Source organism: Drosophila obscura, unplaced genomic scaffold (assembly GCF_018151105.1).
Source record: "Drosophila obscura isolate BZ-5 IFL unplaced genomic scaffold, ASM1815110v1 contig_1, whole genome shotgun sequence".
NCBI lineage: Eukaryota > Metazoa > Arthropoda > Insecta > Diptera > Drosophilidae > Drosophila > Drosophila obscura.
In genome coordinates, this window is record NW_024542679.1 from 4,469,409 (window position 1) to 4,739,338 (window position 269,930).

The 269,930-nt window shown below is 46.6% G+C and overlaps 38 protein-coding genes and 2 long non-coding RNA genes across 97 annotated transcripts; 20 read left to right on the forward strand and 20 right to left on the reverse strand.

Annotated features, from left to right (window-relative positions):
• The first annotated feature begins 282 nt into the window (after positions 1 to 282).
• On the forward strand, positions 283 to 18,570 carry LOC111071541. 2 transcript variants are annotated; one of them, XM_022362952.2, is made up of 3 exons: positions 283 to 335; positions 17,166 to 17,435; positions 17,511 to 18,570. In XM_022362952.2, the coding sequence occupies exons 1-3, from the start codon at positions 306 to 308 to the stop codon at positions 18,276 to 18,278; spliced, it is 1,068 nt and encodes a 355-aa protein (XP_022218644.1). In that variant the 5' UTR covers positions 283 to 305; the 3' UTR covers positions 18,279 to 18,570. The 2 variants fall into 2 exon arrangements, with proteins under 2 accessions (XP_022218644.1, XP_022218642.1); XM_022362950.2 differs by lacking the exon at positions 283 to 335 and adding an exon at positions 8,722 to 9,078.
• LOC111071553 lies at positions 15,807 to 16,589 on the reverse strand. Its single transcript, XM_022362965.2, has 2 exons — positions 16,465 to 16,589; positions 15,807 to 16,416 (listed from the first exon to the last, which is right to left on the reverse strand). Exons 1-2 carry the CDS (start codon positions 16,519 to 16,521, stop codon positions 16,171 to 16,173), a joined length of 303 nt encoding a protein of 100 aa, XP_022218657.1. The 5' UTR covers positions 16,522 to 16,589; the 3' UTR covers positions 15,807 to 16,170.
• A 7,193-nt stretch (positions 18,571 to 25,763) lies between the features above and the next one.
• Positions 25,764 to 26,570, forward strand: LOC111071532. 2 transcript variants are annotated; one of them, XR_002607494.2, is made up of 3 exons: positions 25,764 to 25,870; positions 25,918 to 26,130; positions 26,191 to 26,570. It is a non-coding gene; the product is annotated as an uncharacterized LOC111071532 (long non-coding RNA). The 2 variants fall into 2 exon arrangements; XR_002607493.2 differs by having other exon boundaries at positions 25,947 to 26,130.
• Positions 26,571 to 37,513: 10,943 nt separating this feature from the next.
• On the forward strand, positions 37,514 to 57,650 carry LOC111071590 (tensin-3). Of its 2 annotated transcripts, none has more exons than XM_022363013.2 (6): positions 37,514 to 37,736; positions 52,722 to 52,995; positions 53,072 to 53,384; positions 56,253 to 56,526; positions 56,598 to 56,878; positions 56,936 to 57,650. In XM_022363013.2, the coding sequence occupies exons 2-6, from the start codon at positions 52,820 to 52,822 to the stop codon at positions 57,170 to 57,172; spliced, it is 1,281 nt and encodes a 426-aa protein (XP_022218705.2). In that variant the 5' UTR covers positions 37,514 to 37,736; positions 52,722 to 52,819; the 3' UTR covers positions 57,173 to 57,650. The 2 variants fall into 2 exon arrangements, with proteins under 2 accessions (XP_022218705.2, XP_022218706.2); XM_022363014.2 differs by lacking the exon at positions 37,514 to 37,736 and adding an exon at positions 37,863 to 38,232.
• A 749-nt stretch (positions 57,651 to 58,399) lies between these two features.
• On the forward strand, positions 58,400 to 64,500 carry LOC111071604 (alpha-tocopherol transfer protein-like). 3 transcript variants are annotated; one of them, XM_022363034.2, is made up of 2 exons: positions 58,400 to 58,490; positions 63,170 to 64,500. In XM_022363034.2, the coding sequence occupies exon 2, from the start codon at positions 63,250 to 63,252 to the stop codon at positions 64,240 to 64,242; it is 993 nt and encodes a 330-aa protein (XP_022218726.1). In that variant the 5' UTR covers positions 58,400 to 58,490; positions 63,170 to 63,249; the 3' UTR covers positions 64,243 to 64,500. The 3 variants fall into 3 exon arrangements, with proteins under 3 accessions (XP_022218726.1, XP_022218728.1, XP_022218727.1); XM_022363036.2 differs by lacking the exon at positions 58,400 to 58,490 and adding an exon at positions 60,749 to 60,834; XM_022363035.2 differs by lacking the exon at positions 58,400 to 58,490 and adding an exon at positions 61,181 to 61,378.
• Positions 62,674 to 65,910, reverse strand: LOC111071606 (peptidoglycan-recognition protein LD). Its single transcript, XM_022363038.2, has 4 exons — positions 65,683 to 65,910; positions 65,231 to 65,485; positions 64,867 to 65,045; positions 62,674 to 64,806 (listed from the first exon to the last, which is right to left on the reverse strand). The coding sequence occupies exons 1-4, from the start codon at positions 65,711 to 65,713 to the stop codon at positions 64,477 to 64,479; spliced, it is 795 nt and encodes a 264-aa protein (XP_022218730.2). The 5' UTR covers positions 65,714 to 65,910; the 3' UTR covers positions 62,674 to 64,476.
• Positions 65,911 to 66,039: 129 nt separating this feature from the next.
• Positions 66,040 to 67,509, reverse strand: LOC111071607 (transmembrane protein 11 homolog, mitochondrial). Of its 2 annotated transcripts, XM_022363040.2 has the most exons (4): positions 67,400 to 67,507; positions 66,961 to 67,109; positions 66,718 to 66,902; positions 66,040 to 66,651 (listed from the first exon to the last, which is right to left on the reverse strand). In XM_022363040.2, the coding sequence occupies exons 1-4, from the start codon at positions 67,420 to 67,422 to the stop codon at positions 66,487 to 66,489; spliced, it is 522 nt and encodes a 173-aa protein (XP_022218732.2). In that variant the 5' UTR covers positions 67,423 to 67,507; the 3' UTR covers positions 66,040 to 66,486. The 2 variants fall into 2 exon arrangements, with proteins under 2 accessions (XP_022218732.2, XP_022218733.2); XM_022363041.2 differs by lacking the exon at positions 66,040 to 66,651 and having other exon boundaries at positions 66,810 to 66,902; positions 67,007 to 67,109; positions 67,400 to 67,509.
• A 36-nt stretch (positions 67,510 to 67,545) lies between these two features.
• On the forward strand, positions 67,546 to 69,699 carry LOC111071603 (membrane-associated tyrosine- and threonine-specific cdc2-inhibitory kinase). The gene is made up of 4 exons (XM_022363033.2): positions 67,546 to 68,606; positions 68,669 to 68,814; positions 68,881 to 69,224; positions 69,288 to 69,699. Exons 1-4 carry the CDS (start codon positions 67,622 to 67,624, stop codon positions 69,415 to 69,417), a joined length of 1,605 nt encoding a protein of 534 aa, XP_022218725.2. The 5' UTR covers positions 67,546 to 67,621; the 3' UTR covers positions 69,418 to 69,699.
• A 49-nt stretch (positions 69,700 to 69,748) lies between these two features.
• LOC111071605 (nucleolar protein 12) lies at positions 69,749 to 70,776 on the forward strand. The gene is made up of 2 exons (XM_022363037.2): positions 69,749 to 69,894; positions 69,947 to 70,776. The coding sequence occupies exons 1-2, from the start codon at positions 69,833 to 69,835 to the stop codon at positions 70,671 to 70,673; spliced, it is 789 nt and encodes a 262-aa protein (XP_022218729.2). The 5' UTR covers positions 69,749 to 69,832; the 3' UTR covers positions 70,674 to 70,776.
• A 229-nt stretch (positions 70,777 to 71,005) lies between these two features.
• On the reverse strand, positions 71,006 to 78,204 carry LOC111071602 (ubiquitin carboxyl-terminal hydrolase 36). Of its 4 annotated transcripts, XM_022363032.2 has the most exons (6): positions 77,225 to 78,204; positions 75,013 to 75,752; positions 73,112 to 74,944; positions 72,689 to 72,812; positions 72,635 to 72,657; positions 71,006 to 72,001 (listed from the first exon to the last, which is right to left on the reverse strand). In XM_022363032.2, exons 1-6 carry the CDS (start codon positions 77,583 to 77,585, stop codon positions 71,600 to 71,602), a joined length of 3,483 nt encoding a protein of 1,160 aa, XP_022218724.2. In that variant the 5' UTR covers positions 77,586 to 78,204; the 3' UTR covers positions 71,006 to 71,599. The 4 variants fall into 4 exon arrangements, 3 of the variants coding, with proteins under 3 accessions (XP_022218724.2, XP_022218721.2, XP_022218723.2); XR_002607498.2 differs by having other exon boundaries at positions 71,910 to 72,001; positions 72,393 to 72,812; XM_022363029.2 differs by lacking the exons at positions 72,635 to 72,657; positions 72,689 to 72,812 and having other exon boundaries at positions 77,225 to 78,201.
• Positions 78,205 to 78,929: 725 nt separating this feature from the next.
• LOC111071593 (bifunctional coenzyme A synthase) lies at positions 78,930 to 80,746 on the forward strand. Its single transcript, XM_022363021.2, has 2 exons — positions 78,930 to 79,534; positions 79,586 to 80,746. The coding sequence occupies exons 1-2, from the start codon at positions 78,985 to 78,987 to the stop codon at positions 80,590 to 80,592; spliced, it is 1,557 nt and encodes a 518-aa protein (XP_022218713.2). The 5' UTR covers positions 78,930 to 78,984; the 3' UTR covers positions 80,593 to 80,746.
• Positions 80,647 to 81,899, reverse strand: LOC111071595 (thioredoxin-like protein 1). The gene is made up of 3 exons (XM_022363023.2): positions 81,402 to 81,899; positions 81,053 to 81,336; positions 80,647 to 80,991 (listed from the first exon to the last, which is right to left on the reverse strand). Exons 1-3 carry the CDS (start codon positions 81,765 to 81,767, stop codon positions 80,778 to 80,780), a joined length of 864 nt encoding a protein of 287 aa, XP_022218715.1. The 5' UTR covers positions 81,768 to 81,899; the 3' UTR covers positions 80,647 to 80,777.
• A 302-nt stretch (positions 81,900 to 82,201) lies between these two features.
• On the forward strand, positions 82,202 to 85,306 carry LOC111071594 (proliferation-associated protein 2G4). Its single transcript, XM_022363022.2, has 8 exons — positions 82,202 to 82,379; positions 82,576 to 82,673; positions 82,953 to 83,089; positions 83,154 to 83,316; positions 83,563 to 83,784; positions 84,062 to 84,287; positions 84,533 to 84,660; positions 84,721 to 85,306. Exons 1-8 carry the CDS (start codon positions 82,289 to 82,291, stop codon positions 84,832 to 84,834), a joined length of 1,179 nt encoding a protein of 392 aa, XP_022218714.1. The 5' UTR covers positions 82,202 to 82,288; the 3' UTR covers positions 84,835 to 85,306.
• Positions 85,307 to 85,808: 502 nt separating this feature from the next.
• Positions 85,809 to 94,947, reverse strand: LOC111071592 (ubiquitin carboxyl-terminal hydrolase 47). Of its 6 annotated transcripts, none has more exons than XM_022363015.2 (10): positions 94,737 to 94,944; positions 91,229 to 91,461; positions 89,439 to 91,159; positions 88,973 to 89,360; positions 87,986 to 88,906; positions 86,951 to 87,922; positions 86,758 to 86,884; positions 86,623 to 86,693; positions 86,424 to 86,557; positions 85,809 to 86,363 (listed from the first exon to the last, which is right to left on the reverse strand). In XM_022363015.2, exons 2-10 carry the CDS (start codon positions 91,415 to 91,417, stop codon positions 86,153 to 86,155), a joined length of 4,734 nt encoding a protein of 1,577 aa, XP_022218707.2. In that variant the 5' UTR covers positions 91,418 to 91,461; positions 94,737 to 94,944; the 3' UTR covers positions 85,809 to 86,152. The 6 variants fall into 6 exon arrangements, with proteins under 6 accessions (XP_022218707.2, XP_022218709.2, XP_022218708.2 ...); XM_022363017.2 differs by lacking the exon at positions 94,737 to 94,944 and adding an exon at positions 93,903 to 94,005; XM_022363016.2 differs by lacking the exon at positions 94,737 to 94,944 and adding an exon at positions 93,635 to 93,732.
• A 926-nt stretch (positions 94,948 to 95,873) lies between these two features.
• LOC111071517 (R3H and coiled-coil domain-containing protein 1) lies at positions 95,874 to 100,236 on the forward strand. The gene is made up of 10 exons (XM_022362919.2): positions 95,874 to 96,008; positions 96,826 to 96,996; positions 97,063 to 97,232; positions 97,981 to 98,131; positions 98,307 to 98,721; positions 98,792 to 98,965; positions 99,027 to 99,308; positions 99,385 to 99,574; positions 99,647 to 99,886; positions 99,955 to 100,236. Exons 3-10 carry the CDS (start codon positions 97,199 to 97,201, stop codon positions 100,002 to 100,004), a joined length of 1,536 nt encoding a protein of 511 aa, XP_022218611.2. The 5' UTR covers positions 95,874 to 96,008; positions 96,826 to 96,996; positions 97,063 to 97,198; the 3' UTR covers positions 100,005 to 100,236.
• LOC121403895 lies at positions 97,598 to 98,686 on the reverse strand. Its single transcript, XR_005967538.1, has 3 exons — positions 98,265 to 98,686; positions 97,884 to 98,197; positions 97,598 to 97,797 (listed from the first exon to the last, which is right to left on the reverse strand). It is a non-coding gene; the product is annotated as an uncharacterized LOC121403895 (long non-coding RNA).
• Positions 100,237 to 100,884: 648 nt separating the features above from the next.
• Positions 100,885 to 102,578, forward strand: LOC111071515 (peroxiredoxin-2). Of its 5 annotated transcripts, none has more exons than XM_022362914.2 (5): positions 100,885 to 100,984; positions 101,378 to 101,553; positions 101,627 to 101,744; positions 101,814 to 102,219; positions 102,284 to 102,578. In XM_022362914.2, exons 2-5 carry the CDS (start codon positions 101,397 to 101,399, stop codon positions 102,332 to 102,334), a joined length of 732 nt encoding a protein of 243 aa, XP_022218606.2. In that variant the 5' UTR covers positions 100,885 to 100,984; positions 101,378 to 101,396; the 3' UTR covers positions 102,335 to 102,578. The 5 variants fall into 5 exon arrangements, with proteins under 5 accessions (XP_022218606.2, XP_022218607.2, XP_022218610.2 ...); XM_022362915.2 differs by having other exon boundaries at positions 100,889 to 100,984; positions 101,383 to 101,553; XM_022362918.2 differs by having other exon boundaries at positions 100,892 to 100,916.
• Positions 102,579 to 102,716: 138 nt separating this feature from the next.
• On the reverse strand, positions 102,717 to 104,737 carry LOC111071514 (phospholipid scramblase 1). The gene is made up of 4 exons (XM_022362913.2): positions 104,538 to 104,737; positions 103,869 to 104,362; positions 103,387 to 103,545; positions 102,717 to 103,320 (listed from the first exon to the last, which is right to left on the reverse strand). Exons 1-4 carry the CDS (start codon positions 104,644 to 104,646, stop codon positions 103,297 to 103,299), a joined length of 786 nt encoding a protein of 261 aa, XP_022218605.1. The 5' UTR covers positions 104,647 to 104,737; the 3' UTR covers positions 102,717 to 103,296.
• A 2,334-nt stretch (positions 104,738 to 107,071) lies between these two features.
• On the reverse strand, positions 107,072 to 108,612 carry LOC111071519 (ankyrin repeat domain-containing protein 54). Its single transcript, XM_022362924.2, has 2 exons — positions 107,423 to 108,612; positions 107,072 to 107,326 (listed from the first exon to the last, which is right to left on the reverse strand). Exon 1 carries the CDS (start codon positions 108,469 to 108,471, stop codon positions 107,494 to 107,496), a length of 978 nt encoding a protein of 325 aa, XP_022218616.1. The 5' UTR covers positions 108,472 to 108,612; the 3' UTR covers positions 107,072 to 107,326; positions 107,423 to 107,493.
• Positions 108,613 to 109,137: 525 nt separating this feature from the next.
• LOC111071555 (85/88 kDa calcium-independent phospholipase A2) lies at positions 109,138 to 113,206 on the reverse strand. 2 transcript variants are annotated; one of them, XM_022362968.2, is made up of 7 exons: positions 113,106 to 113,206; positions 111,976 to 112,268; positions 111,612 to 111,911; positions 110,733 to 111,550; positions 110,033 to 110,670; positions 109,633 to 109,968; positions 109,138 to 109,574 (listed from the first exon to the last, which is right to left on the reverse strand). In XM_022362968.2, the coding sequence occupies exons 1-7, from the start codon at positions 113,113 to 113,115 to the stop codon at positions 109,342 to 109,344; spliced, it is 2,628 nt and encodes an 875-aa protein (XP_022218660.2). In that variant the 5' UTR covers positions 113,116 to 113,206; the 3' UTR covers positions 109,138 to 109,341. The 2 variants fall into 2 exon arrangements, with proteins under 2 accessions (XP_022218660.2, XP_041449949.1); XM_041594015.1 differs by lacking the exon at positions 113,106 to 113,206 and adding an exon at positions 112,418 to 112,585.
• A 1,304-nt stretch (positions 113,207 to 114,510) lies between these two features.
• LOC111071518 (protein phosphatase inhibitor 2) lies at positions 114,511 to 116,550 on the forward strand. 3 transcript variants are annotated; one of them, XM_022362923.2, is made up of 5 exons: positions 114,511 to 114,751; positions 115,189 to 115,301; positions 115,393 to 115,545; positions 115,613 to 115,707; positions 115,771 to 116,550. In XM_022362923.2, the coding sequence occupies exons 2-5, from the start codon at positions 115,222 to 115,224 to the stop codon at positions 116,043 to 116,045; spliced, it is 603 nt and encodes a 200-aa protein (XP_022218615.1). In that variant the 5' UTR covers positions 114,511 to 114,751; positions 115,189 to 115,221; the 3' UTR covers positions 116,046 to 116,550. The 3 variants fall into 3 exon arrangements, with proteins under 3 accessions (XP_022218615.1, XP_022218613.1, XP_022218614.1); XM_022362921.2 differs by lacking the exon at positions 114,511 to 114,751 and adding an exon at positions 114,823 to 115,122; XM_022362922.2 differs by lacking the exon at positions 114,511 to 114,751 and adding an exon at positions 115,099 to 115,114.
• A 333-nt stretch (positions 116,551 to 116,883) lies between these two features.
• Positions 116,884 to 137,608, reverse strand: LOC111068527 (putative mediator of RNA polymerase II transcription subunit 26). 12 transcript variants are annotated; one of them, XM_041594903.1, is made up of 9 exons: positions 137,535 to 137,608; positions 131,099 to 131,348; positions 127,090 to 127,184; positions 123,814 to 126,867; positions 120,711 to 120,871; positions 120,075 to 120,497; positions 118,862 to 119,486; positions 118,668 to 118,795; positions 116,884 to 118,603 (listed from the first exon to the last, which is right to left on the reverse strand). In XM_041594903.1, the coding sequence occupies exons 2-9, from the start codon at positions 131,215 to 131,217 to the stop codon at positions 118,499 to 118,501; spliced, it is 4,710 nt and encodes a 1,569-aa protein (XP_041450837.1). In that variant the 5' UTR covers positions 131,218 to 131,348; positions 137,535 to 137,608; the 3' UTR covers positions 116,884 to 118,498. The 12 variants fall into 12 exon arrangements, with proteins under 12 accessions (XP_041450837.1, XP_041450842.1, XP_041450838.1 ...); XM_041594908.1 differs by lacking the exon at positions 137,535 to 137,608 and adding an exon at positions 135,358 to 135,655 and having other exon boundaries at positions 118,862 to 119,063; positions 131,099 to 131,618; XM_041594904.1 differs by lacking the exon at positions 137,535 to 137,608 and adding an exon at positions 135,358 to 135,652 and having other exon boundaries at positions 118,677 to 118,795; positions 131,099 to 131,618.
• Positions 128,282 to 129,019, forward strand: LOC111068528 (probable insulin-like peptide 5). Its single transcript, XM_022358045.2, has 2 exons — positions 128,282 to 128,545; positions 128,664 to 129,019. Exons 1-2 carry the CDS (start codon positions 128,356 to 128,358, stop codon positions 128,888 to 128,890), a joined length of 417 nt encoding a protein of 138 aa, XP_022213737.1. The 5' UTR covers positions 128,282 to 128,355; the 3' UTR covers positions 128,891 to 129,019.
• A 4,036-nt stretch (positions 137,609 to 141,644) lies between the features above and the next one.
• Positions 141,645 to 159,289, reverse strand: LOC111068551 (acid sphingomyelinase-like phosphodiesterase 3b). Of its 3 annotated transcripts, none has more exons than XM_022358085.2 (6): positions 159,183 to 159,289; positions 149,514 to 149,724; positions 143,773 to 144,482; positions 142,942 to 143,137; positions 142,553 to 142,844; positions 141,645 to 142,231 (listed from the first exon to the last, which is right to left on the reverse strand). In XM_022358085.2, the coding sequence occupies exons 2-6, from the start codon at positions 149,590 to 149,592 to the stop codon at positions 141,925 to 141,927; spliced, it is 1,584 nt and encodes a 527-aa protein (XP_022213777.2). In that variant the 5' UTR covers positions 149,593 to 149,724; positions 159,183 to 159,289; the 3' UTR covers positions 141,645 to 141,924. The 3 variants fall into 3 exon arrangements, with proteins under 3 accessions (XP_022213777.2, XP_022213774.2, XP_022213776.2); XM_022358082.2 differs by having other exon boundaries at positions 159,070 to 159,289; XM_022358084.2 differs by having other exon boundaries at positions 158,933 to 159,289.
• LOC111068554 (probable insulin-like peptide 4) lies at positions 143,966 to 145,552 on the forward strand. The gene is made up of 2 exons (XM_022358089.2): positions 143,966 to 145,201; positions 145,295 to 145,552. The coding sequence occupies exons 1-2, from the start codon at positions 145,021 to 145,023 to the stop codon at positions 145,513 to 145,515; spliced, it is 402 nt and encodes a 133-aa protein (XP_022213781.2). The 5' UTR covers positions 143,966 to 145,020; the 3' UTR covers positions 145,516 to 145,552.
• LOC111068555 (probable insulin-like peptide 3) lies at positions 146,838 to 147,680 on the forward strand. The gene is made up of 2 exons (XM_022358090.2): positions 146,838 to 147,157; positions 147,223 to 147,680. Exons 1-2 carry the CDS (start codon positions 146,989 to 146,991, stop codon positions 147,444 to 147,446), a joined length of 393 nt encoding a protein of 130 aa, XP_022213782.2. The 5' UTR covers positions 146,838 to 146,988; the 3' UTR covers positions 147,447 to 147,680.
• LOC111068552 (probable insulin-like peptide 2) lies at positions 148,282 to 149,099 on the reverse strand. Its single transcript, XM_022358086.2, has 2 exons — positions 148,788 to 149,099; positions 148,282 to 148,728 (listed from the first exon to the last, which is right to left on the reverse strand). Exons 1-2 carry the CDS (start codon positions 148,972 to 148,974, stop codon positions 148,487 to 148,489), a joined length of 429 nt encoding a protein of 142 aa, XP_022213778.2. The 5' UTR covers positions 148,975 to 149,099; the 3' UTR covers positions 148,282 to 148,486.
• LOC111068553 (probable insulin-like peptide 1) lies at positions 149,785 to 150,318 on the reverse strand. The gene has a single exon (XM_022358087.2). It carries the CDS (start codon positions 150,277 to 150,279, stop codon positions 149,857 to 149,859), a length of 423 nt encoding a protein of 140 aa, XP_022213779.2. The 5' UTR covers positions 150,280 to 150,318; the 3' UTR covers positions 149,785 to 149,856.
• Positions 150,654 to 158,347, forward strand: LOC111068550 (cell surface glycoprotein 1). Of its 4 annotated transcripts, none has more exons than XM_022358077.2 (8): positions 150,656 to 150,924; positions 153,094 to 153,245; positions 153,332 to 153,736; positions 153,848 to 154,097; positions 154,167 to 154,842; positions 154,984 to 155,222; positions 156,551 to 156,768; positions 158,050 to 158,347. In XM_022358077.2, the coding sequence occupies exons 1-8, from the start codon at positions 150,826 to 150,828 to the stop codon at positions 158,216 to 158,218; spliced, it is 2,208 nt and encodes a 735-aa protein (XP_022213769.2). In that variant the 5' UTR covers positions 150,656 to 150,825; the 3' UTR covers positions 158,219 to 158,347. The 4 variants fall into 4 exon arrangements, with proteins under 4 accessions (XP_022213772.2, XP_022213769.2, XP_022213773.2 ...); XM_022358078.2 differs by having other exon boundaries at positions 150,657 to 150,924; positions 153,863 to 154,097; XM_022358080.2 differs by lacking the exons at positions 156,551 to 156,768; positions 158,050 to 158,347 and adding an exon at positions 155,982 to 156,119 and having other exon boundaries at positions 150,654 to 150,924.
• Positions 159,290 to 160,905: 1,616 nt separating the features above from the next.
• On the reverse strand, positions 160,906 to 183,885 carry LOC111068525 (anion exchange protein 2). Of its 8 annotated transcripts, none has more exons than XM_022358030.2 (15): positions 183,289 to 183,885; positions 176,016 to 176,295; positions 167,110 to 167,260; positions 166,756 to 167,029; positions 166,552 to 166,681; positions 166,378 to 166,404; positions 166,109 to 166,270; positions 165,793 to 166,035; positions 165,587 to 165,727; positions 164,780 to 164,995; positions 163,993 to 164,190; positions 162,185 to 163,923; positions 161,914 to 162,108; positions 161,625 to 161,853; positions 160,906 to 161,557 (listed from the first exon to the last, which is right to left on the reverse strand). In XM_022358030.2, exons 2-15 carry the CDS (start codon positions 176,091 to 176,093, stop codon positions 161,486 to 161,488), a joined length of 3,855 nt encoding a protein of 1,284 aa, XP_022213722.2. In that variant the 5' UTR covers positions 176,094 to 176,295; positions 183,289 to 183,885; the 3' UTR covers positions 160,906 to 161,485. The 8 variants fall into 8 exon arrangements, with proteins under 8 accessions (XP_022213722.2, XP_022213724.2, XP_022213725.2 ...); XM_022358032.2 differs by lacking the exon at positions 183,289 to 183,885 and adding an exon at positions 183,026 to 183,121; XM_022358033.2 differs by lacking the exon at positions 183,289 to 183,885 and adding an exon at positions 177,092 to 177,345.
• Positions 183,886 to 193,860: 9,975 nt separating this feature from the next.
• LOC111068625 lies at positions 193,861 to 211,113 on the forward strand. Of its 12 annotated transcripts, XM_041595037.1 has the most exons (14): positions 193,861 to 194,595; positions 196,990 to 197,221; positions 197,293 to 197,556; positions 197,635 to 197,881; positions 197,949 to 198,970; positions 199,046 to 199,955; positions 207,116 to 207,503; positions 207,635 to 207,658; positions 207,758 to 207,925; positions 208,660 to 208,812; positions 208,944 to 208,981; positions 209,713 to 209,734; positions 210,065 to 210,073; positions 210,344 to 210,425. In XM_041595037.1, the coding sequence occupies exons 1-14, from the start codon at positions 193,972 to 193,974 to the stop codon at positions 210,347 to 210,349; spliced, it is 4,107 nt and encodes a 1,368-aa protein (XP_041450971.1). In that variant the 5' UTR covers positions 193,861 to 193,971; the 3' UTR covers positions 210,350 to 210,425. The 12 variants fall into 12 exon arrangements, with proteins under 12 accessions (XP_041450971.1, XP_041450973.1, XP_041450963.1 ...); XM_041595039.1 differs by lacking the exon at positions 210,065 to 210,073 and having other exon boundaries at positions 210,344 to 210,418; XM_022358252.2 differs by lacking the exons at positions 193,861 to 194,595; positions 207,635 to 207,658 and adding an exon at positions 195,815 to 196,639 and having other exon boundaries at positions 207,758 to 207,910; positions 210,344 to 210,418.
• An 804-nt stretch (positions 211,114 to 211,917) lies between these two features.
• LOC111068627 (insulin-like growth factor-binding protein complex acid labile subunit) lies at positions 211,918 to 214,006 on the forward strand. Its single transcript, XM_022358254.2, has 3 exons — positions 211,918 to 212,148; positions 212,218 to 212,624; positions 212,832 to 214,006. The coding sequence occupies exons 1-3, from the start codon at positions 211,932 to 211,934 to the stop codon at positions 213,873 to 213,875; spliced, it is 1,668 nt and encodes a 555-aa protein (XP_022213946.2). The 5' UTR covers positions 211,918 to 211,931; the 3' UTR covers positions 213,876 to 214,006.
• On the reverse strand, positions 213,944 to 215,279 carry LOC111068628 (ATP synthase subunit b, mitochondrial). Its single transcript, XM_022358255.2, has 3 exons — positions 215,168 to 215,279; positions 214,575 to 214,906; positions 213,944 to 214,509 (listed from the first exon to the last, which is right to left on the reverse strand). The coding sequence occupies exons 1-3, from the start codon at positions 215,193 to 215,195 to the stop codon at positions 214,135 to 214,137; spliced, it is 735 nt and encodes a 244-aa protein (XP_022213947.1). The 5' UTR covers positions 215,196 to 215,279; the 3' UTR covers positions 213,944 to 214,134.
• A 459-nt stretch (positions 215,280 to 215,738) lies between these two features.
• On the reverse strand, positions 215,739 to 218,528 carry LOC111068496 (N-alpha-acetyltransferase 60). 2 transcript variants are annotated; one of them, XM_022357987.2, is made up of 6 exons: positions 218,042 to 218,526; positions 217,606 to 217,726; positions 217,337 to 217,501; positions 217,053 to 217,273; positions 216,846 to 216,956; positions 215,739 to 216,748 (listed from the first exon to the last, which is right to left on the reverse strand). In XM_022357987.2, the coding sequence occupies exons 1-6, from the start codon at positions 218,056 to 218,058 to the stop codon at positions 216,616 to 216,618; spliced, it is 768 nt and encodes a 255-aa protein (XP_022213679.2). In that variant the 5' UTR covers positions 218,059 to 218,526; the 3' UTR covers positions 215,739 to 216,615. The 2 variants fall into 2 exon arrangements, with proteins under 2 accessions (XP_022213679.2, XP_022213678.2); XM_022357986.2 differs by having other exon boundaries at positions 217,053 to 217,501; positions 218,042 to 218,528.
• A 124-nt stretch (positions 218,529 to 218,652) lies between these two features.
• On the reverse strand, positions 218,653 to 221,858 carry LOC111068492 (integrator complex subunit 7). The gene is made up of 2 exons (XM_022357981.2): positions 220,348 to 221,858; positions 218,653 to 220,289 (listed from the first exon to the last, which is right to left on the reverse strand). The coding sequence occupies exons 1-2, from the start codon at positions 221,809 to 221,811 to the stop codon at positions 218,751 to 218,753; spliced, it is 3,003 nt and encodes a 1,000-aa protein (XP_022213673.2). The 5' UTR covers positions 221,812 to 221,858; the 3' UTR covers positions 218,653 to 218,750.
• Positions 221,859 to 222,167: 309 nt separating this feature from the next.
• On the forward strand, positions 222,168 to 224,819 carry LOC111068493 (nibrin). The gene is made up of 4 exons (XM_022357982.2): positions 222,168 to 222,267; positions 222,320 to 223,126; positions 223,189 to 224,603; positions 224,667 to 224,819. Exons 1-4 carry the CDS (start codon positions 222,249 to 222,251, stop codon positions 224,745 to 224,747), a joined length of 2,322 nt encoding a protein of 773 aa, XP_022213674.2. The 5' UTR covers positions 222,168 to 222,248; the 3' UTR covers positions 224,748 to 224,819.
• On the reverse strand, positions 224,681 to 225,914 carry LOC111068495. The gene is made up of 2 exons (XM_022357985.2): positions 225,797 to 225,914; positions 224,681 to 225,741 (listed from the first exon to the last, which is right to left on the reverse strand). The coding sequence occupies exons 1-2, from the start codon at positions 225,888 to 225,890 to the stop codon at positions 224,774 to 224,776; spliced, it is 1,062 nt and encodes a 353-aa protein (XP_022213677.2). The 5' UTR covers positions 225,891 to 225,914; the 3' UTR covers positions 224,681 to 224,773.
• Positions 225,915 to 225,963: 49 nt separating this feature from the next.
• Positions 225,964 to 226,907, forward strand: LOC111068497 (adrenodoxin-like protein 2, mitochondrial). The gene is made up of 2 exons (XM_022357988.2): positions 225,964 to 226,224; positions 226,301 to 226,907. Exons 1-2 carry the CDS (start codon positions 226,085 to 226,087, stop codon positions 226,638 to 226,640), a joined length of 480 nt encoding a protein of 159 aa, XP_022213680.2. The 5' UTR covers positions 225,964 to 226,084; the 3' UTR covers positions 226,641 to 226,907.
• Positions 226,908 to 227,202: 295 nt separating this feature from the next.
• On the reverse strand, positions 227,203 to 241,605 carry LOC111068494. Of its 2 annotated transcripts, none has more exons than XM_041592777.1 (3): positions 241,529 to 241,605; positions 232,022 to 232,288; positions 227,203 to 229,518 (listed from the first exon to the last, which is right to left on the reverse strand). In XM_041592777.1, the coding sequence occupies exons 2-3, from the start codon at positions 232,088 to 232,090 to the stop codon at positions 227,752 to 227,754; spliced, it is 1,836 nt and encodes a 611-aa protein (XP_041448711.1). In that variant the 5' UTR covers positions 232,091 to 232,288; positions 241,529 to 241,605; the 3' UTR covers positions 227,203 to 227,751. The 2 variants fall into 2 exon arrangements, with proteins under 2 accessions (XP_041448711.1, XP_022213676.1); XM_022357984.2 differs by lacking the exon at positions 241,529 to 241,605 and adding an exon at positions 232,949 to 233,050.
• A 14,147-nt stretch (positions 241,606 to 255,752) lies between these two features.
• On the forward strand, positions 255,753 to 258,310 carry LOC111068539 (fork head domain-containing protein crocodile). Its single transcript, XM_022358064.2, has one exon. The coding sequence runs from the start codon at positions 256,113 to 256,115 to the stop codon at positions 257,715 to 257,717; it is 1,605 nt and encodes a 534-aa protein (XP_022213756.2). The 5' UTR covers positions 255,753 to 256,112; the 3' UTR covers positions 257,718 to 258,310.
• The last annotated feature ends 11,620 nt before the right edge of the window (positions 258,311 to 269,930 follow it).

Consider the following 269,930-nt stretch of genomic DNA (forward strand, 5'->3'; position numbering starts at 1 on the left):
GTAACTTTTGTATCTTGATGCGCGGTTCCACTCTAGCACGAGCTAACACGCTCAAAAGTGGTGAGAGATGGGATTATGACAATGAAAAACATTTGGAAAGGGCTAACAAAAGAGATGGAGGAATACATTCAGTCTTTATTCAGAGTAAGATCTAAGAACTATAATATTATGCATCAAAATAGGGTGGGAAATAGGAGGGCAAATGCCTGATATTGTATACAAATAATACTGAACAGAATATTTTATTGCTTAACTTTTATTCTAGATACATTTCTCCACTCTTAAACGAACAATCAAAGGAGGCAATGCTACCCATTCGAATGAGCTATAAAGAGGTAAAGCTATCAACTAAAATATCTTTAATTTTCCCCAACTGACTCTAACCTCACGATTTGACCTAACTCTATAATAAGCCAACACGCGCTCATCTCTAGCTGCTGCTGTTGCTGGTTCTGGTGCTTCCAGTCATTGACTGACAGAGGAGTAAAGTAAGGAAAATATTTACACAGTCAGCTCGCATTTAAAAGACATCAACACGAAAAGGGTTAAAACGATGCATTTGAATTACCAAAATAAACACGAAATTCGAAAATACTTTTTAGTCGGTCGTGTGTGAGGGGTGAAGCGGAAGGGAAGGGAAGGCGGATGGGGGAAGGGAATGATATCGCAGGCGTTCGACTAAAGGGTTAATTGGACCGTTTTCTGTAGCGTGTATTTGAAAGATACTGACTGACAAGACTTCTCACCCCCCTACCCCTACCCCACCACCAAAGGGATCGCTCTGCTTATGACAGCTGTCCGACTGCTGTCTCAATGAGTGGCTAAAAGTTCGCTCTTTCTCTCAATCTTTCTCTCCCTTTCTCCCGTGTTCTCTTTGTGTGAGGTATCTCTGTCGAAGTTATGATTGGGGAGCGGTTCATTAAACAAGCGTTTTCGTATTTTCTTTTAATTTACTTGCCCCATTGTATTGGGCAAAGGATGTGCTCCGTGGACATGGACGAGGACGAGGACTGCCTGCTGACAGCACCATTTAAATTGGCTATTGTGCGAAAGGATGCGAGGATATGGGGTACAGGTACAGGTAGTCACAATTACAATTGAATTTTCCTGCAGCTGCCCCGAGCACTGAAATTGACTTTACTGACTCTGATTGTGTGTGTGTTGCATGTTGCGGTTGATAGATGGCGACGACTACGTCGACTACGGGACAAGGACACAAAAAAGGAAAACTCATTATTTCCCGCTTTGTTTTCCATTGCAACGTCATTAACTGATGTTCCTGCCGCTGCACTATAAATTCTCCTCGGGCTGTGCCAAAATTTAATTTACCCTTGAAGCGAAACGCCGACGTGTCTAGGTCTAGGCCTAGGCCTCTAGGTTGCCTCTACGATACTCGTACTTCAGCTCGACAATGGCCTCCTGCTCCGGTCTGGGTCTGCCTGTCGGCGGCGCTCTCAAGCTGTCCAGACAGTCAGGCACTTCTTTTTGTTCTACTAAAATTCTTTTTCCATTTTTTTGCAATGCTTTGTTCCAGTTTTTGGCATTGTTTACGATTTTATTCCCTTCGGTGTGCAGCCTTGAAAAATGTTGGCAAAAGGGAATCTAATGGATGAGGAGCCTGAGCCGGAGACTGAGCCAGAGCCAGAGCTAGAGCCGACAAGGACACTCGTATTGCTTTCCACTTGAAAATCGCATTAAGCGGATTTCGTTTCGCGCTGTTGTCTAGCCGCATCTTTCACTCATCAGATTTTCCTTTCGAGGGGGGGCGAAAAAGGAGGCAGTAGGAGCCGGGATTAGAGAGGATCTTTGTTGCCAACGAAGCGAAAATGGGCGTTGAAAGTGTGCACTGGTGACATTTTGCTGGGGATTAGGTCATAGGTGATGCTGCTGATGCGATAACAAGGGGCGTGGGTGGCGGCCTGCTACTGAAGTAAGAGTTACGAGTATCTCTCATCCCAAGCCAAAAGCAAAACAAGGCCAGAGCCAGAACCTTTAGAATTTTTTTCTTTTCAATTTTGGTTCTTTATGTAAAACTTTTCCCTGGCCGGGCAAACAAATCAAAATCGCTTTCGGACCAAAACTAAGTTTAAGTTCGTTTCAATAAAAGGACCCCACACACACACATACATAAACATTGGATACCATTCTCCTTCGCATCAGCATTTGGCATATGCTGTAATGTCCTTAAAGATAACTCAATTTACACTGATTACCCTCATGAGTCACATCAAACAGGAGGATAAGGACCACTCTCTCTCTCTGTCTCTGTCTCTCATCCCATTCCTTTTTTGTTTGTGTGTCCTTCCCGTTCGGAAATATATTTTTATGTCTAAATTTCATTAATTCCAAACAAATACGAGTACGTTGAGGAGGCGCCCATATCGAAAATTACAAGTCGCACTTCCTGCCGCAGCAAACGGGACTGGGACTGTCTGCCTGCCGCCTGCCTGGGAAAAATATCAAATTTCATCCAGCACCCAATATTCAAATGGATGGAGGAAAAGCAGCGTCTGCCGGCAGCTGCTAAGGTCCGCCATGGGCTGGGCCATTAATTCGGAGAGGAAAACCGACGGCTAAGTATAGGATAACAAGCCCAACGACTGCACATGTCTTCATCTTGATTATGGCACATCCTGGCGGCACCAAACACACACGTACCACGCCACAGAGTCCGTCCGTCCGTCCGTCCGTCCGTCCGTCCTTCCTCCTTTGCTGCACCTTTAAGGGTCGCGGCCCAAATGTCGCGACGGGAGGCAAAGATGTAAATGGAAGGAGTCTGAAGTCTGAAGGCTGGTGCTCGGGTTCAGGTTCAGGTTCGGACTCGGGCATATTTTTTATGTCTACTCGTAAGCTGCAAGTGTGACATTCTCACTTGGCCATGACACCTACTGTGCGTGTGTCTGTGGCAGGGTCTGGGCCTCTGCTGGTGGAGCATTTGTATCCTTTTCGCTTTGAGAAATTGTCACACATTTGTTCTTCTCGGGAAATATGTGTATGCCTGTCCCCCCCTCGCCTGTGCTACACTCTCCAATTTCATATGATTTGTGCTCCCATCTTTTGTAGTTCATTAATCTTGAGGGGTTCTTACCCACAAAATGAAATTTCTTACGCTGGTAGTACTCCATGTGGTGGAAAATTGGGTCACTAAGGCAGTCGTTAGATGGTAGTGGCAGTCATTAGTTTGGATGGAGTTTTACTAGACCCTGGAGGGATGGGATCAAAAAACTATCTGACAGTAACCCGCTGAACATTGACTCTCGAACCCGTAGCTGCTTTGACATTCAAATAATGAAGCATAACCTTTAAGCGTTATCATCCAATTTCAAATCTGTTCGCCTCGCTTATCGCTCCTAAATAATCGCCAAAAAAATTCAGCAAATTTCCGAGACGAAACGAAAACCTAAACAAACTTCTGTGCAGCTGTTCGCACTCTCAGTCTGTCGTATCTCTTGCCATATCTCTACACGCCGAGCAAACAAAGGAAAACGGCACCTTCAGCAGCACTACGCGGCATCTATCATTACTCTAGCATCGCTCTACAGATTTTTCAATGGCGATAACACTTCACTACTTCCGCCGCCACGTACAGAAAAAAAGGGCCCTAGAAAACAAAAGGCCGCAACCGCAAAACGCCACTTGGAAATTTTTCCTGGCCCGTTTCGGCAGTTTTTCACGCTACGCTACGAGTTTTCCATTTTATTCATTTTAATGAGCATGAAAAAAAACCCCGAACCACTCGATACGAGACGATCCTATCGTATAATAAAAAAAAACCCTCGTACGCCAATTACGATTTATTTGTCTGTTCTGAAGTAGGAACGTAAATAAAAATCTCCCCGCAACCCGGAACCCTGATCCAGGCCCTACCTCTACCTTTATCAAAATGTTCTGCATTAAATGCAGCGATCTGTGCTCTGCTGTTCTGTCGTGTTCCACCTTATCGACCCGAGCACTCTCTGCTCTTCTCTGCTCTGCTCTGTTCTGCTGTACTCTGCTCTTTTTGTGGTTGTTTCTGTGGTTCTGTGTCTGCATAAAAAACTACCATTCGTTCTGCCTCGGAAATAGGGTAACACTTTGCTATCACAAACTTGCATTTTGTCACGTTTTTTTATTGGTTCGAATTCCTCTTTGACTCGCGGGTCCATTGCGGGTACGTTTTGTGTGCATTTTTCCAGCGATTAAATGTATCATGCATCCAAATATGCTCATTAAACGCGCACTTGGACTTGGAATCGGAATAGGTCTTGGAATTGGAATCGTTCCCTCATGTATGTAGATTGTGCATGTGCCTGCTTCCCTCTCTCACTCTCTTTCTCGTTTTTTTAGTAATTGCCGTACAGGAAATTAGTTATTCAAGTTGGGTTGTGCCTAATTTATGCATCGCTATAATTGTTTGTGCTGCTGGAAAATCGTTTTCATTGTTCAACCGAAGCAAACGGAAAGTTCTCGTTAATGTGGGCGTTATCGGAATCATTACGGAGAATGCAAGGGAAAATAAACAAAACTTCGGGCAGGAGGGGAAACTACTCCTCCGACTACAACACACATAAATTTGATATATAACGAAACGAAACGTGTGAGAAATTCCAAAATGCAACGGGCGCTTTTTTTTATCAGAAGAAATATGGGAAAGGGCGTTGCGTTGCCTTGGGTGCTCGTTCGTTCGGCTGATGGGTTGATGGGAAAGAAAAGGTAAAGTGAAAGAAACTTTTGCTGACATTTGATAAATGACTGATCGATCGAGAAATGCTAACTATGGAAAGAAAGTCTTCTCTACTCCACACTCTAGTCTAGTGCTGGTGCTGCCTGGCCACTAAAGCCATGTCAAATAAAATTATCTTTTGGGACAAGTTAATGTCCTATAAAATATGAATAAGAAAAACTGTTGCCCGCTTCTTCAAAGCTAAATCAAAATTAAACAACAAAAATTATTCAAAAAGGCGATGTTTTCCCTCCCCCAAAAATGAAACCCCAAAATGATTTATGATTCTGAAGCTGGGCGGGGCGATGTTTGGGAGGGAAAACACACACAACATAACACAACACAAAACATATAAAATGAGAACATTGAAAAACGCAAAGCGCAGCAATTAAAATATCTGTAGAACTTGCCGGCGCGCAGTCGTAAACCAAAATTTAAAATCCAAATGGGTAAAATGGGGAAAATGAAAAATGAAAAACGAACCAGTGGCAGAGCGAGTGCCCCAAAGGCTTTGACAACAGTGCAACAAGCAGAAAACAATTAAAGTTAGATTTAATGGTTTTCACACATAATTTTTGGAATGGATAATACTTAAGTATGCGTATAAAATAAAGGATTACCCAGAGACCCGAAACACTTGAGAGAGAGAGAGAGGGAGAGTGCAGCAGACCACCCCTAACAAATCATTTATAAAGATACATAATTGCTAGAGACACTTGAGAATCGGGTTAAAGATGAAAGAAACAAAAAAAAAAAAAATGTGGAATTTAAAGAAAAGAACTCCAAGCCACACAAAGACACCGCAGGCCATATATTCCTCAATGGGAAAGCCCCCAAACCCCTAGACTCTGACTAAGACTCAGACCCCAGGCCACAGACACAATCTTGATGCCCTGGAGCTGTGGAACTGTGTCTGTGCGATGGTGCTGGTTGCATTCGTTTTCGTTTCTTTCGTTTCAAACAAATTGTTGTTAAAGCATATTTGTTAACTACATTTTTAACACTTGCTGTCGGCCTCCTGGTGGGTTGTGGATCGTGTGATGAGAAACCTCAATTGAAATTCGAAAGAGTAGAGTCTGAGTCTGATTTTGTTGCCATTGTTTTTGTCAATAAATTAACATTTATTTTCCTTACGCGATGCTGCGACTATACTCGTAAATTAAACGCCGAAAAGTAAAACCCAACGACCTGAACAACAATAACAAACAGAACTGAAATCCGAGAGTTCCTTGTAGGCCATTTATCGCTGTCGATGGAGAGGTTGATGAAGCCATTACAGCCTCCTCGCTTGTATGATGATGCGATGCGATGCGGTGCGGTGCGGGGGTGTGTAGCCTGCAGTCAATGGGTGCTCTGTAAGTGCAAATGGCCATTAAAAACAATTTAAGGGGAGGATCAGCATTGAGTGGCGAGGCATTTAGGAAAATATTGCAAATTACTGCAAATAATTGACGAACATTAAGTGCTGCTCTCTCGGGGGATGGGTGTGGGTGGGGTCCTGTCCTGGGAACAGCTGCCAAAATTTACACAACATTCAATTGAAAAAATCAAAATGAAAATCTCCAAGAAAATTAATGTTATTGTGATGACAAATCAACCTCAGAGTGGGAGTGGAAAAGCTTTCTATCTAATGAAACTGCAATTCACACAATCGAACGATGAGCAGCAGCTCTCTTCAGTTCGCCTCCCAAGGGGGTTGCACTTGATTTATGTACGAGAGTGTACACGTTGCTTTCGCTCCTTAAGTGTCCCGAAAGTGCTTTCTCATCGATGCGATGCGATACAATGGGAAATACTCGTATTTATTAAACGCTGCAACCGAAAATTCAATTTTCGCAACTGTTGCCAAAATATCAGCTAAGCCAAAGGAGGGTCATCGTCATGCCGCCACCCAAGGGTAAGAGGAGGGTGGCACAGTGCGTGATATATGCTGGCTACAAAGCGGAAAATTTGAACATTTGTTAAAGCGACTTATTAATGTTATAATCTAATTATAATCAGCAGTCCTTTGGCTCTGATTTCGTGCCATAAAAAAATTATTAGTTCCAGAGGGGTGCAAAATGTGGGTTATATTTTTGTCCAGATTCAATTCTTTATCGGGCAGGGCAGGGCTGACAGAGTAGCAAAAATATGGGATTACTATAAAGCAGAGGCAGAAAAGGGATTTTAGTATGATATATTAGGGGTTTGGATCAGGTATTAGCTGCAGCTGTTGTGAAACTAAAGTAAAAAGTAGCAATCCTCCCCGAAAACTGTTTCAATTAACCCGATCCTTTGTTGGTTCATGCCTTAAACAATCAACTGCACTGCTGCGCTCCTGATGGAACTTGCATCCTTCCGAGGCGTCGCACTAATTAAGTGGGGAACAAAGGGGGAGCGCCAGAGGCCAAAAGCGGAGCAGCTCAATTAATAATAAAATGGCGAAAATGGGGAAAATGGGAAATGAGAAAATGGAACGAGCCAAGCGCGCAGCCTCGTAAACAAGCCACAAAAAAGCTTGAACTCATAATTTCCGGAGGTGCTAATAAGTTGCAAAATTATTTTCAATGAAAATGGCTCCAGCAGGGAGCGGCCGCGGGAGGTGGTTGGGGGAAAGCAGCAGTAAAAGTTACCACAGAGTATAAAAAATTGACTTCAATTAAAGTGCCATAGTTGCCTGTATAAACAGCACGGGAAAAAGGGAAAATGAAAAGCGCAAAATGAGAGCGAAAGAGAGAGAGAGAGTGGGAGGGGGGGAATGCGAGGGGCAAAGGATAATGATAATTACGGCATGCTGTGGGTGGCGGCTCTTTGGATCCCACTGCTGAATGGAGACTGCAAAAGTTTTTTGTGTTTATTTTATGCTCGGCTCTGGCAAAAGGCAAACGAACAAGAAGAAGCTGAAAGTTTCAATGTAGGTGGTGACGGTTGGGGGGAAAAAGCACCCAGGAGGCAGTGCATCCGAGGGGGCGGCAATGGGTGGCACACACGATTACGAGTGGTACGTTAAACAAATAAGCAAAAGGCACCCAGAGGCAAATGAAGAAGCCGAATGTAGAGCGTGCATCAATGACACACTCACACACACTCGTACAGGGGGAAACACTCACGCACACTCGTACAGTGAAGCACTCACACTCGAAGAGCGGGACACCCACACAGCGCTAAAGAGCCTTCAATACTCGTACAGAAATGAAAAGTCAAAAACTTGCCTTGGACGCTTTTCCTTATGCTGTCCAAAATGAAATGACTCGCTCGCCAGCGGTCCAGGAGCCAGCCCCCCGTAACCTGCCCCTACCCCTTGCAACCACCCACTCTTGACTCAACTTGTTGAGGACACTCACCTACCCCTGGGTCAGCAGTCAGTCACTCGCCCATCCGACTCAACCTCTGTGCTGTGCTGTATTACAGCCCTCGCATTTCATTCACTCTTTTCCGCCGCCCCAGCGCCCCTTTCCCTTGCCCTTGCCACCGCCAGCCATCCTGCCTGTCATGCCCAAAACAGAAGTTCCTCTCATTTTGCACTTGTTTTATTTTTTTGTTTTGCCTCCATTTTTTTCTCTCAGTGTAGTTGTAGTAAATTTTTCTCATTTCGCTTTTTGTTGGAGTGGTTTTTTCTTCGTCTATTTTGCTTCTGCTGCCTGCCTGCTGTTTTGAGTGTTCGTTCCCTCTGTGTGACTGTGTGTTTGTTTGTATCTGTGTGTCGGTCTCTCTTTGTGTGTCTGTGTTGGTTTTTCTTCACACACACACACACACACACACACACACACACACACACACCACCACACAGAGGCATAGAACTAGCGGTAAATGCATGAACAACGCCGGTTGACGTCGACGCTGACGTCGTCTGAAATTTTGTATCTCTGCCGCTGCCCTCTCTCTCTCTCTCTTCACTCACTCACCCTCACCCTCACCCATGGGCGCTGCCTGCTGCCTGCTGGCTGCCATGCTTCTTCTTTGCTTTCGTCTCGTGCTCATTTTCCGTTGTACTTTTTCGAATGCATTCGGTGGCGTTTTCATTTCATTCCCTCTGCGCACTTCGAACTGATCGCTCGCATCGCTCCCCGGACTCCGGACTTCGTACTCGCTCGCCTCAATCCCTTCGGACTTTGACTTCGACTTTGATTCGATTACGCGCAAAATTTTTGAACACATTTCGAAAGAAAGAAAGAACCTCATAAGTTAAGCAAGATTACGACTTTTGCATACTTCTTGCGGCAGACCTCGGGCATTGGATTGGATTTGTTTGTGGAGTGAAGTGTAAACATACGAAAAACGAAACAAAACAAAAAAAACTGCTAAAAATGGGTCGTCTGTTCCAATACAATCGCTTTGGCGCCACGGATAATATCAACAAACGCAACAAAAAGGATACCCAGAATAAGAACAAGATGGTGAGTCTCGCAGAATATGCAAACGGTGGGGGGAATAGTTTAGGTCTGTCTGTGGAACAGCAGGGGTACAGGACAGTAACTAGAGTAAGATTTATGATATATTTCTTAGCGGAATATTAACTACTAAAGGGTATGAAGGGTTATACCAGCGGACAGTTACTTATGGCAGGAGGTTAACGATCGATCCTTCAGTAAATAACTTCCTAGGCATAAATCGTACTGGAAATGGTGCCTACTAGTTGCCTATCCAAGAGAGCTTTCAACTATAGTCCAAAGCAAATGCCAGAGTCTATAAAGTATCACACACAATAAACAGACTCCTCCCCCCTAAAACAATCTATACAAATTTCACACTCCCCCACACATTCACGATGGGAGACGCAATAGTATCTCCCATGGCAACCCACGCACTCATGGCACTATCTACAGTAAACTCCGCTCCATGTTGACCATCTGTGGAGCGGCGGAGAGCAGGGGGAGTTGGGTTCTGGGGGGGTGCATAACGAAATTCAAAACACGAAACGACAACAATTAAAATGATTTAGTGTCACAGATACGAGAGATCCGATCCCCACAACAACAGCATAAAGAGCGGACACTGAAGCATAATAAACTCGACTGTCGGCGTAAATCAGTGGAACACTAAATCACATAGAATCAAATAAATATGATTTGCATAAAAACCAAATCAAAGTATATAAAACAAACACAGTGACTGATGGCGGGGGGCAGTAGAGCAGACCTAAGCCGAGCGTTAAGCCAACAAACAAAAATCAGAAAAATAAATCAAATAAATCAAATTGTAAATGCAGCGATTTCTAGCGATAAGTAGAGCAAACAAACGGAAAACGCACTGAAACTGGCAACTGGTAACTGAAACTCAGACTGAAATGGAAATGGAAACATATGTTGCTCGCCCATAAAGATAATGATTGATTCGACTAAATGGATTTCTATTTGAGTATTTGTATTTGATTAGCGATAAGCGCTAACTAGGCTTTATCGTCGCCATATATAAGTCGACATGTGTGGAATGGCGACGTCTGGCTCTGGCTCTGTTGATGATTCCCAAAAGCAGATTAGTCAAATATCTTAATTAAGACAAACTACCTGAGAAGCTACCTGAATACAGAAAGTCAACTCTCTCTTTCTCTCGTGTCTCATTTTCCACAGATCTCTGGGTAAATCTTCTTAGGTAGCTACTTTGCTTTACTAATCTCCTATTTTGACTTCCCCGCGCTGCTGCAGATACTCGTGTAGAGTGACAATGCGCTCGGCAGCAGCAGCATCCCCAGCCATCATCCGGCTTACCATTTATCAAAATATTTATTTAAAAGAGCGACAAAATCTGTGGAAAAAAGTTTGTAATTTCAAACTGAATGACAGTTTGCGTTTGCGTTTTGCCTTCTGCCCGGCTACTCCTCCTCTTTTATCTTCTGTACTCTGTGCATTTTCCATCATTGTTCCTTCTGCGCCTGTCATTTTTCACGGGAATTGACACCCATCCCAGTGCCAGGGACAGAGCCATGGCCAAGGCCCAGTCCATGCCATCCCACACCGTTGCCATACCATTGAGCTATGGCTCTGCCACTTTATCTCGACTCGGATTCTTTCTTTTTGTTTTGATCTATGGAAATCTGTCTTGTTTTCCTTGCTTTTATTCAATTTTTTTTGTTGTGGGTGTAGCCGTGTTTGGGCTCCCTAAAGGATTGTCTTTTGAAATAGGAAGTTGTTCTCTCTCGACGTTTGACGTTTGTCGCTTGACGGGTGTGGCCGCAACGGGAGTTGATTTACCTAGAAGACTTGAACCGCACAAAAGAGTTCTTCAAACTCAAAAGTGCACGAATGCAGAGTCTGAAATTCCATTCGCAGATGCTTCCTTAGATCTCTGAGCATATCTCAGATACTTCTTTTCGGGCAGCGTAAATCGTTCGACACCTCCCCCTGAATCGAGAATCCGCATCCGTTATCAAAATCTATTGCCCCAGGGAATTGTCTGTTTACAGTCCGATTGGGGTTGGGGCGACTCTGTGCTGACAAACGATTTCAATTAGCCGACTCACGATACGAGATAAAAGGCATCGCATCGCATCGCGTCGACTGTCGCGGGTCACTCGTTCAAAATGGAATCGAGACAAGCTGCAAAAGACCAGAACTAATAAAATTGTCACACAACTGTTGGCTTGGGCTTGGGATGTCAGCTGGACGCGGTCTGTCGTTGCTGTGATGACCATATGTTCGTGCAGTTGGGGGAGGTTGGAAAAGGCAGGGAACTGCAACCATATTGCTAGATTAAAATCTAAAACAATTAAGAAAGCAAAAGATACACTGAGCTCTGTGGCGGCGAAAATAAAGAGGAATTGAGTTGATATGTTGGGGAGATCATAATTTGCAAAGGCGATGATCTCTCTCTCTATGACGATCAAAATTCCACCGAATTCTTATGCATACATTTGAGTTATAGTTCCATGAATGTTCTTCGCTTGAGCGTAGCAGCATCTTCTATAAGAAGAATCTAGTTATGATTTATAGTTTCACGATACTCGTACTTTCCCCTGCATAAACCTACTCCTAGACTCACAATGGAGCCACACACACACATACACATTTGCGTATCTGATGTTGGATAAATCTGTTTTTGAGGCATCTTCCTCTCTGGGTACTTTATGGTGCCATGCTCCGACGCCATCATCGCCCAGCCTAAGTGGCTTCTGGTCCGTTTCTGCTCTGCGCTCTGTCTATCGTGGTGCCCTTCCTGCCGCTCCGACTGGATTGCGGGGATCTTGGATGGGATGGACTGCTCTGGTCTGGCGCATGATGGGCCTCATAATTCTCGATGAGATGCAGCTAAAATTAAATCAACTTCTGGCGACGATTAGCAGCAATGAGCTGAGGCATTTAAATTCTAAGGCATTTTAATGCACTTTCCCCATAAGAACTCTCGCTCCGTCGCCCCCTTCAAGGCCAATGATTAATGTTTATATCCCATGGTCGTGTTCTACACATGTAAAATGTATTTTCGAGGGCATCTGGGGGGGGGGATAGGCAAGACGAGGCACACACTGAATCTTTGATTTTGGGGCTCAGCTCGGCTCGGCTCGGTAAGTGGAATTTCTAAGGATAGAAATTAATTGCGATGCTTTTAAGTGCATTTAATTTGAAGTTTCCAACCAGCAGACGACGCCGCTGCCTCGTTGACTAAACCAAAAGATTTATTAGTGGCATGGAGTAGCAGGGGGTGGGTACAATTGCAACTGCAACAGAAAGCTGCACAATTGATGAGCATAATTAAATAGCCGGCGACTGGCAAGACTCGGATTGCCCCTCTGCATTGCATTGCATGCATTGTTGTAATTTATGCTCCATATTTTGCCAAACTACTGCTCACTGGCTCCTCACGAATGTAGCTGTAGCTGTATGAGAGTATCTGCATCTGACGATCTGTATCTGTAGCTGAGTGTGACTCCGGACTAGCCCCGTCGTTTTGAGTAAACAACAATTTCACTTATTTTCATGCTGTCTGCCGTCTACCGTCCGTCGTTGTCTACTGTCTGTCTGCCTGCCGTCCGTCCGTCCGTCCGTCGACGACCATCATCTGTCTGCATTGTTATTTTTACGCTCGACTCAATATAAATTTTCGCAGTGTGCTCGTATGTCGCCCCGTATACCCCCCGCTGCACTGTCCTGTGCTGCCCCTCGTTTTGTTTGCCACATGCCACGCCATGAAAATGTAATGCAAATATGCAAAAAAGCTTTCAACAGTATATCCAACCCTTCTATGCCCCTCTGGATCTACGGGTATGTATGGATGTACGTGTGTAGGGCCTGGCTACAAATAGTTTTGGGTTTGGTTTAGCGTCTGGCCAACACTGACAACACTGCTGTCCGGACAGCAAACCAGGCGGCCAACATCATCGTTATCAGCAGCACGTTGTCCATTCCCGTAACAGTAACAGTAACCGTAACCGCTCCCGTGTCCGTGTCTCCGCAGTCCGAGTCCGCGTCGAGCTGTTTGAGTTTCATATGGCTTCCCACCAAGGATTTGTGTGTGCATTAGACGACGCAACGACTCTAGACTCAACCGACTCTCGGGCAAACTATTTGCATGCTAAAACTACTACGAGCTCGAGTACAGACAGCAGACAGCAAAAGTTGAGTGACTAGACCAAAGAGCACATAATACCCAGTACCCTGCCCTCGTAGTTTTTCCACAGTTGCAGCAAAAAAGTTGCCAGAGAGAGAGAGTCTCTCTAATTAAATTGTTCGGTAACCCTCAAAATGATAAATTTGAAAAGTTCATTGCCTTGACCACCACCATGCACCACTTGTACGATGGAGTGTATCCCTAGCCCGCGCCCCGCTGTTGTTCCACTTCATCTGCATAGCATAGCAGACCCTCCTCAAAAGACTCCCCATTCTCGTATCGTCTCTTGAGAATTCTCTACCCACACACACACATACCAAAAAAAATACAAAGAAAACGACCTGCGCCCCATAAAATACAATTAAAATTTCAACAATTTTTTAATTTGCATTTAATAAACTCATCAAAATGGTTTTTTAAACTCACATAAAAACACACGCACAAAATATGCATACATATACAGCCAGAGGAACAAAAAGAAACAACTCAATTCGTTTCACATTTCAATAATTTTTTATATGACCCAATTTTTTACACCTATAAAAATGCCACAGAAAAGCCTCAGCGGTGCAGCAACACGGAACGCCATAAAAAAAAGCCAATGCCACACGCCACATGTGTCTAAACAAAGGATTTTCCAGCAAAAGGCAAAGCTAATTGCTATAAAAAAAATATCAAACACAAGAAACAAAACCATAAACATTGTTCCTGCATATAAAACTAAATTAGTTGGAAAATCATTTGACGAGATCCCCCAAAAAAACGAACTCGTTTAACAAAAACTTTTTGGATATTTCACTGAAAAGTAGATGTGTTTTTTCTAGGAGGAGGAAGGGGGGCGAGTGATGTGTGTAGCAAGGGAAAGACATGCTTTAAAAAATGTCATAAACTACTCGCGAGTCCATGTATCTCTGACATTTTGAAAGCCCCCGAACAGACACGACACGTGTGTGTGTGCTGGGGCTGGGGATCACTTTGAACGCTACTCTGCTCAGCTCGTTCGTGTGGCATTAAACTGTCAAATTAGCTGGAACTAAAAGCGAAATGTCTACAAAATATTCAAAAATGTTTCCCTAATGCTTGCGACCATCTGAAATATTACTAATTCCCATTCGAAAATGTCTAAAGGAATCTTCAAAATTTCATTGATATTGCCATGAGTGGAACAGAGGGTGGAATGGTGGAGGAGGAGGCAGAGGGAGAATATTCTGTAAAACAGTAGAAGGAGGAGTTTTTGTTTTGGCAGCACAGCTGCTTTGGCAATTGCCCAATTTGTGAGGATAAGCGAGTGGTTAGCGTTATTGCGGTTGCAATTTAATAGCCACCAGGCAGAAACACTGAAAAGCTGCAGGTTGTGGTTGTGGGTTGGGTTTGGGCCGCCCAAGGAAGGGTGGGTCGGGTCCTTCGACAGCTGCTTGATTTTTCATGGCTGAAAATTCAGGCATATGTCCGTGAGTCCTCTGTGTGGGACCACAAGTGGCGCTGTTCGGAGTTCGGATGGAATAGGCAAGGAAAGGAAACATTTCAATAAATTCATCAACTCATCTCGCCCTGCCACTTCAACTAATTTTTCTTTACCCTCCCGATCCCCGATCCCCGCTCCCCGCTTCCACTCACTCTAAATGCACAATAAATGAAAATTTAACAACTGTTTTTATAAGACCAAAAATGGAATGGGGGGGGGATTGAGAAAAAGGGCAACCAAAAGACCGAAGGGTTTCCCCTCCATCTTCTTTTGTTGTTCGTCAGCTGTCGAAGGTGCTGCGATGCGTTGGCTGCCAGCAGAGCAGCAGCAGCAGCCGCTCTCTTACCTGAGTTTTCCTCAAGTTTTTATTGTAACACATTTTGATTACGAAAATATGCTAACACCTCGCAGGCCAAACAAAGAGATACGATAGATAGAAGCCCCGAACAGAGTGGAGTGCCAGTGGACTCTCGGGGCTATGCTTCATCATCAATTAGAGTTACCTTTCCGCAGGGCAGGATCAGGGACAGACAAACAGAGGGACAGACATTGATGCAGAGCAGAGACCTCTCAGACCCTATGATTATTGCATTAGCACGCACGCAGACAATCAAACGAGGGCAACGCCAACACCTTTTGGTCTTTTGGTCACTACTGTATGGAGAGGCTCAAGTTTTTCTTTTTCTGTTTTCTGTTTCATTCTTTTAATTTAATTTTGGAATCTTCTTTTGGGGTCTACTATTATCACTGAAATTACTGTTCCTTTTTTGGGGTTTAGTTCGGTTCGGTTCGGTTCGGTTGGGCCTTGCATAAATTAAAACTCATGTAGCTGGCAAGAATCGTAGCCATTAAACGCTTGTTGCCCCATTGTGTGTTTGATTTAAGCCGATAAAAGGTACACTTTGAGGCATTTCACGCCGCTTTTACCCCCCATCTTTGCTCTGTTCTGATGTTGGTCAATCCTACAGCAGATTTATGCGCTGCGTGGCCACATCAAAGAAACTCTTTTGGGCATGGCTCGTTGGCTCCGAATTAATGGGCGCTGGACAAGATGTAGAAACAATTTACGTCGCGTATGTCCGTTCACATACGAGTATAAACAAGGTTTTCATTTGGAAATGCAAATCAATTGTTGGTGCAACGGAAGTTCTGCGTCTGCACTTCCTTTGTTTTGGCTTTGCATTTGGAATTTATTGAATGTGTTGAATTATGAGAGAGAAGAGCCACTCCCCTTACTCTTTATCCATTGAATCCAATTTCATTATCCCACGTATAGAGAAGAGCTGCTACCTGGGAGCCATGCCATTGTCCCGGACTGCCATTCAATTGAATGCTCATTATTTTGCCATTTATTGGAGTGTTGCATGCGTGTGTTTGTGTGTGTGTGTGTGTGCGTGCGTGCTGAAGTGTCGCACACGCAATGGATTTAAGGATTTCGATTCGTGTCAAAAAGGGGTGTGCTAGCGGCGATCTCCCTCTCCCACTAGACTATAACAAAGGATGCAGCAGCAGTAGCAGCAGCCAGAGAGATGAGTTGATTCAAAGGACTTGAGCAAGAGGCAGCATCCAGATCCCTGCCTCTCAACATGGGATCCGTCCAGAGACCATTATAGACAACTTGTGTTACACGTCTCCGCAAGGTGTTGTTGTAGATGCCCCTGAACTCGAATTCCCATGGTTTACCCGACATATCCACATACATGTAAACTTCTCTGGACATCGCTAAGTTCTAGAAGCGGCAAAAGTTATTAAAGATCAGTGGAAGGAAAACCCTTACCAGAAGGAGCAGCAGCAGCAATGGAACTGCTACAATTTTAAAGTCAAAAGCGAGCATTATTCAAATATTTTCATGTGACAGTGAAGAAAAGCTAACTAGGATCCCTTCGAGCCCCTGGAACCCCTACTACTGTGGTACTCATGTGCCTGCCTGCCTGCCTGCCTGCCTGCCTTATGAATATTTTATGGGCGAAATGAAAAGCAAATACGAGAAGTGAAAACAACAGGCTGGCAAATTATACAACAATGAACAAGTAGAGCAAGCGCATTACAAGGATACGAGTGAGTATCACATCAGCAGGAGGCACTGACCCAAAAGCATTAGCAGGAGTCGGATGAGAGTCGAGTCGGGGCGATAGTCGAGAGGGATTTGAGAAAGGGAAAGGGCTCTGAGAATTGGAATGGGAATGGGAATGGGATTGGTACGAAGTATGACAATGGCAAGAGCACAACAAAGAGCACTCGGAGAGGAGAGGAGACTGGGGAGACTGTGAAACAAAAACAGGGATAATGGTGTGTTATCTGAATGGTTCTCCTCGTTGCATAAGAGCACTCTTCGACGGAAAAAAATGTGAGCATAGGGCTGGGGTTCGGTTCGGTTCGCTTCTATTCGGGGGTACAAGATTTATATGACATTTGTTACAAATTCTCTCGACAAGAAACTAACCAACAATTTCACCTTGTTTGTTCTCGTTCCGACAGCTACGCAATGCCATCAAGTGTCCGGCCTATTCGGACATCTACGGGCAGTACAATGACTCCTCCTTCGAGAAGTGCCAACAATGGAGCAACAAACTGCAGTTCCCAAGGTCAGCGGCAGAGGCAGTGGCAGCGGCAGCCGAGGAGCCCAGCCAGAGTCGCACCCACAAGGTCTACGACAGCATGAAGAACTTTCTGCACCGCAAACTGTTTGCCCAACCCTCGCACAAGGAGCGGGCGCTGAATGAGGAGCCAACCAGTGATTATGATGAGGTTAGTAGACCCCCGAAGAAAGTTTCATTTACAATGGAAGACTAACCAGATGGCTTCTTCATTTTCTCTCTGCAGCAGGACCTTCTCGACTCCTCGTACCAGGCCGACGTGGAGGAAGAGGATGAGGAAAGGGATGCCGATTGCAGCTGCAGCTCCAACTCCAACACCAGCTCCATTTCCAGCAGTAGCCATGCGGACACGCCCAAGCGCTCGCCCCAGAAGTCGCTGCTGTCGCTCAACTGCTGGCAGAGCAGTCAGCCAAGCGACTCCAACAAGGAAGAGGATGACTCCGATGCCGGAATCTCCGACTGCTGCCAGTTGCTGGCGGAGAACACATCGAGCAACAAACAGCGTCGCAGCTCGCCCAAGAAGCGGACATCCCTGCCCCGCTACAACAGCGCCAACAGCACCGAGGACGACGATGATGATGAGGAGCCGGAACTGTTGGCCTGCGCCTGGTACCAGCCCCGCATCAGTGCGAAGGCCGCCCACGAGCATCTGCAGCAGTCGACTCCGGGCAGCTTCCTGCTCCGCCGCAGCACGCCCCGCCACTTCGAGCTCTGTCTGCGCCTCGAACGGAAGGTAAAGACGTACCCGGTGCAGTCCACCCGTACCCAGATGTACCGCCTGAAGGGGGCCAAGAAACAGTTCAGCACTCTCAAGGCATTGATCACCCACCACTCGGTGATGGCCGAGCAGCTTCCCCTCACACTGGACATGCCAAGGGAGCGACATGTGGTCAAGTCGTCGGCGGTGCGCTATGCGGATGACTTCGAGCCCCTGGAGTCTCTCCAGCTCCTTGGAATACTCAAGAGTCTGCAGGCCAAGAGCATCGAAATATAGAATAAGAGGGTGAAAATTAGGTAATTTAAGGGGGGTTATTAATATCGAACTGCAAAGGGAACGATAGGTGAAAGAAATATTATGTAGGAATTGTTTTTTCTATGCGTATTAGTCCACTAAGAAGAGGCTTTGTGATATAGTTTATGGATCGGAATCTGAATCCCAGGTTTTAGTTGTACATTAAGGAAGGGTCCACCATTTACCAATTAACTGAAATATTTCTATTCGTATTGATAAGTTTTCTATTGTGAAAGTAAATTATACGTAAATAAAAATCGAACAATGCAATCCTGCAAATGCAACCCTCGAGAGATTTCAATGTGTGTCCACGCCCCAGCAATCCACACGATTTCCGGTTACCCCACCCTCCTACCACTCCCCCTCCCACCGCTTGAGTGAGATGAATCCTGGCGGAGGGTTGGCCAGGGAACACTTCACTTACATGTGATTAGCGATTCGAGTGGCTCTCATTATTTTTCAAGTGCGGCTCGTGGAGCTCTCGACGCAATGCGCTTGGCAACATGTTGCCGGCAACATTTCGGTGGCATAAATAATTAGCAGCAACGTCAAACGTTTTAGTGGTTACAAGGGGGGTTCAGGACGACACATCCTCAAAGACTTGTGAACGATTTGTGGAGGTTGTATGGCTTTGGTGTCTCCGCCAAACGAGCTCAGATTGGCAAAGGACCTACATTCCCAGGTTCGTGAGGATCCAGACTGTCGATCGGCATCAACAGTCAGCGGATACAATGCTCCAATGTTTCCCCTATTACAGAAAGGCATGGCTAGAGAGGGCGGAGTTATATCGATTACACAGGCAATAGTCCTTAGTATGCTTGGTGTAACAAGCACAAATTGGACGATAAATGACAGAATTATAGCGATTAAAGTATAAAATGATTACAAAAACCCGTTAAAAAGGCAATATCCTTGTTGTCCTTGATGTCAATCTGGGCGAAACAGTCGGGGATATCTTCCAATTACGAGAACACATATCACGTGTCGGATCGGATGAGAAATATCGGAGTTAAAGCGAGTTAATTAAAAATCGGTTTGAAAATAACATTCAGCAATGTGGCACCCCCAAATGGAGCGGTAAGATCTCGAACTACTCTAATTTAGTTTTATCAGTAGCCTGTGATCGCAGGGGCGCCACTGCGCAAAAAACACCTACAACTGTGACGCTCCACAATTGAGCGGTAAAGTCTCGAACTACGCTAATTTAGTTCCATTAGTGACCGGTGATCGCAAAGGCGCGACTGTGCAAAAAAAAACTACAATTGTGGCGCTTCCACATTGAGCGGTAAATTCTCGAACTACGCTACTTTAGTTCAAGAAATTGACGGTGATCAGTAGAGGCGCCACTGCTCAAAAAAAAAACAACAACTGTAGCGCCTCTTAAATAAGCGGTCATTTCTCGAACTAATGTGATTTAGTTCTAGTAATGGCCGGTGATCGCAGGGGCGCCACAGTGCAAAACAAAAACTACAACTGTGGCGCCTCTTCAATGAGCGGTCATTTCTCGAACTAATGTAATTTAGTTCCAGTAATGGCTGGTGATCGCAGCGGCGCCACAGTGCAAAACAAAAACTACAACTTTGGCGCCCCTACAATGAGCGGTCATTTCTCGAACTACGCTGTTTTAGTTCATGAAATCACCGGTGATCTGTATGGGGCGCCACTGTGCAACAATAAAAAGGGGACGTCAGTTTTGTTTGGTTGTTATACCCGTACTCAAAAATGAGTTAAGGGGTATATTAGATTTGTGGTAAAAGTGGATGTGTGTAACGCAGAGAAGGAAACGTTTCCGACCCCATAAAGTATATATATTCTTGATCAGCATCAATAGCCGAGTCGATAAAGCTATGTCTGTCTGTCTGTCTGTCTGTCTCGATGAGCGCTCAGATCTCAGAGACTATAAGAGCTAGGGCAACCAAATTTGGTTTCCAGACTCATGTGATATCACACTGCTACAAGTGTATTTCAAAATTTCGCCCCGCCCCCTTCCGCCCCAACAAAGGACGAACATCTGTGGCAGGCACATTTTTAAAGATACGATAAAACTAAAACTAACAGTATCGTAGAGAATGACCATATCTACCAGACTGCCGAATCTGAATCAGATCGGATCATAATTATAGCCAGAATGAAGAAATTAATTTTCAGTTGCTTCCCCTCCCCCTCCCGCCCACGACAACGCAACTCATTTTCCTTCTCGCTCGCACACTCTGCCGCGTTCAGTGCGCGAGCAAGCCCTAGCGGAGGAGATGTAGAATATGAATGGAACATGTACAATCTACATGTTAGATGTAGAATAGACATTTTATATGTAGATGTAGATAGCAGATGTAGCAAAAAAATTTAAAATGTAAAATTTTTTTTTTTTCTAAAATTCTAAAAAATCATAAGCTGTATATACTGACTGAGTACGGGTATAAGTAGAGTCGTGTCCCCAGAAACGACTCACACGTTCCTTCTCGTTTTATTTAATTATAAGCTAATTACAGTTTTCTCTTATTTTCTAAAATACATCAACTGGGGGACTGCGGGCGAGATCTTCATGCAGGCCGAAGTAATATTAATTATGAATTGCAAAGTGCGAAGAACCTTAAATGAGAAGAATAGAGATTAAAATTTAATACAAATCGCTAGAGAATTTTTGAATATTATCTATAGTCTGTTGATTGTTTCACGTTTCATAGCTTGGAAACAAAAATGTGTTATGGCCAATGATTGATATTTGGCATTATTTTCCCATACAAAGTAAGCGCAATAATTTACGCAGGCCAACAATTGGCAGCCAAGTGAATAAAAATATACAATAAATATATATGTATGTAGAAGATAAACTACAAATATTCGCCATGACAGGCGACGGACAGAGAGAGCGACACCAGAGGCGGTAAAACAAAAGGCCATTAACCATAACGAGGCTCGAAAAAACATTGGCAAACAAATTATAAATAAATGGAAACGCTGACAGCATTAATAAAGTTACATTACATCATTAATGAATACAATAATTGAGAATGGAATGGAAATGGAAATGGGAATGGCAATGGCAAATTCAATAATTATGACAATAAATAAAGTGCAAAATATATAAATCAGCATGAGGTTGCCCTTTAGTTTGCTTATTTATTCATTTATTTGGTTGCTGTCGATATTCGATTTTGGTTTCCATTTAAATCCGAATCACCCAATCCTTAATTGCCTGTCAATACAAGTAATTTTGACCGCAAAATGAAATGGGTTCAGTGTAAATATCCTACATTTATGGTACTCATCTCCTAACTATTTGTTTTGTGGGTAAATTATACAATCGGGGCAATCCCCTGTTCAATCATTGAAACTCTCTTTAGATTAGATCTCAGGAAGATTCAGGAGTATGGCTCATAGGTTTCGACGGGTACAAACATATCAATCACAAGTAGAATGTGTAGCACTGGATGCTGAAATCTTCATCCCAGACGCTGGACACCAGCCAAAAGTCCGACTGCCTCCTTTGGCTCTTCAGCGTTGGCCATAATGAAATTCAAAAGGGGAGTTGAGCCTCCGCATCCTCTCACTCTCTCTGTCTCTCTTCGTATGTTGGTCCATGCATATGTGAAAATAAACATTCAGGATTCTCGCTAATGAAGTGCTTTCATCTGCAATGTATGCTAAGTTTTTTCATATTCGCATTTCACTTTTGCCCCCAGGCCTTTCACTTGAACTGTTTGCACAATTTGTGCACCAGTTTGTTTAGCTTTTCAACGCTGACAGCCATCCCAGTGTCGTCCTGGAAATTTCATTTTCATTTGTCTATTCCTCACTAATTATTACGCAAATGTTGCCATAATTTGATACAGAAACTTCCCTCCCAATGCATTGGGGGTGAACGCAAACAAGGACTGAGATGCACATTAAATTAAATGGAAATCAAATTTAATGCAATTAGATGGTACTCGAAAAATATAGAAAAATCACATCCAAGTCGAAAAAGAAGGAGAATAAATGCTGATTTTTGGTACATCAAGGATTCGATTATGCATATCTTTCTCTTCATTTGCTGCACCTTTCCTCACTTAACCGGCTACCAATTCTGCTAATTACAAAAACAGTTATTTCTATTTCAAGCTCCACCCATCTCCATTCTCAATGTGCTGTGCCCTGCCCTGGGAAAATCAATAAATCCCGACGAGTGCATCCGTGAATGGGCAATCATTCAGCAGAGACCAGCACAGATTCAGGCATTCATTCACTTGTAGCTGCAGCGCATTGCCAAAGGAGCAGGAGATGGACCAGGAGCAGCAGCAGCAGGATATGTAACAGAATCTGGAGGGGTAGTGGTAGTGGGAGGAACAACAGGAACAGCAGGAACCCCAGCGATGAATGGCATTTGCAATGATGTTGGCTGGATTATCTCCTGTTTATATGGGATTTATTTGCCAGCAGTGGTGGAGTGCCGGAGTGGTAGCAGGAAAATCAGCAAAAGAGTAAAACTGGGAGGAGCTGCAGGGGTGAATGTGTTGCCATGGCGCCCGACGTGGCTTTTGTGTGCCTTGTCTGGCATTGCATAAATGTTTTGCCTTTTAATTAGCACGCATTTCACATTCGACATTCTCCGATGGCCTCTGATGCCGATGCCAGGATGCTGAACCCAGGATGCTCCTGCTGCTGCACTGGCTGGCCTTTTAATGCGCTTAAAGCTGATCCACAGCAAGCCCTGACTGAGGATGAGGATGCCGAAGGAGATGACGATGGCTGGCTACAAAATTCAATCAGCGACAGCTTCGAACTTCGAGCCGACTCCAGTAATGCAATCAGGACAAGGCGAAGGAAGACACAGACTGAGAAAAATCCAGCAATGCTTCGCCACAAGCTTGGGGCAGCGGCAGCCCAGCGGAAATGATGTGCCACTCGAGTGTCCAACGAGCCGTGACCCCAAGTATGATGTAAGACAGAGCGAAGGAGGCAAAATTGTGTCAGCAGTGGCACGCACCTCCCCTCCCCGATCAGTGCACCCCACCGACGACCAACTGACTGACTTATCCCTTTGGATAAGCTACGTGAGCCGTCGACAACAGCAGCGCCTGAAAGTATGCAACAAGCAGCGCAAAGTGCACTCGATTGTTTAGCCGCCTCTGGGTCCGGGCGGGGGGTTTGGTGCAGAAGGAGGGTCGGGTCTCCCTTGTGCCACACCCACAATTCTATATAAAAACAGAAAAACACTTGGCATTTGGCGAAGTGCATATTAAACGCAGTCAATGCACCCAGTGATGTGGGGCTAAAGAATGGCATTTAAAGTGCGGCTGGAAATCGGATTTAAAGTATCAGACACACTGAACGGAATTACTCATAAATCACTCATTAAAATTCCAAATATATTCCGAGTAATTATAATGATCAGATCCCTCTTATGGTTTGCATCCCCTATCGCTATAATCATCCGCTTTCTGTTTCATGCTGAAAGGCAAAATAAAATAAATCAAAAACTCCATCTGGTCGTTGCAGACACATCTGTACATGGTACATATGGATGATGTGTGTCTTTGTATCTCCTCCTTCTCTCTCTCTAAACTTTTATCTTTTAATTTTGTTAATTAATCGATATGTTCTCCTTCTCTCTCTCTTTCTACCTCTCTTGCTCTGTGTGTCCCCTGTGGCCAAGCAAACAATTAGAAGAAAAGGAAAAGCAACATCCAGCTGGCAAAGCGCAAAAGGCAACAGTGGCAAGCAACAGTCTATGGCCCCATCTCCTCTCATGCCCCATTTTGTGGCAACAATAACACATGGCATTGACTCTTAGTCCTCCCCCACAGCCACCACCGCCCCACAGGGCTGCTCACATGATTTACAGTCTCAAAAGCCGGCGGCAAAAGTTAAGAAATGAAATTTCAAGAAAATTGCACAAACAACAGGAAGCCGGCAGAAGGGCGGGAGGGGGAGCGGTGTGGTGTGAGGAGAAGCTTCGAGGGCATCGAGCCAAAAAGGAAATATTGTAAAACTCTGGCTATAAAGCAAATACACGATACATATCATCCATCGGGAGGGTATACGGGAGAGAGATAGAGATAGAGAGAGTGCGGGAGACCCCAAAAATGTGAACAGCACAAAAGTCGTTATCTTAATTACTTTTATAGCTTCGATTTGGGGCAAGTGGAGGAGGAGGAGCAGCAGCAGCAGCAGCAGAAGCAAGGAAAAACAGTAACAACAATAACGGAAACATGACAACTGAAAATAAGAAGTGCGGGGAAGATGAAACTCATCTGCAGGGATACCCTGGAACTGGTTCCGAAATGTTCCTTTATAATTTTAAGGAATATTGTAGATCCATGCCTAAATAAATACAAAGTGCATTAAAAGAGGATCCCTTCCCTGCCCCTACTGTGTATCATTTCCCAACTTAATCAAAATCCAACAGCAGCCACAACTTGTTACTTAAAGCCTTTAAAGAGCTTTAAAGCGGCCACAGAATATAAGACCCAGCGATATATGACATTAGGATATTATGTCAACACACAGACATGCAAACAGACCACACACAGACACACACACACCACACACAGAATCCAAGCAGCCATCAGATATGGTAGATGCTGCCTCATCACCCCATAGAAATCTTCTCATATTTCGCACTTCATTAAGTCACATTTTTCCAGCGTTATCATCAAGGCGGAAGCATGGGGATGGGGAGTGTGTGTGTGTTTGCCTAGTTAGCTCACCAGTTAATTAACTGCCTTCGCGCTCACATATGTCAGAGCAGCCTCTATTCAGGTTACTGGGCCTGGGCCTGGGCCTGAGCCTGAGCCTCAGCCCGGGCCTGTCCTTGAGCTAAGAAATTTTTGATGAGCCCCGGCCACAAGTCGGCACAGCAGCCGCTTAATATTTCATGGCTGACTTTGGCTTGGCTTTTAAACTAGACACTTAATTAACATTTCGAATGGAGTGCTCTCCATTCAGCCCTTACAACTTACACACGCCCAAACCGCCCACCCCTCCCACCAAAAGGCATGGCCAAAATCAATTTCCCTTTTGGGGCGCTGGCAAACAGCAGCGGAAGCTGTGGGAGGCCGGATATGAAAGACGAATGCCCGCGGGCGACAATCGCATGGGGGCGTCGCCAGATCCCAAAAAAAGGAGTGAGCGCCACGGGGGAGGCGATGGCAGCCACAAAAAGAACAAGCACCCAAGGAGGAACAACAACAAGTGGAAGAGGCTTTTAGTGTGGAAATTATTTTGCCATTTTCCATTTACCATTTGCCCGTAGTAAATGCGTTTTATTTCTGGCTTTTCTACTTTGATTATTCATGTCGCAGGCGGCAGGCGGCTAAAAAGCCAACATCAATAAACAGTTGACAACTTGGAAATAACAGCGAAAGAACTGTCTGAGAGGTAGGGAAGGGGTTGGCTAGAGGGGAGCCAAGCTCCAGCTCCTGCTTCTGCTTCTGGCACTTTGTTTATTGAAGTGCGCTAAACTTTTTAGTCGCCGTCGACATTTACGTCTCGACTTGTTAATATTGAGCAGCGCATTATTTATGGCAAACTTTCCACCAAAACACTTTCAATTGAGATGGCAGGGAAAGGGGCTAGAGAGACGGTGGTGGCAGGTGAGACAGAGGCGTTCTTGAGTGTAACTTTTAACGAGTTCTCTCAGTTCACTCGAGTTGTTATCCCATCCCTCAGCGGTTCCGCCACCACCTGCCATTTTCTCACTTGCATCGAATGCAGTGAAAAAGTTTTTCGCAGCATCTTCTCACAACCAATAACTTAAAGTCCTGGCAGGTAGCCCTAGAGAGTGAAGGGGAACCGTGGAGTGGAGTGGAGTCGAGTCGAGTCCCATGTCCGTGGCCACAGGAACCAACCATAAGTATTTCATTATTAGAACACAAAAATGTTTAAAATTTCATTAAATGGCTCTGTTGTCCAGCTGAAAAACAAACATGGTACCCAGCAGAGTCCCCCAAGGCCTGGCCAGGATAACAAGGAAAAAGCAGGGGCAGGTGTTTGCAAAGTAAGCAGATGTTTGGATACCCTTTGAAGGAAGCTTTAGAAACTTCCTTTGGAATGGGAAGACGCAGAAGAAGGCGCTTTGTTTTCGCTGATCTTTGAGTTGCTTAGCTGCTGTAACCGTCTTTCATCTCTCAGTGAAGCGAACCTCTGCAGATGTTAGTGTACATCCAACCAGCTACGCACTACAGCGCTTTCAGTCCCTCTTCTGGGGCTTCGCTTGCCCCACAGCTAGTTGCTGCCCCAAAACCGCATCATAACAATAGCAGCAGCAGGAGGAGCTGCAGCAGCAGCAGCAACAATAGTCAGAGGGCAGGAGCAGCAAACAATTCATAAAAACGTTTAACAAAACGCAAAAGTGAAATGCTTCGCTCCCCAACACGGACACGGAAACCTTAGTCGTACACTGACCAAGCCCTGAAATGAAATTCCCAGACAAGCAGCAGGATCCGGTTGGGGATAGAACCAGAGAACAGAACGGGCATGGGCCGGACGGACGGACAGCAGGGGATTGGTTGCCCTGGCAAACATTTTTCTGCGCTGCAATCATAATGAGCAGCCACCACCACCACCACCTCCAGCATCAGCAAAAGTGGTGGCCAAATTGGTCAGCAGCAAACATTGCAATTTCATTTAATAACAAAATATTTGGACAGCACAAATGTCTGTCTAAGAGGGTAGCACGCACAGTCAAAGGTCAAATCAGAGGAGGAGAGCGGAGGAGAGCGGATTGGCGTACAATGGGGGAGTTGGAAAAGAGTTGAGGCAAATTATGACGTCTTTATGCAGAAATTATTTATGATTGCTTTGTCTAGACGTGGCGGCGGCAGCGGCGACGACTACGATGAAGCCACACAATGCACCGGAATTCCGGCTCCAAGTCGGGAGTCCTTACAATGTTTATGCGGGTAATTTATGTGCCGATGGCTCATACGCCACGTGCAACCCAGCTAAAGGTGAGAGGCAGTAGCAGCAGCCACTGAAACTGACTTAAAGTCCAAACTTCGGGCACTTTAATGGCCCAGAAATTGCATTGCTTTTTGTTTATCCACTCCACAACTTTTGTCTTGCTCTGCTGCAACTTTAAGTAGGTCGTCATTTCCTGCCTGCTCCTGCTCCACTTGGAAGGAAAGTTTTGAGAGGATGTATGCCCAATAATATTGACAAGCAACCGGATGCGGAAGTAGAACACTTTACGGCTTTATGGCAGCGCAATCCTGCATAAGGGCTTTAAAAAGAGAAACCGCAAACCAAAGGGAGGGAGAGCATAAAAAGAACCGAATGTAAATTGCATTGGGTTGAATTTAATTAACGTCGCATTGAATTTTAATCAAGTTCATTCAACGGCAACGGCGACACAACGTGACACAACACGTGACATTATTTGCATGCGAAATTAACCCGTGACAGGCGATGGGCGGCAGTCGGTGGGCGGTAGGTAGGTGGCGGTAGGTAGGTGGCGGCACCTTTACAAACAACTTTTTCACACGTTATATTCACGATATTGGAGTTGGAATATCTGCGATATATATGGCAAGTGGTAGGAGTACACCACCATGGACTGCATTTTTTAATCAAGCTCAGACTCTCTCTCTGTGATGTTTTTTGCCCATGTCTGTTTGCCATTGACTGACAGTCGGTTCGTTCGTTAATAGATTGGAAATGTGATATTGATAGGTGGCAACAGCACAGATGAAGCACTCTCTCTCTCTCACTGATATGTGCAGCCAATCCATTTGGCATACGATTCAATTGCAAATTGTTTACTGCCGTTTGGCCTGCACAAATTTGTAGTTTTTACCCCAACAAATTTTCGGGTCAGAAACAGATATACAGAGGGTCTCAGTCGTCCCATTGCAATGTGTGGCCCCATAATCATTTCGTTTATTACGGGTGTACGGTTGCTGTTTTCCCAACAATAATTGAAATATGATTTTCTGATTTTCCAGCCAGACAAACAAGCAAAGCAGCCGTAGGAGCCAATGGATGCCACACTGCAAATTTGATCTCTGATTCAAAATGTATGCAAAATGAATTCATGACACGTCCAAGCCTCACACACACCCTCTACCACTCCCCATTTGACTTTATTCATATGCAGCACCATGCAAAACTGTCCAAAAAGTGTCACTTGTATGTCTCCTCCTCTAGCTCCATCTCCATCTCATTCTCTATCTCTGTGGCAGCAAAAAGTCACAAAGTTTTGTGGCCTTCGACCAATATGCAAAATATTGGACCTGCTTTTGGGTTATGCAAAATATTCAAGTCAGCCAATCGGTTAGCTCGGCTGAGTGTGCAGTGTGCAGTGTTCAGTGTCTGCTGTGTGTTTAGGGGAGACATTTTTCGAAAATCAACCCAACACTTGAAATAAATTCAAATTCAAATTTAAAATAAAGTGTACATGTAAATTGCATGTGTGTGTGTGGTGCGCAAAGTGCGGTTCCGAGAACCTGCTGCAGTAAAGTTTTAGCGTTTCGTTTCGGTTTCGGGGGTAAAATTCAATTAACTTGTCGGACGAGTTGATTGAAGTTTTTGGTTTAGATGTTGACAGATTGCAAAAGTTGCATGTGACGGCGGATGTCAGATGTCGCCAGCCCTTGGAAAGGTGGAATGAAATGTGGGATACAATTTGGATATATTCTGGCAAGATTCCCCTCTCAGGTCACCACAATTCCTTTCCCATTTCCACGCTCTACTGCATTCCTTTTCTTTATGAGTAGTTTCCTCTCTTTAGCGGGTCTCGCTTCTCTCTTCCTGCCTTAGTTATTCACTTTGCCATCCAGTTAACTGCTTGACATATGACCGTCATCATTTAGCACATATATCTCCCACTGGTGAAGCCATTTAAGAGCTGCTCTTAAAAACCATTTCAAATCACGCACAGTCCTCGACTCATTCCTCTTCGTCCTCGTTCGAAGAGAGAGAGGGAGAGACTCCGTTGGCAGCCCATTGAGTGGGCGTGTCAATAGCCCAATGCTGCATTTAAATTGTCCATTCCATTCCATTTGAACGTTTACGAGATGTGGACGATGTGCAGCAATGTCTGTGGTTTCCTTCTGGCTTCCCTTCCCCCTCCTCTCCTGCTCCATCCGCCACTTTTGGCCACAAGCAAATGCACTTTTCTGGCCACGACTAATTTTATGGGCCCCCCAGTCCTGTGCCCAGTCCTGTCCTCATATCCATCCCATCTCCATTTCCATCTACATCCCGAAGTGAAGCACAAACTTTGTGTGCGCGTCTCCACTTTTTTTTAATGGGCCTTGGTCTGGTCTGGTCTGGCAGAGTGATTCCTCTTAACTCATAATTGCCAGCATGGCCAGACCAGCGCCGTCTCGGCCATTATGACAATTGGCAATGCACCAAAAAAGAATTAAGCAAAGAGCGGGCCATGTTTTTGTCCCGCTGATGCGTGGCCATCGTGAAGCCATCGAGGAGAACAATTAAATGACAAGCGAATTTAATGAGCAGACCAGATCCCAGCCAAGATGCTGACTGGCTGGCTGGCTGAACTGGACTGGACTTCATGTCCATTGGCTTAATGGTCAAATTATTGTCACTTTGAAGTTGGCGCCATTTAAGATCAGGGCTCAAACCGCAATTTAACAGCCGAAATAACATTCAACGTTAATTTGCACCGAAAAATAAAAGTGATTTTGATATGAATGCAATTGCTGAACCGACGACGCGTCGCTAATTCCCCCAAACGATTTCCAAACAAAGGTCAGTCAGGCGTGATCTTTCAACCCAGAACTCAAACACAATCCATAAAATTCAAAATCCCAACCAAATGCAGTTTAAATTTCGGCTTTAATGTTGCCACAAATATGGTTAAATAACAGTGAGAGAGAGAGAGCGAGGTCAGGGGGTTCACATTGTACAGCGTAGAGAGAGAGTACTGTATCTATTTGGTCATTTTATTTACATAACACTTTGGCATTAATCGATTTATGGCGCCCCTTGGCGTTGACTTTTCGCATCCCACCACCAGAGCCGCAGCAGCAGCAGCAGCACAGCATATAACGGTTCATTGAGCCTTGTTCGAAATTGTGCAAATAATTTGCATTATTTTAGTAGTTGGTTAGATTTTGCGGGGCAGGCAGGGGCAGGGGGCAGGGCACAGCCAATCATTGCGAATTGTTAGCGATAGTTAATTGCATTTTATGCGCAAAAATTTCAATTAGTTATTTAATTAAGTTGCCGCCCAGAGCTTCGTTTCGTTTCGGTTAAATGGAGTACGATAAATGAGGGATAAATAAAACAACTAAGCGAGTGAATATCCTCCTGCGGGATGTGTGCAGAATCAAAGCAAATAAACAGCGGAAATCCAATTGGAAATGGAATATAAGCTTGAAATTGATTAATTCATTGGGTAATCGTATAAGCATTATCCCATCATATGCTTCATCTAGCGGCAATTTATTCCAATGATAAGCACCCTAGTCAGACGACCCGACCCATAAAAAAAAACTAACCCAAAACAAGATTTCCCCCCAAAAAAAAAAGAAAAGAGGAAAGGGGGGAACCAGGCAACAAAAAATCTCGACCTGAGCTCTGTAAATGTTGTTAACATGGTAACGGGAGAATGAACACACTCATAGATACAGAGCACACACATACACACAGGATACACGCACACACACACACCTAGATAGAGCACTCCACACACACACACAGGATAGAGGATTGAGAGGAACGTTGGAGCGTTTTTAATTTGCGTATTTTAGTCACGTTCAGGTAAATCTCAATTGAATCGAATGTGACACCGGATGTGAAAATTGTGCACATTTTCCAAGCATTTGCCACAGAGCAGAGGAAGCGAGATGGACAGAAAAAGAAAAAGAAGGAGAGCAAGAGAGGCGGAGTGAAATGGCCATGTTGCTGCTTTTATTGTTGCTGTTGCTGCTCCTGCTGTTTCTGTTGTCATCGACGCTTTGCTGTTTCTGCCGCCCCACCACCGCTGCACCCGCACCCCATTCCCACTCATTCAGTCGAATGGCTCCTCCTGATGGAGAGCAGAGCGCACGAGGCACAAACAAAGATCGCATCGGTAAGCATGCTGCACAAATGTTCCATGGAAAAACACGTCGTCAAATCTATCTTACAGATGCATGGCCCCAGCCATGGACAGCCGTAGATGAATGACGGGCATGACTCTGGGCCTCCATTTCCTGCTACACGCGGAGAAAATTACAAAAACTGTAAGGAGAATATATCGGAGCAGAAGAAAAAACGAATGAAAATTTCACTGAGCGAAAAGAGTGTTACCCCTCAGGTGACTAAGAAAAGACCACAAATTCTACACAAATAAAAACTGAGCTGCAATTCCTTTTTCCTTATTTTTCATGCCATAAGTTTCTCTCTCTGCAGAGAGAAATCATGGGTATCGTTGTAAACAAAGCATTTACAGGACAGTACGAGAACTGACAACATTTCCCTTTCTCCTCCGCCCTGTCGCTGCTCTGGATTTTACCATTTTCAAATTCCCATTGACGTGGGCCCCGGCTACTTTCCGTCCGTGCCCATGTCCATGTCCATGTCCATGCCCGCAGAGCTGTCTCTAATATGCCGCACCTGATTTTTATGACGTCGAAGAGTGTGAACGATGTCCGAGTGTGGGTGGTGCCGGAGGAAAAGGTGTAAAAGTGGGATATGTATGCTTGTAGGAGGATGCCTCGGATGCCACTTTGAGGCACGCACTTTGCGTGCCTGTTGTTGACCCAGGACAGGTGGCCAGATGCCAAATGGAAGGATATTCACGTTCACGTCCTGGCTAGAAGCTGTTTGTGGTGCCCCTTTCTGTTTCTGTTACTCGCATTGCTTTGATGTCGAAGCGTTGGGCAAATATTGACCCGGAACATTAACGCCAATTCAAATGGACCCTCAGGCAGGCAGCCAGGATGAGGATGAGGATGAGATATTTGTTCTTTGTTTTGTTCCATTCAGAATGGGAGTATGGGCATGGGCCTTTAAGTTGGATTTTCTGCAGCCCTCAAAATCAAGTTAGCCAATGGTCTGGCTCTCCACATAATTACATTGTTATGTATTGAATTTTCGACCAGAAAACTGCCCCGAAAACTGCTGCAATATACAGAACAGGAAGGGGCCCCATAAACAACGTCAACTTTTGCCAGGCCAAAAATTGTTTAGCGACAAATTGTCACAGGCGCTGACAAGAGAGCCCCGTGGACCCAGTTCGAAGCTCAGTTCTCTGACAGACTGACTGACGGACAGACATGATGCGTTGCTGTTGCTGCTGCTTCTGATGCTGATGTGGCTGCCACAAAATATTCCACAAAGTCAACAGCGGCAAACAGCGAAATGAGGTCAACCATGAAAATTGCACCAGCGGCAGCAATTTCTCATTTTGAGTTTAGCCGAAACCAAAAAAAAAAAGCACAAAAAAAATAAATAAAAGTACTCCACACAAAACGGGGAAGAAAGAAAGAGATTAAAGGATCGAAGATAAAGATACCCTTGCAGATTCAGCGATTTTAATGATGATCTATCTGATGTTGGCTTGATATTTTGACAAATCTTTGCTAAGATATAAAGATACAAGTGTGGAATCCTTTTCTTGCTTGGCAAACATCTCTTCAAATTCATAATATCCTCTGCAAGGGTACCACAAATAAAAGTAATCCACAAAAAAAGGAAAGAATTTCGCGATGCGGTCCACTGGCTGCCGCTGTCGCTGCCACTGTCGCCGCCGCTTGCTGTTGTTGCTGCTGTTGCATGTTGTTGGTGTAGCATTGTTGTTGCTGCTGCTGGTGCTCTTGGTGTCATGTCGTTCATCAGCGTAACAATTTTTATTGCTGTTCGGACCGCAACTTTGTTGTCGATAAAATTTTAATTCGCTTTGGCTTACATTTTTTACGGTTCCTTCGATTTCAATTTGCGGCACAACCAAACCAAAACCAAAAAAAACCAAAGAGGCAATGGAGCGGTGAAAGACTTAATGAATTGAAGTAGTTTTTCTGCGTGTGGCGATGGGCCATGGGGCATGGGGCATATGGGAATTCCCGGGTCTCCAGCAGGGCATTCCCCATTCGTTGCAGCTCAATCTGCGGGGCATTTTTGCATGCATCCTTCGGCGGGCCCTGCGCCAAATTGATTTATAGCGTTCAAACATGTTTCCCCCAAAAATAAAAAAGGAAAGAAACGGCGAAAAGGGGGAACGGGGGAGAGACCTGGGGCTGGAACGGCGATCACGTCCCGTCCCCAATTATAAACACAACTAATTGCCCCGCCAAATGTTGCATGAAAGCGTTGCAAATTTTTAATAACATGGCATACAAATTTTGTGCTAAATTGTCAACATTACCAGCAGAAGGAGAGGCAGGAAAGGAACCACAGCAACAGCGACATCAGCAGGAGCAACAACAACAACAACAGCTACACTTGCAACCAGAAACCACAACAGCAGAACTTGCAACAGCACCACTTGACACAGTAGCAGCAGCACAAAGTAAGCCACAAAAACAACTAGAGGAGGTGCTCCCAAAAGCAGTCACAGATTCTACTATGGGGCACATTTATCATGGCTACCGTTTTTTGTTGTTTGGCGCTGCACGCTTTTGACCTGCAACGCGCGTGCCACCAGCAGTGGCAACAATGGCAAGCCGAAACGTTAACCTTGCCTTCAAATGATCTTTGATCTTATCTTGGGGCAGCAGCAGCAACATCAGCAACAGCAGCCGCAGCAGGTAAAAGTGTTGTAAATCAGTTGCATCTCTTCGCCATCTCTTTCCATCTGTGTACAAGCCATCTCTTTCACTCGCTGCATGGCCATCTCTTTCAGCTGTCTCTTTGTTCGCGCTGCTTTTCACTTCTTTTAGCTGCTGATTAATTGAAATTTCACATTTTTCAAGCTCTTCACAGCTCTTCATTAATCGCCCTGCCTCTCTCAGCCTGCATCAGCATAATGTGGGGCACGCCCCAGACATGTTGCAAGTGCCACTTTTGGGTTGTTCTGCTGTGCTGCCTGCCCCTGCTGCTGCTTCCTGCTCTTGCCTGCATTCGTTGTCCGTGGTTTAATGCGTTTTTAAAGTGCACAAACCACGCCCACGGGGCGTATGAAACCTTTTGCAGTTTCCAGCAATTAGCTCGGCGAATGTCATAAATGAACCACCAGAGCACCACACCACTGCACCACTCTCAGTTGCTGTCAAAAACTGCTCCGAACTAATGACAGTGCGATTGGAGCAGAAACTGGAATTGGAATGGGATTGTGGGATACGAGCTGAAGCCGGAGCATGCAGCTCCAGATGGAGTGGAGTGCAGTGGAGGCGAGTCGAGTCGAGTGGAGGAAGTGTGGCAAAGGCAAAGCAATTACACATGCAAATGGCTTGCCACAAACCTCAAACTGGAGCCCAGAGAAGATCATAAATCAGTTGTCAGTGGCGGGTGCCCTGTTTGTCGAAGCAAACCTCAAACTGCAGTCGGATGGCACGAGGAGAGGAGACACAGGCATAGGTATAGAAATCAAAGATCATTAAGTTTTTTTAGGCAAAATATCAATTAGTTTAGACAGCACAAAATCCACAGGCAAATAAACAAAATGTTAGCCAGAGGGAAACTACTTAATTCGCCACAAGAAAAGTTCTTCCATTCTTAAGGGGAAGGCCATGAAGCATGAACTGGTTGGCTGGCTTCCTCAGCCCACATTCCCCTTGGCAACATGAACTCAAACGGCAGTTGCAGTTGCCACACTGCGAGATGTTGCTGCAGCAACAAAATGTCGCCCAGCAGCAGCAGCAATTGCTGCTGACGTCGACGCGGCGACAAAAAACACGCTGCCAAGTGATGCGGCGCCCAGCAGCAGGCTGCACGTGGATGTGGCATAGTGGCACAGCAGCAACAGCAGCAACAGTAGTAGTAGTAGAAGAAGTAGAACTAGTAGCAGCAGCAGCTACTGGCAGCTGGGAGCTGGCAACGTGTGGCAGGCTAAAACCGCGTGGCAGCAACAAGAACAGCTTTGGCTTCGTGTGCGAGAGAGGTTTCGGCTGCTGCTGCTACTGCTGCTGCTGTTCGTGGGATTTAAGTTGAAGATGTTGCCATTGCCGTTGGGGGCCCAGAGTGTTGCTGTGGCATGTGGCATAGGGGAAATGGTTGAGGCTTTCCACGATCCCTATCCCTCTGGCTGCCCTCGTTAAAGTGCCAACATGTCCAGTTGCTTATCAGTCAACTCAGTTTTTCCGCCGCTTGTCATAAATTATGGGAACTGTTGCAGTTTTATGACCGCCTTTTGTTTGAACAGCAGGAACCCCAGAGTGGCACCCCCACACCCACACCCACAGTCACAGCCACTCACACTTATTCATACTCTGCACTCACTCACACTCGGGAGGGAAGACTCACGCGTGGCCGACGCGATAACTCATCCAAGTCACGCCGTCTGCCGCTGCCGGTCTCCGACATGTTCCGCTAGCCTTCGGAGGGAGTTCATCTAACAGCGGGAAGAGATGGTCTAAAAACCGCCTAGCATTTCCTGCCAATCCCTGTGGCATGCCCCTCCCTACACCCACCACCCTCCACCCACCATCCATCGCATTGCAAATCAGTTTTGAAATGCAGCGACGCACGCAAGAAATGAGCTCTCGTTTGAAATTCAAAAATTTTAGCCGCCTCCTTGCCGCACTCTACTCTACACCCTTTCGGAGTCGCCTCCCCACCCCCACCGCCACCATCTCTTCTGTGTGGCACTCCTCACTTATTCATTGGTGCGTGTGTTGGCAAATGCCAAACATTTTTAGATGCGACTGCGAACTGAAGCTTGTAAATACTTTGGAGTTTCGCAAAAGTGGAAAAAGATTTGCTGCCGTCGCAGTTTGAGGCATTTACTGTATAGTTGTTGCTGCTGCCACAGCAGCGAATTTGCTGTACGCGTCTTTTCCGCGCTGCGATTGGCATTCCTCTAGCAGTGGATGAAAATGGTGGCAGAGGCGGAGGCACTGGCGGGCCCTGTAACCGAGTCGGAAATGAGTGAAGCAAACATTTTTAATGCATTTTTAATTAATTTTTTGCTGCCTGAATGGTTGGGTGCAGGAGCAGAAGCAGGGGCAGGTGGCAGTTGGCAACGGAAGAAGACAAAGTTGCCACGGATGTTAACTGTAAACTGTTCTTGTCGTGGAATTGGTAAAGCCGGAACTTTTCCGCAGAGTCTTTTGCTATTAAAAGGATTGCGAAGACATTAAATAAAACAAAAAGGAATTCGTTAAACAATGGCGAGAATGTAAGTCGTGTTCTGAGTGTGGAAAGTGTGTTTTAGAGAGAGAAATATCCTAAACAATTGTTAGGCAGATTTAAAAAAGGGTTCCCCTTTTAAATACATCATTCAACATTTCCAAAGAAGATCTAAGAGTAGCAGAAACAGGAGGACAGATTCAACAGTTGCTAACGTAATTTTCCCATGGGATACCAGTGATACCAGTGACCCACATCCACATAAAAAATCACAGGCTAACGACATTCCGCACATGTTTTACCATCAGTTATTGAGACCCCCACTCATTCGAGCTCCGATCCCAATTGTATTTTAACCTGAACCATAATTTCCTAAGCTCAATTAGGACCAAATATCCCGTACCCAACAATCGTAAAAATCAACCCACCAGCCGCCCCACATTTATGTTAACGGAGAGCTAAAGCTACGAGCTATCTGCCTGCAGTTGGGAGTTAAACACACCTCTTTACGAGTATGAATACTATCCTCTGGCTTGAGCACTAACCCTAATGGAGCCATCAATTAATTAAGCAAAACGAAGCACCCAAGAAATAGTAGAAATTATCAATTACATGCCCCAAGAAGTGGGCATTAAAAATTATGAAACTCTCTAGAACCGAAATCCAACTACAACTACGAGCCACGAACCACGACTCCTCTATACCATAAAAAGCGACTGTTATCATAAAAGATAAGAAAGCGAGGCAGGTCGTAAACGAGGCGTGTGGATGCTGGAATGCCGAGTGTGGAGTGTCGAGTGTGGAGCGTATGTACATAGTTCCGCCAACTTGAGTTCCACAAACAATGTCCGTGTGAATGGAAGGAAACTGGTTGTTGCTGCCGCCGCTACAGCTGCTCTGTGCCGCTGCCACACAGCCACATCTACTGCCTCTGCCTCTGCCTCTGCTTGTGTGTGCCCCCCGCCTCTCTGTGTTCTCTGGGCTCCGGCACGGTCTGGCCCGGCCTGGCCTATTGAATGTGCATCAAAATTTATGTGGCCTTTTTTAGTCGTTTGCGTTGAGCCAGCGGAAGCGAACGTCGTCGTCGGAGCAGCAGCCTCACATCGCGCGTCGTGTGTTGCCGTCGTGATTCGAGTGGATAGTGGAATATATTTTGTGTACGACAGTGTTCAATTGCACTACCAACTACCATACGGTTACGAATGCGAGTACGAGTCTGAGCGGAGCGTCAGATCATTACAGAGAGGAAGCAGCAAGCGACTATTTCGTAATAGTCTCAAAAAAGTGTGTGCGAAAAGAGTTTAAACCACAAATTAAAACATTTTTGTATTTGAATTCATCAAAAAACAAGAGATTAATATTTTAGTATAATTTTAGAATTTGTAGCCCAATTTGTTAGCAATTCAAAAAAAAATATGGTAATTAAAAAGTGAACAAAAAGTCTTTCAAAATATGCACAAAATTAATTTTTGAACAAAGACACCAAATAAAAATAGTTTTCGTTATTATTTTGTATGAAAATTGTGAAATGTGGCTTTAAGTGTTTCCCAATATTTTCAAAAATCAAACTTCGTGCAAAGATCATTGAACAAAGACTTATTTCATGCACATATTGGTTTTGGGCCTGGCCGAGTGACCTTTCCATTCGTTGCGTTGAACTGCAACCTGTTGCTGGCATTTGTGGACACTTTTCCAAGCGGATGGAAATCCCACACGAAGAGCAAAGAGCTGCTCTGTGCTGTGCTTTGTGTGTACACTCCCAGTCTCTCATTTAAATAAGGTACGAGAACGATTACGAGTACGAGTAGGAGCATGTTATGTGTGTATGTTTAAACATCATTAAATAATTATGAAATCAGTTTAAATCTAAGCGCCCAAGACAGTGGAAATTAATCAAGCCGTGGTGGTGGGTAGGCAGAAATATGCAAATTAAATTGAGGAAGTCGCCGATTGTTACACTTTGTTGGCCAGCAGCAAAAGGAGAACTTGTTCTCTCCCCCCTCCCTATCCGCGTTTGCGGTGTGGTGTGTCTGTCTCTTTCTTCTGTCGAGAAGCGTGAGAATATTCACTGGCCATTAATTAGCAAAAAGAAATCATTTAAAAGTCATCGACAAGAGTGCGGGTTCCGCTAGGAGTGGGGCCATATGTGATGGTGGGACTCGGACTACCCAACTAATTGCTGAAGATCTTATAAGAAACGAACACGCTAGTCCCGGTCCCCTGGCTGCCGGCTGGCTGTGGAGGAGTGCAAAACAATTGAAGGAATGGAATTACCAGAAATATGCTCAAATCTCTGGCCAGAGATAATCCCCCTCACCGAATGCCAGCCCCGATGTCTTAAAGTGCTCGTGAACAGCATAAATCACACCCCAGTCCGAGGTAACCATGTTGCACAGCATGGTACAGAGCCGCAGAGCCGTAGAGTCGAGAGCCCGAGCCAATACCCATACACAGACTCATTAAGGTTTTAATTTACAAGTTTAACTGGAGATTTAAACACTGAGATTTATATGCGTGCCGCGAGAGGCAATAATCAACGGCAACAACCCGCAATCACGTAGTGCTACAAAACCAGCAACAAATCCCAGGCAACACAACATGCGCCAATGTCCACCTACGCAGATTGGTTAAACAAACCCTCAATAAGAGGGGGAGGGGGGGTCCGCGAGGGTAGGCTCTGGCTCCGCCTGTTTCTGTGCCTGTGTCTGGGTGTAATCGAATATGCAACTCATGAGGGAAACTTTAAAACAAAACATGACAACTGCAACATCAGCCGCAGCCGCAGCCGCAGCCGCAGCCACAGCAACAGCAACAACAACAACAACAACGCAGACGATGAAGATTTGTGCAAACAGACAGACATTAAAATCATTTAGTTGGCAGAGAAGGAAGATGATGCTCACCCAAAGAAGAAATCCAGAAAGAAAGTGCACGAAGATCTATATACCCTTGAAGATCGGGCGCTCTTTTAGCTGGGAAATTGAATACAATTTTCAATGATAATTCCTATGATAAAAAGAATTATAAGGCACTAGTTTATATAGAACCAGTCCTCTGGCATGGCCAGGTCGATTCTATATAGTTTATACGATCGTAAAAGCTTCGTTCTGTGCCTAGCCAAACAACTAGCAAAAATCGGTACACCCTTCTGCATATAGGGTATAGAAAAAACCGAAATTACAGCGTTCATTAAGAAAGAAGAAGGAAGCAGGGGGAAGGGTAAGGGGTTTGTCGGAGGCCTGACCTTACACAACAGCAGCAGGAGCACTACTGGGGGCAGCATCGGTAGCAGCAGTAAGAGACACAGGCCCATCAGCAGCATCCGAAATAGCAGGAGTAGAAGAGGCAGTGGGGGCAGGGGTTCAGCTGCAGCCACGCACCTGCAACAGCCGCCAATCACTCGGCGACAGCAGCAGCAGCATCAGCAGCATCAGCAGCAGAAACAGAGACTTGAACGGGAAGTACAAGGAGAAGACTCTCTGGGAGCAACACGTGCATGTGATTTGAGAGACAAAAACCGTTCTAATTTCTCAACTGTCAGCTGAGAGATGCAACCTCCCCGCCCGGAGCATCGCCCCCTCTCCACACTCCTGACCCAACTCGTTAGCCGACTCTGTTGCCATAGCAATTATGTGTGTGGCAGCCACATAGCAGCACAAAAGAAGTTCGGCATTGGCTGCTGTTGCACTGGCACTGGTTTTGGCTCTTGGCTCTCGGCTTTTGCTCATGTCTTCATTTTGGACCTTTTTGCACGAGCAACAGCAGCAACAAAAGCTACACATGTTGCAAGAAGAAAAAGTAACAAACAAACAGGCAGCAGAAACGCTTTTGTTTGTTTGTTTGCATTTCTTTGGCAACACTTTTGGCCTTTGGCGCTGATGTTAACCCCACTGTGGCACACTGGCTCATCGCTGGCACCCGCCCTTGTTGGCTTTATTAGGCAACCGCAGCAAAGTCACTTGCTGCAACACCAAAAGCAAAATAAACAACACCAACAGCAACGTTACTAAAAGAAACCCCCCTTTAAAAGTAGCAACAACACAAATCTGGTGGCTTTTAATGCACTTTGAATGGGGTATTACGATCTTGCAGTTATGTTTGCAATGCGGAAAATAAAAAGGTTCAGACGCCATAGAATATAAGGATTACTAGTGGAACACATTTGAAACTTTATTGAATCCCAATGAAGAGGCAACCAAACCTTTCAAGTCATAAATATGCCCTCAAATGTAACCCAAGCAAAACCGCTCGAATGTAAATCCCCTTTCATCTTAGTCTTTCCAAATCAGATGACTATATTCTATACGAGAATCTGTCATAGCAGAATCCGCGCAAGAGTATCCAAAGTTTCGACCACCCCAAAAAGTCATTCTTCATTTCTTCCTTAATAGTTTTTTAGCTTGAAACAAGTTTTTTTAGCTGGAAACTTGGGTCGCGGGGACCCTCTGGTGTTGACGTACCCGCTGGTTGTCGATTTGGTTTTGCTGCTCATTCGCTGGCCACTATCCCCTACCCTGCTGTGCCCCTCCTCGCTGTCTCTAATTTGCACCGCTTTAATTTTTGCCTTTTTATTTGCAACACTTGTCGTTTAAATGCAGCAGCAGCAGCAACAGCCGGGCAAAGTGTGGCCAATAAATTAAAGCAAGCCAAAAAAAAAGGAAAACAACAAAAAAGAAACACTGACTCGGCCAGAAATATCATCAAAAGAGCAAGTGCCTGTTGGCTGGTCTGCCTGGTGTTTGCGATTCAGTGGTCCGCAGAAGGAAATTATCTATGTGTGGCGGCTGCCAGGTTCTCAGCTCAGCCTCGAAAGGAGTCTCGAAATCCCCCCACCCCCCACACTATCCAGTTGCCAGTTCCCAGCCCCCAGTTTTAGGTCTCCGACTGTTGGTTATTCCGTGGCATGGCACAATCGCAACAAATGGCATTTTTATTGATATTTCGCTCGGTTTGCCTGGCAGCCGCATGTTGAAATATGCGCGCCACCTGTTGATTTTGTTTGGCGATTGCCACAAGGCAATCTCAGCACTCAGGGGCCGCGCGAACTGCAGGAGGAGTACACTAGCACTCCATCGTAGGAGCTGAGCTGAGTTGCCTCTGGGCCTGGGGTCTGCTTGGGTCTGCTCGTGATTTGCAGTGCAAATTAAAAGCGAGGGCGCTGCATATAAATAGCAATTTGGACAGGGGAATTAAGGTAAACGACTGCGGCAACTACAAATCTCACAGCGAAGAACTAGAAAATACGGAGATCGTTCAGTTTGTCTGTCACATAATGGAGTGGCATTATATCAACGGCGTGACTTTAATTTCAAACAAATTAAACGGAGGAAGCGGAAAAGGAGGAGGTGCATAAAAATAGAATAGAATGGAAACCAAATGAAGTTGGAATTGGAATTACGTTAGATCAAATCCTTCAGGAATACCACAAAGAATATAATATATTACCCTGAAGAAATATCTCTAGAAATGGAGAATAGAATAGAATAAATATAGAAATAGAAAACGAAAACGAATATAGAAGGCTTCTCTTCTATTTAACTTTAATTAAGTAATTTATACCAACATTTCTTTGAAAAAGAATCAAGCCCACCAGTTGGCATATGTAAAACCACTTTCTAAGCCTAAATACTTCCCATTGGTTCCACTTCCACGAACCACAAAGCCTTTTAGTTTTCTGTGAAACACTAAAATCATCGACTGCATCTGCAACCTCCAAAAAAAACTAAATACCCAACGATTCGGGCAACTAAATTCCAATTTTATCACTTGCTTGCTTACCCACTCGAAAGTCTCAACTTTATCAGACGAATTGCATCCAATTAAAGGTTTTTTCCGAGTATTGTGTGGATTGCATTTTCGTTTGCTCTAATAAGATAAGCCTGACAAGGCAGTGGGACGGGGAAAAGGGGAAATGGAAATGCATTTGCAGCTAGAGCTGGAGCGAGCCCTAAGCCCCCTGCTATAAAGTCGTAGATGTTGACAGAGAGACGACAGCCGGAGATGTAGATAAAGCGCTGATAAGCAGCAAATTTGACAGCCATAAAGCAAACAACAAACTGACGGACAGGTAGAAGATATATGGGAGTGGGAACTGAAATTACTCTAAAGCAAAAGCAGGAGGAGAGACTATCGAAGTCGGAGGGCAATGAAAATTAATGAAACCTGTTTCCAGCATTCCTTTTCTTTGCTTTTTATTGTATTCCGTCTGTCGTTTAATTAAAAGACAATCAAAAGCTGAGGCCGATGGGGCAGCTGGAGATCCCCTGGAACACAGAAACAAAGGCGGAATGGAGCTGAATCCTACCCCGAAGATGCCAAGAGTTCATCATGAGAATCCAGAGCAGAGAATCCCAAGCTTCAGACTGCATGAGGCAACTGGAACTGAACCTGCGACTACACAAAAAAAAAACCTGCTTCGGGATTCTTTATCGACATGTTTATGGGCTTCGTATGCCCCCGAGTATCCAGAACAAGAAGTCCAACAAATGTATAAATATTTACACGAAATATTTACGATTAGGAAGGGAAGCAGGAGGCAGGCGGGCAGGCACAGTCACAGAGCCACAGTGGGGCAATGGCAACCGCAATATCGCCGCCTCTTAATGAAATGCTAACGATATTCATTGGAAAAATCAAAAGCGTAACGAGCCAAGTGAAAACCGCAGAGATGCCAACAGGCAGGCCACAGCCTCGGCTCGGCAACGGGATAGACCCTGGCTCTGGCCATAAGAAGCCGCAGCGGCAGCAGCTGAGTTTACATTACAAAATGTTGCAACAAAAGAAAATTATGTAAATGCTGGGAAATTGTTTCGACCGTTTTCCTAGCTATCGCTCTCCGCAGCGCCTTCGCCTCTAACTCGGCAAACCGGCAATTTTCACCGAGCATTTTCGGCAAATCAATTTCAATTGGGATTGGGGTTCGGGTTCCATCAGCCCGCGGGGAGGTTCAACCATTGGGCGGGGCAGGGGCATTGGCTTATAATAATAATTGAATACATTGAATGTGGCTCCCCCTCAGGGGAGAGCAGCAGCAGGAGTCGAGAGGCAGGTGTAAGTCGGCCAAGTGGAAACGTTTTGGCTTCCATAATGAAAATTCGACTTTGTTGCTGTTGCTGCAGTTGCTGTTGCTGTTGAGGCTGCTGCTGCAGTTGTTGGCAACAGCCTGCGGTTATTGCCTGACTATTAATGTGAGTCAATGCCTTTGGCCAGACTGAAAATGCAATTGCGTTTGCTTTGAGCCCGAAAGCCAGAGATCGAGATGGCTACAGAGATGCACAGATGCACAGATAAACAGATACAGAGAGATGCTGATGCGAAACCAGCTGGAATGTATAATTAAAGCAAATATGTTTTATGATTGGACCCCGAAAATGGGGTTAAGCACTCGTTCTCGTTCACGTGCACGAGTCCAAGGCCTCATCTCATTTGCATGCCATGTTGCTGTTGCATCCTGCAATTATCTCATCGTAACTCGGGATATACCTCAAACCTACGTACCCGTACGTAACTCACAAAACAAACGACCACACAACGATGTAAATCAGTTCATCAGCATCATCCACGCTCTTAAAGATCCTCCTGTGCCTGTGCCATTCCTCATTTCTTGGCCCATCATTCAGCTCAGATCCCCCACCATCCCTGCCGCTCTCTCAGCCATCTCCTGTAGCCACTGTAATAACTGTAACTCTTCATCAAAATAATGTAATTATCCAAATTGTTTTCTTTGAAATTTGTTTACATCATTCCTTCAGTTCCTCTCGCGAATCTCTACAAGAAATATACAAACGAAGGTTGCAAAAAAACCAGTAGGAAGAGAAATATGTGGAGGATAGCAACGATCGATGGATACCCTTAAATTAAGAAAGTTTTCTTGATACTTCCCTGGGACAATTCCCCATTAAATATAATAAATTCTTGGTCAAATTTGGCACTTGCCTTTAAAGTCCCCTAACAAACTTAAACCATTCTATAGTTGCCCTCTCTGCATTACCACAAATTTCCACTGACAGTTATTGTACCCCAAGCTAGGGAACAGCTTAAAAATTCCATCTGTAGCATGCAATGCAAAGCGCTTCCCGTTAAGAGCCACTTGAAGTCAGGCAGACACACACACACAGCACACAAACACAGATGCGATACAAGTGCAGCAAGCACAAATAAATATACAAACCTACATATGTACATATGTACGAGTATTTACATACATATGCATAAAGTCCCACAAGCAGCTTCTGCTGCTGCTGCTGCTGCTGCTGCTTTGGCTACAGCTTTTGCACTTTTCCAAACCAACGCTTCAGCAACAATTTCATTATAGCGCCAGCAGCATCAGCATTATCATGCAGCTTTAGCGCCAACACATCATCTGCATCCACATGCACATCATCTCTCTGCCTCCTGCCACAAGCCACAAGCAGCAGTAGCAGCAGCAGCAACATAATCTTCATTATCATTAAAGCAGAGCACAGGAAAGCGCCGCTAAACTGTTAAACGTTTCCTTTTTTTCCATCCTTCTCTTTTTTTTTGTTCGAAGCTTCCGCTTTTGCTTTTTATCCCTTTCGCAGGGAATTTCCCTCTCTGTATGCTAAGTACTTGGTCGGAACAGATCCTGAATATATGTGCATACATGTTTGCTATAATCCGTTTTGGTAGTTGCATTTTAATTGCATTCCACACTTACGTTGAAAACTTTGTACGGGCTTTATTTCCCCCTTCTTTTTTAATGAAATATATTAGAGAAGAGAGTGGAGAAAAATGGGGGAAAGAGAGTGGTAAAACTAGGGGAAAGAGTGGTGGAAAGAGTCAGGGAAAGAGAGTGGTAAATGTGGGGGGAAATAGGAGTGAGAAAAGTGTGGTTAAAGAGGGGCGCGGGGCAGCTACATTTGAAGCCGTCACTCAAAGTGGCATTTCACACTGTTGAAAAAAATTGAGCCGGAAGGCTCTTAACTTTCAAGTGGATACCATCCCCATTCCCATTTAGAAAGCATCTCCAGTCCAAAGTAACTTCAAACTGAAGTTCCCGTTCCCTTGCCCGAGTAAGTTTCGATGCAGCGTTCAATCACTTTTCCACTCAATTGTCGGTCTAATTGCTTTGAAAATAATTTTGGACTCCGCTTGTTGCTGCTGCTGCTGCTGTTGCCACTTTGGGGAATACAGTACAGAATGGTACAGGAATATGTACATTCCCAGGCAGGTTCCCTCTTGCTGCGTAGCGCCGCATAAATTGCTCGCTGTCACCGTCGAGCCGCCTGTCAACTACAATAATAATTGTAATATCCAGCGAAGAGCGGCGACTACGACTACGAGTATGAGCCACTCGCATGAGCCATATATTCACGTACATGGCTAACTATTAAGGCCATGTTCTGCTGGCAAACAGCCTGACAGGCAGCGGGCTAGGAGGAGTGGGGAGCGGGGCACAAGGCACAATCAAGGCAGCACAGACGATTTACTTTCCAGCATCATCGTGTGGGGCGCCGCTGAACTGGATATTGTCCGCTAAGAATAGCGCCCCAAAAGTGGGTAGATATTTTTGGAGGCACGAAGCAAAGGAGCGGTGCAGAGCGGAAAGTAGGGCCTTAAATGGAGACCAAGGTTGCCAGACTCGAGAGTTGGGAAACTTAAATCAAGAGAAGGAATGTAGGCATTCAAAATAGGCTAAAATTGCACTAGAATTTATACAGAATTTATTTTTATTTGTACTTGAAAATGCATAAAAATTATGCTTCTTATTACCTACATTTTCCACACACCATTAATGAGAACATTAGCTCTCTTTTTTTCATAAATAACCCATCAACCAGTAGCTGTATTTCGATACGCAATCAATGATCCATTGAGCTTGGAATTTGCATCCACTTAACCCACTTTAAGGGCTCAAAATTGGGTGGGGTGGGGTGTATGTACAACAAAACACTTCCCAGAGACAGGCGAAATGCAGACAAGCGATCGAAAATTGCCAAACTTGATTAGCAATTCCAATTAGAAGTTTTCTCATTTCTGACAGACAGAACGAGACAGTTGGACATTCGGACAGACAGGCATAGCATTGAGGGGCCCTCTTCAATCCCAATCGCCCATCCACAATCCCCCAGCAATCTTCAAAACCTCAAGCCAACCCAATCCAATCATCATTATGATGTTCATCTGGCATGCACAATAAAAATAAACAGATCATAAATAATATATGAATTGAATTCATATCTAAAAGGATTTGCGGTTAAGACGCCGCCACGCACAAATATGGCTGAGAAACGAGTTTTCACTGCGTACACAGAGTCCACACAGAGCCACATTCACATCCACATCCACATCCAGAATCGAGATCGCGTAGATGCAACCATCCAAACCGAAAAAGGAAACAAAAAACGACAGCAACAGCACAGCAGAAAAGCAAAAAGAAAACAAGAAAAACACGTAGCTGCTACTGCAGCTCCTACAGCTTCAACTCACTTTTTTCCGCGCTGCAGCCGGCTGCAGGCGGCTGCTGGTTCGTCTTCCAGCAATTTCCCAATGCCGGTTGTGAAATTTCTGGCCGAGCTGCGAATGTTTCATGGCCAAGTTAACAGGCGCACAGAGCCATAGAGCAGGCTGGGCAGCCAGGCAGCCAGCGAGAGAGCAGCCAAGTGAGAGCCACAATTGCAGTTCAGCCAAGCGATCTAGCCATAACGAGAGACACACAAGAGAGACAGGAGAGAGAGAGAGAGAGACAGAGAAACCATCATTAAGTTGTGTTTTGTGGCATGCAACATGCAACAACCACTGAAGTTCAAGTTCAAAGCCAGGCCGGGTACGGACGGGACGGGTACGGTTACAGGAACGAGTTATTGTTTCTAGACAAGATTCTTTCCACTTATTACACAAGTCATCAGTCGTCAGTCGTCATCCGCCTCATAATCATCATAATCATCATCATCATCCTCTTCATCTTTGTGGCTGTCATCTTTGACATTAGCTCTGATCTCTGGCTATATCCCTCTTGCCGCTTACCGCTTTCCGCTTTCCGCTATCCGCTTTCTGGCCTTAACGCTCGAAATTGCAGAAGGCGTTGCCGCATCATTATCAACTGATTGTGTGCATTGATGCCCATGCGCTTCCCATCCACAGATCTCGAGTCTCGGATCTCAGCAGCTACCGTATGGGTATGGTATTCGGATCCAATTTTGTGCACCGGAAAGCGACGACGCAGCACATCAAAAAAGAAAAAGGAGCTCCAACTCTTTCCATTCTGTGGCAACCCCTTTTGACGGCACTAATTGTTAATTAATGGAATGCAGGCGTGCCCCGGGACATGCCCCGTGGCTGTGTGCCTGCGTGCCTGCCTGCCTGCCACTGGCATTCCGATGATTGCCTTCGATTGCAAGTCATTCCCCAGATTCTGATATCCAGAATATCTTCATTTACTTTATCCTGTCTCCTGTCTGCTGTCTGCTTGGATGACTGTGGCAAAAGTTGCCCCGGAAAATCCCCAATGCAATCGGAAAAGTCAGTGAGGAAAGCGTTTTTGCCTATTGATACTGCACTTTGCAACTGTCACCGAAAAAAGCGCACGAAGGATGAAGAATGATGCCTGAAATGCAGCCGAAAACATATTTCATTTTCACAGTCAACGAGGTAAAAGTTTTTCAATCTCCACATCACGGTGGATCCTTCTCCAGCTCCCCCCCACCCTGCAATTCTGCATCCGCATTCACGGCACCTTTCAGGTGTCTGCAAACTGTGTCATCATCTTGTGGCATAACTTTTATTGAACTGTCGCCTGGCATGCAGATACCAAGTGCAGCCCGCTCTCCCGCTCTGCGTTGCTCTTCCTGGAAGAGGTCTTGTGGCTGGGGGACAACTCTGCCAAAGGGTGACAAGTGCAGAGTCAAAAGCCGCAGATATTTGTATAAATTATTACAGTCCTGTGCATGTCGATATGCATTTATGATTGCATGTGACATTTGCATGATGTTGCCACACCCCGTGTCGCCTTTCACCTGTCCAACCGCCCCGTGTCTCTTTCCCAGCCCCCATCCACTCTTGTGGAGTTGTGGAACAGCTGACTTTGGTTTATTGCAGAGTGGGATTTCAATCTCTCTCCCTCTCTCTGTGCAGTTGAAGATGGTTTTCTTTACTGCTTTTTGCTTTTGGTATTTGCACGACACAATCATTAAATAGCCATGGCCAAGTGCTGACAACCAAAGCCACAAAAAACCCAGCAACAGCAACAGAAACAACAACTACAACAAATTACAAGCTCACATTGTCAGAGTTGCACTTTAGGCGACATAAATTTCATGTACGTCGCCAGAGCAATGCCCACAAAAAAGCAACAGAAACAAAGCCTCACTGAGCAAGTCGAAGGTGTAAATACCCTAAGGAGGGGAGGGTTCTTGGGACTTGGGAACATCATACCAATTAGAATTTAGAAGATATTTTTCTTTTACTTATTGTAGTATTTTCTTAGAAATCATTTCATTCCATGTTCCCATGAAATCTGCCCATAAATATGATAATTCTTGTAGGAATGTAGCAGATGCTTATAAGCTAAATAACGCGATAATTTTATATATGTATGTAATTTGAGGGGACTTTTGAAGGGATCTTCGTTTCTCAGTTCCTGCTGGAAAACTAAAAGAAGAGTTAGCTTTAGTTAGATGTTGCTGTCAAATAAAGATAAATAAATATATCCAATTCAATGCTAAAGTATATAACATCCTTGGCAAGGGTATATTGCAAAAAGAAGACCAACTGAAAGGCAACAGCCAAGAGGAGGTGTCAATGTACAATTGCAGGCAATGCCGACGCCAACAAGGAGCTTTTGCCACAACAAAGAAGCCATTGTTGTTGCTGTTGCTGTAGCTGTAGCTGTTGCACATGCCAAATGTGGACATAGACACGACGCCAAGGAGCCTATGCCTGTGTGCCTGTGCCTCCAGAGCGTTCTTGGACACCACCATGGTCTCCAATGGCTAGGCTCTCCTTCTGTGACTCCAGCACGGTTACAAAGCATTTCTCACTGTTCTATTGACACACGCAACGTTCTCTCGCGCATGAGTTAAATGCCTTGGAATGTTGCCGCCACCGCCGCCGCGACCGTTGTTGCTGGTGTTGTTGTCGCCGTTGTCGCCATTTCTCGTGTAATTACGAGAGACGCATTAGCGCAACAAATCGACCCCACAGAGCTGCATTTAATTAGTGGAAGAAGAGCAGAAGACAGAAAGACGAGCAGGGGCAGAAGCAGGAGCTCTGGCAGGATGGGGATCCGACTGCAAACATGTCAAATGAAATTGTTGGCATAATTCATAATTGAACGGCATTCGTGGCTGCCACACGCTGCAGCAGAAACGACAGCACCCCAGCACTCAATACCCATTTCCCATCTCCATTCACTTTGATGGCTACATAAATTTTCTGATAGGTTTGTGGCGCCCCAACATGGGGATAGATACACCGGCGAACGGGTATTGTTTTGTCGTGCCTTCTGTAACTTTGTGCCCTGCCCTGCTCTGCCTTGCCCTCTCTCTGAGACTTCGTTTCAGCCTCATTGCTGGTTCGGATGGCTTGTTGCCATTGTCGAGTGTCTTTTAAATATTGTTGCCTCATTGTTGCCCCGCGGGCGCACCTACAACATTTCAAGTTGTTGCACCGTTACTTCTCGCTCTTCAGAGGCACCCACCACCACTCTCTGCCACCTTCTGCTGTCTGCTGTCTGTCGGGGTATTCATATTACCGCAATTCACATGTTGGCCCCAGAGCCAGAGCCCACCCAGGTTTAAAGACTGCTGTGACATTCGTTTGTGATTGCTATTGTTGTTTGCTGCAACCACATCCGTTTTGGCCGCATGTTCCACTGTTGCACTGCTGCAGTGTCGCCGCTCATTGATTGACATAAGCGCTTTAAAGACTTTGTCAGCGAGTCCATAAGCCACGACGACGACTCTGAAGTTTCGCATTAAAGACATAAGGACCGAAAAATATGGAAACAGAACCACGACACAGAGACACAGAGTTACCCTGAGTTTCGGGGCGTGGGGGGAGGGCCTGTGGGAACATGCCACAGCGGCAAACATGAGACAGAAACACTTCATATAGCATGACAATCAAGTCAGGCAAGTCCTCTGTCTGAAAGTTCTAAGAGCTGCAGCAGCAGCAGCAGCAGCCGAAAAGGAAAAACAATTCCAAACGATTTAACAATGAATTTGGTAACAAAATCTCGCATGAAAATAAAAAGGGAGACACTGACAGACTGACACGAGTTGGCCACGGGGATAACCATAATATCAATTTCAATAAACTAACAAGCAAATGTGCCAACGGAAGGGTAGTAGAGTTCATAAGAACTTATACGAGGAGTATACAAGCACAAAGGAAGTGGGGATATGTGCGGATATGAAGGTTGTCATACTCGTATGGTGGTGCCAGACTAAATAACAGAAAGCGACAGACACAGACACAGCCACAGACAGACACTCCATAAAGGTTAATTTCAATTCCATTTAGGAGAGAGAGAGAAATAGACTTGGGTTGGGGGGGATTAAAGTACGAGTCAACACACAGCACACGAAAAACTATTTGGCCCGAGGAAAAGTTCAACTTTAAGTCGTGGCAAGGGTTTCCTTTGCATTCCTTTTGGCCGTTTTTCTTGTTTCTCGGATAATTTTCAATGCATTTTCTGTTTGCTTGTAGCGATAAAAAGAACTTTTGCTTACCACCAAAACAAATAGCAATAAAATGGAAACTTTTCTTTGAAATTTATTGAGCTAAACTTTGACTTGATTTGAGCCAAACACAGAACTACGTCCGCCACGTATACTGTGGCTGTCGCTGGCTCTATTTCTGTCTCGGAAAAGGGTAAGAAATCTACTTGTAACTCTCTTGTATCTACTGCAAAGGTTAAGGAACTATTTCCATCTCTGGCATAGAGCTATTCCCATTTTTCAGTTTAAAAAAGACCCACAAGAGTATGCTATGGTAATGTTGTCTGCAGCTTATTAGTGCTGTACGTACAGCTGTGCAACATGTTGATGCATTGTGTGTATGACTAGCTAAATTAACATGTGAGACATGCAATGCACTGCACCGCCCCACCCCGACACCAGACACAAACTTCTTGTTCTTGTTGCTGTTTTGACACTTTACAGAACTTTACATGGAGTGCCAGCAAATGTCAGCACATTTGTGACTTTCCCTCCTGGTTGGCGTTGCAGTCCGTACTGCGTTTCTTCGCTTTGCCAAATTAATGCCCGGCCAGCATGGCGTATACTTGTTAAATGCAGATGCAGAACAGCAACAGAACATCACATCACAACTGTCGACATTTCGCCTGCAGTTGCAGTTGCCGTTTCAGTTTGCTTTTCTTACACTTTTGCACAATGATTTTCCTTGCCTTTTGCACTCGTCTTTCCTCTTTTCAATGTTGGCAGTTCTTTTGTTGCATGCCACATCAGCAGCAGCCATCTCTTTTGTCTGCTGCTAGAGGATCTTCGTTTTGCATTGTTCGCGGAGCGTTGAATGTAGGTAAAGTGATGCGGCAACAGAACAAGAGAACAGAACAAAAAGTGGAAACCTTCGGGCAAAGTTAAGGCCTCCTTTGCCAGTTCCTTCTGCTCCTGTTTCAACCTTAACCCACATTCGGCTTTCAATTAAGAGACACTTGGCTGGAAACCCGCAAACCAAAAGACCCAAAAAACCATTGAAGGAAAAGCTTTAAAAATTAATATGCTGAAAATCTGGAAACAATTTGCAAACTAATAGCAAAAGGCTTAAAATCGCATTAAAAGTTTCCACCCAAGAAGAACCACACAGCAAACACACACACATACAGACACAGATACAGATACAGGCACTACACTACACTACATGCACGGATCCGGGCATATCGTAGAGAGACAGAGAGATTCAATAAGCAAGGACTTGTGGCTTGAAAAAGTTTTGCAGTCGGTAAAGGCTTAAAGCCTTAAACAAGGACCAGGGCAGGGCCTGTGCGAAAGTGGAAGCTGCTTAAAGCAAAAGTTTTCAGTTCTCTAGTTTTCAAGACGGCAAAAATGCTGTTGTACAAAAAATAAGTCAAGAAATCATCATCAGCAGGCAAAAGCAGCGTAAGAAAGGAGAGCAGAGCATAGAGCATTACCATAAGGTCCAGAAGTGACCGAGGGGGTTGGTGGTAAGGGGTAAAGTTTTTCGCCTCCTTAAGAGCTACGAAAAGTTTCATATTTTTGTGAAAGGGTTCTCAAGTGTGGTACGAACTTTTAACAAGCCACTCACGCACACACCTCTCTTGCCCCACAGATGCGCTAAAGGGTTGGGCACGCCACAAACAGCAGCGTACGGATATAAATATAAATATACATAAATATATATATTTGAGAGGAGCCCTACCCATATTCATGGCCATGCAGGATATAAGGCTACGCCTGGAACCGCAGCTCAGTACAGTCACAGCCACCTTCACATCGTCCTCGTCCTCAGCCTGCTCCTCCACGTCATCGTCATCGAACACGGCTGAGACGACGCTGATTGAGTCGGCCCCGAAGTCGCCCATTGCCACAGAGCAGATCTTCAGGTAAGAGCAAGTCATTTTCTTTAGCTTTTCTTTGCCCGTGTATTAATTCGTGGAAATCATTTGCTAACTGCCACAGTGAGGCAGCTGCTGGTGCAGGCACAGCGACCACAGTGAATACATCTCCGCAGCATTATTTCCATCATCATCATCATCCGCACCAGCATCCACGCCCTCAGTTGCAGCAGCACACGCACACGCACTCGCATCCGCACCATCCCAGACGCCACGTGGAGCAGCTGCAGCTGGTGCACAGCCACCACAATGCCCAAGAGCTGCCCGAGCAGGAGCACCAGCATCAGCTGCAACTGCCGCGCTCCCCCAGCTCCGAGGAGGATAATTCACCCACAGAAATGAATAATTGCCGTCGTTTGGTTGATAAACCGCCGCTGGTAAGTCCACAGAATAGTTACCTTACCCCTCCCGTACCCCACCCTTCCTACTGCTTCATCAATCTTTTTTTTTGCTTTATTTTTTTTTTGTTAATATTAACTATTAGCCTAGTGGAGGTAGAAGAAGGACCTCCTTCCTTTGGGAGCAATCATTTCTTTGTTCGTTTTGTTGGCAGGTTTCTTTGTACATGATTTTTTTCATTGCTTGTTCATTGCTTGCAAATTACTTTGCACAGAGAGCATAAATCTGCTTACACTGGTGGATTTTCCAGGGAGACTGAATGAGGATCCGGAAATCCATTGAAGAATTAGCTGGGGATGCACTTAATGCCGGAAAATGTCAAAGCAATGCAAATGGCTAAGTGGAAACCAACAAAAAAATAAAAAGGAGAAGTGGAGAGCAGAGGAGAGGAGGAGCCTTCAAATTGAGACAACATCAACAGAATTTCAGGAATGAAAAATGAGTAAAATTGGAAACAAGAATGGAGGCAAAATCCTTGGGGATTCTTGGGAGTTTTGTCCTGCCATAGGAATTAACTGTTGACTGGCTCACTCTTTCCCTCTTCTTTGCCGTAACATTTTGTGGCACTTGAGGGAAATTGCACTGCTTGAATCTGAATCGCAATCAAATGCAATTTTCCCCTCAACAACTTTCCATGTAGTGGACGCACTCGAGGCTGTAGAGTGCCGAGCGGAGAGCGAAGAGTGTTTGCCACTAAACAAGCTGCCCCGAAAAAGAGTTCATTAAATTAATTTGCACAAATGCAAATTTTCCAGCTAACGGCACTTTGGCACGCGCCGTTAGCAGAGGAGGAGCTGCAGCTGCAGCACTTACTTGCAACCAACAAAGGGAAGTCGAAGGGGCAGCAGAAGCACACTGAGAGAAATTAAACAAGCTAGAGAAGTTTATCCACTGCTAAATATAGATGAGAAATGAGAGTTCACTCAATGAATATGATGATAGATCTATTAGTCAGATGCACAGATATCCTCTGACAGAGATGGTAGCGGGAATAAATACATATGTCCATATTTTTAATCTAAGAATCAAAGTCATTCAGGCTCTCGAAGAACCTTCTAGTCTATTCTAAATTTACTTTCAGGAGACGAAAAACCCTTTAGAAAAGGTTATTTATTTTCAAATTCACCCGATCTGAGTTTTTTTCACACATTTTCAATTAAATTGAACAGAGTTAAAATTTAGAAAGACATTCGAATTTTCGCACAGTGCACCCCTAAAAGAAATAGAGACATAGATAGAGAGTGAGAGACATAAAGGTAGTGAGAGAACAATGCTAGATGTCTGGCAAATGGCAGCCAAATGCCGTTAACTTACTGACTTTATGACACATAAATCGCAGCAGCAAAGCAAATGCATCCGACAGCCCCATTGCTGTCACGTGTTTTCCCCTTGTACCGTCTACGTATGTATATAGGCCTAAGAGAGAGAGAGAGAACCCCCTTACCAGGGACGGACGGACAATGGGAAACTTTTGTCTGGCGGCGCCTGAAAGTAGGCAACGTGGAAAGTTTTCAACAGATAACGAAGCACCAGGGAGCAAAAGAGAAATAAGAGAAAGGAGAATGGCAAGGGAATGGGACTGGGAAAATCAAATGCCAGAGTGCTCTGAATGTTCTGCTCTCAACTTAGACACGTCTATTGTCCCATTGTCTAGGCATACCTTGCCTGACATACCACCCACCCAACCCAATCGCTGCATTCTTTATAGTTGGGGGATTTGTAGAGCATCGTGCATCTCCCAGCATCGAGCTTGAAGTTTCGTTCGAGCGTCTGGCAAGTGGCACTTCTTGCATTGTCTTGCCCTGCCCCAACAGGATTTGCATAATGCGTGGGTCCTTTCCAATGTCATTAGCATAATGGGGGCATTAGGACATTCTGTTCAGAAAGGAGGCTCTGATTGCATACTTAATGACAGAGCCAAGTGCCGCCTGCCGCCCGCCGTCCGACGCCAATGTGCCAATTTAATTAGCCAATGAATGCAATTTGAAAAGTGCTCCAATGCGCAGCTTAAGGACTCCTTGTGCTAGGTATAAGTTGTCCAGAATCAAATTCAGATAATATTTAAGCCACTGGCCGCTGGCTGCTGGCCACATTATTAAGTAAACTTCTCTCGCGTCGCTTTCATCTCTATAAAATCAACATAATTATCACAAATTAGAGAGGGGCAGCCATAGATAAGTTGCTCCACTTTGGATTCGGCGGCTAATTACAAAACGCAATGGGAAACAATTTAAGCGGCAATCCCACAGAAGGCAGAAGGCAGAAAGCCAACGCCAATGGCAGAAAACTTTCAATTCAGGCACCAAACTCATTTCAAAGTAATTTTCCGCAGAAGCCAACAAAATGGGGGAGGTGGAGAGTGGGTGAGAGTGGGTTTGGAGTGGGTGTGCCAAACACTGGTTAACATTTTATTGGTAACCAAAAATTTTACACATCAATCTGTGGCAGTCTGAAGGGGAGGGAGGCGCTGGTAGCATGTTGCGGTTCTGGTTTGTGAGAGCCAAAGTGTGTTTGATGTTTCCTGGTTTTGTGTGTGTGGGGGGGGGAAAGCCGAAAGAGTGAGGGAGGGAAGGGGCTTAGGAGAATGCTAGTTTTCGGGGGAAACAACAGTAACAACTATAACAACTAAACAATACCCAAATGGCGCTGCACCTGCTCTGCTCTGCTGTGATATTGGTCAGACAACAATCCCAAATTGCCATTATAGCAATGCGAAAACTTTTGCCAAATTGTCAGACAACATGCAACATGCAAAATGTAGCATTTGGAAAACCAACCAATCAGCCAACCGACCAACCCACCAATCCTTTCATTTGTTCCTCCTCTGTGCTCTGTTTTCTGTGCAGGTGAAACGACTCACCATGGGCATTGGCCTGCTCCGGGGCACCGAGGACAGCCGCCCACTGGTGCACAACACATGCGGCTCCTCCCTGAACTCGGGCTCATCGCAGACCATTTCGGATGGCTATGTGAACGAGGCCATCTGCGAGCCGGACAAGTATGTGGCCAGCAAATTTGGCGACTCGTGTCGCCAATCGCTCACCGCCCTGGAAACGGCCACCCAGCGCCTGCAGGTGGAGCTGCCCGGCAACAAGAAGTATTTGCGAGAGACATGCAGCGGTAAGTGCGGGGGTGCCACACCCGGAGGCACATGGAAATAGTAACTAATAGTTGCACTTACCCCTCTGCAGCTAACTCCAGTCCGAAACTGTTTTCCGCCAACGGATCGCTGCGTCTGGATAATCTCAGCCTGGCCGAGCAGCAGGAGCTTAAAGGGGCCGCCTGGTTCCAAGCGGGCATTCCGCGCGAGATCTCACTGGAGGTGCTCTCCCGCCAGAGTCCCGGCGCCTTCCTGGTGCGTCAGAGCAGCACCAAGCCAGGCTGCTTTGCTCTGTCGCTGCGTGTGCCGCCGCCATCGCCGCGTGTGGCCCACTATCTGATCCTCAGGACACAGCGGGGCTACAAAATCAAGGTACGTATGAAATGCATTGTAATAGAGGCAGAAAAATGCTAATCCCCTCACTTGCAGGGCTTCACCAAGGAGTTTAGTTCGCTGAAAGCGCTGATTACCCATCACTCGGTGATGCCGGAGCTCCTGCCCGTGCCACTGACGCTGCCCAGGCCGGCGCACGTGCGTTCCCACGCCCAGTCACAGGCACAGGTGTATGGGAGGGGTGGTGGCAGCGGCGGCGGCGGTGGCGGGGACTTCGAAATGTACGGCTCGCTGAATGATTTTCGCAACATGATGGCCGATTTGAATGTGTGACCGTTGGGCGCACTTAATTAATTAAGTAATTATGTCACGTTGATTGAATTAAGCCGCCTGGCTTGTCATATTGTCCGGGGTCGCGACGAGATGTGGAATGATGCGGTCCTGTCTGGACAGGATAACAATCTGTTTAATTTGCGTAATTGGCTGTGCTGACGGTTGACGTGGCTACCAATAAATGAGCCTGGGCCGATGCCACTGCCGATCCATCTGTTCGCCAGGTGCTACAAAAATTTGCAAAAAATGTTATGAAAATTGATAATAAAATCAGCCACCGAGCGGCGGGGGCGGGACTGTGGTCACGGCTGGGCAGACGGTCAGATAGGGAGGGTTGGGGGAAAGAGGGTACTCATGTAAGCGAACACACAAACAAACAAACAAAAATAAAGAATGTGCTCAAATCATTTTTATGAAATGATTTTATGATTAAAAAAGTGCAAAACAAAAAAATATGCAATATGTATACGCAAACAGAGCATGCCAGTGATTATTATTTTGCACGTTTTTATTTGGTTGTTTGGCGGAGTGGCAGGTGCGCAGACAGACATTCTGCCCGGGCTAGCAGTGGATTAAATATTAATACTAGTTGAAGAGTGTTGCGGGGAGGAGAGGGGTTGGATAGGTGCTGCGTAGTAGCCCGCGAATGTTTTGAATGCCGAGACTGGGTGCAAGTGCAAAGAATGCAGACGCATTGCCCGCACTTACTGTTGCTGTATCAATAAACACTTGGGTAGATAGTTTTTATTGGAATTCACTAATTGTATTTGTATTTATACGTATTTTGTGTAATAAAATTTATAGAAAACAAACAAAATGTGCGCATAACTGTTCTTGCTGCAGACTAGTGCTGCAAAATTTCAAGAGCGATCGATAGCAGTATCGATCACAACTGAAATGAAATATATTTTTGCTGAAAGCCCGCTATGGTCACACTATCCCACCATGTTTGAATATCGAGTTGAGTTGTTTTTTTGAATTCAAATTAACCACAGACCTGAGCAAACTGTTGAATAAAACCCGATGGAATCATTTAAGTCCAAGTAAGGTCGAATTCGGACTTTATGTGCATTTATTTAAACATTTTATTGTGAGCCATAAAAATTCGGCCATTACTTATATGTGATCCAAGAGTTGCGCGCTCAGTTAAAGCTCTTTCAAACCAGATTTTTGTTGTACTTTAGGCCACAAGTTGAGCGTCTTGTTTGATTCTGCGTTGAACCTTTGCGCGTTTCAGACGTTTTCAAAGCAGTTTCGCGAGTTTAGGCAGCAAAAATCCAACGGAAATACGATATCTGGAGGAATAATCAGAGCCGAGGTAGGTACCAAAACCAAAACCAAACCAGCTCCAGTTAACCAGTTGGGTCTCCTGCAATTATATTACCCTGGCTGGTATTTATGACAATGGTCGTCCGCAGCCTCAATGCAGCCTCAAGAGCAGCGACATTATATTGTGCAATTTTAATTAACCACTGACGAAACTTTGACGGGCGATATAAACTAACTAAAAAAAAATAAACCGAAAAACTCAAATTGAAAGTAAGCCAAGAAAACGGTTGCTCAGTGCCACACGAGAAATGCGTCTTGGCCGTGTTTTAAACTGCGTCGCGTCTTTGGCAAATATTCAGAGATTTACGTGTTGCCTGCTTACATCCCATCCCCCACATCCCACATCGATGCCCCTAAAAGCGTTCAAATGATAAATTATGTTCTACGTAAATCACCAAAACTAAAAACAAAATGATATGCAAATTATTTATGATCAAGTGGCGGTCCATAAGAGATTTCGCATGGCCAGAAGCTACACACAGCCAAGAATCATCAACGAAACATAAAAAGAAAACACATGGGATGTTTGGGTCATTTTCGAATTTTTATAATTAAGCTGCGCGGCTACGCGGCTCCATGGCTGAATTTCTTTGTCGTTAATTATGGCTAAGACCAAAAATCACGAAAGAAGCAGAAACACAGAAACAGAAACAGAAATCAGGTGGGCAGTCATTCAGTCATGGTTGGTATGGGGGCATACATATTTCGTTTGTAATGGCATTTCGAAAAAGGTTTCCCCGTCAGATTTACTCAATCTCAGAGGGCCCCCACCGCCGCCGCTTCCACTTCCTCCACTCCTACCCATCCGCACTGCGCACTCCACACTCCACACTCCACATTGTTGCCAATTGTTTTCTGCGGCTGCTTCGCGCCATGTAATGTGTTTATTAAAAATTATTATTGTTCACATTTAGAGGTGGCAGGGCAGACAGGCAGCAGGCTGCGGTGGTGGCGGCATCTTTATGGGCCACCAGCTGATGGCTGATGTGGAGCAATTGGACACAACACAGCAGACTAGCTGGGGCTCTCTCTCTCTCTCTCTTTTTCTCTCTGTCTGTTGAAAAACTCGTTATGCGGCAAGCCGGAGAAAAAGGCCAACAAAATATAATTGTAAGCGAAAAGTACAAAAATTAAAAACGTGCCAACGATGAGCGAGCACATTACCCAGCATTACCACCACAGATCACAGAGGAGCACATGGTGAAGCGAGTACTATGGCTGTGAGTATTATGGCTTTTAAAATATGTATAAAATATGGACTTGCTGTAGTTGGGAGTGGGTCAATCCATTGGCGAAGGTTAGCACTGAAATCCGGGAGGCAGAATTTCCCCCAGCAAGCTTAAGGATTGCCCACGCTTTTCAGGGACCTTCAATCGTGAAAAATGTTTAGTAAAAGCAACATAATTATCATCGTCACAAAAGCCTAATGAGCTATTTAGCACTTTGGGCGTGTCTCCTCCTCCTTCTCCTGCTGCAGCTGCTGCTGCTGGCAAACGGAAACAGATCATTAAATTAGCATGCATCAGGCGATCAATAAAACAAAAAAAAAACAAAAACAGACCTACGCCCTTCGCCAATTGGGCAACGTGTTCCAGCAGCCCACGGTACACGGCCCTGAAACGAGACAAGACAAGACAAGACAAGAAAAGTTTCACTGCTTTTCACCCATAAACAACATCGGGCATCTGTTAACTGCAGTCCCATCAAGATGGGCCTGGCTCCGCATACCAACTGGAGACACCCAAAACCCATGCAAACAGCCAGCCCAGAAATGACGCAGCGTAGCTCTGATCGCTGTATCGCTTGGGAGGGATCATTAGGTGTTTGTCTGTCTATTAGTAATAGCGACACCATCATTACCATCAATGGGCAGGCGCAGGCACTGGGTATTGCATTTTCAAGGTTGTAGGCCATTCCCCGCTTCACTGCCAACTGCTGAGCTGGCGCTGCTGCCCCTGCTGCTGTTGGGTGCCATGAAAATGCAAATTTTCATTTCATGTACGCGAAGTAATCAATAAACCCAATCATCATCGCACGGAACAGGGAATGAGCAGAGAGTAAGAGAGATACAGAGAAAAGTAGAAAATGAACCGCTAGCGAACCTGATTTACAGTCAATTTTGCTGACCAACTGGCGGCATGACTGACTGACTCACTTGCTTAGTGGTTCAGTGCCTCAATGCCTCCTCGCTGGGATTGCTTAACAGCTGAGCAGCAGCAGCAGCAGTAGCAGGGGCAGTGGCAGCCGTAACTCTTTAATACTTTATGGCTACCTTTGATGGCTGGAACACAGGCTGGAGGCTGACGCCTGGCCGCTTGGCCGCCTGGCTAAAGGTTCGTGTACTTTAGACGAAGCGTCGCTCGCACTTTCGGTTTCGGGCTATCCAAAAAAACTTGTTCACGCCATGCAGCAGCAGCAGCAGCAACGGCAGCAGCAACAGCAACAACAACAACAGCAGCAGCAGCATTTACCAACAGTAAACCGATCAGATTGCATTCGAATCCCCCCGCTGTAGCTCTGTTCGAGTGGTATACATCTGTGTCTCTGGCTGTGTGTGTCTCAGTCTGTCTGTGTGTGTGTGTGTGTGGTGTGGGCATTATATAATCCAGTTAATTTCTTTAACAATTTTTCTGCTGGCTTCGTTGTTTTGCTTGCCCGAAGCCTCCTCCAGTAAACGTCATTCGTTATTTGGACCTCGCGTTGCTTGGACGTTGAAGTTTTTGTTTGGCGCGTTGGAAGACATTAATAAACAAGCCAATATAAAGGAAACGATAGCCATAATTAACTGACAAGGATTTAAAAACGGGCGTTGGGCATTGCGCATACGCAGCGTATTACGGGCAAAACAATTCATAGAGAAAAGGATTCAACGAGTGTGTAAGTGTTGAAGTGATTGTGATAAGAAGATATGTGCTAGGATTTACCATACAAAGTTTTAGGAATTTAAACTATTCTTCAATAAAAATTATTGTCAAAAATGGTGGAACTATTTAAAATTCCAAATAAACTATATGACATTAAAATATGTTTCCCCGAAATTATATTCAACTGCGAAACGCTCAAAACTTGTGAAATCTTTTCCTATAAACTATGAAAAATTTGCACACACAAAATAATCAACCAAAAAACAAGCAACCAATTCAATAAATCAATCAACAATCAACTATCGGGAAAATTTCAAAAAGCGAGAGAGAGAGAGAAAAATCAAATAAAATAAACGACGATTGCCAGAGCCTGTTGCATTATTAGCCCGTTGAGCACACACACAAAAGCTACGCCACATGAGCCTCAAGAGCCTCGAAATACAAATGTTGAAACGGCCAGAAAGAAAGACAGAGATAGATAGCAAGCTACAGCTATACCGCTATAGAGACTATGATCCAAGAGAGGGATCCAAGCTCGTACCCCGCCATTGCATTGCTCAATGACATTTTGAAATCGCATTTCCAGTTGCAGGAAAACGAAAAGCGCAAGACGAACCAAAACTGAAAACTGAAAACTGTAAAGCAACAAACTATGGACAAACCGAAAGCAAATGCAAATTTACACACATTTTTTTTGGATCCCCAGCTGTCCCTCTGTCTGTCTGTCTGGATGGAGGAATGGATGGATAGATGGGGATAACCAAAAATCACAAATCAATTAAATGGCACAGCCTCTGCGAACGAATCAAATCAATTTGCATTTGTCGGGTGTCATGGGAAAACGAAATTTGGGAAAAGACAAAAGGGCAGAGGGGCAGCATGGCAGGGCAGGGCAAATATACACGCAGCAGCAGCAGAGTCCCCAAATTCGAATCACAATTTGTGTGCAAATACGAGCATGTATTATTAGATGTGTTTGAGCCACTCAAACAAAAATCACTCGAAACGGGGGCATTGTTCAGCAGAGCTCTCTCCCCCATCTCTGCATCTTTCTCTCTGTGTCGCTGTCTGTCTCTGTGTCTCTGGAAATTATGCAACAAGTTGAATACCAAACAAACAGTACAAACTCTTTCTTGTGGCTAATTATTTCTAGCTTTGGTGCCTTTTTCCATACATATTCAATATCCCCTACGATATTTGTGACCCGCTTTCGGTAAACAGTTTTGAACTTGAGCCAATTCGCAGTTGAGGTTTCATTTTCGCTTCTTTGGACCACACCAGCGCATTTCATTGTATGTGGCCATAATGCCAGGCCATTTTTATAGTTTATGTCTTCCACCAAAGCAGACAAAGCACCGAAAAAGCAAGAGAAAAAAAAACTCGGGCTGCACAGGCGAGAAAATAATTTATGCTGTTTTAAAAAAATATATTGTCCATTTGCATTTGGTTTGGATGGTTGGTTGGTTGGTTGGTTGCTTAGATTGGGTTGTTGTCTCTTGTGTGCTTTAATTAGCAAATATTTGCAAATTACAGCGAATCGTGATCAGTCGGTCGGTGGGTCGGTTGGAGGGTTTCGCCTTGAGATCTTGAACTGGGACCTTGAACTAATTTTTAGTTGGCCCTTTTACTGTGTATTGTCATGGAATTAAAACGAATGAATGAATGAATGTCTGATTGTTTGCTGCTATAAAGAATTAATTAGTTTGGTCTGCAGCTGCTAAGCGGAATGCGCCAGAAATTCTTTGATTTGAACCATTTAAGCATTAAATTTAATTTAAATTTATTTTTATGTTCCATTCTTTAGCTGCCACAATCCATGTTCAAAGCCTGAACGCATCCCACACCCACACAGACAGCGACCAGCTCCCATCCACAACGAGAGAGATGAAGGAAACCAAACTGATGCAGGATCAAGGAGAGACCTCTGTGATGGGGCTGCCCGAGTCGCTGCTGAAGATCGCCAAGCGGGAGCTGCGCGAGGACAGATGCACGAGGGAACAGAGCCTGGAGCAGCTCAGGAATTGGGTCATGAAGAACGAGGACCTGCAGAATGTGCGCTGTGACGATACGTTCCTGCTGCGCTTTCTGCGCGCCAAGAAATTCAGCGTGCCGATGGCGGAGCAGACAATGCTCAAGTACCTCAATATCAGACGCACCTTCCCGCACATGAGCACGCAGCTGGACTATCTGGAGCCGCGATTGGGGGATCTCATCGACCAGGGGTACATATTCGCTGTGCCGCAGCGGGACAAGCACGGCCGGCGGGTGGTGATCATCAATGCCAAAGGACTGAATCCAAAGGTGCACACAGCTGCCGACCAGGCGAAGGCCCACTTCCTGACCTACGAGTGCCTGATGGAGGACCAGGAGACACAGATCACAGGGCTGTCGCATGTGGGCGACTTCTCGGGCGTCTCCACGGCGCATGTGACCAACTGGAATCCCACGGAATTTGCACGCATCTTCAAGTGGGGAGAGCAGTCGCTGCCGATGCGCCACAAGGAGATCCACCTGATCAATGTGCCCTCCACGCTGAAGTGGCTCATAGATTTCGTGAAGAATCGCGTCAGCTCCAAGATGAAAAACCGCCTCATCATCTACGGCAGCGAGAAGGAGCTGATGAAGGCCGTCGATGCCGGCTGCCTGCCCCTGGAGATGGGCGGCACAATGCCGATGCGTGAGATGATCGGTCTGTGGAAACAGGAGCTGGCCGCCAAGCGGGACCTGGTGCTGGGCCTGGACAAGTGCATCCTGCTCTCGGATCGCGGCATTCAGCGGCGCAGCAGCTTCAACTCCGAGAAGACCGGCGCCGGGCCGAATTTCGTGTCACAGATCGAGTCCATCGAGGGCAGCTTTCGGAAGCTGGAGTTTGACTAGCTCATAGGTCCACCTCGGGGTGGGGGGTGGCACCACCCACCCTAGTTCTAGTTTTAGTTGCTAGTCTTAGGCATCATCCGTTCACGCAGCGCATCGCTTTGCCGGTCCCTCGGGAGATAGACCTCCAGAGGACCTCCGCTTCGCTTTTCGGTGGCACCCCGCTTTACTCATCTTGCTTCCTGCTTCTTTTGTAAACTAGTATTTGTCTCTTTGGCGTACAATAAACGAGAGGAATCACTTGGAACTATGTCTGACTCCCGTTCCAGCGTAGCGTGGCCAGAGCTGCAGCTGCTGCTGTGCTGCCTCCGCTTCACCCACCACGTAGAGTTTGTATGCCGGTTGGAGTCTCCGTCGCTTGAGCGATTCCAGCAGCAGTGCCTGGGCTGTCTGCATCTGGCAATCGCTGGGCGGCCTCTGGCTGAAGTTACCCACAAATGCCACCACCAGAGACGTGGCTTGGGGCAGCTTCGCAAAGCTACTCTCATACTGCCAGCCGCGTGCCTCGAAGGCCTGACAGTCGCCGGCTATGAGAAAGTTGTAGGGCAGCTCCTCCAAGCGGTGGTTCTGCTAGGGCGGAATGTTGCATGAGTCTACACATCAAATGGAAGGATGACTTCCACTCACCTGCAGTCTGTGCAGCAGCTGCAGGCAGTCCTCGGTACAGCCATCGCTGGCCGTGTGGGTAAAGTACACAGAAACAACGGCAAACGGATCCAACAGCCTGCCCTGGCCATGCAGCTTCATGTCGCTCCAGATATCGTGCTCGATCAGACTCAGTCGATACCCAAGGCCGGGCAGTTGGGCTGCAAGGGAAAGGGAAATGAATTCAGCAGCGAAGTTCCCAGGGGGCCCCAAGCCAGTAAGTCGCTTCCGCTTGCCCACCAAAAACTCACACAGTTCGGCTTATCATAGCATTCACAGCAGCATTTCCAGATTTATTTCAACAAACAAATTGAGCAAAAAATCTGCCGCTTCAGCTAAAACTCACTTTGTCTCCAGAGCAAATAGGCAGCCAATCCCAGAGCGCAACAACACATCGCCAGCAAACCCACAGAGCGCCAATTGAGGCAGTCTTTTGTGTGGTTCAGTGGGGGTGATGCTGATGCTGATGCTGCAGCTTTGTCCAGCAGTGGCGAAGATTCATTGACATCCACAGCAATGATGATATCATCTGTAGTGCCCAGGCTTCCATATGTGCCCTGGGAGAGGGATCTGGGTCGGTTTGGTGTATCGTGTCGCAATGCTATCATAGCGAAATATAGAGCAAACAACACATGACGGAGCTTAGCCAAGATAAAAGTGTTCAGCTGATTGGTCGAGACCGCTCTGTTCTTGGTGGCTGGCCAGAACTGAACTCGGAGCACTCTTTCAGCTTATCCCAAACAATCAGAGAGCTGCTATCTATCTTATCGTCTGATTATCTGGGCAAGCAGCACTCACCCGCGATCACTGCACTCTGGTTGGAGTCCATGACTGTTTTGATGACTTCCTCGTTGGGTGGTGCTACAGCTTATTACTGGCTTACACTGGAATGCACACACCAACACAATCGATCGACGACGACGCGTACCGCTGCCAGCAGAATGCATACAACGACTGAGTAACGAGAACAACGAGGGAGGAGCAGCGACCCGCATTTCATCTCAACATTTGCCACATGCCATATGCTGCCCTATAATACTTGTGAGTACTGAGTACTCTGTGTGCCCCGAGCTTAGAGCTCTCCTCTTTCTTAAGTCTATCATTTGCAGGGCTTTCGCTTGATTTTTACTATTTTTTTATTGTTTGTTTAATTAATTGCTAATAACAATGATTAATTGATTTATACACAGAATATCGGGCATTTCACTTAATTATTTATACAGGCGCTTTCTCTGAACATTGGACTGACTATACTTTAGTTTTTTCTTAAGACTTTGCTCCTCATTTAGACACTAAACTATATCGTGGACAAATCGAAAATGAGTACATAGGGCTGCGCTCGGGCCGGACAACAACTGAGACTTTTACGACTGTTTAACGACAATTTACACTTTCAATCACATTAAATTTGTCTGACACAAGACACAAGACTGGCTACTGCCTACTGGCTACTGGGTTACTGGTACGCGCAGAAAAAACGTTGGGAAGGGAAATCTAAATAAAATGCATTCGCTTAGGTGCCTAAAATAAACTTATTAATTATTGTTTAATCCCCACATGATGTTGCCGGTCCGCCTGTTCTGTTCTGTCCTGGCCTGCTTCTTACTTGTATGACCGCCAGATTTGCCAAGCGCACAGCGCTGCCGACAGGAAGGTGACGCCGCGGTGCAAGTATTTGGTTTTTGCATTAGGCGCATATCCGAGGATCACAGGCGAGGATACATCTGTTAGTGGTAGCTTCTCCAAAACGGTGTCGTTGTTCTCCACCTGCAGTTGGGGCTGGTTGGTTAGACATGCTAATCACAATGATATATGGACACAAACAAACTTCACCTGGTATTGACAACAAGGATCCGAGTTCCAGGACACTGTGTACAGGCCCGAGCAGAAGAGCGAGAGTGCACATATGGGGGCAGCCACAATAGGTCTATCGTGCCACAGCAAACTGGCTATGAGCGACACAACTCCGGTGGCAACGGCCGATTTATGCAGACAATTGCCGACCCAAATCCAGCGACCTGTCAATCATCAGCAAATAAGGAATCATAGCAGGGCAGTTCTTGTTCAGTCGCTCACCTGTTTCGTCGCCCAGGCGCGGCGGTTCAATGATTATAAAGTCTACCTTGGCTTCCAGCGCCTTCTCCAGCTCGGCCTCGAAACGCTCATGGGCGTTGGAGCTGTCGTACACCTCTCGTATGACATGGAATGTCGGCACTTTACTCGCACTGCAAAAGGCATAAGAAGACGAGGAGCATCATCAGTTATCTGCAGAGCCGTGGCCGCAGTCGCTTCCAAGGTTAAGGTCGCGGCGTAGGCTGCGAGATAGTGCCCGACTCTCCACATAAGCCATTGTCCGTTCGGTGCAGATAAATAAAGAAAGCCGCGAAACAAATTGCATAACCAGACCAGGTGCCCTCGGAAGAATTCCAGAACTCCATCGCACTCGCTGGCCGTACGTGCGTCCTGCGTATTTTCCAGCGCTTACGCTGCCATCAAAATCGTGGCCAATACCCACCTTTCTATGCCTCTGCTAACCATTTTGTTGTTAATGTTGCATTTGTTAATGAATAAATAAAAAAAGCGACTTTCGATAAGTTATTTTGTATATGCCTATCGTTCAATTTGACATGCATATATCGGATTCGAAATGCGTGGAATTTCGTGCTTCGCAGAAATGGTCACACTTTGTACGCACTGAACTCATTAAAAAAAAAACAAAAAAATTCAAAGCACAAATATGGAGGAAATGCATCGTTTACCGCTACCTGAGCTGCGAGACGACAAACACAGACACAAACAGTTCAATGGGAATGAAAACAGCAACCGATTCCGGCCGCCCAAGTACAAGGCGCGAGTGTCGCAGGGCGGGTACGTGGCCGTGGATAACAACAATCTGAATCGTAGTCAGTCGCTGGGATCCTGCAGTGCCAACAACAGCTCCAACATTGCTCATGCGATATCGTTTCGGGGCGTGGAGTTTCCGGATGCCAACACACTGCCAGCATCGCCAAATTTCCAGGATGTCAGCACCTCGACTGATTTCGGCGATCGGAGCCACTTCGAGCTGTGCTTCGAACGTCTTGCCAAGCTGGGCGAGGGATCCTTCGGGGAAGTGTACCAGGTACGAGACCGGTCCGACGGGCGGCTGTACGCAGTGAAAATCTCGAAGCAGTTGTTCCGCGGCGAGCAGTACAGGGCCGAGCGGCTGGAGGAGGTGCGCAGGTACGAGGAGTTCTCCGGCCACGAGAACTGCATCCGATTCATACGGGCCTGGGAGCAGTACGATCGCCTGTACATGCAGATGGAGCTGTGCCGCGAAAGCCTGGAGCAGTATCTGCTGCGGTGCCATCAAATTCCAGAGGAACGCATCTGGCACATCCTGTTGGACCTCCTGCGCGCCCTCAAATCGCTGCACGATCGGAATCTCATCCATTTAGACATTAAGCTGGACAATGTGCTCATCGGCGAGGACGACGAGACGTGCAAGCTGGCGGACTTTGGCCTCGTCATCGATGTGGACAGAGCCAACAGCCAGCATGCCACCGAGGGCGATTCTCGGTACATGGCCCCCGAGATTCTGCAGGGCCAGTTCTCAAAGGCAGCGGATGTCTTCAGTCTGGGCATCGCCATGCTGGAGCTGGCCTGCTACATGGAGCTGCCCTCGAACGGACCGCTCTGGCATGAGCTGCGGCGGGGCATCCTGCCCGAGGAGTTCATTGACAGTGCGTAATCATAGATCCCATAGTAGATCCCATGTGCTAACCATGGCTTTGAATTCGTCTAGAAATATCCCAGGAACTGCAGCTAGTCATCAAGTCCATGATGATGCCGGAACCACTGGATCGCCTGACCACAGATCAGCTGTTGTCACACCCGAAGCTCCAGAGAATGCAGGAGAGTCGAAAGTCTTTGATAACAGTCAATAAACTGGTATGGCATCGTCTAGGGACACCCCCTATGAACTCTTGTAATCTCATTTTTTAATCCGTTTTCTAGTCGAGGACCTTTCGAAAGTCGCGTCGCGTTGTCTATGGAAAAGTGTGCAATTGGAAAACGTTCGCCTACCGATGTCTCTTCTATCTCCTGGAGATCTTGCATCTGTATAAGCCGATCGCTCCCCCGCAACCCACCATAACGCCAGCACCATTCTCTCCAAGTGCATGCCTAGCAGCGGTACCGCGTGTCGAGTTTCAGCTGGTTGGATCCACGCCCATTGCCAATCGGGACTGCTATGCCTCCGACTTTTTAACCGGCGAAGATGCACTAGAGCTTTCGCAGCAGGGGACGCCGCATGTCATCAATTCCACGCCGCTGAATCACAACCAGTCGTCCAGGAGAAGGTGAGTAGGGGCTCACTCGTTCAGTATGATGAATGGAGTACTAAGACTATCCTCATATTTCAGTTCACTGGGCAAAACCATCCCGAACCTGGAACTCGACAGTCCCTATGCTAATGTTTCGTCGCCCAAAGTATTTGATACTTCGTCGTTTCGGCGCAAGAAACTATTTGTGCTGGACTTCGACGATGAGTGAAGATCGCCGGTAGGAGGTAGATCGATGGAAACGCAATGAATTTATGATACAAAAACAATATATCAATTCTCAAAAGGAAACCCCAGATACATATGGCAAGAAAATATATCGTTAAATATATTTAATGTTGTTGTAGACGTTAGTTGTACGAAAATCCATAGTTTTAGGCATAAAATTGTGTAATGTTAATGCTTCTTTAGAAGAACTTGTTGAACTTGAACATATAATCATGTGATATATATACGAAATGCGATTTGAAAAGTTTAAGAATAAATACAAAAAAAGCGGAAATATTTTTATATAAACCTTATGGGCCGATAACACAAATGTATCGTTTAGGAAAATCACACACTTTTCAACACTGGAGGTCGCACATGTTGCTGTCAGCGAGGTAAACAAATATAAATTATTGAAAATGGCCAGGAAAAAGACCCCCAAGAAGAAGGTTGAAGTCGTCTTTGATGCCGAGAAGCGCAAGTAAGTAGAATCGGTCGGAATATGTAAACTGAACTAATGCCTGCTTTCGCAGAGAGTTTTTGACTGGGTTCCGAAAACGGAAGAACGAGCGCCGCACACGCGCCAAGACGGAGCTGGCGAAGAACCTCAAAGACGAGCGTATACGTATCAGGCAGGAGGTTAAGGAAGGATTCAAGCACCTCAAGAAATCCTACGAGCCGCTTAAAGAACTCACCGAGGAGGACAAGGCCGGGGATGAAAAACAAGAGACCTACGAGGATGACGAAGTTCAGGTTAAAATTGTAGAACTGTCCACCAATGACCTGACAGCGCAACGAAACATGCTCGGCGCCAACACGGGCGAGGAGAGCGAAGAGGAAGAAAATCAGTCGGAGAGCGAGGGTGAGGATCCAAACCAGCCAGATCGGATACCCGGCATGGACTACGACCCAAGTGCACGGAAAAAACGCAAGGCGACACCTGATGCAGCGGCACCAGAGCCAAAGGCCAAGAAACCTGCCCATTCGGAAGACCCGGACATTAGGAGCAAAAAAGATCTCGACAAGCTGATGAAGACCAAGACCCTGAAGAAGATGCACAAGAGCAAAGTGTTCAAGCAGAAGGAGCGCCTGGACAAGCAGGTCAACCTGAAGAAGGCCAAGCGGGATCGTAACAATACCATCAAGAGCGTGCCAAAGCATCAGCGCAAGAAGCTCAAGTATGGTGCGGCCAAACCGACTGTCTACAGCAAGGGTAGGAAGTTGAACAAAAAGGAGATTCGCCGTCAACGGGGCGACTAGGCCAATAGTCGTTTCGTCTAAAATCTAGCGATTTATCATAGTTTTGTTTTACGGTTTATTTACTATTACACACTAGTTGATCAAATAAACTGTTTAATTCCTACAATAATTTTTCTAATACGCCAGCCATCTCCTGCCGTTCTTTCTTGCACACTTTTGTTCATACATATATATTCATAGTTTTATCATATATATATAATTTATGTCCAACATTCGTAGTAGTTTTTTTGGATTTATTAACATTGGGGGGCGCCATCGATGCTCCTCAAACGTATCTGATCTCGTTCGTAGTGTGCTGCACTGCTCTCAACTATAAATAAAAGGGCGCGCCATTAAAATTACACTCAAGTTTCACTGTGGTTTTAATCTAAACGCTCATTGCTTGTTATTATATGTACATTTTGGGTTGGTTTTTAGTCTCTTAAAATTATATTGGGTTGCTTTATTTTCCATCATTTCCAGCTCATTTATATCGTATTTAAGTTTGTTTGTTGTTGCTGTTGTTTTGCTTAGATTTGGGGCTGGCCTAGCCATTTTTTTAAAAAATGTTTTGCGATAATTTTCTTATGACGCTGCTGTAACGAGCATGCCGAACGTAATATTTCAGAACACAATAAATATATATATATATGTATAAAATGCCATACAGGGATCTCTTGCATTTTTTTTCACTTATAACATAATCATAGGTTGGCTTAGGGGGTAGCGGGTTTGGGGGGCGCGTTCTATATGGGTAGGGGCGGTGTGGCGCAACAGTTATGCTCTAGCTTATAGCTTACAAGTCCTACTCCTAAAACATGTTCAATCAGCAGTTAAAAAACGTTTAAAAAACTCAGCCGAACTCGCAATCGAAATCCAATAACAAATGCACAGGCACCAGCCGCATCCGCAGCCGCACCTGCAACCTCATCCACCACAAGTGGCAGTTAGGAGGAGGACTGCTGTGGCTGCTGCTGCTGCGACGACTGGCGACGATTATAGCCGCCACCGGCGGCCAGATGACGCTGCAGGCCCCGCTGCTGCTGGAACTTGCTGCCGCCCGGTCCACCGTGCCGATTGAATTTGAACTTGTTGCGCTGCTGGAAATTATGCCGAAAGTTCTGATTGTGGTAACGCGGGAAGCTGCTGCCACCGCCGCCGCTGCCGTTGCTGGACTTGTGCCAGCGCTTTTGGCTCTCGAGCTCCTGGAATGGATTGTAGCCGGGCGTGCTGCTGTTGCTGGCCTTTGCCGTTGCGGACTTCACCTTGCGCTGCCGTCCACGATCCATTTCGTTCTCCTCCTCATCGTCGTGGTCGCGCTGCCGCTGTTCACGTGCCTCCGCCACCAGCTATCCAAGGGAAAACGAAACAGAAAATAATCAAAATTAAGTTAATAATTGATTTTCCGCTTCGTGAATGAGGGCAGGACAGGCCGTAATGAAGCTTATGCAGATGAGAGGTAGCCACAACGTTAACAATAACAATGGAAATGGGATGCTAGATATGTGTTTGCAAGTAGTTAGGGTAGTAAATGGCTTACATTAAAACATAAACAGTTCAAAGTTTATCTGGCAAAACGGTAACGGGCACGGTTGAATTTATGGCAAAAGAAACTGGGCTCTGCATACAGGAGAAACAGGTCATAACAGCAGTCAAATCATAAGCTTCATTGCACACACACACACACGCACAGACACAAACACCAAATGGAAATTGTTGGGGTGGGGAAGTGTGAATTACCTAGGCTCTCGGCCGCAGGCACAGGCTCAGGCTCAGGCAACTCTATGTTCTTGAACCCTTTTGCGGGGTCGCGCATTGAAGATCTGTCCAACGTATGGATGGATAGGATAACTTCAAAGCAATCACAGACTATACATTCGTAATCGTATTGAGAAGGATTTGCCGCGCCTCCTACCGGGTATCCGGTTTGGTTGCGCCAGCGACTGTCGTTGCCGTTGCCATTGTCATTGCCATGGTGTGACTGCTACTGCCACTGCCACTGCTACTGATAATCCCACTGCCACTGCAACTGCTACTGCTACTGTCGATGTTGATGCTGACTGCTGATGCGACGACGCCTTCGTTGCCGCCGCTACCATCCACATCCACATCCACATTGCCGTGACCAGCTATCCGTTTCGCACAAACCAACTCAAAAGTCTAAATGATTTGGGGGGATATACAAATCGTGTGGAAACAAATGGAAAGCAAAATTACAAACATGTTTTGTTTTTTATTAGAAATGCAAGAACAACACACATCAACAACACAATTGATAAATGCATGCAGGAAGAGAGAGAGAGAGAGATCGAATCAGAAATCAGAAGGGCCACCACGAATAATTTCGTTGATTTTTTTGGTTCTGTTGGTTAGGTTAGTTAGTAGATGATTGAGGTATAGCCAGCCATAGAGCCCTCACCCCTCTCCAATCAGTTTTAAGAGTTAATATTTGCACTCACCTCCTTGTCCAGTTCCGCTGGCTTTCCGCTCCAACTGAGCACCGAGGTAGAGCCGTAGCCGCGATGCGACTGCTTCATCAGCTCGTTGACGACATTCCCATTGGTTGAGGCCTCGCTCTGGTAGCCATTGCCCACGCGTGTCTGATGCGTCTTGACGGCGGTGCCATTGAGCAGCTTCTGCCGTTTGGCACCCGGTGTTGCGGGCGACTCTGCGGGGGATTTGGCAAACGGATTGCGATGGTTTTTGGCTGGCGTTGGCACCACCTGCACCTCCTCGTCATCGTCATCATCATCATCGTCATCGTCCTCATCTTCGTTGTCATCGTTGCGGGTGACCTTCCAGATGCCCGTCTTTGATTTAATGACGGCCGGCGAGGGTGGCGTCTTGGGTGAGGACGGGGCTTTGCTTTGTGACAGCGATTGTGACTGTTTCTGTGACTGCCAGCCGTTGGTGAGCTTGTTGTTCACCTCCTCCTCCTCTTCTTCATCATCATCGCTGTCGTCGTCGGCTGCTGGCTGTGGTGGCTTGTGTTTGCTTTGATAGTTGTTGAGGCTCTTGAATATCTCGTCTATGGCATCAGTCTTTTGTTTGCTGCTGTTGTTAACGTTTACCAACGAAGCGACGGACGCTGACGCGGACGGGGACGCCAATGACGAGGAGCTTGAGGATGTGGGCAGAACAGACTTGGCATTGCCCAAGCCATTTCCATTCGTAAGGCTGCCTCCGTTTGTCTTCGCGTGACCATTGCTCTGACCCGGCTCGATGTCCGAGTCGCTTGAATCTGAATCGCTGCGACGTTTTCGTGGATTCGGCAGTGGCTCATCCTCCTCGGAGGCGGACTCGTACGGCACGAGGCTCTTGAGTGGCGTCTTGACTGGACTCTTAACAAGAATCGTCTTGATTGGGCTCTTTAGCGGAGTCTTTGGCTTGTCGCTGCTGATGCTGTCCTCCATCATTTTCGGCATGCTGGGCAGCTGTGCCGTCGGCCTGGCCTTTGCCGTCGCTTCGTCCTCGCTGTCCTCATCCTCGGAGGATATTGGCAGATAGTTTTGCTGGTGCTGGTGCTGTTGGTTCACCACCGATTTGTTGTGGTTGCTATTGCTGGCGGAGGAGGAGGAACTTTTGTTACCATTTGCAGTTGTAGCTGGAGAAGCTTCGCCTTTAATGTATGCGCCAGCCAGTGGAGACTTCGCGTGCGCAGACTCCTGAAACTTTCCAGTCCCCACTTGGAGACCGTTCTGCTGTTGTTGGTGCAGCGGCTGCTGCTGATGCTGCTGCTTGAACTGAATGGCAGTCTTCTGGGCATGGGGACTACTGGCATGACCATTGCTATACCCATTGATGCCGCCGGGCGGCAGCTGGGGCCCAATGAAACGTGTGTGCGTGGGTATGGTGGAGGAGACTGTAGCTGGGACGGCCACTGGACCGTGCCCATTGGTCAGACGCAGGCCATTGCTCTTGAGCGGTGTGGTCTGGGCGAGATCCAGCTCGTAGAACATGATGTACGCGTTAGTGTTGCACACACTCTGCATGGCAATGGGCCGCACGTAGCTGTCATCGAAGTTGTAGTAGCTGCCCGGCTCGGTCAGACCGATGGCCGTGTAGTGGCCGCAATGCTGCGAAACTCCCAGGTGGGTGACCATGGAAACGAGGCGGTAGGTGAGCTGCTGGGCGGCAGCCGTCGGCGAGCGGGCTGCAAACCTACTCAGGTCAATGCGTGGCTTGAAGCTGATCGTCTTGGTCAGCTTGTTGCCGATCATCGAGAAGCGTTTCAGCTGGATGCACAGCGTGATGGGAGCCCGCTCCAAGCTGAACTGTTTTGTGGCCGAGACCTGCAATTGGATTAAAGATTAGAAATCAATCTCGCAAGAGCACACCTCTGACTCCCTCTCGGACTCACCTTCTTTTTGCAGCCCTCACACTTGTATCCCATGTCCTCGAGTCGCTCCCTGGAGAAGTAGCCGTCGAACGCCTCCTCGAGCGTGTCCGACTTGCGTATGTCGAGCAGCAGGTCCTGGAAGTGCTGGAAGGTGATCGAGACGTGGCTGCAGCTGAGGCATCGCACCTCGCTGCGCAGGTAGCCACCGAATATCTGATACAGTGGCGTCGTCTCCTTCACCAGCTGATCGAGCTCCTTGAAGTTGCGGAAACGCATCAAGTACGCCTTCTCCATGGCCTCCACCAGGAAGCGCAGGAACTCGTGTGCATCCTCTTGCCGCCCCACCACCATGTGCTTGCAGATCTGCTTGAGCTTCGAGTAGATGTGGAACGGCCGCATGGCCGACTGGCTGGACTGTGTCGTCTGCAGCGTCTTGGCCATGGCGCAGATGATGCAACCGCCATTGGATTCGGTAATGCTGCAGTTCTCCAGATGGGCCTGCTCCGAGACGAGCCAATTGGCCAATGCGGGTATGTGGAAGAGGGCCTGCAGCGTTGAGTTGAGGTAGCAGGTGTTGCCCACATTTATCATGCCCGTGCCGACCTGCCACTTGCGCTCCGATTGCTTCCACCCGATTCTGATGTTCTCCCGGGGATACAACACGCGCTTCGGTTTGGGCAGCTCGTTGGGATTGGGACCCGATTGATTGGACTCTGACTGGGACTGCGACTGCTTGCGATGGCCATTATTGCCGTTATTGTCTGTGAATAAACCAGCAAATTGATTGATCACACGCCACAGAATAAGAAAAATAGGCACGAGGAGCAGTTTGTAGAGCAGCCACAGGCCAAAACTGTCCACAATTATCACAGTCATAATGCATTGAGCACTCCGCTCATTCAAAAGATTCTGTACTCGTTCCGCGCTTGCTTGCTACTAAAATTAAAAACGAACATGACGGCCAGGGGAGACCAGAAGCCCATGGGGGAGAACTCTCGCTCGTTTGGGGAAACTGCTGACACACACTCGCAACACACAAACAGAACACACATATGGTCACCTGTGTGGTGCGCCATGGTTGATAACAGCGAGCGAGTGCCTCTCGTTAGAGAAGCAGACACTGCGTCGACTCGAACACTAGTGCCATCCCACTCTGGCCTATGCAAATTAAAATGCCACGAGCACGAGTGTTGCCAACTCAATTTTTTGCGCGACTTGAAAGTGTAGGCAAGGCACGGAACGACAATGCTCTGCTCCCCTTTGTGTTTGTTGGCCAGGCCAAGGCATTGACCAGACCCAGACAAGACCACCTCATCTTATTACAGCGACGACGCCTTGTATTGTCTTTGTATCAACTTCCTGCTTGGGGCAGCTGAGCGAACGCCAGCCAGCACATGTGTGGGTGTGTGTGCGTGTAAGAGATACGATGAGTGATTCACGCAACTGCTTTTTTTTTTACTTTTCCCCCATTCATTCAACTACGCAACGCTGCATAAAGAAACAAATAAAATTACTATTACTAGCACAGCATCAGGCCATGTGTGCGTGCAAAAGAGATGAGCATAGAGAGGGGGCCGCCGTTTCGTGCTGATGTTTGCCGCGACGGCAGCACGTTTTTTTTTTTATTCTCATACTGTTCCGCCTTTAGCGGCAGATCCGGCGATTCAGAACTAGCGTAGTAAGCTCTCCCTTGTCCTACCCCTCTCTTCGACCACTGTTGACTGCCTGTCCAACTCACTCTTTGCGGTGTTGTACTTGTTTTGCTTTTTTCACATTTCCTTTCACACTGTTTACACGTACACCACCCAATCGCAATCTCTCTCCCACACTCGCACACAAACAGACAAACCCCAATGTATACGCACGCAACAAAAAGTACAGGTATGCTGCTCGCGTTGGCCGCGCTGCCGGCGCCGCTGCCGGCAAACTGCAGCAAAGCCAAGAAAGAGTGTAAAAATTAAAGCGGAAAAATCACACACACGTGATTCCTCTGACCAGGCCATAGTTTTGGCTAAAATAAACATAAAATATATGTACACATGCATGTATTTCTGCGTATGTTTGTGTTCGTCTGCAAAAGCAAGAGACGCACATGGAAAATTTTTCAAATTGCGACACAAAGAAACACAAGAGAGAGAGACGGATACGAAGAAAATCAACTATTAAGCTAAGCGATTGGGACAACTTCTCCCTCCTCCACCTCCTCTCTTTATCGTCGCCCAACGCTACTCACCGTGTCCATTTGCTCCCACAACTTTGCTGCTGCCAAAGTTGCTCCCGTTGCAACTGCTGCTGTTGTTGCTGTTGCTGGGTTGCTTGATGACGATGTACTTGCTCTTCAGATGATCCAGCACAGATTCCTTGTAGCTGGGTACCTCCTCGTACTCGATTTTGGACATCAGAATCCGCTTTGCATACGCACCGACAGCAATTTGATTATGGATTTCAGAATCAGAGTCGTCGCCGCCGCCACCGCCCCCGCCGGTTTTTTTGGCCTCGTCAGCAGCCCTGCTGCCGTTCCCGACGCCAAGCGATTCGCGGAGCGCAGCGCTGACGACATTTGCCGTTTCGCATACAGCCATTGAAACGGGCATGGCGATGCTCCTGCTGCTCGTGGGTGTTTGTGGAGGAATTTTGAAGAATATCTGCTATCGCTTCCTGGGACAACTCAAAGTCGCAGCGGTTACGGGTGATAACCAAGAATAAGGCTGAGAATAATGGGGGCGACGGTGGGGAGGAGGGAAATGAACCGCATCCGCCTTTTCTATGACTGCTGTTGCTGCTGCTGACGGCGGCTTCGGTTAGCTGCGTCGGCACATTTGAGATCCTTGCAGATCCTCCGCCCACGATAATAGTAGTAGTCCAGCCCCCTGTCTCGTCTCCGACCGCGACACGTCCTTCACCGACGTTCGTTGCCGCGCTGCCACAATCGCTACCACTTTTCGGTTCTCTCTTTGCCTTGCTTCTCGCCGACTGCGGACGACCGACACACGCACACTATCACACACACACTCCGACACTTTTTTTAGGGCTCTAGGCAAGAATTTACGCTTCGATTTATTCGGAATTGGAACACAACGCCTTCCGGCTTGACATTTTCAATAAAATCGGAATTTTTTCAACAATAGTTCGAGCACATTTTTAACAGAGCACATGTGCATAGAGTTTTTAAAGTTTTTCTGCTTAGTGTGACCGCGCACAAATTTGCTAACAATTCCACAATTTGGAGGAGGTCTGGTCACTCTTTTCACAAAATTTGGTCAGTGTGACCGTGGACTTATCGACCAAATATACCGTCTGACCCTCAGAAATATACCAAAATATACCTTCGCATCTTTAAAATATTGGCGGGAGTTTCGGGATTTTTTTCATTTCGGTATCTTCTCAAGAAGTATTTTTTATTTGCATAGTATTTATTTGTTTCAATCTCGTATGGGGGTTATTTTACGTATTTTTTTGTTTCAATTCCATATGTTTTGAAAATCTGGTATTTGGCTTAACTGGTCGCAAACATTTTTCTCGTTTTCTGAGGTACCAGTCACACTCGACAAAACAAATCAAGTGAACTATTTATTTTTCCATATATGTACATTTGAAAATGACCACCAAACTCCACTTATCGTACAAAAATATCGATATTATTCGCTCTCAAATCGTGGTTTTTAAAAATTTGCTCTCTTTTTTGATGTGAAGAGAGCGTTTTCGTAGGGACTTACCCCGCATTTTCGTGGTGTGAGAAACATGTTCTTAACGGGAACGTTCCCGTAAGATGTATTTGATTTGTATGGGAAATTGGATAATTGGAAAAATTATTTTTTTAGGGCTGAGAGGGCCAACTTGCCAGTAATATTAAACGGAATATCAAAATTGACGAATTCCATATCACAAAATATCATGGTATGGCAGCTCGCAGCAACTACGAATTGCACGAGTCTGGTAACGCCACAAAACGACGTCACATTCGCAATCAAAAGTTCAACTTCAAGTTCGAACATGGCATCCACGGGTTTGTTGGTTGTCTCCAACATTAAGCAACTGGGGAAATCCCTGCGTAGCATTGAGAAATATGTCAGCTCACTGTACATACACCTGAATGTGGCGGGGTCAACGTCCAACTCGTCGCCTGCTCCGCCCGTCTGGGGTCGTCTGATCTCGCAGTTGTATGCCAACAGCAGCAGTTATGTGGGCAATCAGATCGATCTGCGGGTGCTTGTGTCCCCCCTGAGGCCCGGCGTGGACGGACCCCTGAAGTTGCGCAAGCCCGTGGATATGATATTCTCGGATGCCCACCATCCGGAGTTGTGTGAAAAGCTTCGGGCTGCCCTGAACATTAGCCAGCCCACCATCTTCCTGGAGGACAGCAGCTGCACGGATCTGGGCTCGCAGGAGGACAACTCGCCGTCGAACAAAATGTATCCGTCGGTGGTCCTGGGCGGAACCTTCGATCGCATCCATCTGGGCCACAAGATATTCCTCACGCAGGCGGTGCTGCGCACTTGCCAGCGTCTGGTGGTGGGCGTCACGACAGCCGCCATGACAAAGTGTAAGTTTTGAATGAGTCGGCAATAGTTTCTTATCTATTACTCACCTTCAGCGAAGACTCTGCCCGATCTGATACTACCCGTGGAGGAACGTATCGCGCAGTTGCGAGAGTTCCTCACGGACATTGACAGCACGCTGCAGTACGAAATTGTGCCCATCGATGACCCTTTCGGGCCGACGCAGCATGATCCGGACATGGACATGATCGTGGTCAGCGCCGAGACCCTGCGTGGCGGTCAAAAGGTCAACGAAATTCGCTCCGCCAAGCAGCTCCGTGAGCTGGACATCTTTGCCATTGACATCGTGGAGAGCAATGTCCACGATGGCATTCACGAAACGAAGGTCAGCTCCAGCAACACGCGCATCGATCTGTTGGGCTCGCGTTGGCGAAAGCCGGAACCCCGTCCCCACTTGCCTGCGCGGCCGTACATCATCGGCCTGACTGGCGGCATCGCCTCGGGCAAGAGCAAAATGGCCGAAAGGCTGAGCAATATGGGTGCCCATGTCATCGACTGTGACAAGGTGGCCCACGATGTGTACGAGCCGGGTCAGGTGTGCTACGAGAGGATCGTGAAACACTTTGGCAAAGCAATTCTATCTGCCAATGGTCGCATCGATCGAGCCCAGCTGGGTCCCCTGGTCTTTGGCAATCCCCTAGAGCTGGAGGCGCTCAACGGCATCGTCTGGCCGCAGCTGATTGAGGAGGTCAACAGACGGCTGGATGCCTTGAGAGCTGGCACCGTGGTGCCCAAGGTGGTGGTACTGGAGGCGGCGGTGTTGCTGCGAGCCGGCTGGGAGAACAACTGCCACGAGGTGTGGTCCATGATAGTGCCGCCCGAGGAGGCGGTGAAGCGGGTAATGGAACGCAATAGCCTCAGCGAGGAGGAGGCCAGAAAACGTCTGTCCAGCCAAGTGCCAAACCATGAAATTGTGGCCAAATCCCATGTAATCTTCAGTTCGCAGTGGGACTATGATTTTACCCAAAAGCAGGCGGATCGGGCCTGGAAGATGCTCAACAGTGAGCTAGACCTTGTGCTGCCTCACAGCAGCAGCCTCTAACTCCGAGACTACTACAGGGGATATTTTGGGGCGTGAAATTGATTGATTGTTAAACCGTTTTTATATGATTCTTTATGCATTTTGATGTACATTGCTTAGTTGTAAGTCGAAAGTTTAAAAAGAAATGCCGCAAAAACATTGGAAAAACGTTAAATTTCAGTTTTTTTTTTTTTGAGGTGACTGTCCTAGTGGCTTTCGCCCTTCTTGCCGGCCACACGCTTGAAATCGTTCATCTTTGTTGTCATGATTGGGGAGCCGATAAAGCCAATATAATCGATCTGTGTCACATCGCCGCCCGACTGATTGTTCTTCACGAAGATCTGTATGTTTTGTACATTCTGGAATTTCACATAGCGCAGATTGACTGGTGCACCGTTCTCCAGCTCCTTTTCGGCCAAGCTATCAATGGGGGGAAAGGCAATTAATTATATCATAAAGGAGTAATGCAACCCGAGCTTACGTTAGATCTTGAACGCTGCTCATGGACTCTGCCATATCAAAGTCAATGGTACGCGGCTGATTGATGAACAGCTTCACATCCTTGGGACCCAGCTGAGACGGAGCCTTGAACTTTAACGAATGAATCTTTACGGCCTGATTGAAAGTGATGGATAAGATCAGCTGCTCATCGCAGTCGGACTGCAAGTAGCCGCCGGCTGAGGCTAGGGCATGTTTGAGATTGTGATCGTCGGCCTCATTCAGGCACTCGCACTCCTGCTTCGAGATGAATGTATTGAGCTCCATCTGTGCAGGGAAAGGGATGTCCATATTATTTATTTATTTTGCTGCGTGTATTTGGATGCTCTTACCAGACCCTGGCCATAATCTTCGCCGGCCTCTTCGCCGCTGCTAGTGCCAATATGTTCCTGAATCTTGGCCTCCAGTCCGTTAACGTCAGCGCCCTGAATGCGATCGATTTTGGTCCTGTTTCTGTAGAATATGAACGTGGGCATGGCCGACACACCCTGGCCAGCGGCCGTGTCCTGGCATTTGTCCACATCCACCTTCAGGAAGATGGCATTTGGGTACTTATTGGGAAATAGCTCGAAAATAGGTGCAATTCTTTGGCATGGGCCGCACCAAGTGGCCGTGAAGTCCACCACTACCAGGCGGACACCAGCCTGGGCCAATTCAGCTTGGAAATGTGATTCGTCGTTAATAACGCGAACAGCCATCGTTAATATGCTTTAATTGCAAAAACTGGAACCGACAACAAAAAGATGACTGGGCATCTAAGCGAATTCTGACCCCTACGCAGCACTGGTTTTTGTAGTCCTGCACAACGACACGACACATTTGTGTGAACAAGTGTTGCCAAGTGAGTTTTTTTCAAGCTATTTTAAAGTTAGATAAAGTTAGGCTAGATAAATTAAAAATTTTTTTCGATGCGGAAGTCTGCTATTGAAAATATATATTACTATGATTTGCCACAACAATGCAGTGCAGCAAAAGTACAGAAGAATTCTGATTCTCATGACAAAAAATGGTCTCTTTTTATATAGAACCTTCTCATGTTTTTACAGAAAAAAAGCTATTTTTTCTTTTAAAAATTTTCCAGCACTGGTGGGATTACACTGACAGGAAGATTTTTTTGAGGCAACGATTCGGTCACACCACACGTGGTCTCATTTGTCACTGGAGAGTCGCATTTTCATTTAAAGTCGCCATTTTTAAATTACTGTAAGTTGACTTCACCATGGCAGACGCAGAAAAGGAGCAGCCCGAGAAGACTATTGCCGAGGATTTGGTTGTAACCAAGTACAAATTGGCCGGCGAAATCGTAAACAGTAAGTGAAGTCTTTTATTCGCAAAGTGAAAGTGATTTGTCGGCGCTACGTGGCGCTTACACAATGCTTCCCCAATGTCCGCTTTCGCTTTGGCTGTGGCTGTAGCGCTGCCACGCACATGCACTGCACATCACATCACTGGCGCAACGTTGATAAATCCGACTATTTCTGGACATTTGCCTTTGTTTAATTATAGAAACACTCAAGGCGGTGATCGGACTGTGCGTGGCTGATGCCTCCGCGAGGGAGATTTGCACCCAGGGTGACAATCTGCTGACTGAAGAAACCGGCAAAGTAAGTTCATACTGGAATTTTCCATTGCCCAATTGCCGTTTGTCCAATGATTAAAAACTACACGCTTGAGGATATCCAATGCGAGTCGCGTGCTGTGTGGGGCTGGCGGCCGCGTGGTCGCCAGGCGCACGTTTGGGATATGTCCCCCACGTGCCACGGGCATTCGCTCTCGCCATTGGTCCCAAAGATTCGCAGATTATGAGATCTGAGGACATATTGGCCAACGCAAGAGTTTTGCATTCTGATTGTACAGTATTAATAAGGACAGCTTTCCCTTAGGTATACAAAAAGGAAAAGGACCTGAAGAAGGGCATCGCATTCCCGACATGCCTGTCCGTCAACAATTGTGTCTGCCATTTCTCGCCAGCAAAGAACGACCCCGACTACACGTTAAAGGCCGGCGATGTCGTTAAAATGTATGTAAAAGATATTCAAAATGCTCCTGCGCTAACTTATCCTCAATGTTATTTCTTTCAACAGTGACTTGGGAGCGCACATTGATGGTTTCATCGCAGTGGCCGCTCACACAATTGTGGTTGGTGCCAGCGCAGATCAAAAGATCAGCGGACGCCATGCTGATGTAATTCTGGCCGCCTACTGGTCCGTTCAGGCTGCATTGCGGTTGCTAAAGTCCGGTGCCAATGTAAGTGTTTCCCAACTGTAAAAATCCATGTTCCGTCTGCAGGCAAAGCTAAATGGCTGCTGCCTTAACCCTTTCGCACAGTACATACAAAACGCCTGCAGATATCAATTGTCAATTTCGTGAACTGAACAAGTTTATGTGATAGAAATGTTCGGTCTTTAAAGTTGTCTACATCTTAAACAAAATCATCTTAATCTGTGTAGTCGTACATGAAGCGGATATAATAATTGTTATTTCTTCTTGCAGAACTATGCCATCACCGATGCCGTGCAACAAATCAGCGAATCGTACAAGTGCAAGCCGATTGAGGGCATGCTGAGCCACGAGCTGAAGCAGTTCAAAATCGATGGCGAGAAGACAATCATACAGAATCCTAGCGAGGCGCAGCGCAAGGAGCACGAGAAGTGCACTTTTGACACGTACGAAGTGTATGCCATCGATGTGATTGTGAGCAGCGGCGAGGGCGTGGTTAGTAATCTTCTAAAACGTAGCTAAACCCTCCTTCTGTTCGATGATTAAAACAATGCGCTTGAGGCTGGCCAAGCAAGGCTACGGCGTCATGTCATGTAAGCGTCTTGTACGCTCGGCGGGCTTTGGTTTGTAAGCCCGGCACGTGACCAGCGACAAGGCTGCGCTGGCTGCTGGCCGGAGATTGTTAGATTATGAGATCTGAGAACGCAATAGGACACTGAGAATCGAATTTCAGAGTTCAATAGAAAGCTAAGAATCTTTAATTGTGTTGCAGGGACGGGAGAAGGACACCAAGGTCTCCATCTACAAGAAGTCCGAGGAGAACTACATGCTTAAGCTGAAGGCATCCCGTGCCCTGCTGGCAGAGGTGAAAACAAAGTACGGGAACATGCCTTTCAACATCCGCAGCTTCGAGGAGGAGACCAAGGCACGCATGGGCGTCGTCGAGTGTGTCTCGCACAAGATGATTGAGCCCTTCCAAGTGCTGTACGAGAAGCCAAGTAAGTCACTAGCGACTGTAGCGACAGTTTATTATTATTATTATTCATTGGCAAAACTTAATTCCGGATTTGGTTCACCTTTTGGCTATCAAACACGGCCAGACATTTTGCCAGAGCAAACCCCAAGCTTTGGCGTCTTCAGCAGTTGCCCCAAAATGGCCTCTGTCTGAACATGCCATTGCCACACTCCAATCCACTTGGAAACCCCAGTTGAACATTTAATAATTGTAATTTTATCATTGCAGCTGAGGTTGTGGCGCAGTTCAAGCACACGATTCTGCTCATGCCCAATGGCGTTAATCTGGTTACCGGCATACCATTCAATGTGGACAGCTTCGCCAGCGAGTACAGCATTGCGCAGGAAGAGCTGAAGGTGAGTCCATATCGCTTACAATGCATTCTCGATCGTATCTAATCTTCTTATGCGTTTCAGACACTGGTCGCGCAGCCACTGGGACCCGTCAAGGGCAAGGGAAAAGGCAAGAAGGCATCTGCTGCGGCGACTAAAGTAGATTCCGCGCCGGCGGCCGTTGAGGCCAAGGCATAGAGCCCCGACCGAGCCCCCCCTAAAACCCAGATGAGCATCCACGAGAACAACTAACGCGCTGCCTACTGCTGCCGCAGGCTCCTTCATAAACCCCAAGGAATCACACAATTTTGACAAAATAACGGCAAACAGATCGAAGTTTTTTATTTGTACACACATACATACACGCCAGGGAAAACCACAAGCATTTCCTTCCCTACCCTACCCTACCCTCCTTCCAGCATTAATGTGGTGCAGCCACCACTGGGGCCGCTATTACTTTTACCTCTTTCAATATACTTTATTATTGTAAAGCGTGCGCCCGGGGGACTGTGACTGTTTTCGTTTAATCGGTTTTACAACGAATAATGCAAGAACTGTCGTCAAATTGTAACAATTTTAACGCTAAACATGATCTTTAAATATAATTCAAGATGAAACAAAAAACGTTATCAACGCTGCGTAGTAGGTATTAAATAAAATTAACTTTTTCTATATAAACAAAAAACAACCGATAAATTCAACCCTGGTTTTCATTTGTCGATTAATTACTCCAAAATGTATTGATCATTTTCGATTATTTCTCAAACCTTTTCGATAATTTGTCGATAGTTGCATATGAAAAATACAAGCAAAAAAACATTTTAGCTCGCTTAAACCATACCCCGTTTTTAAAATGTGAAATTCTAGCTATTCTCTGCTTCGAGTTTAATACACTGTTTCAATATGAAGAGCTGCTGGTCTGCTGTTGCTAGCTCGCTGCTGTATCTGCTGAGTTCTGAAACTAACCATACGATATACCTGATAAAATTTCAGGTGGCTTTCTGGTTGTCTGTCTGCAGCCCTCAGGTCAGCGTCTCCTCTAACTCCATTGCGCAGTCGTTGCAGAATAAATGCACTCGAGACTATTGTTTTTATTTGATAAGATTTAATTTAGTTTTGTTTTTCATGTTCACATTCACATTTTACAATTTTTAATTTAGGTTTCTTGCATCTGGCGTTTTGTTTTGCGTTTTTAGTTTAAATTTTACACAGTCTCATCTTTGAACTCTTGTAATACGAAAGTTGCAAGAATAACTTCGTTACTGCTGCCGCTTAGCCCAGCCCACCATCCCCGCATACCCATCTTCATCCCCGCCGCCCACAAACATCGAAACGAAATACGAGTATGCTATGCTGGTAATAGATTGAAGCAGGATGAGAGGAGAACCTTAGACTATAACAGGTTTGTGTGGCATTTAATGGTCTGCCGTTTGCTTAGCTGGTAGCTATAGCTATAGGACTCTATAGATCTTCTTCTGAACATCTACTATTGCAAGCGGCAGCTCCCCATGCAAGACTAATTACCGACATGCGCATCCATGGGCGCCGAGGCTGTGGCGTTGTTTGTCTTCTCCGGCGAGTCTACGTAGATTTTAAGCGCTCGCTCGCGCCGCTGCGAATATCGTGTGGTGGTCACACAACCCAAACGATCCAGGCGAGCCTTCTCCCGGGTATCAATTTGGCGGCGCTCCTCCTGCGTCAGCTCTCGCGCGGGTATGCTCTTATCTCTGTGGAGGGATACAACAATTAGTCAACCCTTTTTGCTCTTCCCCCCGTTCGCTACTAACTTGTATAAGAAAATGCTGCCCGCCTGTGTGGTGCTTAGCGGATGCTTGTCCCTGGTTGTCGGCACCGAGTACCAGCTGCTTGACTCGTTCACACTGAGTGCTGATATGCTTGTGCAGGGGAAGTTACTGTTTACCTGCCGTACAATAAATCAAATCAATGCGTGAATTCAGTTGAGTGTTCAGTTGTGGCGGCACCTACCTTCATGTAGCTCAATTTATCTACTGTGATGCTGCTAATCTCTGACAATGTTTGCCTTATCTCGCTGTCCTCTGCAAATGAAAGTAAGTGTATGAGAGACCATCCCCCACACAGTTTCTATGCCCTAAGACTTACTTTCCAATGTGATTTCTTGGAATTTGCCAAACTCCAGCTTGCTGGGACACCAGCGCCTCGCGAATATGGTCAGAGAATCATCCTTGGGCTGCGGATCGACACCCTCCTCGCACTCTTGCACAATAAACTGCGAGGGCAGTACACAATATTATCAAAACACAAATTCCAACGAAAGCATCGCTGTGGAACTTACCTCCGCGGTGACTGTAGAGCTGATGTCGCTGGACAGGAGCTCATCGTTGGCCAGTATCTTGATGGAGCTGCGACCGCCCTTCAGCCAGATGCGGCAATTGTCCACCGTGAGGGTAGAGTACTTGGCATCCATGCGATGCAGCTTCGCCACCAGTTCGTACTTGGCCTGCTCGACTGTGGTGCTGCTATTGTACACCCACTCACAGGCGCAGGGCAGCCGTGAGGTTTCATTGTCCACATCGGCCAGTCGCAAGAATTGGATCTTCGCCTTGTACTCGTCCGACTGCAGGGTCTTGCCAAGCTCCACGGTCAGGGTCTCGCCCTCGTTAAGGATGACCACCGAGCTCTGGCTGTTGAAGGCAGTGTTCTCATGCTTCCTCTGCAGCTTAAAGTAGGCGCTGGGCACCTGGATCAGCTGCTCGATGTGCTGCTTGAAGGTGGTCATCCGCATGTGGTGGCCCACCAGCAGTTTGTAGGCGCGGGTGGGTTTCCTCAGCTGTGCCTCGTCATCGGACTGATGGCCCGAACTGGTGCTGCTGGTCACGTCCACGCACTCCACCTTGCAGGCATGGAAAAAGTGCGTTTTGCTCGTGGGCAGATGGATGGGCTCCACGGCATCGGCGGCCGTGTAGCTGCCATTGCAGTAGGCGCGTACGCGCATCATGGAATCGTGGGAGGCGGCTTCATCCTCGGGACTAGACAATTGCGGTGAATGGCTGGTGGAGCTCACTTGACTGTCGCCACCGCCGCGATTCTGTATGTTGTCGGACTCCACCAGTGTGCGATCGCCATCGCTCAGGCTGCTGTCCTCCGAATTGGACTCTTGGCCATGGCTCGGCTGGTTCAGGGGCTCCAGCATATCCCGCTTGTACCTCCAATCGGAGTCATTGCTGGAGAAATCCTGTCCCGATCCGGAACCGATGCCGTTCATCATGGCGGCATCGACAACATCCGCACCGTTGCCAGGAGCAGGCTGCAAAAGTGGGAGATCAGGCAACGTTCAGGGATTGAGAGCGGAAAGAAAAACTCAACTCACCTCGAGGCGGCACTCGCTGCTTGGCACGCCCAACATCTCGAGACTGGCGGCGTCTGTGTTGGGGACATTCAAGTAGTAAAATGTGATATATTTGAACTGGCCGTTGGCGAGAGTCTGGAGCTGCTGCTGCGCCTCCGGCGTTGGATGGGGATCATAGACCACAAAGGCCTTCGCGACGGTACTGCGTACGGTGGCGAGCAGAAAGTGCTGCTCGTTGATGTGCAATCGCACGGCAATGGAGTGACGCAGAACGTCACTGGGCTCTCGTTCCCGCGCTGCTGAGTAAACCAGGAAGGGACCGTCCATGGCCATCGTCGATAGATCTACCATAAACACATACCAAGTGATACCATCCGGCGCGTACAATTCGAATGTCTGATCCTCGGCCCGGTACTCCAGCAGAAAGTCTAGATTGTGATTCTGTGCGGCCCGCAGCTCCGTCAGCGCCGGATCGGTGTAGCTCTCCAGCGACTGAATGATAGTGTCCATGGTCGAGTTGTAGGCCACTAGGCGACACCGGGCAATGGGCGCAAATTGCTCCACATTCAACATCTCGTAGGCGGACGTCAGCACGAGATTGATGTCAAAGCTCTGGGACAGGTAGACCCGCGTGATCTTCATCTTCTTGAGCGAGGGATTGTAGAAGTAGACGCGCGGCTTGTACAGATCCGGCAGCGCCAGATCGGTGACAGTGGTGTGCCGTCCGATGCGTGTCACGCGCGTTTCCTCCTCCGTATGCAGCTTTGGCAGCAGCGTCTTGATGTGCTCGGGAAAGTCAGCCACCTTGGCGGTGTGCTCGTTTCGTTTGCCATCCACCTGGCGGTACATCAGCATGTAGGCATTGGTGCTAGAGGTGTAGGCGCTGGAGTAGTAGCTGCCATTGGGCCCGCCAAACGAGCGCTGTATATCCTCCTGTGTGATCTATTTCCAGAGTAATTACATGAAAGCAGACTGGCAGACTGAGAGAGGAGAAAATTTAAGACTTACCGAGGACACATTTTGATCGTTGAAGCAGAACCATTCGTTGCTGTCAAAGTCCTTGATGTAGGCATAGTAATGCCCACCCGAGGCGCTGCCCGAGTGGATCATGATGGCAAAGAGCTCATACATATACGGTCCCGTGCCCTGCTTGGCGCTCTTGCTGGTGCTGCTGCTCATGTCGATGCCCTCGTCCTCGTCATTCAGATCGTTCTCGTGCTGGCTGGAGCTGGCAGTGGTACCCACGCCGCTGCTCAGGTTATCATCCTCTATCGTGGAGCCGCTGTCGGCCGTGCTGCAATCTTCAGCAGCTGTTCCACCATTCATTTGATACTGCTCGCCGTTGGCACTGCGATTGACGAACGTGTTTAGGTTGAGCTTCTGCGGGAAGGTCACTCTGCGCCATGGAAAATCGATTAATGTACAACAACGGCAGTTGCTATTATCCCAGGCACACCCTGGGCACTTCGCTTACCTGTCGTTCAGCTTGATGCGGTTCATGGATGTGTAGTCAAAGTCGAAGCGTTTCAGGTGCAGTGTCAGGATGTAGGGGAAGGACTTAAAGTGCAGCCCCTTGTGAGCATCGCACTTCTTCTTGCACTTCTCGCACAGATACTGATTATTCCCATCGAGCGTTTCTGGCTGAACGAAGGCGCGCAGGGCCTCCTCAATGCTGCCATAGGCAGAGTTGCTGCCAAACGGACGCACCGGCAGCGGTATGTCCAGGAAGGTGTCCTCGCGCGTCTTCTCCGTATTGCACTCCAAACATTTAACGTAGTCGTTCATCTTGCCCTCGTAGAGATTTGAGATGAGATGCGCCTGCTTAGTGTTCTTGAACTTCTGCTCCAACGCATCGAACATGACGCGACACAGCTCCTGGATGTCGTGCTGTTGCCACGCCTCCGTCGAGTCCCAGCCAAAGCTGCGCGTCAGATCCGTGGTCTCCACCGAGGACTTGGGCGATGTCTGCAGATTGAGGAAAAGTTTCTGCAGCTGATATGGGATATTTTTCGCCTCGTTGTCATTGTCGAACTCCCATCGGTAGAGCGCGTTCCTGAACTCGGGCGTCATGTAGAGCGCCTGCAGCAGACTGTTTAGGTAACAGGTCATGGCCTGATTGACCAATCCCACGTATCCCTTGGGGCCAGCAGTGGGTCGCGGCTCACTCTCCGTGGTGGCGGAGGCCACCAGCTCTGCCGCCGTTGAGTTCATGCGCTGCCATGAGGACAACTCGTCGCCGCCGTACTTGCGCCGATAGAAACTGGAGATACCCGGATCTTCGCCCGCATCTGCCCCGCCAGCTGCCTGGTCACCCTCACCGACCGGCCCCTCACCATCGCCCACGGCTGGTCCAAATTCATAGCCGGGTCCCATCAGTGTGGGACTGGCCGAGGCGCCCAGGGCCAGGTCATCGTCCGACAGTGGTTCTGCATCCGAAACGGGACTCACGTTGAACAGTTCCGAGGGTAGATCGTCGACAGGCGACATTAGATCATGTGTCACCGCCTTGTTTAGCTCGTCCATGGGCAGGCCGTAGCAGTCATCGCTGGTAGCCTTCTCCTTCTTCTTGAACACTAATTTTGCGTGGACCGGACTGATGTCAGAACTTTCTTCTGGCTTGACATCAATAGCGACTTCTGGTTTGACCTCAGTAATGGTCCCTGGCCTGTCCTCTGCACTTCCGCTTGCCTTTGGGCTGTCCTCTGAGCTGAGGCCGGCTTTTGGATTCTCTTCTGAGCTGGCGCTTGCCTTTGCCTTGGCCTCTGAGCTTCCGCTTGCCGTTGGGTTGTCGTCTGAGCTTCCGCTTGCCTTTGCCTTGTCCTCTGAGCTTCCGCTTGCCTTTGGACTCTGATCTGGGCTTGCCTTAGTGCTGGGAGCAGATTCTTCGCTCGCTGCCTTGGTCTTGCTCGGTGAAGATGAGCCCGATAAGGACTTCTTTTTTGTCTTCTCACCCACCACCTTTTTCTTCTTCTCGCCAGTGGCTGAGGTCTTGGTCTTCAGATCGCTGGACTTTGCGTTTGGGTCCTTGGGGCGCAGACTGACCACAACCTGAGCCTTCTTTATGGGCAGCTCAAAGCGCTTGGCCACATCGCCCTCCCAGCTGCCAGCTGGCAGCAGTACCAGATGATTTATCTGCTGTCGCTCAAAACCGTTCACATCGTATAGTAGCTGAGTGCCCAGAGTGTTTAGGTGGACCTATTGGGGAGCAGAAAGCGAGCCAGATTAGCAGGCGTTTGGTGTAGCTATGGGGTGGGGGTGACTCACCAGATCCCTGCCCTCTTGGGGCTGGAGAATAAGCTCAAATTTTCCGTAGGAAAACTGCGTGCCGATCAGTTCTATGACCCGCTGGACAGTAAAATGTGGCCGCACCACCACATTGATCTTCTTCTGCTCTGAGCCTGGTGTCTGGTCGAAGACAGAAACGGTGCACTGCTCGATCTCCTTGTCTGTCATATCGTAGTTCCTGGATGTTTTCAAGCAAAAAGCTGGGGAAAGTCCTGCGAGAACAGACAAAGAGGAGGATAGAAAATTTTGTAAAGTATTTATTTGTGTAAATTAAATAAAATTTAAATCTAAGGAGTTGTCATTTCACTCATTTCACTTGACGTGTTCCAAGTGTTCCAACCCCCTGACAAGTTGCTGGTCATCATGATGACGAGCCTTCTGCTGCTGAATGTAAATAAGGAAGAGAAAGCCACGAAAATCTTCTTGTTTTCGACCCCAATCGGAGGGGAACAAAAAGAAAGCAACAGAACCAAGAAAACTCTCCGCCTTTAGCATCATTCGCGTCCATCCATTGACGTGCTGGGGTGTACGCTTTTCGCGCCTTATTTGTACGCGACGAGCCACAGTTGTTGCCACCACATATACAAATGTACATATAACCCACCATCCAAAATCGACATTATGACTAACGCGCAGTGGAATTTCATAAACAATCAGAGGCCAGACCCGTTGCTGGTGGGGCTGGCTAGCTGGCTGGCTCCGGAGGATGCCTGCCCTGCGTAAAGATTATTCCGGAACGTCGTCGTCGGCACTCTGCTGCCTTCATTTTTCAACTAACGTCATCATAATTGCCACCGTTGTATGCATAAATTTCGTGGCAAATGTCATTCCATTCCGTTCGCTTCTTTGTTGGGCACAACAGAACAGAAGAGAACAGCCTGTGGCGCTGCGGCATTGCGGCCCCCTTCCCTTCCCCTTCCCCTACGACATTGTAACGGAAGTTGTACCAATATTTTGGCAATGCGCAAATTGCCTGCCAGTAGCAGTGGGAGTATGTATATGTATGTATGTATTAATTACTTATTTATATGCAGTACTATAAATAATAATTATGGAATTATAGAAAATTCTAGCAAAATCAGATGGCCAGATTCCTAACGTAAGCCCTACAGTTAGCGGTAGTCAGGGATTACGTTAACGTATTTGCAGATCGATTGTAGATTAGCAAAGCTTTGCTAGGATCGGATTGGATCTATTTGCAGATAATTTTCTGTAATTGAAATTGTTCAACATCTAATTAGAAACGTCCAAAGCACTTTGCTGCTTTAAATATTTGCAATGTTTTTCCAATTTCGATGCACAAAAATAGCCACAAACATTGCAGCAGTTTATAGAGAGCGAGAGAGATACAAGTGGATGCACGCCAATCGGCAATATAAATGTGGTTGCTATTTCAAACACATGTTGGATGTTGGATGGTCCAAAACACGACATACAGCCCGAGGCGAGGGAGAGGAGGCAAAGTGTGAGATGGGGATAAAAAAATGCTAATATATCGTCGAGCAGCAGCAGAAATCAAAATAAAGAAAAAAATCGTTGCCTGCTAAAAATAAAATCAGGCGGCGACAGCGACACATCGAAATGGACGGAAAAAGGCAACCAAGTCCGAGTGAAAAAAAGAAGCAAACAAAAATATTCAAAGCAGCTCGTTGGGAGCGTTTTGAATACGCGTATATCTGGCTATTTGTAAATGCGAAGGTTCCTTGCGAGACAGACAGACAGAGAGAAAGATCTGCATCCCGTATGCGTATGTACTTACACTACTCTGCCTGCCTATCAATCAGAATGGGTTCGAATTTTCAACACTTTTTGTACGCGCCGCCCCTCTCAGCATTATTTACATGATGACGATGGATCTTTCGGCAAATGTTTTTTCCCCTCTCTCTGTGTTTTGAGTTTTACAGAAAACGATGATATCGCGAGTTATCTATTTGAACACTCATACGTTCTATACGGCTGAAAGCAGGAAAGCAGAAAGCGTGGTATGCCTTGCTTGCATATATTTGTGCTATTTTTGAAACTATTTTGGGTACTGTGAAATCTTTTGGGGCACGTATACACAAACCAGTACTATGGGGCAGGCAGAACGAACAGAGATATGTCCGCATCGCCTGCCGGAAATCGCTGCTATGTTGCAGCAGTTCATATTGCTTGCAATATTGGAGAATCAAAAACTTTTATTCCGCACACTACACTGCGATTCCCCCTATTACGAAAGCACTCATTGGCTCTATTTATAGAACGATTCCTCGTTGTATTTAGAAACTTCAGTTGGAGTAGTCCGCGCAATGTTGTGTGAATAGAAGATATACATACGTACATACATACATATGTATATGTATATGGATATATGTTATATGTATTATATGTACACTCGATGTTTACCGTCGTCTGACTGCTGCGAGATCTTTCCGAACTAAAAACCGCCGTCAACGCACGGCATCGTTCACGCGTGTACTGGCCGATTTCAAAGATATCTTTTCTATCTATCCCCAACACGATCCGGCGCCCCACAGTTCGGCAGTTCAGTTCCGAATCCGATTGTTCGCGAATAGCCGCCCATTCGAATGCGCTACGATGCCGTAGCCCTGCACTGGATGCATCATCATAACTCCGTATATACATACATTCATATATGTACATACATACATACCATTGATAGCTCAAGCACTCCACTCACAAACTATATTGATAACGATTATCGCACAAAACAAATGACTGAGAAGGGATGGGATGGTGGGTGGGTGGCGTCCGGGTAGTTCCCTTGGAGACTGCAAAAGCTCCGAACCCGGGGCGGATTACTCAATGAATATAGTCGATGGATGTTGGATGGGACTGTGTGCGCACAGCGACGAGTTTTTAGCGAAAGTGCTATTAATGTTTAAATTGTATATGCGCTCCCGATTGCCTCTCTCGCACTCTCTCGTCTGTATCTGTAGGAATGAATGACTATTTTTATTATGCTGCATGCAGCTGCAATTGCTGTTGGCGACGGCACTGGTGGGAGGCAACGGCATCCTTTCTACGTGCCGCAACTAGCGCCATGACTAAGAGGCACTGACCATGCCGGTGGGGCGGCAATAGTGGGAGGTGGGAAAGAAACAGAAGCTGAATGCTTTCTTTTCATCCGAAAAGTTGGACGAATTTCGTTTTGCGCAATACTTGTGGGGCGGGAAGGGGAGCTGTCTCTGTCGGTGTCCGCCGCCTCCCAGTGGGTGGGCCGATCGGTCAAGGTTTTGCTATGGAACGTGACACGCAGTGTATGTGTATTGTATGCTTGTGTGTGTGTGTGTGTGTGTGTGGGGGGGGGCCCGGCTGTGTTAGCGGTTGTTGCCACTGCATTTATGTGTTGTTTTGGCCCAAAAAACATGTACAATTTGTGCGTCCTTCGATTTCGGAAAAGATTCCGTCGGAATGGGCGTCCATATGCCGAAAAAAAGTGTCGGCCTACACCGATGTGTATTTTCTATCTGTATGTGTGCCTCACCTCTCGCCTGGCTCCACTCACTTCAACCACAAAGTGTGAAAATACTGCAGTGTTTATGCGGTGTGTGTGTGGGGGGGTGGTGCGGCTGTACGGCTTGTTCCTGGCGTACAATGGAGTCATCCACGGAATACTATCTGAATTTGGTTAAAATAATACTCGACTCGACATTTTAGAAATTGTTTTTCTGCGGCTGTTTTTTTATCGCTCAGAGTGCCGCGGATGTATCGTTAAAATATACCGCCTGACCGTCGGAAATATACCGAAATATACCTACTCATTTTCATAGTATACCGTAATATACCGAGGAATAAAAAGAAGTTAACCCACTTAACCCCGCTGTATTTAAAAAGTTGAACAAAAGTGGTCTGACCTTACGACTCTATTTGCACGAGATTTAGCCATTGTTTGGAATTTAAGTTCACATATTTTAACGACATAAAGTATGCTGCCGTCGTTTATATTTTTTATCTGCTTGCTCTTGTCCAGGGTATACTAATAACAAGGTATGGTCAATAGATTAGGGGCGTTTTTTTTTTTGAACGGCATAGCGGCGGGATGGAGATCCGTATTAGATTGAGGTTGGTAACAGTATTTTTCGGAGCTCTTACCATTAGGGCCAGTGTAATTCCATTTCCAAAGAAATCCTTTTTTTATATAAATGGTCCAATACGTTTAGGCTGTCTTGTTCTGTATCCACAGACTGAGCTTAATTTAATTTTTTGAATGCCAATCAGGCATTGCCGTTCATACACATGCTGTATATACATGTATATATAAGCCGCGCTGGCTACGTTGCTGCCGTGTAGCTACGATGTAAAATATGGGACATTTTTGTTGATCTTTGTTTAAACCCTATTTGAAAAACAATCCAATAAAAAGAGTCTTTAAAACTAGTCAATCTTGTAAAAAATTAATAAATCAATCAGATAAAATTATACTTTTAGCCCTGACGGTCCTAGTTAACTAGTAACATTAGACCGAATATCAAAATTGAGGAATATGATTGTCTTCGGTATATTTTACAGTATTCGAAAATAGGAACGGAACGTATATTTCTGAGGGTCAGACGGTATATTTTATTGTTCTAACCGTGTATATGTATGTGTATATATAATTTAACGCGCTGGCGACGTAGGTCGCATATTTATCAAATAAACTGGATAACGGCGAGCGAACGGCATTCGCACTTAGCTTAAGCTTAATTGACCAGGAATTTGTTTATAATGTTGGTTGTGACATAGAGTTATTTGTGCAGAAACGGTTAAGCAGTGGGTAAGAAACCAATCAGAACCTTTGCCACGAGAATGGCAATGCGTGAGTGTGAGTGCGTGCGAACGACTGACTGTCTGTGTGCGTGTGTGTGGAGTCTTGGACAGCAGCTGGTGTGGCGCGGCAGCCCCAACAACAACAACAAAAGCTTTGTGTAACCGTTCCCACCTTAAAAAAAAACAACAACAGGAATTGCAACGCGGAAATATGTAACCAACAACAACAACAGCAACAACGAGAAGATGCAATGTAGTACGAGTTTTGTGGGCCTTTCGTGCAGATATTACCAGTTTTGCAAATGCCACAAATTCGAGTTTTCCCAGCTGCCACAGCAACAACACGACGCTCTTGCAGATTTTCCGCATTGCAGTTGCGCCGACGCCGACGTCGACTGAATGGGGGCCGCCTAACACCGTTTCTTGTGCTTTGGCATGCAGTACGCGTTTAATAAACAATTAATCACCGTGCAATAAACAACGGACAGTGAAGCGCCGCAATAGTAACAGCAGCAGCATAGATATATGAATTTCAAATATTACATTACGCCGCTTCGGTCATGATACGGTGTTGCATAATAATTTACAAGCCGCGCTTCGGTTATTGAGAGCTTGCGTGCTTCTTAACGGGTCTTCTTCTGTGCCCGAAACAACCTGTTAGCGATTGGGGCTCGCTCTCTTCCCCTGTTTTGAGTGTGTGAGTGAGGGGTGCCAGAATGTTTCGTAAAGTGAATTCAAGTTCTCTCGCTCCCACATGCATGAAATCAATACTAAGTTTGCTCTCCTCTCTCATTAAACTGGCGCCGTTCTACTCTCTTTTATAGTGTGCTGCTCTTCCCACCTGTGGGCAATTATCGTCGCTATCTCATCCATCAAACATGTGAGAATTACAAACACCAGTACGATCTGTTCACATTCTCGGTGGGGCAAGGGCCGCAGAGACGCACTGTGCTTTGTTTTCGCAATCAGCTAGTTGATCCGCATGGCTTTGAGGCGTGAGTAGACTTTTTGTTGTAAACGGCGCAGTGAACTTGAAACTAAGAACTATAATAAATTGACAGACGAAAGCAGCAGCTGAATCAGCCAATCAGAAGTTGGCGGAGCAACGGACATAACGGCAAAACCAGTGCCAGCAGCAGCATTAGCATCAGCAGTAGTAGCGCTAACAGGAGAAGCACCGTAACTGAGCCCTGTAAAATGGGCGTGAAGAAGCATATCAGCGAGACACCTTGTAAGTACCTCCTATCCCCATTTTTGATGGTCGCCGTTTTCGGGTATATGCATTTAGCAAGCTGCCAAAATGTTTGCAAATACACAAGAAAATACGAACCAAAGACAAAGCGTAGGCGAAACAAAGAAAGCAACAGAAAAATAAATCAGTATTTGGACTTTACGCCGACGCAGGGTATACCCTAGTAAAGCAGATTAAAAATTTACTTGATAATTTTAATAATTGCATGTACAAATATATTCGTTATTATTAGTTCCCATTTAAATGGTTTGCCGGTTCATAACTAAACAATGCAACTTTGCCTCCAGCTAGGGTATCCCAATTAAATATTTAACTAAAAATAACCAAATGCCAGCCAAACGACGTCGACGACGACGCTGTGCGAAGGCAGCGCAGCGGGTCACGCAGCTCATTCAAGGTCGCCCTCTTTCTCAAGTGGATTTTTGGTGCTGTTGCATCATTAACAGAAACTCGCTCGTTCGCTCAGCTGAGCGGCTGGCTGCGCACGCTCACTTGTTGCGGTCGCTCTCTCCTCTCGCTCGCTCTAGTGTTGACATTCACGAAGCTGGGCGCACAGCGAGAGGGGGAAAATTGGGTCAGCATTAGTGAATTTAGTTTTTAATTTATTTTATGCCAAATTCGTTGCTTCACCTTTGGTTTTTGTGATTGTTGGTTTGCCAACTCTTTTGCTTTCCTCACTCATCCTCTGATTATCTTCTATCTCTCTGTCTCTGATCCTCTCCCGCAGTAAGCAAATCGAACTCTGTGGACTTGTATAGACCGCCAGCACTCAGGAAGAACAGCAGCAGCGAAGAGACAGCTGCATCGAACGAAACGCCAGCAGAGACAGCTGCAGGAACAGCAATATCGAATTCTACTTCCAAAGAATCACCGAGCAGGTAGATAATCTCACTTTCATATGTACAGCCGAACCTATCCATGAGGAACAACCTGCTTGCTTGTTGCTTTGATCATTGAAGAGAAGTTTCACTGTGCAATTGTTGAAATTCTTTGGTATACTAATCGATTTACCCGTTCATTTTATCGCCTCTGTTTTGGTTTTCTGCTTCGCAGAGAGCAACAGTCCACCACTCGCCGCGAACGCCGCCCCGACCGGGCCGTATATGTGCCAAGGGCAAGACGCAGTCAAACTACACCACCGACAACCAGCAGCTCAGCGACAGCAGCAACAGCAGCAGCAGCAACTACAACGGCAGCGACGCAAAGCGCATTGCCAGTGGAAGCAGCGCCAGTTGCAGAAGCAAAAGTAAACCCGTCCAAACCAGACGACGGCAACGGTCAGCTGAAGCTCACGAAGAAAACCAAGTCGCATCGGGAGCGTAAGGAACGTAGTAAGAAATTGATATCGGCAACGGAAAAACCCACGCAAGCAGAGACAGCTACCGTGCTTGTGATAGCAGGCAACGGGACTGAGGCGAGAACTGAAAACGAGTCTAACCAAGACAGCACCGGCAACTGTGATAAGGAGGTGAGCGTTGCAAGACCAGAGTAGGAGGAATCCATTGCACAGCTAACCATTTAACATTTACCACACACAGATCATGAGCAGCGGCCAGCGTACCAAGCCTGGGAGTGGTAACAAACCCAACAGCAACGGAAAACAGCATCCGCCACCGTTGCGCATCGAGGATGTGGCAGCGTCCAGGACCAGCAATGCAGACGAAGCTTCCAAATGTGATAATGATGTGCGCGAGCTGCAGCGAGCCTCGAAGGTAAATGAATCTGGGAGTAATGTCAAAACGGGTCTAATATCTTATCTCTCGACTTGGGCAGGAAATAAATCGCAGCAATCGACGCATCATGAAACAAACCTTCATCTCGGACGTGCTGGAGATACCCGAGAAGATTGAGTTGGCCCCCAAGGCGGCCACTCGGGCAAAAGCGACAGCAAAACCACCTGGAGACAGCACCACCGAAGATGACGATGAGGAGGAAGAGGATGACTGGGAGAATATGTTCGATGAGAGCGGCGACTGCCTAGACCCGAAGATTCTCCAAGAACTGAACGATTCTGTGGGCAAATGCAAAATAGAGCTGCCCAAGATGGACTACACCGTGAGTAGAGTAGAGAAAGCCTTTCCCGGAATCAATTTGTATTTAAAAAAATTTTTTTCTTTTTGGACCCCGCTAGGTGTTTCACATCAAACAGTCCCTGCTTAACGAAGAGGAGTTCCCTCACGTGCTGGAGGTGTCCAATTTTCCGGTGGAATTCAAAACGCCCGACCTGCTCATGCTCTTCTCCCAGTACAAAGGCAGTGGCTTCGATATCAAATGGGTGGATGATACCCACGCTTTGGCTGTGTTTAGCAGTTCCCGCATTGGTGGGTATTTGTTATCCTCTCCTCCCATTTCAAGATTCTATGTAGCTGACAATCCAATCATTGTTTACACAGCTGCTGAGGTGTTGACTATGGGACATCCATTTGTGAAATTAAAGCCGCTGGCCGAGGCGACACTCGAATCGCGACTCAAGGCCAAGAAAGCCGGAGCCGTCTCACTGCAACCATATCGCCAGCGTCCGGAAACATGCACGGCCTTGGCCCGACGTCTTGTATCCGGCGCCTTGGGAGTAAAACTGGCTACTGCGCCTGAGGAGCGTGAAAACGAGAGGCGTGTTTTACGTGAAGCCAAAGGTGTGTTTCCGCATAAACAATTGCCTGCAAGTGCCGGTCTCACCGAATCTTTGTTTATTTTATTTCAGAACGTAAACTTTTAGCTGCAAAACAGAGGGATGAGGTCTGGGAGAGCTAAGCCAGGGTACTGTGAAGCACGGTGCATTTTTTCTCACATGCACAACGCATGCCCCAATCAGCAATTAGAGTAACACTGCAACAAAAGCCAGCAACCAACAACACCAACCATAACTCCCACAAAAAGTTTCTCAATCAAAAGTTAGCAATATTAGAGAGTAATATCGACATGCTCAGCAATAATGTACTTTAAATGGTCGCTTTTTGTGCAATTAATGCAGATTTTTGCTCAATTTGTTGTAGTTTTTAGAGTGTGTGCGTCCATGATGCACGATACATACGTCTATCGTCTAGATCTTAAGAGAGATGCATATTATATATTTATTGGTCGTAGCAAGTAAAACAAATGCAAGGACGCATGTGCGCTCCAGGCATAAACTTTAATTTATAAGCGCAGCAAATTTATATAAATATATATTTTAATAAAGTTTATATCTCGTAAGTACAATAAAACAAAAAATTAACTTTTCAATTATTTTAAATGCGATGGAATATATCTACCTAATGCAGGGTATCTACGCCTTTCTTGTGCCTGTTACAATACGATTTATTTCGTCATTGTCATTGTAGTTAGCGTGTAGTTACCATGTAAGACATCAACTTTGCCATCAAAAGACCATTAATTAAACCCTATTTTATGAATAATTAAATTGAAATGAGTACCTTAAGTAAGTGAATCTTTTAGGAAATTAATCAATTTATCGTAAAAAATATATGATCCCTACCGAGGGCTCCAGTAATCAGTAAAATACTAATCCGAAAATCAAAATCGGGGAAATGGATTCATTTGGGACAATTGTCTTCAGTATAGTTACGGTATATTTTGATAGTGACAAGGTATATTTCGGTATATGTCTGGCGGTATTTGTTATACATAAATCCGCGGTCATACTAACAGCAACAAGCCGGCATAGTAAACAAATATTATATTTTATTTTATTTAATTATAGCATTTAAACTGGAAAAAGCAGCGCGTGAAGTGTGAGTTTATTGTCGGACAAAAGTATTATTACAGAACACAGAATGTACTGATAAATAATAAGAGTGGGTATAGCAGTTGCATGGATATTTTCGCTTTCGTTGCGGCTTCGACTTGCACACACTGACAACCATAAAATATATTGCCAGCCCATTGGATTGATAAGCATTGAATTGTGCTTATCATTACGGAAGCAGTACGTACCAAAAAAGAGAGGAACGGGTTGATTTGATTGTCCCGCGCCATAGCGAAGAAGAACTAGACCAATTGAAAGAGAAAGACATAAAAAATTTGACTGCGTGGCCGCGAACTCTGTGGATGTGTGTGTGTACACTACGATTTGTGGGTGTATCAACCGAAACTAATCAGACGTACATACGTGTATTTCATTTCAGAGTAGTTAGCGAGTGCAACATGTACAAGTACCTGGCCGTCCTACTGCTGGCTGCTACTTTTGTCCAGGCCGCCAAGCCCGACGATGGCGAATCCTGCTACTCCTTCGCCGGTGGCTCTGTGTATCCCGCAGAGGAGCCAAAGGGCGATCACCAGCTGCAGTACACCAAGGCAGTCAGTAAGTGGTTGGACCCTGCTCTGAGGCATTTCATAGTTCATCAATTTCCCTTTCCTTCCCTTCCAAAAATCAGTTTCGAAGCCAGCTCCTGCATTCGAGGGCACTGCTGTGGTGAACAAGGAGATCGTGAAGCTATCGCTCTCCCAACACCTGGGCAAATACGTTGTCCTGCTATTCTATCCGCTGGACTTGTAAGTAAAACTGCTCCAGAACCTAGTTGATATATGTAAAAGACTCACCGATGTGTGTATTTTGTCCAGTACGTTTGTGTGTCCCACGGAGATCATTGCCTTCTCGGACCGTATTGCGGAGTTTCGTAAGATCAAGACCGAGGTGATTGCGGCCAGCGTGGATTCACACTTCACACACCTGGCCTGGATCAACACGCCGCGGAAGGAGGGCGGCCTGGGCGACGTAAAGATCCCGCTGCTGTCCGATTTGACGCACAAAATTAGCAAGGACTATGGCGTCTATCTGGAGTCGAGTGGCCATGCGCTTCGCGGTCTCTTTATCATTGATCAGGCAGGTGTGCTGCGTCAGATCACGATGAACGATCTGCCCGTGGGCCGTTCGGTGGATGAGACCATACGTCTGGTCCAGGCATTCCAGTACACCGATACCCACGGCGAGGTTTGTCCAGCCGGTTGGCGACCAGGTGCCGATACGGTAAGCATTGGATAAATTTCCACAAGAAAAAAACTTGATTGACTAAGGCTCTTTGTCTTTGCAGATTGTGCCCGATCCAGAGGAGAAGACCAAGTACTTTGCTAAGAATAACTGAGGGTAGATCAACGATAAAGATCTCTTCATACCTCCTATCCATGCCCGAGCCCAAGCCCAGTTACATTCCAAATGTTCACGACTGACAACAGCAATCATCGAACAATTACACACCCCCCGCAGTGCACGAGTCCTCTGTACATATGGCACCGGTCCAGACCGCGTTTGTTTTTTGTATAAAACAAATTGTTTATTTTACAAATTCATACAGCATAACTGAGAGATAAATAAAATTATGAAGTACATAAGTTGTATGCAATGCAAGTGATGCAATAAGTAATAATGTTTCTGTGTGTGGGTGTGTGTGGTTTGGCTCTAAACTAACGAAACCATAAACATCACATAAATGTCATGTATATCTGGGGGATATCCAGAGAATAATGTTAACAATTCAATTTTCCATTAGATTCATATAAAAATATTCGTTAATATTCGTGTTGTGTGTCAGATTACAAGTAGATTAACCATTTAGTTAGGTACGCAATTGTTTCTGTTATTAAGTATTCCTGCTTTGCTCCGATCCGACCTTTGGTTAGAACAAAGCCATGTCGAGTTATATATAAATAGGGGCAACCATGGAGGGGAACAACTAGGACGTCATAAGGCACTCGTTCTCGTTTTTGTTCGTGTGTTGTTTGTTTTTGTGCTACAGATTTTGTGCGTTTTAAATGCCAATGTCATCGGCATTTCAATTAAACATTGTGCGCGAAAATATACATATTCCATTCCAGAGGAGGGGAGATTCCAATCACTTCCGGTGTTGATTCACGGGGGAGATTCCAAGTTGATCAAAGAGTTGCACTGTTCACATTCCCAGAAAATTCAGTTGGTTTGCGATTAAGTAGTGTAAATAAAAAAACCCTAAATGCTATGACGATGCAACACGTCTAACCACTAAGCAGTCGGCAAATATAATGTGTGCGGGTGTGTGTGCGTGTGTGTGTGATAATCGAAGCATCAGGCTTATTGCTCGTAGTAGACCACATCCTAGAATGAACAGAATGGAGAGCATAAGGATGGCAATTAAACAAAAGAAATAGCAAGAGAACTTACAATCAAAAAGAGTGCTGCGAATATGAGGGCCTTCATCCGGACATCCAGATTCAGGGGGAACGTGACGCTAAAGTAGTCCGCATCGGTGAACAGCTCTCTGCCCAGGCCCGACCACTGTTTGCTTATCTTGCCGATCTCCTCGTTATTGGCGCTCAATACCTACGCAGTAAAAATAATAATTATAAAGGCGTAAGATATTTTTTATGTTCCGCATTAATCGGGCATTTGCACAGCATACATACACACACACATCCAGCAATACACAGTCTGATGCAGTAAATATCTGAATTAATTGACTCTCTCGCGTACAGTCAGGCATATCGCTATGACGTCATGACGGCCCTGACTGCAGTGGCTGTAGCCCGTTATGTACTTATATATCCACTTTGATATACGTACGCTTTATACTATTTATACGCATAGTACTATATATGTATAGTGTGTGCGTGTGGGTATAACCACTTGTTGGGCGGCGTACTAACCTTGAAATTGGTATCACTGAAACATTTGCAGGGGCAGATGGGGCCCTCGATGTGCAAAACAGTATCGCCAAACGAGTTCTTGATGTTGAATTTCGGTCGTAGGAATGTGCAGACCTGCTCCACTGTTCCAATAACCTGTCCCGGTGGCGCCGACACCTCCACAGCGTTCAAGCAGTCGGGGAAGCAGCAAAGCACATCGCAGCGGAACGGACGGTTCAGGTGCAGGACCTCGTTCTGGAAATTGTCCAGTATCTTCATCTCGAAGGGTCTCGATCTGCCCAGCAAATTTCGGGTACAGCAATCGCTCTCCTCGTACGCGAAATAAACATTCTGGCCCAGCGAATTCTTAATTTTGAAGCGATTTTTCGTCTCAAAGCCGGTAAGGAGCTCCAGCTTTTCGATTTTCTGCGACACCAGCAATTGATCCAGTGCAGTCAGATACTCGAGTCCTTGAGGACAATTGGGCATCCCCACGGGTATTGACATCCAGTTCTCTGCAATGGGCCATAGAGTTCTTGTTAGCTATTTAACGCGCACATTAGCATCAATTGCCAAAAACAGAAAATCAACATTTTTTTTAGCACACGCCCAAACACACAAACGCACAGATCTTTGCATGTATTGTATCATACGCATAGTTAATAGAAGGAAATAACGATATGCACGCACCAGGTCCACTTGGTATCCTGACAGCATCTGCAGACGTGGGCTGTCGCACCACAGTATCGTCCTGGGGTACATCCTGAGGCACCTCCTTATACTCTTTCATCTGCATCATTTTCGCTGTTTCGTCTGGAAATATTTATTTATTTTATATTTTGCTACCCTCTACTATCGATGGTTTTGAGACTATCAGTATCGAGCTACAGTCGTTGCGCTTTTGATGTGTTTGGATTGGCTGCTGCTATAAAATACGAAGACACATTTGTAAACAAATCGACGGCATCTAATTTTTACAACCTAAAAGGTTTCAATGGTTTTTTTTAATAATTATTTGAGCCCGATACTATTACGATAGTATCGATTGTTTTTTTCAAAACATTCAACGTTGATATTCCTCGATTTTGATATTCCGTTTAATATTACTAGCAAGTTGGCCCTCTCAGCCCTAAACAAATAATTTTATCCGATAGATACATAAATTTTCTACAAGATTGGCAAGTTTTCAGAAGTCCTTTTTATTGGATTATTTACATATTAAGGTTCAAACAAAAACAACATAAAACGAATGTGACGTCGTTTTTTGTGGCGCTGCCAGACTCGTGCAATTCGTAGTTGCTGCGGGCTGCCATACCATGATGTTTTGTGATATGGAATTCGTCAATTTTGATATTCCGTTTAATATTACTGGCAAGTTGGCCCTCTCAGCCGTAAACAAATAATTTTATCCAATAGATACATAAACTTTGTTCAGGATTGGTTAGTTTTCAGAACTATTGTTAATGGGATTGTTTAGATAATAGGGTTCAAACAAAAACGGCCAAAGCATAAATGTTGACTAAATGTGACGTCATTGTTGCTGGTCAAGCAAGTACCTTCTATGCGTATGTACTTTTGTATACCTTATTTCTTTAATTTTGGTGTTAAATGTTTTGTTCCAAGCTCCATTGAAACATTTTTTATGATTTTATCCTAGATTGATTGTTTTTTACCTATTAATGCACATGTTTGTGTTTTATATATACATTTATCCCGGTTCTGATACCTATTATTGGTACCCGTAAGCTACAAAATTTCGTTAATATCTTTCAAAACAGAGACTGAGTAGTTTCTGCATTAATTGGAGCCTGAAATTACAAACAATATCTCAAGTCCATAATATCCATTTTCCCAAGGTATGCAGATTGTTGCTCAATCCGTGCCAAAGTTGCACAACAATGCTGACTCTTCATTTCCACATGTTGCTGAAAAAGCAAATGTATCTTACGGGAACGCGTATGAAATGACGCAACAATGAATCTTCATTCCATACGCGTTCCCGTAAGATACATGTTTCTCACACCACGAAAAGTCACCACGAAAACGCTCTCTTCACCTCAAAAAAGAGAGTCAAATTTTGAAAAACCACCACGATTTGAGAGCGAATAATATCGATATTTTTGTACGATAAATGGAGTTTGGCGGTCATTTTCAAAAGTGTATGGAAAATAAATATTTCTCTTGATTTGTTTTGTCGAGTGTGACTGGAACCTCAGAAACGTCATTTTACCGAGGAAAAAACGAACTTAACCCACTGAATTGCCCTCCATTTACACAACAACTTGAGTTAAGCCGCGAAAAATACTACTGCAGGTCAACTTGTTTGATCCATTCAAACCTTCCTCGAAAACTTGCGAAAAAAAAACCAAGATATTTTGTACCTGAACTGCGTTAAAATTCTTCAAGTTTCATCATTTTAGAGTTTGTATTTGAAAAACCCCCCGGGTCGACAATGGGCTAACGTTCTTTTTTGTTGATCGGAAATCATATTCCTTGATTTTGCTATTCGGTTAAATGTTGCAAGGAAGCTAGGGCTCTCAGCCGTGAACATTTAATTTTATCCGAGACGTAGAGAGGGTCCATGTGTTGTTCACGGTCCTTGGGCGGTGACCTTTGAACTAGGCTGTGGTAGACGGGACTCTCTTCTGGCTAGAGGATAACTTGAGGATACACTTTGCGGCATCGGTCAGAAACTTTTGTTCCTCCGTGTACTGGTCCTGACCTTGGGCCACCAACTTCTTCGACTTCTCCATCACCAAGTAGAAAGAAATAGTGTCCAAATGTTCATATATAGAAGTTACTTTAGTTTATCAGTTATCAGCTGTGAAGTCTCTGCCCTACCTCTTTCTTAGCTGTATTTTTGATAAGAAGAAAGACTCATCGTATCACTAGGAATCCAAGAAAGTTACGCACCTGCACAAAGCACTATATATGGTAGTTACTTTTTCTGTCATTTATCAATTCACAGACCGTGACTGTTTTTCTATGGATTAAGTACCCGTTTTGGTATTTGTTTATTGTTCAGAGGAGGGGTTTACAATATAGACACTTAACGATTTCATTTTTTATTTATGTTTTTGTTTGAGGGGGAGGGCGAGTCACTTGGTTGTTGGTTAAATGTAAATAGTATAACTTTTGTTTTTGGGTGTTCACAAGAGTTGCAATTGCATCTTTATTACATAAATTGATGTTGTTTTGGCGCGCTAAACGTAAAGCTTAAAATGTAATCATATATTTGTGGTTTATTTGTTTTATCAAACAATGAAATCTTAAACGAAATACTTAAAGAAAAGATCGCATGAAACAATGTGTGTGTGTGTGTATGTGTGTTGTGTTTGCGTGTGTGTGTGTGGGGTAGGGGGAAGTGTGTGGTGGATGTGTGTGAGCGGGTGTCGGATCGCGACCAGGAGTCCTGACGTCGCACACATACGATTCCAACGCCAGCTCAACGGCAGCCAAATTAGGATACGATATACAAACTGCAACGGAACAAGGATTCCCGGTTAGACTCAGAGTTCTCACATGGGTCCCTCAGGGGCATGCATGGTATCATCATCATCCCATACAATACTCACCTATTACTCAACTCATCGAACGCAATTTGAGCCCGCTCTCGAAATGGTTTCTTCTGTTCGACCGACATCATCTACTTGTTGTTGATGGACAAGCGCTCGACGCTGGCCAGTAGTTCGTCGGCCGTTTGGGAGACAACCTGCTCCTGATCGTCGCTGGTGCTCAGGTTCTGCAATCGCTTCTCCAGGGCCGAGAGGTCCTCCAGCTCGCGCTGCTGCTTGACCATATAGCGCAAAATCAGCGTTGTCAGCATACACATATCCTCCAGAATCTTGGCATGCTCAGGTGTGGGATGATCGTAGCGATTGCGCAGCAGTCGCAGCCTGGCCTCGGCCAGCTCCAGCGGCGATTTGTGGCTGCGGTCGTACATGTGCACACTGGCGCCGCCCTGGAGCAGAACGCCCACAACCACATTGAAGTTGTTCGAGCTGGCCGAGATTACGGCCAAGTGAAGGGGCGTGTTGCCCAGGGAGTCGACCACGTTTGGATTGGCGCCGTATTTGAGCAGCTGCTCGACAATCGGTATGTAGCCCCGGCAGGCGGCCAAGTGCAGCGGACTCCGATTGTACTCGTCGGCGGCATTGGGATTGGCCCCCGCCTCCAGCAGACGGTTGAGCCACTCAACGTTGCAGGTGGAAGCGGCGGTGCGCAGTCGTCGCCCGTTCGACTGGGCCAATATGTTGTTGTAGCTGCAATACGTCTTCAGGCGCTGCATCCGCGGGCGCATCTTGAAGCTCTTACTGCTCGAGGGGAGGGTGCTCGGATGTATCAGGCTCGGCAGATAGTCGGTGTTGGCCTTCAGGGGTAGTGGAGGCAAGTGTGGCAGCGCAAAGTGTTCTCGGTCTCTGCTCAGCTGGAATGCGTTTGGATTCAGGTTGTTGGGCCACTCCCCGTGTGTGTTTGGCGAAGATGTGGGTGTGGGCGGCATCACGGGCGGCGGAGTTATCATAATCCCCTTCGACGGCATGGGCACCATCGTTGGCATGGGCATTTCGACCTCCTCGCGGGCCGTCTCCACGCCGGAGAAGTCACTGTTGGTGGCCGCGGCCATTTCCGATCTGTGTGCGTCCGTTGCGTCGCCGTGCGTCACAATTGTTGCGTTTGTTCACCGAATATTTTCTGCTTTTGCACGGCGCTGATTATTTTTCTGTCTGTATTGTTTGTATTCAATTGTTCAGTTCTCAAAGGAACTTTTTGAACTAGTTCGTGCGACGAGCAACGCTCCGCAGTGTGACCGTATTCTAATGAAATTTTGCCCCCTATCGATACAACGGATGTGAGAAGTATCGATTTTTCACACGATGAATTGGCATTCGTCAGCCCTGGCAATTGTTTTTCTCCGTTGGGGTAGACAATGTCGAATACCCTGTATTTCCATATACTAAGCACATATTATATTACTAATATTTATATCATTTAAGGTGGCACATTAATGCTTTCTAGAGACTTTCAAGTTCTGGGAACTTTATTGCCAAGAATCCGCTGCGGGCTATTATGCATCAGAGAACAGGTTTAAACACTTACAAGTTTTATTTAAAATTCGTGCTCAGTTACATATGCATTTACAAATAAAGGGCCACGGAATGTTTTCCTATAAAAGTACATTTCAGCTCCCAATTCAATTGGAGGAGAGAGGATGATGCGTGGAGATATACATACAACAAACGGGCAATAATACAAAAAACTTTGAAACTAATTTAAATCATACATTTGGGGAGGTTTCGGTGAGTGAGTGAGTGGGTGTGTGTGTATGGTATGGGCGTTGATTTAGACCGCGAAAAAGTGCTAGAACGCAAAAAAAGGGCTCGGAACATACATTACAATACACAGAGAGAACAGTGGAAACTGTTTAAAACAGATATCTAGCCTGACAATAGATCTCTAGAGCGTAGGGCTGTGCGGTCTAAATCCGTCTTGCGCGCTATTTCAGAAAGTTTATCATTTCAATGATCTTGTTGCGATTGGCGTGCATGTAGGCCTTGGTGTGCCACAGCATGTTTATCAGCTTCTGGTCATCCTTCTCGTCCATGGCAATGTCCTCGCTCAGCTGTGGGTTGAACCGGAAGTAGGGTATGCCGATGGTGCTGCACCAGGCGCGGGCTCGATCCACAACCCGTCCATCGGAGCAGGTCGCTTGGTCCACAAGTAGATTGCCTGCATGGATGAATTTTGTCTTGAAATCGAATCCCATCAGTGGAAAATTTGTCCTTACCAATTGTGGAAATGCCATAGGCCAGCTTGGCGGTGTCCCAAATGCTCTCCGGTCGGAACACATCGATGTCTTTGAGCTCGGTGACGGGTATGTGGCCCGTGCCCAGCGAAATCACAGCGGACACGGGTATGGCCTCCGCCTCACGGCCCGAGCTGCGCAACGCCATGTTGTACTCGTGTATTTCGGTCATGGCATCCAGCGTGGGATTATTGGCAATGAGACCACCATCCAGGAAGCGTCCGAAGGCGCGGAAATACGATGGAGCAGCTCCAGTAGCTCGGGCCGCACGCCACACCAGCTGCTCGTGCGGCGGAGGCGGTGGAATGCGACGATTGGCTGGGAGATAGGAGTGCGAATTATATATTTCTGATCGAGAAAATCCTTTATGTGCTATACTCACTTATGGACGTGACTATTCCCAGAATATCGCTGGCACTGGTATAGTTGCGGAAGAGATGCAAATCGACGGGCTTGCGATCCGCCATCACACCGGTAACCATAATCTTTGGATGCTTAATGTCCGTCATCACATTGAACTCGCCGAGATTGTCCTTGAGTATGGTCTCGAAGTACTCACTGGCGTAGGGCCGGGAGCCCACGAAGCACTGCTCCTTCATGCGCAGATAGAGGCCCATGCACTGACGCATCGTCTTGCCACAGCCCAGACCCAGGGCCAGAATGCCGCCCGTGCTTGTGCCGGCAATCCAGTCGAACATGTGTATGATGGGGGTGCGTGAGAGCTTCTCGATTTCGAGGAGCATTTGGACCAGGACCAGGCCACGAATACCGCCGCCATCCAGGCATAGTAGACGTCCGCGTCCATAGGGTTTATCGCCCACCTCTGCCGCAATGGGTGACGTTGGAGATGGCAGCTGTTCCGGGCTAGAGGCTGGTGTGGCCGTTTTATTGGACAAACTGCCCGACGAAGTGGTCTTCTTCATCTCGTCGGCATTAACTTTGGTTGTGAACATGCCCAGCAAGGCGTCCATGATGCTCTGACCCTTTAATTCCTTCTCCGTATCGACCAGCACCGGAATCCTGAAGAATAGAAAGAGAAGAATTATACGATCTGTACATTATTATCCATTTACACGACTTACTGTGGAGGTGCCTGCTTTTCCATCAAGTTGTTGGCGGCTGCGCCCAGAAAATTGCCAACCATTTGGCGGCTAGTGGTAGCTAGCATAGTCTCGATATGTTCACGCTGCTCCACAGACTCAGGCGCCTCTGGCGGTATGCCGTTGTAGGTGCCCTTGGCATTGCAGCCGGGCGGACACTTGGAGCCCGATTCGATACAGCGTTTGGCGCCCACCGAATGCAGTATGTAGAGTATCTCGTCCTCCTTGTTGCCACTGGCTTCATTGCCCACCATGTGGCGTGGGGTTTTGCCATCCTTGTTCTTCAGATTGATGTCGCATCCAAACACCACCAGGCACTGGACGATGGGCACCAGCTTCTTCTCGATGGCAATGTGCAGGGCCGAGTTGCCCTCTTTGTCTAGCACATCGATGTCTGCATCATGGGCGAGCAGCGTGACGACGCACTCGAAGCGATTTCTGGCCACCATCACGTGCAGGGCAGTGCGCCCATCGAAGTTCGTCGAGTTGACGTCGCAGCCCTCCATGATGAGGGCGTGGAGTGTTTCGCGTGAGGAGCACCAGTGCAGCGGTGTGCCGCCGTACTTCATGTCCTGTGTGTAGAGCTTGCTAACGTTGGTGCGCAGAAAGGAGGCCACCGAGGTGGGTGCCGATGTCTTGTGCAGCTTGGTGATGTTTTTCGCATTCAGATTGACATCGGCGCCGGCTAGGAGCAGGGCCTTCACACACTCTGGCTTATCTGTGACGCAGGCCACATGCAGCGGCGTGTACCCATCCGAATTGAGGTGGTTCAGGTTCACGGTGCTCTTGTCGGTGAGGAGCTATGGGAGATTTTTGTTCAAGTCATGGACAGACGCATCGATTGGGACGGCTGGTACTCACATTGACGATCTCCTTGGTGGTGCTGGCTCCATAGTGAAATACCGAATTGCTGTTAATGTCCAAGTGCTCCAATTTGCTCAGCGGCAGCAATGCCTTGACCATTTCCATGTGGCCCTGCTTGATGGACAGTTGGAAGGGCGACATCAGGGTGGTGGGATCGTCATCTTCCACGCACTGCAGCACTTTGGGATTGCTGATGTATTCCACCAGATTGAAATACGCCACCAGATGGGCGAGCGTCCACGTTGGGTTCTCCGTAAGTACATCGCATGCCTTCTGCAGGCCATTTACATTGTAGAACTAAAAAGCAGAAATAAACACTTAAAATCAAAGCTTCTGTCGCCAGTGGAAAACACTTTCTCACCTCCTTGACCATGCTGACAAACACGGGCAGACGTTGCCGGAAGGCATTGAATTTATCCTCGGCCTCTTGCTGCAGCGGCGAGCGATACAGGCTGAAGGATGAGGTGTTCACATCCGAGGTTAGACGCTGGAGAACAATCTCGTAGACTTGTCGCTTGTCGTTGCTGTTGTAGGGCGGTGCGAAGAGCATCATGGCATCATCGCGAGCCAGCACCTGGAGAGTGCCCAGCGATTCGCTCTTTATTTCCAAAACCTTGTTAGGCGGCTGGTCGCCCCCCAGCAGGCGCTGAAGAACTGTTTCGGGGGGAAAAAAAAGAGTTCAAGATCAGTTAAGTGAAAGATGCCTAAAGGAGCGACACAATCAACAAGCTACACAATCGTCCAAGCTACACACGTATTAGAGACGGCCACAACGGTATGGAAAGGTAATGGGATCAAAATACCAAAGCCAGAAGCAATCGCTCCAAAGGCCATCCACGACATGGTTCAAGAATGTTGGTCTTTCGGCTGAATCACCTTCGGATGCTGTTTGAACTTTGAATCTGTTTGTTTATGTGTGCGTTAGAGGGCGATAGATGGCTTGTAGGTTACTTTGAATGCGGATGTGATGAACCTGACGTGACAGAGAAATATTTGGCCAATTGTTAGTTTACATGTGTGCATATATGGGATAGCGAGGGTGGTGAGTGAGGATTGGGGGATTGCAAAAAGCGGCCAAGAATGCCCCGTCAGATGTCTCACAGCAGCGTCAGGCATCAAGCATCAGGCGTCCGCATCAGCCAATCGTGAGTCGACAACAAACCAGCCAGCTACAAACGAGATCAAATGATTATGCGGCACATATTGCGCACCATTACCCGCTAATTGTTGTTGTTGCCCCCCCCACCACATGCCAAAAACCCTTTTCATGCACCATTTTCCGTGCATCCCTACTTTTCCCCCCTACTTTAATCAATAATCTGCCATAATGGCTGTCATTGTGCTGCAGCACTGCACTGCTCCGTGGGCTGGCTGGTACTTGTTACCCAAGTTTTCGTTGGCGAAAATGATGCGCAAATGAGGCGAAGCCGCAATAACAACTTAATCCGAGAGATAGCTTAATAATCTAGCTTTACATATCTATGCACTGACCGTTGAACATTGTACAGCTCTGCTTGGAATTTCCTTTATCTCCGACACTAAATAAAATAAAATAAATTTTGTTTGTTCCCTTCCGCGCACTTATTAGCGGTGTCAAACCATCGAGGGCACTATCGATAGTATCGATATTTTGCTGCTAGTCTCTACTATCGATGGTTTTGAGATAGTATCGAGCTACAGTCGTTGCGCTTTAATATGTTTGGATTGACTGCTATAAAATACGAAGACACACTTGTAAACAAATCGACAGGTGGCATCTAATTTTTAAAATGGAAAAGTTCCTAAAAGGTTTCAATGGTTTTTTAATAATTCTTAGAGCTATCACGATAGTATCGATTGTTTTTTCAAAACATTCAATGTTGATATTCCTCGATTTTGATATTCCGTTTAATATTACTAGCAAGTTGGCCCTCCCAGTCCTAAACAAATAATTTTATCTGATAGATACATAAATTTTCTACAAGATTGGCAAGTTTTCAGAAGTCGTTTTTATTGGATTATTTACATATTAAGGTTCAAACAAAAACAACATAAAACGAATGTGACGTCGTTTTTTGTGGCGCTGCCAGACTCGTGCAATTCGTAGTTGCTGCGGGCTGCCATACCGTGATATTTTGTGATATGAAATTCGTCAATTTTGATATTCAGTTTAATATTACCAGATAGTTGGCCGTCGCAGCCGTAAACAAATAATTTTATCCAATTCCTCAATGAATTTAGTTTAGGATTGGCTAGTTTTCAGAACTATTTTTCATTGTATTGTTTACATATTAAGGTTCAAACAAAAGCGGCCAAAGCATAAAACGTAAATGTTGACTAAATGTGACGTCAATGTTGCTGGTCAACCAAGGTATACCTTATTTCTTTTAATTGATGCTAATTTTGTTGTTCCAAGCTCCATTGAAACATTATTTATGATTTTATCCTAGCTTGACATGTTTTTTACCTATTAATGCATATGTTTTGTTATATATATATACATTTATCCCGGTTCTGATACCTAATATTGGTACCCGTGAGCTGCAAAACTTTGTTAAAATCTTTAGAACAGAGACTGAGTAGTTTCTGCATTAATTGGTGCCTGAAATTACAAAGAATTTCTCAAGTCCATAATACCCATTTTCCCAAGGTATTCGACTTGTTGCTCATTCCGTGCCAAAGTTGCACAACAATGCTGCTAGAGAGCAAATTTGGCAAACTCTCCACGAATTGAGAGCGAGCTTTAAAAGCTCACCACGAATTGAGAGCGAAAAATGTCAGTATTTTTCGTGCGCTTAATTGAGTTTGGCGGTCAATTTGAAATGTGTCTTAATATCTTTCTGGTATTTTAACTGGTATTTCCCAAGAGCTTTGAAAATACCATGTGACAATTTCCCGTTTATGAAATACGGTCATACCAGTTAGTAAAATCTCAAATTTGTTGTATTAAAAAGGAAATACCGGACTTTTTTAGTGATTGCGGCCAATAAATTCACGTAAATTACTAAATCTATAGTATCCAAATTAAGACACGCCCCTCCGCCCAGCTTACCATTTAAAGCGCTCTTCGTCGTCCACCGTGCCTGACTGCATACCGAATTTGAGGCGTAAATTGCAGTTTCAATTGCAGTTAACAGCAGTGGCCCCACACCAGACAAGTAAGTTGGGTTAATATAAGCCACAAGCACGGCACGCAGCAGCAACAGAAGCAGCAGTAGCGGTGGCAGCAAGCCAGAAGCAGAACCAGGATAGAAGGGCGTTGTTAATGCCACATGCGATGCCGAATGGCTATAAACGGGGGCTAGCGCCCAGGTGGGTGGCAATGGTGGTGGCAGCGGTGGAGGCTGGTGCCCAGTGGGTGGCGACTCCCCCAAGGGCACGCCGACCACAGCTGGGTGGTGGCGTAAGTGTTGCTGCGACCTGTGCCATTCTAATCTGGCGAATTTCGCGATTCCAGTGTCTGTTCTGTTACTGCCGTCGCCATAGCCGTGATTCACCATTGTCCAGTTCCAGTTCCAGAAGTATTGACGTAATTATGCAAGTGAGACTACGTATATTTAAATCAAAATTCCGCTCTCTCTCTGCCTCATTGCAGCCAACGCGTGAGATCAGCCAGCGCCAAGATAAAATGCAGAACCAGCCCAGCCCACAGTTGCCATGCAAGGGCATTTTAAAGACTTCTCGCAGCTTCGACAAGTCGGGCGCCAGGTGAGAGACAAAACCACACATACACATACACACATACACTACCTATGACCTTTCCACCTGAACAAATGCTAAGCCGTAGAATTCCTTGCAGTTTTCGCAAAAGTGCCAAGTTCGATGAGCTGAACGTGCTGCAGACGTTCCATCCGGCGGACAAGGACTACGGACATATGAAAATCGATGAGCCAAAAACCCCATACTACGAAGAAACCAGAGACGAACTCGACACAGAACTCCTAGTGGAGAAGTAAGCCTCTCCCTTCCCGTTATAGTTCGTCTGATGTTTACATAAATACTTGCTCAATTTTTTCCAGACTTCGCATAGCGGCCAGCACACAACAGTCTTCCGAGAGCATTGAGGACGAGGGTTCTTCCGACGACGATCTTCCCATGAACGAGGAGGAGAGACGTGAGCATTGAGCGCTACTCAAATTTCGCCCAAAATATTTATTGTTTATTATTTACTTTACAGAACGGCGCCGTGAATTTGAGCGGCGTCGCAAGGCCCATTATCGTGAATTCGAGGCGGTAAAGTTGGCTCGAAAGCTGATACAGGAGGAAGACGACGACGACGATGATGATGACAAGAATGCCGCCGGCACATCGGACAGCAGACCGTCGGGTTCCCAGACAGGCTCTTCCACCTCCAGCCGCTATGCAAGCAGTTCGGCGAAAAAGTCCAGTCCAAAAGCAACTAAATCCCCGTCTACCAGCAGCAACATGGACCTGGAGCCATCGAACAACTAGGAGCAATATCAATTAATCAATCATCAATCACTAATGTTTACCTAGCCAACGGCCCAGGCCGAAGTTGACGTTCAATATTAATGGCTGCCGCTCATCATAAAACAAAAAAAAAACAAAAAGAAAACAAAAAGAAAACATTTAAGTGAAAAAAAGGAAACGAAATTATTATATCAAGTGCTGTGGCCCCCCAGAGTGAGAAGTGTGACGTACATGAGATCGAGTACGACGATAAGGAGTAGGAGTAGGAGTAGGAGTAGGAGAAGGGCTAACGTTAGCACTCGTGATTAATTGAATTTACTTATTGCATTGCAAAACCAACAACCAAACCGTCGCGAAATGTTTGTCATCAAGTAAATCACACACACACACACCAACACTCGCACACACCACAAATCAATGGAATTGTTGCCACGTGATCGATGATTATTGAACGAGAGCAAATATAATCATCGCATCAGGCCCAACAGGCCTCGCGCTGCTGTTGCTGCTGATGCACCAATTAAAATTGTGGTCAACGTGTTTTTTGAATTTGTAGCTCCATTTTGCATTTAGTTTTCCCATAAGCGTACAGACAGGGAGAAGGAGAAGGAGGATAAAAGTGCCACAAGTAAGCCAACGCTCGCACGGATCGGATCCAAATGCGATGTACCACATAGAATCCCCAATTGTTGTAACTAAAACGTTGACATTGATTTGGCCTTACGTTTAGTAACTTATTAATACAATACTATTATGATTACGATTAAGTTTTAGCCATGCAAATGCGAAAGTTTCAATAAAGGAGAACCCAACCCAATCGAAAAAGTGCGCCAGCCCATCGTTCTTCTCGTCGCGAGTATTCAGAAACTTGCCGTTTATTTTAGTATAGTTTTCATTTCTCATATTAAGTTATACATCATCGTAGTGTGTGTGTTTTGTTTAATTGATTGGGTTTGACATTGCTGGTCTTAGTAATTGGTAAAGTCTGAGAGTTGTCGGCTGCCACTAGACCCTCCGGAGTCCGAAACGATCCCCCTGCACCGCGCCAAGGCCGCGCACAGAGCTCGGGCCGTGCACATGCAGCAGGCAATGGCATCCTCATACTGTTTACCGCCGCTGGATTGGTCTCGGGGCCCTCTCTGCTGTATCCCGTGGTGGTGGTTCGGTGGGGGGCACTCTGCCAATCCAGTGCATGGGGCAAGCTGTATTGCCGGCCTTCGCGTGGTGGGAAGATCGAACATTCAGTGGTGTGGGGTGTGGGGGGGTCTGTGGCGCACGTTCGTTGGTTTTCATTGATGACTGACTGATGATGACTCACAGAACTGACTGCTTGGCGTAGTAGCTTCATCTGCTAGTATAACTGTCTATGCGGGGGTTATTTGACGGTTTTTTTTCTTCATGTGCTGTTCGACCACTTTGGGTCATAATATATATATCGTGTATATATGTAGTATAGATATAAGCGAAAAGCATGCAAACTCAAACAATAAACATTGAGACGCCCGGCCGGACAACTCCTAAGACAGCTCCAAAGGCTGTGCCCAAATCTTCGCCTCGGGCGGCATCCCTTTCGTTTTACAATATACAGTTAGTGGGGGGGGTTCGGGTTGCCTGCCCCAGGCCAAGAGGTGTCCTTAGTGCTAGTTGTCCGTACAGGATCCACGTTATATATAATAGAATAATAGAATTGAATTAGTAATGCCTTAGGGCTCTAGAACAAGGTTTTCAATCTCATTTTCAGTTTCCGTCTTGGGTCGCATCGTTTCCGTTTCATTTGCTAGTTGTAACAGTGTAACAATTATCTTAGAATCTATCGCTATATAGGGTTTAGTATATATAGTTATATTCTCCTGCTGCTGCTGCTGCCATACTATATGCACATGCTCCAAAATATGTGTATATAGTATGGGTACACATTGAGACTTTTTATCTTTATCTTTCGTTATCCATTGCCCAGGCTGAGCTCTTCGTTGCCTTTTTGGGTCATTTGATGGATTAAGTGGGGGGTGTGTTTCCAGTTCCATGGCTGCCCACCCAATGGGTCCATTCCGTTCTAGCCGGAGTGGATCCATTGTCGGGCGAGTGGAACGAAACACCGCCTACCCGCTGTTCTCTTCTGTAGTATTGTATTTCTTCTATTCAGGGGGTGGGGTTATCTACAGACCTCCCCCCTGGCAATCGTTTCGTTATATATGATATATAGATAGATATATGTATATATATATGGCGTCGTTAGTGTTTCATTTTAAGATTAGTATAACAAATTGTATGTATCCTACAGATAGTTTTGTTTGGGTTTTGTTCGTTAGTTTCTCGTTTTAGTAGCATATACCCCCATACGTAGGTACTATATGTGTGATCGTTTCTAGTGTTATCTGTATATTATGAAGTGGGTTCCATTGAATTATATGTTCTTTCTGCTGTTCTGATCCTCCTCCTCTGCCTTCTGCTGTTGTTTTTGTGCTGATCCAGTCTTAGGCGAACATGTGCTGGGTGCCGGGTGGCACCTTGTAGCTGGGATAGCCATTGTTCAGCTGATTCTTGGCAAAGAAGGATGTGTAGTCCTGACGAAAGTTGTTCTAGTAAAAATTTGATGTTTTGGGGGTTGGGTTTAGTAGGGTTGTATGGGGTGCCAGCTCTTACCCTATTTACTTTTCTGGGACGGCAGACGGGGCCCAAGGCCAACTGGCGACGCTCCTCGTTTTCACGTGCAGCCGCCTCCTTGTACTCTGGTGGTGGCCATTTCAAATCTCCGCGCAATTTGCTGCCTCCTATTAAAGTACAGTCAAGGTATTAAATTTTAATGCATCTTTGGGCGTATTACGCGCATATCTTACCCTGATAGCTGACGGCGGCAGGCTGCGAAGTGTAGACTGGCGCAGACTGCTGTGAGACGGGCGCCTCCTTTCTCAAAGTTATGATGCCGGGACTGGCGCCACGATAGCCAGCATCCTGGCCAGCATAGGCAACGGGCACTTGATGCTGCTGCTGCTGCAGATCTGTTTGATCCTGCGAGTACGGCAGTTGCTGCTGCTGGGGCTGCGAATAAGAATTGTACTGGGGTTGAGCATATGTCGTGCCACCGTTTTGCTGTGGATAGTAGGATGGCTGCTGCTGCTGCTGTTGCTGCTGTGGCTGTGGCTGTGGTGCTGCCTGTTGATAGGGCGACGTCTGATAGGGAGCCTGGCCCTGAGCCAGAGGCTGAGCTTGGTATTGCTGCTGTTGCCACTGAGGCGCGGGCTGCTGTGGTGCAGCTTGTTGTTGCTGCCACTGAGGAGCAGGCTGCTGTGGTGCAGCTTGCTGCTGTTGCCACAGAGGAGCAGGCTGCTGTGGTGCAGCTTGTTGTTGTTGCCACTGAGGAGCAGGCTGCTGTGGTGCAGCCTGCTGCGGTGCAGCTTGCTGCTGTTGCCACTGTGGTGCCGCAGGCTGTTGCTGCTGATGCTGGTTACCGTATTGTGGCTGCTATTGGTTCAATGGTGCATTTTGGTGGTGCGGTGGTGCATTTGGGTTTCAATCACGGGTGTTATGGATGTTGTAGATGGGTTTTTGGTTGGTTGGTTTGTTGGTTGTTTGGTTTGGGAGGTGCAAACGACACACACAGACGATGTGGAAAGAGAGAGAATATATATGTTCGAAATACAGATAGAGAGACCATACATAGTTATAGGAAGATTATAGGAGGTTAATATCTGATACGGTTTAGTGGTCAAGCGATAGGGGCGAGGGGGATTAGATGTTCAGATTATACGTGTGCGAAGTTTTACAGCTGAAAGTCGCAGAGAGAGAAGCAAAAGCAGAATAGTAAGCGATTTGTTAACTAGTTGTTGTTGCCACTACGACAGCGGTTAGTGGTGCGACTAAGTGCATGCTGAATTCTGTGAGTACACAAGGAAAGGGTAAACATTCGAAATCCGGAAATTAGTAAGTGTCTACGATAGATAGGGCAGGACGGCTCAGCAGGCGGCAAGACAACAGAGAGAGAGAGAGAGAGAGAGAGTTCTAGCATCAAAACTGCATCAAAGTACGTGGCATCGCTTCCTTTTTGTGTACCTGCTGTAGATAGGCTGGTCGCTGCTGCTGGTAGGGTGCTGCTGCTCCTCCAGCCGGAGTGTAGTCATGTTGCGACTTGGGCAATGGGGCACGAATGGGCTTCCAGCCACCGCCTGCATTATCGAGGGCCGTCAGTGGTTCCTGCTGATAGTTCGACTGATAGTTGGGATACGCATCAGTCGCCACAGGCTCCCTCGAGGCTTGTCTATTGAACTGCGCCTGTGTGTATTGCACGGGCTGCTGTTGCTGCTGCTGCTGCTGCTGCTGTTCATAGGGATAGCTTTGGTCTGGGTACTGAGAGGGAGCAGGAGCAGGAGCCGCCTCCTGGACAGGTGTGGCACCGTATTGGAATTGCTGCTGCTGTGGTGCCTGTGGCTGAGGTGTTGGAGTGGATCGTGGCTGGACGTTGTTATAAATGGGACCCTGAAAGTTAGGTCAGTGCGAAGTTAGGTGGTGGTGTATGTGTGGGTTTGTGTGTGTGTGTGTGTCTCTGGGGAGGTTTCGAGGGCTCTATGTACATCAGTGGAGACGAAACAAGTTGCTGTTGACAATTATATTTACACAAATCTTGACTTGACTTGACTATATATACATATATATGTACAATTCAGGACTTCAACGGATATTGCAAATTACCTGAGCTGGAGCAGCACTCGGCTGTGGAGCAGCTGCTGCTGCCGCTGGCTGGGGATAGTAGCCGCCAGCTCCGGGTGCCGGGCTCTGGGTCTGCGGCTGCGGAGTGAACTCACGGATAATGCGCTCCTCCGAGGCGGGTGGCCAGGCCACGCGCTTGTAGCCTGCAGAACGTGGAAGGAGGGGTACAACAATTAGAAGGGTTCAAGCGAAGAGCAACAGCTGTTGCTGTTTCGTTTGGGGATGGATGGATGGATGGTTGGGTACAGATGCAGTGTAAAACATTCAACAAAATGCGGCCAAACGTGGGCGTTGCTTGGCCTTGGGGTACGTAGTACGTACACGGGTGCAAGACAAACAATTTGAAAATGATTTAAGCCAATTAAAATTATACAATATACAATGTGCAATTCGAAATTCGCACAAGAGTCGAGTCGAATCCCGTCCCGTCCCGTCCCGTACGTCCGTCTCCGCAGCTACAGATGCTGCTCTGCGGCTGCGGCTGCTGTCATTGTGGCTAAATTTAGACGATGAAAACGAGTCGAAAGCAAGGAATGTGACATTACTCATAAGGCGATGATGTTGCCCCCACACCCCACCCCACCCCCACGCCACATGCAACATGTTGCCTAGCCACATGACTTAGCTATTGCACTGGGAGAGAGTAATAGAGAGAGAGAGAGGGAAAGAGATTGTGTGTTTACCCTCCAGATTCTTGTAGTTTTGGTTAATGATCTTCCACTGGGCACCCATCGTTCCTGCCTGCCTGGTTGATTGCCTGGGCCTGGGGCTATATACTATATAGTATCTGTTCGGTTCGGTTCGCTTCGAATCTGATCGTTATTTTTTTTTTTTGCGTAAGAATAAAATTATTCTTGCGCGCAGATATCAAAAATAACAAATACAGATATATATATCTGTAGATAGATCTCTTCTATATGTTGTAGCGTTTTTGCGGCTATTTTTTGACTTCTTGTCCGCGAGGCACCACACAAAAAATTCGTCGAGAGCGAACGACCGTTATATAACCCCCGTCCCACAGATATAATCAATTGCTTCGATTTGGTTTTGGGTGGGGGGGATTGAAATTGAAGGTTGACACACAACAGGAATTATAATTTCCTTGCTTTCCTTCTTGGGTTATTATTTTTTGTTTGCTGATCGATTCGGCGCGCTTTTCGTTTTGGGGTTTTTTGTGTGTGTGTTTTTTTTTTCGGATCGATTTCGTTGAAAAATTAAGAATTCAAATTAAAAGCAGACAAAAGATCGACAAGCACCGTGCAAAAAATTTTCGTTCGATTTTGAGGTTTGCGGTATGTCGGATTGGGATTCTGCTCAATTTAATTTCTATTTTCTATTTGGCTATTTGCTAATTCGTTGATCGTTCGCGCTGGCCGCTGATCGTTCGCGATATGTTTGCCTTCGATGTATGCTACTAAGTGAGGAGCCAGCAGAGCCAGCAGAGCCAGAGCCAGCCAGCCAGACAGAGCAAAATTATTGTTAGCCAAAATCGAGAGACGAATCGAAATGGTCAAGATACAGATTCATCTGCATTCGTGTGGGTTACGGCAGGAGATACAGATACAAATAGAGAGAGAGAGAGAGAGAGAGAGAGTGATCTCCTGAGTGGGATAGTGGGAGGTGGAAAGTGTGGGAAAAGTGTGCGATAAAAGTGGGTAAAAGTGGCGGCTGCTAATGATGCTGATGCTGATGCGGCTGCTGCTGCTGTCTGAGTTTTAGGGTTCCTCTTTATAGCAGCAGCAGCACGGCATGTTACCTCCACCTTACCCTTCCTCTGGCTGTGTGCTCCTGGCCCACTTTTGGCATTGTTTACACCTTCGATTCTTTGTGATTTGTGGGCGCACCTTGAAATGTTCTGCTGCCGATCTCAAGGTGTCTGTCTATACATATGGTATATACATATGTGCATACGCCTACGTGTATATATTTATTCGTATATCTTTTGGATGCCTGGCATATTTCTGCGCTGCCTCCCAGTTCTATTTAGTTGGGCTGAGCAACACTTCTGGGGCTGTGTGTTATTTGTTATGGCAATGCATCATGCCTGATCCATCTACTTAACTATCCATCCATCTAGCTGGCTATCTATCTATCTATCTGTTCCTCTATCCTCCTCTAGCCTTGAGTCTGTGACTCAAGGGTGAGCCCCATCGGTTGGGGTTGGCTAAAATTAAACGTCTGTCATCTTGGCCACAACTAAACAAATCTCTTTTTAAACGTATTCGCACAGGTGTATGACACAAGTTGGCTCATTAAAATTATTAGCAAACTTGTAACTCATCTGTCTGCTTCTGCTACGAGTACGAGTATATAACTTATCCCCCCCCCCCCATATACCCGCAACACATGCCACACATAATACTCGCACATACAATTATTTTGGCATTATGCTGGCCGATCTGCTAGCCTGCTCTGCTCGTTAGCCACACAACAAATTCGCTTTGATGGCCGTCACACGTCACAGATAAAATAACAAAAGGAATGGTACGAGTACGAGTGTACGAGTATATGGTTTATGGTATTATGGTTTATGGTATGGGGCTCTGTGACTATGACTATGACTATGGGCTGTGCATCGCTTCTAGGGCTCTTCTGTTGCTATTTTGTTTCTGTTTCTGTTTAATATATCTGCCAAGATTTATCTGTGCTGCGTGAGAAAATCAAAATGGATTGCGTTGCCTTTCAAAATGTTTGTGCGGTGATTTCCGGAAGATATTTTTGGGAAATTTATAAAGTCTAAAAATATCTGTGATTGATTTAAGGCTATAAGTTTCCAGTAGAAGTCGTCGCTGCAAGCGGAAGGATGCTGTACAAAATCAGCGACTAGGATTTATGTATTTATGTATGGTAAACAATGGAAATGATGGAGAGTCGCCAAAGATAGTGATAGATATTATAATGGACCCATGGATGGACAGGAATAAAGTTAGCCTGCCAAGATGCCAAACACTTCGTTAAAGATTCAACCAAAAGCCAATCATCTCTCGATTAGTCAGATGCGCAGGAATCACAGACAAAGACACAGATGTACACACAAGGAACACAGTAAGGAAGTGGGCTGGGAGTGGGTTATATACCCACGCACCTTCAATGGCCACATAGGGGCGTGGCGATGCATTATCGAAGGATCGATTCACATTGAAATCGCGCACCGATTGCTGCTGTCGGGACTCGGACTCCTCCTCCTCGCTGCCAGCTGCCAGAGATCTGAATTTGTGCGTGTCCAGTGAAAAATCAAAAGGCGATGGCAGACCCCGTGCAGCACGGGGCGTGGCTGGGGGCGTGGAGGCCAGCAGGGAGGAGGAGGCGAGCATGCTCTGCTGCAGTGGTTCCGTGGCGGTGCGGACGAGCAGCCCAATGTTGTGGCCCTCCAACTGGGGGACATGCGAGAACTTTGTCGCCACAGCTGCAGAGGGGAGAGGCGTTGGCGTTGGCGTTGGCGATGGCGTTGGCGCTGGGGGCATCTTGAGCACCGGATTGAGCCTAAAGGGTGAGCTGGCCCGCTCCGGTGCCTCGATCAGGGGCGCGGGATACTTTCGGGAGGACAAAGGACTCGGCGATCTACTCCGCTGCCAGGAGATCTCCGCTGCCGGGAGATTCAGACGCAGTGGTGGCGGCGGCGGTGGCGGTGCGGAGGGCGGCGGCGAGTCCGGTGCTCGCGTGGTCACAATCTCCACGAAGCTGCGCTGACGCTGCAGCTTCTCCGGCTGCTGGTGCTCGGCTCTCTGGGACTTCTCCTCCGCACTCTGGGTGTCCTCCCAGGAGATCTGGCGTGAAATGTACGGACTGCGAATCTCGTAGGTGGCCTTGTAGTTCTCCATGGGCTCGTTGTGCAGATTGGCGATGCGCCACTGGTCCGCCTTGGTGAGCTTGCTCCAGTTGTTGGGTGAATAGCGCAGCTCATTGCAAGTGGGGCAGCAGATGCTGTGCTCGTTGATGGCATCCTGCCGATGGCCGCATGGCTCCTCATCCCTTTCCTTATCCTCCTTTTGTTCCGCTTCCTTGTGGCTCTGATTCTCTGGCTCTGCATCTGCCTTGGCATCCCTTGCCTCCTGCTGCTGCTGCTTGCCCGTGGAGAGCTGCTCGTAGTTGGCAATTACGTCGGACACATGTCGGTACTCCGCATCCTCCGCATCCTCCGCATCCTCCGCATCCTCCTCATCCTCGATGACTACGTGCTGCGCCTTGACCGCAGCTGGCGTCGTCTTGTGCTCTACGTGCAGCAGTTTCTCCTCCTTCTGCGCCAGCTGCTGCTGCTGGGGCTGCTCCTGCTGCTTGTCCAGTGCCAGGGCAATCCTGTGCAAATCCTCGAGCGCCCGTTCCACAATCGGCACATTCTCGGTGATCTCTTCGTTGGCCACCTCGGCTATGGACTCTTCTTTGGCCACGCTGCCGGGTCGGCCCGATGCACGGCAATAAATCTGACGGAGTATCGCCTGCAGCGGACTCTCCACGGCCAGGATGGGCGACTGGCGGGAGGAGAACATGTCCCACAGTTCGTTGTTGTGACCGCTGCCGGGTCGCGAGTCCTGCGTTGCTGGAAGAGGAGGTGGAGTAGGAATAGTGGCAGTGGCAGGGGCAGGGGCAGTGGCTGGTGCTGCGCCTTCGACTGTGGGCACAGGAGGGGCTTGGACACTCCGTTGCAGCGCCATCTTGGCGTTCTCCATGTAGGTATCTATCTGACGCAGATGCTCCGCTATCGACTGCTGTATGTGGGCGTACTTTGCCTCCAGTTGAGAGATCTCCACATGAGCCCCGTGCTGCTTCTCAGCCTCGGATTCCGTGCTGTAGACTCCTCCCTGGCGTCGCGCCTGCTTGGCCCTGGCCGTCGATTCCTCTCCGGACTTGGGCCGCATCTTGGCAGCCATTGGCATCGGCGGCGGCGGTGGTGGGGGCGGAGGACTGGGAACACTGCTGTTGCTATTGGATGTGGTCCTGAGCAGCTTGATGCCGCTGGTGGCGCTCACATAGGTGGTGCCAGCTAGGGCCACATGGCCATTGGCTTCCTCCTGCATCTCCTGGTGGCGATCCTGCTGCAGGTAGGTGCACGCGTCGTCGTAGATCTGCTGAGCACTCGGTTGAAGCTGAAGCTCGCCCGATGCCTCAACGCGGACTGGTATGATGCGAGTGGCAGCGGTACCGGTGCCCAGCTCCTGGCCGGTGCTTGTGCTGTTGCTGGCCAGGGCCAGAGCCATCTGCTGCTGCCGCTTGACTGCCAGGCTGTCAATTACCGCTGCTGACTTTCTTGGCAAGCCCTCGTTCGCTTGGGCACCAGCTGCTGGGGCTCCTCTGGGTATCGGTGGCAGCGGAACGGCCTCCAAGTCCACCTCTTGGCTGGTAGCGACCTTGGGCTTGTCCTCCTCTTCGCTGTCCGCCTCATTGTCATAGGAGATCTTCACTTCGGTGGCCAGCTTGATGCATCTGCGCTGCACCTTCGGCACCTTGGTGGAACGTGGCTTGGGCGGCGGCAATTCCGGAGCTCCGGCCGCTGCCACTGTCCGCTTGCGGGAGCGTCCGCGGTCCAGGGAGTACGCCTGTCGCTTGGGTCTCGGCCTGTACGGGGTGATCGTCAGCGTTGTCGGTGTTGTGGGGCGCTTGTGGGCCAGCTGCTCATAGTACTCGCAGCGGGGTGCCACCAGACCCAGATCCACGTCCGCTGCCTTGGTCTCCGGCGCAGAGAAGCCCTTGGCCACGGGCGTCTGATGGAAGACTTGGGCCAGCTGCAGTTCCGTGGCTCTCAGCGGCGTGATTGGCCGCTCCTTGGAGCCCTCTCGCTGCCTCTGCTCGCGCACCTGCTTGGCCGTGGGTTCGATGATCATCGTCGGACTCTGGAACTTCTCACGCAGCGCCTCAATGCTGTGCGAGGCGCAGGAGGGGATGTGACTGAGATCCGGGCTGCTTGCGGTTATTGCCACCGCTTCCGCCTCCGTGGGCGGCCAGCTGTGATCCCGCTTGAGCATATGGCGCTTGGTGGCCAAGCGATTGATCTTGAGCACCGTGTCCCGGTCAATGGTGATGTCCTGCTGATGGCTGAGGTAGTGGGTCTTGATCTGGTCCAGCAGCTGCTGGTGCAGCGTATGATGCAGGCCATCCCCATCGCGCTGACGCGTCCGACTCTGCCTTTCTTGGGGGTAAAAGTCTTTGGGGGCATGGTTTTTCAATCAAATCAATTAAAGTTGCTTGCACGGTCAAACAGAGTCTGGACAGGGCACTGAGAGTGGGCGTGGCTGTGTTTTGTTGAATGTTTTACACTGTTTAACATAGTTTATTCTGTTGGTCGTGTGGTGTACACGGACACAAGACACAAGACACAAACATACAGAGATACACCAAAAAAATGGCTGTCAAATTCGAATCTTACCGCATTTGGCTTGCTGCTCCTCCTCTTCGACGGCTCTCAGAACGGCCGAATTGGCCAGATTCAGGGGCTTGCTGATTTGATCGTCGATTTCAATCCTGAAAATAATGTTAAAAAATTGTTAAAAATTGTTGTTGTTAAATTGTTAAGTTCTAACAAAGGCGGCCACTTTCTGTGCGGTTCTTAAATATATATTAAATATATATATGAAATTCTCCTATTGAGTGCACAAACGGTATTGATGTTAAATTTGTTGTTCCAAGCTCCATTGAAACATTATTTATGATATTATCCTAGATTGACATGTTTTTTACCTATTAATGCACGTGGAGTGCCGCCGCTCATCTTTACCTGATAGCTGGTTCTAGGAGATTCTTTTAATTCAAAATCAAATTCAAATCTCAACGGCTTAAGTGGCGCTCCCTACACTACTAGATCGACGGAGTGGAAACGCTGCAAGTTGTACATTTAATTTGACATTACATTACATTCTACATGTGTAGAATACATGTAAAATTTGAACATAACATACATAACATACAAAAAGGAAGAAGAAGAAAAAAAACTCGTCAACAAGGAAGAAGAAAAACCTCTGCCGAAAATTGTTCCGCGGTATTTTAGCCACTTGCTGACAAGAGCTGCGTGCTATGAAGTACGAGCTGCTTTCTAATAACGGCAGGGGCGCTTTTAGCGGTCATCTTGAATTTAATTCCCGCCAGGTGGAGCTAGACTGTGGTTTTCTTAATACTTTTTTGTGGAGCTAAATAGCTATTTAAGCTATCTTAATTGAAAATACAATGCTGCAAATCGGACAAAATGAACACAAAAACCATTCTGTATATGCATGCACAATATCTTTTTGAATATGAAAAGAAAAGGACCTGTTAGCTGAAGGCTATACCCCTACCACAAGTTGGACTCGTGTGTTTATTAATAGGGCTATGATCTGAATCTGGTCTTATGTTTCCCCGGTTCCTATGGGCATAAATTAGTCCCAGCCCTCGCGGAACTCTACCTGCCACATCAACACCACATCCTTCTCGTGGTTCTGGCCTGGCATTGAAATTTGCGTGTGCACCTCGACCCACGCTGACCCCAAAAAGGAGCGGATGCTAATCGACTCTGACAAGCACCGCGCTGCGCCAGTGGATATAAAAGCGGCTGGCAGTGTCTGCCAATGCATCCACATCCCGAACAGCGTCTTGGCTGGCAGCTTGTCTTCAACCGGAACCAGTCGACTCCACCAAAGAGCTACTCCTGATACCCAAGATGGCCAACTCCAGCAAGACGCAAATGCTAGTCTCCGTGCTGCTGCTTCTGGTGTCCCTCTGCTGCTGGACGACCCACGGGGTGCCCAGCAAGCGATCCGGCAGGATTTGCGGCGACACACTATCCGAAGCCATGGACATGATGTGCCCAAACGGGTTCAATGCCCGCATTCCCCACAAGCGCGGCTTACGTGAGTATTCCATGGAAAACTACGACGGAAATGGCAGCTACTGGACTGGCTTTTCGCTTTTGGTTTTGTTTCGGTTTCGGCTTGCATCGATTCACATTTGCATCCTCCTCCTTTGCAGTGGATCTGTTCGATTACGTGGACCACATGGCCGGGACTGAGCCGGGACTGGATGATGCGAACACCGCTGATGATGCGGCGGCCGTGGGTGCGGTCCTGCCCGAGGGCGTTCGACTGCCCTGGCGGCACAGCTCCCTAATGTCCACCAGGCGCCAAATGCGCGGCATAGTAGACGAATGTTGCATCAAGTCGTGCACCTACAACGAGATGGCGGCCTACTGCAACTAAGGGGCACACAAGGAATACAGCACCATCCCCAACCCCAATCCCCCTCAACTAGAAGCTAAACAAATTGTTACGATATTTGATATACGTGTAGATAGAGAGAGACTCAAATGAATATATTATGATGCTCTCAAGAGCTGTTGCAAGAAAAAGGGAATTTAAATTGGATTGGCATACCCGAAAGCTGAGAAATATAAGAGAGGGGGGCGTCTGTGTTTAAAGAGACTGTCCGAGATGGACCTTAATGTGGAGCTGTGCACGAAAAGATTCCGATGCTTCTTTGGCTGCTTAAACATCTTAAAGACTCAAATTGAAGTACATGGCATCTGAAGTGGGTTTTTGTGTGTGATTATCATTGAGATATTTTGCCTTCTTTGCAGATAACAAGCGAGATAAATGTAAAGGCACAAAAATGTGGCAAACAATGTGATAACGAAAGATGTTCAAGAATGTGTTGACGATTTAGTTGAAAAGTTCCACTTAGAGGAAGGGAATGCTTCCAGTAGTGCCTTCCGAAACTAAATGCTCCCTTAAGATGTTGCTTTCTTACAGCTTTGACATTGAACTCGATGATAGATCCCCTGAAAACGCGGTCCCCCGCCTCGGGATGGCTGCTTGACGTCAACTTTAATTAGTTGATTAATTTCGACTAGTCACAAGTGTATTCAACAGACAGACACTTTCATTTGCAGAGCAGAGCACAAATAGAAATTCATTTCGTTGATTTCTGATTAAGATTTTGGCAAATATTTGCCCAGATAATTAACGAGTGTGGCCGAGTACTTCGTTGGGAAAGAGATTTATGGCCAGATGAGATTCTCTGATAAATACTTTTGGCACTTTTTTAGGAAAAGGATTAATTGAGTGGTGCCCCACGTCCCGTGCCCCATGCCCCGTGAATCAGCCACCCAATGAGTGGGCAGCGTCGGCAGCCAGTCAACGAGATGCATCACAACTTTTGGCTAGACGCCTGCCTCTTGTTTGTTGACATTGTTGTTGCACTTGTTGCAGTGGCTAGGGTATAGCGGGGGGGCAGGCAAACGGTGCCCAATTTGGTTCGTGTGACTCATTCGACTTGCTGACGTTTCGCTTTACTTAGCAGCCCCCCTGTACTGCCAGTGCTGCCTGTACTTCCCCTGCTGCCTGTACTGCCTCTGCTATGTGTTTTACGGGTTATATAAAATCGTATCTTTAAGATTCACGTACATTTTGAATGGCAGTTGAATGCAAGTTGCTCCGGGGGCACAGCCAGACCCTGGCTCAGCTGTCTCTTGGCAAAAGTTTACCCTAAATGGGGGAAACACCTCACACGAACACACGAGCACACACACACGAGCACGAGCACACACGCACACGCGAATGCGTTTGAAAGTTTTAGGTTTTTTTTTTGGTAATTAAATTGCCAGCTACTGTTGCCTGTTTTGCTGCTGCTGTTGCACACGTTTTGTCGCACGCATAGTCCCCGTATAACTGAAAGCCACTTAAAGTTTTTGCTCACCCGAGCAGATCTCAGCAGATCTTAGGTGGGTCCCCCAGGGGGATTGGTGGGCGGGGGAGGGGAGCGCCAGGCCGGTTTATTTAAACAACAATTGCAAACAACAATGACAACGATGATAGTGTTGTTGCAGCAGCAGCAGCAGCACCAGCCACAAATACTCGCACACTTTCAAGTCTAAAGCATCTTTGAGATACGCGTCGCAGTCGCTGCTGCTGCTGCTGTCGCTGCTGCTGCTGCTGCTGTCGCTGTCGCGGTCGCTGCTTGTAAAGCTTTTTGGTAATTACAATTAAACGTCAAAGCATTTAATTGTGGAGGTTGTCTCTGTGTCGCCTCTCTGTGCTTGAGGGAGAGCCACAACAAATTGGTGTAGCTGTAGCTGTCGCTGCTGCAGTCACCGCCGCCGCCGTCGCGCTGCAATGAGCATGGCTGTCGCCCCCTCTCCACACCATATTGATGTGTTTTTGTGCACCTGTTCTTTGGGGGGCAGCCAGCATAATATATGCAAGTATACGAAAGAATAACAGCTACGTAGATATACAGTCCACCCCAAAACCCCATGTCCATGCCCCATGCCCCCGCTTCGCTATCTTTTTATGGGCACTTTTCATCAGCCTTTGGCTCTTCCCTTTCATCTCGTCTATAAAATTATGCATTTAAATGTTTAATAATCATTTCATTTGAGTTCAGCGCCACACGCCCAAACCACTACTCACCCCTCGCCGCCAAAGGCCTTTAGTTCGCGATTCAACGTGGCCTTGACGTTGTCCTGGGAGTACAGGCCCATTGGGGAGTTGAATTGCTTGTGCACCAGCTTCCTTTGTAGGGCGGCCATTTTGATCTCGTTCTCTCGGCTTTCTCTTCGTTGCTGCTTCTGCTTCTGCTTGCTGTTTGACTTTGGCTTTGGCTTTTGTTCACTTCTTTTTAGTTTGCTCTCTTATTTCTCTGCTGTTGCTGTTTGGGTTTCTTCAAAAAGTTTTTCGAAAAATATTGTTGATAAAAAATATTTTTTAAAATTTTCTGCCCCAAACTTCTGTGTGGAACTTGGATCCGCTTATCGTTTCAAGAGTGGTTTACAAGTTGTTGCACATTTTGTTGGTGTTCTCTGGTTGCTTGTTGCTGCTGTTGTTGTTGTTGTTGTTCGCAAAAACAGAATTCCAAACACTTTTCAGTTTTCCCCCACTTCAGTTTCTGTTGGACTTAATGTTAATCGTTAATTGTCGGTCGTTGTTCGTTCTGTAATTGAAAATGCAAAAAAAGGGAAACTGAATGAGTGCGGGAGCCGGCATTGGGAATGAGAAGCAGGAATTTAATTTGTACAAAAGTTGATGGAAGGAATACAAGTTTAATCGGGGATTGTCTTTGTGAGAGAGCGCTGCCACACAATCCGTATTGTTTAATACTCAGACTACAGACTTTACTTGTGCATTTATAATTTTTTAATGATAATCGAACGTTTGCAGTGACATAAGTCAGTAGTCGGACAACACTCAAGGAACATGGGAAATTTCAGCGAATTTTAAAGCATATGCACGACCCGACAAACAGGAGGCAGTGGCACATCATTATATCGACACAGCTATTGACACTTGCCAAGGCTGAAACGAATTCACTCTCAACATTGAAAGCACCTGGCTATAAATTATATTTTTCACAATTCAAATATTTAAATTTATTTAAACCACAAACACGTCTGTGTTGCAGTTGTAAATAAATCAATTTAATTAAGAGATACGTATGTACATATGCATACATCCATAAAAAAACCACTGTTTTTTATTTAATAATATATTAATATATCTTAATTTGGAAAATGAAGTATATATATACATTGTATACATTGTCACATAGTCGCTTTAAGCAGACCAGCAGCATGCTAGAGTTTTTTGTGGAATTTTTGCTTGAAATATGTTAACATTTTTGACATGCACAACGTGTGTTGATTGATTGATTAATGATGAGAAATATAAAGATTTTGTTAAAAAAAGTTAAACAGAGAGAGAGAAAGAGAGCGCGATAATTGGGTCAAGAAAACTCGCTAGACTTTTCCAACAAAACGAATACAATTTTAATTTATTTCCAGACAGCAGCACTAAAACACTTCAATGTCAACACACGCTAAGACGATCAAAAAGAAGGCTATAGTATGTATATATATTTCATATACGAATTGTGTTCCAATTGTCGAGAATTATTTCAATCTGCTCCGATTTTACAGCTGTTGCTCACAAATTACATACAAAATAAACTCTCTTTCTTGTAGATACGAGAATATACTATGACTAGATTAATTTTTCCAATTTGCTGCGACTCACTCACTTCTGTCACATTGAAAAATGTATCTTAAACTAATTTGAGAGCACTGCTGGCTGGGCAAAAAAAAACAAAACGGAACAAAAATTATATAGATATATTATATGAGATTTTGTGTTGTTTTTGGGGTGCCTAAAAATAGAGGCAAAGACAGCGGCAAAAAATATTGAAATGTGCTCAATTTTTTTTTTGCTCATACTCATATTTTCCACACACACTCGAGTCGAGTCGAGTCGACTCGATTCAGATGGTATCTTCTCTCAGTCTCTACATATTCGCCCCCTCTCTCTCTGTCACTGTCTTTCTCTGTCTCTCTATCTATCTGTCTGCTGTTTTGCTCTATTTTGAAATTCCCGCCTTGTGTGTCACCTCAAATAAAATTAGCAGCTGTGAGGAAAAGGCAAAGATATTATTGTTCAGATTTGCGTCATTTCCACTGATGTATATCCTCGCGTCGACGGAAAATGTATGAAAATAATAATCAGCGAAGGAATATCATCATCAGAGAAGGATAGAGAGTGACAGAGAGACGGCAGAAGAAGGAGAGTGAGAGAGCGGGCTGCCCGTTGAATGGAAAATGCAATAAAAGACACTTGAAATAATCGTAATGAAGTATTTTTGTGTGTTTGTTCGCATTTTATGCGTTTTAATTGAGCTGCTTTTGCTTTTGGCTTTGCCTCGGCCGCGGTTGCATGCCACGTTGAGGCAGCTGCCACACAGCTGCTGCTGTTGCTGCTGCTGCTGCTTCTGTGGCAATCGGGGCACCCGGAAACGGCAGCCAAGAATCGCACAAATTAATCAACATTTAATAAAATATTATGCAAATTACAGCACAAAAGGCAGGAAGGCAGTGCCAGTGGCTGAGCGGCATGAACGGCATGAACGGCAAGAGCTTGCCACTTGATGTCCCAATTAAAGTTTAACACAACCCGCCACACACTAACACACACAGCTCCCACTCAACACACACACACACACAAATACGTAGATATACACATGGAAAGCCGAACAGGTGCGTGCTGCATTCTATGTACTTAGCACAGGAATTGTAAGAGAATTTGCATAAAAAATGCTCACTAAAATAATGTTTCAACAGAAAAAAAAGAGAAAAGTTAAACGTGAGTATTGTGTGGAACAAAGGGGGAGCGTGGGTTGGGTGAGACATGTGGGTGGGGGTGCCATAGAAACAATATTCTTCCACCTATACCATATGCCAATGCCAGCCCACTCAAGTGTAGCAGTTCCCATACTCTTTTCGGGCCAGTAATCTCCATGACATTATGCGATTTGGTTTTCTAATTGAAATACATATTTCATGAATCTCTCATATTAGATTTAAGTTATTCTGCCTCAATTGTATTGTGCTATTTAAGACTAAAATGTAGAAGTTTCACGAGAGAAGAATACTTGGAATAGCACTAAGAAAATTCACAAAGCAGAGGATCCAGTTTCAAGTGCAGATCCTTCTTTGATTTCAAAGCACTTATTGTACCATTTCAGTAGCGAATTATGATCAGGATCTTTGGAATAAATCCCCATGGAAGAAATATCCCTAAAATGCAGTTGCACATTCTATAATCCTCCTATTGAATCCGGGGTAGAAGTTTTGTACCCTTCATTTATATAGATATATTAACATTTTCCCTCCACGAACTATTAAAGATCTGGGTTATATATAAAATACAGCATAAACTTGCAGAAATACCTTTAAAATTCTTCTAGAAATTCCTTGCCTATTTTATGGCTGTGTTTCTGGCAAACCTTGACTAAAGTTTGCCTCAAAACCAACACAGACGGACACTCGCTGCGGCTGTTTTAATTAATTTATCATAAAATTCTGTTTATTTCGGCTGTGAATTTAGTTAGGGTATGAGGTATGAGGACTTTCGCGCTCTCCTAATTAACATCTCTCTTCTGTTCTCTTTTTTCCGCGCTGTGAGTTCGTTTCGGCAGCACCAGCAGCATCGACATCATTATCATCGCTCGCCTCGACTCCATGGGGCATGTGTGAGTGTGAGTGTGGGTGTGGGCGTGGGCGTGGGTCGTGGGCGGTTGCTATATAAACTATAATCATGGCTATATGTATATCCATGGTGTGTCTGTCTGTCTGTCTGTGTGTGTGTGTGGATTGAAATCAGGTGCAAATATTGTTAGATTTTGCAAATCTGTGTGTCGACGACGCATCTGTGTATCTGAGTGGAGAAGGCTGCCTGGTTGCGGATTGCGTATCCCAAATCCCCAAAAACTGGCTAAAAGCGGGCGGGCAGATTGTTAGGCGGGGGCGGGTGCGGGGTGGCTTTCACGCTTGCCTTGATGTTTGCCAGGTTTTCCCGACTGGTTCTTGCTGATTTAATTATTAACGGACAGCATTGTGTTCCTGATTTTGTTTTAGTTGGATCGTTTAAATATTGCATTTAGCTTCTAGCTAGCTCTCTCTCTTGGGAGCTCCATGGGTGCTCCGTGGGGTTGTGGACGGGGAGGGGGGTACACTAAAGTACACTAATATTCAACAAATAAACACAGGCACAAACAGGCACGAGGGTGTTGGGGAAATACATATTTATTTGTTTTAATGTGAGTGAGTGGGTGTGGGTGAGTGGGTGTGGGTGAGTGGGTGAGTGGGTGTGGGTGAGTGGGTGAGTGTGATTGGATGGGTGCTTACCGTCTGTTACAATTTGGCGCTGCTTAATCCAAAAATAACGCCAGAAAATTGCCAAAGTTCGCTCCAAGTGGCTTCGACCGCTCCTCCTGCTCGTGCGACCCTATCGCGTGTACGCGACCCCGTCCGATTCGACCCGCCCCCCGCGTTGCAGTTTGCAGTTTGCACTTTCACCGCCAAATTGCATTCAATACTCTTTTCCCTCAAGAGTGGCTGTCGGTTCGTGTCTGTCCGTCCGCGTGCGAGAGCGTTCAATTGCGGTGTAGGTGTGGGTGTGGGTGTGGGTGTGGGTGTCGGTGTCTGGGAGCGCGTGCCCGTCCGCCGCCAGCCGGCGTTTTGTAAGCGCACCATCGGCGAACTGAAACTGAAACAGCGCCAGAAACTCAACGAGAACCGAGGAAAAACTTTACGCAATGATCACTGGCTGGCGCTTGTTTTTTTTGTTGTTGCTTTTTCATCAGTCTACATTTTCACATCTTCGTGGATTGGGTACCAGACGCAAAAGCAGCAGCAGAAGCAGAAGCAGAGGAACGAGCTTCGGGGATAGCTGTAAGTACAATCATATGCGTGTGCGCGAGCGAGATAGTGCGTGCCGTGGGAGGGGTGAGCGAGCGGGGCGTAAAGGCGGTGCGGTGCGTTACACTGGCGGTCATAACAAAGTGCATTGGCCGCATATATGAATATGAAATCGGAGAGCGTCAATGAATGGGGCGAACAAAAATTAATTAAAACATATTTATGGCCAAAGCGGAACTGCTTACGCACTTCAGATGTGGCAGACTGACTTTTATTACCCAATTAATAACCAGCGCCAGCAGCAAATTTAATTATATTAAAGCCCATTTGGCAGATATTCAAGAAGAGGCTTGCCAAAAAGCAGACAAAACCTGTCAAGGTAAATTTCAAAAGGAAAATGCAAATGCTAAAGCCATCTGGGTGACTAGCCCCGCCCGGGATTACGAGTAATTCCAACTGAATCATCAGCCATTCCTGGTGGGGGTAACAGGTACACCTTTTATCGCACGCCACTAGTGTGTCAGTCAGCCCCCCACATTTATACGAAATCTCTATGCAAACACCCCAACAAAAACCAGCAACAAGAACACTCAATGATAGTTTTGGTGAATATCTTTGAGAGCCGACACCAACCAGCAGCAACAAAAAATGAGCAAAAAAGTGAAATATAAAAAAAACATTTGGTTGCCGTCGATGAACGACAAGTCGGCAACGCGACGGAGACAGGGCCCAGGGAAACAGCGGAAAGATGGATAGAAACTACACATTCGTATTCGTATCTATAGATTGTATAGATGTCTATGCAGGTCGCCTGGCCTGGCCACGGACCCGGACCCGGCCCCGGCCCCGCCGACTATTACAGAATTTTTACTGCCGCGTCCGAGAGCACGTCTCTAATATTCTATTTTTGAGTGTAGTTCTTCTTTTCTAATTTTTGTCTTCTTTTTTTTGTTATTTGTTGCGTTTTTGTATTGGATTTTGGTCTTTCTGGTCTCTCCACGTCCACGCGGGGCAGCACACGATTTTGCCCCGAGTTTTTCGGGGTAGCAATTTCCACACACGAAAATAGCAGACAAGAGTCCATATACTCGTAGAAAGCGGTTGAAGCATGAGAAGAAAATTCGCTTAAAATGTCATTTAATTGTTTCACTTGCAAAATGGGAGTGTGTGTGTGTATTTTTTTGTTTCTTCTCTTTGGTATTGCCAGTTTCTGGCTTTTCGGTTATTCGGGCTTTCGGGTTTTCCGCTTTTCTCGCGGTTGAAGTTGATTTTCATTTGGCAGAGCAAAGCCTCATTTTGGCTTCACTTTTTAATTGTGCTTTAAATGCTAATTAGCTTTTGTGCGCGCATATCGGTTGATTCCATTCCGCTTTAATGCACTTTATTTAATTAATTTTTGATGTCGCATATACGATGGCGCCTATGCGGCCATAGGGATCGGGAACGGGATCGGGAGTATTTCCCCCCTAACCATTATTCTTTTGTGTCGCATTTTCGGGGCATTTATTTTCGTTGGCGCCTCGTTTTCAATTTGGCCTGTCCGCAAAGTACACTGCACCGCACAACAAACATGCACACATACACATACGCATACACACACACACATATACACGCTGCACTTTTGGGGGGAAGCAGAACAGGGCAGACAAACAGTCGTACCGTACCGGGGACTCGGAAGCTGAGACTCGACTCTGAACACGTCCGCGGTGCGAATTATTATTGTTACTCGGTCGCTCGGTGGCTCTCGACGCATGCCACAAAAAAGTTCGCGAAAGCAGCGAAAGTTCCTCTTGCTCTTTGGATCGTCTTCTTTCATGGAAAATGGAAAATGATGACACACATACAGAACGAGATGTATTAGTGTGCCTAAGGGGCCCCAGTCCCTGCCCAACGCCCACTCGCACACACTCACATACTCGCATTCTCGCAGCCGCTTATAAATTAGTTCGAATAGCCACTGGCTAATCACGTATTCTTCCACACAGAACCCAACCCCCCTCCCGCCAATGGCAGCCAAGTCGAAGAAACGATAAATATTCAACACTCACACTCGAACAAGAGAGTATGTATGTACATATGTATGTAGTGGGGGTGCGCTAAACCACCTAATTAACTACAAAACAACGATTCGATATATGTACTAGATTGCCCCACCTATGGATCTATATATACACACACTTGTGGGCCACACAAGCATGAATATTTATATGCATGTTTTTCTAAATATTAAACATTTATTTTTGGACTTTTGGAAAGCAATTTTAAAGCAGCTCGCATACCCTAACGAATGCTTGGAGTCCCACTGATTCGCTGTGCAGGCGGACACTGCTATTTGCAGCCTACTTACAACCGTTACTGTGGTGGCCATACTTTCGGGGAGGGTACTGTCTGGTTGGGTAGCATTCGCCGTTCATGCTGGAAGCTTGAGCCGCTCTCATACACACTGCTCATTCTCTTAAGCTAAGAACTACCAAAAACAATGAAGAGCAATAAAGTGCATCGAAGTGACTCACAGTAAGCCACAGAAAACAATTTCAATTCGCGTTGTTTCATGACCAGCATTAGACAAGCGTCTATCAATACAAATTTGATATTTTTTGGTTCGTTTCAGTATGTATTTTGCTTTGTTTTATTTTGTTCCACTTCGTACGTGTGTATGTGTGTGTGTGTTTGGTATATTTAGTTTTTATTTGCTTATATTTTTGGAAATTTTGTTTTGCCATCAAGAACAGGAGAATCGGTAAACAGCAACAACTTAATACCGTTATTTTGCGCTGTGCTGCCTCTTCCACTCTCTCTTGCTCTCTCTCTCTCACGCTTGATGGTTTGATGAAGCGCATTCGCATTTCACAAGTTCATGTGCTTTCGGTTCGTTCAAGCACAACAATTAGTGCATCGAAAATGTTTCCACGCCATTCTCCCCCTTCACTCTCTTAATCCCCCTCTCTCCACGCCTGATGCTCGGACATACGAAATTTAACCCATGCACAAAAAAGCTCATTCGGCAGAGAACACCTGACAGGCAACTAAGCGGCCTGCCTGCCAGCCAGCCCCCCGCTCGAAGCTCTCCTGCACTCATCGCCGCTCTCCACACGCTCCTATCTCCCCCTCCTCACTGTTCGTTTTGCTTTAGTATTTCACGCTAGAAAGCCAACCAAAAATAATATGTTTAATGTTTGTGAATGATTAATGGTACATTAGAATTGAAATTGTTTTTGGTCGAAGCGGAAAAGGCAGCGGAATCAGCAGAAGAATCAGCCATACCCTACAGCCTCAGCCTCAACCGTGCTAAGCGCAGCAGAGCAGTCAGCATATACATACATATGTACATTGCCGTAATGTGCAAATATTTATATGCCAAATGGCCCCCAAGACCCTCCTCCTCTCTTCAGAAACTATATACTTAGAATATGTACGTACATATGTATGTATGTATGTTTGTATGTGCGCTACCAGCTGGCTTCTGGCTGCTGCCTGAGTGGAACAGGTGAGTGTTTATAATGTATCGCATATGCATGCCAAAAAATAAGAGAAATATTCTGCAAATATGCGAATACGTGTGTGTATTTACATACATATGCAAAGATATATACTCACATGGATTTGGTGTATTATTTTGGCTGCCAAGTGTCCTTGGGGGCCGCCACCATGCGTTATGATGGAGAGTCAGACTCCCCCGCAGTCTCAGTCCTGAACCGAACCGAACCCAACTGAACTGAAGTGAACCGCAACGCATCGCATCGCATCGCACTGAGCCCCAACCTGCAAACCCCAATTCCAGTTAAAATCCAAAACGAACTTTGCCAAATTGCAAAAGCCACAAAACCAAAACATTTCGTCGCCTGCTGCTGAAGTTTTGTGCTGCTTCTTCTGATGCTTTTTCTACTGCTGCTGCTCCTTCTGCTGTTCCTTCTTCTGGTGCTGCTGCCTGTTGCCTGCCTCACGTATTGTCAAGGGGGCCAACAGAGTCCCAAAAGAAACTTGAAATACATCCAAACACTCACACACTGGGCAAACATTTTGTGGATTCAAGGCAAGGCTCACATTTGACAGATTGAAGCTCAACCTGTATCATTATTTGTCCCCTTGACTGACAAAACTCCTGCATTTTATTCTCCTTATTATGTTAATTTCACAATCTATTTGTCTTAAGCATTTACTTTTCTCTCAGTGCACCGAAACACACTTGGGGCCAAAGAGTTGGCAGAAATTTCTTAATAAACTTTAATGACTGCGGAGCTGGCATGTGTTGTCTTGTGTTTGTCACTTTGGCTTTGGGTTTTGGCTGCAAGTGCAACTTTGATGGACTCGGATAACCTAGGATGGCCGTGGCGCCTCGAATTATGCAACAACTTGTCGGTAAAGTACTTTTGACTACCTGCAGGCGGCCAACAAATTCGCCTGCCAGGCATAAAACGAAGGAGGAGGCCGTTTGGCTTTCGCCTATAATTTACTTGACCATCACGTACCAAAGTCACGCACGCCCCCTCGTCTGATTGCAGGGGGGCGGCTGGGGAACAGAGAGAGAGAGAGAGAGAATAGGATGGACATCATGCAACAAGCTTTGGGGGTCAATGCGAGACAACTCATGCATTACTTATGATACGACCCGAGGATGGATACAAGGTATCTTAGTTGCCATTTGTGGCATGTTCTGAGATACTAAATTGGAAAGATTCAAATCAAATTCAAATCAGGCAACGGCAGGCTCCCCCAATCATTTGCATTTCGATTGACTTTCGGTACACACATTGTTGTAGTGGTACGAGTAGTAGTGCAAATCGAATATGTATATAATTAATCTGGGATCAATTCTGCGCTGCTGCGCCTTTCTAATGGGGAAAACTAAGCTGTTATCGGGAGTGTGTGCGCTGCTCCCTGGGGGGAGAATTCTAATGCCTTTCTGCCTAAGATTTATCTTGGAAATGTCTTTCCTTAATGGTTTTGTGGGGGCACTTTAAAGGTCTTTCTAGGTATGTGATAGAATGTGAAATTTACTACGAATATCCTTGCTAATGGATGTCATTGATCCCTGAATATTATGGCTATATTTTATGAACGCTTACCCACGATCTTTCTCATTCTTGCTTTCTTCAATTTGCAGATATCCTCTGCGTTTTCTTGGCGAAATGGTCATCCAGAACAGCACCCCATAAACTACACCATCCTCGGCCGTTTCCGTATCCGCATCCCACATACGTTTCGGTATCGGTATCCGTGTACCCATACCCATATGCAGGTCGCCGCGCTCCCAACATAGTGAGACGTGAATGTTCCTGCCTGCTTGGCTTGACTCTTCGCCTTGGCCTCTTCTTTATGCGATACGATGCGGTTTTTGCGCCTTAATGGTCTTGGCCCATAAAAAAAAAGGAGGGAGGGGCCTCTCCCCATTGGACGCGTAACCAGAGCCGAACGTGGACGATGAAGAAGGCCTCGTTTACCGCACTGGCAATCGCTTTATTTAACTGCCGGACTTGTTTGCGCCAAATTAACACATTTATTTATGCCCACAATTTGTTGCTTAAATATTTATTGAAAACCAGAGGGGCGAAAATGAGGAAAACCAGAGGGAAAGCGAGAGAGAGGAGTAACATTAAAAATTTTTCGTTTATTTCATATACAATAAGTACACGTACACACACACATAAACATATGATATACATAATAATACTCGTACATACATACCAGTATCCCATATCCCCATATCCATATCCATATTCATATTCTTCCAATACACAAACACATATACATATACATATATATGTATATATAGTATACTTATACACAAATACATATGCAGAGACGATTCTTTGTAGTCATATCACACACACAAACGATATGGCCCACACACTCATGGCATGGCACGGCATGGGGGGGGCGCGGCTCGCACATGGAGCATGGGGCATAATTGAGAGTAAATTAGCGCTATATTTGTATATAGGAATTGCTGAGCCAGTGAGCGGCAAGTCATCCTCGTCCTCCATTTACTTTCTGGAGGCATCTCTCCGTTCCTACCCCCCACTTTTTGATATGTTCTGGCTTAAACGAGAACGCTTAAATTCGCTGGTTGCGGCAATTGCTGCTGCATTGCCTGCTATTGCTGCTGTTGCTGCTGCTGCTGCTATCCCACAACATCCTTTGCAGGCCATAAAAAAGAGCACCAAGAACACCGAGCAGACAGCACCACGACTGTGGCATCGCGGACATGGCCGCCCGGCCCTGCAACGGCAGCTGCTGCTCCTCCAGGCACAGCCGGAACTCGTCGTAGTCCAGGCGCGTGATGGCGCAGTAATGATTGAGCATGCACAGGCCCTGGCAGGGCGTACCCGACTGATATCTCACGGCATTGGCTCGGTGGTATCTGCAGATGAGAACAGAAAAAAAAACAAAACAAAAACAGAGCGAGTATCAAGTTGGGATGGCATAATAAAGCAGAGGGTATCGTGTTGGGAGCTACCCTGGAATAGTTTTTCTTTCCACTTAAAGCTTAAATTTTTCAAAGAGAATATTGCTTTGTTTATCTTTTCAGAGTTCTTTCAGCTCATTTTACTCCATGGAATCCCATGGGAACTCTATTAAGTATTCTATGATACCAATATTCCCTGCTGGCTTACTGACAGATTACTGAGTGCACTCCAATCAACGGCAAAAAGACAGCTATAATTGCTGTCCAAACATTTACCTGGTGAACCAGGAGGCATCGGTGCCCGTGAAGCGCTCCGCAAAATTGTGCAACGCCAGGGCGGAGATCTCGAAGAGGGCGTAGTAGTGCGTCAGATTGTACTCGGGCTGCCAGAGCGGCTCCTGGGCCCGATTGGCTAGCTGCAGGTCTAGCCAGAACTGGGTGTAATCCAGCACCTGGCCGCTTCCCGTGTCAAATTTGTACAGCCGCAGGGCCGGATTATTGGATGCGCCGATGCCTGCCTTTCGTGGCACAATCGAGGGGGCAATCATCAGCCACGAGATGGGGTGGCCTGTCAATAAATCAATTTGAGGGAGTTGGTTTTAGATGCAGCTAAAGGTTAGACGAACAGAATTACTGTCAATTAGGGAGGGGGTCTCTGGCTGTACCTTGGGCATCGTAGAACAGCCGAAAAGTGTCCGAGTGCAGGTGGCCAAAGAACTGTCCCTGGATGACCGAGGCGAAGCGACGCACGATCTCCAGATACCGTCGGTTGTTGCGCTCCGTGAAGATTAACTGGTTGTGCTGCTGCGGTCCCAGGTGACGCTCGTCCACGCCCGGCGGCATATGACCCACGATGTAGACCTGGTGTCAGCCACAGCCATACAGATAAATTGCATTCGTTGTAAGTCAGCCAGCAAATTAAATATAACAATTAATCAAGCAACCAGTGCGCCGCTATCCGATTTTATTCATGCAGCTGACACGAGTGTGCACTGCACATACATATATTTACGAGTATTTACGAATATCTGCGTGTGGAAAATCCCTTTAAATATCTTGTTAATATCGGACAGATTTCAGCATTCGCATTACAGGCTGTAATTTTTAAATTGATGCATAAAATTCGACATTCAGATGAAGGCAGAGAGCCACAGGAAACGGGAAATGCAGCGAATAAATTTATACATTTATCTATAAAATTGTTACAGGTAGGTTACTCGAACTCGAATTATTTGACTTCCATTTGCTTCCTGTTTTGCTGTGATTTCTCTCAATATTTCAGCCTTTAATAAGCCCGCTCGGAGTGAACTAAAAATCCCTAAAACTTCCCTTCGATAGATTGAGCCTTATTTAAATAGGATTCCTGGGGTTTATTTTGCGACACAATTAATAAGGATTTTCCTGATTCAGGTTCAGGTATAGAAGTCAAGGACATTGCTACCTCTTAACTATGATCCTTCTTCAGCCATTTACCCAATCTGAGGACCCTTAATTACCGTTTCCTGTTTATCCCGCGACTTGGTGAGCACCTCCTCAAGCCACAGCCACTGCTGCTCGGCCAGCACCTCCTCCTGGGCGGACATGGAGCTGACGGATGCCTTGGGCTCTGCATAGTACTCGACCGGCCAGCGCAGGCTGTGCGATGCCCTGGCATCGGGCGGGTCGTGGTCCAGACGCATGAAGTTCGTATTGAGGGCAACGATGCGCAGGCGGCTCTTTGTCTGCTCGATGGAGTAGTAGCCGCCCTGGTCAAAGGTCACCAGTGCCTCCGAGGGCAGCCAGTGGCGCCAGAGTTCGCCCATCTTCTGGTGGCTGCCGCTGCCGTCCTCGTGCCCCAAAACCGGAAAGATGAACTGCGAGGAGAAGCTGCGTCCCAGCAGGTCCGTGATGTTGCGCAGAATCTCGTGCTGCTTCTGCTCGGACAGCGGCTGGGCGGAGTGCGAGAGGGCATCCCCGGTCCAGAGAACAAACTCCACATTGTCGCCCTGCTTGGCCTTCATGGTCTTCACGGCGGACTCCACCAGGCTCCAGGGACTGTCGCAGTTGTAGTGCCCAAACAGTCCGGGCGCCTCACTGGCAGCATTCGCATTGGAGCCCGAACTGGCGCTGGAGACGGGCCGCTCCAGCTGCCAGCAGCTTCGGTAGATATCCCCCTGGGTCGAGTAGATGGTATCCAAGTGAAGGTCGCTGATGTGCCAGAAGTAGCCTGCAAGCAGAGAGGGAGAGCGGGAGAGAGAGTGAGAGTGAGAGAGAGTGAGTTTCAGAGAGAGAAGAGATTAAAGTTTCTGTTGGCTGGGCTGGGCTATTCCTGTGCGGGAAAGGCCACCACCCCCGCGTTGGGCATTTGCCTGCCGGCTGGCGGTGAAAACCAAAAAAAAAAAAACATCGTGTAGTTTTCCCTGCAGCTGAAAAACAAACTCAGTTGACTGACCTGAGCCGCAAAACTGATCCGCTCTACGCTCTCAACGCTCAACGATCTACGCTCTACCTGTGTGGGTGAGGGAGGGGAGTTCGGAGAGTTGTCGTGTGAGGCGAGGCAGCGGAGAGGAGATCAGTTTCAGTTGGCATTGGCATGCGCATAGATCGATCAACCGGACACAAGTCGCATCACAGGACAGAAGCGGACGACGACAGGACGACGGGCAAGAACAGTGGTATCCTTTCATGCCCGTCGCAAGCACGAGCAAGATCCAGAACCATAGCAGCAGCTAGATCCGGAGACAGAGCCGAGCCACACGAGCAGGATGAACGGACGCTTCGGTCTCAGTCTGAGCTTCAGCCTGTCGCTGCTCCTTGTGGCGGCAACCATGTCGCAGATGCTGCAGCAGGTCCACGGCCGGAGGAAGTTCTGCGGCGAGGCCCTCAACGAGGCGCTTGACCTGATTTGCGTTAACGGCTTCTCACGCAGGATCAAACGCAACAATTGTAAGTACCATTAAAATATCCCTCCCGTCCCCTCCCCACCCCACCTTCCAATCAATACACGATACTGTTGCCCAACTAACTCCCAGTCTCAAGTGGTGCAGGCCCTGAATCCGAGTACGGACCGATCCCAGCGTGGCTCGTCCCGTAAGTGGGTCGCCCTGCTACACAAATTGGACGGAATTGCTGGCAAGGGAACGGCTACACCAGGCGGCGGAAACAATGGACACAACCTGCGTCGTCATCGTCGCCGCATCGCCCACGAGTGCTGCAGGGATGGCTGCACCTACGAGGACATTTTGGAGTACTGCGCCTAGCCCACCAAACGGGCGAGGAGAGCCTATGATACGATGATGAGAGATGATGACTGGCGGCGGCGGTGGGGCAAACGAAAGAAGAAGAAGAAGAAGAAGAACAGCAACAACAACAAAACACGATGACAACACAACGACAAACAGGACGACAACGGGGCAGCGGGACGGACGATGTGGATGGAACTTCCCATTGGATGCCAACCGGAAGGCGTTTTGCAAATCATTTTCCTACACTTAACCCTAAATATATATAAAAAAAAAACAAAACAAAACAAAATATAAACCTAATAATATCTCAAATATTTCATTGTAATATTCTTAAAGGAAGCAAATAAAGTTACTCTCCCTATCAAGCAGCAGCAACAAAAGAAACTGCCTTTTGCTTTTTGCCTTTTTGCTGTTTGTCTTGTGGCAGCGAGCATTCCAGCTGTGCAGTGAACACCCTACCTCCCTGCCCCCGCAAAAACCCAACGAAACACCCAGCCGTAGCTCCATCAACGCGCTGCCCTTGTGCTCGTATTCCGGGAACAATAATGAAAATTATGAATTTTTAATTAGATGACGTTGTGATTTTAATAAGAAAAACAAAAGGAAATACTCGTACTGTGCGGATGGCAATGAAACCAAAGAGAGGAATACACTCGACCAGCGTTTCCCCTTCGATTGCAGATACTTGAAAGATAGTTATGGGCTGCTGCAGACACGAAAGGGGAGCAAGTGATTCCTCTCTTTCAGTGTTGTGTAGCTTCAAGTCAGTTGTCTGCAGACATTTGCAGCACTCGTACTCAATGTGGGATGGCAGGCATAGCTCGAATATGCATTCATTATATTCTTAGCCCCCCAAAACTGACTCACTCAGAAAGCTCTCAGTATTCCAAATTAATTAGTTTTCAGCACTGGGCAATGGTTCACTGCTCCTGCTTTAAGCCGCTCCAATAGTTGTGTAAGCTCCTCGATAGTAGAGAACTTTGTGCGCATCATCTTGTTGTTCGTTCGTTTGTTCGGCAATCAAGATCCGTGCGTAATTATTTGTGCGGCAGTGTAAACAAAAGACCAGACCACAGCCCCCGACAGCGTCAGCTGATATGCGTAAGAACTCTCCCAGGCAGCAGCAGCAGCACCACCCACACCACCCACCACTCAGACAGTGGGCTGTGGGCGCACAACACATGAAGTGAAGGGATATAAACAACCCACACCAAAATCAAAATCGAAACCAAACAGCACCGAACAGAATAGAACAGAATGGAGCAGAAACAAAGCGAAAGTAGACCAGACTATGGCCAGACCAGACCAGTCGCCGGAGAGAGCCAACTGAACTGACACATCATCTAACGCAGCCTGACAGTGCTCAGACAAGGGACTACGAGGAGCAGCCTTCTGATCCGGATTCGGTTTCATATAAAGCTCGCCAGCGGCACTGGGAGTCCTACAGTTGTGGCGTTGCACGTTGAGAGGCACCTACACTTTTGCAGCATGCGGCAGACCAAGTCGAAGAGCTTACTCGTCCTCGTCCTAAGCCTCATGGTGATGGTGGTGATGGGAGAGCAGCCAAAGATGTTTTTGTGTGGCACAGAGCTGAACGATGCCCTGTCCACGATGTGTGGCCGACATGGCTATAACCGGATGCTCAAGCGGTCCTTCGGTGGGTGTCCAATCCATTTCCAATTGATCTTCTTCGCTATATCTTCTTTTGGGTTTTCCTTCCAGATCCGACGGACTACAATGACATCGAGGGTAGGTTTGGACTGGCCCGAATGGACTTTGACGAACGCTCCCTGCTCCATCGAATGTTTGGCGAGAGCGCCGCTCAGCTGATGAAGACGCGGCGTCGCCGTGTCGGGGTCTCCGACGAATGCTGCCTGAAGTCGTGCTCCCTGGGAGAACTCCTCAACTACTGTGCCAAGCCGCCTGGGCAGTATGAGGGAAACTGATAATGACAATGATATCGGCAGCTAATGGATGGGACTGAATTTCCCGGAATGAATCTCTGTATATCGGCAGTAGTCAGATATATGTACCTACATACATATATGTATTTTAATTATTTATTATCGGACATGGGAGACAGGGCTGATAGCATGTATGTTTGTATGTATTACCTATGGGGCCATGAAATATTCCACCTCTCTATAATTAATAAATAAATAAATATCCATTCAAACGGCTGCAGATTGGCAATTAAATATTGGCTACACAATGATTATTGCACTCAATTATTTATTAAGCATTTAGGCGATGGCATATCATATCACAGCATATGCAAATAATGATGCAAATATTCAAATGGATTACCCAAATATTCATAAAACAAAATTATACCTACAGAATTATTGGGGAACGGGGAAACGGAACAGTCCAAGCGATGCATTGATTTTTCCAAAACTTGATTCATTTATTTTCGATGTAGTTTTAGTTAGAGTTCATTTATTTTCTGCATCTTTTTGTCTTCCGAATTTCAGTGTTATTTTACACACTTAAATGTACGAATTGCTTTCAATATTATCTCGAAGCTTCAATAAGAAATAGGAAAGGAATACGGGTAACACAGCATCTCAGGTATCTCAGAATTCGATGGTCCTGGTTGGCTCTTCAGGCCAAGAATAAATATAAATATAATAAAGATGAAAAATAGATAGATAGAAGATCTAGGAGTATCTGCTATAGAATCTTCAGAAATGTCTGCCTTATGGATGAACCATTATCCAATAATCCCATGTCTCAGCGGCTATTTATATATATATTTTGGCTAAAGCCCAATGCAGGATATATATTCTATCTATTTATATTTCGATCGTTTATAATATGTAGTTAACATGCAACAAGCAATAAAACATTAAACATCATTCGTAATACTCGTACTATCCGTATCGTATCGTATCGTATGGAGAAACAGGGCCAGTCTGGGTTTTGGGTTGGGTTGGTTTGGGCGGGAGTGTTCGGGTTCGGTGCTGGATCATTGCTGGGGAGGTCTCTAGTAATTGGGGATGGAGCAGTACTCCTTTAGAACGGCGATGTCGCAAGGCTTGCGGCAGCATCTGTCGGCGATGCCCTGCCGAGTGCGACGGCGCACAGCGGTCAGGGAGCTTAGAGCATCTTCGCCGCCATAAAAGCGGCCACCGAAGAGCGGATAGAGCATCGATAGATCGGAGGGCGTGCCCTCCTTTTCCTCCACATACTGGATGGGATCGAGGGGATCCAGTTCGGTGGCGGCAGCTGCAAGGAATCAGCGAAAGTGTTTTAGGGGACGAAGAGAAAGAAAATGCTGCACTTACGCATGCCACGCTTGTGGGGCAGGACACTGTTGAACTCCTTGCACACCATGGACAGCATCTCGTTCAGCTTGTAGCTGCACAGGACATGGTTGCTCTGGTCCCGCATATACATGCTGTCCGCAACGACACTGGACAGGGTCACAGCCAGGAGCACCAGGACAACGGATATCGACACTATCTTGCTCATGGCTATGGCTGTGAGTGGATGGTGGTTGGTGGATAGTGGGATTTGTTGGATGCTTTATGAACTGCCGGATTATGGTGGTTCTGTTCTGCCTGTCTCCTGTTCTGGCTAAGCCGTAACTGTTGCTGGTCCGCTGGCTGGCGCCGGCTTATATACACACACAGAGATCTCGAATTGGGTCTGGGTTAGGGTCTAGGACCGTGAAGTGAAAGCATATTCATATTCATATTCACATGGAGTGTCATTTTGTGTTAGGGACAAGACAAGTCTCGAGTGCAAGCCTCCGCTTGCTCAACTCGTTCAATGTCACCGCTGACTTATGCAAATGCCGATTGGAGAAATTGTGGGCGTTGAAAAGAAAGGCAGGTGTGTGTGTGTGTGTGTGGGGGGGTGGGGGTGTGGCTGCTGTCAGCCAATTAAACAATTTATGTATAAACAGCGAAGCCGTGCTAAGCCCTTTTGCCCTTCATTTATGAATACCAAATGAGGGAAGCATCCACCGAAGTCCCCCCCCCCAAATCCCCTACAGAACGAGTACTTACCGATGCGAGCCTGGCCCATTGGCAGCCAGGAGAGGCTGAGGCAGCAGCAGGCCAGGAACAGGCTCAACTTAGTCATCATTTTGCTTGCTCCTTCTTTTGGGAACTTATCCTTAGCTGGTTTGCTGCTCTCAAAGCTTTTTTAACAGATTCTTTATGTTTTCTTTTTTTGGTCTGTGCACAGTCTCCTTTTATTCATTAGTCAAAGTTTGTGCTGCATAAATAAGTGATTACGAATCGGATTATGAATGTATACAATAATGGCTATATGTAGATGTGTATCTGTATGTATGTATGTCTGTATGTATGTATGTATGGGAGTGTGAGTGTTTGCGTGTGGCTCTCTCTATTTGGGCAGGCAGTAGGAGGCCAACTCCTCGTAGCGGCAAGAGTACACACAGCACTCATCGTAGACGCCACCCGATGACCGCTGTCTCCTGTGACGTCGCGTCTGGATGAGCACCTCTGCCCCATAGAGGCTGGACAGCAGCGGACTCAGGGCATACTCGGATGGTGGTGCATCCATGGCATCGTCCAGTGCGGAGCTTCGCTTCTGCGGCAGTGTGTTGTAGCCGTGGGCACAGACCACGTCCATGGCATCGGACAGGGCCTGGCCGCACAGCTTGTGGCTGCCCTGCTGCAGCTGATGGACATGGCCATGGCCCTGGACGGCGGCCAGGAAGATCAGCATGATGAGGAGCGGCCATCGTCGCCTGGGCACCTGCACCTGTACCTGTGCTGCCATTGCACTTGTGTCCTTGCCCGACATCCTTGTGGCTTGCGGAGTCTGTTTTGGCTGTTTGATGGCATTGCAACAGCTATTTATACGCCGAAAACTGCCTCAAATCTGCAGGCAGTTCAATGCACTATTGGGGCAAAATCATCTAGCTAGTATCCTGCCTCAAACCCCATTGAAAACAACTCAAACCCCTATGTTTTCACACGTTACTTTCCGCTCAAGAGGCTGTCGCCGGCGATTACTGTTAACCGACAGTGTGGCAGCCTCATTAGCATTTGCCAGTGGGACGGGGCGCGCCCCTGCTCCCGGGCCAGGTGGAAAGTATGCTTCACTAAGTTTAAGTGTGAGGCAGGCGGCAGTCAGGCAGACAGGCAGAGGCCGAGTGGCACAGGCACAGTGTGCGAAATCGCTTCGATCTGATGGCCACATCGCAACAGTTGGTTGCCAGCGTTGCCGCAATCGGTTGCACACTCGAGACTCGAGACGACACTTCTTTCCCCCACACTTCGCGCAGAGACAAAAAGAATACAGTGCAGTGCAGAATAATCGTGAAATAACTCCAGAAAACCAAACAAAATGGTGCTCGATATCAAGATGTGCCGCTTCGACAATGTGCCCTGGGGCTTTCGGCTGGTGGGCGGTGCGGACTACGATTACCCTTTAACGGTTGTTAAGGTTAGGCCCGACGATCGGAATCCGTACGGATCGGAGAATCCCTGTCTCTCACACCTGCTAGCCTCCCCTCCCACAGGTGGTGCTGTGTGTTTTTGGGCACATTTTGTTTACGCTTTGGAAATATCTAGCTTTGTGTCGTTGGCATCGCTTTTAAAATTTAATTAGCTTTTTACGCTACTTTTTTTAGTTCAATTACGTAACGATGTGCGTGAGTTTTCACGTGTCTGTGTGTGTGCAGTGCAGTGCATTTGCCGAATTGGCAAATTAGTTAATTAAAGTAATTCCTAGCAGACACGCCTCTTTTGTTTATCTAATCGACAGACAGCCGGACAGTCGGAAAGGGCCGCCGTGCCATGTGCATTTGCCTGCTAATGAGCCGCATAATAGCGTCCGGGACATAAACTTATTCAAATTTTAATTGTGTGTTTTAGCGGCAGTTGCAGTTTCAGTTGCAGCGATTCGATTCGATACGATTCAGTTCTGTTTTGTTTTAGTGTCTGTTTCAGTTTCGGTTCGTGTTCGGGTTGCTGTTGGTGTTTCGGTTACGGTTTGTTGGATGTGCATACTCGTAAATTGCATTTTACATTTAGCATTTGCCCAATTTCGCATCGCATCGGATTTTGCAGTTACATTGTGTTGATAGCAACAGAAACAACAACAAGACAACAATAAAGTATCCGCGTAAATCCGCGACAAATGCAATTTTTAATTGGCAAACTGAAATGTACACGCGCACACACAAAGATAGTGTATGAGAAAAAGAGATGGAGAGAGAGGGCGACAAATACCGACACTTGAAATGCTCCCAAATTTGAGTATGAGTGCAAGTGCGAGGGCTGCTTGAGTGGAAGCATTAAATGTCTAGGGCACTTATCATTTAATCTCTCTCTCTCTGTCTCTCAATCTGTGCGTAACTCTGTAACTCGAGTTACTCAATAAATCCTCTCTAAGCTCAGCTTCTTGAATTACCCTGGGCAAGATTTATTTGTACAAAAATATGAGTTATATTTTCCGCACTTCCCTTCTACCAATCGCTTTACACAAACAACAATTGAAGCATCGCCTACTTCACCGTTATATAATTGGGTTGTCCCAGCAACCTTCTACCTGCCTTCCTACATATGTATGTACCTACATACATATGTACGCATAAGCTGAGAGTAAGCTGAGCTTTACTCTCTTTGTTTAACGAGAGTATGGGGAACGCATAGACATGCACTGGCATGCACAGACATGCTTGTAATGAGTGTCTCTCTGCGATAAAAACTAAAACGCACTCTCACGCCTTATCTTTAATCTTCAGCTTACATGCATATGTATGTACATATGTATGTTTGAAACTCTCTCTGTCTCCCCCTCTTCTGCATTTATGTACCTAGAAGTTTACTCAGCAATTGCAACACGCAAAAAGAAGACTTTCAAACGTAAGCACTGCTAGTACTTCTGCTGCGCTTTATTCTACTACTTCCCTTCGATTTTCTGGCACTCCTTGCATTGCTATGTATGTCCTCGAGGCAGCCTGGCCTCCACTGGGGAATTATGAGCGCTGTTTGCAAACAACGGAATCAACACTCAAAGCAAATACTACTCACACAATGAAGAGGGGAGGGCAGGGAAGCTTTAGAAAAAAGCAACAGAGCAGGGAAACGGTAAACATGTTTAACATGAAACATAAAAATGTTTTAGGTACTATTCAATATGTACTTTAAAATATCTATGTATCTATTTGTATGCCCTTGAAGATTTATCACCTCTACAAAGCTTCCTCCAGTTTCTTTTCAATCAGCCCTCGTCGCAGTGTCATACACTTTTCCCCTCTCCTTTGCCCGCTGTCTAAACACTCACGATTAGGCATTGTTCCTTCTGCTCTGGCGTGAGTCTGTTCTGTGGGTCTGCGAGGGGTTCTGGGGCTGGTGGCATGGGCTTCTGTTCTGGGGGTCTGGGTCTTCTGCTCTTTGTTTTGCTGACATTTGGCGCGCGCTTTATTTTTATGCACTTAGCACGCGACGCTACACCCGACGACAGCTAATAGAAATCCCCCATTATCGCATCTATTGTGTGAGAGTATCTCGACCCCGCCGCACTTTTATCCGTATCCGTATCAATGTGAATATATATCTAAAGTTACTTCTCTCCCTTTCCTTGTGTGTGTGTGTGTGTGTGTGATAGGTCACCGAGGGGAGTATTGCCGATGAGGCTGGATTACGGGTGGAGGACATCATTGTGCGCATCAATGACACCGCTGCCATGCCACTCAGCCATGAGGAGTCCCACCGCCTAATAATGAACAGTGGCAGCGTCTTCTACTTTGGCGTTTACCGGTGAGGGAGCATCCTCCTTCGTTTTCTTTGGGGACCGTCATAACCATTTATCAAAACTCTTTTTGGGGTATTTCCCTTTCTTGCAGCGAGTTCGAGGAGGATGTGTACGAGTGCCCCAAGCGGTTTCCCACCAGCGAGAGTTCGTTGACCAAGTCCCCCACTCCGACACCGCCGCTGTCGCTGTCTCCGACTCCGTCGCTGCTACGGCTAGCGGAAGCCGCAAATGCTCGCACTCCGGAACTCCGCTTGGAGCCCGTGGAGAAACGTCGCCAAGCCATGTCGGAAGTGCATTCGGAAGACAATCGCGAGGATGGAGGAGACGGAGACGGCGACCGAGCACCACCCAACGATGGGCGGCTGTATTTGCCCGAATTACCCGATCGTCCCTGCTCGGCGCTGTCAGAGCGGGCGGAAATTAAGCTGGTGGAGGAGGAAATTGCCGCCGTGCTGTCCGGCGAGACAGAGGTGCTCAAGGAGCACAGTGTCCTGGGGTGCGTTCCATAACACCAATACCCAATACCCAACACGCAACACCCACTGCGTAGCGTGGAGTGTGGCTGTGACGAGTGGGCGAGTGCTTTAACCAACATTCTATATGACAGCGTCAATTTCTACAGGCTCTTCCCCAAGCCGGGCGTCTGCATGGCCAGCGATGTGCTGCGCTCCCTCAACGAGGAGGTGACCAAGACGAAGCTGGAGAAGGACAAGGAGAACCGCAAGTGGTCCACCTTTCTGCAGCGGCCCGACCGTCCAGTGCCAAAGAGCAAGCAGCAGCTGGAGGCCGAGCGGCGGGCGGCCAATGCCTACAAGGTGACGATTGTCAAGTCCGCGCCACGCGGCACCTCTCCCCTGGTGAGTGTCTGCATCCACTGTCTCTGTGCTTGTGTGTGTGGCTCAGAGGTTAATTTCTTCATGTGACAGCCGGAAGCTAAGCCGGCGCCAAAGGAAGCGACGCCGCCAGAGCCAGAGCCAGTCAATGAGGAGGAGCCACCCAAAGAGGAGGAGCCACCCAAAGAGGAGGAAAAGGAAAAGGAGGAGGAGGAGGAGCCACTGCCCACCGACAGCGAAGTGCCGAATTTGGAACAGTTGCCGGGCAGCGAGGAGGAGCAGCAGGAGAAGGCCGATGCCCCAAAGGAGGTGTCCGACGGCCTAACCGAAGCGGAAGCACCGCCTGTGGCCAGCGATGAGTCCACTGAGCCGGGCTCCCCTTCCATTGCTGTTGCTGCTGCTGCAGCTGAAACTGCATCCCCATCTGCCCCTTCCCCTGCCCCAGACCCAGCCCCAGCCCCAGCCACGCCACCCAAAACCGAGGAGGAGCAGGCCCTGGAGCGGCAGCTGGCCGATGTGCAGAAGCAACTGGCCGCACTCTCCACTTTGCCCTCGACCATACAGTCCACTCTGGACGCGGTGACCAAGCAGTTGGCCGACCTGCTGCCCACATTCAAGCTCCAGCAACAGCCGCAGTCCATGCCACAAATCGATGAAGGCCTGGGCGAGGAGGGTGAGGTCGAAGGGGATGGGAAACTAACCCAGTCCCAGTCGCAGTCGCAGTTCCAGTCCGGATCCCAAACGGCCTCAGGCGAAATGGAGGATGCAGGTGCAAAAAACGATGGCCCCGGTCGACAGTAATTAAATTTTTCTAATGGCGCACTTTGCGTATATCCTTCTCTCCCTTCTGTTAAACCCGCATCCCGCATCCTTGTAACTGAACACTGGATACTGCTGGACCACCCCACAGGCAAAGCCATATCCATATCTGGGGCCGACAAGCCACTGGGGCCATGTGAAAATAATGAGGATAGATGCGATGCCAATGACCTGGAAGTGGCGGAAATTTCGCGCTCAACTGACGACAATCGCCAGGCGGACAAGGCGGACAAGGCGGACAGGGCGGACCAGCAGGTCGCAAAAACTCAGACAAGGAACCAGAAAGAGGAACAGGAGCTTAGCGAGGAGCAGAGCTTCAAGAAGCAGAAGGTGAGTGCCTGCCAACGGATGCAAGGACATTGCCTTGGAGCTATGTATGAGGAGAAATCCCTGGCAGGGTAGTTAATGTAATTATTCGGCCATAAGTGGTGGAGTCCGGCGTCCGAGCAGCCTTTAATAACATTAGTGCCCCACGGTCCGGTCCGATCTGGTCTGCTCTGGTCTGTCCGTTGCGTTGCGTTGCTCTACCTGGCATTCAGATTGCTCTACAGGCCAAAGCTGTTTGCGGGAGATGTGGCAGATTTATGTCTTTGTTTGCTGCATGGAAATGCTAAAGAAATATGCATTTAAGTTAAAGAAGCGAAAGAGAAACGTAGCTTCATTAATTTAGAGTGTAATCCAGGAAAAATAAGCAACGGAAACAAAAGATATGTAGTAGTAGAAATAATAATATAAATCAGTACTGCAAGTTTGGGAGGATCTAAGCTATAACCAATAAGATAATTCATGCCCATGGAATACCCTCATGGGTCTGCGTAGTTCGTAAAACAAAGCCACACTTTTATTTTTAGGTATTCCCGTATTCGGTCTGCTTCCGAAGTTAGCCTTAACCTGAGCAGATGCTTTATTCAATCTGTCAAAGCTGTACACAGCTGGAATTTCTCTTGGTTTCCATTTCCTTTTACCTCATCCACATCCACAGCCTCACCCGCACCCGCAACCATCTACCCACCGCGTGCCGCGTGATGTGTCCACAAATCCACAAATTAACTAAAATGCCATTTGGTTTTTGTCTTTTTCTACTTGCAGCATAATGTGCGCTTCCAAACGTAGTTAGTTAGCTTTTAATTGAGTTTAAATTTTGATAAATTGCCCGGCAGCAAGTTATATTTGTGCCCAAGAATGGTTCTCTAGTTGAATAAAGTCGGCCCACCGGGGGGCGCCACCCATTGGCAGTTGCTCTACCATTTACCACCCCCAAAATACCCGCCAGTTCAAGTCCAAGTCGCAGTGGCAGTGGCAGGAGAAAAATGCAGAAACCAAAAGACAATTAGTAGGCACCAAGTGGAAACCACTTCAACTTTGTTTTCTCTCTACCCCTTTCTCTTCTCTTCTCTTTTCTATTCTATTCTCTTCTTTCTCTCTCTCTCTCTCTCTCTCTTTACCTTAACTTCCCCCTCTCTGCAAATTCTCTTTTCCATGGTCCATCACTCGTATACGTGTATGGGTGCATGCTTCTTCTCCCTCCATCTCTCTGGATCTATGGCTCTGTGGCTCTCTGGCTGGCTCTGTGGCTGCTCTGTGTGTGCTGTGTGTGCGTGTGTGTGTGTGTGTGTGTGTGCTATTGCGATTGTGGGCGATGACATGGTCATGGCCAGAAACACGATGTCATTGAGGAGCTCGAGGAGCACTTGGTGCGCAAAAACAATCCCAGGCGTTCGAAGCGGGCCTTTGGGCCACTGGTCCCATCATCGGAGCGACCACTGGTGCTGCCCGGCGGACGGCGCTGGTATCGTCCCAAGGATGCCTACAACGATGAATTCATAGCCGAGACACTGAGCGCCCAGGCGGAACTCATCACGGGCAGCACTCTCGGGTGGGTACAAGTACAAGAGTCCTCCCATCTCCCATCACACTTCACTACAATCCCTCTCACAGACACGCACTAGAAGCTGGGTTTGTTTGACCAGGCTTTATTCCACACATACACACACACACACACACTGACATAGACATGGCATAACCAGGCCAAAAGCTCATCTCTGGCACTCATCTTCTTCACTTTTTTCATGGCTCATACTCGCTCCACATCGTCCACATCGTCCATCGTCCATTGCACGAATGCACCATAAATTTGCGCATTAGCAGCTGTCCCTACGAGAGCCCTCTGCTGGGCTATGACTCCAGGTACTGGGTATCCTACCCCCAAATCACAAGAGCCCTTAGATGCACTTTCATTAGCATTATCGTTGGCATTATCATTACCATGTCATCCCCCCCTGCCCCATGCTCCATGCTCCATGCTCCATGTCCATTTTCCCATCTCAATCTCATGCCCATTCTCATGCTGATTCCCATTGTGTGGGAACAGTCTGTCATATGGCCTGAAGTTGATTTGACTTTTCCTGCTTTGAGTTTTGGTTTTTTTTTTTTTTTGGGTTGATTTCTTTATGCATGCTGCACTTTTGCCTTATGGCCCAATCTCACTCTCCTTTTACTCTGTTAATGGTCTTTGTCTTTGTTACTGTTGCCGTCTCTGTCTCTGTCGCTGTCTCTGTATGTATCTCTCTCTCTTTATCTTTTGGTTCTCATTGTAGATTGCATTTTGGAATCGTTTGTTCAATGGCGAGCATATAACACGCCAGCGCTTCAGGTAAGTTTTCCGCTGCGTTGCGGAGTTCCTCAACTCGATTCGACTCTTTAATGAGGCTAACAACTTCTCCATTCCGTCGGTATGCTGTTTGCTCTATGTGCTCTGTGCTCTCCGTGCTCTGTGTGTCTTTGTGCCCGCCCTTGTCTTGTTCTTAACCATTTCGGGGGGGAGAAAAACGATTTGCTCTTGGGTTCTGGTTCTCGTACTGGTACTGGTCTTGGTCCATCCTGTCCTGCTGCTGCTGCTGCTGCACTCACGTCCACAGGGAGCTGCAGGGTCTCAGCCTGACGATGCAAAAGTAAGTTGTCACATTGGAAATTTTCTTATGTTCTTTCTCTCTGGTTCATTGCATGCATGCGTGGCTCTCCATTGGGAGCTCAAGTGTCCCCACTCACCTCACTGAAACCCTTTCTCTTCTCACGTCTCCTCACCCCTCACCGACCCACCCCGTAACCCCTGTTTAAACTGAATTCCAATTTAATATTGGCTCTTGGCCATTCGCAGGGTCAACTTCATGAAGTACCAGAAACCGGAGCGCAAAATCGATCTGAATCGCAGCGAGGTGTACAAGTATCTCAATCCGCATCTGGATCGGGCGCCCGTGCGTGGCATCGAAGTGCGTGCCCCACTAGTGGCCGCCGAGTCCGACATACGCCAGTCACTGCAGTCATAGGCAATGTCTATCTATCTTCCTGAATGCCCCAGACCCATACGATTTATCTACGCCGCCCTCAGCACAGCCCTTGCCACACTCGATTATCGCATAAGAAGCTCAACTCAAATATAACTATCAATATGCTAACAGAAACCGAGTTGTTGTCAGATGAAACTATGCGGGGTGTGGGGTGGGCGGGGGAGGTATGGTTGTGGTGCAGCAGAAGCACTATAAAGGGGGACTCTAATGCGATATTACATAATTTGTGTGCAACAAGGCGTATGTGTAATGTGTCGCTGTCGGGAGTCGTGCATGGCGTATCGTATCCTCCTTCAGGCGCCCTGCCCTACCCTGCCATGCCCTTCAGGCTGTTGCAATTTTCTTTTGCATAAACACGCGACGCCAACTGCTCGATATGGGAATATGTGCACATATATCTTTGTGTGTGGTTATATATGTACATATATGTATGGATATGATGTATATACTTCATGATTGTATGTGGGTGTGTGGGTGACAAACTCTTGGAATTTGCATTTATTAAGGCAAATGAATTGGGTTGTAACAAAAAAGCAAATGGCAAAATGGCAACAGCACAATAAACCCGTCTTTAGTTATGACACAAACAGCCATCCATATACTGCATGGGGATATATGGGGATATCCTTCTGTATGGATGGTAATGGCTTTTTGCGAATGTGTGGGCGGGGGGGCGGTGTGGGTGGAACGCACTGCCAAAATCAAAATTGTTGTCACGTTATAATGGAAACCGGAACGGGTAAGCAATGCGCACATTTCACTTGCCCACCGACAAAAACACAAAATGATGAGACATTTTTTTTGTATATTTTCTCTTGTTTTTTTTTTACTGTCTGTTGTTGGCAGAGGGATTCCAACTTGAATTTCGTTGTCGTTGTCAGGCCAACGGGCAATAAAAACGCGCCAACTACGTGAACTTCGCCGAGGAACTCGTCAAACTCACGACTTTACGAACTCAGAGACGCCACAGCATCAGAATTTGGGCATTCGGCATACGGCGGAGCGGAGCGAAGCGAAGCCACGGCGACGACAAGAGCGATGCTGATGGGGTCTCGTCTTGGACTGTCACAGCACGGCTGGCATTGGCATGTTGGCTCCGCATTATCATTGCATTGGCCACACAAGGATACGCTGCGCTTATGCTGTCCGTAATGCCCGCGAATTCCACTCGAGTTGGGTTTCGTGTTTTTGGGACAGCTTTTTGGCAGCGCAGCTTTTGAGCGAAATGTTCAACAGCATGCTGTCAAAGGTGGCAGTAAAACTCGCACCGGGTGGGCGGCACATCGTTCTCGGTTGGGGCAGGGCAGGGCATGGCAGAGCAGAGCAGTGCCGAGCCGGATAGGTGAAATGCTGAAATGTTGGAAATAAAATTAAGATTTGTGCGCTGCTGAGCTCAACTTGTTGGCACAAAAGTTTTTGGCTCTACTCATTTGTATGCTTAATTGCTAAGCCCCGTTCACACTAAACTGAGCTGAACGCTTTGAAGTCGCCTAATGCGATGCGAGTCATTTGGAAAAAGGTTTCGTTCCAGCAAGGGCTCTTCATTACAAGAAAATCGACTTCAATTTGTAGCCAAACTGTAGGAAAACTGCTAAGCATTGAGCGGCTATGTAGCAGTTATTGGTTGTTTTGTTATGGCTTAGTTCTGTATATTTGGCCAGTCAGTTGATGAATTTGTATAGAAATTCATAGTGTAATTTAGCACGAGTCGTTGGAGGTAGATCCATTTGCCGATCTAACTCAATTTACGGGAGATATAGCCATTTAAAGTTAGCTAAAATTCGTAATTTAATTATCAAGGGTTGCATACTTTGCGGCTGAAATGAATTATTCATTTTACATATGGATGCTATATATGTATCTATGTATGTCCGATCTAGGCCGTTTTGCGATCGTAGTTGTGGACCTGCAAGGTAAAAATAAATAAGGGATTAAGGGATGCACACTTTATGGACCTTCAGCTGACAGATTGCAGAACCACAATTTGTTCCATCAGTATTTTTATTTTAGATTCCCATTCAAACCCAGCGCCTAATAAAAGTTCAAACTTGGATCAATGTTTTGTGGTTTTTATTTGAATTTGAATAAACAATACTAGACAACAACTACTTAAGAGTAAGTACACGTACAGTAAGTACACACATACGAGTTACATAAAAATAGTTTTTAGTTTTTAATTTTTAGATTAAGGCTCTTCGAACGAATATTCCTTGAAACGAACTATATATGTATATGGTATGGTATAGTAAGGTATATGCTTGTGGTATATAGTATAGAGTCATGTATAAGTACAGTGTGTGTGTGTGTTTGTGTGTGTTTGATTACAAATACAAAGAAGGCAAAACTTACAGCGGCTTTGTCGCAACGAAGCAGCAATCACTTTAGAAGTGTGCGCCAGACGAAGGACATGCAACAAATTTGTTATAAAAACAAATTGTCTCTTTTTTTTCTCTTTAGAATTAGGGTACAGTTAGGGGTAGAGTTTGTGTTGGTTTTTTTGTGTGTGTTTGACACTAATTATCACTACATCAGTTTGAAGCTAAATAGTTGATAAGTTTCCCTTTAGGTTTCGCCCCCCAAAAAACAATCTTTCGACTTTCCCACTTTCACATCGATTTGCGATAGTTTTGTGTGTACATGCAAACGCAATTATTGCTAAAAATACATGCGAAAATCCAGCTAAATAAATTAGTTTTGTGTGTGTTTTGTTTGTGATGCATATTTGTGTCCCCCCCCACCCCAAGCACTTTCTGTGGGGGCGCGGGGAGCTGTTTAGGGGAGCTGTTTTCCTGAATTAAAGTATTTTGTTGCCGCGGCCAAAGGAGCTCGTGTAAGCCCTCAAAAATATGCCCTATCAATATTAAACATTAGAAATTTGTTTCTTGATTTCTGATTTCTGCTACAATTAAGGTACAACATTTCTGCGATGAATCTTCTTGCCCAGCTTCAACCATTTACAATCACAAAATCACACCCATAAATATGCTAAGACATATCCGTTTTGGGGGTGCTGGTGGGATTGTTTCAGGTGTGTGTGTGTTTTTATCTCTAAATACTAATTGCAGGTAGTTCGTTAATGCATTTATACCCGAATTATGCTGTTTGTGTATTGTTGTTGATTTTCCTATTTGTCTGTGTGTGTTTCTGTGTGTTTGTGTGTTTTTGGGGGCCTTTAATACTTTCAATTCTAATTCACTAATTAAGTTTCTTTGTGTGCCTTTATGGAGGCGCCTAGTGGACATCCATCTAGGCTGGTATTGTTGTTTGTTCATAGAAATCCGGCTCATCCTCATCGTTCTTGGCCTCTTGGCCATCCAACTGTAGGTAAAAGCAAAGTCCAAACATTAAAGAAATGTAAAATGTACTAGTAGAACGCTTGGCATACCGCTTGCAATTCCTCTGGCTTGTAGAGGGCCACCAAACGCTGCCGTATGGGCACCATCATGATCAGGAAGAAGGGGAAGGCCAGCGAGAATCTCGAGGACTTGACCGACCACAACACGACCAGACACAGCACCTGGATGGTGGTGAACAGGTGCAGCTTCCAGGGACGCACACGCTTCACATACGACGTTGGGGGATAATGCTTCACTGGCATGAAGTACAAGCGTATGCTGTGGATCGCGAGGATAGAGAGATTAGATAATGTCGGCTGTGGTTATTCCATGACTTACCGTTCGAAGAACTGAATGCCACTCATGGAGGCCACGCCCATGTACAGGAACACTCCGAAGAGCACAGCCATGGGAATGAGTCGCAGGAGCGGCGCCATCAGCACCGACAAACCGATCATGACGCACACAAAGAAGCCGGACAGACGCTGCTCCTTCACATCAATGATCCTGGGCGATTCACCAGGAGCATGCGTGCTGGAGGAGGAGGAAAATGGAGGAAAAACATTGAGTAAACATCCCATAGATCGTAGCGTAATAATTGCAAACCCACCGTGACATGATCGTGACCGATGAGACGTGCGTCACGGAGCGTACAGTGGCCGCACAGTGCCAGGGCATGCCAAAGAGTCCGCAGAAGAAGTTGAGCAGGCACAGCAGGACAATGTCCCAGTGCAGGCCGGAGCCCTTCTTCAGTCCGCGCTCGGGTTTGTCCACAATCAGTTCCGATATCTGCGACTCCATGAAGATGAGAATGTAGACGAGCAGGGCGGGCACCACACAGGCGAAGGGCACCCACGTGGCGGTGGCATTGAAGCCTATGTACCAGCCGCGCAGCTGGGGCGCGCTGGGCGAGAGTCCCGCGGGCACCACCAGCTTCTCGGTGTAGACGGAGGGCACCAGGTAATCGACCAGCACGAAAATGGCAATGGAGATGGGCACACCAAAGTCCCCGAGGGCACGACGTGCATTGCGGCCCAGGAAGTGGGAGTTGCGGAAGAGCTTCAGGTAGTAGGCCACTACGAAGGTGGCCAGGGTGAGGATGGTGCAGAAGAGGGCGGTGTTTGGCTGATTGGTGGGCAGCTTCGAGCCACCCATTGGTGCCGCGGTGGTCGTTGCATTCAGCAGAGTGGCGCTCATGTTGTAGTGAGTTCCGTTCTGGTCCTGGTCGTGGGCGACGAGCGTCGGCGGCGGCAGGTTGTAGTCGGAGAGCAGGGGGTTCTGCTGGTAGATCGAGACCAGCTTCATCACCGTCTCCACGATGTAGATGAGGGTGATCAGGGCCGAGAAGATCTCTTGGGTGAAGCGGGTGAGCAGACGCACATAGACGCTGCCCTCGAAGGCGGACACACAGAGGGCAATGATGATCAGCCAAATGCCGACGAAGACGCGCAGCGAAAGGAAATCAAAGTCGTTCTGGGTGCAGAAGACCATCAGGGCCTCGTCGAACAAAAGCAGCGGTCCCGTGGTGCCGATTATCACCAGCGGCTGGCAGGAGAGACAGTGGAAGACGATGCCCACGAAGGAGCACGAGATCAGAGTCTCCGAGATGCCGATCCTGCTCTTCGTCTTGTCCGACACCAAACCGCCGAACGTGATGGCCGTGGAGAGGCAGGCAAAGTACATGAAGATGGTCGCCGCCAGGGTCTCCGTGTTGAGGCCGTCGAGGATGTCGCTCTTGTACATGGGCATGCGTCGCTTCAGATCGTTTCGCAGGCCACCCCACAGGCGGTGGGTCTTCTCCATGGGATTGGGCTTCTTCTTTTTGCGCCCATTGTCGTCATCGTCGTCGTCGCCGCCACCGCCGCCACCACCGTCGCCGCCATCGCCACCCATTCCGATGGCGCCCATCGATTGCTTCTCCAGCAGGGCCTTCTCCTCGTCCTTGCCGATCTTGATCATCTCGCTGTCGCGCTTCACCTGCAGCGCCTTGATCTTGCGCGTCCGAATCCAGTCCTTCTTGGCCTTCAGCTCCTCGAACGGCATCAGATCGTGGCGATCCCAGTTGCCGGGCGGCAGCACAATCGAATCGTCAAGGAACTCATTGATGGCCGACAGCAGATCCTTGCGGTCGTCCGCCCTGTAGGCAATGGCATGGAAATGCTCGTTGGCCATCAGCGTGGAGATGGAGCGACCCACCTCATGGTAGTCCAAGTCAAAGTTGAGCGGCCCCAGCAGCACGAACATGAATCTCACGGGCACCGGCACCTCCGTCAGGGTGGGCATCAGGACACCCTCCGACAGGCGGACAAAGGCAATCGTGGGCTGATCCAAGAACTCAACGGCTCCCACCTGTAGGGGAGAAAGGAAATAGGAACTAAAATAAAGCCATTAAATATCCCATTGGGGGATGGGACATACCAAAACTGTGGTGGCCTCTGCTCCAGCGGGAATGCGCCTCAGGATGGTGTCATTCTGCAGCTTCTTGAGATCCTCCTGCGACGACGAGTACATGTCGTCCTTCATGTCGATCTTCAACTCATTGCTGCGCTTGCTGCCACCAATATCGGCGGCCGGCATTATCTTGATCTTCTTGTCATCGGTGCCACCCGACAGGTTCTGTGAAGCATGCCCCAGAAATCAATCAGTATTGTTGGCATACCAGGGATAAATCGCTCTACTTGCTGGATAGAACACATCATGCATAATATATGTACAATACACACAGATAAAAACACAAAGATCGCTCGTGCAGAAGAGGTAAGTGGAGGAAATCATATTGAATGCATATCTACGAGTAGGGTAAGCATCAGAGTTACGAAAAGCAGGGCAAATACTAGGGTATACGTAATCAGAACAATCACAATCACAATTTGTCACAATTGAGAACTTGCCAATCGTGGAGGTGTTGGAGTGGAGTAGTGGAGGTGGTGGAGAGCACACATTTAAAAAACAGAGTGGTACTAAAGGAGGGGCTAGTGGGTGGCTAGGCGGCTAGGCTAAAAAGAAACATCGCGAGTTCTCTAAGCGCTGTACGGCAATATGGCTCTCTCTTCGAACAGGGAATGCAATCTGCATCTTTTGAATATTTTATTTCAAATCTCTTTAATCGACTGCATTCCCTGCTCGTACGAGTAGAGCCAACAGAAGGAGGCGTAGTATTAGGAGTGGGAGGAAGGTATGTAAGGGGACTTTAAGGTCTCATTACACCCAGATAGGACATCGTTGAGTGTCGCCGGTGATCGATGGCCGACGCAATGCCCGGTGGCGAGCCCACATTGAGTGTCGTTGCCGCCGCTGCTGGAGGGGCACTGGAGGTGACGCATATGCTCCGCCTGGCCTTGGCCAGGTTACGTGCCTGCTGCTGCTGTTGCTGCTGCTGCTGGAGACTCTGCTGCTGGGCATCGGCGCCCATCCAGAGAAACTGTTTCGTGTGTATGTGTGTGTTGTGCAGTGGGAGAGAGAGTTGTGGGTGGTTGTGTGTGTTTGTTTGTTTTGTTGGCAAAACGAAATCAATAAACCGCACAAGAAAGACACAAAACGATACAAAAAAAAAGAAAGAGAGTCAAACGTTGGCGAAGAAAGAAGAAGAAACGTTGGACAAAAGCGTTATCGGCATTATATCAGAGTTCTGTACGATCATGGCTATATATGTACAATTTGGCTATTCTTTACCGATTTGGGTATAAGTTGCTGTTGTTGTTGTTTTTGTTTTTGTTGTTGTTGAGTGTTCGAGAGCGACAGAGTGTGATGTGTGATGAGAGATGCATCATCGAGATGCGAATGCAGATGGCAGAAATAGACAGAGAATAATAATGACAACGGGATCATGGGATTAGCAACACTTTTCGAATCACAATTTTCACTGAAAGCCAATTATTTATAGCGAACAAGCGAACGACGTGGATGATGATTATGATGATGTCAGAGGATGGTTGGATGGATGATTAGTATTTAATTAGTATGAACAGGACGTGAGGATAATGCACAGAAGAGTTGCAAGCTAGAGGCCTACCTGCAGGCTGGTGTAGCTGTTGTATTTGCGCTTCGTGAAGGGCAGCACTCCCTGGTGTTCGTTGACATGCCGATGCCGCAGTAGCAGCGATCGCATCACCGATGGTTTGTCATTAATGTCAATGAGGTCCTCAATCACCATCTGCAGAGTGAAAGGATCAGGATTAGCGGGAGATCTCTCTTTCTATAGCTGTAGTACGGACTGACCTGCTCTACCACACGATAGGCCACTGCCGGCAGATCCTTCTCGTTGAGGTCCAGCAGCACAACGCCCGTTTCCAGGCAGCGACGCAAATTGAGCAGCGAATGGAATGAGAGGGAGGCAACATGGGGCTTGCCCCAGCGATCGGAGCCCTCCTCCACATCCTCCTCGTATTTGATCCAGCGCGCAGTCTCCTTCCACTCACGATCCTCGCCCACGCCAGTGAGCTCGTCCAGCTGCACAAAGATCTATTGAGATGGCAAGAGATAATGAGTGATGGCTGTGTTAACGGATTACGGACTACGGGGGATGTGCACTCACCTCATGGGGACTGTGATCCACCTCGGGCTTCTTGTTGGTGAACGGCGAAATGGTTATCTGCGGCAGCTCCCGCAGCTTAATGGATGAATGATGGATCTTGTGACGCCGCAGGGCACGCGGATCGTCCGAACGATGTGATCTCAGCTCGTTGAGATCAGCCTCCTACATGGGTGGGTGGGATAGGATAGGAAACATCGATTAGTGACTGAACTGTAAACTGAAAGCGGTATACATGGCTAAGGGCACGGTAAAGGATGTAAATGGTCAACCTGTTTAGCCGGCATTTGGCCATTTGTCTACGGGTTGGAGATATCCGTGCATGGGTTAGCAAATGAGAGAGATACACAATTGCTGGGTTAGTTAATGATCTAATCCGTGATTAGGTTGATTAAATTCTAGTGTTTAGTGTTTGGTGACTCTAGTGGCTCTATCGAGGACTCTACCTCCAATGCCGTGTCCTCAGGCTGCACAGAGATGCGACGCGCACCTGCATCACCGTTCTCCTCGATGGTCTTTTTGGCTTCCACGCTGTCCTGATGTGAGAATTTACGCTGTCTATAATACTGATGGCGGCTGAAAAGAGCAAAAGAAAATTGTCAATGATATGTCCGGTTAGGTCAGGGGTCGGGGCTTGCTGGTTAAGTTACCTTTTTCTGCGTTTTCGTTCGTGCGATTGGTCCGTGGGCTGATCATCATAGCTCAGACTCGGCGGCGTGATGACAATCTTCTTCTTGCCAGCGGCACCACCGAACTGAACGTGCTTCTCCTCCGCCGAATTGTCCGAGTGATCGCCGTGTCCGGCACGCTCTGAAACTAATGGGAAATCCTCGGGTATGTCATCATAGTTTTGTGCACCATTCAGTGGCTCCGTTTGGCTCTCGTATTCCGAGTCCTCCTCAATATTTAGATCATTTGTGCGAACTATAAAATAAAGAGCAACAAAAGACATATAAGGATCATCTGGCATATATGTACAACGTTTTGGATGGGTGTTCTCTTACTGCTATTCTTCTTGCGGGATGCTGTGGGCAGCTGCGTGTTGTCCTGAAAGGTATTCACATCGAATTTGTCTTTGCGTGCACTGTTGCCCGCAAAGACCTTTTCCATTTCCGAGTCCAACAGCACTTCATCGGGATCCTCATTGCCGCCGGACTGCAAAAAAATAGAATAAATAAATACATTTCAAATGGATTGTCCATCAATTGTTTTCATGCTGTCCCCCCTCCCACCATCAGAAGCAGCCACAAATACTTTTCAATTAAGAATCTACATATATACATAGGGAAAACAAAGTCATGTGACTCTGGCGGCATTATTGCCCGTCGTCACGAGTATTTATTTTTTTTCGAAACATGTCGAAAACATAGAGAACAGAAGGGGTAGGGGTAGGGGTAGGGGTACGGGTACGATGTACCGAAAGCATTAATCATCGCTCATTGAGTGTCAGCGCTACGCATTAGCGCAAACTACTCATAAAAACACAAGTGAAGGAAGGAAAGGAAGGAAAGCAAGGGAAGGGAGAGAGGAGGCGAGGCGATGCTCTATCTATAGAGAGAGATGCAAAGTTCCGCGCGTTGGCCTGTCTCTATATTTAATGGCGTTATTCATAATTGCTTTCAATCGATCTCAATTGATTTCCATAGTGACGAAGGCATTGATTGCCTCCGCAATGCGCGGTCCTCATCTACATTTCTCAAGTGAAATATATTTTGTTGCATCCACAAGGAACGAGGAACAAGTAAACTCAATTACTTCTAATTGTCGAGATGGGGCTATCAGATTACACAGAATAAAGGAAAACCAACAGAAAACAAAACAACAACAAAAACAACAACAACAATCTTATGAAATCGTTTATTAAAGAAATCACAGGAGAAGGTTACATGGTGTTCAATTTTCATTGCCTGGCATCTGGAAATTGAATACTCCGCATGATTTCCCCCTTCTCTACAATTATTTTTCTGTGTAAATTTCAATTCAATTCCGCAGAAGAAAAATATTATATGATCCGCAAGTGTTTTCAAAAGGTGCATATGAATTTACATACATAAGTACATATGTGTGCACGAGTATGTATATTCTTTTCAGTAAACTGTTTTCACTACAGTGGTTCAATTCTGTTTAAAAGGTAAAATATTATTCCTTTGGGATCTTTTTGATTTGATAAGGGAAATTGCTTTTAGCAATAAGAGAAGTTGAAGATCGAATGCCCAAAAACCATTAAGATATCAAGTATCCCCTTGAATATCCCCAAATATAAAGCCAACGCCTTGTTTTCCTCAATAATTTCCTTGATGAAGAGTGCCCAAAGAGTGTGCGTGTGTTTTACCCTGTTAAATGTTTACCCAAACAACAACAGATAAAGGAAATTCACGAATTTCACGAAATGTAAGTGAAATGCGATTTACCCATTGGATGTATGCCAATTCTACACCTGAGAAACGACCAATATATTTTTTTTTGCAGATATTTATTATTTAGCATGAACTTCGATATGCGGAAAGCGAAAGTATCCAGAGAGAGAGACAGAGAGCGAGAGAGTATCCTTGACAAATACATTTACTTCCTGATAAGCAAAAGGGAGGCAGAGGAGAACACACAGAGTTTCACTTTGAGTTTATAAATAGCAAACAATTTAATAACGCTGAGAGCCCTTGCACGTGTGTGTGTCCAGTGGGAGTAGAGTCCACTGGCCATTGTCTCCCCTCTCTCTCTCTCTCTATCTCTCTCTCTCACTCACTTCCTGTCTCCTGTTCCTTTGCTCACTCTCGCTTTCCCTATTCGCTACTCTCTCTGTCTCTCTCTCTCTGGCTGTGTGTGACCCCGACATGTGTTTTGTGTGTGCATGTCGGTGCGTGTCCGACTGATAAGAGAAAAGCGTAACGCAATGCTACGGCCACGTTACGTTAATTAATCGATAAACAATACGTGGCAGCAGCTTTTGGGGCGCACATTCCACCAAACGCTGTTGATATTAATAATGATAATAATAATAATGATGATGATGACTTTGGAGATACAAAACAGTAAAAGTATTTTGTCATTCGGCCATTAGCCGGGAGGCTCCATCATAATCTCCTGCCACTGCCACCCACACGGCACCTGGAGGCATCGCACTTTATGCAGAATGTCACCAGCGGCAGAGCGACAAAGCTTATCAGAGAATAATCGATGGTGGCCTGATGGGGATGGGGGGATTGGGGGGGACCATTCACCTCATAGGGCACTCTGCAACCGCCCAAGCAGACAGACACCCAGAGGCGTCACCGCCCCCAAGCTGTCTCTGACCTGTCAATTTTCGTTGTTATTTTGTTGTTTGCGCTGCTTCTGCTGCTGCTGCTGCTGCTGCTGTCTAGGGCCAGAGAAATGCATGGAGCATAGAAATAGAAACCAACAAAAAGTCCAGAAAAAAAATGATATCATCCAGCAGGGAAATTAGCGTAGGAATATTCAGAGCCCGCTTCCAGACAGACAGACAAATAGGCAGACAGACACTGGCTTAGACCAGAGTTCATTAACGAAATGTAACTGAACCGATTAGGCAAAATGTTTCGCAATTCTATAGATAGAACCTACACCAATGACTCGCACTGTACGTGTACAAGCCATAACTTTTGACTTCCAAGTTTGGTTCGTCTCCTCCTCTCTCTGTCTCTCGCCCCGCAGAACATCAACTCGATTTGACACGAGTTCTCTCGCTGAGTGTTTCTGATGTGATTTGACATCTCCTCTCTGAGGCGGGAGGTGGTGGCATAAAGTGTGGCAAGCAGCAAGTGAGCGGCGGCACGTGACACTCCTCGCTGTAAGTCATAAGCGAGTTATGTGGTCGTGAGCGCAAACAACTTTTTGTCAAGCTGAATCACAAATTGAATCAAACTCCAGAGGCTGCAACGAAACTTGTTTCTGTTTCACTGGCAGAACGTCCGCCCATTCGCCCTTCTACATCCGCCTGCCTGCCACACAGTTACTCTCATAAGTTTCCGCACGGATTAAAAGTTTGTCCAGACATGGGCGGTGGGTTTTATTCTTGATTCTCGGAATACATCTTAACCGTTTTTATGGCAAAAGCCATTTGAAACGCCAATAAATGGGGGAAAATAGTTATAAAATAGATGGGCGAATATCAGATACCCTAACGAAATAAATATCTTCATACTCGTAGTGTGAGTGTGCCAGGGATCACTTTTGGATGATTAAATATCTGTGAAATGGTGAAGAGCACCAGAGTATTTAAGCGCCTGTCACTCAGGCGAATGTATGGCATACAGAGACAGTGCCATAGTAAAAGTACAGCACCCAAACGCCACAGAGAAAGTGTATCAAAAGTGCTGGCAGCAGCAACAACAACAACAAGGAAAAACAGAAACCGTTTAACTTTACATTTCACTTTTGACTTTGACTTTGAGTCGGAGATATTTATGCGGGCGGGTATTTCTATTGTTGTTCCACAGGGGAAACTTTATTATTTTCGTTTGCTTTTTGCCGCTTGTCGAATTTGTTTGCCCTGGCCCCCTCTCCTCACTGCGCATAATTTTGGGTCGCATTTTCCTCGCGTTTTTCTGTGCGCCACGTAGTTGTGTTTTCTTTGCCGTTTTGTTTGCACAAATTAACGATGCTTCCCGGTAACGTTACGTCCGACTGTCAGCCTGTGTCTGCATTTCTCTCTGTATGTGTGTGTTGGTGTGTGGGTGTGAGTGTGTATCTGTGTTAATTTAATGTGAATTCCGCAGCGGAAATGCTCGCACAAGCAACCAAATGGACAGAACAGGACAGGACAGGAGAGGATGGTAGAGCAAAGGATGGGACCAGGATACGACAGGATATGGAATGGTATGGGCAAAGGACGAAGGATAGAGTAAAGAAAGGGTAGGGTAGGGCAGACGTGGTTGTGGATGTGGCAGACACGTGCTAAAGGTTAACCTTTGGTCATTGTAGTGTGCCCCTGAAGGCGATACGAGAGGCGAGGCATGAAAGCGTTAAAGCGTCGTCGTAAACGTAATCTAGTGATGGGAAATCATGCTGACAAAGCGGTCGCACACACACACACACAAACAATTCGATGTCTCTCCCTCTCACACACTTTCTCTCCGTATCTGTCTGTATCTGCCACAAAGTGTTGCATACTTCAAGGTCAGCTGTTTACATTGTATGCGTGCCTGCGTGTGTGTGCGCGAGTATGTGGGGAAAGTGTTTAGCGATAAATAGTCGGAAGAGGCCTCTGTTCTATTTATTTATTATCGTTCTATGGAATTTAATAGAACATACGAATATTTCGAAGGACGGTGGGTGGGGGGTTACGAATTTCATCCCTTAACAGATTGTTTTTTATGAGCGCTGTTGAGCTTGGCATGGCGCTTGCGACATTTCCTTGTTTTCTATGGAAATTAATAGAAATTATTCTCGGCAATAAAAGAGATTACGAACTAAGGAATTATACATTTGATAGTGCTTAAGAGGAATAGCATTAGGAGAGAACTCTTATCCTTTGAATATTAAAATAATCTTGGAAAGGGATCTACAAATATATGACTCTTTAATAGAGAGGAAACCTTTGATTCTTTGCCTCCCGGCTATCAGACAGATAGAGCATACACATATAATTGGTATGTACTCCTGTAGATCTCTAATATGTACCTACGAACTTCATCAAGACGTTTAATTCGCCTTAATTCAGCGCTGTACATTTATTATTTTACATGAAATCATTCATTATTCATGTGCTCATCCGTTTTGCACAAGTTTTCCTCATTAATATTTCAGCCTCCCTCAATAACTTCTTCAAATTGAAAAATTTCTTTATCGTTTTTCATCTCTCTACATTCCCTTCCACTAGGAGCTCTCTTGCTCTCTGCTCTTACATAATACATGAGTATCAATAATTCAGAAATTGTTGATTATTTTTAGAAGTTTATAATTCCGAAAATGAATTGAAAACACGAAACCACAGCAGCCAATCATCCATCAATTCCATAAAACTTGATTGAGGTGAGATGCTAGGGAGACCCTCTGCTTTTTTCAGGAATTTCTTCCCTCAAAAAACTTGTAAACTCACGACCTGTAGGCACACACGTGTGCTTTCTTGGTGTGTGTGGCACAGTCTGTGCATTCCAGATGATGCCTGTCGCCTTGGGGCCACATTTGAGCACTTTTGCGGTGTGTGGTGTCCCGTTTTATTGCCCCAAAAAGTATGCAACACAAAACACGAATTTCCTTGGGGCGCCTTTTCCCTGCCGTTTGTGTGTGTGTGAGTGTGTGTTTGTGTGAGCCTTATAAATGCCCCACTCACTTGTTGGCCCAGCTGCCAAGCGAGCATTTCTGGACCCTTCGCCTTTCATAATATTGTATAATACTCATGGATGGGCCTGTATCTGTATCTGTGGCTGTAGTATCTGTGCGGGCCTCTGTGCATCCAGCACAGCTCTCCGGCCTCTCTGTCTATTGGTGTGCTTGTGTGGCTGTGTGTGAGTTCTTTTGAAATATTTTTCAAGGTTATATGCTCTTGAAAACTTATTCTGTTTACTGGCCCTACTTTATATTATAGATCAAACAAGTTTCCCCCTCGAACGATGTACCTTGAACGCTCCAAGAATTTACTAACAAAAAACTTCCTTATTTGCACAGGAATTTCTTTGAATTTGATTTTTGATTTGATAACTTTTCGTCACGCACCACTGCGGAAGTGTTGTTGCAACTATCGTAATAGCTCTTTTTTTTTTGCTCGGCCTGTTGCACCGTGTGACCCGAAAGTGGGGAGAGACCCAAAAAAAAACTACGACCACGCGTGGGTCGTCTCTCTCACTCTCAGCGCGATGTCCGTTGTGTGGGAATGCTTCCCAACAAATGATGGGGCTTCTGGTGGCTCCACTGCCTCTGCTGCTGCTGTTGCTGTTACCTGAGTGCTGCTGCTGCTGTCGCTTCTGCGCAGGCGCTGGGCATGAAAGCGCGCGTATAACGGTAGCATAGTCGTGTGCCCCGTCAGCTGACAGTCGCTGCAGCGCCTCGTCCACGCTCAGCTGATTCTCAGGGCCGTATTTAGCGCGGCAGGCGTTTTACTACGTATCCGCCACACGCCCAACTCCCCCCTCCTATTGGCACTCCCACTGCTGATGCTGACGTAAATCGGAATGCAGTTCTGGGCCAAAGCTTTTTCGTCTGCATTTTTTCGTGCTTTCGAGGCGCGCAAAATAATTAATGGAAAAGCTTCCGGAGGGGAGCAGAACCGTACAAAAGAGGACCTCAACTGATGGTCAAGGCCGCTCAAGGCCAACACTTGGTGGGCGGCGGGGATGTCTTAGGGTGTGGTGTGGGGGTAGTGTGGTGTGGGAGCTTTTGGCTCAAAGTTTTCCAGCTAATGCTGATGCATAAAAAATCTATTCCTATTCACTTAGCGGCTCACTCTCGCTCTCTCTCTCTCTCTCTCTCTCTCTATCTATCTCTGTTTCTCTGTGTGGCATACAACATCACAGCAGCACAGAGACACCATTAAGGCTCATTAGTCGCGTGTCTCTGTGAGAGTGTCTCTTTGTGTTAGTTGTGTGTGTGTGTGTGTTTGCATCTGTGTGTGTTTTTTGGGTAATTAGCGATAACAGTTCGAGTTGTAATGCGGCTAATTGAGTTATGTGCATGTGTACGCTGTACAGTGCTTTACAAGAGTGTAGGACTGTGTAGGACAATGTCGCACGGGAGAGACAGTCAATGTTGATTATGTAAGATGACAGGAAGGGAGGCTTGATTATGCTAGATGATAGTGGCAGCAGAATGCACGAGAACTGCTGGTTGGGGATTGGGAAAGTGAGAGAAAGTACTGAAATATATATATGATCGATTCGCTATCGATATCATTCCACTGTATTTGGAACCTTGAAACGCACTGTGCGCGGAAAAAACAAACAACACACACACACACACACACACACACACACACCTGAGTGAAACATTTAGCTAAAAGCTGATCAAAGTTGAGCATAAATCATGGCATACTTTATGGTGCAATTAAGTTAATTGAGGCTACTAACCGCTACTGTTCCTCCTCCGCACCCCACCCCCTGGAGTGCTTTCACCTGGTGAATGGTGTCAATGAATTGCCAGTGACTACAATTTCCACACACAGTTTACTATTACTTTTCATTGCCAATGTCAGGGCAGCAGCACAGCAAACTAAAAAACGAGAGCCAGCGACAGCCAGCGAGACAGCCTTGACCACGAATATCGATTTCCTGTTTTGCTGCGGCCGACTGCCGCTTCATTTGAATGCTGGCTTCCTGCTGCTGCCAACCTGCCAACTGCCTCTGTACTTTCCGATGCGTTTTCCATTTGCCATTTGCCACTTGCCACTTTGACAATTAAAATGCGTTTTCCCATTAGGCTTTAGCCTTTAAGCTGACAAACAACTCGCTGTGTCTGTCGCCCGCACCTTTCCCTCTACAAAAATAACAAAACACACACACACTCACACACGGCGTATACGTAATATCGAACCACACCATAAGCAGCTCTAACTGTAATACTCGTAGAGCTGTTGCGGGTGGGGGTCTTTGGTGATGTTGTTGAATGAATGAATGAATGAATAAATGCATGATTAGGCGAGATCTGATCTAATGCCGGCCACTGGCATGCCCCGCCGCACGGCACCGCACCGCACCGCACACGAAAGCGAAACTCAAATTGAAACCGAAACTGAAATCGAACACTGGAATACTGGAAATGCTGAAAACTGGTTTCTAAATTGTGTCAGTCGTTGGCTGGCGGGCATTTGGACAAACTGCGGAAATGTACAATACAATACAAAAAGCAACAACAACAACAACTACATATAAAAATCAATAACAATTACTTGACATTACTTTGCGATTTGCCAGCGAATTAATCAACAAAAATTTGCACACACAACAAAAAATAAATCGAATTTTTAAAGTGAATTTTTTAATGGAAAATTACTGACAAAATGCCGCAAAAATATTCGTATTTTTAGACAAATTTGTAAAGCTAACATTCAGATAATTTACGAGAGGAAAAATATGAAGGGTATTTAGTGCTCAACAGATAGTGCTCTGATGGGAAATTATTGGGAAATGGATATGGAAATGTGGAAATCTAGAGATAAATTATAAGAGATAGTCCAAGGATGAGCTCAATTCTGTCATTATATCCATTTGCTTAATTAATTACATATCTTAAATCAATTCATTCGATTATCTATGCATTGAACACAGTATGTGTTGAATATTGCAAGGAATAGGGTATTATTAGTAGTTTGTTTAATTATGCAAACGTAATAGCAATAGGATAAAGTCAGAAAATACGCAGCAAAGTAGTGTCCCGTTAGTGTCCCTTCTTATGCTTCACACAAGGGTTTCGGCCATTGATGAGAATGATAGTCGCACTGTGGGAACCTTCCATACGAAGGCGTCTCAAAAGTGGATTACCTGAAGTCAAATAGCAAGGCTTTTCTGTAGATACAGACACTTGAGATTTGAACGATAAAAAGCGCCCATAGTGCTTCGTCGTTGACTTCTTCGGCGCATTAACGTTGTTGTTTTTTCAGAGACAGAGCAAGCAAACGAAAGCAATTGCGAGAGTGTTTTTTGCGTGTGAGGAGCAACGAAGATCAAGAGATAAGACGTATGTGACTCCTCAGCGCTCATGGCGAAGTAAAACAACAGAAACGTTGCAATTCCTGAGAGAGCAATTAATTTCCATTGCCAGAGAATGTATTTCGTGCAATTTAGGAGCGCACAGCGGATACGATTGAAAGAGAGTGGGAGTATAAATTACGTTTCAGGGCGCTTTTAGTTAAAACAAAAATTATTATGATTCGAACCTGTAGCGTAGTTCCCTCTTTCGAGATTATTAACTAAACTATTTTCGTCAATAAAAGACCCCCCTTTTTATGCACTGATCAACTTACCTTCTTTTTGGTATTGAAACCCAGGAATGACAATTTGCGAACATTGTTCTCCCTGCCGCTGGCCGAACTGAAACTCATTTTGTGTGGGAGAGTGTTCTGCTTCCGTTAGTTCAGTGTAAGTGTAATCAATCCAATTTCAGGATCGTTTTTTTAGTTAATGGCTCTGCTTATTTGATGATCAGACAGTAATCGGGCATCGAGCTGTTGTTGTGGGAGATCTGACGGGGCCACTGTGGATGCTCCAGGAGTCTCGGCATTCGGTGCAACGTTGGATAATGGCCTGCAAATAAAACAACAGAAGACAGAAATACAGTTTCAGAAACAGAATACAAAACATGGAACGCTTTTCGATTAATAAACAATTTCGACTGTTGCTGCTGCTGCTGCTGTGGCTGTCAGTGGCATGTGGAGAAGGCCAATTGAAAGCGATTCCCCCGTTTCAAAGAAAAATCATCTACTGCTGGCGGGGGCAATAAAAAAACACACACACACCCAGTACGAGTATTCCCGACGCGACGCGACTCAATTAAAGTCAAATGGCAGCCACACGCATAGCCCCCAGAAGGGGGTGCTGGGGAGCAGCCGCCGAAAGCACGCGACTTGTGTTGATGGCTCGTGATCAATTTGCGTTATTTGACCACTCAATCTATTTGGTTATAGGAGCGTTATATATGGAAGGGGCATGCATAGGGGCAGTGCGGTCTGCTTTGCCACTGATCATCGTTCCCCCCGCTCTATTTTAGGCGATGGCATCTTTATATGGAGATCTCATGATTAATTTCGTCACATTTTATGGGCTTGAATTCTTAGAAAATTAATGGGGAAGAGGCTATCCCAGTTGAGTACTATCTTTGGGCAGTTTCTTGAGTGGAGATCGCTTAATCGAGCAAATAGAATTTATGCTGATTCAGGGGTCTCTTTCATAGTACACCCCTATAATCCTTGGGGCTCCCTATAATGCGATGGGCGTAGCAGCAGCCATTGAACCTAAGACAACAAAGCGGACGGACGGACCCTCTGTTTTTCCAGCTGTTAAATGCTTCGTGTCGGCAGGTCCTTAATTATTCAGTAAGCACCTTTCTTTCTTGCTCGCCTTCTTTCGCGGCGACGTGTGGGAAGGAGGGAGGGAGGTAACCCGTAAGTTACACAAATTCAATTATCTCCTTGGAAATGCCATTCACCATTCACACGTAAGCGGCGCAACACGAACACGTTTAAGCACGTCTCTAAACACACGACGATTCACGTACACGATATTCGACAGGACTCGGGGAGACGGACTCGAGGCGTCCTCTATGACAAACGAATGCCGTATGAACCTGTTGCGGCTGCTCGAGCACTGATTTATGTGTTGTGTGTTGTGTGCTTGCTTCTGCGGTAAAGAACGTTGGGGAAGTGAAGCGCCCAAGCGCCAACAAAGGCCCACATCCAACCATCCATCGGTAGAGCACCGCACCCGAAGTCCCCGAATGCACGAAACCCCCGAACGCAGTAGTATCTCCCGAGTATCGTATCGTATCGTATATCGCGCGTTGGGAATCCGACATGAGTCTCGTGCTAAGACAGCGCCTCATTTTAGTCGCTGGCAAAAATTTTCACTTTGCTTCTGTGTTGATTATGTAAGAAAATGTGACTTGCCTTTAAGACGTTCGGGTCTTAGAGGGGCAGGGTTTTGGGGGCGGACGCGTAGACTGTTTGCCTTGGATATTGACTTTTGTTTGCCATATGTTTCTAGCGATAAAAATATATATAAAAAATTGATGCGTCTCCTCCTGCTGTCCGTCTGTGTGAGCATGGATTAAAAGTTAAGTTGCTGTGCAAACAAAACTTTCAGAACTTTTGGCTTTTGGGCGAGACCTTGAATGTTGACATACACACATGCAGCAGAGGGTGGGTGTGTGTGTGTGTGTGCGGCACGTTACGGTAAATGTTATTAACTAATAAAAGGATTTCCAAGTTGATAGATTGCTTATTTGCTTGCATTGAAAGTGCTTCAAGGTTGCAAGGTTATTAATAATAGAAATACCCTTCATTCCCAGACAGTTGTTTCCTGCAATAAAACCAGTCGTGATCATAGATATTAAGCTATTCGTTTCTATTTATATTTCTTTTTATTATTTATGGCTTACATTTGAATGGATTTTTACACAAGTCTAAAGATATATTCGCTGTGTAGAAAGTAAAATTACGAGAGTACCTTTCCATGCACAAATTTCTCTAAAAATTTATTTATAAAAAAATAATTTCAACTAAGTCCCTAAAATAAGCCACAGCCTGGTACAAATCTGGTCTAAAATTTGATTGATAATAAATGAAAAAATCTGCTGAAATCTCTGTACGTATTACGCTTTTCCTACAGGAACTTATAATCTCGATATTCCTTCACGTACAAATTTATCAACCCAAAATCATCTTCTATATCAGCACCTTCAAGCACTTTCCCTATTCTTTTACAGATTATATGTTATCGTTCGAAAGCCTACAATACTCTTCAGAATTCCTTCCATAATCTCCGAAACTAATACAACAAAAATCTAGAATCAATGACATAATGGCCAAACCACGAAATAGATCCATCGAGTGGTATCTACAGACGACACTTGACTTTCACAGCTATATTCGTATACTCCTGAGCTTCTCAGCTGATTCCAAATCTAATTCTTCAATCGAACGATCGCGTGACGTTCCAGAAAGTTTAATACCAAAATGAAAACAAATAAATTTACACATTTTTATATGGCACCCGCACAAGACAGAGACAGATGCCACCCACATACAAGAGTACGATAGAGAGAGAGAGAGAGAGAGTTGTCATTGCATGCTATCAAAATTAGAGTAAAGCAAACTGTTAAACACAAGACACAACAAACAGCAGAAACCAGACCAAAGCGACGACGCGACAGGTTCCCATAAAACTTAAAACCCTCAAAAGGTGTTACATTTAAAAACCCCCCAGCCCAGCCCCACAACAGCCAGTCGGGATATGCGGGAGGTGTAAATGGCAGGAAGGGAGGTACCACAAAAAATTAACGTGGTGATCAATTTTATGGGTTCATTAGCGTTTCGCTGGCAAACTGGACGCCAAACGATCGATCGATCGTACGACGACGCGAGTGACTTAATTCTGATTTAAATTACTGTTTGAATATGGAATATATCATGCATATACGAGTACATTCGTATACACTCGATAAAGATAGGGGTGGATAGTGGGTGGTGTGTATTAAAAGAACTGTCCGTCCACACCTCACAGTCCTTATCGCAAAGAGCAAGAAGGAGAAGCCATTCACTGCGATTCTATTTCGAGATACAGATATACAGTTATAGATATGTACTCTCTTCCATAATTGATTAAACGGTATTGACAGTAATGTATGGGAGAGCCACGCTATGCTATGCGACATCATAAATTATCTAATTGTCTACTATTGTGTCGTGTCGTGTCGCCCGAAATTGATTTGATTTGCAAAAGGCAACAGCAAAGTCACAGCGCAGACATCTAAATTGATGGATGATAAGTGCCCAGTGGAAATGGCTTTATTTCTGAGTGTAATCGGTGGGTGAGGTGTGGCAGTGTGGGTCTCGTGTTACCTCTTTATCAGTGGTTCTCTCAGCCTAATCTTGCCAGATCCAACCGGTTTCATGCAGTCAGCTGCTCTGGGATTATACATTTCTGCACAAATTTACGCTCACGTGCCGCTGAACAAGTTGGTGCAGGGAACCGGTTTACAAATTGCAACACTCATCATCAATCGGTGGCAGCTGCAACTGCTGTTGGAGTTGCAACATGCAGCTGACATTGAACTTGAAACAACTCAAGCGATTCGAGGCGAGTCAAACGAACAGAAAAAGGGGTAGCACTGGACTCCTCACCCTACCCCAGTTAAAAAGAAAACAGTAGCCAGAAAACCCACTGGAAGGTAAAAATGTCAGCATTTAAGCCCGACACTCGAGATATAGAGGAAGCCGACGTCGAAACACCGGTAATTATATAGAAGTGCGCCAATACATATTTTATATTATATTCCACAAGATATATGAGTGCATTAAAATATTCGATAATTGAAAACGCATTGCCCACTCGATTGGGTGGGCTGTAAATCTTTGGGCAACGAATATAAATATTTGGTCAGACGGATTACCAGAGAGCAAGCACCATACTTTATCTTGAATATGGAATATAATTTTGCTTTCGTTCCACACTGTGTAGCGCCACTTTCCACTTGAGTGACAGTTCTATTGTACGATCCGGCAGTGTTGTTGAAGGATTTATGATCGCCGATTTGGGCATACAAAGGTTCCAGCCAAAAACTGCAATGGAAACAACACGACATTTGGAAGCGAAATAAAAACAATTTTTTAATGCTTCACTGATCCACACACACACACACTCAAAGAAATCACCAGGGAGGGCATGTGGGAGTGCAAAGTGCCATTAACAAAAGGCAACACGATAAAAATGGAAAACCAATTCCACCTGCAAATACATAGATATTCAAACGAAACTAATTGGACTTCTGGCATACGGCCACCACCAACTAATGACTAAACGATCGACTGAATGACTGACTGAACTGACTGTCAGATCGACGACCGCTGTGGGGGCTGACTAAACTAATAACATGGGCACATGTAACACTCCCCCCAGCCAGCCCCGCCCGGTCAATGTCTGAGTTTTCTTGTGGGTTCTACTTTGCGACTCACACGATAAGCGATAATTGTTCATATCTCGATCAGAGGAACAATAATAATTCGTCAACTCTTTTATAAATAACAATCTCTATATCGATTTCAGAAGAATTCCCAGTGGTTGCGCAAAGTAAGCAAAGAAATTTCTTTTGTTTGGATGAATGATTCGAATCGAATCCTTATATCAATCTGGATATCATAATCTGTCATGGGTGGGTTTCCCAAGACGGGAAAAACAATATGAAATATCTTATTTCATAAAAGAATGACGAATGATGCCTCATACTATCGACTGCTGTATATTTATCTTTACTTCAAATTACTCTCATTGTATAGAAAGAAAACCACTCTCCATGATGTTATTATCTAAGAGTGACCACATGAGTAATTCTAATGGAAAAAGAAGAACAATATTACGTCATAGAAGTGGAAAAAAAATGAATTGAGCACCCTTTGCTGATTGATCATTGATTGAAGATACCCTAGGATGTAATTTCGTTATTTGTATATTGTTGAAGAAAGAGATGACTTTGCCTGTGACAGAGAATGATCGCAAGATAGTCAAAATAGTTATAGAAATATTGAGAGAGAGATACGTGATAGCACTCAATGTAAAAAGTGTTCCACTTTTATCTAGAAACGATAATTTGTATTCGATTTCGTTTTTCACCTCGAATTCTTCTACGTTCGTGTCTCTGCCGTCTCCCTTGACCATTGCCACTTCCACTTCCCATTCCTATTCTCTTGCCCCTTGGCTATTGTTATTACATGCTTCCAATTTGCACGCCGCTGCAAATTCCGTGAACCGTTTTCACAGGAACAATAAATATCGCTCTCAAAATACAGCAAGAGCTTGCTGGCAAGTTGTGTAAACAAAAGTGCAGCGCAACCTAACCACATCAGAGGGTGGGAGAGTGAGAGAGAGAGAGAGAGTAACAGAAGGGAAGAAGGAGGAGGAGGAGGAACCCCTCACATAACAATAAAAACAAACTTTAAGCGTCATGATACATTTTGGTTTAAACATCAGAGAAGAACAATAACAAAAGCTTCAACAGCAAACCAGAAACAGAAGCAGGAACAACAGAATAGGGAATAAAAGAAAGAAACACTAGCTGCGGGCAGCCGAAACATTTCATACCCTTTCTTTTCGATACGATTCTGGTCTATACGATTTAAGTCACGTTTAGTTTTATAATTTATTAATCTCGTTTCGTTATATGTATGATTGTTCAAAAAACTTCCCCTTCTGCATGACTAACTTGTTGTGATATAGCGAATATCCTCCCTTCTAGAGTACCAAAAAGCACAAAAGTCGAGATAAACAAATTCTAGTTAACATTGTGTGTTTATCGTGTGCGGTGGGGTCGCGACTGCAACATAGGGGGAAGGGGAGCCAAATTATTGAGCCATTACTCACCAGATGTAACCGCAGGGGAAACGAAAGAGGGAGATACTACCTACACACCCAGAAAGGGGGGTGAGCGCGAAATAGCGGTAGAGGGTGCCAAGAGCACATATTTGCCAGGCGAGAAAGTGCAGCGCTCGCAATTCACGTGCTGCGCTGGATGGATGGATGGAGAGGGGTGAGATGAAGGGGTGGAAAAGAACACTCAACGCTGATAGCAGAAATTCCCCCGAAGAAGAGTTGTTGGTACTTTTTTTTGTGCCCGTGCTGTTGTTTCTAGAAATTTGCATAAAAAGCAGACAAACTTAGCATAAAGCGCCGCGGGGAATGAAAGAGAATGAAAAAGAGAACGGCGATGGCAAAAGGGAAAGAAAAAAAATAGGGAGGAAGAGAAGAGAACGTGCTTGCTTGCCTGGTGTGGCGGCTACAACTGAAACTGTGTTAAACTTTGCTGCTGAAACACGCTCAAAAAAAGCAACAAGAACAAGTAAGAACGCAACAGTGGAGAGGTCGACTCCGTGATACCCTTCTCCACCAACAATACGGAAAGTATGAGTGAACATTTTTATTTAAAATTACGTTAAAACCCTACCCTCTCTGGCTGTTGCGTAACCCTACACAAACCCATAATACTCTATCGTTCTACTCGTACCAGGATAGGGTACCCGTACCAAACACCGCCTCTGATCTGATCGGAGCGGAGGAGATCCGAAATAGAACCAGTTTCCAGCAGTCACATGCTGCAGTTGCTCGGGACTTGATTTATCTTTCTCCTTCGGCTGCCCAATAATGGTTCTGCGACAGTAATTGCGACGAGCATGTCAGTAGTTTGGCCCCCAACTTTCGTTTCTTCGATTCTTAGGTACGGTTCGGTTCAGTTAATGTTATTTTTAATTGTTTTGCCTGGGGTACATACTTATTTTCTTTGACACTTTTCCAAATGCCACACACACTGTATCGAGTAGATTTTAATTTTTCCTTCGAAAGTGATGGTTGGCGGGGGCAGGGAAATCGCCGGTCCGAGATATTCACAAATTTAAAGATCTTTTTTTGCACAGAAATAGCCGCAGACAAATCAGAGAGAGAGAGATAGAGAGAAAGAGAATGAGACGGGGACAACTGTCCCCGGATAATTGACACGTACTTTAAGAGCTCTCTTTCACTCTTCTCCTTCCTTACCTTTTACTCGGCCACAACAAAAAGCAACAGCAACAACTGGAAGCGTCAAACGCTGATGACGTCGCAGCTTAAGTTTCGCGAGTGGTGTCCAAAAATGTTCCACTGCTCCGTATCGGGGGGTGTGGGGTGTTTCAGTGATGTGTCAGTGGTTCATTGATTGGGGGGGGGTTGGGGCAAGCAAGGCAGTCAGTGGGTCCCTTGACTGATCGATCCGGCTGCAGCAGGCGCGGAAGCTTTTGTTTGCCGGGGCGGAGGTTGTCGGCTTTTTGGCAAGAATAACATACACACAAACACAAACTCGTGGACACACGCACTGGAGGGTAAAAAGAACGAACGCGTCGATAAAAACAACAAACGGAAGAGAGAGAAAGAGAGACACACACAGAGAGCAGGAGAAACGCACAGTAGAAACAAAGGCACAAAAATGACAGAAAGAACACAACGTTTGTTGTCGCTTTTATATGTAAGACTTTTTATTTTATGTTCCTCTTTCGCCTTTTAACGACTTTCTGCCTATATACTATTCGTACTATTCGCGAACGAAACGAACTTGAACTTGTTGTAAACGGTCTCGGTCCGCCCGAATTGCTGCGCTGCACGTTTCGAAATGATTTACTGTTCCTTTGGCAGCACGTTTTTAAACATCAGAGTAGAGAGAAACAGCGATCGAAAACAACGCAGCGCAGCGCAGAGCAGAGCGAGAAAGAGAGCGAAAACAGCTGCTGATGATCGTTGCTCTCTCTCTCTCTCTCTCTCTCTCTCTCTCTCTCTCTCTCTCTCCCTCACTCTCTCTCACTGGATTCGGCAGGCTAAATTAACCCTTACGCATGCCAAATGCTTCGAAGGGAGATATGACATTTTTGGCCCCCTGCTTATCTATTAATAACGATGGATTTCGTTTGTTAAACTAAATATAATCAGCGTATGTCTACGCCCCGCCGCCAATGTTTGCCCAACAATTCACACCATACAAATTATCCGATTTCCGACGCTCTAATTGATTTGATTGAATTTGCATTCAAATGAATATCCACAAAACTGTTAAGAACTGTGCGACACTCGATGCGCCAAAGTGGCAATCCGGTCATAATTTTTACCAACGTCTACATGTCGAATAATTTTGATTGCGGCTTCATTCTTGAAAATTTACTGCTGCAATAATGATTAAACTCAGCCAAAATTTCGCCACAGCAGAGGTGTGTTCTGTGGGTGTGTGAGGTGCTGGCTGTCTGATAAGAGAAAACGAAAGCTTTCCATGCCAATCTAAATAAGGATTTACCTTATTTGATGTTTGATTCCCATGGGCATTTTCCCTACGTCAGAGTGGAATTAGTTGTGAACATAATCTTTTTCTGGTATATTGAGGGTAAAAATTTGCAAGCACCTGCTAATCAACAGCCAATCTGTGTAAATTGTGTGGAAAGTGGTGCGAAATTTTTGTTATTTAATCAAATTAATTACTATATTTGACAGTTATTTTGATCGAGTGCGAATGCCACCAATTGGTCTGTCGAGGAAAATGTATGATCCCATTGTGGCTTTGCCTAAGACCTAGAACAAACAGAAACTTGAAACTGAAGAGCTCATGATTCACACGATTAAAAATCCATTATGTGATAAGCAAAAACTATTCCGATTGGTCATACGCACGGCGTACAGGCAAGGGTTAAGGGCAGCCCAAGAGTATGCCTTGTTTGTGTATTTGAGCAACGAAGGCCAAAAGTGGGCTATGAAAAATGATAACGGAACTACAGATAACCTTGGCAGTGCAGTGGGTGGGGTGGGGTGCGAGTGGGACTGGGAGTGGGCTAAACAAATGAAAAAACACTCAAAAATTGAGTGAAAATCCAGACGCATGCGTCACTGTCGTGGTGAAAAGCTCTCCATTCTGTGATGTTGTCCCAAAACTGTTGCTGTGTTCTGTGGCACAGTTGCTGCCACTGCCACTGCTGCTGCTGCTGTGGCTGGCTCCTTGGGGCGGCAGGTTGTAGGCGACTTGGACCTCCTACTCGGACTACAACTTCATTTTTATCATTTGATTTACCTGCAAAACTTTAACAATGCCCACTTCCGTAGCCGAAAGAGATGTGCGGAGAAGGCACACACACACACACAGGGAAATGGGAGGAAATTCTTACCTAAGCTTTACCTTTGTGTTTATGTTTGTACGAGACCCATCGCAGTTGTTGCTCTTTTTCACTTTGAGGGGCGCTCTCCAGTGTAGCAGGTGGAGGGGTGTGGGGGCAAACAAGAGGTGAGTGCCTGAGGAGCACAGCATCCGTGTGTCGTGTGTGGGGTGGAGGTTTTATGTGAAACTATCTTTTTTCAATTTCCCCGCATGGCTGCTGCTGTTTCGTTTCTACTACTGCCCATATAAAACGGAAATGGAAGTTTTGTAAATGTTTTCTTTTGTATTTCTTTTGGTTTGCGGGCCAGGGCCACCCCATAAAACCCCACCCCACCCTGCCCAGCCCCACGTAACGCGGGGCCTTTGAAAGATGAGCGAAAATGGATCTAACAGTAATAGTAGGAGATGAGTGTAAGAGGATGTGTGGAATAGTGGGAGTGGGTGTGGGAGAGGGGATGCGTGTAAGAAGAGCACTGAACGACTATGTCTAAAGGGGAGGGGGAGCGGGAGAGAGTCCACATGGCCAGAGCCAAGTCGTGCACTTTAGTTTTTTGGCTTGCAAGTGTTGTTCCTATTTTTTTATGACACTTGACGCTCAGCCAAGCCACTATGTGGGTGGGGGGTGCGGAGTGCGGATGGCGCTGAGGTTCTGCTGGCTGCCAACATTTTCCGTCATTGTTCGGTTTCCTTTTGCACCTTGACTGTGCCTGTGTTGGGTTTCATTTGGCTTAGTTTGGTTTGGTTTGGTTGGTTTGATTTTGCCTTTTCCTCTCTTAACCATTGATAAGAAAGTGCTTTTTAATAGCCCTACACCCACCCGCAGATGGTGCGACACTTTTTGCTGCCACTGTGTGCATCGGTGGACCTGTTAAACAGTGCCCCCCGCTATCAGCAATCTCGCTCACTCTCTCTCTACGCTCGCTCTCTACGCTTTAAGCTTTAAGCTGGAGCGAGCTTTTCTAACACCTGCCGATCGTAGTAGCGCAGGCAGAGCAGACTTCGTTCGTTCTGAGGTGCGTAGCGTAGTCGCTTTTGGCTATTAATAATAACAGCAAATATGACGCGACGCCAGTCTTGACTTGACTGGAAAAAAGCAAATAAAGATCGCGTATAAAATCAAGGTCACGCTGTGCAAAAGTAAAACAACCATTTTCCAATTCAATCAACAAAAAGTGAGCAACAAGTGGAAAAAAAGTGATGTGGAAGTTTCGGTGTCTGGTGTAGTCAAGTGACCCTTAAAATTCAGTGAACATTTCGAACATTTAAATCCAATTACGGTGGAAAAACTGCTGCACAGAAGGACAGACAGACAGACAGTGTCACACACGGTATGTTTGCCTACCGATAAGATAAGCAATCAAAGGTGGGTCTTGAATGGTAGACAAACACACAGAGCACACAGCACAGAGCACAGAATTTGCATGCCCAGATAAGTCTCGTGAATCTGTGAATCTGTTGAATCTGTGACTGAAATTGAAACCAAAAAAAAAGAAAACAAAAGAGGCAAAAATGAAACCAAAACAAGCAAGGCAAATATGAATGCAGCAAAACCGAAGCATTTGATACACTTGAAGATCAATAATAACCGTGGGAGCTACAGGAGTGTGTGTGGATTAGGCTATGACTAGGAGTCTTTCACTGATGGAAATGAAACACTTTGAATCAGTCTTTTGTATGGCAGGTCCTAGTTAGGTCTTTAGTTAGTTTACGCATAGCCTGCACAGCCTGCACTTTGGCCGGTCGAGTAGGCATCGCCTCCCTTCCTTTTCTCACTCCCCCAGCGTGTATAGGGTATCAAAAATAGAGTGTCAATCGCTTCAATTGCTACACCTCTTGCTCTTGCTCTTGTTCGTGCTCGTGGCTGGTGCACATTCATTTCCACAGTGTGTTATGCATATTAGATATCTAGGTGGGAGTGTGCAAAGCAAAACATGCTCTGGTAGTACTGGTTTAGTACCACCCCACATTCCGTTTCCCTTTCCCTTGGATTGGTGGTTGGGCATACGCTTGTCCCCAAAGTCAATGAGCGGGGTAATTGTTTAAACAAGAACAACTGCTGGAGAGTGCTGCCGGGCATACAAATCGATTGCCATGGCAAATATCACCCATACGCAATGCTGTCTGCCTCTGGCCATTCTCGTTCCTCTATGCAGCCACTCTCTACGCTCCTTCTATGTTTACTGCCAAATTTTATACATGTGTGCGTGTGTGTGTGTGCGAAACGAATATAATATATAATTAAAACTAATTTGATGACACACTCGAGTCTCAGGCGCAAGACCAACTCGAACGGGCTAAGAAAGAGCGAGGGGGGTACCCGTTACCGTTCCCGTTCCCCCTCGCCAATTGCGTAATTATTATGTGCCACACACACACACTCACACACACGCAAACACACACATATGGCTCGTTACACTGACGATGAGTTGTCTGTTGTTGCTGTTGCTGTTGCTTTTGCAGTAAAAAGAATTTTTTAAGTACGCAAATTGACAAACAAATGGAGACGATGGCAACAATTTGCAATTACACAGAGAGCCTTCAAAGCGGTGCGGGCGGGTGGGGTGGGCGGCCTCCTTCTTTGCAACGCATTTGGTTGCACGCTTCGCTGCTGGCTTTAAACGAGAGTGAGAGGCAAAGCCCAGACCAGACCAGACCAGACCATGCTGTGCAGCCAGCCCCAGTTGTGGCCCCAGTAGATAGAGCTGGAGCTGGAGCCAGAGGCAGAGCGTATGGGGTAGTATGTCCGTAAGCCAATGTTAATAAAGACAAAGTAATAATTAAGTGGCGAGCATTATGGTTGCCTTGGAATCGTCCAAAGATGATGGCCAAGACAGCAGCGATGGCAGAGATGAGATGAGCTGAGAGACAACCCCAATTGCATTCATACCTGGGACCTGGGAGTTTGCCTGGCCTTTTCCATTCGTAATTTATTCACAGCATGCAAATGAGTGCAGGACAGGCAGTACAGAACAGTGCTGTACGCCCATTCTACACCGCTTCGAGCTTGGATTTATCCAATTGCAAAACAACAAAATTGCAGCCTCAAATCAGTTAAGCAGCGCACACACATCATCGTATAAACCTAAACCCCAAGCAGATCAATTTGTTGGCCTGGTCCTCACCTCACAGGACTCGACTGCCTTTGTTAGCCGGCATTGTGGGCCATGGGCCATGGCTTAATTGCAGGCTTGGCCATTTATTCCATTCACGTTTTCAATGATTTTTGAAGCCTTCAACTAGCTTTGGGGCTCAAACATCATAATCATTGCTTGGCTGCATATTCAGAAATTATAAGCCCCCAACAAAATGTCGGAAATCAGAGAGTGTTAGAGAGAGACAGCTAGAGACGTAAAGAGGTAAAGAGAGAGAGTGGGAGACCATTGAACACAATTATTCCAGCCAGCGGGCTGTTCTTAAGTAATTATTAACCGCATTTTGCTGAAGGTAATGGGAATTTAATCAAACCAAGTTTAAAATGAGGTGAGAAAAACTAACTAAAGTGCAGGACATACAGACATACACATATGTGACTAATATTAAAGATACATAAGATATGCCTTGACCAAAGATGAACTCATGAGTTCTTTATATGGCATATCGGCCGCCTTTTTCATTTATTATTCTTAGATAATTAACAATCAATTGTTTCTTTTTGGGTAGCTGAAGATGATGTCAGGGCTTGTTTTGCGCTGAAAATTGACAATTGTTTTACATTTGAGAGATTTAAACACATAAATTATACAAAAATGCTGCCAAAAATAAACTTTTTCTACCATATTTACTATTTCCATTAATATTTGTATGCAATTTATACAAATAAAGACTGTTAAGAGTTATTTGGTTGGAGTTTCTTTAGAGAAAAGTAAAATTTAATTTTAAACAAAACGTAGACACAAATCGCCCACAGTTAACCCTTTCTACACCTGACCTGCTCTTCGTTTGCCTGCTGCAATCATAAACATAAAACCCTTGGAGCCCATAACCAATCAACGCCAGTGCCAGGAGGGGCCATCATCACTAGAGGGATACAATGTGTTCGATAATCGTTTCGTTTCCTCTGATTTCTAGGCAAACAAAATCTTTTGAATGCCAGATTCATTCATTTCAATGGCTGCCAGCTGCCAGGGGGTGTGGCAAAAGAAGGGGGTCGGGGCGTATGGATAATTCATTCATATGCATTCACAAAATTGCACTCATCAGCATTCGATTCACACATGCTAGGGAATACGTATGGGCTTCCGGCAGTAGAGCAGCTGGCTGGCTGGCTGCTGCATTGCGTATACGCCGTGTGTGTGCTGTGTGCAGTGCTCCAGGCAAAAATTCCCTGGGGAACGAAGCTCCAGCTCCATCGGTTTTGACTGCTATTAACGTGCTCATTTCCCCATTTTGCTGGGGTCTTGCTAGGGATTCTTCTGCCTTCTTCCATCAACGAGAAGTTTTTGCATCGAAAACGCTTGTGCCAAGGACTCTCCCATTGCTGCTACTCCTGGTGCTTCCAGCTTTACATTGCTGCTGCTTTTCCTAGGAAAATAATATTAAAATTTATGATGACAAACTTTCAACGCCAGCTGCAAAGATTTGCAAAACCCAGAATAAAAAAAAACTCTGGAGAGGAGCGAAAACGATGCCAAAAAATATGGCAGGCAAAAATATTTTTACATTTTTTATACATTTCTACATTCATTTTATACATACATACATACATATATTCGCCTGCCCCACCACCACCCCACCCTATGCCAACTGTACGGTACATTTCTGCATGCATCTATCTATTCATGGATGTATCGGCGGAGTATCGGTCTCTCATCGAAGCCGGACCAAAAGGACAACCGGGCGACGCTTTCAATATTCGCCTGGGCCCCGTCCCGGCTTTGAGCTTACTTTTTCCATTTCCCAGTGTCATTTTTGAAAAATTGATTTATGGCCAATAGTGTGTGTGTGTGTTTGTGTGTGTGTGGTGGTACTGGTGGAAGAGGGGCGACAGTTTGCGAAAAAAAAAACCCATCAAGTGTCTCCTGTTCCGCTGTTCGTTTTTCGAGTTTTGGTTTTTGGCCATACATTCATTTCGCCGCTGAAGGCTTTGAGCCACACACAGCCACAGAACCGAAAGTTTCTCAATAACCAAGCGTATAGATCAGTTTTTAACACACACTACCCCACCCCCACCCCCTCCTACCCAGCGATTGGTTTAAGCATTTTCCCGTGTCGCTTTAAGCCATAAATTGCGAAATTGTGTGGCAGAAATGTGCGCGCTCTGCTCTTGTCTGCTGCCGCAAGACCAAATGAGCCGTCAATTAAAATGCATCAAAGGCAACCTTTTGCCGTAGTTGTTGCATGTTGCATGCCTGAGGGGGGGTGGGTGGGTGGAGTGTGTTACAGGGGGCTGGTTTAAGGGTTGCTTTATGCTACCCAACAACAACAATCATTTCCAGAAAGATATTTGCTCATTTTTGCGCATTTCAAACCAAATGGAAATTATCTCTCATTCCCCCGAATGGCTGATGGAAATTGCAAAAACCCGCAAGCCCATCCCATGGACAGGCCAGACATTTATGGAGCTTCACTGTAGTGAGACGTAATTAAGCGCTGACTTGTTCAATTACCAAAATGCAATTGCATTCGGCGGGGGCCCAACAACAGCCGCAAAATGTCCGCGCGAATCGGCAGACAGAAGTTTTTGCCGGGTGTCCTCACCACACCACACCTCACCCGACCTCACCTCTCTTTTGTGCAGCCCATTCTTGTATTGCCGTCAATTTGCATTAAGGGGTGTGGGCTGGGGAGGGGAGTGGAGCATTTTGTGGCAGTGGCATGCAAAATTAACTTGGTCTTGTTGGGCGCTTCTTCTGCTGCTTCGTTTTGGCCTTCTTCGGCGCTTCTTCCGCGCCGCTGTCAGCAAAGGGAAGTTTTTGTTTGTATTAAAATTGTCAGCGCTGCCAACTTGGGTGAGGTTTCGTTTTAATCATGCCACAAAACTTTGTCCTGTCAGCATAACTATACTGGGGCACCCAAGCCACTGCCACCCCAGCCACCCTGCCATGGGGAGTGTGTGTGTGTGGTGTGTGGAGTGTGGAGTGTGGCATGTGGCAGAGCCCCGCCATTTCATATCGGAGTGTGTTTTTTATTGCAGTTCTTGCCCAGGAGAGGAGAGGAGAGGAGTGGAGAGGCCGTATTAAAATGCATGAGGCAGTGCCAGTGCCCATTCAAAGTGTTTGTTGTAAGCGGCGGCACAGCTGTTGCATGCCACATCGAATCGAAATGGGCAATGGATATGCTTATGCATGAGCCCCACCAAAACGCCAATGCAATGCGAATGCAGCCTTATCGGAGGCGCCTCAGCCTCAGCCACAGCCACAGCCTCTCTCTCTCTCTCTCTCTCGCTCTCTGTGTGTCTCCTTTTGTGAGTTATTTATGCGCATAATTACAAGTAGCTTCGTTTGCTGCCCCAATTTACATATGCGACCAATATCTGGGATCTGCTGAGGGATTTGTTCTTCGCGCATACAAAGCGCTGCATTAGCTAGAGCCCCCCTCATCATCCCCTGCTGCATCCTGCATTCTGCATCCGGCATGTACTCCTTCCTGCCTCTGTCTTTGCTTCTGGCCTTGCCTCTTCCCCTCTCTTTCTCTTTCTCTTTCTCTCTCTCTGTGGGCTATGTGGCCCTTTGGCTTATTAAATACAAGAGTAACAAGTGAAAACTCGCACAGAACAAACTGCAGAATTGCCTCATTATGTGAAAAGGCAGCAAATAAAAGTTGGCAGTTGGCACAAAAGGGCCACGTACTAGCAGTACAGTACAGTGCAGTGCAGTACCTTTGATGGAGATGTAGGTGGGGCATGGAGCGTGGAGCATGGAGCGTGGATCATGGAGGTGGACGTGGTGAGGTGTGGTGGGGTGTGGTGTGGGAGCTGCTAAGGGATGCACGGACTCTGCTGCTATGCGGAGGCGTGGCACTGAAATTTATGCAGCACAAAGCCGCGGCAAATGTAAGTAAGCCAAAACGACATAAGCAGGCATAAACACAGACCCCACCCAGGGATCAACACGGGAACTCAAAGCCATGCACAAAAAGGCGATAAATGCAATACACTATAGGATAAGGACAAAAAGGATCTTTGGCATATATAGAGGGGGGAGTTGCAAGAGGGGAATAATGATATTGCAGAGGTAACCCCACAGTGGATTACGGATTAAAAATGAGTTGAATCTGTCGTAGTTCAGAGCGAAGAATGTTGAAGGAAAGCGAAGAAAGGAAAGGAACTCTGATGGGACTATTATTTTTTTTTTTATATGTTCTGTGAGATTTTCAGATATAAATTGAAACTGTATAGTAGCTGGTAACCTATAGTTTCCCATACAGTTCTTTCCCCGCTTAAATCAGAAATTTCGAAGAATAAATAAATGTGTTTGGTGGGCTGTTCCTTTATTCGCAGAAACACTGAGACACCCACTTAATTTCTTTCTATCCTATATTGGAGATACATATATAAATATTGACTTGGTAATATTTTTTATATCCCTGCAAAGTCAGAGAGAGTCAGTCCGAGTCTTTTACCAAGAAATGCATTTGCTAAAAGCAAACAAAATGTCTAAAATTGTGTCTCGCCAATGTTAAGTAGCTTCACAAATTGATTTACGCATCGAATCAGTAATCAAAGGCTGTTGAATGCCCCGATATAGTAGTGGATGGCCTTGAGGCCGCTGTTAGGGTGTCCTGCCTCTGCCACAAAGGGCAGGCCCAAGCCCGAACGCGTTGGCTTCTGGTGGGTGTAAATTTTGTTATGCGGCAAATGCGCCATAAAGCTACGAAGCAGGAACACTACAGGAGCTGCAGGAGGCGGTGCAGTGAGAGCTGCAACAGGAACAGTAGAAGGCGCTGTGGCAGTGGCAAAGGCAGTGGCAGGACAGAGCCAGTGATGCAGGTCTTCAGCACTCCCAAAGGCTGCTTACATTTGCGTGAATATATTTTTTTTGCTCTCTCTCTCGCTTTTATTTTTGTTGCCTCCCCACACACACACACACACTTTGTCCTGCTCTCTCCGTGCATGGATGGAGCTCAGCAAATGGATAAAAGGGGGCATGGGGCATTGGGCATGGGACTGGGACTGGGTTGGGCTGGGCTGGGTTTTCCTCTCACTCAGGTCGTGCATGTGCGGCAGGCACTCTAATAAAATTTAATAAAAAACGTGCAGCGCGATATAATGCTTTGGCAATGGACTGGCCCCAGGGAGGGCGGTAGGTATCTTGCAGGGGGTGAGCCGGCTCGGCCGGGGGGCATGAGGTGCCGAGAGACAGGTGTATCATTACCTGCACGCAAACCGCAAGGCAGCTACGAGGCAGCTCCCAGCATATCGATATGCGAATCGCATGGATCCAATAGCCAAGCCACTCATTTGATTCTTCTTTTGAAGCCCCCATTCCAGGAGGAGGCGACACCAGCCACCAAAGAGGGGTTGCACGAGAGGACTGGGAGGAGGAGGCGGCGCCACCAGCCACCGCAAGACCTCGTCTGTCAAGTGCATTTTGCGATTTGCGAGCATGTGACATAAGATGGGCAAGTGTGTCTCCCGGCAGTCCCCACTGCCGTCGCTGCCACTGCCACTTCCACTGCCACTTCCTCAGATTACATCCCCAGACGGGGAGCATCATCAATCCGTATTGACAATCGCACTGTCCCAGCAAGATTTGGCCCAGGCCCACAAAATCTGGCAACAGTTGACAGCCAGTAATGAATACATAGCAACCACAGCCTCATCAGTGGCACAACAAGAGCAGCAGCAGCATCAGCAGCAGCAGCACGGGGAGGAGCAGCAGCCCGTGGAGGAGACATTTTATTACAGCATAAGCCGCCACTCGGCAGCCAAGGCTCCACCGCTGGCAGATTGGCAGACAGAGCAGACCGAAAGAGAGGCCGCCCTCCTGCACATTGAGTCCCTTTACAACGTGGCCCAAGTGGACCAGAACCAAGAGCAGAGCCAGGACTGCCACTACGTCTACTCGGCTTGCCAGCAGTTCCTGCTGCAGGAGTTCCTCCAGGCAGCGTCCATTGAGAGGCAAGGATTCAGGCCAGCGACTCAGAATCAGCAGCAGCAGCAGGAGCAGCAGCAGGACTCTCCAGCAGCAAGGAAGAACAATGGCTGGCTGGCACTCGATGGAAACGGAGATGGAGATGAGGTGAGTAATATTGATAAATGTTTATAACTAGATTGGGGGTTGGTTTTAAGGTTGGGGTGCAGGGATGGGGCTGCCAGGAAAACTATCAATAAATGTTGCATCCTTTTGTTGAAATTTGTCCCCTCCGTGGACTGTGTGGGTCAAGCCCTGCCCATCACTTGCTCTTGGGCAGTTGTCATCATCTCGGACTTCGTTTGGATTTCCCCCAGGCATCAATATTTATTGTTTAGAGGAGAAAGTGTCGGGGAAATTGATTGGAAATTGAGAAGGGATTAAGAGCTGGTCGGTAGATGCCAAACTCTAATAGCTCTCGCAGCCCAGACCACTCCTTCTTCAGTTTTCCCTGCAAAGTGTTTGGCAAACATGTCCAGCATAATAACATCCCCCTTTGAACGAGTCTCCCCCGTCACATGGCACATATCTTACACTCTTGATTTACCTAATCTGGAGTGTTTACCCCACTTGGATATTCACTTGCACATCCTCGTTTACTGCCTGAGGGGAGTCCCCCAAGAATAATTAGTACCCACACATGCATTTTACATGCACAAGTTAGTAGGGGAAGTAGGGAGTAGAACGAACGCTTAGTTCCCTCTTATTCTGCCACATTTATTGTCCCCCAGGAGCTGTCCCCCTGCTATGTTCTCCTTAAACTACGAAATGGGCGTCTAAAGGATTAATTATTTATGCATTTTACATGGGCAAATTAGGTGTAAGAATGGAGAGAAATTCCCCGGGGTATACTTTTACTTATAGTCCAATTACAGAACTGTAATTTGCAAGTACTTAAAATATTAATGCTGGCTTTCCATTGCAAAAAATAATTTTTTTCGATATATTAATAAATTTTCTATAGGATTATAGATGTTTTTTTAATAAATCCTTTTATTGCTTTATTTTAAAAAAGTTTTAAAAGTCGAAATTTTAATTATTTGAACAGAAAATTATTTATTTCCAAACCTTTTCCACCCAGCGCGGTTCGTGTCTCTGCTAGTGTTGCGGCTTTAGTAAATTCGTAGATGTTGCAGAGACAATCAACCCCAAATTGTTGCATACAATTTTTCTGCCACTTGTTTTTGTGGCCTCTGCGCATGAGTGGACACTCTTTCTCTCTCGCTCGCTCTCTCTCGCTGGTCAAACGGGGCATAGAGCGAGCGAGCGAGCAAGAACCACCACAAGGTGGTGGACGTCTCGGATTCACTCGTGTCGCATGCCGTGAGAATTTTCCCATTCAATTTTCCGTTTGCTGTAGTTTCACAAGTGGAAAACTGTCGCCGGACAGCAAAAACTCTGCAAAACTATACAAAATATCAAAAGAAACTGCAAGAAAAGCAAAGAAAAACCAAAGAAAAACCAAAGAAAAGTGCTAGAGACAATTTCAAAACGGAAAGCAGCAAAACGTTTGCATAACCTGAGGCGTGAAAAGTGTGCGAAAAATCTGCTCTGCTCAAAGATTTTTCCAGCAAAACGACGGACTGACATTTTCAAGGACTGACACCCCCCGCCCCCTCTCACCGAGTGGGTGTACGTGGGATACGTGTGTATACCCGCTGAGAGAGTGTGTATCTGTGTGTGAGTGTGTGAGTGTGTAGTGCAATTATAAATGGCGTAATTCCGGTGCGATGTACATTGCTGGCATCCATAGCAGTAGAGGATTCGTGGCCAACATACAGACGGAGACTCCAGTGGGACTCCGACAGGAGGATCAATCGAGTGCAGCAGCAGCAGCAGCAGGAGGAGGAGACTCGCCGAAACAGCGAGTGTGCCCCTGCCGCCTGCCGACAACATGGATGAATGCGACAACCCCGTCGTCGTCACATTAGCCGCACAACACGGGGAGGGATTTGAGCAGCAGCAGCAGCAGCAGCCGCAGTCACCCACCATCAATGATAAGGGATTGCAGCACTCGGAAGATACAAAGGACACAGATACAGATACGCAAAGCATTCGAGATACAGCAGAATCAGAGCTTGAGGCTGAGACTGAGGCTGAGCAGGAGGAGGAGGACGCAGCAGTAGACGCAGAAGTTGAGGCAGTCATCATGGTAAAAAGAGACAGGGACAGACCCCCCCCTCGTGTGCCGTTGGATACAAGCAAATGTATCTTGTAGATAGTGCATATTAAAATAAGTATTTATAGTTTCTGTATGAGTCATGCCTGCCCCACGTAGTTAGAGCCCACCCACAACCCACCCACAATCCACAATCACAGCTTTATTTTTTTAGTTTTGCGCCGCATTGTCTTCCGTGTTCCTTTGTGTCTCTGTGGCTTTGTGTGGAGAGTGCATTCTCCTCCATCCATCTGTGTGTTGACCCGATTTGCCAAGCCGCCTACCGCCTACCGCTTTCCGTTTTTAATTCATTTTTCCCCCTCCCTCTCTCTCTCTCTCTCTAGGGCCAGGCGGAGAGCAAGAAGCATGGCAGCAAGTCCAATCGACGTAACCTAAATGGCAATATGCTGGACAGCTCGCAGGAGCAGCAACAGCCACTGCATACCAAAGGCACAGCCATGTCCTTTGGCTTTCGCAAGAAGCTCAATGGTACGCCCAAGAAGTTGAAGAAACTCCTGGAATCCAATTCCAATTCCACACCAATGACAGACACAAAGGACGACAATGGCAATGCTGGTAAGTGTTATGGCTTTTTAATTTGGTCGCCAATCTAACAACGATGTGGCATGCCACTCCGCACATACTAGCCACTACACCCATTCACTTTGAGAAAGTGGGTGCCGCCGGCGCACCAAAAACATCTGCGACTGCGACTACGGCAGCAGGTGCGGCGGCGGGCAAACGCTTTGGCTATCGCGGCGCCCTGCCCCGGCCCGCTTCCACGGGTCTGTATGGCGCCAGTGAAGAGTCCGAATCGGAGACGGCAGCACAGAATGCCCAGAATAACAACAATCCCTGTGGAGGAGGAGCAGGCACCGGCACCAGCACCAGCACTGTGCTGGTGAGCAATTGTAAGTGAACCAACGAAATCTGCTACCCTGAGCAGATCCGACCTTAAGTTCTATCTTCTCCCTTCTCCCCCCGACTAGTAAAACGTCGCTCCAAGAGCGCACATGCGGGACGCAGCAGCAGCAACGCTGATGGAGAGCCCAAAATAGCACAGCCCAAGACGCTCACATTCAATCTCAACCAGAACACAACCATCGAGTACCAGCGGCGGCAGTTCTTTGGTGAGATAGCGGATGAATCCACGGCTGCTGCTGCTGCTGCCCCAACACGCGGCGGACAACAGCGCTACAACTACAACAATTTGGCCAGCATGCACGCGAATGTCATGTGAGTGGAGGGACATCCCTTCGGTGCATCGATGCACTTAATCGCAGATCTTCTCTCCCTCCCACAGAGTACGGCCCACGCCACGGCTCACACCCGCAAGCTTCGCCAAGTTTACGCTGCAAACGGTGAGCCTGCCACGGCCAGAGTACCCGGTGGCCATCAGCCTGACGGCCACCACACCCACCACGCCCAGCAGCAGTGTGCAGTCGCCAGTGCCCAGCCACTCGACGGGTGCCAGGGCCAAGGACATTTCCACCAGCTCGCGGCAGCATCCCTTGACCTCGGTGCATGTGCAGCCCACACAGACGCATCATCATCATCATCGCTCCGATCAGCGGCATCTCGACCAGAAGAGCGTCAAGCAGCTGACCAACAACTCGACGCGGCGCGGCTTCTCGGGCAGTCGCGAGATCAGCGCCGATTCGGGCATTGCCAGTCTGGACATGGCCCTGGACTCGGGCAGCTCTGGCAGCTCTTCGGTGGGCTCCAAGCGGAGTCGCAGTCGGCCACGGAATCTGCAGATGGTGATGAGCGGACGGCACACGTTCGAGGTGAAGGATGTCGACGATCCGCCCTCGAGCGAGTCCAACTCCTTTGTGGAGCCACTGGCGCTGCCCAAGCTGCCGACAGATGGCAGTCAGGCCATACCACTGCCGCTGCTTGGGCTGGTGCGATCCAATACGGTGCTCAGCCGTGAGAGCTACGAGCGGCGGCAGGAGACGCCCCAGGCGGCGGATCAGGCTGGCAACGGCGGCCAGCAGGCGGAGGGGAAGCCCAAGCCCAGTGGCTCCGATGAGAGCGAGAGCGTGGACGAGGAGAAGCACTACCTGGACTCGTCCACCTCCGAGAAGAGTGCCAAACAGCAGAGCCATTCCTCCGTCTCGAGTTCGTGGCGCTGTCAATCTTTGGCCGGGGAATCCCTGGCCGCCATGGACTGCAGCAGCATGAGCATCAGCGATACCCAATCTCAGTCGCAATCGCAGTCGCAGGCCCCGGAAAATGGCAGGGAAAATGAGAGGGAGGAGGATATGTCCCTGGGACTAGACGAGATCAGTCTCATCCACACGGACATGCCATTTAGCACAATTTGTAAGTAGATCAAAGGGGGCTTCGGGCGGGCTACTGGAATTCCCTTTTCTAACTGCCAGCTCTACTCCCTCACAGCTTCAATGACGGAGACGCCACCGAAGGCCGGCCAGGAGCCGCTGCTCAAGGTGCACCTCGTGGACAATTCGGAGGCGTCGCCACGTCCTCGCTCCTTCAACAATGCGCTCAACGAGTCCAAGTTCGCAGAGCTGGCGCTGGCCAGCAGCAGCTGCATCCTGCTGGACGATGAGACCTCGCCCACGGACAGCCTCGTGAGCAGCACCGAGGACTCGGAGGAGGCGGGCGGCAAGCTCAAGAAGCACAAACTCAACGAGGAGCGCCAGCAGAAGGACATCGACATTGACATTGATGAGATCTCGCCGCTGCTCGAGCTCGAGCTGGACCCGGGATGCGGCAGTCCCGTCTCCCCGGGCACGCCCACCCACGCCTCACACTCGCTCTCACTGGGCTCGGACTGTGGCAACCTGATTGACGACGAGATTGCCGACCAGCCGGCCCTGCTGTGCAACAGCGAGGCCCACGAGGTGGCCACCGACACGCCCACCCTGATGGAAACGCACACCGGATCGCTGCGCTCGCTGAAGAGTCAGTCGAAGGCACGCACGGCCCTGCAGCAGGCCATCGAGCTGAGTCTCCGTACCCCCATGGCCGTGCGGCAGGCGGTGCTCGATCGCGCCGAGTCCCTGGACACCCTGTCGCCCTGCGAGTCCATCTGCTCCGATGACCTCATGATGGACTTTGACATGAACAGCAGCGTGGACTCGATCGACCACATGGCACCCGTGTCGGGGCGCAGTCGCAGCGGCTCCGATCTGCATCGCATTGGAGCCGAGATGGATCCTGCCCAGGCGGAGGCCGAGGCCGAACTTCTCTCCGAGATGGAGCGCAATGGCAGCGATGTGATGAAGGAGCTCAACTCTCTGCTGCGCGGCAGGCGGCAGCGTGGTGGCGCCCGTGAGCGCATCAGGTGAGTGTCCATCCCCCCCCCATCAGTGTTCAGCTGCATCACCACTCCCGTAACGTAACGTAGGGTAACGTAGCGTAACGTAACTGTGGCTAATGGAAACGAGAAGTGCGATGGATGTGCTCTTTGAGTTTTCGCCTCTGATTTGGTTTTATTGCCTCTGTGCTGGCACTTGGCTGGCGACCAACGACTGTCCGTCCGGATTATTATTAAGTGCACTCCACTCCACTCCACTCCACTGCACTCTCTGTGGCAGCCTCCTCTCCTCTTGCATCTATTCCACTTGATGTTGCATGGCTGTGGGGGTCTGGGGTACGAGAAGCCACTAGCAAATCAATCAGCAGACTCCTCTGCCCTCTCTCTCTCTCTCTCTCTCTCTCTTGCTCTTTCTCTGTCCTTCTATCTTTGGTTGCTAGATTTCTGCCGGCCTGCTAAAGATTAACCCTAGAAGGGCTCGTCCCTCTGCATAATACTGAAGGTGAAAAGGATGGCGAATATTTTGCATTAAGTACTAAAATAAATATAATTCAATATAAACTATTTGGCGGATACAAAACTATATACTTACATATAGTTTAATGCAAATATTCTCTTAGATTTGGATAAGAGTATCCCTTGCATACCTTAAATTCCACTTCCCACTGATAATTTTTGTAAAACTCTCCATCAAAACCTTCCAAGTTCATTCCAATATTATTCCAACATAATTCATTTTTGCTATGGAACCCCCTTGGTCTTCCTAGTGTTAATATTCTGCGTCACAGCCAGAAATATTCATTAATTAATTCATTCCCAAAGTAAACAGCAACAGCAGCCAGCACAGACATCTCCCATAGCTCTCACAGCATTTGTTTACCCGCAGAGACACTCTGGGGTTAATCAAATGCAATTTGATTTTCGCCGACTCAGAGCTTAGGCATCGCCCCAACCCAAAGGGGCACGCCCTTTTGCCATTGGCAGGGGGGAAATGGAAATGGAAATTGAAATTAGCCCAAAATTAGACAGACATCAGTGGGGCAGGTTGGAGAACTGAAATAAAACCCCCAATGATTGCAGTGATTTTTGTGTGTGCTGGCTGCAGTACCCAAAAGGTTACTCCATTCGATCCATTCCCACTGCCAATTCCCGTTGCAACATTCAGGGGAGGGGGAAGGAACATGCCATTCAACAGCTCTGTGTGGGCCAAAAGCAAAGCCAACGGTCTAAGCCAAGACCGAATCCAAAGGCAGGGGCAAAGGCAAAGGCAGCGGCAACGGCAACGGCATTTGGCATTTTACGGCAATTGTCTTTGGATTGGATCCCTCTTTCCCTCTCCAGTCGGGGGTCTGGGGTCTGGGGCCTGGCCAAATCGTGGTCGTAGTTAAGATAACATTTTGACTTTGGCCTGAGACTTGATGGCGAGTGCCGCATTCTTTTGTCATGGCAACGGCAACAGCGGCCACAACGGCAACCGGCAACGGCACGACATCCACGACAACCATCGACGGAGTCGTTTCTGGCTCTAGCCTTAAAGTTGGAAAAACTTTATTGCGCCCCGCCATGCCATGCCATTGCCTTGTGCACTGCAAGGAAAAATCAATTGTCTGGCTGTGCAGAGGGGGGATGGGGAATCAGGGGGGAGAGGGATACTCGCATGAACCTGTTTTCCCAGCCAAGAGCCAAATAACTGCAAAAATGCCGCTGGCCTTCTCAGGTTTTCTTGTTGTTGTTTGTTTTTTTAGTTGTTGTCTTGCCGCTGCACATGCGTCGGGACATTGGCTTTCCTTGCCACTTGCCACTTGCCACTGGACTCACCAGCCTCACTCGCCATGCGATCCGCGCCGATACTCGTATTAGAAGGCAACACAACCCCCAAGGCCCCCAAAGCACAGCTGCAGACAATCCATTCAGCGCCAGCCACTCGCTAATCCACCAGAGCCATATGCAAAATCATATGCCATGCGACTGGAGCCCACACTTGTAGCTGAGACTGTGGCTTAACCTTGAGACTGTGGAGCCATGAGTCACCCACTCGAACCGCTCTCGCACCGGCAACTGCTGAGTAAGCCATCGCTCCAGCAGACTCAATCGCCCATTATCGGCTCTCGACGCTCAGCCACAAAGTGCACTGGAAGCAGAAAAAAAAAGAATAACAAGGTTCCATTGTGATCGCCATCGCTGCAGCCGGAATGCAGCATAAATGTTGTGGCTGGAGCAGAGCTGATGCCAGTGGCTGTCCGTCCAGGAGAGTTTTCATTTCTAACGGAGCTAGAACCAGACCCAGACGCAGACGAAGACCCACACTTGCTGCTGCCTGTTGGTTGCTGCTGGAACGTGGTGGCAACGAAACATTGGTAACAACAACAGCAACCAACAGAGGCACAGTGGCGTGGAATGTGGAATTTGTGTGTAAATGTTTGGAACAAGAAAGGAACAAGAAATTGAAGCAATAGAAGAATATTTCGCTACAAGTCCTACAAAGACGTCTGAAAATTGTTGGATTTCTACCACAACTATTCTCAACGCTCGCTTATTTAGTTGGTTCCACTGTAGCGCCAATGTTTTTTTCGTATCACTACCATTCCACACCATTCCCATTAGCTCCGCGCTGACTGGCTGGCTGGCTGGCTGGCTGGCTGTGGCTCCAACTTCAGTTTCGATACCAACTTCAACTTCAGTATTAAACAAGATCTCAAAGCGTGCGGTTCGGTGCTTCGGTGCGGTACGGGTACTGTCTCTGTAGCATAATAAATCATATTCGTCGTACTTGTGTGGAGACTCCATCCCCATCCCCATCGGGCAGCAATCAGCTTGTGTTCTGTTCCATCAATCCACTGCGATTGTGTGTACAAATTGTGCAAGAAAGGTTGTGCGGAACGCGTGGGAGCCCCCAGCATTAATTGCGTTGTTAATATCCAAAAACCAGACCCACAAAAAGTGGGAGACACAACAAAGAGGCCCCCAAAACAAGAGCCAGTGACCGCAGAGCTAGACCAGGCGGTTTTTGGCATTCGTCGCCTCCATCGATACGCACTGTTGCCTCTTCCATGCCACAGCGACAACGCAGCAGCCATCGCAGCCACAGCCGACGTTTCCAACGTTTATAACAAAAGACAAGCCGCGGGCACAAGTGTCAATGGAACAGCCAATCCATCCATAAAAGAAACCATTCCGTTTAGACTGCGACTGGGACTGGGACTCTGGCTCTCAAGTGAGTAAAAGGTAGAGGAGAGAGATACTCATACATACCCATGCCCCCTGGCAAGTGGTAGCCAAAGTGGGTGATGATTTCCGCTCTAAGCGTTGCGTAATTTGATATGCAACCCGGTGGCAGGGGTTCGTTCAGCTGTGGGGGCACACAGTGAATGCCTCTGGAAAGTGTGTCACATGCAAATGCAGACAGAGGCAGAGGCACAAATCTTTTTGGAATTTGATGCCATAAACGTAACAATTACAGATATCAGATACACAAACACACACACACACACCATTCCATTTGGGGCTGCTTGGAGGTTGCCCCCTTTTATGGCTTTGGAAGCCACTTCAAGTTCAGTTGCATTTTGCGGCGCGTTCAGGTTTACGGGCCTACGGATTCGGTTCCCATCTTCCTGCTGCTGCTGCCTACTGCTGCTGGCATGCATAATTCAACAGAAAGAACATTTGCCAAGAACAAAACCAAGCCACAGAAATACATATCAAGCCCATACCCCATACCCCATCCCCCAGCCACCATGCCCCATCGAGTGCAAATACAAAGATACAGATAGCTGCTGCTGCTGCTACCTACCTAACTACCTGTCTGTCTGTCGGTCTGTCTGCTCCACACACTACTGAATGTATCCCTCCCGTTTGGGCTCCCCGAGTGCGGACAACAAACCATCGTTGATCATCTGAGGAACTGCGCTGTGGCATGCTACAGATACACACAGCCGCGGCGGATTCCCATCTCGGGAGTCGAGACTCGAGAAGAGACTTACTCCCCACTCTCCGTGTGTGTGTGTGTCTCCGTGTGTGAGAATGTTGCTTATTTCTTTATTTTTTATGGCCATTACCATTACTGGCGTTACGTGCTCTACCCCCCATCCCATCCACATTCCCCCATTACCCCATTACGCCATTCCCCTCATCCTGCGTATCGCTCTAATGAAGCTGCCTTTCCATTTCCATTTCCTCTTCATATATGCAAGCATAACTTTGTCTGTCTACGCCTCATTCAGGGGAGTGAGTACCTTGGTATCCCCCTCACCACACTTGATCTTCATCTCTGAAGCTCCCTCTCTCTCTCTCTCGCCATCTCCATCTCCGCCCATCTGACTCCTATGACAAATGACGTTTTGTCGCACAAATTGATAAGTGCCGTTAGGGGAAGTGGAAGTTCGAGTAGTGCATGTCAACGCCTCTGCCGATGGCCCCTGCCCCTGCCACTGCCCCATGCTCCACTGATTGCCGCATGATTGTGATTGCTTGTCATTGTTGGCCGATGGCAGTAGGCAGTTGGCTCTTACCTGTTAGCTGTTACCTGTTGGCGGTTAACAGTTGCAGCCCCGCCACACACAGCGCGACAGACAGCCGCAGCAACGGAGCCGCGGAGTTGGCCAAGTTAGCGACAGTTGCCGTTGCCGCTGGCAGTGGCGCGTGTGGAGTCTTCACAAAATGAGACAGATAAATGCACACAAAACTGCACACAGGCGTTGGGCATGGACAGGTGCGTAGACAAAGGGGGAAAGCTCGGAAAACAACTAAGAAAATTCCAAAGTTTTTGTTTAAATAAAATAAAAAATGGTGAGCCTATCGGTTCCATATTTAAACGAGTATTCCTCCTGCTTAGTGTGCCACATAGCTCTTCAATCGAATATTCCAATAAAGATCACATTTATTCCAAGAACAGTCTCCCTTCTGTCCATACCCCTGCTCCATTTTTTTTTTTTTTAGTTTTATGTTGTGTTAATGGAGCTGTGGAAAATCCATTTGTTGCTGCTGCTGCTGCTGCCACCTGCTGTTGCAATGACGAGCATTTTGTCGTCTGACAATTGGTTTTTTTTCCTCAGAGTACGAAATATCCGGCGCTGCAGTGGAGTGGCGGGAGTTGCATTGAATGAATGAATGGATGAAGTGGGCGGGGGATTGAGTTGTGCAAAATACTCGCATTGTTTTGACTTCAGTGGCTCTCCACCTCGTGCCTGATTACTGATTACATTCATATTCATACCACGAGTATTCACGGCATTCATTGTACTCCTCTCGAAAACAAACAACATAAAGTTGGCGTGCGAAAATCCCCAAAACATGTGGAATATATTTCTTTCTCTCTCTGTGCTTTGGAGCTCTTTGGGAAAGTGCAGCTGTGTGTGTGTGTGTGTTTTTTTTTTTGGTGTGTTTTATGGTTTGGACATAATGTAAACTATAATTGCTTTTTGTTTGGCAAGCCGCGGAGTGCATCCATTTGAACCTTTTTGCTTGGGTTACTTGTACAACAAAATTGAACAAAAACCACAAAGAAGTGCAGCTCCAATGCCCATTACGCAAGTCAGAGCTAATGTTTGAGTTTTATTGATATTTAATCAGTTGAATCTGAGCATTACAAATGGATCAGTTAAGGCTACGATTTCAGGCTCATTTTGAAACCAAAACTCAATCGATTACCCAAGTGAAACGATGATACAGTAAACATATTCACTTCGGCTTAAATCTGATCCATCCATGCTGCGAATTCCATTCATTTAAAAGAAGAATTTTGCCATAGAACCCCCCGCTGAAGCGCTGACCAACTATTAAAATAGAAGGGAACTTTCTGCCATAAAAAAATCTCTCACATCTCTCAGCACTTTCATCTGCAGCTCTAGAAAAAACTTCAATTTGCTTATGCCCCACATTCCCCACAGAAGAGACCATTTCGGGGCATTTCGTGGAGATCATCTTGAAGCTAAAACAAAAGAGTTTTGCCAATTCCCCAAAAGTCTGTTCCAGTTCCCGTTCCAGTTTCTGTCTGCTGCTTTTGCTTTCCTTTAATTGGTTTTCTTTTGGGAAATTCATCCGTGATGATTCGTAACTCGAATTAATTCCATTATCGTAATGGAAATAGATACGAAATATCATTATAATGCCGAATAATTATAAAGACAAGAGCCCATTAACCTTTGGTCAGGGCCTGGGTCTGGGTCTGGGTCGGATGATTCCACCGTGGAGAATCGAATGAGCCAACAAAACTATCGAATGAATGGCCTTTTTTTTTGTGTTTGTTGGCTGGCATTAATAGCTGTACGTTTTTCAACAGTTTGTATAAATTATGCCGTGAAATTTTTGAACATTGCGCGCATGTGTAAGAGGAGAGCAGAGCCCCACCATCAACCCAACCACATCTCCAAGTACCGCTGCAGCACGCAACAGTTGCCTCACGACTTTCACTATCAGCCACGAGCAGCAGCAGCATCATCAGCAGCAGCAGAGCCTCTCTTCAGTGTGGATTGGATTTATTTGCAGCAGCAGCATTCATGTCAGAGGTATCTTAATGGCCCATTGACAACTGCCGCCTGAATAATCCACCTGCCAGAGAGTGCCTGGGTTCCCTTGCCAGCCAACTGGGGCCCTAATCAATGGCATTCACTTTCATTGCGGCCACGTTAATTGAAAGTGCGCTAAAACTAATTAAAAGAAAAGAAAAGAGTGAGCCAACACCCCAAGGCTCCTCCCTAGCAACCCCTCACACTGCAGGCCAGCCAGGGGGTGACTCGACAAAGTCTCCACACAGCTGTTCGGGGGTCTGCGCATGTCCCGATTGTGTCATTGCTGGTGGCTATGAATTCCAGCTAGAAACAGAAATTCGATTCGTGGAATATGTCTGAGGCGGCGGCGGCGGATACGACGGCCAGCAAATCATCGCCCAAGGGAGTGCGTCGCGTCCGCACCGATCTGAAGACATCGGAGAATGTATTCCTCGCGGGGCAACAGGGCAACCAGGGCAGACCAGCCCGAAAAACCTCACCCATGGCCATCAAAAGCCATCAGCCTCGTCAGCATCATCATCATCATTATTATCCACCCAACTGTGCGCCACCGTTTGTGGCAAGCAGTGCGCCGCAGCCAAACGAAACATATCACAGGTGGAGCTCCACTCCCCAGCCTCTTGAATCAACAGAACTTCTTAGTCATTCTTGCTCCTTACTCATGCCTGTTCCTCTTTTCAGCGCCCAACTGCCCGCCCGTGCCACACGGCTGCTCAATCGCTCCCGGCTGCAGGACCAGCAGCTGACCGGCCACGATTCGGACAACAGCCTGAGATCCAGCCACAGCGGAGGTGCTGCAGCGGCTGTGCGCAAAAGGAGCACGGCCAATTCACGCGCCTCCACGGCCTCGTCCACGTCCAGTCTGCCGCGCCAGCGCCAGCCGCAGAGGCAGCAACCAGGTGGTGGCACCGCCCCGGGTGGCCTACGAGTGCGCGGGCTGGGTAGCGGCGAGCTGCATAGCTCATCGGACGATCTGATGTTGTATGACAAGTCCTTCCGGAATGCCATGATCCAGGATGTGCTGCAGTTCAAGAAGCAGCTACTCCGCCTGCGGCGCATCCTCCAAGAGGTGAGTGGGGCAGCTGCCATTGCTCTGTAGAGCTGCTTAAGGATTTCATTTCCATTTCATTCATGGCACACACACACACACACACCCAACAATCAACCACAAAACACTCGATCCACTTGCACGCCTCTTAGGAGTCTGATTTTGATTTGAAAAGGGTACGTTCCATATCCCATCTTTATTTGGGGTTTCATTTCAGTCGGGGAATACCTCGCCTCATACCTGAGTGACAGTCTCATGAAACATTTATTTTGCAGACGGAAACCCTCAATCCCTTCGAGAATGACAATCTTCAATTGTTTGCCGCCTGTGGACTGGACAGCAAGCAGCTGAACGACATCGACTTGGCCAGCCTCACCTCGTCCACGACGGAGGATCCATTGCAGGAATTAACGGATCTACGTAGACAGGTGGTTTACCTTCAGGTATTTGCACGTTTTTTGCATTTCGTTCGCCCGATCGTTAGACCACTGGACAACACGCCACAAAACCACAAAAAAATCAAAAACTAAAATAAAGTAAACGTAAAGCAAAAGCAGGACACTCTCACTATTTATCTATCTATATCTATTGCTGTTGTTCTTAAATGTTTATTAGATACATGGAAATTATTTTATTCTATACTCCATGTGGCATGTACAAAATCCAGAAGGAATACTCAGTATACATAACATAACTATTTGCTTATTTGTAAATCTATTAAATTATATACTCGTACCTACATAATGCTATACCGCACTTTGATTTTGACACTGAGAACACACATACATACAGACATACTACAGGCATACAGCATACAGTTTGAAGTTTGCAGTTTGCAGTTTGCAGTTTAAAGTTCACAGAGTTTACAGTCTTATACATATATATCTTTAGCTGTTGTTGTGATTGAGTGATAGATATGCTTTGGATTGGCACTTGAAACAATGCAACAATCAAAGCATGACTGTCCCAAAATAAAAGCCAAGCAATAATGCCTGGCAATTTATACTCGTACTCGTACTCGTACTCGTATAGATATGATTTTTGAACACTCTCTGGCTTAGTTTCTTGTATCTGCTGCCTAGTGACCTTTTATGCCTCGCTCCACAACAGTGAATCTGACATTTACGTATCTCTCTCTTTCTATTTCTCTATGTGTGTGTGTGTGTGTGTGTGGCAGGGTCAAGTCGATGATCGTGATCGCACCATACGCCTGCAGCGCGATCTCATTGAGCAATTGGAGGCCGAGAAGCGGCAACAGGCCGGCGGCAATGCCAGCAATGCCACTGATGCCAGCAAGGAGCTCATCAGCATGGCCACCCAGACGGAGCGGGTAAGCACCCTCCACCCCCTCTATGCATAGATAATAATAATATGTGTGTGTGTTGCACAAAAACAAAAACAAATTGACTAACCAAAAGCTATCGTATATTTCTATTTCCAATTCCGATTCCACTTTCACAGACACGACCACTTGCCATTGGTGCGGAGGGTTTGTCCAGGTAGGCATCCATATCCAGACATTCATGTTTTTCCATCCTTTCATCTCTCTATCTTTTCGATTTTCAATTTCAATTTTCGTTTATATTTTTTTGGTTAATTTTTTGTGTAATTTTTGGTGTATTACTGGTGGCTCGTAATTTTGGGGCTTTTCATCAGACCACAAAAGCCGCAAGCTGCGGCAGGCACAGGCCGCAGCTTAACAAAACTAATACAAAACGTTGCCTGCTGTTGCTGCAGTTGCTGCAGTTGCTGTTGCTGCTACTTTAATGGTGGCTTGCAGTCTCAGCTACAGCTTCAGCTTCATGGTCCGTTGGTGGCATGCAAATCAGCTTGGCCACTTTCCTGCCGCCTGTTGACGTTAATGGCAACAAATTGCAATTGGAGCAGTCTAATTAGACTGAATTCAGCCAGCAGTAGCCAAAGCCGAAAGCCGAGTGCCGAAACAGCAGCAGCAGCAGCAGGAGGTGGAATTTTTGCATTTTGCAATTGACTAACAATAGACCCACTTTAGACCCCATTCGCAATGCCTTAACCCATGATTAACCAATGTGAATCTCTCTCTCTGTCTCTTCTACACTCTCTTTTGTAATGCCTTCCATGGAATACACATCCCTCAACAAAATAAAACAAAACAAAACAAAAAAAAAAACACTTACACATCTAACCACACTCTCCACACTCTCCCCTCCACTATGCATTCCAATATATATATATATATATATGTATATAGACTACAATTCGGGGAGCCACAGGTATTATTTTGTGATTTCATTCTAGCCATCATTGTGCTCTGTGCCATCAATCTGTTATGTATCCTACACCTAAGCGATAACTGTCTGGATAATTGTAATTCATGCAATTGAAATAATCATTCATTAAGCGCTAACTAAACTAAGAGAAAAAACTAAAATTAAAACTAAGCAGTGCAAAACTAAGATTTAATCTATCTAAGATATAGTTACATTATAGCCGAAAGTTAGCCCGTAGCTAGTGCTCTAAGCCAATCGTTAATCGTTACTAATTGTCACTGAAAATTTAACACTGTTTGTGAAACATTTTGATTGCATGCGGCAATTAAATAGAGTCCCAAGGTAAAGCAAACCAGAAACTAACCCAAAAATGCGTTGAGAGGAGAAGGAATGGCAGTCGGAAAGGGGAGTGGCAGCAGCACAAAGTATGCCCATCCATTGATGCCATTGATGGATATCCCAAGTCAAACTCCAAACCATGTCCACCTGCCATCGACTCTTCTCTTCGTTGCGTAGACAACTCGTATGGCATATTCAAAACAAAGAAATTCTTTCAATTAATCAAGAAATCAACTGGAAATAACACACTAATTCTGCCCTCTCTGTTCGCAGAAGTAAGCCCGAATATACCAGTTATACCACACACTTTCCGATGCTCCATTTGCACGACTCCACGCTGGCCGCCACCACCATCATTCGCCATCACCAGAGCCACCACCAGGAGAGGGAGCAGCCCACGCCCACATCTACGGGCGCCAACAATAGTCAGTGTCCCACTCTGAGCCAGACCCGCCGCCACACCATCATCTCCACGACGCTGACCAACTACAATCAGCAGCTGGCTGCAGCTGCCTCCTATCCGGGCACGCCGCGACGCGCTTCCATCGGTTGGGACACGGCGGAGGCGGCCACGCCCAGTGCCAACAGCTACAAGCCCGTGCGCATAACCTTGATCGGGGATCCTCTACCCCTACCCCTGCAGAATGGCAGCTGTAAGTCATCGTCATCGTCGCTGTCGTTGCCTGGATCCGTAGCCGCGCAGAGCCAGCATCCCCATGCACCGAATGGGGTCAAGATGCGGTATCCGAATGGCTGCCAGAGCGCCAAGATGAAGGCGAGCAATGGACACCACGGGGCGAGTGCACACTATCAGCCGTTGTACAACAGCAACAAGATGACAAGCCCAACCGTAACTATAGTCTGATTTAGATACCAGGATTCTTCGCCACCACCCCCCAAAATCAATTACAGCTCCAAAACAGAAACCATTTACAATATAGAGAGTAGGGAGTGATTATGACTCTTGATGCTTACCATATGTAGGTTGGGTTTTATATAAATGGATGGATACACTCAAATATACTTGAATAATAACCCATATACATATATGTATAGGTACATCCTTTGCTTCAATATATAAAGTAAGACCGATGCTGGCTTAGTTTGTGGCTTCCAATTTCGGCAATTCGAAGAGCCTCCCTCCAGTTAAACGAGAGAAGATATAAGCACAAATATAGAAACGGAAACAGAAACCTGTGCGATTAGTGGAATACTTATTATATATATTATATATTATTATTATATTAGATGTATACTCTTAAACAGATCTTAAACAGATATTAGATACCAACTTCTTATTGTTAATTTTGTTGCCTAAGTTTTAGTCTAAGTTAGAATGATTTTTACCGCTCGTTTTACTTCCTTGAATTTTGTATATTATATGTATGTATGTACGACTCGCAGCATGGGGAAATGAGAGTGGCAAGAAAATAACAGACACACACAATCAGATATTTTTCTTCCACCAAGAGCACAATAAATACCAGCATAATCGTAAAGTAATTATCCAAAATAAAAAAACCTTATTATGTAAACCCAAATATTATATACCTATCGTATGTACCGTACTGTATGTAAAACAACTTGCTAAGCCTATTAAAAAGTTATAGAAAGTATCTATCGATAGAGAAATATAAACAAAAGAGTAGTTTCCATCCATCCATCCATCCATCCTCCTTCCCAGACGACACTCAGCTGTGTGGAGTGTCCGGCCCCTGAGCGATGACGCGCCAAACCGGCTTGGACTCTCCCCTGACTGGGCTGAGCTCTCTGAGTAAACTGGATTTGCATGCTGCGGTTTGTTCTTATCAACGCTTGGATGGGGCTTGGCTTTCAGTTGTGGCCAAACTGTGGAGCAGGAATGTTGGTGAATGCCAATTGGGTTCTGTCCGTACTGTGGCTCTGCTGCAGCAGGGGCTTCCCCCAGGTCGGGGCTCTACCCTGCCAGCCTCTCGCCTGGCGTAGCTTCGAGTGTCGTGAATTAGCCAGTCTGCAGGATCTGCTCGATGTGGAGGGGGCCAAGAACTGGCATTCACTTGCAGTGCGAAATGAACGCACAGAACTGGATCTGGACTCGGGTAAGAGACTCTTGCGGATAGGTAGACCCACACACACACACGCAGACATCTCATTGCTTTCCCCTGCAGACACAAGTGTCGATTATTTGGCCAATTTGGTCGACTTGGATCTATCCGCCGTCCAGCAACTGAATCTACACACTCAGGGCTTCTCCGCGCTGCCCAATCTGCGTCACTTGAACATCAGTGGATGCGGTCTGGGCGAGCTCCATGGCAGCCACTTTGCGGTTGAGTCAGCGCTGCAGCAGCTCGATGCCAGCCACAATCGCCTGGAGCTGCTCCCAAAGGATGTCTTGGGCAATTTGCGCAAATTGATTTACGCCAATTTCTCACACAATGCCCTGACCGGCTGCGAGCTGCCCCACTTACCGCTGCTCAATCGCCTGGAACTTGGCCACAATCGACTGGTTAATGTCAGCTTCGGTGTCTGCCCCCAATTGCAGCAGCTGATGCTCCACGAGAATCGCCTCGGACAGGTGAGTCAGCAGAAACTGGTGGATTCGCTCACCGAGTCGAACGCATCCGCCTGTCATTTGTGTACTTAGCTGTGGGATTTGAATTAGTCAATTACCCGTGATGCCCCTTGGCCTGGAGAGGTGCCTCTACGCCTAGAAGAGAGGGTTCTAGGAATCAGTCCCAAGTCACTTGCTACCCTAACTACCTACATGAACTTTCCTTTCCAGTTGGATGTGAGTGCTTTTCGCGGTCTGCATGGTCTAGTGGAGCTGCAGCTCAGTGGCAACCAATTGACCTTTATTGCCCAGGAAACCTTTCTGCCGCTCAACCAGCTGCGAGTGCTGAACCTCTCCCACAATGCACTCGACGCACTGCGTCCCAATGTTTTCGGAGCGGCCCAGAACTTTGTGCTGAATCTGCAGCAGCTGGATCTGGCTGGCAACCACATACGACTGCTGTTCGACAACCAGTTCAGAGTGTTGCCCAGACTGCAGGTGTTGGATTTGTCCAGGAATAGCATTGCCAGCCTGGGCAGCGGCCACTTTGTGGGCCTGGGGTCACTGCGCAAGCTGTATCTGCAGTCCAACGCTATACTGGAGATCAAACCGGGCGCATTTGCGGCATTGGCCAACCTGGACACGTTGGATCTGTCGCGCAACAGCCTGGAGTACTTCGAGGAACAGGCCTTTGGGGGCAACACATTGACGCGACTGCGCAAGCTTAACCTGAATGCCAATCGCTTGAAGCGTCTGCATCCGCTGGCCTTCTCCTCGCTGCCCTTTTTGGAGTACCTGTCGCTGGGGCACAATGAACTGGCATCCCTGGACGTGCGCATGTTTGCGCCCATGCGGCATCTGCAGAAACTGCATTTGGGTCACAACTGGCTGGAGGAGATCAGCACCGATGTGATGGACTGTCTGAGCAGTGTCATGGAGCTACTCATCGACAACAACAGACTCACCTTTTTGACTGCCTTGAACGGCACCTTCCCCAGCCTGAATCGCATTGCGATTGAGGGGAATCCCTGGCAGTGCACCTGCTTCGTGGAGCTCCAACAGTGGCTGACTTCGAAGCGAGTGACGTATCTGCGGGAGAACACCGGCTACTACAAGGGAGAGCGACCGCTCTGCGTGATCACGGCGGTGGATTACTGTATCCAGAATTTGCATGCCGCACACCGCCAGAATATTCAAGCCGAGTTCGAGGTGGAGCAGGATCAGGAGAACACGGATGCCTTGGATGAGAACGATGCCAGTGCAGCAGTAGACTGATAACTAAACATAAGCGAAATAGGGAATTGTGGGGCAGTGTCTACATACATAATCATGAACAAAAGAGATTAATGTTAAACAGCATCCATTTCTTGAACTAAACGACAATTTCATAAAGAATGTTATTCGGACACAGAGCATGTATTGCGTGTAGTAGATATATGTGTATCATCGTGCGGGCATTGTAATGGTTTGTTGTTTGTTTCCTGCGTCTCGACTTTGTTTAAATTTACAATTTAGCAACTAAAACTCGAGTCGTTTAGGCGGACTTGACGCGCAGAGCGAGGGCGCTCAGATCGGCAATGCACTTGTTGAGAGTCTCCTTCTCCTGCTGGGGCGAGATGCTGGCCAGCACATTGGTGGTGATCCAGTTGACCATGTGCTTCTGGCTGAGGCGACGCTCAACGTGGCGGCACTCCACCTGATAGTCCAAGCGACGCTTGACCTCGGAGTAGACGTTCATGGCGCGCTCGCGGAATGCGGCCTCCAGCTGCAATGCAATGTTCTCCTTCTTGGCATCCATCAAGAGCAAGGCACCATCGGCGCGCCACTGCTCCTTCTTCTCAGCCTCGATGGCATCGGCCAGAACCTTGAGCTCACCCTCGCGGCCCTCCTTCCACTCGCTTTCGATTTTCTACAGCAATTTAGGGATTAATCTTCCTGTTTTTACAGTTTGATATTTGATTGCCTCAGACTTACATCGATCTCACCATCAGCCCACTTGGCAATCACTGGGCCAAGTTTCTTCACAGCAATAATGGCCATGATGCCCAGCGACAGGCCGCTGTAGTATTCGTGCTCCATGACGTAGATTTCCTTGGAGCACAGGTAGGTGATCAGACCCACTCCGAATGTGTAGGGACCGGTGACACCGGTCTTGTTGTAGAAGAACTGGAACCATTCCTCTGGCACAAAGCCCAGGCGCACCTTGCCGGGATGTTCGGGACGCTGGCGACGCTCGATGGAGCCGCTGCCAGACTGAGCAGCTGCGGCGGCCGACCGAGTGGCGGCCACGGTCAGTGGGCGCTGGGCTGCAAGACGATTGAGACCAATTAGTTTTTTCATATTGATATGTTTACCACTTGCAAGAACGTTTGCGAAAACTATACATAATTCTACGTTTGCACTGGGAGGTGGGTGATGTGATGTGATTACATAAACCACGATGTCCGTCGTTTTTGCGGTGCCGTAACAATTTTCACGGTCGCGTGCAGCGGCTTATTATGCACACACCGATTAAACTATACTTTGTCGCGAGTTTTGTGGCGTTTTGCATTATTTCTGAGGTTTACCTGTAAGTAGGGCAGCTCTGGAGAACATTTTTTGGCTGTTGCGACGAATTTGCTAAATTAAATCGCCTATGACAGGTTAAGCCAGGGATGCGTGACGATAACGATAAAAAATACCACCCTGCCAAAAAATAAATACCTTTAAATACCAACTCAGTTTCGAGAAATACCATTTAAATACTATACCGGCAATCCGGCTATCGAACGAGACCTAACCCACTTAACACCCCTATATTTAAAAAGATGAGCATCCTTTGTTAAACCGCGGAAAATAAGACTGTTTGTAAAGACTCCTTGTAGCTCCATCCTCCTCTTTACTTACGAAACACCTCTTCACCACGGAAAAGAGAGCAAATTTTGAAAAACCACCACGATTTGAGAACCTCAGAAACAACCCGAAATATGCCTTCTTATTTTCAAAATATACCGTAGTCATTCATGTCCGATTCATATAAAGAAGTCGTTTCCCAGCACTCTTTCATGCTCTGTCTGGTCTTACATCACTGTTGCTCTAGGCGGGGGATTCAAATATTCAAAAATTCAGTTGCAGAACTAAATCAAATTTCATTTCATAACTTTACAAGTTTTTATTTTAAAAATATTACAATTTGCTAAATAAATTGTGCCTAAAATAATATGAATTAGCTGCGAAACAAGTTGCATTAAAATACTTTTACAAAATACTATAGAAACAGCGAACAGAGTTTTGAAAGTGATTTTGTGTTGTTGGGTGTTGTTGTTTTGTAGATAGTATTCGTTTCTCATTCTCCGTTCAAAGCTATTTTCGTGCAGATTCCATAAATTTAGCATTAAAGCATGAGCATCTTTGTTGTGTTGAATTTTCGCTAATATAAATGACTTGTCTTGTGCGTGGAACTTAACAAACAAAAAAAATAAAGAAAATTATAAACGTACAAGGAAACATACATACTACATACAGTCATTAAATATAGCATACATGGAATATGTCCAACAAAAAGTATCAAAATCACTTGCGCGCCACCATGGGCAAACAGTTACAGCGTCTAAACATCATAAAGACTATTTACAGCAGTGAACAAATATCATTTAAAACGTAATAATACACATATAAAATTATCTTTACATCTTTCAACTTATGCTCAACTCTTGTTGTTGTTTTCTAGTTATTCTCTCTTTTGTATAAAAACGAAATGATCTGCAGAAGGGGTATTGCCTAACATTTATAATGAAGGTGTATATGAGGGTGTGTGTGTGTGTGTGTGTGTTTCTGTGCAATTATATATATATATATGTTCTTGTATGTGGGGGGTCGTTAAACATGCTCAGCAGAATGACATAACATAATGCTATGCATCGACTCAAAATCAGAATTAAAAGTGTTTGTTTGTTTTTGTGACTCGGAAGAATGCCGTTTTGTGATTTGTGGGGTTGTCCAGTCGTGCTGCAGTCAGTCCTTGGTCCTTTCCTTCTCATTCAATAAAATTGAAGCGCATCAGCAGCTTGTGGTAGAACCAACGCACCACCTGCTGCACACGGGAAGCCATCCACACGCAGAGGGTGCTGGTGTGACGCACCTTGGAGGCGTAGTGCTTGATGTGATCTGTGTGGCAAGAGTTAAGAGGGCAACCAAAAGTACAGCGAAACCATAAACATAAGAATCAAACAAGCAATAAAGTAAAAGCATTTTGAAAAAGGATATAGTAGTGTCCAAGGCGGATGGCCTCCGTTAATGTAGTTCACGTAGGTGAAGCCGTCCTTGCCCTTGCCCCGTATGTTGTAGTAGTAGGGCAGGAACGAGTGTAGCGTGAATCTAAAAGGAGGGAGGAAGGGCAAAGGGTTAATAAGCGGCAAACACGCAAGCTCTGCTCCGTGTCTGGTGCGGGGATGTATGGAGTGGATGACTTACCTTCGCTTTTCATAGAAAAATATGGCAGGTTGGTTGGTGGTCAGCGTGTGCAGGAAGATTGCCTTCACCGAGTGCCGTTCGACCGTCGTCAGGTGGTTCATGAGGGCATCCAGCAGCAGCGAGCCAATCCCATTGCGTCTATGTGACCGATGCACGCCCAGGGATAATATGTAGCCGACGTCCGCGTTCCGACCCATCGAGTCGGGCAATATGCCCTTGTCCTGCATTGGAAAACCGCTCAGCCTGGTGTACAATTCATCACTATCACTCATATTGGCTATTACCTCCTTATTGACATTTCGATACGGTTTGATTTCAGCAACAATTAAACCAATTATGGCCAGATTATATACAGCTGCCAGCGCAAAGAAGCGCGTGCTTGAGGTAATATCCTCATACCATGAGAGTGGATAGTCGATTGGAAACCATTCTTGGCACAGTTGCCGCACCTGCAACGCCCAGCGGGAGATGGGGGAGATGGAGAGAGCAATATAGATTATCTTTCGGTCCGGCTCACTGGATCACACACACACACACACATACACACACTCACCTCGGTCAAATCATCGGGCACCAGGAATCTTAGCTGTACGTCGTTGGCGGAGCATAGGGGCACATGCTCGCAGTCGACGCGTGTAATGTCGTTGCTGGGCGGCGCATTGTGTTTGTTGTAGCTGATCGAGCCGTTCCAAATGCCAAAAACCACAAAATAAATGGAAATTTCATAATATATGTATTAGTGGTAGGGTAGATACGGTCGTGTCGCCGATTTCACTTGCATAATATGGCTGCGACGAGGGGCAGTGGCGGCGCGGCTACCCATCAATAGATAAACAAAGCTCAATTCGACGGAAGCCGCGCCACAGACCGCAACAACACCAAAGTAATCTGATTCTTGGGCTGCGTGGACTGCGTGTAGTGTAGCGACCCCATTTAGGGACGGAACGGGAACCGATGATGACTATGCACCGTCATCTACTTATACTCACAGTGTAAATTGTGCCATCCTATTGTAACTGGGGGTGCTCCGCTGCTTCTGCTGCTCTGTCCAATTAGACCAATTATGTCCATTGGTTGCACCACCGCCACGACCACGACCGACTGAACAGGTTAAGCGCGGAATTTCGTCCAACGTATAGTTTTGTGCTCTATGCGGTGCTCGCTCTCCAAATAAGCATACGGAGTATTGGTTTGGTGCGTGTTTACGGGTGTGCGCCTAATTGATTTTAATTAAAATTTACATTCGTCGTCTTCGGGGGCGAACTAAACCACTTGCTCTCGGGCGATTCTCTCAACCATCTGAATCTCCGTTATAAAGATACCCAAATCGTTCTGCTGCGCTTCTGTGGCATGCCGCTGCTGGTGCCCGCCTGGTCAAATGCCGCATCCCCTCAAGAAATGCTCCATTTCGTTTATTTTATTCGCCAAAAGAACTAACAAAAACAAAACACCAGCAGTATTCGATAACAGCCAAAGTAATCGATATGTCAATTTTACGCTACGATACGTAATATAATTATGAATTATGGTTTAACAGCACTGGCTTTGTTTATTTGAATAGTGGCGCGCCAAGCAAGGTGTCTCGGGATAAAACATTTGTTGAATAAATAATTGGATACTTATTGTTAACCGCAAGTCAAGGGGTTTTCAAGCATTAAGCTTTTTAATTATATCAAATATTTCAACCTAATTGTACATCTAAAACCTCCTCGCCTGACCCACTGCCTGCGAAGTGCTGGGCGTTGGCGCTGCAGGTTTTGAGGGATCCTCTAGGACACGGACCATCATAGAGGATTTGGGGCCAGTACACCAAATAGTACCATGCTCGTCGACGACGAACGTTTCCAGCGTCACCTGGAAGTGACCACCGCTCGATATGGGCAGCAGAAAGCTGCCGGAGAGAAAGTCGCGTTGCGGCTTAACGATCTGATTGAGTGTGACGGTGTCACTGGTACCGGGCTTCTGTAGCTCGTTGCCGGAACGTGGTGGCGGCGTTACCAGCTGGGACGTAAGACTCAACTGCACGGACTCGACACGCCGGAAGTGCTTGACCTGCTTGGAGCCAGCCTGTTGCAGGACGCCCTCCACCTTGATCACCAGATTACTACCCGACTGAACGTTGACGGGCTCGGTGGCGCTGCGTGGCTGTGGACTGACCGACAGCTTGATCTGCGTGGACTGTAGAATCTGGAAGAAATAACGCGGCAGGCAGAGTGGCGTCTTGGTAATTATCTCGATTTGGGCAACAATCACGTCCAGATGACGGTTGCTGATGGTCTTCGCGTTGGGCAGCTCCTCGGGCAGGTTCTTGTGCATCAGCTCCATGCGCCTGCAGCTGGCGGCAAAGAACCGCGTCTCCGGGTGCTCGCCGGTGGTCAAAAAGACCGGTGGCTCCGGCGGCGTGGCATAACAAATCGACTCAATGATGTGCGCAAAGAGCGCACACTGGAACTCGGCCACCTCCAGGAACTCCAGTGTCACGTTGTCCGCATCAAAGGACGACTTATACAGACGGGCATGCGTCTCCTCGCAGGCCTTCAACGACTTGACCAGCTTGCGCAGCTGATTTGTGACGTGTCCAAACTTTTGCAAATAGTCCCGCGAGTTCTGGGCCAAGCTGCCAGCAATTGCCGGCGGCGGGACAATAACCTGGGCATTCTTTACGGTCACCGCCAAGTGCAGCGTCTGCAGGAACTGCGCTCGGATCTTGAGGTACTCCTGCGGAAAGGAGATCGCATACTGGATCGAGGAACAGGCCCGCAGACTGACCCGAGCCATCTGGTAAAGATTACAGGCTGCCTCCAGCCGCTTCATCAGCGGTATCAACGGCTCTGGCGCCGCTGTAGGCGCATAGTTGTCTCTCATGTGCGCGTAGTCTAGGCCATAGTTGAGGATGCACTCTGCCTGCGAGACCTGCGAGAGTGTCACCAGGAAGTAGTGCATTTGGTCATTTATCACGATCTCGGAAATGCTCGTGTAAATGTGCGCGGCCACATAGTGATGCCCATAGCGACTCGCGCTCCGTGCTATCTTGTACAATGTCCAGCAATTGAGCTTGTCCAGGCACTTCTCGAAGCACTGCACAACCTTCAGGGGCAGATAACAGCCCATGGTGGTCTGAAATACCAGGACACTGAGGATTTCAATTGTTCTCAAGTGTTTTTCCGCATCCTCCGAGTCGATCAGCTTGTTCAGCTTGTGCAGGATTATCGGCATTCTGGCTAGCATGGGATTGACCTAAAATTGGCATAGAATTAGTGGATGTTTCGCATTCATTTCCTGTATACCTCTCTACCTTTGGTGGTGGGGGCTCGTCGGTGTCCATGGCATTATCGTCTCCTTCCTCGAGGCCCTCGGAGGTGGTAAATGCATATTTACGCAGCTGGAAATGCTCACAGAGACGCACCAGAGCCTCGCATATGAGCTCCGCATTGGCTTGTGGATAGACGACATTGTCACCCAGCGTATTGCTAACAATCTCAATGAATGAAGCTCCAAATTCGGCATTTGCCTGGCTAATCCTTATGCCGTAGGCCAGCACACGTCGCAAGTGACGCAGGCAGTCGGCTCGCCTGGCCGTGCAGAGGAGCAGGCCTTCGATGTGTAGACTTACAGTATGCAGGATATCATCCACTTGGCTCTCCTGCTGTGTGCCAAAGGCTGCCAGCACCGAGAGCACCGCCATGGCCTGAGTGGCCGTCGTGTAGTCGTCCAGCTTGCTCATGCTCTGAATGCAGAGTCGGAGCAGGGCGACCCGGTGCTCGCGCATAAGCTGCTGGCACGTGAGCGGACACTCGCTCAACTTGGCGAGAATCGACAGGAAGAGAAATTGCTCGTGGGAGTTGATGCAGGCATCGAATTTGCCAATCAGCGCTGCCAGGGCAGGCTTGGGCCAGGCGTGGACACTCTTTTTGCCGGCCAGTTCGTTGAAGGAGCGCAGCACCTGGATGCGAACCGGCGTCCGCAAGTCCTGCATAAAGTCCAGCAACACCTCGAGCTGGCCGGGCACGCCAACCAGGGTGCGGGCGGACAGTTGTGTAAGGGTATCGATGATGGCCACCACAAAACTCTGCGCCGGATACTTGGGCAGCAGATCCATGCAGAGTTTGTTGACCAGTGCGGCCGTATTGGCATCGTGGTGCATGTGCCGCAGCACTGGGATGAGCAGCAGCTTCATGGGCACTGGCACCTGCAGCGACTCGATCATGTCCGAGATCTTGGCGCACATGCTGATGGCGAAGGAGCTGGACTGGGCGGCAAAACAGCTGCTGGCATAGATGGCAGCCTCCACCTCGACGGTGTCGTGGCTGTCGAGCGCACGACGTATGGCATGGTGCACTTGCTGCTTCTCGGGGATCACGCGGGAGACGGCGCCCAGGGTGCGCAGGAGCAGGGCACGTGCCACCGGATCGTTCGAGTGCATCACCATAAATATGCGGCGCACAAAGTTGTCGATGTTGAGGATCTTGTCCAGGTGGTTCTCGCTTTGCTGGCAGACGCGGAGCACCCAGAAGCGCAACAGATTTGAGCCACTAACGAAGAACTCCGCCAACTTGATGAACGACGAGTTTATCAGAATGGGAAATGGATACTTCTCGAAGAGGCGCGGAAAGCGTACAATGGACTCGCATTGAATGCCCTGCTTGGCGCTGCGTAGTCCCTTGTCGAGCTCCATGAGCACGGCATTCGGGTCCTGCTCATTCTCGTTAAGGAAGCATTCGTTGAAGGAGCTGACGCGTGTGCTGCTAAAGTGGGACATTTTCGCAGCCGTTCGCAAGCACTTCTATCGCTATTTATTATCAATTATTTTTTTTTTTTTTTTTTGGTATTTAATCGCTAAAGCGAATTGAGTGGTCGCACGACGATGAATCTGCAATGACCAGATACTTCAGTTGGTATGGTGCTATCGATGATTTGTTGTGGAGGGCATGCACGGTGTTGCTTTTCGATGATTCCAAGGTTTTGTTGATGAGGGCATGCACGGTGTTGCATTAAGATGATGTTCTCGGTGATATTAATTTTACAAGGTAATGTTAGGTGTAATGATTTTAACAAAGTACATTAGATTGGTGTTAATATTCAATTTTTTCTATTTCCAAACAAAACCGGCAGGCAATAAATAGTACTATCTATGTCGATACGTTTTGCAACACTAGCCAGGTCGTCAATTTCGTGAATTTTGTTTCTGAATTAATTATGTTTATTTTGACTAAAGGCAAGTATATTTCGTGATAGATGGTGGCTCCTCTAATATATTGTATCTGCAGATGATGAGAAGTTCGTGCTATTGCCAAATAAACCCGTCTACACGGTCGGTCGCTTGTCAACCGATCTGATTCTGCTGGAGGACCTTAGCATCAGCCGCACTCATGTGCGCGTGCACCTGCCTAGTGAGACGAATGGGGTGCTTCAAATAGCAGATGTGGGCTCCAAATACGGTACCTTCCTCAACAACGACATTGCCAGAAACAAGAAGATGGCCCCAAACACATTGACGCCCCTGCCAGTCGGGTTTAAGGTTCGCTTTGGCGGCAGCACTAACATTTGGCAGGTAACGCAGATGAAACTGGTGAGCGCTGCATCTGCGATGCCAAACGATCAAGTGTTGGAGCTGGCTACGATCCTTGGATCAATGGGCGGCTCTGTGAGTGCAAACTGGGGAGACGAGTGCACACATCTGACCATGAACGAGGCCACAGTCACCGTGAAGCTGCTGCATGCCTTGTTGGAGAACAAACCCATTGTGACCTTCGAATATTGGCGCAAGCTGCTGGCGGCAGCGCAAAGCATTCACGTACGTCAAGGCTGGCCGCAGCCTGAAGACTACAAGCCCACGAACATGGACCTGACTTGGCGTCCCGAACGCACCACCTTGTTCGCGGACAAGACGTTCGTCTTTATGAATCGCAGGCACTTTGAGATCTACGGCGCAATTGTAAGAAAGGCAGGCGCATTATGCAAGGATCTCAATTCGGGAGTTCGCAAAACGTTTCTCACAAAGAAGGATGTCATCGTGATTCAATATGTGCCTTCAACGCAGTCGCAGTCAACGGAAACGATCCAAAGCATTCAGGGTATGTTTTCCCTCGAGTCTTTTCCATCATGGAATATGCAATAACTTATCGTTTAATTTCAGATCTCTTGGAACAGGCCGGCTTGCGCATTATTCAAGAGTTTGAAATTGGCATGGCCCTGCTGCATTGCTCGACCAAAGAGTTTTGTAATCCATCGCACAAGCTAAGTGGCGATTCGATGCCCACTACGGAGTCTATGACTTCGTCATTCAATTGCTCTGTTCTGGTGCCGAATACAGAGCGTAGCGAGGCCGCCACTTCTGATCCAGTCTCAGAACTTGTAGTGCCCGAGTCGGATGTCTATAAGATGGAGCCGGAAAGCGATAAGCCCGAAACAGAACCGCAAGTACCTAAGAGTAGACAACGAAAACGGGGTCGCCCCATAATTGTCGACTCCTCGGACGAGGAGCAAGAGGAACCCAAAAAACAAAGATCGATGGAAGTGCCCACAGAGAGGTCAAAGCCGAATAAAAATAATCCCATATTGGTGGATTCTTCCGATGAGGAAAACAATCATTCCGGGACTGCGGCCAAAGCTGCCACAAGACAGTCGACACGCGACAAAGCAAACTCTGAAAATGTAGAAAACAATCAGCAGTCGGAGGAGAAATTGGAATCTCCCAGACGTTCCACTCGCGGCACAGCGAAGGCAACTTTGTCTGTGGCCGTTGAGTCTGATGATGAGGATGACACGCCCCTCTTCCAATTCACAAAAAAAACACAAGAGGTACAACCTCAGAAGCCTGCCGGAACTGGTGTTCAATCCAACTCTTCGGGAAAGACCGGAAATCCGCCTGCAAGAATTAGGGTCATAAACTTTCTGGAAAAATTGCAGCTCCAAGAGAGTGTACCTCCTCAAGCCTCACAGTCGCAGTCTCAGACGCAGCCTCGCAAGCGTTTGCGTCTGGAGCTACTCAACGAAAGCGACAGCGATGACTGCGACAATCTGTTCAAATTTGCAGACAGTAAGAAGAAAAATAAGAAAAGCGCGGAGCAGGCGAATGAAGACTCCAACGACGGTTTGTTCAACTTCCATTCCCAAAATCAAAGCGAGGCAGACGCTGAAGATCAGGATCAGGATCAGGACAATGTGCTGACAGAGCCCTTCAAGCCCGATGTGATGGAAGAACCAAAATCCAAATACGTTGTGCCTAAACCAAAAAGTGGGCTGCCCCGTATGGTGAATACCAGTGGTTTTCTGTCATGTAGCAGGCTACATAACAAGACCAAGTCAGAGTCGAATATGAGCGTAACCATGGAAACAGCTCCAGTTGGAGATGAAGTCAATCTGGATCAGTCCATTAAAGAAGAGACCGATATTGATGATAAAAAGTGGTATGCTTCCTTTGTGGACAACATTCTGGTGCACACCAAATCCCTTAACATCAGCGCTCGCTCCCATGATGATGTGGATGCCGCTCCGGATGATTCTGTGAGCAAGTACAGCGGCCGCAAGAACTTTAAAAACTTTGTTAAGGTAAGTAACGTTGATCGAGATAACTGAATGTGTTTACCATCATATGTGTCCTCCCCTCCACAGCAAAAAATTCCTCATTCACATAAACAAATTGTGCGTCTTCAACGCTACCAGTTGGCCGACGGCATTCTCACGCCTCTATAATGAAACATATTTTGCTCTTTTTTGTATTATATCTTACTAATAATAAACTTGCGAAACACGCTCAACGCCTTGGCTGGATCCTTGGTAGCCTTGCGCTGGAAGAGCGTTTGGGCTCCCAGCCACTCGTGCTTGGGTATGGCCTTGGTGACGCAGCTCTTTGGTACGGAGCTCTGCTGTCTGGCCTTTGATTCGCGGGCAATGAAACGCTTCACGTCCTCGACACTACGTAGCGTTTCCAGGTTGAATTCAGTCTTGGCGTTTTGTGCAAGCGGCGGTAAATCCTTCCGAGCAACCACAGTGCCCACGTCCGATTTGGCCTCCAGCCTGGCCTTCTCCACTTTTGTGACCACGATAGGAGATTTCAGCATCACAGCAGGAGCACTGGCATCATATTCTGTTTGCTTTTGTGTGGTGGCAACAAGCCGTTGAAGCTGGGCAGGCAACTCGCAGTTTTCGGGCACAAACTTGTGCCTTTCCACCTCCGGAAATTTAAGGGAGAGTGGCCGCAAGTTGTTGTAGAGACTGGCACTTCTGTTGGCCTGCAGCGTGCTCAGTTTGTTGATCTTGGCTAATGCTGCTATGAGCAACGTGAGCGTCTCCATAAAGAAGTTGTTCCTCAGCAATGGAGTGAAATATCTGGCCGCTGTCACACAGCACTCCCGGATGCGGGCATGCAGGTGATAAAAGCCGAGCAGTCGCACCAAAATGTACTCAAAACTGCTGCGGGTAGGCATGACTCCCGCCAATTCGCCGTCGCACACATCGGGCAGGGCACCGCGAAAGTGTTCCAGCTCACGGGGCAGATCCAGACGCAGCAGACGACAGAGCGCCGTGTTGAGCTTGCATACGGACCGAAATCCGGGCATATTTCGAAAGGAGTTCTTACGGCGGGCCATAAGACGCCCGATCAGTGCCGCAGTTTGATCAAAATCTTCGGCGTCCGGCTCGGACAGCTGTTGCAGGTATCTGTTGATTTGCACAAAGACGTTCTTTGCTGTGGAAGCAGGTGTTAGAAATGTGTACTCCGAAACTATACTTAAACCACCCACCGAATCCTGTATCCTCCACCTGCAAGGTGACCAGCGGCGGCCGTTTTAATTGAAAATCATTCCAAAAACACGAAATTTCACTCCCGGCGGCCATGCTGTCGAATGTATCGATGTATCGATGTACTTCCAATCGAAACAGCTGTTTGGAACAAATATCATCGAACCAATTCATCGAATCAATTCTCCGAAAGCTGTTGCGTGTACGTACGCCGTGTCCGCCTTAATTTAATTTAATACTTTAATTATTAATAATTGGGAGTGAGCTTGTGTCTGTGTGTGGTTGCAAACATGCTGGTCATCAACACTTGCAGAAATACGGCGAAGCTGGCTCTGCGTGGCGCCTGGATGAGAAGCAATCTCCCTATCATCAGTCCATCAATTGCCTCGCGTACTTTCTCGCTGGGTCTGGCCCTGAGGCAGCAAGATGTGTGAGTGCCCGCCGTGTTTATGAATGGCATTCCTCACTTAAACTAACAATTACTAAATCACGCCTATTGCTTGCAGCGTTAACGTAACCTTCGTGCGTGCCAATGGCACCAAGATCAAGACATCCGGCAAGGTGGGCGACTCCCTGCTTGACGTGGTGGTCAACAACAATGTGGATCTGGACGGCTTTGGCGCCTGCGAGGGCACCCTGACCTGCTCCACGTGCCACCTGATCTTCAAGACTAACGACTTTGAGAAGCTGCCCGATAAGCCCGGCGACGAGGAGCTCGACATGCTGGATCTGGCCTACGAACTGACTGACACTTCGCGTCTGGGCTGCCAAATAACCCTCTCCAAGGACTTGGATGGACTGGAAGTGCACGTCCCGTCCACCATCAACGATGCCCGATCCGCGTAGAACCCCCCAAACCAAATCCCCAACCAGTTCATAGTTGTTACGCTTTTTGTTTTGCTTTTTGAGTGCTAGATATATAGTCAAACACCTGGCGGTGTTGTCGTTCCAGACATCCTCAGGCAGCTCAGGCGACTATTATATAGATGCGTGCATCAATTGTTTCGATGGCACTTTATGCCGACTGTTGTTTTTTAAAGTGTTAAGCTCAAAGGGATCTTTAGATAAATATGTAAATATGTGTTCACCAATAAATTTACATGTATTTTCGTACATCTTTTTGGATTTGTTGCGGGGTGCTTATTCGCAAAAACAAGCCGCCCGCCCACTGATAACACTAGTATTTCACTACCTCAAGAACATTTCATCATGCCTTATCATCCTTATCAATAGGATTGCATTTGCTGCCCAGCTAGCCAGCTAGCCAGCAAGCCAGCCAGCCAGCGATAATAATTGTAGATAGACCCACTCGTAAAGATATGAATATTTAATAAAAGTAAACTTTTTATTATTTCGCAGCTATCAAATAAAGTAATAAATAAATAATTTAATATATACATCTGCTATATTAACTTACTGGTAAACGATTTTTCTGCTTTTCCATGTCTGCCGATATACGATATAGTATGTATGTATAATATATGTATATATGTAACATTTAACGCCTTATCTGGTTCCCCAGATATCTTTCATTATTTTAATATGTATAACTGAAACTTAACAAGTCTGACAATGAACGAAATTACGCCGCAATTTCGTATGTTTCAAGTTCGATTCGTAAATAACTAAGGAAATCATAGGATAGATAAGCATTGTGGGCATTGTAGGGGGGCATGGGCATTCTGTGGTAAAAGATAGAAACCATTCGAGTCGCGACTCAATAAATAACCAAAAAATAAATAAATAGTGGCGTAGGTGTGAGGAATGGGATAGGTCGATAAATAGAGGAGTGGAGTTCTTCAAGGAGTGTGGTGGATGATGAGGATGACGCGGGTGAATCCATTTAGTGCACATAAAACTGATTTGGTTTTCTGTTCACGCCGTTTCGTCGTTGCTGCTGATTGATGATTCTGAATCCCAATTCGATTCTGGCTCTGCTTCTGCTTCTGTTTCCTGTTTAGTTCACGTAGGCCATGCCCGCACCCTTGCGATCAAAGTGGCGCACACGAACGAACAGGAAGGCGGCGACTAGAGAGGCCACGGCCAGGACGAGCAGCAGCATCACCAGGCCACCCACGAAGCTGGGCACCGACATGCAGATGGTCTCGGCATCGGCGGACCTAGCCGACTGGATCACCACCGTCTCGTTGCTGGCATTGCTGTTGAGGGCAAAGTTCACGTCGCCCGGCGCCACCACCTGAATGATCCGGCTCGTGTTCACGTCCGTCATCTCCTGGGCGTTGCGCTTGTAGATGCGCTGCGGCTTCACCACAATGTCCATGGTGTCACGACGCCGGCGCACGCCCCTCAAATCATCGAGCCCCTCAACGGAACGCGGGCGCCCGCCCAGGGACACCAGATTGCCGCCGGCACTGAGGTCATCCTTGCGCTTCACGGTGCTGTACAGTCCAGGCTGGCCGGGCAGTGGCGGCGGAGGCAGTCCCAACTCGTTGCTGTTGGCCTGTGCCTGTTGTGGCGACTGGGAGCTGGCTGGTCCGGAACCAGGTCCTGCCGCAGAATCAGCTGTGGGCACAGCGGAGGAGGTCTGGGCCTGGGGCGAGGGCACCACATCGGGCTGGTTCTCGGAATACGCGCCGGTGGCATCGGAGGCGGGATGGCGAGGATCGGGATATGCTGCTGGGGGCAGACCGCCCAAAGCAAAGTCGTTGCGTTCGTAGGCCTCTGGCGGACCATACTCCTCGGACAGACCATTGCCGCCCAGCTGGGGCAGACCGTACTCGCCGCCGGGAAGGCCGGGACCGCACTTGGGCTCGGGGCAGTTGTAGCGGCACACCTGGATGACGCACTGGAAGTGGACGTTCATGGAGTCGGGGAACTTGAAGGCCTGGAAGTAGGCGAAGCTCACAACGGAGGCGGAGGGGCCGAAGTTCTTGATCTTCTGGAACTTGCTCATGATCTTTGGCCGGACAACGCATCCGTTCTGGTCCACTAGTTGGATGGGAGCCCGCTTGCCGTCATGGGCGACACAGTTGCGGACGAGCATATCGAACTTGTTCTCATCGTCCTTGATGGCCAGCACCATGGTCATTGTCTGACCGATCTTCACGATGCCAGAGACCTCAGAGGCCCAGGGTCCCTTGCCCACCTGAATCTGCATCCAGCACTGGAGATTGTCGCCCAGGAAATTGGCCGTCACCGCATGGAGCATGTCCACCTGGAAGGGCCTGAAGGTCACAGCCTTCTCGTAGAAGTCGTACCAGGTGCAGCGCAGCTTGCGTGCTTGATCCCAGACCTCCTGCACGTACGGATCGTACTGGATGATGATTGTGTTCTCCACGTAGCTGCCCGACGGCGTGGGTGCTCCATAGCCAGCCGCATTGTGGTTGGCGGAGCTGGTCATGCCGCAGCTGTTGAGGAAGATCTCAAAGGTGGCGCTCAGGTGGCCAGTGCCCGGCTTCAGGTGCACGCAGTGCGGATCACTGTAGAAGCCCTTGGAGAAGATCATGCCGTAGAAGGGACGGTCGAACTCGATGTTCACCCGCATGTGGGTCTTCTCGCACTGCACCTGCAGGTGCTTGATCTGCGGACTGTCGTTGGTGCTTGCCAGCGGCCAGGCCTCCTCGGACAGGTCATTGGTGGCGCCAGTGCTCAGTGGTCCCTGTGGTGCGCCATAAATGGGCGCCGGCGGGCCATAGCCGGCTCTGTGTTCCAGTGGCAAGGCGGCGGATTCAATGTGTGAGGCATCGCCATGCACTGACAGTTGCTGCAAGGAAAGAGAATTAGAGAATTGGGAATTAGATGGGGATTCACTTCTATGAATGTGGATATAAAGTAAAGAGATCAAAGCTCTTCCAACTTGTGTTGCAGCTCTTTCCCCACTACCCAACCCAATATTATGCCACAGCTGGATCTTTCTTTTCGATTAGAGCCTGGGTGGGTGGGGTTATGGCTCAGCTAGCAGGATTGCGGAAAGCGCCCAATTGCTTGGCTTGTTAGCTTGGCTTACTTTTGGCCATTTAATTGTGTTGTGTGGCTGTTATGCAATCGGAATCGCAGCCAGAAACCGCAGCAAATCCAAATTGTGTGAGACGACATTTTGAAAGAAGCGACGCGAAGCGTTGAAAATTACACCGACAGCTTAAAAATATTTTGAAATTAAATGGCTGCTGGAGCGGAGTGGAGTCGTGTGGTGCGGGATTGGTGGGGGGGAAAGCATGACAGAGAGCTTAGCCCATTGCGTAAGACAAAAACCCACTGAAAGATGGATCTCTCCACCACACCCCGCACTCTCTAGGGAAGGGGCCTTCGCTTGTCACTTTCTTTCGTTTTCTTTTGGGGCTTTTTCCATTCCCGTTTCACATCTGGTTCATAATTTAATGGATCTCTGGCTGGCTGGCTGCCTGCCTGCACACGGGAAACGGATGTCTGTCTGTCTAGAGGAGAGGAGAGACCCAACGAAAACCGAAAGTTAAAGCCAACCACCACACGATGACGGTGTGGATTTCGGTGGCTGCTGTTCGCCGTTGCCGTTGTCCACGCGTTGAGATGTCGTGAGATGATTTTGAAAGTGAAATGACCAAAGAAAAGCAAACAAACAGCGAGACAACAAACAGAAACACATACCAACCAAAAACAAAAAACAAAAAAAAAACGTCGCTGTTTTTCTTTCTTTTCTTGTTTTTTGGACATTCCACGCAATGCCATGCCGATGGGAGATATCTCTATCAATGGCAATATGCCTCGTAAATATCGATTCTGTGGCCCCAACGATCGATCGTTTGCCCGATGCGCTGCTCGTCGTATGGCATTTGTAATCAGTTTTTTTTTTCTTCTCTCTTTCGATCGGACTTGGGGCATTTCACTCGCGGCCCGTAGAAAACTGACAATAAATAAATAATAAAGCAATCTCTGTGAATTAATGCGCTATAAACAAGAAAGTCAAAACTGGTACAAATCAGAGCATAACTGCAATTTCTTCGCCGCCTCGGCACCTCGGTACCACCACATCGTCAGCAGCAGCAGCAGCAGATCCGATCCGATCCGACCAGACACGCAGCGCCACTGCCTTGGCCAGCATCTCCTTTGGACAAGAGCAGAGCCACAGCTTCACAGACTGTCGGTGATTGTAGTGGCTAAATGGCGTGGAGTGGCATGGACTGCTGTGTTTGTGTGTGTGTGTTTTTCCATTGGGTGCTAGTGATTGATGCGCTTTAAATAACCCACTGATGTTTCGATTTACATGGCAGCCAATCCACACATAGAGAAAGAGAGATGGGGAGGGGTACGAGGTACCAGAAAACACTGTGTTTTGGGCATGCTTATCAATCGAAAGCGTGTAGGGGTCTGAGGATGAACCAAGCGAATTTATGGGCATTTCTAATATTGATTGACAGCCGCCAGTGATTGACAGCTTTTCTGTAAGCTTCTGCCTAACTGCTGTTAACTTTTTGCAGCAAGAAAGTGATAGAAATCATCAAATGTCTATGAATAATTTGAATATGATATTAAATTTCCCATTAAGATCATATTTTGATATCTAAACTAAAATATATTCTTTAATTTTGAACGTTTTTTTCCACTGTAGAGCTATGTATGTCTATATTCTGTTAAGTCTTCTGTTAATTTCTCTCTCTCTCTCTCTCGGCAAGTATGTGTCGGATTATTTTCTAGCACTAATTGCAACGATTAGCAAAGTGCCGTTCAGTGCCAGTTGTTACATTTTGCCTCAGCACAAAAACTGAGCCTCAGCCTGCTCCTAACCCTCACTCACTCTCAGACACCGACTGATATTGATCTGGCAGCAGAACCGCTATAGAGGCAGAGGCTCTCCCATCCGATCTCAGACTCCAACTCCGTCTCCGTCTCTGTCCCAATCTATCAATATAGGCACACTCGCACTGATTTGCATTCGAATTGCTATTGATAAAACGGTAGTCGATTGAGTTGAAAGTGAAGAGATCCGCTATGGCCGGGTCCCCTCTGCATACGAAATGAGCTCGCGGCGGAGAGCAGCCCCAGCCCCAGCCCCATCCGCAGCCGCAGTCGGCCTCGTCGCTCCATGTGTCTTATAAAGTGGGCCACATCTCTGATCTTCCTCTATCGGACTCTAACTGTACAGCATTTGGCGTTTCCTAATTGAAATTATGCACAAACATATTTGATTGCCATCGTAGAAGTAGAAATCCATCGAGTGGGTTGTAAAATCGATCACTTTCCACATGGATCGATTGGGTTTGGGCTTGTGTTTGTGTTTGGGACTCACTCACCTTTGTGTTGAATATCAAGCATAGAACTATGGCCAAGAGGCAACTGCGTCGCGTCAGGTGGTGTCCCATTTTGATCTGGTTCTGTGTGTGTTCTGTTCTCTCTGTTGAAATTGAAATTCCAAATTGGCGATTTGGAATCCAACAAAAAAGTTATATAGTTTTTTGGTTTCGCTTCTTCTTCGTCGTCGTCTCTTCCCCTACGTCGCGGACAGCTCTTTGTGGCTTTCTTCACTCCGTCGTTGTGGTGGATGTTGCCTCTCGTTGTGTCTGCAAGAAAAGAAAGGGGAACAAGGGTAAACAATGCTGCAGAATTGCTTTTCAGATTTGCATACGAAGATATTTTTGAGGCCATTCAATTGCTTTGGCAGGCCGTTAACAGAGAGGGGTTAACGTTAACATTAACAGCTGAGTGGAAGCAGCTGCTGCCGAGTGGGAGCAAAAGCACCACAGAAAACCACAGTTATATTTGAACAGCTATTCAAGCTCGAGTTAAAGGTTATTTTCCGCTTTCTTTGGTTAGATAATATCACTATTTCCACTATTTAATTATGCAAATATTCAGCCAGGCAGCCAGCCAGCACCAGCACCCTGTATCTATGGATGTCAGCTGACTTTATGGCCATCATTAAGCACCAAAATTAATAGCAACAATTGCCACTTTTCATGTCAGATGACACGCACAAACACTCATAGAGAGAAAGAGCAGACACACACACACACACACAGCTGCATTTTATGTAAAGCATAAATGAAAACTCGCGCGCACCAAACAGGAACCACTTTCTATTTTCACTATAACAGTACAGCCAAAAGGAACGCCAACGCATTTAGACGGTCTTTGTGTGTGTGTGTCTGTCTCTGGTTTTCCACAGTGGCTGCACTTTATGGCCAGGCCATTAATTTTTCGAGTGTTTTCTCGGGTCTTACTTTTACAGTTGCCCAACAGTGCAGTAGCCAAGCATTACATTCCGCCTTAACAGTCGCTGTTAACATTGGACCACTCCGACATCTACTCCGACTCTGACTTCGACTTCGACTCCGATTTCAACTCCGACGGTGGTGCGCCTGCGTCTGAGTGCCGCTAAAGACTGACAGCTTTCACACAGCTTACGGCTGAAGCTGCTGCGCTGCTTTTGGAAAAGTAAGCGGTATGGTATGGTATCGGTGGCGTCTCTGCTCCGTCTCTGCCCCAGCGAACGCATTTCACTTGCCGCCAGAAGAGCAACAGCAACAGCAGCAGCAGCGGCTGGGTTTCTTCTTTTTGTTTTTGGCCTTTGGTGAATGTTGTTGCTCGGCAGTTTTACTTTTACAGATGGATGGCAACAGTTGGAGCATATTGCACGGCTCTTAGTTTCAACTACCAACTCCACACACAGTACACAGCACACCTAACTCCCCAACTCTTCTTCTCAGCACAAAACACATGTAAATGGGCTTTTAACAAGCCCTGGCCATAAAATACGAGGCACAGCAGACGGCGGGTCGGCCAAGAGCTGAGAGACGGGAGACTGGAGACGGGAATTTAAGTCGGGAGTGGGAAACCGGCTTGCTATGCTGTGGCGTTGAGCAAGTGTACTATTAACCCACTGAAACAGTAACGGACACCACAAACTTGCCGTCAAATGTTTTGTGGGGAGGGGGAATCCGTGGGGAGTGGGTAGTAGTGGGAGAGATATACACCAAACTGGAGCTGAAATTGACTTTGAACCCTACGTACATAGCAGCTGATGAACGGATTGCATAATTTTCCTTGCTTCTTTTCTTTTTTTCTTTGCAGTAAGTGATGCGTCGTGTCTGCTCTTTGTAACTCTCATTTCAAGCAGCCGTTTAGAATTTAATATATGAATTAGCGGGTATTTACGTTTATTATTTGCCGTCTCTGATATCTGATATCTCTGATATCGCTAAATGAATGAATGACCACGTGACTTCTCTCTCTTTCGCTCACTCCTTTAATAGCTTAGATTTTTATATGAAAGAGAGGGTCATTCTCTCTTTCTGTGAGTTTACCTTGCTCTCCTTACACCTTACGCTCCCTCTCTCCACTCTCTTGGCGAACAGCTTTGACATGTTCATTCATTTGGGTTTGGTGTGGTGGCTGGCTTGTTTATTTAACAGTTAACTATTTATAGGTTATTTTCGACTACTATTTTCCCTGACTCACTTTCTTCTCCCTGCAAATGGTCTGCCGATTTGCATATAAAACTAGAAATCTTTTGGCAATTAGCGGAAAAAGGTAGGCGAAATTTTTCGGTGCTACGAGTATTCTCTGCTAATTGCTGGCACCCGAACAAATTCCTTATCAAGCGACTTCAATCGCAGACAAAGAAGACACAAATTTTTCTTCCGAAACTGATGGAGCTTGTTTATAATGCTCATTGTTGTAGTTTTTGTTGTTGCTATGTTGTTATGTGTAACTGCCAAATGGAATTGTTTATTGTTGCTGTTTGGCAAGTGAAAGTTTTTCTTCGCTGGAGATCTCAGTGTCTCTCTGTCTCTATGTCTCTCTCTCTAGGTCTCCCTCACACACTCGTACACTGCCCGACGACAGTCTTCTTCCTCTGAGAGATGCCGCATATAAGGGCATTATTTCTTGGCTCTGCTTTTGTCTTGTTTCTTTTTTTAATTAACACAATAAAATTACATATTTGCTCACACTCGAAAGAAATCTCCGAGAAGGTGCAACTTTTGTTTTCAACTAATTAGTTTACGATCCTGGGGGTTGAGCATTTTTCATTTCTCCCCCTACCGCCATATGGCCCCGTAGGCCATATCGACGTAGTCATATTTACGAGAGTGCCGGAGTACATATCTGTGGGGCAGAGGCAAACATTAAATCATGTGAAAAGTGGACGTGCCGCGACGCTGCAAGTGAAAATTCAATGAAAAGTTGTTGTTGTCTCTGCGCGGAAAGTTGCAAGCTGCAAGAAGGGGCAGGCAGCAGTAGCAGCAGTTCAGTTGTCGCCGCCGATGTCTCCAATTGATTGAATGACAATGCGTGACGCTGGTCAGGCGGCGGCTGGTCACAACTGGTCCACTGGAAACTAGGTGAACCACTGCACTGCACTGCACTCACATAACTCCTTGGTCTCCACGCCACTCCACTTGGATCGGAGAGCAGAGCTCGTTCTAATTCTTGGTAATTTACGTGGCTTCGAGGCTGTATAGATTGCAACCCCCTCTGTGCTTTGATGAGCCGGATATCGATACGAATCGTGGATGAATTTCAATTGTTAATGATCGAGCCGCAAGGATTTGAATAGCCCACATTAAAGCACGACGACATTTCCTGCCTGTGTAAGTCAAATCAACGAGACCAGTAATTTATCAAATAACTCAGCATCTACATCAAAATCAGGACTTTTGCTCTCATTTTCTATCGGGAAACTAGTTCAATAAAAAATTGCATATGATAGATATGATATTGTTTCGACTTAAAGGACTTTCCTCAGAGCTTTACATGCATTAATATTTTGCTATCATTAAACTATTTATTTGGGTTTTCTTCATTTCCATCAAAAGTCAAATTTCCATATAAGGATAACTTTCCTTAGAGCCTCGCGTGGCATTCATTGACATCGAATGTCAATTAAAAGAAAAACGAAAATGCATTTAATGCCACGGACAAGTAATTATTTATCCATGCGTTCAATGCGTTGATTTTGTTGTTGTTGTTTTTGGCATTTGCCAAAACGGCTTCGTTAAGTCCATTAATTTAATTGAACGCTTTCACAAATCCCCCGTCGAAACTAAAGCTACCGCTCCAAGCACTGATGTCCAGTCAGCCAGCCAGCTATCCAGCCAGCCAGCCTCCGGGGGTCTCCAGCACACATTTATATTCGCATATAGATATGTATATCGTATGTCTGTATGTCTTTATAAACATATTTTGGATATTTGTCTATGGTTATTAATTGAGTAGCTGACAAATTCGTTGGCGGCAGCTTGACATGCCTGCGATGAGATGAGCTGCTGGGAGCGGCTTGAACCTCAAATATTATTACGAACTAAAAAACAGAATTTGTTGCTTGTTTTGGAATGTTTTTGTTCGATTTCGTGGCGGTAAAAGTTTCACTTGCAGATGCTGTATACCTCCTCGCGGTGTTTGGTGCGTCTTGGAACGTGTCTGCTGTTGCTTTTCATACGAGTAGCGGCAACTCCTCGTTTCCACTCAATTCGATGTCATTTTTGTGGTCGTTTGTGGCCGTAAATGATCGATATTATTTGCCATTGTGGCATAGAAATTGAAGCCCAACCACATCATGCGTAATTAACTACACATGCCCCGTCCGTCGTTTCATATCACGAGGTTCCACTCTCGTATCGGATGCGATGCTGTGAAAGTGAAATTCGTTCGACAGCAAACAGCAAACAAGAAAAAGAAGGAGAAGGCCAAGAAAAAAGCGCAAAAATGTTAACAGCCGCTGAAGGTTTTTTTTTGTATTTCTTCTCTCTGTCTTGTAAAAGGGGCCATTTATCTCCGAGAGTGTCTGAGTATCTGAGTGTGTGCTTCGGTTCAGTCGCTTTTTATAGTTATTAAGTAACTTTTTTTGTTACAGATCAGCAGATGGCAACAGGGGCAACAGCGGCAACAGCGGCAACAGCGGCAGGGAAAAACGCTTGACTTTGACGTGTCTGAATGTTGAAAGGTATTTTTCGGATGAGATATGTTTGCTCTTGCCCCTTAGCTAATTCAATTTTTTGGGTTTTTAATGTGAGGCTGTAACTGTTTCAGTGTGTAGTTTGGGTTTGATTTTGGGGGTCAGCTCTGTCCTGTGTGCAATGATTGAAATTATTATGAAAGTAATTAATGGATTTGATTATTATATTTATACTCATTTTGACTCCATTAAATTATATACAATTTATTAATCGTTTAGCTTTATTATTTCATCGAATCCCTTACATCCTTCTACCTTTTTCCCTGCAAAACAAAAGACTTGGGCAACAAACTTTTTGCGTGCAAAAACCCGCATTGTAATTTTCACTCACACACCCCTTATCCAGGGGTGGGGTAGGGGCACGGCACAGGAGATAAGCGGAGCCATTTTGCCCGCGAATTATGTAAAATAGAGCAAACAATTAATTTTCTATGCTCCAGTTTTTGGCGACAAGGCGACAATTAAAAGACAAACCTGCGATAAGGCGCAGGCGCTGGCGCCCGCAGGCGCAGTCCAAACCCCGGGGCGCTGTCTGACTCGCAAATGAAAGTAAATTGTTGCATGCCACACCACACAGCCCCCCTATGTTACCTCTCTGCCCCTACTTCGACGGCATTCCATTCACTTTGTTATTTATTTTTTTTTTGTATTTTTTTAGTTGCTGAGAAATTTTCCTTTGCCTCTCGCATGTGCGTACAAAATGATAACGCAATTTATCGCAAAATAGGGAAAGTGAAATTAGAAATGGGCACCGCGAGCGATTTGCATAGGTGCCACATACAAGAGAGAGAGAGAGAGATACAGGCAGGGTAGGGTATGGGGAAATGATAAGTGAGGCAATTGCAAAAGGAAAGGAAACCATTGGGTGGCTGCGGGTATTCCCAGAAAGGAATTGTTATTGCTTCAATGGTTTTGGATATATTTTTATGGCATTCAGCTCGTTGTGGGGAGAGAATTTTTGACTGAAATTTAATAGTTATCTATTAACAGAAAATACACAAAAAGCGCAAAGATATATGTTTAATTTTTTATCTTTAATGCGAACATATTTCAGGCTTCCTAAGACTCATTTTGGGAAGAGTAAAAAGGTGCTTAATGTGCTCAACAAACAGATAATAGTTTTAGCTGCGAAAATATTACAAATAAAGTTTTCCTTTGAAGTTCCGTACATCAATTTTTTAGTGTTAACTAAACAACACAACTAAAATTTGTTTACATTTTATTCTCTCATTCCAATGGTCAAAAACATTTACTTTACACAGGAGTTTTCGCCTTAATTCTCAGTGAACCATGGCTTCAAATTGCTGGCCAAGGAATTACCGTTAACTGCTGACCATTTCCGTTGGCTGCACATCAGAAAAATGACACAGAAAATGCCACAGAAACAACGGCAACCCCTCCACGAAGATCATTAGTGGAATTAGTGGACTGCCAAAAGCGAAGTGCCGTTAGCCAGGATCAGCGGTACAGATAAAGAAAAACGAGAAACAAGACAATTAACATATTTCACAATAGTCCCCCTCCCACCCTCTCCCCCTGTCCTCTGCGCACTGTCCAGTGGAGTGGCAGGAAGGGGGGACCGTTCCTGTTTCGATTTTCGTTCCTTTTGTTGGCCATTTCTTTTGTACTTTCCATTTCTTTTAACGGTAAACGCAAAATTCGCTTAAGCTCCAGCTGCAAGGAAGCAGCGGGAGGGAGAAACGGTGGCGGGAGGGGACTCTGGCCATTGAATGGGCAGAACCGGTTACGGTGCGATAGCGCCCCCCCAACCCCAACCCCCCACCCATGCACCCATGCCGCACAGTGCAGCGCCCAACGAAAGTAAAAACTCAAGGGCTTGCACTTTCTGCCCAAGCAGTCCGTCCGGTCTCCATTTAATCGAAGCAGATAGAGTGAGGCGTTTTGCCAGGGGGGAGGGGTAGGTACATTGCCACAAAGAAAGAGACGGCGAAAGAAAGCAAGGCAATCAAGAAACGTGGCAGCCGGAGGGGGGTAGCGAGGGGCATGCCATGCCATATCCTCTACTTGCAACGCATCGTTAACCGAAGTCGAGTCAAAGAGTCGAGAGACCGAAGAGACGTTGCAGTTGCAAGTAGAAGCTGGCCAGCCTGTAGTTTCTGTGGCACTGTTGCACTCCAAGTTGTAGCTGTAGCTGTAGCTGAAGCCGTTGCCGTTGCCGAAGCTGAAGCCAAAGCCAAAGCCGGTTGCATTTTGCTCTGAAATAATTAGTGACCCAATTTCGGGGCTGCGGCTGTCGCCACGGAGCGGCATGTTCCGCTTGCCTGCCTGCTGCAGCACAGAGACGCGCAGCGGTGCAGGCAAATTGTTGGGCGCTCTCAGTGGTGTTGGCGTATTTTGTGGCATGCATGCAAAGAAAGTGGTTTTCATTTCTTTTCAGCACACAGTTACACCGCACAGCACCACCGCACCACCGCACCACTCCACTCTCGTTTCTGGCTGCTCCACTCGTACTCCAAATGCGGCACAATCAAAAATCGAAATACAAAAAAATACGAACTACGAACAGATCTACGACCGAACGACCGACTGAACGGCAGTTCGCCCATTGATCTCCATGATTTTCTTGATATTTTCAAATCAACTTTGATTGCGCCTAATGAAGAGCTTTGCCGGCAGCACAGCACAGCACAGAGATGCAGATGGAGATGTTGATGGATTCGAGTGGATTCAATCGGGTAGATGGTGCCAAATGGGTTTCTGTGGTGTGTTCCGATATGAACAAGCCGACAATTGAGGGTTCGAGGTGACTGGCTGGGCTTTGGGAGGCTTCAAATGGAAAGAAATCAAATTGAATTGAAAATTATTCACAGAATTATACGGAGTATGAAAAGCACTTTGTGGTCGCTCTGATTAGAGAAACTCAGCAAGAAAATGATATGGAAAATGAAAGCATATGGAAAAGTCATATAAAAAGGGGGTTTTGGGGAGGGATATTGTCGTCGGTATACTGTTAAAAATACTAGTAATTGTTGACACTAAATTTGTATACGGAAAAGGTTGCTGGAAAATATAGCACGATCTCCAGTCTATCTCAGAGATAATCATTCATTATTTTTGATTATATTTTCATTTAATTTTGTACTCCAAATGCTTTCCCAATTTGTGCGTGCAGCAAAAGTTACTAAAAAATCTCTTTTTTTTCCAAAAACCCCTTTGGCTGCCAATGAAATTTTCTTTTTGGTTTTTTCGTTGTTTTCTTTTCTTTCAGTTGCCTGACATTTTCACGCTGCCATGGAAAAACTGCGTGAAAATTGCAGAAGGCGGCAAGACAATTGCCGTTAATTTGTGATTGTCGCCAAGTTTCAGAGGCAAGTAGTCTCAGAGTCACAGAGTCTACAGAGAGTCCACTGAGAGTGAGGAGCTTGCAGCGAAAGAAACCAGTAATTATGGCAGCAAGTGGCGCAGCTTCTTTCACTATGATAATGTATCTCTGTGTATCACTGTGTATCGCTGTGTGTGTGTGTATCTGTGTGGAATCAATTAAAAGTATTGGCAGGCGCTATGTTTGGGCAGCGATGACAAGTGGCAGTGGCAGACACGACGTATGAGCAATGTCTGCCCCAACAGCCACAGCCACAGCAAAAGCAACCCACTTGGCGCGCGTGCTGACTGCCAGAGAGATACACACAGACGCAGGTATCTGCAGATCGTATCTGAGTGTGTGTGTACCTGAGTGCAGAGCGAAATTGTTTTCATGCACTATCCAAAGTGGAGCAGTTTTTGAACAAAGCAATTCGCAATATTAATCAAACAGCAGCAGAAAGAGCGGCGGCAACAGTTGCTGCTGCAGAAACACATGTGAGTATGGAAAACTCTACAATTGCAACTGCAACATAAGCCACACACTGCTCCACGACTACGACAGCGAATGAGAAGCGGCACACGGGTAATTTCAGACTTTCATTCGCGCGAAACGCGATGAAATTTCACCAGCAGTAGCAGCAGCAGCAGCAACACCAACAGCAGCAGCAACAGCAGCAGCAGCATGAGGCACAGAACCGAACCAGAGCCGGCAAAAGCTGTAGCAGAAACTTGAATTTGAAGTTTGGTTTTTTCCCCTCCAGTGGGTGGGTTCCCCCTTCTACATATCCATTGCAAGATTTCAGAGCTATGCAAATCCAAATTAAGCTTAATGAGCCAAGGGTTCCACATCTTTAGATCCATCTTCAGCACCAGCTTCAGCTCCAGTTGCACGCCTCAGCAGGCAGCTGGCAAAAGCTGCCATTTCAAGAGCAGAATATACACCTTTAACTATCCATTAATAATGGCAGCTATATTTCCGCATAATGCGTCTCGACTTTCTTCCAAATGGATCAGTTTTTCCAACGTAAATAAAATCTATATTTGGCATCTGTTGCGCAGAAGTGATTGCAACGCTTTTGTGGGCAAGTGGAGCTTGGTTTTTCGGAGGTACTTTACGAGTACATAATCATACATATATGAGTGCTTAATGAGCTATAATCTAATGAGAAATAGTTGAGCATGAAAGTGTTGCTCCAACTTATGGTTCAGTATAAGCATTGATGACTTGAAGGTCATAGAAATGTGTTAGAATTTCGTTGATTCAAAGATGATAATGTTGTTGTAATATGTGTGCAGGAATCGTTTATCTTTCTGTCTTTCAAACAGCCAACAAATAAATCTAATCAGCTAATGAATATATCCAATATATAGGCTTCACACACCAAGCAGCAAATGAATGAGGGACAATTATCCTGTCACACTTTTAGGCACTGGTTGATCGTATATTGAACTCCCACTCAATGTTAATGTTCGGTAGCAATATCTTTGGTCAACTACCTCACGCGATCTTGTCTTATCTTACCTTCAGGCAATGTAAATCCTTGACATTGGGCGTGGGGGTTCTGGTTAATCCCTTTGGCTGGAGTGGATGGCACAGTGGCGAATCACGTTGAGAGCCTTTTGCTGCTTCCCTTTTGGGTCGGATCGGATCGGATCCGATTGGTTTGGATTGGATGGGATCTGTTCGAAGCACAAATTGAACCAAGAGCAAATCGAGTGTTGATCGCTTGTTTTTGTTTTTGTTGTAGCTTGTTTCTTATTTTAATCCAATTTTGTAAATGGGTTTTATTTTTGGGGGCACAACGGGCACACGGGACGCGCAGCGGTTCGCGAAGAGCTGGACGCTGAACGCTGGACAGGACGCACTCGGAGACGCCAAACACACACACAAGATGGAGAGACAGAAGACGACTCGTCGCACACAAACGTTGAAATGAAAATGCGGCCCGGCCGTATCTCTAACCAAGATTTTATATCGCGTGAAAGTTTTGACCCCTTTACGGCTGCTTCGCTCGAGCGGTGTCTGAGACAAGGCGGAGAGACTAGTATATCGTTGGAGAAAGAGAGCCCACAGCTTATATATGTATCTCTCTCTGGAGCAACACACGCTCTCCCTCTCTCTCCCTCTGCTCACTCTCTCTCTCTCTCTCGCTGTCTCTCTCTGTGTGGGTCTCCGCTGAATGCAAAATATGCCGTTTTCGGCTATTCTTTGGCTTCAAACCCCGAACCGAACCGAAACGAACAAGTTTCGGGCCAACTTTTCATTTCAGGCCGCTTTCTGCGTCTCTTTTCTCTCCTGACGGCAGCACTGCCTGGGTATTTTTGTCAACAAGAGCCCAGCGAAGAGACCCCCTTCTGGTTGTGTCAAGGTAACTGGTGACGTCGGGGGCTACTACCTCAACGATTGCCTAATTTCGATTGTTATTCGTAAAGGGTCCACGTCCGGCTTCAGCGCTGGCTCTGGCTTTGGTTTTGCATTTGCTTTTGGCTCTGAGTCAGCTAACGGGGCTCTTTGGTTGGGGTGTTGGGGTGTGGAGCCTGCCGCCTGACGCCTGCCGCCTCTTGTTATTCTGGCCAATGCATTGGAAAATTAAATTATGATTATGCAATGGCAACCCGCCTTCCCTTCTTCCCACCTTCCCGCCTAATGACATAATGCATAATTATTGTTAACGGAATGTCGCCGCGTTTTTTACTGTTGGTAATTTAACCTTTGTGTGTGTTTGGCTGAGCGTTAATAAATTTAATAAGTTTATTAAGTCATTTTATTGTCTGCCTGCGCTGCTGTCTGCACTTTTGATAAAAGAAATTATTTCGAAATGGAATTTTGTTGCCTTGTTTTTCGTTGATTTGTCTGAGCCAGTTCGCTGCTGAAGTCTTTTGTTTTGTGCGAGAGAAATTAATTGAATAAAAGTGGAAATATTTTATTGTTTTATTTGCACAACTGTTGGGCTGGGGCGCTCCTTTGTTTATTTTATAGATTCTCGCAAGAGAGACTCCCGACACCCCTAAGAATTAATTGTGAAAGTTTTCGCTAAGCCTTTGTTATTTTAATCACAAGAATTTGTTTTATTTACATGAAATTAATCTTTCCACGATTTCCACAGCTTAATTAAATTAAATTATGCTCCCAGAAACTTTTAGCTATTATAAATGATTAAAGATTGTTTAACAAAACGCAGCCATTAACCGATTTCTGCCCAATTTCGCGTATGCCTTGGGGGTGGACGGGGGACCCAGCATTGCACAACTAAAACGAAAAGAAAAACAAACAGAAGCAAGCAACAAATAACTTTGTGCCAATTTCCCTGGCACAACCAATTTTGATGGCAAATGTGTCACCTGCCGCCAGACTCCAATTGTGTTGCATATTTTTAACAGATATTTTGGCCAATTTCCGATGATGAAATGGCACAAAAATGTTTACCAATCAAAGGCAAGGCACGGCTCGGCAAGGCACGGCAAGGCACTAAGTGAAATGAGCCAAAGACGGAATACGCGTAGAAATGATTAAGTAGAAATGCCCAAATCTGAGAGAGAGATACAAAGACAATTGATCCGTTTCGAGGCGGAGCCAAGCCCCAAGAAAGCAATCTCGATGAACTTTCATTTGACCAAAGCGCCTTGGCTGCCCAAGCGATGACAGCATGGAGGGTCTGGGCCTGGGTCTGTCCCTCTGGACAGAGCAAAAGAAATCGAAAGTTCCGTGTGCGCGAGCGCGCGCACTCTGGGGGCTTCGATTTCATGCAGTGCCCAGTCCCAGTCCCAGCTTTGCCTTGGATCCGGGGTGATTCACACACAGCACACATGGGGCAGGCATGGGGCCAGGCATGGCTTCAAATGACGTACATATGTAGATCCTCTGTACCAGCATAAATGCGTTTGTTTGAATACAAAATAATGCTTTTTGATTCGCGCTGTTACGCTGCCATCCGACATCCAAAATGGAATTGGGTCAGGGACGTGCCTGGCATGCTAATTGAGTTACGGATATGCCTCACGCGGCCTGACGCATCTCGATCTCGATTGTACGTGGGCAGGCCCAGACCCAGACCCAGATCCAGCAGTTTCGGTTTCGGTTTCAGTTTTAGTTTCGCTTTGTGTTTTGTCTTTTCTTTCTAGAAAAATTAAAACCCCAAATCGGCGGCAGTTGGGAAAGGCAATGGTTTGTGCGGCGAGAACTCAGATGTGATGTAATTCGAAAGGGAAAGTAAGGCAATAACTGGAAAAGAGTTGGGCATTGCTTTGATCCAAAAATAGATATGTTTACTTCACCTTTTGTGAGCCGATTCCATATATTTATTCAACGATTAGCAGCTCTCGATTCGAGTATATTTAGATCTTCATTGGCTCCCCCATTCTTGCTCTGAATTTTTCTAGTTTATCAATACAAATTTATTAGAAGCATTTCCAGGTGAAGAATTTTCAATAATTGTTTTATTTGGAATGAGATTTGTGTACTTTAATTAACAGCTATTTAACCACTGGGAATGCATCAACATTCTTTTCAGTCAGCAATTTTCCCACTTTCCTCTTGGTTCCTTCTGCCATAATTCCTATAAATTTACACGAACACTCCATACAAATTTGCTCACTTCCTCTGGGCACCTTTTACAATTAACTCACACTTTATGCCAAAAGATAAAAACAATCCTAAAAAATATATTAAAAAGTGCAATAAAAGTTTGTCCAACACCAAATGTGTTTATCATTTCCCCAACATTTGTATGTTTCGGCTGTTTTGCTACTTTTCTCACTTGAATTCGACAACAATGCCCCGAGATAATCCCGACTTCATTCAGTTAATTTTTTGGTAGTTTTTGGTTGAGACAGAAACCTGTTGCTGGCCCCTCGCTGTTTTGCACGAGTCGGGGAGTATCTTTCTCCCACCTTCTTCCGATGGCAGTGCAGTTATAACGGAGCACAATTTAAGCGCTTATTGTTTATCGAGACAAATTATTGTCGGTCTGGGCCCTAACAATGTCAATCATTATGCAAGTCCCCAGCATGGGTACGGGTCTCCGGTCTCCGGTCTCCGGTCTCCCGGTCAACGAGCTCTCAATGGAATCACCTCCGGGGCCCGCTCGCTCTACAGATCTTTTTTTTTACTTTCCATTTCTTTTGTCAGTCGCTGCTGCTGCTGCTGCTGGGCCACAAATTGCTGAGTGTTTTTATGGCTTTTATTGTTATTGTTTGGAGGCTTTTCCGTTGGAACTGTCGCCAGGGCAGACCCTAAAACACATTTATAAAGACAATGAACCTTTGCAGCTGATGATGGTGAATGCTGGCTTCAAACTGTAGTAAGTGCAGATCAGGTGCTGGCAGAGGTGAGGTGTCTGGCACTTTGATTGTTGAATAATTTTCCTGCTGTGGGGTGAAAATATTGGCAATGTCTGGAGAGACAAAAACGTGGCACTTATTGGTTTGAAATTCCATCTAAATCAATCATTTATATGAAAGATTTTACGTATTAATATATTTATTTGAAGGATAGTCAAATTGGGATACTGAAAACAGAAGTAATGAGGATCGCATCCTAAATCAAACTCCTAACGATAATGCCCAACCCGAAAAGTTTGTTGCACAAATTTCCAATTATTTATTGCTACCTTCCAGCCTTTTCCAACTGATTCTACTCCCACCACTTCCACTTCCTTTGCGAATTTCTCTCAGTGTCCATGAAACTTGTCAATTGATTTTGGCTTTGGTTTCGGTATTTCTTTGCTTGACGGCTGCTGCGCCCTTTTTGCCATGTCTTCTGCTGATGTTGGGTCGCATAAATGGCGCTTAATTATTATTTTATGCATATGACTCGGGTCGGGTACGGGTACGGGCATGGGGTCGGGTGGGAGTCGCTGGTGCTGTGGCCGTAGCCTGAGTCATGCGCCATATATCACTTTCACTCGCCAAAAAGCAACAAATGCCAAAAGCAAAACGGCAAAAATCTCAATCGAGCATCGAAAAGCCCGAAGACAGAGCCAAAGTCAGACGAAAGATAGAGCCAAAGGCGTGTCTGGTCTGGTCTGGGGCCAAGGAACAGCTACAATACATGTGCCACATGCCACATGCCACATGCAACACTACAAGCTGGATTAGCTTTGGCTCTTTTGTTTGGACTCCGCGAATGTCAATTTGCATTTAATTGCAACAGACAGAGTCGAGAGCTAAGCCCCGACATAAGCATCAGCATCAGCTCCGATCACCCTGTCGAGGAGGCTGCAGCTGGAAGGCGTTGAAAGGTCTCTGCTGTGTCCGATGATTGCATAAGCCGATTGCATATGGCCTGGCCAAAAAGAAAAGAGATTTTTGTACAAAAATACTTTTCTAAAGCCTCCCCAAAGTGTACAAAGGCCGGCTGACTGGGGCTTTGTTTGCCGTCGATCGAAGATCAATTTCCAATTCCACAAACGATTTTTTTGGGGCTATCAATATTGATACAAGACATTTGGAAGTTATGTGTATCTTTGGGGCTGGGCTGTGGCTAGTCTCTCCGTTTAGCACAAAACATTCGAAGATTTTCACTTTCGTTTCACGCTGTATATATGTATGTATATATCTCACTATATAGACACCGATAACTGGCTGTGTGCGTATGTAAATTAGGTAGCGACAAGGCGCAGAAATACCGTACAGCGCGCCAACAGCAAAATCTCTGCCGAAGAAAAGATGCTACACACACACACAGATATAGTGAGACAGAGCAAAAGATACAGAGATACGCAGACACAGAGATACAGATAGTATAGTGGCCGCAAGTTAAGCGGTTTTTATTTTTTTGGCCAAATGAAAGAGAAATTGTGCCGGTCGGTCCATGTTGAGATTTTTGTGGTATGCTAATTGGTGCGCAAGCTGAAGGCTAAAAGATACAAATGTCTGCGCTCATAACCCCCCTAAGCATGAGCAGTATGATTTAATCTATCTATGAAGAGTAGCCGCCACTTGAAGATACTTCCACTGGGAATGGGTTGAGGCTGAGCTGTGGACTGGCAGCCAATCGGCACAGAATTCTCCTGCCCCCCGTCCAGAGGGCGCATCTAAAGATCTGCCAATACCCCGCATTTCTCATTTATTTCTCCACCGATTAAGCGCCCCTGCTGGGGAATATATTATAAAATTTGCAAAGCGGAAACTAAAAGATTTATAAATGATGTGTGCTTGACTTTCTTTCAATCTTTCTAAAGCGTTTCGTAACGCGTAACGCTTTGTCTTTTAGGGATTCATCGTTGGCGTTGCGCAACTGCCGGCATGGCATTTGTCACCTCTCCTCACCTCTTCGCGTTCCAAAAACATTCGAAAATGCATTAATCAAATTCGAAGCGATGCGATGCGAAGCGAAGCCCATTGGTTATTCGTGGAGAATGAATGAGGAGTGTGGAGCCCAGAATGCGGCGATCTTTGTAGCGTGTAAAGTGAAAAGATTTTGGGGGGCATTTGACACCCATTAAAACGGTTCGGTTTTGGTTGTTGGGTTTCTGCGTTTGCTTTCATTTGGAGCCGAGAAACCTTCGTTAATTGATATTAAAAGCTAAATGGTCGCGGATTGGACGGGATGCGTTTTTTGGCTGGGGTGGCTGGGGCCATTTATAATTGCATTTTAATGCTATTTATTCAGTCGGTTATTGGTGGGGAGCGATACACATGGGTCGCTGGGCCCTCGACGAGGGCTATCATTAGGCAACAGCAGCAGCAGCAAACAACAGTAGCAGCGGCCGCCACACAGTGGGTTACTTAATGACCCTAAGCCAAAAGACCTCCAGCATGTTTCGTCGGAGGGGGGGTGGGGAGGGAGGGCTGTAAACTGTGAAAGAGAAATGGCCGGGCGCAAGAAAGAGATGCGGAGAAAGCATCGCTGCCAGTGGCAGCAACCCAACTGCAACAATTCGCTAACCCAGCCAAACAAGAGAACAGCTACAATATGTTTGTATGTACATATGTATGTATGTATGTATGATTGTACCTCTGGATATGCAAATCCGTTCATTCGCTGATTACTTTCGATTGCTGTACTGTGGAAAGGTTGATGATGCTTTGGATGCCTTGTTCAGATATTCACGGTGTCTGATTTGATTCGTTTGCCTTTGAATTAACATGTAAATTGTATAGATTGTTGCACTGATTGCCTTTCAATTAAAGTGTAGTTGGCTCTTGTGGTTGTCCTTGTGGCTGTCTCCTGCTGGTCTTCAGAGGGCGACTCAAGCTCCTCTGCCACATCCGCCAGAGTTCCACAATCCGCTCTTTTTGCCAATCCCGACGCATCTCCTACATCACCTAGACACTACACTGGAAAAAACACACATTTAAAAGAAACTTGGTGGTGCGAAACACGGCTAAACTGGTTTTTGAATCGGAAAATATATTTCAAAGAAAAAAGAAGAAGAACGATTTGCTTACGATTTTCCGGTTCAGAAACCATTTTAGTCGAGTTTTACACCACAGTTGCTATTAAACACTTTACAACACTTGGACAATCAGCTGTTGGCTCCGCGACTTAAAAGAAATGTTGCGCCAAAACACAATCACAAAAGTTTACGTTTTCAGATTGCTTTTAGTTTTATTTTTTATTATCAACTCGGAACGAAAGAAGTAAGTGGAATTTCTTTAACATAATTGGACTGTTTGACGTTGTCTGTTTCTGGAAAACACAGCAAGCAACACGGCTTCACTTGTACTTGTGGCAAAGAGATCATTTGAGACGGAAAAACTGATTTATTTATTATTTATGCGCACAAGCCTCGCACTGCGGATCCAATATTACAGATAATCAAACCTTAATTGAACCACAATACAACATGGATAACAACTTGAGCCTACATCCAATCCACAGTCAGCAAACTAATCGTCTTAAAGGCTGGCCGAGTATCCGTGGCAGTGCCTCATATTTTGGGCACAGGCCCAACCTCATTGTCCGAAGGATCAACAATCCAATTATTCTGTTAATTGTCTCACCTTTATGGGCAAATTAAAATCCTGCACAGAGTCAAATGGACCACAGACCGCAGCTCGAGTCGATGCCCAAAGGGAAACCATTGTCCGACCAAGAGAATGGGCAGCAGCAATCGCATCAAGAAGTCGTCGCCGTTGATCATTATCGAAGGACGAGACGCTGCAGATGCCCGGGGACACAGCCACAGCTAACAGACATAAAGAAGGGACAGGGACAGGGACTGGCAATGGGATTGGGATTGAATCTCAGCTGAAAAGCCAAAGACAAACACGGGAAAAAAAGGGAAAAACGGCAGCCGAGGCGAGGCGAAACTTCGGTTTTGAGTGAAAAATTTTACAGTCAAAGGATAATCGGGATTAAATCTTCTTGAAAAGTTAATGTTTACACACGCACCTACCGTTGGCGATGAGCGAAAAAAAGATGCAAAAATTATGAAAATATTGTCACAAGTGCACAGCCATCCAGCCATCCAGCCAGCCAGCCAGCGCAAGGACTTGGGCAGGACGAGGTAGGGCCCGGCCGAGCGGCAGGACAATTGCAGGCGGCAATCAAAACATGCAATTGTCCGTTTCGTTTCGTATCGTTTCGTTCCGCCTCGAATCGAACTGCAAAACGAACCGAAAACTCAGAACAAGCCACAACGCAGGACGCAGGACGAGCTCTCTGGAGCTCTGAGGCCGAGCCGTCGTAAGAGGATTTGCGCGTCAAGTAAACACACGAACAGGCTCTGGGTATGGGTATGGGTATGGGTCTGAGTCCTCTGGATATTCGATAGGCTGTCCGGCGGCCGGACTGTCAGGCAGAGGACTCACTCTCATTCTGCCGAACGAAACGAAAAACCAAATCGAAGATGCAGCAGCCTGCATAAATAAATAAATAAAATGATTTGAACATTTTTATTTTCGCATTCGAAAAATGGAGAAAACGAATACCGAACATTTTTCTTTGCGTTAAAACAAACAACGTTCGTTCGTTCGTTCTTTTTCTTCATTTTTTTTTTAGCCACAAAAATCGTTTGTTGCACTCTTATTTATTTTAAATTTATGCGAAAATTAAAAACGTTTTTCGCAAGGATTTTCAGCTGTCGAATGTTTTCATAGACGAGCCACAACGAAATTGTATTCGTTTCGGCCACAAACGAACAAAAATATAGATGCATTTCCTTTCCCCATAAATACGAGTACATACGAGTATATAAGGAAATGATACAATGAGTTTCTCATTGCAAATTTTCTTCCCAACTTCTCCCTTCTCCAAACCATTTCCGAGGGCGGCCGGCAGCGTCTCGAGTATGTCGCGCGTATTTCCCACACAAATAAACAGAAAAAGTCTTGTTGCAATAACATGGCATCGAATATTTATTAAATAAACATTAGACCAAGCAGCAGCAAGCAGCCCAAGCAACAGATACGACAGCAATCAGTTTTGAATGGAGTTCCCAGCGATGGAGACTGGGTATGGGTAGGTGTTTCATGAATGAAATCAATCGTAAACGGAATTATTGTTTGGTTTAGGCAGACCGCAGGTAGCTCCGGATAGGCTGTCAGTGGTAGGAAATCGGGTTGATATTTCACAGCTCATTGAACTGATTGAGTGTGAGCTCTTTATGGGCTACTGTACCTCAAAAATTATGCTCCAAGTAAGAGAGTGTCCATTCAAAAGTTCCTGCTCTTGGATATTAATAATTGAAATTCCAAAGTAATTTTCCAGAAACACTTTAAAGATCTCAAGAACGTCTAACACTCCCCATATCCCCTCCCCTCTTATCATTAGCTTCACTTCCTGGCATACTCAAGCATTCGCTCATCACTTAGGCAAAGAGTCCACACCTTGAACACGCTCCCAAACCACACCACACCCCGATCTCTTGCAAAGCAGTAGTCACTGACAACACTGACAACACCCACACCCAGCGGGATGGCTGCTACTGCTGCTGCTGTGCAACCACAAATAAGCCACAAAAACCGCAGGACACGCGTAGAATCATCATCATCATCATCGTGATGATCATAATATAATCATCAGTACGATTAGGGGGGGAAAAACCACAGAAAAAGCAGAAGCCACATGAAGGAATGGGAATAGGTGTCTGGCTGTGGCTGTGGTCGGTCATCAGGTATTCAGGTTTGAGGGCTGTTAATCCAGGCATCCTATGACGGCGGAAATACCAAAGAAAAGACTCTAAATTTCATTAAGAATTCCCGCGGCGCGTATTAAAGTCTAAACATGCCTAAAGAAGCCAGCCGCCAGCCAAAGTTTCCCCCGCTGCCGGAGAGAGGTGGATGATCAATGCCTAAGCATTGGATGATTAGCATCCGGTGGCCAGGACAGGACAGGACCTTCCTTCACCTTCAGCTTCGGTTCGACCAGGTAGGCCATCCGGACTTAGCGCCGCCGTGAATTTTGAATTTCCGCTGCTTATGACCGGAAGATTTTGCACCATGATTACGATTATGATTAAGCTAATGGCGGATATTTCCCCAGCCCAATCCAGAACATCGGACAACCAAACCAAGCCAAACCAACAACCCCTTGGCCGAGCGAACATCCTGCCAGCATTTCCCAGGAATAACAGAAATTTGTGTGGTGTGGCTGTGGCTGTGGCTCTGGCTCTGACTGTGGCTACAACTAATCTGCTAAATTGTCTAGGCAAAATGGAGATATAAAAAAAAAAAAACGAGTCGAGCGGAGTGGAGTGGAGTGGAGAATATGCGTATGTACGAGAGTGTGTATGCATAATAAGCTCTGAACCATATACAAATCATAAATTTTAATGAGTGGCGAATAAAACCAACGCCACCCCCTGCCAACCCCTATCGATGGCACCCCCGCCAAAAGACGGAGCAGGGTGGGTGCGGTAAAGTGCAGTTTCCGTGCAAGCGAGAGGTCGTGCAACATAGCTGCATCTCTCTCTGTCTCACTCTCTTTTTGGGTAAGCCACGCCCCCTGTTCATTGCTGCGCAGTCGTTCTCTCAGTGTGCGTGTGTGTGTGTGAATCCCCTTTTCATATTGGTCCTCTGCCGCTCTGCCGCATGCATATTCATGAGAGAGCAGCAGCAGCGGCAGCAGCGGAGATTGTGCCCCAGTATTGGTGTATCTGTGTGGGCACTGGTGTATCTGTTTATCTGTGTAAGAGTATGCGCATATTTCAAAGATTGAAGCCGCTTTATCAGCATTTTTACGGCACCCGGAGCCAACATATTTTCTTGAATTTCTTTAGCCCTTCGCTCCTTTTTCGGGTTGCACTTTTTTTTTTTTTTTTTTGGAAAAAATTGTATTTTTCTTGCTGCTTAAGTCCGTTGTCTCCTTCTGACCCTCAGTTACTCTGCTTGGTGCCGGGCTCAAGTGTCTGATTAGGTGCACTCCCCTGCACTTTAAAATAAATATTATTTCGGGGATTACTCTCCGCTCGCCTCCTCTGCTAGCCGCCGAAAGGATATTGAAACAGGAATTGCTAAAATTTAATAATAGGAGGCAATGAGCTGCCACATGTTTCCCCTCCCGTGGCCGTGGCATGTGTTGCAAATGCCAGATAGATAGGGAAGGGAAGGCAACCCCAACCCAACCCTCGGCTCTCCTCCGGCTCAAACGAAGCGTTGGCAGCGTCGTACGGCGGTGTCAACGTGCCGTTGAATGCCTCAAATTGAGCGTGGCAAATGGGCGAGACAGTCCCCAGTCCCCAGTTCCCATTTTCGCCTGATTTTGATTGTACTTTTTATATGTACTCTGATGTCATTAGAATATGGCAAATATGTTGCCCAAATTGACATGTTTTTGTGTGGCACGATCGTGTCGCAAATTGAAAATGGAATATTGTCAAGGCTCAAAGTTCAAAGAACTTTGTCGGAGTTCATCAAGTTAGAATTTGTTTGGTACATCGAAATAATAATGGCATAACAGAGCCAAACACTAATTTCCAATTTTCCATAGCCGAAAACTCAGTGTCAGATTTTTTGTATCCAGAGTTTCGAATAATAAAATCTAAGTTTTGGCTAAATAAATTTTTGTTTAGGCAATACACAGCAAAGTATCACCATTGTAAATCCATAATAGACCTAGATACATATACATATATGTACTTATCCATCTGTATGTATCTGCTCTGGAAGGCCCCTTTCAACTTTCACTGCATTTAGGGACGAAATGTTAAGTTGCAGTTGGAGAAACTAAAACAATATTTTCATAGGTCAAATGAGGTGGGATGGCTGCAGATGTATATGTAGACACAGATACAGAAACGAATTTACAGATCCGATAGATACGAGTGACAGATGCTGCTGATGTCGATGCTGCTGCTGCTGCACCGGAATGGGGCATGAGCCAGTGGCAGGCAGGGCCAGGCAACGGGACAGACAGGCAATGGCAACTCCGTAAAAATAACATGAGCTCTGCGAAAAATGCACAGACAAAAAAAAACACCCACAATCACACAGATACATACACTCACAATCACGGCGCCAATATCGAAGACAGAAATTTGTTAAATCAGCAGGAGGACACAGAAAAAGAAAACCTCATACCCCCCGAGGATGAAGGAGAACAATCGGAAATGGAATGCGCAAAAATGGAGCACAGTCCAGAGTCGACGCCTCATTCGAATTTCAAATGCGGCAGAGGAGGAGCAGGACTCTTTCTGACTCTATGGACTGGACACACAAACACACACACACACACATGATTACCATTCGCATTCACATTCAGCAGATCCAGCCATCCATCCAGCCAGCTCATCCTTCTCCGCTCCGCTGTAAGATCACATGCGAAAAATTATGTTAAGACAATAAAAATATTTGTCAAAATAATGCGATTGCGTTAATAGAGCCAAATATTATTCTTGTATCAATTACACAGACACAGGCACAGCCACAGACATACATAGATTGCGGAGAGAGCAGGAGAGCCTGGCCTGGAACCGGACTGACTTCATTTCAAATGCAGACACAGCGTTTTATATGTATCTGTAAAAAACGTGTTGTAAAAAACTATAGTAAGCATATATTTTTTTATTACGCAAATAGGGAATATCCACACAGATATGTATGCGTGTGTGTTTGTTGGTTCTACTTTGCGGTGTCTCTAATAACCAGACAAACACTCCGGACACTCGCCTCTCCGCGCGCATACACGCACTGGGCGCCCTTGCCCAAATAAACATTCATACACACACTCGTACCAGTACTCGTCGTAAAATTTACTTTAAAGCTGACAAAGTCAATACAAAAATATTGTTTCAATAAGCAAAATGAGTAAAAATAAAAAAAATACCAAATGATGCCTGCAAAAAAAGAGAGAAAAAACCGCAGAACCAAGGGCAAGGACTACTCGGGGGCAAGGCAGTGGAAGTGGAGATGAGTTCTTATGTGTGAATGGAATGTATTCGTATCTTTATCTGTGCACTTGGGGTTAGCAGGTCACTGAGCTGGGGATGATGGATGCGTGGAATAGAATGGGGGTGTCAATGGAGAGCGAGTCAAGGTGCAAGAGACATTAATTAAAGGAAAATAAAGCTAGCTTTAAAATTGAAAGAAAACAGCGAAGCGAACTTATTTACAGCATTAATAGAGTGCACTTTTCTGGTTGGAAAATATCTGTTGTTCATATGAATAATACCCTCTGAGAAGTTAACTAAATTAAGTCCACAGAAAATGTAATTTAATCTCTAACGTTTCAATAGCAGAAGTACCTATAATTTCTGAAATTTCCAAATCAAATTTAATATTTTCAATATCTTGCAGCTAGTAACAAAAAAAAAATTGAATGAGTCTTGCAAATTTAAGCGCCCCAAGAACAGAGAATTTCCAAAAATTTCGTTTTAATTCCTTTGGCCGCAAGCGAAAACAACCGTCAGATAAGGTTTGCCCCCAAACTTCCAGCCACATCTCCAATTTACCATCAAGCGGCAAATTAACAGACAACTGCCCCCGTTTCACCAGCTTGCGACCAACCTCTGCCCCTCCCCATGCCATTCAGTGGGGAGGGGGAAACCCCAACTTTAAGCTGAAATCGAAAAAAGTTTGCCCACTAATTTATGCCAGCATAAAAGTAAGAGGCACCGCAGCCATCAGGCTCTCCTGCCACAAGCCCATGCCACACACAAAAGCCAGCCACCCACTTGTACTGTTAGCTTTCCCAGGTGCCTCAGCCAACTCGCACTGTCTCTTTCTGGCGCGCACTAACCGCAGCCAGTGGGTGAGAGCGAGAGAGCCGTTTGCCTAGGCCGGCCGTATTTTAAGCATTAGTTTGAACAACAAAAACACACAGAAAGAGAGCGGGAGGAGAGCGGGAGGAGAGGAGACAGCAGGAGGATTGGCAACAACTATTTTCGCAGCAGAGCAGCAGACGCAGCAGAAGCAGCAGCAGCAACAGCAGAGTTTTCCCATTTCCCCCGTCGTTGGTGTAAGAGAGAAGAGGCGTACCAACAAAAATCATGAATGGCGTCCGCAGTACGGGTTTTCTCTCCCCCAGATACTTTTGTATCTGTGTGAGCACTGAGCAGTGTGTGTGTGTACTTTTGCTGTAGGTCTTCACTTACTGACTGCCGGGCCAGTATTGTTTGCAATCCATTCCAGCCATTCGGTGGTTGGCCACAGATACATTCACACTCACACTCACACTCACACACACACTCACTCGTACACTCGGCTGCAGATACATTTTTCGGTTTTGTATCTGCTGCGCTGCGCTCTCTGCTGGAAATCAACGCTGCCACTGCCACTGCCTCATGCGTCGCTTCGCGTCGCGTCGCTCCGACTCGAGTTGTATGTTATTTCAGTTACACAGATTCAGTATCCGACGTGTTACTATAGCGAACGGTTCGTTCCACGGCTCCTCGCACTGCGTCGCACACACACACACACACGAGCGATACTTTCCCTCTACATGTGTACATGTGTATATGGATATATCTGATTACACACGAGGAGAGTATATAGCCCAGCCAGTCAGCCAGCCAGTTGACTTGTTTAAGCAAATATTATCAGAACAAATAATAAGAAGAGTGAAGTGACTAAACAAACAACTAAATCGAGTGGCAGACAGCAAAAAAAAGAAGAAAGAAAAACTCCCACAAGGAGTGCGCCCGGTGTGGCATAGATCTTTAGCACAGATCTTGCACCAGCCAGAATCGTATCGTATCGCATCGCATCGTCCATCCTGCAGCAAGATGCACACTCTGTTCAGCGATCAGAACTCGTTCTCCCGCCACTACGCCCAGACGGCCGCCGGCTATAGCTCGGCCTCTGCGGTGGCGGCGGCCAGCAGTGCCTCAGCGGCGGCAGCCGCCCACTACGCCTACGACCAGTACTCGCGCTATCCGTACTCGGCCAGTGCCTACGGCCTGGGCGCACCGCACCAGAACAAGGAGATCGTGAAGCCCCCGTACTCGTACATCGCCCTCATTGCGATGGCCATCCAGAATGCGGCGGACAAGAAGGTGACGCTGAACGGCATCTATCAGTACATCATGGAGCGGTTCCCCTACTATCGGGACAACAAGCAGGGCTGGCAGAACTCCATCCGGCACAACCTCAGCCTCAACGAGTGCTTCGTGAAGGTGGCCCGCGACGACAAGAAGCCCGGCAAGGGCTCCTACTGGACCCTCGATCCGGACTCGTACAACATGTTCGACAACGGCTCCTTCCTGCGGCGGAGGCGTCGCTTCAAGAAGAAGGACGTGATGCGGGAGAAGGAGGAGGCCATCAAGCGGCAGGCGATGATGAACGAGAAGCTGGCCGAGATGAAGCCCCTCAAGCTGATGACCAACGGCATCCTGGAGGCCAAGCACATGGCCGCCCATGCGGCCCACTTCAAGAAGGAGCCGCTCATGGATCTGGGCTGCCTCAGCGGCAAGGATGTCTCCCATGCGGCAATGCTCAACTCCTGCCACGACAGCCTCGCCCAGATGAACCATCTCGCGGGGGGCGTGGAGCACGCCGGCTTCACGGTGGACTCCCTGATGAATGTCTACAATCCGCGGATCCATCACAGCGCCTATCCGTACCACTTGAACGACGACAATCTGGCGTCGGTGGCCAGCAGTCAGATGCATCACGTGCACCATGCGGCGGCCGCCCACCATGTCCAGCAGCTGCGGCACGTGGGTCACGTGTCGCATCCCCTCACGCCCGGCGGCCATGGGGGTGGCGGTGGAGCTGGCGGCGGACACAATAGTGGTGGCATCCAATCCTCGGGACACTCGCCCACTACGATCTCAACGCCGCATGGTCCGGCGCATGGTGGATGGTACACCCCGGAGACGCCGCCCTCGGAGCCCATACCCAACGGCGGAGGCGGACAGCAGGGCACGCCCACACACCCCGGCCACACCAACAATCCCAACAACCCCAACAATCCCAACAACAGCAACAACAACAGCTCGAGTGTGCACAACAACAACCACAGTCACAGCCACAGTCACAACAGTCACAGCCACAACGGAGGCGGCGCCTCGTCGGTGCTGACGAGCAGTCCGAGCTCCGCCTTGGGCTTCCGCGACATGATCTTCGAGCAGAACCAATCCTGCCAGCTGGACACTGGCAGTCCCACCGGCAGCCTCCAGTCGGCCAGTCCCCCAGCGTCCGCGAGTGTGGCCGCAGCCTCGGCAGCGGCCGCAGCGGCGGTGATCAGCAGCCATCACCACCATCATCATCATCATGCGCTGAGCGGGAATCTGGGGCAGCTGGGGCAACTGGGGCAGCTGAGCAACCTGAGTCACTATCGGCCCCACATGGGCCACTATCAGGAGTACGGCATCAAGTATGGCGTCTAGGGGGGATGTGGATGTCGATGTGGATGTGGATGTGGATGTGTGTGGCATGTTCCAAAGTCTAGCTGTAATCTCTTGTATATTCGTGTAAATATATTTCCAAGAACGATCCACAGCTCTAGAAAGTATCTCACTCAGTATCGAATTTATTGCAGAAATTGTTTAAATTTAAATTTAATTAAATTGTTTTCATTGCTTGAAACTACACAAAAATCGTATACGATGGCAAAGTTTTAGTTGTTGGTTTTATACGTAAACCCCTCCCTTAATAATAATAATAATAATTAAAATTAATATTAAAATACAAATAATAATATTAATTAATATGTAATAATTATTCGTAATTATTGTAATTGTAATTGTTATCACTGTAGGATTAGGGTACACCGTACACACTCTGCTATCACCATTGATAGATAGATTTATCGCTTAGATATCACCCACTTACTTATAAACCATAGCAGCTAGCCCACTTAAGCAATAATAAATTATACAGATTAAAATTAATAGCTACGAGTATAATATAATTATTGTATCCAATCCAGAAACAACAAGCAAACCCAACCCAACCCAACCCATATGAGCCGAACAAAAAAGTGTATTGAAAATATGTTAAAATATCAACAAATTGCATTTGTTTTATTTCCCCCTACCACCCGCAGACCCCACCACACAACTCGCACTTCATTCGAACTTCATTAGCATATCCATGCGGCTATCATCGATGCTAGACTCCAAGCTCTGTACTCCCCTCCACTCCATCTGGTTTTGTTGCGTGTTGGCAAACCAAACCAAACCATACTTTCATTCGAAATTCGATAGCTCACTGGCAAAATTCCTAGATAAATAATAATTCTAATTATTCAACGGTTTCCATTTCGAGAACTCAATGAATGAGTCACGGGAAACGAAAGAAAGTTTAGTGGGAAATTGTGATAGGAAGATGTTGGCTTTCCGCACATTTGATAGGTGATCGGATCAATCGAATAGAACTGAGCTGGGGGAAACACCTCTTCCCATAGCCTCTCATCCGCACAGATTTATTTTGCTGCAAGCAATTTATATACCATTGACAGTTCTTTGACTGTTTCTTTTGATTCTGATTCTTTATTAGTTTTTCTTCCTACATTTTTTTGGCAGATGAAAGGAACTTTTTATTGGCAATTTATAAAAGAAAATGTTAGCTTTCACTGCAGTCTAAAGTCAACTCGCAACAATGGTCGACAAATTATAAATCTTTAGCTAAAAAAACTAAAAACTATGATCTTGCCCCCATCCTCTAGCTTAGGGCTGCCTCTCTCCTAATTGGCCAACAATTGCAGCAAATTGGTAGAAAGTAAAACACAAAATAAAAAGTGTTTCAATGTGAAGTCAACCTGCGCAACAGTAATGATACGAGCATTGACAGCTTATTAGCCATCAAACCAGTTACCCAACCAACCAACCAGCCAACCAACCAGCCAAGAGATCGTTCGGATCCATCGATAGAGACATATGTACACAAATTGATGGAGCAATTGATTAATTGCCAAAAATAGTGCTGCTGCTGCAGCTTTTGCTTTGAATGATGATGATGATGATGGGGATGATGAGGATGATGAGGAGGAGGGAGCTTGTCATGGTCTCGTCTTGAGTCGCCCATTGTCTCGGCTGTCATGTCCGATCGCGACGCCATTGTCACTTGAGTAAGCCCCGCTTGGCGCCACTGTGGCATTGAGATCACCACCACTAGACGACGCAGACAACGATCCGATCTCTGGTTCGCTATTGATACCCGCACAGATACTGCTGATGTGGGCTAAACCTAAACTCTGCTCAGGTGTACCCCGCACTCGTACTCGTACTCCTACTCGTACTCGTACATGCCTAGAGCTTGTCCAAGGGCCCCATTGCGAGGGGCTATGCTATTGTTTTCAATGGCGAACGCGGCTTGAAATTCAATCGAACGCAGTACCCCATACCTGTCTGGGTGGCATATGAATGGGGGAGGGGGAGGAGGCTGCTCAAGTGCGTTCGAAAAGTGTGCCAAAGTCTGTAGGCCTGAAAGTGAGCTTCAAATGGGTTGGCAGCTCGAAGACAACACTGAGCTACAAAAGTTAGACAGCTTGATCGCTAGGGAAACTATAAAGATGTCGCGTTTGACGTAATAATATCCTCGTTGATTCGGAAGGATCTTCCGCTGGTTTCTCTCCCTCACTTGGGTGTGGGCTCCCGCAGCATCCTTCTAGTCCTGATATTTAATCCTGATTAATTTCTGTATCTTCTCATTTGTATCTGTGTATTTTTTCTGCTGCACAGTGTTTTGGAGACTCTCTTTTGACTGCGGACGGCGGGGTTTTGGTATGCAAATTCAGCATTTTCGTCCCCGAAATTTTCGAGCCTCTGCTGCTGCGGCTGCTGTTGCGTTGAGTCCGTCCATTCGGTGTCAAAAGCAACAAAATTAAATGCGAAAACAACAAAAAAAAATCCATAGAGAGAGAGAAAGAGTGAGCGAGTGAGAGTGAGAGGAAAGTATATGTTTTGCTGTGGTGCACAGCCGTCGCAGATTGCGCGGGTGGTCTCTGTCCAATCTGGGGTCTGGTCTGGTCTGTTCCACAGGCGGAGGAGAGGAAAGGAACAAGAAAAACAAATGCGCTGGCGACAAAATGTTGCACTGTTTGCTTAGCGATAAGGACGTGCACACACACACAGAGACACACAGAGACAGAGACCATCGTGCAGCGGCAGGACAACAATGCCAAATGCCCAATAATCAAATCGAGTGAAAGAGTGACAATGGGGCAACAGCAGGGGCAAGGAGCAGCAGCAGCAGCAGGCAGGAGCAGGAGGGGTAGCTCACAAATATTGACAGCTGTCTGTGGCTCATCGTGGAACCAGCCCGCGATTTACATAAATATTATTGCAAGCCTAATTAAATGCAAGTATTAGCCATCCATCCAGCCATCCATCCATCGGGCCATGCAACGCAACCAACTGCCAAATGCGAGACCAGACCCGGCATTGTCTGCCGCATACTCGTATCTATTGTGTGCACGAGTATCTATGGGATGGATGCATTGTGTGACTATGACTTGTCGCCCGGGGAGGATCCTTTGTAATTAACGCTGCTTATTTTTCGCGCATATCCCACTTGCAGAGTGGAGTCCCCTAACCACCTACCAAACACCCAGCCCCACCCCCTTTCCACTTGATATTTATTTACCTGTTGGCCAGTTGTGTTGATGACCTGTTATCATTGCCCCGTTATAACAATAAATTCCATGGCCAGCGTGCCCCAACAATGGCGACAACCGTCCAGCCGCGATGCTTGTCGTAGTATCCCACAGTTGTAGTTGTAGTTGTAGTTGTTCTTGCCACGGTTTGCCATTGTTTTGGCAGCTGTCGTTGCAATTAACCAGGCTATAATAGACAATGGCTCTAAAGTAAATTTATACCACCGCCACATATACATACAAACATATGTACATACTGTACGGCTATCAGCATGATGAAATTCGTAAATTGATGTGGGAAAAAATGCTCTCAAAGGCACTTAAAATGTCATGCCCCAAGATGAAATTACAAACGAATATGAAATGAATTATGAAAACAAGTAGATAAATATATAAAGTACTGTGGGATCCAGAGATATAACTTAGAGTTTTCAGGGAGCGTAGTTTTATTGTAAACTCAAAAGATAGCCCTAGAAATTCCATAGTAAAATGTGTGAAAATCCTCAACTAGGGATTATTAATATAATATAATTCTACTCCATGAAGAACGCGTATTAATTAATAATTAATTAATCTAATTACCTTCTCGACACTTGCAGAGTTTTTTTCTTTTCAAAGAACAAAAAACAGCCTCACTATTATAATGAAAATATTGATTACAAATATGACACTTGTACACTTTTGCTTGAGCACCCAAAGAAACATAAAAAAATCTTTATTTCTTAGATCTTTGTAACCCAATTCCCTGCAACATTTTCATGACCGATTTGAGATTGATTGCTTTTCGCTCACAAGTTCTGGAAACTGAAGTTGAAGTTCCTTTTTGGGTTGGGTTGGGTTGGAGTTGGAGCCACCACAATGGCATTGAGTAAACTTCCGCTGCTTATTCTTTGTTTCCCTTACTTCAGATATAGTAGTATACTTCAGAGTATACGAGTGTAGAGGAGGAGGCCATAAAGCTATGGCCGAGTTTTAGTGCTCAACCGATGGATGTCTGCTGGATACCCGCCCGCCATAGCCGCCGAAGCGACTGCATTTTTATGGGATTAAACAATCTTTGAGAGCGGAGCAGAGCAGAGCAGTGCAGAGCGCATGTTTTCGAACACTTTTGAAGTTTTATTGAGTTATAAATACGCAGAAATGGCTTTGGAGTTAGCCAGGGCAGCAAAATTTTCAAATTAAATTTATGATCGATTTGTGCAAAAAAAAATGCGACGGGGGGTAAGGCCACGCCACGCCACGCCACACCACAAACTGCAGCGCCAGGCGTCGGTTGATATTTGAGTAAATTATCCACTAGAGAGTGAGAGAGGGGAAGAGCACACACACGCGAGAGAGAGAGGGAGAGAGAGGCATAGCGTCTTGTGGGTTGCATCCAAGTTTTTGCAACACCACACAAACTGTTGCAAGCAGTGGAGTATGGTGGGGGAGGGGGGCGAGTGGAAATTTTTGATTGACTGTTGCGCTTGAAATGCTTTGATCTGTCGATCAGATCAGTCATGCTGCCCAGGGACGCCAACAGATGGCGCTCAACGAACGATTAAATGCTATACATATATCCCCACCCCCTTGCCTAGACCGACTCCTATTCCGATCTCGAATGGAGTTATCGTCTATGCTGGATTATCATCTATAATTCTGACTGATGCTTCGTTTATTTGCCTTATCATGGCTTTTGGGGCTTTGATGTCACTTTGGATACATCATCATCGTCATCGTCATCGGTAGCAGCATCCCCCCAAGTAACGCAGGAGGAGGGAAGCTCTGTTTATGCGTCAATCAGTCCTAGAAACGAGCTCGATCGTTTTTTCGGGGCATTTGATGCTGCCGCCCGAAGTTGCCAACCCAACCAGTTGAATGCGATGCGACATAAGCAAATAAATATATGTACATATATGCATGGCAAATACCAGAGAATTGCGATTAGCAGGGATCTAGATCCCTCTCGTAAACGTTTTCTTTTTCGCGCACATTCAGCACATTCAAAGTGCCAGAGGCCGCCGCCGCCGCTGCCGACACCATCGTCGTCTTCGTCTTCGTCGTCGTCGCTGTCTTAGGCCGAAAGTCAAATAATCAAAATCCTCCCATGCCCCACACCCCACACCCCCGTCCAGTATCCAATCTTTTGCGTACAAACTACTAAAATCCATTGTTTATTTTCGAATTTCGTTGGCCGTGTAAATCACGGAAACGACTGCTTCTTCCCAGCAACTCGTTCTGGCATTCCTTTGGACACCAAAGACAGACAGCCATCATGCCGTACCACACCACCATATCCATTGGTACTATGCATACCCATTCCCATTCCCATATCTGCTGCCTGGCCAGACATTTTGTCGACAATTTCCCTGGAAGTGGCCATAAATCAATTGCAAAAGCTTTCCAATCGGTTTGCCGGAATTTCTAGTAATTATGTTTTTTTTTTTTTTTTGGAAAACATTGAGGAGAAATAATACTGAAATACTGTTATATAATGGGAGATATACATATGTACGTATATGTGGAATGGCTGATGGCTCTTCTTCTATAGACTATTTTCCATGAATTGAATGGCTCCAACCGGTTGGGATCATTCACACTCGTCTGGGTCTGGGTCTGGGTGTCCGGGTCTGTGTCTGTGGGGCCCTTCTCCAAATGCATGAATGAACCGAAACCGTAACGAAACCGAAACGAAGTGAAATGAAACCATTCAGCGAATTTTTCAATACCATTTCGTAACCCAGCCACCCCCACGCGGCGCACACGTTAAACAATTTCAAGAAGCTGGCAGAAGAAGAGATGTGTGTGTGTGTGTGTGCCCCGAGTATTGTTTAAACAATTAACAATAACATAAATGCATGCATAATTACATACATACAGTACTACGAGTATCGTGTGTAATTTCAAGAGCTTTCGCCGGAACGGAACGGAAGCCTGCACCCCACGACAGCCGCCAGAGTGACGTCGTTGGCACGAAGAACACCAGAGATCTAAATGGGATATTATTGGGCAACAGGTGTAGCCGTAGCCCACTCCTCCGCCACTAGCCACTTGACCAGCTGAAAGCCCCAACGATCCAGTCTCAAGTGCTGCCCCAGAACATTGTCAAAGTCTGTGGAGATCTATGGCCAAGTACTAGTAGCTGCCGAGTTGGGACAATCTTCTGCGTTTTTTCCATGGCGCCAAGGTGTTTATCGTCGCCAGCAAACTAAACAAAGTGCACCGCATAGCCAAAGCCATAGCCACTGGGCTGGAGGAGTCCGGCACGGAGTAGAGTTCATTGCGCTGCGGGTACACTGCAGATTTATCGCCCACGGAGGTGGTAAATGCCCCGAGCAACGCATATCCGATCAGGGGGGCTATAAAACAGACACCCAAACTGAACTGCATAGCGCCAGCTCGTGCTGGGACCGCAGCCAGAGACGTCTCGACCACGTCTCGACCACGTCTCTGGCTGGGCTAATCTCTCACACATGGGGGCAGGCCCCGAACAGGAACCCGAATCCAGAGTAGCTGCGCTCCACTTTCCGCGCAGAGTACAATCGATCATCGTCAAGGGCAGGCCATCGATGAGAATCATGTTTACGGAAATCATTCTCCATTCTCCAGTCTTCATGGTAAATGGTATCGTGTAATACGCGTAATAATTGCACTTGGGCAGAGGCATTTAGAAATGAATTGGCAGATAAATCTTTCGGCTGCAGAATGCACAATTTACATAGAAACCATATGGTGGAGTCCCAAGGAGGTGCTAATTTATGGTTACGACAGCAGCCCCCAGCAGCAGCACCCCCAGCATCAGCAGCTTTTTGGCGTTCCAATGTCTGGCCATTCCAATGTATTCCAATCCAATACGATCCGTAAATAAACAAGGCTGGACAAGGGGCAGGGTGCTGGGGTGTGGGGCCCTCGCAAATATGCCAATAACCACCTACGGATCCGGTAAATGATCAAGGATTTAGCAGCACTCATTCGGACTCCGAATACACTCGTATTTACGTTTGTTTGTGTAACCCAAATTATAAAAACAGAAGCCCAAGCGATCATTCATCATTACACTAAGCGATACGGCAACGCTCGCCGATCGGATTGGATCGTATGGGATATATGTATAGGCATATACTCGTACCCGAACTCGTACTACTGACAGTTCCAGATCGATTGTTATTAATTTGTTTGCAAACATATTTCATGCGCTTTGCCCAATTTCATTCAGCGGGAGATCCCTGGCCTCCCTCCCACTACCACTCCGCATCCTCCTCCTCCTCTTGGGAGATACGTACACACACACACACACACACAGGCAGGGCAGATGTAGCTGTATCTGTATCTGTATCTCTGCTGTTGCACTCATGCTGCGCGTCGAAAAGTCTACGATTTCCGTTCCTCGTATAAATCAACTGAAAGCAAACGAAGAACAACACGAGAGAGAGATTTTTCTTCATTTTTATCTGCGTTGAGTTGAGGGCAAATGTTGTTGCTTCAAGTATTTATTTGTGCATAATAAGTTTTTTGAATGCTGCCTGCCACACGGGCACTGAAAAGGGGGGTAAGCTATAAGGTAACCCCCAACCACCTCCCCAACAACCCGCCACTGTGTGGGATTGATGCCTGGCTGTCGATATCAAAATACCCAACAAATCGTCAGCTCGTCATTTTTCTAGACAGTTTTTTCTTCGATTTATTAGTGGGTAGTGTGTGCCCCGCCTGAGGAAGTAGAGGGTAGAGCGAACAGTGCCTTGGCAAAGTATAGACATCAACTTATATAAAAATAAAAGGGAACTATGCCATTCAATTTGTATTTAACGAGAACTGAAAAAAGAAGCAAATTAATTAATGAAGAAATACGCCATGTAGATTCGTAGATGATTTACCATTTCTGATTCCTCTACAAGCAGATTTCGCACCATTGCTTCAAGTAGTTGTAACAATCAGTGGCCTGCTTTTCATTTGCCTGGCAAACGTCCTTCAGCCATTGTGTAAATAATTTTTGGTCCATTTTCAACACCAAAAAGTGGCCCAGCACGACGCTGGCCTTATCGAATCCTGCGTCGCACAATCTGGCCCCAAGTACCTTCCCGATGCCAGACAGATCCGTCACTGCCTGATCCCTAATGGGCTCTAAGAAGCCACGATATTTTCGGTTTGTTTTGATCATTTTGGAGATTTTTTTTGCAAGATATTTTATTTTATTTTAATTGAAAGTACTTTAAGCCACCTCGAACATGGAATGTATGGCCTGCTTGACTCATTTGCAAAGACCTACTTTGGCTGACAACTTCTGGCACGCAGTGTCTGCCTTTTGCTTCTGCCCCAACCTGCGCCAGCTCCTCCGTCTTCCCATGGACGTGGCGGGGCGCGCGTATGTGGGGGAATTGGGACTGGTATCTGGATCTGGATCTGGTACTGCTTATTTATGTGAGATGGTGGTGCGTGTGCTCTGTGGTCTGTGGTCTTGTGGCTGTTTTGTTGTTTGAGAAACAATTCATTAATGAATTTTAAAATGTTGCTAATCGATCGTTTGCGCCACAATTAATGTCAGACCGCGGCCATTGGAATGTGTTATGTGAGATTCCAGAGCGGGCGACTTGATTCATTCGCTGGCAATTCAAAGACCGACTGGCAGACTGCCCGCCGGGCCACTTTGACCTCAACGAATGGCAGACAAAGGCTGAATGGGAGAACGCCAGGCTGGTGGATTCCTAATACTTGACCACAATGCAAATTGGCCGAAAGTAGAGCACGCCCAAGTAATCCTCTGCCTCTGGCCACGTACTCTGCCTCTGCCACTGTCTCGATTCTTTCTTTTCTTTTCTTTTTTTTTTGGGTTTTTCTTTTTTTTTTTGCTCATGGGATGCGAAACACTTGGTGCCGCGCTGTCTGCACGAGCTGCTGGGGCAATTATAGGAACAACAATAGGAACAATGGGCATCAGCCACAATAATTGTTGCAACAACAAACACGGTGATAGGGTGCGGGGTGTGTGGTGGCAGCCACTGCATATTTGTGCAACCACCAGATGCAAAATGAATACAACTCTCACACAAAAAAAGTATCGGCAGAGGAAAAACGAAAAGAAGAGAGATCTGCTCTGCATTCTCCAGAGGATTTTCATGCCGTGCCGTGCCTGTTCGTTGTTTTTCCACGCCTTGCGTGAAAAGTGTTGAGAAAATTAATAAAACAAATGCCAAAGTCAGCGGTGGCACAGTGCCGGCGGAATTGTTGTAATTTTTAACCAGTTTACTGAGCAAATATTTTATCAACATATTTTCAGAGACAACAGGCAAATGTTTGTCTTGAAAATATTTAAATATTTACATTGGAAAAACAACTGCAACGGGCAACGGCAACGGCAGCGACGTAGGGCAGGGAAGGGGTGAAGACGACCGACGACCGACGACAAGGATGACAAATGCGAAGATGTTGAAGGCCAAGAAGCTGCGCCGGCAAGGAGTCTGCCGAAAGTAGGAGCAGCAGGTCGTGACTTGGGGAGGTATATGCTGCAAAAAAATACTCGGATATATTTCTATATATTGCAGGGGGATCTACAATACTCGATTGATATATCTAAATAATAGAAATCTATTTTCACATTCATCACTCTCTAAAATAAACTTCTTGCAATGCTAATTCCCCCTCGAATGCATCCAAGAATCATTCATTCATACATTTGCCGTCCCGTCCAATTAAGCAATCAACTAAGTATCTTTTCGGAAGTATCCCACGTCACAGGCTGCATGTGAGGCCACTTGAGTGGAGTTGAGATACTTATCAAGGGGCCACAAGTAGCTATCAGCGAGATTATTAAAAACCAATCTGTCAGATACTCGCGCGCATTTGGCAGCCCTGCAATTAATTATGCAGTTGATGGGCAATGAAAACACATTGGAAAATCAACAGCCGCAAAAGTATCTGTAGCTGTAGCTGTACATGTATGTGTATGTGTATCTGAAGATTAAGGAAATTAGTGGAGCGTTGCAGGCGCAGATAGAACGGCAGACAGACGGACGGATGGACGTGTCGTCAATGGCGCGCGGCTAAGCAAACAATTTGGGCCAAAAAAAGAAGTCAAAGTTAAGTAAAAAATGAAACGGAAAGATGCATCCAAGGCTGCTTGCGATGGATGGATCCACAAGGCAAGCCATATGTCAACAGTTTTTGGATAGATTTTGCAGTCAATTTGACAAGTAACGCCCATGAAAATTATTACTGGACGCGTGTCTCCATCTCCGTCTCGGTCTCCCAATGAGGCATATTAATGGACAAACTCGCATTTTGTGGTGTGGTCTGGTGGCAAACAGTTTTAACAAGGTATGTAGTGGTGGTGGTACATTCATTACATGGTAACTGGAACCCCTCAACCACCACCCTCAGCCATGCAATGAGCAATTTCCTGCTGCCTACACTCACCCTCTCCATCTCTCTCGCTCTCAGACAAGCCAAGACAATTTGTCCTAAATAAACATTTCATCTCTCTTCAACAGCCAGCGGAATCTAAGGAAGGAACCACACCACCACAGCAGCAGAGCCAAGCGGCAGCAGCAACATTTTATGAAAGTGGCGGCCAACGAGGCTGCTGCTGCTGTTGCTGCTGTTCATCATGATGATGATAATGATGATGATGGGTCGAGTGAATTGTCTGCCTGAAATGTACCACCGTTTAAAGGCAGACATAGTCGCAGTCCCTTCATCCACTTCCGCAGCAGCATCGCTTCCCCCTATAGTATGGGATGTGGAATTGCCTTTGCCTTTGCCTTCCCAGCGAAGCGTCGCTCATTCGCCCGTCGCTATATGCTAAATAAACATTTGGGCACGTCATGGCTTATTGAATTGTCACTTATGCCCCGAATTCGAATTTCGAGTTTCAGTTTTTGTGCGTTGCCATTGCTACCCGCACCCTGCTGCCAGCTCCTGCTGCAGCCTCTGCTGCTGCTGCTGCTGCTTCTGTCCCAGACCCAGACCCAATTCCAATTCCAGTCCCAGTGCCTGTCCAGTCCTCCAGTTTATGGCTACACTCTGTCGCCTTTTTCAATTGGCATTCGTAATGGCGTTTGATATCTGCCAGAGTTCCAGACTTCTGCTGCTGGCCACCATAGCCACCAGAGCACCAGAGTGCTTCCATTTAATTAGTTTTACTCCCTGGAAATTAAATTTCAGCAGTCTTGAGCTGCGCTTTATTTAATGCTCCTTCCACAGATCGCTTTATGGCTGTTTACTTTCAGAAGAAGCAAAAGGAAGGCAGAATCGGTATATATAAGATATTTCAACTGAATCTCGCAGCTAAAGTCGCAGCTAAACTTCTGATTTGATGTCCTTAAAGTGTCTGTATCTTCATTTCATCTTCATCTTAATTTTAATCTCATATTTTCCTATCAAATTAGCGGCCAATCAAAGAGGCAGCCCCAGCAAAAAAGTTAATCCATCTATCCAAACATTTTCATTTCATAAAAGTTAATTAACCCGAGAGAAACACACACACACACACGCAGATGCCGATTCAGATTCAGATTCAGACACGAGTATTTATTCAAATGATGCCATTGACTATTTAATTGAAATATTACACAAATCTATGCATCATAAAGTTTTAGAACAAATCGTTGAATAACAAACAAAAATTGGCAATCAAATGCGAGCCATCCGAATGGAAATGGCTATGAAAATGGAAATCCAAATCGAAATGAAAATGTTTCAGGCTTCATTAAAAAATATCAAAATGCATTGCTAGCATGTGTTCGAATGTGATGTGTGCACAATTCATCCGCCGGGCCGGATACATTTCAAATAAATAACAACAATAGAAACGGGCAGCAGAGGTGGATGGGGGGGGATGGCATGGAAATAAAAACAATTACAATCGAAATTACAATTTTCAATTTGAATTTTCATGACTTCCGTTTAATAACAAATAAATCGCATAATCATAAATAATATTTTTACAATTAAAATTTCAAATACTCGTCGAATTTTTAGCCAAAAATCAAAGCAATTACAACACAAACAATGCAAAATAAAATGTGGAAAA

Coding starts and splice junctions, on each gene's coding strand:
- LOC111068497 (XM_022357988.2), top strand. CDS start 226,085: ATGCTGGTCATCAACACTTGCAGAAATACGGCGAAGCTGGCTCTGCGT. Junction 226,225..226,300: donor GCCCTGAGGCAGCAAGATGT/GTGAGTGCCCGC, acceptor TATTGCTTGCAG/CGTTAACGTAACCTTCGTGC.
- LOC111068492 (XM_022357981.2), bottom strand. CDS start 221,811: ATGTCCCACTTTAGCAGCACACGCGTCAGCTCCTTCAACGAATGCTTC. Junction 220,290..220,347: donor ACGAGCCCCCACCACCAAAG/GTAGAGAGGTAT, acceptor TGCCAATTTTAG/GTCAATCCCATGCTAGCCAG.
- LOC111068525 (XM_022358030.2), bottom strand. CDS start 176,093: ATGAGTTTCAGTTCGGCCAGCGGCAGGGAGAACAATGTTCGCAAATTG. Junction 162,109..162,184: donor TCGGTCACGATCATGTCACG/GTGGGTTTGCAA, acceptor CTCCTCCTCCAG/CACGCATGCTCCTGGTGAAT. Junction 161,558..161,624: donor AGCCAGAGGAATTGCAAGCG/GTATGCCAAGCG, acceptor TTTTACCTACAG/TTGGATGGCCAAGAGGCCAA.
- LOC111068553 (XM_022358087.2), bottom strand. CDS start 150,279: ATGTCGGGCAAGGACACAAGTGCAATGGCAGCACAGGTACAGGTGCAG.
- LOC111071605 (XM_022363037.2), top strand. CDS start 69,833: ATGGCCAGGAAAAAGACCCCCAAGAAGAAGGTTGAAGTCGTCTTTGAT. Junction 69,895..69,946: donor TTTGATGCCGAGAAGCGCAA/GTAAGTAGAATC, acceptor CTGCTTTCGCAG/AGAGTTTTTGACTGGGTTCC.
- LOC111068552 (XM_022358086.2), bottom strand. CDS start 148,974: ATGAGCAAGATAGTGTCGATATCCGTTGTCCTGGTGCTCCTGGCTGTG. Junction 148,729..148,787: donor GCCCCACAAGCGTGGCATGC/GTAAGTGCAGCA, acceptor GATTCCTTGCAG/CTGCCGCCACCGAACTGGAT.
- LOC111068496 (XM_022357986.2), bottom strand. Junction 217,502..217,605: donor TGCCCGATGATTTGACCGAG/GTGAGTGTGTGT, acceptor TGGGCGTTGCAG/GTGCGGCAACTGTGCCAAGA. Junction 216,957..217,052: donor TTTTTCTATGAAAAGCGAAG/GTAAGTCATCCA, acceptor CCCTCCTTTTAG/ATTCACGCTACACTCGTTCC.
- LOC111071519 (XM_022362924.2), bottom strand. CDS start 108,471: ATGGCCGCGGCCACCAACAGTGACTTCTCCGGCGTGGAGACGGCCCGC.
- LOC111071607 (XM_022363040.2), bottom strand. CDS start 67,422: ATGGTTAGCAGAGGCATAGAAAG. Junction 67,110..67,399: donor GTTAGCAGAGGCATAGAAAG/GTGGGTATTGGC, acceptor TGCCTTTTGCAG/TGCGAGTAAAGTGCCGACAT. Junction 66,903..66,960: donor GCGCCTGGGCGACGAAACAG/GTGAGCGACTGA, acceptor GATGATTGACAG/GTCGCTGGATTTGGGTCGGC.
- LOC111068628 (XM_022358255.2), bottom strand. CDS start 215,195: ATGTTCTCCAGAGCTGCCCTACTTACAG. Junction 214,907..215,167: donor CAGAGCTGCCCTACTTACAG/GTAAACCTCAGA, acceptor ATCGTCTTGCAG/CCCAGCGCCCACTGACCGTG. Junction 214,510..214,574: donor GGGCTGATGGTGAGATCGAT/GTAAGTCTGAGG, acceptor AAATTGCTGTAG/AAAATCGAAAGCGAGTGGAA.
- LOC111068551 (XM_022358085.2), bottom strand. CDS start 149,592: ATGATGACTAAGTTGAGCCTGTTCCTGGCCTGCTGCTGCCTCAGCCTC. Junction 143,138..143,772: donor CGCGGGATAAACAGGAAACG/GTAATTAAGGGT, acceptor GGCTGACACCAG/GTCTACATCGTGGGTCATAT. Junction 142,845..142,941: donor GCTGTTCTACGATGCCCAAG/GTACAGCCAGAG, acceptor ATTTATTGACAG/GCCACCCCATCTCGTGGCTG.
- LOC111071515 (XM_022362914.2), top strand. CDS start 101,397: ATGTACAAGTACCTGGCCGTCCTACTGCTGGCTGCTACTTTTGTCCAG. Junction 101,554..101,626: donor GCAGTACACCAAGGCAGTCA/GTAAGTGGTTGG, acceptor TCCAAAAATCAG/TTTCGAAGCCAGCTCCTGCA. Junction 102,220..102,283: donor GGCGACCAGGTGCCGATACG/GTAAGCATTGGA, acceptor TTGTCTTTGCAG/ATTGTGCCCGATCCAGAGGA.
- LOC111068550 (XM_022358077.2), top strand. CDS start 150,826: ATGGTGCTCGATATCAAGATGTGCCGCTTCGACAATGTGCCCTGGGGC. Junction 153,737..153,847: donor AAGGAGCACAGTGTCCTGGG/GTGCGTTCCATA, acceptor TCTATATGACAG/CGTCAATTTCTACAGGCTCT. Junction 155,223..156,550: donor AGAGCTTCAAGAAGCAGAAG/GTGAGTGCCTGC, acceptor GGTCATGGCCAG/AAACACGATGTCATTGAGGA.
- LOC111068495 (XM_022357985.2), bottom strand. CDS start 225,890: ATGGCCGCCGGGAGTGAAATTTCGTGTTTTTGGAATGATTTTCAATTA. Junction 225,742..225,796: donor GGTGGAGGATACAGGATTCG/GTGGGTGGTTTA, acceptor CTGCTTCCACAG/CAAAGAACGTCTTTGTGCAA.
- LOC111068539 (XM_022358064.2), top strand. CDS start 256,113: ATGCACACTCTGTTCAGCGATCAGAACTCGTTCTCCCGCCACTACGCC.
- LOC111071604 (XM_022363034.2), top strand. CDS start 63,250: ATGAAGGAAACCAAACTGATGCAGGATCAAGGAGAGACCTCTGTGATG.
- LOC111071553 (XM_022362965.2), bottom strand. CDS start 16,521: ATGCTCGCTTTTGACTTTAAAATTGTAGCAGTTCCATTGCTGCTGCTG. Junction 16,417..16,464: donor TGCTGCTGCTGCTCCTTCTG/GTAAGGGTTTTC, acceptor TGCCGCTTCTAG/AACTTAGCGATGTCCAGAGA.
- LOC111071603 (XM_022363033.2), top strand. CDS start 67,622: ATGGAGGAAATGCATCGTTTACCGCTACCTGAGCTGCGAGACGACAAA. Junction 68,607..68,668: donor GCCCGAGGAGTTCATTGACA/GTGCGTAATCAT, acceptor GAATTCGTCTAG/AAATATCCCAGGAACTGCAG. Junction 69,225..69,287: donor AACCAGTCGTCCAGGAGAAG/GTGAGTAGGGGC, acceptor CTCATATTTCAG/TTCACTGGGCAAAACCATCC.
- LOC111071593 (XM_022363021.2), top strand. CDS start 78,985: ATGGCATCCACGGGTTTGTTGGTTGTCTCCAACATTAAGCAACTGGGG. Junction 79,535..79,585: donor GACAGCCGCCATGACAAAGT/GTAAGTTTTGAA, acceptor ACTCACCTTCAG/CGAAGACTCTGCCCGATCTG.
- LOC111068493 (XM_022357982.2), top strand. Junction 223,127..223,188: donor AACGATCCAAAGCATTCAGG/GTATGTTTTCCC, acceptor GTTTAATTTCAG/ATCTCTTGGAACAGGCCGGC. Junction 224,604..224,666: donor ACTTTAAAAACTTTGTTAAG/GTAAGTAACGTT, acceptor TCCCCTCCACAG/CAAAAAATTCCTCATTCACA.
- LOC111068555 (XM_022358090.2), top strand. CDS start 146,989: ATGCGGCAGACCAAGTCGAAGAGCTTACTCGTCCTCGTCCTAAGCCTC. Junction 147,158..147,222: donor GATGCTCAAGCGGTCCTTCG/GTGGGTGTCCAA, acceptor TTTTCCTTCCAG/ATCCGACGGACTACAATGAC.
- LOC111071541 (XM_022362950.2), top strand. CDS start 8,989: ATGGGTCGTCTGTTCCAATACAATCGCTTTGGCGCCACGGATAATATC. Junction 9,079..17,165: donor CCCAGAATAAGAACAAGATG/GTGAGTCTCGCA, acceptor TCGTTCCGACAG/CTACGCAATGCCATCAAGTG. Junction 17,436..17,510: donor CAACCAGTGATTATGATGAG/GTTAGTAGACCC, acceptor TTCTCTCTGCAG/CAGGACCTTCTCGACTCCTC.
- LOC111068625 (XM_041595029.1), top strand. CDS start 193,972: ATGGGCAAGTGTGTCTCCCGGCAGTCCCCACTGCCGTCGCTGCCACTG. Junction 199,956..207,115: donor GGCGCCCGTGAGCGCATCAG/GTGAGTGTCCAT, acceptor TCCTCTTTTCAG/CGCCCAACTGCCCGCCCGTG. Junction 207,504..207,634: donor TGCGGCGCATCCTCCAAGAG/GTGAGTGGGGCA, acceptor CACGCCTCTTAG/GAGTCTGATTTTGATTTGAA.
- LOC111071590 (XM_022363013.2), top strand. CDS start 52,820: ATGGCCATGCAGGATATAAGGCTACGCCTGGAACCGCAGCTCAGTACA. Junction 52,996..53,071: donor GCCACAGAGCAGATCTTCAG/GTAAGAGCAAGT, acceptor TAACTGCCACAG/TGAGGCAGCTGCTGGTGCAG. Junction 56,879..56,935: donor AGCGGGGCTACAAAATCAAG/GTACGTATGAAA, acceptor CCTCACTTGCAG/GGCTTCACCAAGGAGTTTAG.
- LOC111071592 (XM_022363015.2), bottom strand. CDS start 91,417: ATGACAGACAAGGAGATCGAGCAGTGCACCGTTTCTGTCTTCGACCAG. Junction 91,160..91,228: donor CCCAAGAGGGCAGGGATCTG/GTGAGTCACCCC, acceptor GCTCCCCAATAG/GTCCACCTAAACACTCTGGG. Junction 86,885..86,950: donor GCTCTACAGTCACCGCGGAG/GTAAGTTCCACA, acceptor CTGCCCTCGCAG/TTTATTGTGCAAGAGTGCGA.
- LOC111071518 (XM_022362921.2), top strand. CDS start 114,859: ATGCCACATGCGATGCCGAATGGCTATAAACGGGGGCTAGCGCCCAGG. Junction 115,123..115,188: donor CCAGTTCCAGAAGTATTGAC/GTAATTATGCAA, acceptor GCCTCATTGCAG/CCAACGCGTGAGATCAGCCA. Junction 115,708..115,770: donor CATGAACGAGGAGGAGAGAC/GTGAGCATTGAG, acceptor TTTACTTTACAG/AACGGCGCCGTGAATTTGAG.
- LOC111071555 (XM_041594015.1), bottom strand. CDS start 112,457: ATGTCGTGGATGGCCTTTGGAGCGATTGCTTCTGGCTTTG. Junction 111,912..111,975: donor TTGTCAGCATGGTCAAGGAG/GTGAGAAAGTGT, acceptor TCTGCTTTTTAG/TTCTACAATGTAAATGGCCT. Junction 109,969..110,032: donor GGGAATAGTCACGTCCATAA/GTGAGTATAGCA, acceptor CCTATCTCCCAG/CCAATCGTCGCATTCCACCG.
- LOC111071606 (XM_022363038.2), bottom strand. CDS start 65,713: ATGGACTCCAACCAGAGTGCAGTGATCGCGG. Junction 65,486..65,682: donor CCAGAGTGCAGTGATCGCGG/GTGAGTGCTGCT, acceptor TCGCTATGATAG/CATTGCGACACGATACACCA. Junction 65,046..65,230: donor CTATTTGCTCTGGAGACAAA/GTGAGTTTTAGC, acceptor TTTCCCTTGCAG/CCCAACTGCCCGGCCTTGGG.
- LOC111068528 (XM_022358045.2), top strand. CDS start 128,356: ATGGCCAACTCCAGCAAGACGCAAATGCTAGTCTCCGTGCTGCTGCTT. Junction 128,546..128,663: donor TCCCCACAAGCGCGGCTTAC/GTGAGTATTCCA, acceptor CCTCCTTTGCAG/TGGATCTGTTCGATTACGTG.
- LOC111071602 (XM_022363032.2), bottom strand. CDS start 77,585: ATGCCCGTTTCAATGGCTGTATGCGAAACGGCAAATGTCGTCAGCGCT. Junction 72,813..73,111: donor CAGCGGAACTGGACAAGGAG/GTGAGTGCAAAT, acceptor CAAATCATTTAG/ACTTTTGAGTTGGTTTGTGC. Junction 72,658..72,688: donor CATCAACATCGACAGTAGCA/GTAGCAGTTGCA, acceptor TGGGATTATCAG/TAGCAGTGGCAGTGGCAGTA.
- LOC111071514 (XM_022362913.2), bottom strand. CDS start 104,646: ATGATGCAGATGAAAGAGTATAAGGAGGTGCCTCAGGATGTACCCCAG. Junction 104,363..104,537: donor CAGGATACCAAGTGGACCTG/GTGCGTGCATAT, acceptor GGCCCATTGCAG/AGAACTGGATGTCAATACCC. Junction 103,546..103,868: donor TCAGTGATACCAATTTCAAG/GTTAGTACGCCG, acceptor TTTACTGCGTAG/GTATTGAGCGCCAATAACGA.
- LOC111068527 (XM_041594903.1), bottom strand. CDS start 131,217: ATGGCCGCCCTACAAAGGAAGCTGGTGCACAAGCAATTCAACTCCCCA. Junction 120,498..120,710: donor CGAGTGCTGCTCCAGCTCAG/GTAATTTGCAAT, acceptor CCTAACTTTCAG/GGTCCCATTTATAACAACGT. Junction 119,487..120,074: donor GACCAGCCTATCTACAGCAG/GTACACAAAAAG, acceptor TTGAACCAATAG/CAGCCACAATACGGTAACCA.
- LOC111071595 (XM_022363023.2), bottom strand. CDS start 81,767: ATGGCTGTTCGCGTTATTAACGACGAATCACATTTCCAAGCTGAATTG. Junction 81,337..81,401: donor AAGATTATGGCCAGGGTCTG/GTAAGAGCATCC, acceptor TTCCCTGCACAG/ATGGAGCTCAATACATTCAT. Junction 80,992..81,052: donor AGCAGCGTTCAAGATCTAAC/GTAAGCTCGGGT, acceptor CCCCATTGATAG/CTTGGCCGAAAAGGAGCTGG.
- LOC111068554 (XM_022358089.2), top strand. CDS start 145,021: ATGAACGGACGCTTCGGTCTCAGTCTGAGCTTCAGCCTGTCGCTGCTC. Junction 145,202..145,294: donor CAGGATCAAACGCAACAATT/GTAAGTACCATT, acceptor CCCAGTCTCAAG/TGGTGCAGGCCCTGAATCCG.
- LOC111071594 (XM_022363022.2), top strand. CDS start 82,289: ATGGCAGACGCAGAAAAGGAGCAGCCCGAGAAGACTATTGCCGAGGAT. Junction 83,317..83,562: donor TGCTAAAGTCCGGTGCCAAT/GTAAGTGTTTCC, acceptor TTCTTCTTGCAG/AACTATGCCATCACCGATGC. Junction 83,785..84,061: donor TGAGCAGCGGCGAGGGCGTG/GTTAGTAATCTT, acceptor ATTGTGTTGCAG/GGACGGGAGAAGGACACCAA.
- LOC111068627 (XM_022358254.2), top strand. CDS start 211,932: ATGTTGGTGAATGCCAATTGGGTTCTGTCCGTACTGTGGCTCTGCTGC. Junction 212,149..212,217: donor AGAACTGGATCTGGACTCGG/GTAAGAGACTCT, acceptor TTTCCCCTGCAG/ACACAAGTGTCGATTATTTG. Junction 212,625..212,831: donor ACGAGAATCGCCTCGGACAG/GTGAGTCAGCAG, acceptor TTTCCTTTCCAG/TTGGATGTGAGTGCTTTTCG.
- LOC111068494 (XM_041592777.1), bottom strand. CDS start 232,090: ATGGGACACCACCTGACGCGACGCAGTTGCCTCTTGGCCATAGTTCTA. Junction 229,519..232,021: donor GCTTGATATTCAACACAAAG/GTGAGTGAGTCC, acceptor CTTTCCTTGCAG/CAACTGTCAGTGCATGGCGA.
- LOC111071517 (XM_022362919.2), top strand. CDS start 97,199: ATGGGCGTGAAGAAGCATATCAGCGAGACACCTT. Junction 97,233..97,980: donor GCATATCAGCGAGACACCTT/GTAAGTACCTCC, acceptor CCTCTCCCGCAG/TAAGCAAATCGAACTCTGTG. Junction 98,132..98,306: donor TCCAAAGAATCACCGAGCAG/GTAGATAATCTC, acceptor TCTGCTTCGCAG/AGAGCAACAGTCCACCACTC.